The sequence below is a fragment of the Strigops habroptila genome, chromosome 8 (assembly GCF_004027225.2).
Source record: "Strigops habroptila isolate Jane chromosome 8, bStrHab1.2.pri, whole genome shotgun sequence".
NCBI classification, from domain to species: domain Eukaryota; kingdom Metazoa; phylum Chordata; class Aves; order Psittaciformes; family Psittacidae; genus Strigops; species Strigops habroptila.
The window spans coordinates 37,940,540-38,184,332 of NC_044284.2; the positions used below are offsets into that span (position 1 = coordinate 37,940,540).

At 44.1% G+C, this 243,793-nt stretch overlaps 1 protein-coding gene across 3 annotated transcripts; it reads right to left on the minus strand.

Annotated features, from left to right (window-relative positions):
* Window positions 1–2,350: 2,350 nt before the first annotated feature.
* FGF12 (fibroblast growth factor 12) lies at window positions 2,351–239,455 on the minus strand. Of its 3 annotated transcripts, XM_030494927.1 has the most exons (6): window positions 239,214–239,455; window positions 238,952–239,101; window positions 86,536–86,646; window positions 78,443–78,546; window positions 12,928–13,126; window positions 2,351–3,071 (listed from the first exon to the last, which is right to left on the minus strand). In XM_030494927.1, the coding sequence occupies exons 2-6, from the start codon at window positions 238,962–238,964 to the stop codon at window positions 2,953–2,955; spliced, it is 546 nt and encodes a 181-aa protein (XP_030350787.1). In that variant the 5' UTR covers window positions 238,965–239,101; window positions 239,214–239,455; the 3' UTR covers window positions 2,351–2,952. The 3 variants fall into 3 exon arrangements, with proteins under 3 accessions (XP_030350787.1, XP_030350785.1, XP_030350784.1); XM_030494925.1 differs by lacking the exons at window positions 238,952–239,101; window positions 239,214–239,455 and adding an exon at window positions 153,447–154,144; XM_030494924.1 differs by lacking the exons at window positions 238,952–239,101; window positions 239,214–239,455 and adding an exon at window positions 106,825–108,573.
* Window positions 239,456–243,793: the final 4,338 nt, after the last annotated feature.

Consider the following 243,793-nt stretch of genomic DNA (forward strand, 5'->3'; position numbering starts at 1 on the left):
GAAAGCCTGCACTTACTCACAACACATGGCAGAAGACATGCTCTGAGTCAGCACAGACCCTAGGTGTGAGTAGAATTAATGAGCTCTCTCTATGGGCCAGCTCAGTGAGTGTTACATGAAGGTGATTGATTAGCTCAAACACAATGGTCTGAAGGAGCAGATTATTTTGACATTTGGGCCTGAATGTGGCATTTCCAGGGGCACTTGCAATGATTTGGCTGGTTTTGGTCTCTCATGCTGTATCTGCTCTAGAATACATCATTGACCTTGGTAAGTTGCCCATGGCTGGGGCCAGAAGAAGCTTGTGCTACTAGGGTGCGCTGTGAATGTTATCTTCCACTGTAGGTGCTGGGCTTTCCCTCCAGGACAGCTGAGAAAGGCTGTGGCTCAATGCCTAAACCGTGGCTGGGGTGTTTGGTGGCTTGGTTAGTTCAGGGACCTGCCAGCTCAACACGTTGGTCTTAAGGCTCCATTTCTTTGAACATGCATCTCTCCAGTGAGTCAGCAGCCCCTCTTCACCCCCCCCCCTTAATTTGGGGTGCTTTTTGGTTTGTGAGGGAGCTAAAATGTAGACAATTGATGCTGTCAGATGAGGCTGGGGTATGTTCCCAATATGAACATGTATTAGTGATTTTGCCTCAGTGCTGTGGGACCAGGGACTCTGAGAAGGGCAGGAGTAAGTCATTCTGACATGACTAGCAGCCCCAGATAAAACTTGTTGGTGTTTGGTGTTGGCACCTCTGTGCCCTCTGTGACCCTACAGCATGGAGAGGTTGCCTGTAAGTAAGTGCAGCATTAGGCAGCAGAGTCATGGTAAGAAAGAGACTCATTATTTCAAGGTTTCAGCTTTTCAGAATACAAGAGGACATACTTGAAATTCATTCCTTCATGCTGATCCTGAGATTCTTCCATAACCTTGAAATTTGGCTCTCTCCTTAGCTTTCCCTGCTTGCTCTGTGCATGTACAGGGCCGCTCACCAAGCCCGGCCACACATCAGCGCTGGCATGTGCTGTATGGCTGGAGGCACTGGGGTCAGCAGCTGCTTTGCAGGGAGCATTAGGGCCAGCCCAGGCACTCCCTGTCTCCTGCAGCCACAGCAACAAAGTCACCTCAACAATTAACGCGGTATTCAGTATTTCATGTATGCCCATAATTTAGGAATGACATAAACACTCCCACCTGGCTGTCTCCCCTCATATAAAGAGCAACTATGACCTGTTACCCTTCTCCAGGCCTTTGATCTTATTCATCTCTCACAGGAGCTATAACCATGCAACAACTTCCCAGAAAAACTTCCCAGGCACCTCAGCCAGGGCAATACCTGGTTTTGTAACAGGAATGGTAGCCCCCCCTGTGATTTGCTTCTCCTACTTGCAGGCCCTGGAAGCCAAACGTGGTGAGAGACTGAAGGTAATGTGTGTGGGCATCTGCCCACATTGCCCTGTTTCAGGCATTGTCCATGGGAGCAGGTGTGTGTGGCTCACTGTTGACCCCCGAACCACAAGGAGAGAAAGTGCCAGACAGGGAGAGACATGCAAAGCCCCACTAATGCCCTAGCTGCTGCAGATGGGCTCAGCACCTGAGCACCCCTCAACCCATATCCCTCTTCCTTGCTTTTTCCCATCTGTGAATTTGTCACCTCTGAAGTGCTACTCCAGCATCTGCAGCCCCAGCACTTGCAAGATATGTACCCACACCCATACCCAGCTCACTCCAGCATCTTGGAGGTTCTCATACCATAACAGGCTTAGCAGTGGTAAGGCTTTGGACTAGAGGGGTTTGTAGTCTCAGCTTTGAACACGTGCAAAATGAGATGAGATGTGTGTGGAGCCTTAGCACTTAAGGAGTGCCCGGCTGCTAGAAGGAAACAGCAGCATCTCCTTGCCCTGGCTCAGCCAGACAGGCACAACCACCCATGTTCCTGTAGCTGCCCCCTCCTCTGTATACACCACCTACTTCCTCCCCACACTCCTCTTCCTGTTGCTGAAATCCCTGCCACCCTCTCACATAGCACATGCCTCATCATCTCCATCTGACAGCAAAGATTTCAGCAGCATTTCTTGCTCTGTTTAGTATTTAAAGCAGACATCCCTCCTTTCCTTTAACTCTCCCCTAATAAATATGATCATTTAATCCTGTGAGACCTGAAAACCCATTTCTGAAATTCATGTAATACAGTAAAACAAGCCTATAAATATAAATAATTATGATAAAAAGACATAAAATGACAGACGTGGGTCAAACATACACAGTGACACTAGCAACAAATAACTACATAGTGTTTGAACATAGATGGAAAAAGCTGAATACAGAGTAGCTAGTTGTTGCTTATAACTGTCAGACTCCTAATTTGGATAGGCCATATTTTATTGATAGCAGAGCAAACACAGTCATGATCCATCCCTACCTTTCCTGCTTTATGAAAAATCCCATCCATCCCCCAGAAAGTAAGGATGGAAAAAACAGTGGTGTGAACATGAGGTGAAAATATAAGATGGAAAGCACAGTCCCAGGCTGTGTTTCCCATGTGTTCCTTGCACATCATATGCTAAGTTCAATTTTCCAAAAGCTTTGTTTTATTTTTAAAGGTCACATCATCTTTATTATTATTATTATATTTATTAGTTATTATTATGCAGAGATGAGATTTTTTTCCCCCTTTGATCACAGAGCAAACAGTTTGATTTTGAAAATGTTAATGGAGTCCTGATTTAAAACATTTTTTCTTCTTTTTTTTGTTGTTGTTTTTGTTTTTTAAAACGTTGCAACAGGCAGGATCTGGGATTCGATTTCCTCATCCTACACAACGAAAGATTCTGGAGTTCGGACTCCTAGCCACTACCGGTAGGTCCTGCCTTGCTCAGTTGTTGTCGTCTCAGTGTGGTTTCGCCAGGTGGGGTGGGTAAGTGGGTGGGAGGGGAGGAGTTGGAAGAAAGGAGGGTATTTGTCAGCTATGTCGAGTCTTGGTTAACAACTTTGCCTCCATTCATGGTTGGTGTCCCTGAACTTTTTCTTGAGCGTCCTTGTTTTTCTCCAATTTCATGCAGCGATGGCTCTCTGTACATGCACACTGCAAACAGAAAAGACACCCATTAACAGCCGTGAAGGCACAGACATTACTGACCATAATGAACTATTTCTTTGTACATGAGGCTGAAATTCCAGCCCCCATGCAAAAACACACACAAAACAAAACAAAATTAAAAAAAAAAAAAAAAGGAAAACATACAAAAACCTCAGTGACCCAGCAGTAGAGCCTGTTACCAAGCAGGATGTCACCTGCCCTTGCTGCCAATCAGATCTTTTTTCTGTCTCTGGATTCTTCTAAAGGCACAGATAGAAACAGAGGATTTATTATAGATAAGTCTTTCTAGGCTTTTGTGCTTTACTGTTTTTTCACATTATATTCATATATATAAAATAAATCTTCTAGTTCACAGCACTGTGTATTGTCTTGAGATGCTGATTATCACCTAATAACAGGTCCAAGAATTACCCTGTCCCCAGCTGTTAACCTCCAACAGGAAGCCCTTGAGAGTCTTGAATCAAAACTACCCTTGCATCTGAGCCACTTAAGCCTTCTGGGTGTTAAGTTCTTGATCTGGAAGTGGTGCTCAAGCCCATTTGGCTCCATTGGCCAAGAGATGAGGTCTGCTCTCAGCACTTCTTGGTTTTCCCCCTGTAAATGAAGACAACCAGCCAAGGCCAATGCCATGAGCAGACACATCAGGATGAGTTCAGTGACAGCAAGCCAGGAGCCATCCCACCTCTGTGTGGTCACCTGACAGCACCTGAGAACAGGGTGGATGGAGGGCATCTTCTCTCCAGACCCTGGCTAAGCAATGTGTGTCCTTTAAAAATGTACTTGCTGGAGCCTAGACAGCCTGTAAAGGCAACGTCTGTCCAAGGCATGACACATGCCCATGTCCTGTGCAGCATAAAGCATTTATCCAGTTCACCATATGGACTAAGTCCTCATGGCTGTCCTCGTGCTGTGTGAGGCATGCCAGAGCAGGGGCACATGCTAAGCGGCTCACACCAAAGGGAACATCTCTGATGAGCTCATTGCAAATATGGTGGGGTGAGGATGTGATTGAAATAGTGAGACATCTCAAGGGCAGGCACACTGGAATTGAGAACTTAAGGTAGGTCCAGACTGCAAACATCATTCCCGGATCTTTGCAAATATTAGGATAGAAAGAAACAATTGTTTAGTGCTTCCTCTTGTAAAACTGTCACGTCACAAATAGCACAAAACTCAAACACAGAGGATAGAGCCCATCAGGTTTTGGTCCAGGCAATCAACAAGAACAAAATTGCAAAAATTATCTGAAGAAACAAAAAAAAAAAAAAAAAAAAAAAAAAAAAACCACCAAACAAAAAACCCCCATGTACTAAATGGTAGTGTAAGCACTTGTATTTATAACCTCCCCTGATTTGCAAATAAATCCTGGCAATTAGAGGCAGGTTGCAAATGACATTATTGCTCTGCATTTTACTTCTAGCTAGATAAACAGTTACAGTAGTGTGCAACAATACAGGACAAAGTGCAGTCAACTGTGTATTAATAGGAGGGATATTGCATTGAATATATGAGCACTGAAAAAATATTACTTTTCCCATAGAGCATTTTTCATGCGAAGCTTTCAAAGCAGTTTAAACTCACACACGCTAGCTGAGCCTCCCAGCGTGGCTGCAAGGCAGGTACTGTTCTGCAAACTGTTATTGCTAGTGGAGCCATTTTTTGATGAAAATGAGAAAAAACAGAAAATGAATGACATCCCATGGGTCTGGGCCAGGATGAGCAATTCCAGGGCTGCCCATCAGCTGGCCAGACTATCGATGCTGTCTGCATGCTGCAAGAAAAGTGTGTAGCATGGTAGCAACAGAAGGAAAAGGGCTCTCACATCCCCTTTCAGCTGCTGAGCTGCCCCTCATACCTTGGTGAGTGCCACTCAACAACCTGGCAATGGTGAATTTGTCTGTTGCGGCAAAGTGCCTAATACAATCTTAAAGAGCAGTATGAAAAAGTTAACAACTGAGAAAACGTGTGCCCTTGTGATTTCTTAGCCTGAGTTGCAGAGCCTTTTATGACACTGAGGATGCGCATCACTTCCGTGACTGGCCTTATTCTCTGACGTGACATTTGCCCAGCAAAGTTGGGTATTTGTGCCAGCATTGCCCCAGTACCCCTGTCCTGGGTTCAGCTGTAGCAGTCCTTCTTAGTAGCTGGTGCAGTGCTGTGTTTTTGACTTTAGCCTGATAACACCGATGTTTTTAGTTGTTGCTAAGTAATGTTTACTCCGATCAAGGACTTTTTCAGTCTCATGCTCTACCAGTGAGGAGGGGCACAGGAAGCTGGGAGGACACCTGACCCAAACTAGCCAAGGGGGTATTCCATACCACAACACGTCATGGCCGGTATATAAACTGGGGGGAGTTACCCGGAAGGCCCAGATCGCTGCTCGGGTCAGGCTGGGTATCGGTTGGGGGTGGTGAGCAATTGTATTGTGCATCACTTGTGTTTATTGTTTTCTTTTCCTTTTCCCCTTTTAGTTTTATATTCTCTCCCCTTGTTATTTCCCTTATCATCATTATTATTGGTGGTAGTGGCAGGGGTTTTGTATTATACCTTAGATACTGGACTGTTCTTATCTTGACCTGTGGGACTTTTACATTCTTTTGATTCTCCTCCCCATCCCTCTGGGAGCCAGGGGGAAGAAGGGGAGCAGTGAGCAAGCAGCTGCGTGATTCTGAGTTACCAACTGGGCTTAAACCATGACAAACCCTAACATTCCATACCCAAATTCCTGCCTCTAGTCTAGTGTTGTTTTCACAATCTCTTGTGTCCCAAGCTGGAGCTGGGGGGACCATCATGAGTATCCCTGCACACGCTAAGTTCGTCTCACCCACAGCCATCCCCAGTACCCCACTGGGCTGGGCCAGATGCTTAACCACAGGGGTTGAGCCTGTGCGAAGCCTGCAGCACCACAGCACAGTGCCTTTCCTCAGCTCCATCTCTGACCATGGCCTTTGGGCAAAAATGTTAAGCTGCTAACAAGGCCAATAGAATAACAAATATAAATCAGGCTACAGAAGTAAACAACATTTGCAGCTAAAAATTAAGGAAACTATGTACCTAGCAAGCAAATAAGCCAGGATTTGTAGGTTTATCTTTCAGTCTAGTACATGATACAAGTACTGACATGGGGCACTGCTGGAGGCTGCTCACATTGTGCTTTCCAGTCGGAGCTCTCAAAGCCTCTGTGCCAGACAGGCTGTGCCAACAGACCATGCCAGAAAATCTGTAGCAGCATAGGACAAGCATATTTGCAGTATTGATCTACACCTACAGTATCAGTGTACGCAGTATTTATATGGCATCATGCACAAGATGGTGCCTGGATATTTTCCTACACAAGAGGTATGTGCTGAGCTATGGCAATTGCTCAGTGATGGCTGCAACTCTGTGTGCACTGTGACATGCAGGTGTGTGCACACAGACACACAGGTGTGTGCACACAGCTGCACACATACAGGGTTTTAAGGACAGTTTGATATGTTGTGCAACACAGGCTATTGGACTGCAGTCTGTTACTCCTTGTGCTGAGGAAGCTTGAGTGTAACTCACGCATGGAGATGTTAGTCATGGACCGGGAGGTGGGGGGGTGTGTGTTTGCAAATGGGTGAGTGCCCAGGTCTTCTCAGTTTAAAAGAACATCTCGGTGGTTCAGGACTAGCAGCACTCACTGACAGATCTGTCTGGGGTCTCTGTGTGTGTGTGAAGACACACTGCCCCTGTCACTTGCATCAAGGTAAACTAGCAGAAGTGTGACTGTCAGCACGCCCAGACGCTTGGGAGGTCTGCTGGTGCACACAGCAAAGGCAGCTTTGGAAGGATGAGCAATTTGGCTAGAACAAGAGTCCCTCCCTGCTTTGCCTTGCTTCTCCCACCCACCCACACCCACACACCCAGCCAAATACAGCCCTTAATGTCTGAAAACCAAGCTAATGCTTTGGAGCTTCAATCAGATAATCAGCTCCTATGTCCCAGATTCTAATCAACACATCCATATTCATGCTTTAATTGGAAAGTGTTGTTAGCTTGATCTGTTGAAGAGCCACAGGCGTAAATGGAAGGGGGTGAGCGACAGTGGAGCTGTGCCCATATCTGATTCTTGAGGCTTTCAATTCCCTGCTTCCCTCTTAACCAGCAGTGCCTGCCATTCGCCCGCACAAGGAAACAATTCTGCACAAAGAAACAACTCGCAAATTAGGCAGGCAGTAGATGGGGGTACAAGTGAGTGGAAAGAGAGTGGCAGGGAGCATCCTTCCTGAAGGCAAAGGTATGGAGTGGGCTCCCTGTCACCCAGGAACAGCTCAATCTCTTGCCTATGCGCTGGCAAAGCATCCCAGCCTTATTTCTGCTTCCTAGGCACAGCACTGGCACACCACCCACACGGTGAAACCAAATTCACCCTGTGCTGCTTCCCTGGGTGTCAGGGACTGCCTGAGTTTGGGAAGAACACACCATTTTGTGTCCTGATCCTAGTATTTCTCTCTTGGCAACGCTGCAAGTTGAGGGGATTCAGGGGATGCAACAAACTCATTTATTTTCCTTAGAATACAAGGAAAAACTTATTAAAGGACCTTAGATACATCCCATCCACTCAGCTTCACTCCTGCCTTTCCCTACCCCAGATCCTAGTGAGTTAGGTGGAACCAAATTTTTACCAAGTTGCAGCTGAGCAGGCAGGCAGGTCGTTAGCCGGCAGGATCACAACATGCCCCGCCAGCAGCCTGGGCTGGGGTCTAGGCAGGGCTGGGCTGGGCGTACCTCCTTTGGCAGGCAGCCTGGGAGACAGGCGCTTTCCCTTGACAGATGCCACAGCTTTGGGTGTTGGTATCTGCAGTAGTGGCTGCATTAGCTAATGCTTCGGTGGAGAGAATTAATTGTTTGAGCAGCAGCTAGGAGCAGGAGGGAGCAAGTGATTATACACCCTCCTTTTCTGCCTCTAATTACTGTGTTCTAAACCTAGTCCCAGCTGATGCATTTCAGAGGCATTTGAGCTCTTCTCTATCTGGTGGCTAAATGTGCAGAATGCTGCCAGATGGAATCACAGTTTGTTCAGATAAGAAACGCAGCACAGACAAAGCACGGGATGACAAAAAGCCAAGCAAAAACATGGTTAAAATATATCACATTTGCCATCTAATAAGATTATTAGGAGTTTGATAGATGAATAAGTGAGCGTGGGATAGGAAACATACCAAAGCCTGCCCCCTTGACCTCTTTTGAATGTGTCTTAAAAAACAGACCCAAACGAGGAGCTGTGTGTCCTGGGTTCAGCTATAGCAGTCATTTTTTCTCCTTCTCAGTAGCTGGTGCAATGCTGTGTTTTTGACTTTCAGCCTGGGAACAACGCTGATAACACCAATGTTTTTAGTTGTTGCTAAGTAATGTTTACTCCGACCAAGTACTTTCTCAGTCTCGTGCTCTGCCAGGGAGGAGGGGAAGCCGGGAGGAAGCAGAGACAGGACACCTGACCCAAACTAGCCAAAGGGGTATTCAATACCACAACACGTCATGGCCAGTATATAAACTGGGGGGAGTTACCCGGAAGGCCCAGATCGCTGCTTGGGTCGGGCTGGGTATTGGTTGGCGGGTGGTGAGCAGTTGTATCCTCTCCCCTTGTTATCTCCCTTATCGTTACTATCATTGGTGGTAGCAGTAGTGGTTTTTGTATTGTACCTTAGTTACTGGACTGTTCTTATCTCAACCTGTGGGAGTTACATTCTTTCGATTCTCCTCCTCATCCCTTGGAGAGCTGGGGGAGGAAGAAGCGGGGGGAGTGAGCAAGCGGCTGCGTGGTTCTGAGTTACCGGCTGGGTTTAAACCACGACACTGTGTTAACAAAAACTGATAAAGAGTGTGGAGTTTTGTTGGGGTTTTTTTTAAAGAACACTTTTTAGGATGCTTTGTTAATTAAGGTGATACCTTTGAAGCATTTTCACTAGGCCTACCGCATCTTCCTACTCAACAGTGTCTCATACTTCTTTGCAACATCTGAGGACTCTGCTTTAACAAAACTGTCATGTTGCATCCCTGGAAAAACACACTGGGAAAAATCTGGCTGCTGTTCCTTGCACAAGGGTACTCATCAGTGGTAATAAATGGATCAGACTAGTCACTGGCAGGTGACCTTCATATCTGAGATATGTTCACATCATGAGGGCTGAAGCACCATGAGTTTGGAGCTAGAAGCAGCTCTGCTTTGGCTCAGATGGAGGAAATGTCTTCTGCTTTCTGTGGCCAGATTTGCCACCTCAAAAGCATCCAGGCCTGGGTCAGGTGGGAGATGAAATGTAGCTCTTTTGGGAGAGCTATCTGGAAATGATGTCTTTGAATGTAAGGAAACATAAATAACAGAGCACATCCACAATAAGTGTCTGATAAAATTATTACCTAAGTGACTGGAAAGTCTCCCATTGTTTGAGATGGATATAGATATTTAAAAGAACAAGAAGCACTGTGGACCATAGTGTTTGTCCAGCACTAATTACTACAGGCACTTAAAGAGACTGAAATAGGTTTAAAAGATTGCTTGGTCTCCAAGTGACAATTATATTCAAGTTAATTTCTTGTGCAGTCTGGTTCAACCTATATGTCTGCACTTTAAGAGCTCATTTAGTGCAAATGATCAGTGATCAGAAATAAAAATATCAAAAGAAATGTGTTGCGTATGTGTGTTTTTAACCAAAACTGGCACCACACAGTACATTAACTGCTGCCTGTCAGGCTGTTTGTCTTGGCTTTGCCTGTGCACAGATGGGAAAGGAACTTAACGTTTCCCCTGTTATTACTTATCAAGTTTTTTTGCTTTCGTATTGATTAAGCTGAATGCTATTTCCAAAAACAAACAAATCCTACCTAAACTAAACCAAAAATCCTTCCTACCAACCAAACCCCAAAACTTTTCCAGTTGGTAGCTAGCAACTTTTGCACAGAACACATCCAGCATCCTTACAATCTACAGGAGTCAAAACAGTCTGTGGGGTTAATACTGCATAAAGCTGTAGCTGCTTTGTAGCTGCTGAAAGCCACAGGTAGCACACATACATACATACATACCATTGTATATATGCACATGTAAATATGTGTAGTCCTTAGAAATTATATGGGAGGATATTTCATATTTTTCATTAGTTTACTGCCCATCTGTAACTTCAAGGAGAGGACTTCTGAATTCAGAAAATAGTATGAAGCAAAGGGAGTCAAATGAGCTTCAGGAGCAATCTCAGCTGTTTTGTGTTTTCTTTCCCTGCAAATGCTTTCTTAACTAAGCTGCTGCATGATTTTTCTGCACATGGCAAACAACTGGGAAGTATCATCTCAGAGATAATTGCCATTGAAGTGGTGGGTGAAGTGATTCCTAGCAATGTCACACCTCTCCTTCCCAGGGAACCAGATTCCTCCTTGCATAGATTACTGTGTCAGCCATCATGTGGCAGGGCTACTGCCGGGGGTGGTACAGAGCGAAAGGAAACCTGGGTGCATTACTGCAGGCAGAAGCTGCAAAGTATTGGCCTGAATAAGCAGCAAAGCCCACATGCTGGGGCATGCCACAGGATTTAGCAGAAGGAACATGCAAATATAGAAGGGAGTGCTTTGAATACTTCCTTAGAGTCATGACAAAGAGAAAGAAGCTGTTAAAACAGGGTAGGAATTTCCCCTTTTCTGTAACATCTCTGCTTGCAAGATCTGCTTGCAGAGACTTTGGTGGATGCAGCACAGAGAAGTTACGTGGAGCTGAGAGCGTTTTACTCCAACCCTCCCCACAAGCCTCTGCTAGCTACAATGAATCTTAGGCTTGGGAACAGAGTCCTCTGTCTGGAGTCACAGTCCCAGACAGCTGAACGCTTTGGGAAGCTGACACGTGCCTCGGCTTGGGCGACTGCCAGCTCTTTGATGCAGCAGTGCTCACAGAGGCTGACTGCAAAGCATGTGGAGGAGGGAAAGGAGTGGAGGAGCCCTTAATTTTGCTGCCAACTTCCAAAGCGCTCACTCGCTCAGGAGATTGTGACAGCTGTGATTGAAGCAAGCGTGGGAGGATGCAACTGCAGGAAAGGGAAGCTCTCCGGCTGGGCTGGGTTTTTCAAAATGAAAGCCAGAGTGGCATTTGCTGCAATGAGAACTCCACTGTGGGTCAGGCACCTCCAGTAAGTCAAGGCTTTCCACGAGGAGAGCCACAGGAATGGCCTAGTTTAATGCATGCAGAAGACAACTATCGAGCCATTCAACAGACACCACATTACATCAGAAAAGAAGCCTGGATTTAAAGAAACCCACTGATCAGTGCCAACGCCCAGCCAGGCAGCAAAGAAACACCAGAAAGAGCTGGAAACCCAGTTGTGAAAGCTAGCACTTGCAAAAGACTGTCCTCCCAGCCAAGGCAGGAGACGAGCCAGAGGAGAAGCTGGTGAATGACCCTATGCCTGAAATAAGCCCCATTCCTTAGCAAAGCTCAATGAGGGTTTAGGGCATCGAGCCCACTAATGCCTCAAATAAATAAACAAGAAAAGTCTCCCAGCTGCAGAAAAGCTGTTGAAAACAAGCACAGGACAAGCAGTCACAGGCCATTCTCTGCTCTTCCAACATCTCCATGTCCTCTGTAAAGGCCAAAGACACTCTGGGAATGCCGAGCTGAATTTCTCTCATTGTGTTTTGCTTCAGTAATCTAAGAGATGATTTCAGCCTGCCTTCCTGAACTGGCCTTTCACTCACACACTCACACTCATCTGCCCCTGCACCTTAGCTGGGAAGCTGTTAAAACAGCTACTGGTGGATGGACTTATCTGTGGCCTCCAACTCTTGTGAGTGGTACCTGACAGGAAAGCATCAGTTTACTCCTTCTCTCCACATGTCCAGCCCTGACTCCACAACCAACATGGGGGTAGTGAGAGGGGACGCAGAGCTGTGAAGCTGAGGCCAGCCCCAGCCTGCTGTGCCCCGGAGATGGCCATGGCAGGACTGAGATGGCATACCTATTTTGGGGATCAGAAAATAGCGCTTTTTCCAAGCAACAGAAAAAAAAGAGGTCTCATTGTTTCCAAAATCAAGTTAGTACTTGTTAAGTACTAGGCTCATCACACTATATCTGTCCATCTATCAGCCCATAAAAAGTAAAATGCCATGGCACAAGCCTGTGGCACATTTCAGTAGTCTACAGTCAAGCAGCAGGTGGGCAAAACTTCAACTCTATGACTTTTACTGAAGCCTTACGTGGTGATGAAGACATACATCATGGCAGCATCTCATCTAACTTTGGACATCTATGATAAGATTTCTTTACCCCCCCAGTAACTAACTAGGATGTCTTTGCACATGAGAAAAATAAGATTTAAGTCATCTTAGGGGAGACATACAAAGCACATCCACAGCTGTGCTGGTAGAACCCATTTTTCTTCTGTTACCATAAGCAGAGCATCAAAGTCTAAAATCAGATGAGATAAATCCTATCTCTAATGACTCTGCATGGGACTGGAAACCCACTGTCTGACATTGAGAAAATTCTCACAGAGAACCCACATTATGGTTACTGCTGGATCAGATTCCCTTTGAACTGCTAGCCACTCCAGGGCTGCTTTCCTTTCCCAGTAACTTCTCATGTTGCTGGGCTTTTAAATTCATCCTTTAGCACCCCAAAGCTGAGAAACCCCTTTGGGATGCTGTGCAAAGTTTATTATACGGGAAGTAAAGCATATGAAATGTACAAATGCAGCCCACGACCTTTCTGAGACGTTACAAATAATGTCCTTGCTTTCTGCTCTTGCAGCCAACACCCCCATCCAGGAAGCCCCAAACCTGCAGTGCAAAGTCCCCCTCCCCATGCCCTGCTGATGGAGGGAGTGGGCACATTCCATACCTTCAATGGGTTTGGGTACAAAATGTGATGAGGGTTTGGTTTTTTTCACTCGGTTTCCCTTCATAATTTGACCTTCTTTATTGAGTCCCAGGAACCATGCTCGTCCGGATTCTTGCTGCCGGTACAGCGTGGAAGAATAAATAACATAGTAGTTTTCAAAGACAGATTCCTTAAATTTGCACTCTGGTGTGAAAACATCCTGCAGTGAGAGAGAAAAAAAAAAGCGATAGAAGGAATTAATCACTGATCTCCTAAATTAGGCGTCACTGGATGATACACGATGGTCATGCATTGCAGTTAGTTTAACAACAGAAAACAACAGGCATCAGCAATACCAGCTCCCAGCAATAAGACACATCTAGAAAACTCCCCACTGAAAGGGAAGGCTCTCCTTCCCCAGCAGAGCTGTGTTTGCAAAAGAGTCTACAGTGAACAGACATGAAAAATGTGCAGGAATAGTCAGGAATTTTCCAGGATTTAGACTGAATACTAAGCTAAATTAAAAAAGAGAGCAGAGAAGCAGAGACAGCCCTGCTGCTCATTGGCTGTTCCCAATGCTTCCCCAGGCTTTGCTCTTACCTTCCCTGTGATGTGCAATTGTTGTCTAAAATATTGAGGCTTCTCCAAACTCTTATGGGCAAAAGGCAGTTTATTAGGAGCATTTAAGTGGATTTAGAGAAACAAGAGTGCACAAGCTAGTAAATTATTTATTTATTTTCAAAACCAATGGGAGGAAATGCTGGCACAAAGCCCAGAAATCATTCAATAAAGAGAAAGAAGTAATTTTAAAGATTTCTGACACAAATATTTCTTCAGATACTGAGAACTGGTTCCATGTTTGCCCAGGAACAGAGGACACATGGGTCAGTCCAAGACATCCCCCAAGACTGTGCTGGCTGTGAGAATGGCTGTGCCTTTGCCACTTGTGCTGGCTTTGTATAAAGTCTCAAGGAGAAAACTACACTTGTCTATGGACTGAAACTTGTCATGTCCCTGTAACTTTTCATTATTTTAACAACAGGGAAATACTAAACCTCTTGTAAAAGAGCTAGCTGGCCAGCGGACTCTGTGGCAGTGGGTTCTCAAACCTTCACTGAGTCAGATGTGGTTGTTGGTGGGTTGTTATTTTTGCCCAGACTTTGATTCTGAGCAGAAAATTCATCTTGGCAAAAGAAATTCTCCCACTAGGTTGCTTAAAGCTATGACATTATTGCAAAACAAAGCTCAAGCCACAATGAAGAAAAACTGTTTTAACAGAAAAATCCTTTCTTGTAAGACCCAGACAAAGGTATCTCAGAGCCCCATGAGAGAAGAGAGGTGCTGCTACAGGTGAGTGATGCTCTCTCCCAAGCCCTTCCCACTCAGAATTCTTTGGGAGCTTCTCTAACCTTGCCAATGGAAAACCCATGACCAACATCTGAGCAAAGCATTTGGAGTAATGCCACATACCTACCACAAACCTCATTTAAGAATGAGTATTTTGAACATTCAGCAACACTCAGGTATGTCTGGGGGTTATATAAAGTGTTGCTGGTCTGACAATAAATCCAGTGTGCAGCAGACCTACAGGGCCAGGCAGGCTTTAAGCCACAAACAATAATGAACAACAGAAAGTGCAGACCTGTGCTGCACATCTGAAATTTGCATCCATCATTAGTGTCACACAAACACTGTCAGCCCAATAGATCATTTTGCCTTATCTGAGGGAGTCTTCCTTGCTGGAGAAATAAATATTTTAAGAAGAGAGTGAAACAAGTTAAGAGAGATCTAGATGAGTTAGAACACTACAAAACAGTGTTTGACATATCGTCCCAAAAGATCAGTGTTAAAGTGCTCCTTAAATCTGTTCTTTATCTCCAGGCTTTGTCTTGCCTCCGAAGACAAAGCTCACTCAGAAGCCAGGCAGTTTGCTGCAGCTGCCTGAGACCAGCTGGCTCAGGGGCTCTCCTTAGCACCAGGCACAGTCAGGCAGCATGTCCCGTGATGGAGAGCATCTCTAAAACCAAACCGACCTACTCAATGCTCTTTCCCATGCCTTCATTACCCTATCAATATAAACTTACCAAGAAAATTCCCTTTAGGGGGACTGAAAAGTTGGTAAGCTGTGAAGGATAGCTACCAACCTGACCAAAACATGGAATTTACTGTGCATGAGATGGCCAGATTTTCAGCATTTGTTTTAATTTCAGTGTGGAAAAGGGACTACTTTGTATTTTCAATAAAGAAGAAATATAAAAGCCGATGCATTTTGAAAATATCATTTCAAAAAGAAAAAAAACCTAGATTTTATCTAAAAGATATTATAAATCAAAATTTCAGATAAATACCTATTTTAAAATTACTGAACTATAATATTTCACAACATGCACATTCTTAAAAGCAGATGCTGTACTCTTTATCCACTTGTACCAATAAAGCATCAAAATTATTGTATTATTTTAAAGGAAATATATTTAAAACATCAACCTAATGAAGACTTAAGAAAAATAAAGAAAAAATAGTGATTTCCTTTAAATGTTTAAGCTCCTCCACAAGCAAGCAAAACTGTTCCATTGTTTTTGTGAGTTGGCTGGTTGATTCCTCATCCTCCACAATTCAGTTGAAATAGCACTTCAGGACACTAAACCATGGCAACACTACCAAGAAATATCCCAGCTCTGTCCGTTTGGCAGTTTAGAAAACTCATAGATTTGACAGATAAGTTCTAGTTAAATGATGTCATTCTTATCAATTATTTTCATCCTTCTTATGTATATTGCCTCAGCAGCCACAGCTAGTGTCTCACTGTGCCATGTAGGGACCAACACACACCAGAAAGCAATTCGTCTTACCGCCAAACTGACATGTCACAAGGTCTTCACAGGTTTACGCACCAGAAATCTTTGGTGTGGTCACTACCATGTGCAGACATGACACAATGAGCAAGACGATGGAGAAGGAAAAAAATGTTGACCAGAAAGGATATAGGACAGACAAGCAGAACACAGACCACTCTCCCAAGCACTAGCTGGGAGTGTCTTCTAAAACATGCAAACCTTTAAGCTTTTCTTCATCAACATCTTCCTGATAGCCAATGTCAAGCCTTCAGCTACATCACATCACTTAGGGTTTTTGCATATGTTTTTTGCTGATGGCTTTGGGGCTACCAATAACAAAACTCTATTGAGATATTAATGGCAGAACCTCTCTACAAACTTTACAGTCAAAACTAATGATGGCAAATATGTCAAATTAGGTGGGAAGGTCTGTTTCAGTTGTCTTGGGCTCAGAAAAGCTGGAAAGAAAGAGGAAAGTGCAGGTCAACAGAACAGGCTTCACACTAACAAAGCAGTTCGTAGCAGCCACTGCTGGCTAGACTGAAATCTGAGATAACTGCAGGTGGTTTTGGAAAATCACTGGTCTGCTGGCCAGACCTCTGGGACATGCAAGCTTTTGTTTTGTTTTCTTTTGCTTTTTAAGATGAATTTGGTGTTGATGAAATGTGCTAGATGGGCAGACCTGGAGGCCAATACTTCCTCTTCATCCCACAAACACAGAATGAGTAAAACCAGCAAAGGGATCCTCAGACTGACCCCCCCACATGCTTCTGACGGGACATAAGGACATCTTCCTCCAGATGCAGTGGTATAGTAAGCCCTGGGGTCAGGAGCACCCACTTCACCCTCTCACTTGGTGCAGGGGCCTTTTGAAACAGGCTTTTAAAGAACCCCACTCAATTATTTTTCCAACTCTCTCCCTGATAGAAATAGCTTGACCAAGTACAAGTGAGAGGACAGATGACTTCACCTTTTAATCACTGCTCTTTTTTTAGTCTTTAAACAAAGAAATAAATCATGACTCTCTTTTTCAGCACAAACTCCATAGAGCCCCTGGTCCCCTCTCAGCACCATCATGAATTCAGCTCACTCAGAAAACCCACCAGTTATGCTCATTAGAGTATGCTTGTGATCTGGAGGGGTGGGGGTGGGGGGGAGAAACCAAACTGAACAAAAAAAGGTAATTTGTCTCATTTATCTTCATGTGAAATATGTGACTTTGACTAAATAATTTTTGCACACAAATTAAACAAATACATTCATTTGTTTACCATTTGGTGATCTAGAGCACAAGGTATTGTGTCAAGTATCTACAGGTATTAAACAAAATCAGTTTGAAAAAACAGTTTTTTTTTTTAATTCTTAAACTAAAAACCTGCATGAAATATTTGTGAAAGAAATGTTAGTAATTTACATGCAAAACAATTAACATCTGTCTTCAACTTGTTTCTGTATCTCAATCCAATCCCTTGAACAAAAGGCAATTCTAGTAAGAAGAGTAATTAATTTGCTTTGAAAAACAAACATAGGTTTGGTTTGTGCTAATTCTAGTTTTATTGGAAATTGCAGTCTAGAAAAAGTAAAATGGTAGCTCTCACACAGAAAATAAGGGAGACCACATTCAATGACACTTGGAATCAAAGGGAGCTAAATACATGCAGCTACCTTTTGGAGGTATTCAGTGTGTCAGACCCGCTCAGGGAGGGTGTAAGGTACCATGGATTGCCTCAAAATTTTAGAAAAAAAGAAGATGTTTCATTTATCCTTGATCCCAGTAGTGTTTTCTGCCATCTGTAGATGGAAATGTGGACAGGATTTCCAGGCACAAGCCAATCTTTGTGTCACTTGGGCCAGTCTGGTCCTTCAGGGAGGTACTGGTAATGTTTGGCCCCATCTGCCCCTCCTCCCCTGCGGCACAGCTTGAGAGGGATTTATGAGAAGATAGGCTGTTTTTTTCTAATCTACCTCAGCTTTTACCTGTCTTGGTCAGGTAAAACTAACCCAGCCTCTTGGCCTTGAACATAGTAAGTTTGATTGGACTCTCTTTTGCATTTCTGTTAAGCTGGAGAAGCTCCACAGACACCAGTGGAGAAGCACCACTGTCAAACCTTTGGATAGGAGGCTGCAGGGTAATCAGGGAATGCACTGCCACCCTTGGACATCACAGCTCCTTTAGAAAATGCTGATCCAACAGTGTCACATCCCTAGTGCAGTCGTAGCACTGCCAGGGCAGTGGAGAGCACTGGCACTGCTCTGAGCAAGAGAGAGCAGTGCCAGCCCCTGCCCATATAGGCCGGAAGCATCACTGCCACTGGCACCCTAAGCATCCTCAGCTGGGAGGTGCAAAGTAAGGGTCCCCCATAAGCAACAGTATGGTGCTCCTTGGTTCTGATCATGAGTGAGAAATCTGCTTCCTTGTTTGTTTAGTCCAAGCTCTGGCTGGCACAGAAGTCCCTGATGCCCCCAGACCATGGCAGAAATCATGACAGGTTTCCATGTGCAATGCTCAGGGACAGCCAGGAAACCAGCAGAAGACTGCCACTAGCTGTTGCATTCAAACCCAGCTGCTCACTCTGTGTCCCCCCGGACTGGACCACTTATTTGTATTGCTTGCCATTTCCCTACAAACATTCTCAAAATTGCCAGATAAATGAAGATATCTTTTTCTGTTTCCCCTCAATACTTCCTTTTATTATAACCCAAAGGAGAACAGCAAATATACACATCCACATGCAAATCTAATGACTTAATAAATTTAGTCACTGAAACTAGCAGCAATAAAAGGAAAAGCCCATTCCGAAAGTAGTTTGTGCCAAGGTTTAGGAAAGATGTGAATTATGAGTGTTGAAATATCTAACACACTCCCAGAGTAACAGTTTTCCTTTGTTTACAGCACTTACATGTTTCTCTTTTATGTTCTGCACTATTAGTGAGCCAGATCTTCAGATGGGATAAAACTGCACCAAAGTCTATGGCACTGCAGGGCTTCCCTCCGAGAGAATCTGGCTTAGGATACTTACTGATGTTAGTGTTAATACTTAAAGCTCATAAAGTCATTTAAAACATATTAAGTAGGAATCATAAATATCAGCATAGCTATCAGCAGTGGCATTTCATCATGGTTGTGGAGGCAGATCATGGAACAACTGGTTCATGTTCAGTATGTCTGTATAAGTGCTGCTCCATCCCAGTGGAAAGGATGGCAATGCAGAAGATCATCTGCTTTATGGTGCTCTTAACCCAGTAAAGCCCATTCTACGTTCCCCACTGACCTCAGCCAGAGCAGTGTTTAATCAATACCCTTCTGATGCCAACAGCACCGGAGTTTAGAACTGACATCAATGCACATAGACCTGTGTGGATAAACAAAGACATCGTATTCTTGAAGGCATTTGCACTCCCAGATGAAATGCAAATGCCCAACTCCCATTTAAACCTGTGAAAGTTCAGAGACTAAACATGTCTTTGAATATCTGAGAATTTGCGACCACAGACCTCGCACCATAGCACTTGATCCTGGCATACTCTTATTGCCAGGACAGGTCTTTAACCATGTACATTCTGTTCACAAGACAAGCTCTGTGCAGATCATAGCAGCACTCCCACAGGCAATGATGCTTTGCACACACCCTGATGAAGTTCAGTGTCCTCCTGCCTCTGCATAGCTTCTTCCATGACCTAGGGTTGCCTCTGTCTGGAAATGCTTTAAAATAATTGTAGCTAAGCTCTCTCTTGGCATGTGATCAAGAACCACAAATGTGCATCCAAACTTTACATCTCATCACATCTTTGTCCAGATGGCAGGTGATATTCTACTGTTCACACTCCATTTTTCCTCCCCCTTCTAGTTCCATAAGAGATTGGTGACAAGTCTTCTTGGTGGCCTTTTTAGAAGTAGGAGAGCGCAGATATGTTTTAAAATAACAAGCCTCTACATGGGAGTGTACAGCCCTGTTGCAGAGCAGAGATTCACTTGAGGAGACAATATGGTATCTGCAAGTATTCTGAATCTGCCTGGACCATCTGTGGGCTGGAGGGAGCACATTTTCAAATAAATCACTATCCATGCAGGTCTGGTCCCCATCTCTGGGAGCTGAGAAGCAGCATTAGCAAGCAATCTAACTTACTGCCTCTGAAAAATATAACTAGAGGGCTATCTGCCCTCACTTTTGTGGGAACTCTCAGTGCTTAAGGTACATATTTGTTCAGTTGGCTTCACTTTAAAACACCCAAGCAAGAAGTAGAGTGCAGGTCTGCTAAGTCTTGTGAGCTGACCCAATATTCCTAGACAGGCAAAAAAATCAAGCGCTGGACAAGCCTCTGTAATTAAGCTGTGGAACCTTTATATGTGGACACAAGCTGTCCTAAAGCATCTTTTCATGTTCAAGGACTGAATAAATTACTCCTATCACCACAGGGGAAGTTTGTGAATGCTGGCGACAGAAGTGTGATTGCAGTGTGGACATACCCAAGGTAACCCTGCAGCAGCAAGGACATTTGCCTGAGCACACAGCAGGTATTGACCAGAAGCTGTGGCAGGTTCTGCAAGACACACTGAGCTCCATCATACCCTGGCTAAGGGATTACCTAGATCAAAATCAGCTCATATGGATCCACACAAATCCAGGCTCACATCTGGCTACAAAGCAGGTGAACCTAATGAGTTTGGGGAATCCAAATTCAGGCCTGTCCGTACCACCATAGCTCAGAATTGTGTCCTTCTGCTTTCAGCTCTTGGCCTCTCTACTGTGCAGGCACATTTTTATCAAGTAGTTAATAAAGATAAAAATGTCTAAATTCACTGCTTTGGCCTTTGGCATGCTGCTCATGCAATCCTGATAGTGACACAGCTTTCAGCTTAATGACAGTTGACAAGAACATAACTTGGGATGACTCTTCAAGATGGGCTCTTCACTTCCACAGCTCCCTGGAGAACCTGGATAGGCTGGGTGAGAGAGCAGGCTCCAGGAGTAAGATTTGGGTACCAACGACTCACAGCTCTGTGTATAATGTTATCTGGGAAGCCTGCACATCAAGCAACTGACCCATGTGGCAAACAGAGCAAGTGGCATATTTTGTCCTTTGCTTCACTTTTTCGTAATGATAGACCCCAAACTGAAATTCATGGTTGTATGGAATAAATTGTCATCCCTTCTTTTTAAAATATAAGGTATATTTGGATTTTGATTGATTTGTTTTTTAATTTTGGATCTTATATTAAATATTAAAGCCTTTTATAACTTGGAGCTGTTATGAATTGCAGTAGTGATCACAGCATAGCTCATTCACATGGCGCTTGGCCCATCCAGTTCAGCATCACTCTCTCAGGAAAGCAACTGCTTCCTATGGGAGGCGCGTGGTGGTGGTTCTGACAGCATTGTCTCTGGTATTGCTTTCCTGGCAGCCTAGGGATCTGGTGAAAACCCAGGATAATTTCTAACCTGGGAATCCCAACTCGTCCATTGTCTTCTCTACATTCTGTTTTTCTGACAAAGTGTCTGAAATTGCTAACAATGTTACTAACTCTGCTTACTACAAAACAGTATCCAGAAATACATCTTTGCATTCAGAGAGAATAATCATGAGACAAGATGGGAGAAGATGAAGATATGTTAGTTGTATACAAGAAAAACAGTTTTCCTAAATTAGCATCATACTGCCTCATCTGCTAAAGCCTGAAATAACTATGAAGAAAAATAACAATGTAAGAACTCTAGAAACACAGCCAGATGGGATGCTTTGAACCTTTGATCTCTCTATGGGGCCAGGGAGAGTTTCTTGGCATCGATTTGAGCCTGAGCAGAGGGCACAAAAAATTAATTTGTGGCCTTTTGTTACTTTTGTGATTATTATGGTTGATAATAATAATGATGTATAAACTAAAATAATTATTATGTATTTATAAACATGACATTATTTTCTTCTTATAATCAAATGAAACCTCTTAGTGGAAAACCAGCAGTCAGTATTAGATTTATCATGCTATTATTTATATTAAAATTATCCTCAAAGGCTCAAACCAGAGCATGAATCTTTGGGCATATAATAAAAATGCCCTCACCATGACAAAAGTACAAGAAAGACCTCTTATTTTCTATATTTTTGTGCTGAGATCCTGAGTACTGAAAGACCAACCAGTTTGCCAGGTATTCTGTAAAACAAGAGGTGTCAGAACTAGCAGAGAAACTTATTTCCCCTGGGTTCCAGTTCAGTTTCTTAGGCAAACGCCCTCTCTTTCTGACATAAATGAAATAATGCAGTTATAACAATGTCAGAGAGAAGGGGACTTCAAGTGAGTCCCAGTCCTTGTAAGGCAGAGTCTCTGGTGGGTGGTATTTTAGCAAACAAACAGACAAAACCATGCCCTGCACAGAGTTCAGGTCCAAAGAAAGAAAATAGCCTCAGCCCAATTTTCTGTATACTTCATTTTTTGAAGTAACACATCACAGGGGCAGAAGATAAGAGGACTTTCCAAGGAGCTCACCAGGCCTATTACAATCATAGGATGCTGATGTACTGAGATAGCCTCTTTGCTTTGACTCTTAAATTCAAGCCGTGAGACTCAGTAGAAACACACCATCTCCAACACTCTATCTTTCCTAATGCTGGAAAGATCTCTTCTGCATTAAACCAATTTCGAAACTGTCATGACCAGGGCTGGAAATTCAATTTCTTTGCTGCTAAAACTTCCATCCTGAAAATGAGTGGTGCTAGATTATTAATATTTTGACAGCTTAGTGACAGGTTGGCTACAACTGGCCAATTAACAGAAAGCTCTGTGGTCTAAAGCATCAACTAGAGCTGGGTTGAACTGGTGTTGGACAGGCAGGATCTTACAACCAAGATTAAATGTTATGAAGTGTGACAATTTATATGGTTTTTCCCTCCCCCTTGTAGCAGCTGCTGCAGTGCCTACACAGAGAAAAGGAAAGATTCACGGCATGTTCTTGGGTGGAGGCCAGCTCTGCTGCCCACTGGGAGAGCCGAAGGGAACCCACCGAGATCTGTGCCTCAAAGCCTGGGTCCCAGGAATGTTTCTACTAAGAAAGCCAGCAAAAAAGGTCAATGATGTTTCTTCAACATCTGTCAGATTGACCCTGGGGTGTCTGCCCCATCTCTGCTGGGGGCTGCTTCACCGCAGCCAAGAAAAAGACATGCCCAACACTTCAAACTCCTCTGCCCATCATCCCAATCACCAATGAAGGTGGATATGTGCTATAAAGGACTATGAAGAGGGGTTGCAGACACATTTCTCTTGGTCCTGAGCATCTTTTTCAGTCAGTAGAGAGAGCTTGTTGGTGAACGCCTGTCACATAACTGAGGCATTGGATTCTAATTTCTGAAAGCAGGATCCTCTGCTAGTTCTGACTCCTCCAGGCTCCATGCCCTTGAGGGACTAGTGTCCCATCTGATATTCTTCATACTGCTCATTGTGGGGAAGATCCTGTCTTTGGTTGTATACAACAGAGGAATATTTAGCCTGAGGAATGAATGAGCCTCCAGATCCTCAGAACATTTTTGGGAGAGAAAGAGAAGAGAAAGAAAGTGTTTGGCTCTTTGTTCTTCTATTTTCTGGGAATTCAGAAAATCAGCCAATTCTGCTGTGATAGAAGTCCCATCCATGTATTGACCACAGTAACTCTGCGGAGCCTGAAAGAGCTGACAAATCTCACAGCTAAAACGCCTTCACAGAGAAGACTGGGCTTACTTATACCTTGAATGGATTTCCACGATATGTGTGTGCTGATGACCTGACTTGTTCTTTCTCTGTTAGTTTCCTTTTGATGTGAAATAACTCATGGACAATGCACAAACATTTTGAAGGAACCCAAGCTATGCCTAACAGCTTAGATCTGACTGTTCCAGCATATGCAGCCAAGTGACCCATTGTAGCTGATGCTTTGCTTCCCAGGAATCAGGCAGATGGAATTATATCATCAGGGATTTTGCAGTAGTGGCTGTGGTGAAATTTTTCACTCTGTTGCACACTTTGCTAGAGAACTCAGATTAGCTTTGGCATACCGATCCTGTTCAGAAGCCAGCTAATGACTGCAACTTCCAATCTAAGACAATGTAGTCACTCTAGAGAGAGTAATATAATACACGAACTCTGTTTGGCACAATGCACAGTAAAGCAGGAGACCATTTTATTGTGTTACTGGTGTACAGAAGACTGTGCAACTGCCTTTAAATTATATGACCCAAAATACATCAACAAAACCATCCAGAGTTAAAAATTGTTCTTTCCCATTTGTAGCAACTTACTGCAGCAGCAGCCTCAGTGAAATCAAGGATTTACAATCAGATCTGCTGACATTTGATTTTGTTTTACAGAGGCTGTGTCTATAATGCTAGACCAAATCTGTAGAGTAGTGGGAAGGGCTGGACGCTCACACTACACATTTCAGGATGGGTTTGGTCTGGTCTAGCTGCCACGTGGTCCCATGATCTGAGTATCTGGCACTTTTGCGGCACAGCCGGAGGGTACTCTTCAGTTTAACTTTATCCAAAAGGAATCTAATTTACACAGACAAAGACGACTCTCTGGTGCAAACCAAAGAGCTGTGAGGGTGACAGGAGGGATTGCTTCAAAAATGCAGTCCTGGTCTGAACTAAAACACTAATTCCAGGGATAGCTGGGGGTGGGTGCATGGATGGATGGATGGATGTGTGGCTGGCTAGCTACAATGGGGTAGAATAAAGTAGGCATGTGATGGATGGCAAATGTCAGAAACCTAGTGTACACTGGTGATCCTTAAAAGGAGCCGAGGGCCCTGTGTGCACTCTCATCTAAACACACACTGGATAAGAAGGATGTGAGCAGCATGGTGTAACCTGGGTGCTGCCTGTACACAAGGTCGTCTTCTGCTGTATGGAGTTTGCACTTCAGATTATTCCCTTATGATCTGAAATGCCTCACAGCCACACTGGATATAGGAATGAGAAGCCTTCCAAAAGCACTTACTACCAACATCTACAAAAAGAAACAGCTACATTAGCAATAATAACAAAAAAAGGTCAGTTTTTAAGCCTGCATATTGGAATCTCAGTACCTTGCTTGTAGAAAGCCTGTGTTTTACTACGTGTCACAGCTGGATCCCTCAGAGGTCTGAAAATACTTCTCTTAGCATAATAAATTTTAAAGAAATTTTGTTCATCTGTTCTAGCAAACACATTGAGAGGGGGAAGGAAACCTCAGGGCTCTCCTGACTGTAACACTGAAGACGGAATGTGTCATTACTACTTTCTAATGAAAAAAAACCAAACAAAAGCAATGAAAGAGAAACCATTTGTTCATGGGCATAACAGTCCTTTCTTACAATCCACAATATTTCGTAGTTTTCATATGTTTTCATTAATGTTAAGTCCTGAGTCATTAGTGCAGCAAGAACAGAACTGAATCCTCCAAAAATCGTTGAAGCTGCACTACACATTCTGTTCAAGGAATAAACACTGATTCATTAATGTTTCAATTAAACTGGATATTATCACTTTCGTAACAAGGGAAATGAAGGAGAAGATTTTAAGTCCTGTGGGAACATAGCATCTGGTGCTAGGAGAAAAAGACATGAAGATAACCTGTCCAAAAGTGTCTGATTTAACTCCACCAAAGGCAGGGACTTCATGCAGGCAGAATTTAGCAAAACTCTGTTATCTGATGACGTATTCATACTAATGGACCTGAACAATCACTTCTGCCCCTATAGTCTATGGTGCTGGAGTCAGCAGCAGACACACAGTGTCCCACGCTGTCCAAATCTGTCACACAGGGCAACAACAGTGTAGCCATGAATGACTGCCAGCATATTTCACAACACAAAAACATTTGGAAGATGAAAACCCATGAAGCAAAAATTCAATCAGGCAAGTGACAGAATGCTTATAAAATCATTGGACTTTATTTACTAGTTTTACACTTTAGTGCATCTTTACTGACCTAAACAAAGCATATTAGCAAACTGCTAATATACACAGAAATACATGCAACAAGCCTCTGCACTTAGAGGAACACACAGAAAGTAAGAGCACCATGGGGATCATTTTATTTAGAAGAGGGCAGTAAAAAAATATGAGGCATGAGAGGCAAAAAAAAAACCAAAAAAAAAAAAAAACTGCGAAACTTTGCTATGTCAGCTGGTCATAAAAAAATAAGCTTTCAACTGGCAAAAATGCTTTAAAAAGTCCACTTTCTAAATTTAATTTTATATTGAAAAGTCTTGGGTTTTGTTCTTTTGTTTTTTTCATTAACGTAAATTTGATAAAGAACGAGCTGTGATAATCCTGGCACTACACATTTTCAAAAGCCATTTTTCAGCTCTAGCCTCTTCAGAGGGTGCAGATAACATTTGCATGGATACAAAGCCCTTGCAGAAAGGATGTTCCTTAAGGGCAGAGCTGACGGTAGGGTTTAATGTGGTAGGAACTGAGATTTAAAATCAGCAGCATTCACATTAATAGCCATTAAATTATTTATTCGTATCAGGCTCTGGAAGTCTGAAAGACTAGGTTGTTCTGAAGAGCTCATCTCCCATAAACTTTGTTGCATGGCTTACTTTCAGCTATCATTCTGAGGGATATACATTCCTTTTTACAAGTCCTGACCTACACTAAAGCCTTCTGTTCCTTCTTTCTTTAGTTTTGTGAATGGGGAAAAAGAAGTCTGTGCACCCAGTAACATTCATATCCAGGAAGCAGCTGCCATTGTCTAGCACAGCCCATGCTCCAATGCAGCAGGACAGAGAGCATGCAGTGTGGAAGAGGCTACCTGAATTATTTGATCCAGTCCTTGCTACGGCACAACACCAGTTTTCAACAAAGCTTCATTTATAACCCTCTGATTTCGTTCCCCCACAACTCATACTACAAAGCTCTTTTGGAACCAGCTGCTCCAAGAGCTATATATCTTCTGCTTTCCAGTCAAAACCTACCCCAAAGCCCCCAGTGACACAGGCGTCACATTCAGGGGTCTCAAGGAACTCCTGTGGAAAGGCTCTGCAAGGAACACAAGTGGGCTTTTCAAACAAACGAACTGCCTGCACCCCACCAGCCAGCTGACCACTATGCTGCTGTTGGCCTTCTCATGACCACGGGAAAAGCAATAGGAAAAGCCTATGCCTGTGAGGCCAGAGGGGCAAGCAGCAGGGCCACAGAAAACTAACCTGAGCTGCAAAAAATGCCAACAAAGTGGTATTCTGCAGTAAAAAGTTCTCAGCCGTTTTTCCCCCTATTTGTGTCCTGAGCCCTAATGCTGACCTTGATCCATTTAATTACCTCCATAACCAAATTACACCGTAGCAGAATGTAATTATGCAATCAAGTAATGAGCTATGGTTTTGCTCTTGGTCTTGTATGCAAAGCCACCTTTGAAGAGGGTGATAAAAGAAGTGATTATTATAAAAGGACAGCACAGCCCCATGTACCAATTACTGGCCATGATGCAGGGGACAATGTCCGCTGACAACAGTGATCCATCAGCTGCTTTTCATAGGCAGCTGGCAACCTTTTCTATGCCGCAGCCTCTCAGCCAGCACTGTGGGTTTCATCCCGATGCCAGACATACGCTCACAACAGGCATGCTGTGCGACAGGGCAGCATTCCTGAGGATACCGGCTTCTCCAGCACGTCATCTCTGTTTCAAACACACTTATTAAAACTGACTTAAGAACAGCTATACTGAGCCAGTCCAGTAGTCTGGCAGTGGCCAGCAACAGCATCAAAGGAAAGGTGTAAAACCGGGGCAAAGCTATAGTGAAAGCTCCTTGCTCCCAGCAGCGCGGAGCTTGTGCCTGCTGGATCCAGTGACGGTATCCTGGTGCTTAGGGAAAGCATCCAGCTTCCCATGGGAGTGCACAAGTGTGGCAGGCCTTGTATGTTCAGAGCAGGATGTGGAGCTGGCATAGCTCCCCAGCGAGAGGCAAGAAGGGTCTGAGCCAGGAGAGGCTTTAAGGAAACATTTAGTGGAGAGAAGTTTCCTGATGGGGCACAGCTTGGAAAAGCAGCTCCAGAATTGTACTTCGCTGCCCATCTCAGGGGAGACTGTACTCCTGTCAGATCTTGGCCTGTAGAGAATTCAGCTGTGTTGAGATTTTGAGGTGGGTGGGAGGAAATGGCAAAAGTAAATAAATTGCCAAACGCAATTTTGACCATACTTGTGCTTGTGTGTGTCATGCTTGACTCACACTTCCACAGGCAGCTCAGTGGGACAGAAGCAGGATCAACCCCATAAATGCCAGAAGTAAGGGTGGAGGTTAGTCCCTTTAGGGAAGCAAATGGTGCCTAACAGCAGAGCAACTGAATATTTTCATTTTCCTCACTCACACAAGGGTCCTATGAGGGACAGAGAAAGTCTCATCATGGTGAGGAGGTAAAGGACACCGAGAAATTAGGTCAGTTGCATAAGATCTTTGGAAAAGCTGTGTCAGAGTCAGAATCTGGATTTGCTGAATCCCAGCCCAATGCTTTCAATGTAAAAGCTTTTTTCTTCCCCATTCAGGCCAGTACGGGAAGGCACTGCGATGCCAGACAGAGCAGGATCCACTGCAGCCACAAAACTCTGCCCTTTACATCCAGTCCGCAGGAAAGCTCCACTCGACATCACTTTCTAAGCCCAAGAGCCCTGGCACTGACGCACAGCATTGCCACAGCCCATCTCTTTTTTCTGACTCTAGCAGTAGTAGCATCAATGTTGGGGAAACACAAAGTCATTCAGCAGTGATGCTGAACACACGCACATCAAAAAGCCCCAAAAGGTCTATGGAAATGAATTCCCTATTGTTAGCAGCAGCTTCTCCCTTTGCAAAGATAAATAGATTTTTATGTATGCAGTGTATGTGCCAGCATGTACTCTACAGCTGACAATGTTCAGCCTCCAGTGTAACTTGTCAAAGCCTGATATGCCTTCCTTTAATCAATGTGGCAAGCTCTTGAACACCATGTGCTTCAAGCAGTGAGCTGTTGTCCCTGCAGGCAAAAGAATGAAGCACGCTGTCATTCTTGCTGCTGCACTTCGACACATGCATCTCCTGGTGATCGAAAGCCAAAGCAGAGCTGGATGCAGCTCACAGCTTCACCAGCACAATCCCTCTAAGCTGTGGCTCCTCAAAAGGCCTTGAGAGGAGGTGCCGTAGCATCCCTTGGCTCCATGTGAAGACACAAACCAGAGAAAGTGATGGCAGGCACTATGGGATGGCCACAGTGCTTCAGGGGCTTGTCCCAATACTAATTGTGCCGTTTCCGGCTGTTCATTTTGAACTGAATAGATGAGGATCATCCCAGCACAAATCATCCAAAAAGCAAATTCTCCCTCTGTTAGCTACTCCACATCCCTGTGCAGTACTAGGACAAAGGATGAATCTGTGCAGACAGGGACTAGAATATTGTGGGGTTAGATGAATTTGTGGCTGGATACTCAGGAGTGTTTATAAGGGGAATTGCTGAAACCAATTTATGAAAATCTGATGACCAGAGAGCAGCCAGGGATACCGGAGGTGTGGCATGCAATCCCACAGCTTCAGATGCCATTTGAAAGCTAAAGATGTGCACTTAGGGACAGAGCACCAGGGAGATGTGTTGGCATTCAGAGGTCGTGCAGAACAACTGCACTGATTGCAGTTTTGGAAGAAATGTGCTGGGGACAGCAGGGAAGCACAGTGATCTCATCTTCATCATACCTGACAAAAGCCCTCTCAGGGATGACCCTGCAGCGTGTTTCTTCTTAGGGTTGTTTGGACTGCGAAAAGGATGTACTCTCTCCCTTGCTTTTCAGGATACCAATTTGCTCTAAAATTCCCAACTTGTCTCTTCAGTCTCACAACATGGCTAATGCCACATCATATCAACTTCTTCCCCTTTCTTCAATTCATAATTTACATTATATTTCCCCACTTCTAATTCCTCCTTCTTTATTCCCTCACACTTTATTTCACTATAGCAAGCTTCTGTACCTGAGCGACAGCTTCAGACAAACGAGGTTGCTCAGATATTCAGCTGCTCTGAAGGCTCCTTCAGGCCCAGGTCACATATATTATTCCATACTCTATAAGCATTTAGACACAACTTCAATTGGCTGTAAGAAGCAGCTTCTCATTGCAACTTCCATCATTCAGAAATGTAAGACAGGAAAAAAGCTTTTTAAGTGTAATGAAGAAGGGGACATATGATTCTCCCATCAGAAGCTGGCATTATGGAGCTAGAAAATAACAGAACCAAGGCTGCTATCAACATTATGTCCCAACACAGAAAGACTCAGCCCTGCCTGGCAGGCAGCAAGAGATCTCCAAGTGCTGCACACATGAAAGTAGTTTCATGTAACTGATTTCAGTACATCTTATACCCTCACTCTGCTGCAACCCTGCATCATGGCACAGAGCAGCGACAGTAGAGGCCCCTTAGCTGGCAACCTAGTCATATGGGAAAACACTGGAGCTAGGAGCTATGAACTGGTCCACCCTGGGCTAAGAGGGTACTGAGACCCCACCAGGGGTGGCACAGGGGTTTCCCATCCCCGCCTTGCTCACACACTTGCAATCCACAGTATGTAAGTAGTCTTCATCACCTCCCCTGTGTGCTAATGGCAGGAATTTGGGAAAGAGCCTCTGCAGAAGCAGATATTCAGGCTCTGCACTTCCTAAACAACCCTGAAAGCCAGCAGGAATCCTCCTAGGGGATATTCCACAGCCTTGACCCACCTGCAGATGAGCAGAGTGGCCCCACAGCTGCGCCATCCCTACAGCCTCATTGGAAGTGGGAGTGCTTGCCACACTGTGCTAAGGCTTATCCATTCCCAACGCTGCCCTGCAGGACATAGAAACACACACAGCAGACATACGTATTCAGCATGTTCTTGTGCATTGGTACCGTACAGGTGCTGCTTAAAAAGGCTGAGTGAGTTCAACACAGGCTGCATTTTAGATACACCAGGCTGACATTTTAGATACAGCTGCTGTTTGTGCAGGATTCTTGTTGCTCTGGATGACACCTCTCTGCTTCTGCCTGGAGGAAATTTCAGTGTGAAAAAAGGAGTGTCCTGACCTCCTGCTGCACTTCTACAGCCAGGAACATCTGGGTCTAACCCCCAACATCTCCACACTATGTGCAACCCTTGCAACAGCTGGTAAGTGGTGCAGAGACATGGCTCCTGCCCAAACAGATGACAGCTATTGTTGCTGTCAACTCACTCTGTTGAAAATAATCCAAACGGCAGCAGTGAGAATCTTTGGCCAAACTAGTTGATTTCCATGAAAAAGCTGTTTCCAATGAAGGGAAGAGTTAGAGGCAGCATGCAGTGATTAATGGTCATAATGTACATAATGGTCCCAGTGCAAGGAGGCTGTCACTATTCTTGGGAGAAAAGAAAAGAGCAGAACAGAGCTCATATGCTGTGGCCTGGCTGTCCTCCTCTGCGGCATGTATTGATGGCAGACTCAGAGCTGGAGAGCACTGTGAGCAGCCCCCTGCTCATATGGAAAAGACAATCTCAGAATCATAGAATCATAGATTGGTTTGGGTTGGAAGGGACCTTAAAGATCATCTAGTTTCAACCCCCCTGCCACAAGGCAGGGACACCTTCCACTAGACCAGGTTGCTCCAAGCCCCATCCAACCTGGCCTTGAACACTGCCAGGGATGGGATAGCCGCAACTTCTCTGGGCAACCTGTGCCAGGGCCTCACCACCCTCACAGTAAGGAGCTTCTTCCTAATATCTAATCTAAATCTACTCTCTTCTAGTTTAAAGCCATACTCCCTTGTCCTATTGCTACATGCTCTTGTAAAAAGTTTCTCTCCAGCTTTCTTATTGTCCCCTTCACATATTGGAGGGCTGCTATGAGGTCTCTGTGGAACTTTCTCTTCTCCAGGCTGAACAAGCCCAGCTCTCCCAGCATGTCTCCATAGGAGAGGTGCTCCAGACCTCTGAGCATCTTTGTGGCTTCTTCTAGACTTGCTCCAACAGCCCCACATCCTTCTCATGTTGGGGTCTCAGAGCTAAACATGGTTGTGCAGGGGTGGGTCTGATGAGGGTGGAGTAAAGCAGGAGAATCACCTCCCTTGACCTGCTGGTCACGCTTCTTTTGATGCAGCCCAGGATATGGTTGGCTTTCTGGGCTGCAAGTGCACACTGCCAGCTCATGCTCAGTCTCTCATCAACCAACACCACCAAGTCCTTCTCCTCAGGGCTGCTCTCAGTTCATTCTCTGCCTAACCTGTAGCTGTGCCTGGGATTGCCCCAGCACAGGTGTAGGACCTTGCACTTGGCTTGGTTGAACTTCATGAGGTTTGCATTGGCCCACCTCTCAAGCATGTTAAGGTCTCTCTGGATGGCATCCCTTCCCTCCAGCTTATCAACCGAACCACACAGCTTGGTATTGCTGCCAAACTCGCTGAGGGCGTGCACGATCCCACTGTCCACCAAGCCTTCAGCTACATCACGTCACTTAGGTTTTTTGCATGTGCCTTTTGCTGACGGCTTTGGGGCTACCAATAACAAAACTCTTGTCATTGGCAAACTTGCTGAGGGTGCACTCAAACCCACTGTCCGTGTTGCCGACAAAGATGTTAAACAGCGCTGGTCCCCATACTGACCCCTGAGGAATGCCACTCATCACTGATCTCCACTTGGACATCGAGCTGTTCACCACAACTCTTTGAATGCAACCATCCAGCCAATTCCTTATCCACCGAGTGGTCAATCAGAATCAATTGAATCAGAAATTGAAACACAAAGCAACCTCAACCTCTTCTTTCCCCAAAAGATAATCCCACTGGTTTGGCAGTGTGGACTTATATCCACTACCCCACAGTACCTGCACACATGCAGTAGCAAAACCACATTTTTCTCGTAAGAGGAAATTGCTGTCATATACTCATACCCCCCCAGCTACTGGGTTCATCATGTCTCTAGCCTAAAAATACAAAAAGACATGCAAAACGTGCTTGGACCACTGCAAGCAGACAGAGGTGTCTCTTCTCTTCTGTTAATTCCTGTATTTAAGAGCATGTCACCAGAGAGAATTTCAGTAACTCTTGCTCATTAATTCTCACCTTCTTCAAACAACACTCTTCCCAGGGCAACCACACTGAGATCAGACCTTGGTCTCAGGAAAGGCAACATTGCCACTGCTGAGAGAAAGCAAACTCCTAACCCAGTTCAGAGCCATCAGATGCATTCAGGTCCTTGCTTCCCATCTGTCCTTAAAAGTGATACAAGCCATGTGCCAAACAAAACAAAAACCAGCCAACCAACCAAACGAAAAATAGAAAAGCAAAAAAAAAAAGAAAACAAAGAAAAAAAAGAAAAAAAAAAAGAAATCTTAAATAATAATCTGGGCTGGGCCTGGTCAGGATAAGAAAGGAAAGGTGACAGAGGAAGGAGTGTGCCTTGCAGAGCCAAAGCCTCCATGTCCCGTTACACCAGGATGGCTCTGTGACAAAGCAGGAGACCTGACAGCTCCAGGAGAAGGGCACATTTTTAGTAGAGGTGCTCTGCACAAACATCAAGTTTGGTACCAACAGGTTACATCGTTTGTGCTTTTTAGGTTTGATTTTGCCCAAATTCACATATTTGTTGAGAGCACGAAAGTGGTGTTGCAGCTTGGTCTGTCTGTGAGGATTCGCTGCAGCGTGTATGTCTCTTCATCACTTGGGGGCACAGAAACCTGGGACCAGACCCTTCGGGAAATTTACAATGTCATCATCCCTCCTGTAAGTAAGAGAGTACTTAGGGCAACGATTCCCTGAATCTGAATATTTTATTGATGTTGTGGAGAGGAAAAAACCACAGACATGTATTGTCTCCCCCTTGGAAGGAAGTATCAAGGACCTCGTCAGATTTTGAACGTTTACCTTGGTCTGATGGTACCAATGTAAAGTTGCAATCACTTTGGTGTTTTGTGAAGACACAAGAAGTTGTTTGTGGAAAGTTTCTACTTCTGCCAGAGAAGGGGTAGCTTGTGGCTGGCTATGACTGACAGCAGGATTTCCCTGCTATTCTGTCAACACAGGTGTAATACTTGTTGCAATTTTCTATGCCTTCAAAAAAGACAAATACACTACCCACAGATGGGTAAAACTTTTCTGATCTCCCCTGACCTTAAAGATCCCTTGACAAAACTTTCCTCTGTATTTTAAATGCTATTTCTCTATTATTGATGAACCATTCAGTCACGCCTAGTGAAAATCCTTTAGACATTCAGAATATCGGAGATTGGCTATTTGGACAGGTGACAAGTCCATTTCTGCTAAGCCAGTATTTTTTAAATCAAGAGTCACCAAGCAATGGCAGTAAGAGTGAAAGAAGACAAGAACTGGAGATACCACCCCAGCTCCCAGCTGATTTCCTGACAGCCCTGACAGCCAGAGTGTGCTCCTGTGCTTCATTAATTTAAATTGGGAGTTTCTGAAAACAAAAATGTCACACTCAGCTTCTAATCAGAGCATAAAGGTCCCGCAACTGATCAGCAGGCAGTGAACGCTCAACTGCACTGCAAGATACTCATTCTTCTGAGACCTTTGCCAATAACTATATTTTCATTGTGCAGCTCTTTAAACTGAGACAACCTCAACAGCAGGGCAAATAACTTCTTACAAGTGGGGCTCCCTACTAATTGCTCCATGGACCTCTGTGCTGTGACAGTCCCACTCCAGGCACAGCCTCTTCAGCTGGCTCTTCCTGCAGGACAGAGCTGTAATGGAGCCTGGCGCTGCCTGTCTGAGCACCCCACTGGTCCTTCCAGCTGCTTTCCAGGGTCCCTCTACCTGAGTTTCCGTCTAAATTTGGAAAGATGAACTTTTCTTTATCTTGCATTTACCTGGCCCCAGGCTATCCAGCTACTACAAAAATACAAAGCAGTGGCTAACAGAAATGGCTATTACTAAAAGGTTTCTTGCTACATTACTTTTTATGCAGATTCACATTTTACATCGAAACAGCCACCTTTTTCTAACGCATGCATGCACACTCAGTAAGCTGTGAAAGTACAACTTTATTACCATGGATTTACCTCAAAGGGCAAAACTGAGCCAACAATCAATTCAGGTTTGCTGACAAAAAGCAAAATGCTAATACTGGTGTCAGGGAATCAAAATGTCACTCCTTAGCACCTGCATGAATATTAATCACCTCGTTTTTTATATAACATTTTCCTTTCTCTTGCTTCACAGCTACTTTGCAAAGCAGCTCATACCTTTCTAAGTTTGGCCTGGAACCAATCTGTGCCATTTTCTGTGCCAGATGTGGTTGAGGGTCAGAGACCCTTGGCATTAATATTAATTGATTTTGAGTAGTTTCCTGAATTTTGCCATCAGTTCAGTAATGAGCCCCAGGTTTAACAGCTTCAGATCTGTATATGTAACATCACTGTGGATGGCTACAAGTGGAAATCTGGTCCTGGATTTTTAAACCTGAACACATCAGTCTTTCCTACTTTAATTACTGTCATAGACAGACTGTACCAGAGTACAGTACGTGCTTGGATGCCTATCTCCCAAGGCAGATATTTAGCAGTTTTGACATGCAGTTCATTTACTTGCTAAGGCTATGAAACAGCTTTGGCAACTAGCTCCCACTGAGTGTCAAAGGAGTTAGGCACCTAAGTAATTTAAGCACATCTGTAAATCCCACAAATCTTCCGTAAGCATCTTTCGACATCCAAATACTACTGGAAATCTGTGCTGTAATGTCGATGAAGTAGAAGACGCATAAAGACGTATACGCAATCTTTTAGTGCTATTAAAGACTTATAAGTGGCTACGATATGTTATATACACAGGGCTCATGAATAGTTACAAGATATGAGATGAAGCTTGAATTCTTATACAACAAAAACCATACAGTAAAAAAATCAGTGTGTGCAAAACTAGATCATAATTATTATCCTGGTCCAGAACCGTACAAAAATTTTCAGCCTTATCTGAGCAACCAAAGAGATTACAGGAGAGCCAACTTGCAGAAGTGCTAAGCATTTGCCTCTCTTTTTTCACCTGGTCCTGATGGCCCTGCAGTGAAGCCTGGCAGCCAGGGCTGGGAGCACATCATTTCTGCAGTGGAGGCATTAAACTTGGCTGTGCTCTCTCTCACTGTTTGAACTCTTTCAAGGGGAAATGTGCTTCTGTGATTAACTGGGATTATTAACGGTGCTCAATGACTTGTAATGCCATTGGTAATCAAACAGGTTTCAAAAAGCGGAAGAGGAGGAATTGAATAGAATTAAAATACACAGACTGTCTACAGCCCACCACCCCAGGTCAGCGACATGCCTGTGCCTGCAGCCTGCTATGCACACACAGAATTAATTCAGTGACTGCAGATGTACAGATGAGGATAGAATATGATTCCAAATGTACTTTGTTTAGGAGATACTCCAGCAGTCAAGCACCATTTTAATGTGAAAATACTTCTATCATATAAATCACTGACTCCAAGGCCAGGAAGTATCTCCAGAGACCTCAAATCTATCTGCTCTGAGGTAGGAGCAAATACACCAAAAACAACCCTTACAGATATTTGCCTAACATGGTCCTAAACATGCACAATAACTTCCCTAACTACTTGGTTCAGTGCTCCGCTAGCTAGTGAAGTTTTTCCTTCCTTGGTTGCTGAGAGTTAAACCTGTTGGTTTTTGCTATTCCCACAATGGTCACACAGAACAATTGGTCACATCCATTCTAAGAAAAATTTCTGTGCCTGTGAATGCTGCTCTAATGCCTCTCTGTCATCCTTTATGCCCCTGTGCCATGCCTTGCTTTTCGTCTAAGAAAAAAACCCCAAAATAAATGCACTTCATCCTCCCAGTATTTCATATTTTCCCTCTAAACCTTACTGTTTTCCTCCAGACCCCTTTTTTCTCCTTGGCTTCTTTTCTTCCAGTGCTCCTGTGGTTTTCTTAAGCACAAACTGTCTCCAGTCCTCCACCTGAAGAGCAGAATAACAATCCCTCCTCCCCAACGGCATTCATTCAGAGACAGAATGAAATGTGCCTTTCTTATAAGCTTCCCATGCAGTCTTGACTCATGTTCAATTTGTGGTCTGCTGTAAGTTCCTGTTTCTTTCCTGCAGCGTTGCTGCCTTCAATATATTTCTTTCTCTATCTGTGCACTTAAGTTTTCTTTCTAGAGCGTAACTCATGAGAAACTCATCTTCACTCAATTCTACTCTATTGATTTTGGACTACTTCTCCAATGTATCGAGGTGACACTTGAATTCTGACGATATCTTTCAAAGTAAATCCCAATTTGGCACAATCCACACATATTTTCTAGGAGTATAGTCTCCTATCACATGCACCATTGATGAAAACATTGCCTTGGACCAGATCCAAGACAAACTACTCAAGACTCCTCAGGGTCTGTTCCCCATTTAACTGCAACGCACTCCTATACAAAGGGTGATTTTTTTTAAGTGTATGTCCTCCCAGCTTACATTAATTTAACCCAGCCCCTTTTGCCCCTATAGGAGTTCCTTGTGGGGAGTTTTTAAAAGGCTTACTAATACAATAGTGCGTTGCATCACCATTCCTTCCCTTTTATCTGTTAGCTGTTCTGCCAAAGAAGGCAGTTGCAGTGTTTTAAAATGATCTGCTGTAGCATCCTGTGCTTTATACTAATGCAAGATCATGGTCCTGGAAGAAAAAAGAAGAGCTCATCTCCCTGCATCCTGACTGCAGTCACTGCGTAGATGCAATGGTACTGAGAGCACAGTAAGGCCTGGGGTTTTCAAACCTATAGGCTTTTTAGATACATAAATCTTTTCTGTTCAAAAGTATGGGTTCAGGCAGTTAATAACAGCACTGGAGTGTGAAAAAATCAAGGTAAGTCTATAAAAAGTGGATGGACTTTCATGCAGCTAATTCTTTATACAGAGCTTTCTTTGCTGTATTCTCCAGCTGCTTAACAGCTATTTCCCCTTGAAACAGCTCCTCTGTGTCCTTGCTTTCTCTTTTTGTTTTCTAAGCCATCTTCAGTTAGACCTTCCCAACCCAGCTCTCCTCAAAGGAGGGTTTGAAAGCTGCCTAGCTAAGTGATTTGCCCAAACTGCTCCATCTGACAGAGGTGGGCTATGAGAGCTGGGAGGATGGGCAAGCCCTAAGGGGAAGCTGCAAGCAGGTCTCTGGAACTGGTTCAGATTTTGTTAATGAGCCTGGCAGGTGAATGGAAGAAGCCAAGTGTCTCTTTGGCTTATCAGCAAGGACCCTTTGTAACCTCTAGTTAATTGACTTTTATTGATTTTCTGGATAAGAAAAATTTCTGTGAGATTCAGAGCAATTTTATGCTGGGGATATGCTGGACTGCTGATCAGTTTGGATTCTCCTCACCTCCAGCACCTAAGATTCAACTATTTGCATTTTTCTCTCTCCTGGGCTCAAGTTTCAGCCCTTTTTCCAGGGCTGAAGACACACATGTGGCAACGACAAGGACTGGAGATAGGAGAGAGATGTCATGTTCTCAAGATCTGTGTAAAAGAAATCTGAGTGAGGGTTCAAGCCCAGGCAACAGGCAGGATGTTACATGTACCCAGTCCACCCATATCGGCAGAGATGGGCTCATGTCCAAATTGCTGTGGCAACACCCTGCAAAGGCACCAGCCCCCGGCCCACAAGTCTGGGCTGTACAAGGTGATTCTGTGATTCTGTCACACCATCGTAATTTGCTGCATGTTTCTTCAGGTGCAAGTCCTCAAAATAATGAGAGGGTCATGGTGGAACCCAGTGGGGATGTTTTTAGAGCACAGGACTGAGCATTGCCTACCACTGGGTTGTAGCCTGGGGAGACATAAGAGCATACAAGACCTGCCAGGATAATTCTGGAGGACTGCATGAGGATTGGAAGAAACCACACCTATCCTGCTCTCTCCTCCTTATTGCCTCTTGGGCAGCAGGAGGCAATAAGCCTCCTCCTCCAACAGCCCTGGGGGAACCACTTGTTTTTCACTCCGAAAAAGAGCTTGGGAGCAAGCTGCCACCTATTCAGCAGAATAACTGGGGAAACTGGGCCAGGGAGCACCATAGAAACCTAAATTACCCGACAGCACACAAAATGTGGTAGGGTTGGCAAACTATCTCAATCCTATCTGCTGGAGAATATTCTTTTGTCTACTCTGAATGTGTAAGCTACAGGATGAGATGAGAATACAGGGCCGACCCAGTCTGGTAGTTGCTATGCTTTGGTTTTTTGCTATCACAGAAGAGCTGATTTTTGCTGTGTTTGCCATACTAATGATGCTAGAGGCACCACAAATGACTGAGTTTTGTGAACTCCAAAGCAAGGGTTGACATACAATAACAAAAAATAAAAAGACAAAGGAGGAAGCTGACAAGACAGGCTCTGTTCATTTACTTGACACGACTAGTTTGGTTTTTAATTATGCATGCCACTGCTTCACAGGGTGCTGGGACTGTTCCACTGCAGCTTATTCTGAAAAGTAATTTAATTCTTAGTAGCAGGAATCCTCACTGCTGCTCTGCTACAGCTGCTAAATCCTTGTTTGAGATTGAAATAGGAACTATCACTGGCATATAAATGGACAGGCTCTGTGCAAGCCAGGGAAACATATATGGATATACATGTGTGCTACATGGCCACTCACACAGTGACATTTATCTACTAGTCATGAGTGCTGTAAATCCAATGAAATGATTAAACCAACTTCAACCACTAAAAATTTTACCTGTAAGTGCATGAAAAAGTATATTTGCATAGGCAAATACACTACGGTGCCTCTGTTCAGCATGTCTTGTGGACTGAAACAGTAGATACATTATGCTATTAAACAAGAGCTGCAGTCTGGGATCCTTGCAATCAGGGATCCTGTTTCTCATCCTCTGGCAGCTTCAGCTGGGGCAACAGTGCCTGAAGCCAGACACTGACTGTCAGGGCAGAACAGAGGGAAAAGCATGCCCTTTGAGTTTTCAATGATTTTTACCATTATCTGCAACTAACATTTGGACTCTGCTGCGACTGAGAGGCTATTGATTACTGAAGCAAGGCCAGGTGAGGAAGGAAAAAATACTTGCAAAAATGTAGTGACATGACAATTTCAAATCACTGCCACCAGGCGCTGTCCTAATGAACAACAGTGTGACCAGTTATGAAGAGCTCATCTCAATATTGATCCTGACAGACCAGAAAATCTTTTTCATGTCTAAAATCACAAACTGTCAAAACCAGGAAGGATTTCTTCAGACTGCATTTCCCTATTTCTATTTGCCATCAGTGAGTCCCAGTTAATATTTGTATTGGACACAGACAACTCCAGCCACAAATTTTAATTTTTACATGCAAATTTTCTTACTACACCTAGAAGTTGCCACATTAGGTATGACCTGGGGGATGTCCAATAAAGCATCCCCTCTCCAAGCAGCATGAGCTGCTCCAGAGGGCTCCCACCACGGTGGTAACGACATTACTTGCCTCAAGAAATATTTGCTCTGTAGGCTCAAAATTTAAAGGTTGGCTTACATAAAAATTTATTGCATCAGTTCAGCTCCTGGGGAAGCCAAATCCACAGTCGCAGCATTTTTGAACCTCCGCGTCCTACCACAAAGCAGTACATTGCAGAAAAGGAGATTGAACTGATGCATAAAAAGGTAATAGATTTTTAAGTAATAGAAGGAAAGATGATGTGGCCTGTAAAGGGCCATCATAAAAAATGTCACACAGTCACCAAGGATGGAAAATGACATTGGCAGGTCTGCCCTGATGTGTTGCAGATGCAAGGATGAAAAAAAACCAAAAGAGAAAGAAAGAAATGTTACCACCCCATCAGACCTTGCCATTTATGTCTATGGGACTGTGACTTCCGTGGCTCCATGTGGACATCCCTACTGCAGGGAGGCCCCAATCCTGCAAAACATGAGGCTCTGCCTGAGGAGTTTCTCCCGGCCCTCCCAAGCAGGAGTGGGACAGCTGGATTAACCTCAAGCAGCACGTTTGATGTGCATGGAAACCCTGCCAAGGCAGCCTGTCACTTATTAAAAACATTTGTCAAGGCTGTTAAACAACCTTGACAACAAACCCACAGGCAGCAGCAGTAGCAGCAGAAGGGGCCCTGCAACAGTGCTTGGATTTGCTTTATTAAATGTAGCCTCATTTGATTCAAGCATCAAATGAACTGTCTGTGATCTCTCCTGTCTGAGGGCTGATAGGAAGGGTTTGAGAACTGCAGCCATCACAGGTGGCTGATTGTCACCCGTGGAAAATCTTCCCAAATCCTCCTCAGAGAACAACCACATGTGCTGGCAGGGCTCCTGGTTCCTTACCACCGCCTTAAACCTTCTCCTCTAGCCCCACCCCAAGTTGCACTGGGGCTTTGAGAGGAAGATCCTCCATCTCCTTTCAGTCTTTCCATCTGCTGGTGAAGACAGGCCAAGGGGCAGCTCCCCATATGTGCTCTCCCAGTTGGAGGCAGCAGGGCTAGGCTGACTTGGCAAGAAGGTAGGTTGCATGTGGCAAGCCCCTGCCGTGGATATTCCATGCCCGTGCACCCACCCTCTCATCCCTGCCAGCCCTGCCTGCCTGAGAAAGGGCATTGTGTGACTGACTGTGGGACCTCGAAAGTACATACACATCTCATTTTCTCAGGCTTTTGCTCCGTGAAGCCAATGAATGACGAATAAGCAAAGCATAGCATTGTCTAAAAAAAACTCTAAAGGTTAAAAGAAACTTCTTCCACTGAAAAGTGCTTTATCAAAATAAAAATATCTGTCTTGCACAGAGTTCCAGTGGAAGGTCTGAGGTTTGGGTCTGTGCCCTCCCTGGGTTTGGGTACTCCAGTGGAGAGTAGCCACCCCAATCTCATTGGCTATCCCCAAACTATTCCCAAGCTCTTTTGCTAGTGTGATACCAAGAGCTCCAGGGAACAGAATGGTTTTCCAGTCACTCCTTATGCTTCACTCACTGAAGTCTGGATAAGAGGCTCAATGACAAGCAGGAGGAGCCCACACAGGAAGGAGATTTCGGACAGCAGAGATGCTGTAGGCAAAGACCAAATCTGACTTACTACCTGTAAGACGAGGCAAGAAAAATAGAGATTGAAAGAGTCCTGACTACACGAATAATCACTGGACATCAGTTTTTCCCAAAGGATTGTCCCCATGTATTACACTGCTCCTCTTCAACACAGACTGTTATTTAAGGAGATATTTTTAGTTACTTTTCCTTACTCTTTTTTCCACTTAGCAGACAGCTGCTGGGAATACCCATTAAGAGGCTTTCCCACTATGAAATAGACCTGTTTTACTTATGCTTTCATGTTCCTGTCAGAACACTTAACATTCATAAACTTGTTGGCAACAAGTAATGAATGGTGTCCTGTCCACTGACAGTGCAGAGGACAGGGAGTCAGAACATGGGTGATATAGATGAAGCAATAATTTCCCTCTAGATATAGAAGGTAGGCTGAGAGTTAATTAATTCATGATTTGTAAGTTGTTTGCAGTGTCTGGGTACATTCAGCTATTTTACTATTAGGGATTAATACGTATTATAACAACAGAAGGCTGGCAATTATTTAATTAACTAAAATACTAGCATCGTTTTGGTCCATACATGTATATAGTTTAGCTGCATTGCTAGAAAATTTTGGACATTAGCATGGTTTACGGTTTGCTATATGAGCTCTGTTCTGTTCCCTCACACATGCTTGTCCTTGTTTCTCCTCTCAAATTTAGCCTGAATGGAACCATTTTCACCAATCACAGACAAGGAAATCAATGTGATATTATGTGTGTAAATGGTGACTGAGGAATTACAAATTTTATGAACAGAAGAGGTGGGCAAGTAGATTCTCTGATGGATATATTCTTCTAGATAAAGAATCTATGTGTTTAGAACATCCTGTTTGGGAAAGAACAAGAGATACTAAATAATACTTGGTCAAAATGTTCTGAGCTCTGGTTTGCATTTATATAAAAATATTGTTTCTTTGTGCAGACTTCAAACACGATGTCTCATTTTTATCCTCTCTAGTCATAAAATTAATACTGTTATTCTGGCCTTTGGCTTTTCCTATTATGTCCTTGATCTTTTTAGAAAAGCATTTTGTGGGACTCAGCATGCATATTCTGTGAATCTGTATCTAATAAAAGTCAGTTACATAGTTATTTGTAATTGTAGAAGAGCAGACAAGAGGAACATGGTGTAGACTCTTCCCTACCATTTGTTCCTAGGCACATCGACGCCTCATCAGAGGTGATACTGAAGCACCTTATAACTGTATTCCCAACTTTGAGATAAGCCACGCTCCCATTTCTAAATATCTTACTCATTTCTGCCTGGCTAAACCACTGTGGTGGTTAGTGGGTAATCCATAGCCTCCATCAGACACAACAGTTGCAGGCCAGGTCAGGAGATCACAAGGGAAAACAGCTGACTCTTCTTAGATTTGTGGTTATCATTCTTGAAGATTTTACATATGCCAGTTTTCATCCTGACATAGCACTCCAACACCTGTGTGCAGATACATGTAAATCCACCACAGAGTAGGAAGACCTCTAGAAGTGGGAAGACATCAAAACCTCCAATCAAGTTAACAGGCAGCTTGATACAGAAAAACATGCAGGACCCTTCTCAAGATGCAGATAAGGCTAAAAAATGAGATTATAGACTTCTGCAAGCTTTTCCATCCCCAGACACCCTGAAGATCAAAGATGAACTATCTTCTCCCTTGGGAGAAAAGGAAACAATGTTCATGTCAGTGACGAATCAGCCTTAGCACACATGAAAAGAGATATTGTTTTGTTTTGCTGAGCTTTATTATGTATGTATTGGGAGAAAATGCAGACTGAAAAACTACTCTTCTTGATGTACAACTAAATAAGTATCTTTGGGTTTAAGACACTTTTCTTTATACTTTTAAGATTGGGTAATTTAAAACTAATGCAGGATGTATCACAGTTGGAAAATCTTCTTGAAATTCATGATGAATCTAAGTCAATATTGTCCATCTCAAAGCAACAGAACTTCACTGGTGGCTGCAAGAGGGACCTGCAAAAACAGGTGCTTCAGAAATCTGAGGGTTCAGCATTTGGATCCATGTTCACATGCTACAGATGAGGGCTATTCAAGCTCTGTATAGCAACAGCTCTGCAGAACCACATCTCTCTCAGTTTAGACTAGATCAATATCACTATAGTGGAATGGCAACACTTTAAATCGCCTTTGCATTCTCAAGAATCTCAGGTTTCGTTCCTAATCCTGCCCTGCACCCTTCTCCCCCTGCACACGTTTCAAATCCAGGAGTGTGAGCTGAGTACAGATGGATGTACGCAAGCCAGCTGCTTGAGTTCTGTAAGGTGCTGAAGGGTGGCCCAGTGAAATGTGAATTCTCAGAAGCGCAGATGAAGCTCACATTGTAGGGAGGAGAGGGTGGGCTCTTTCCAACTGAAGCACTGTGCCAATGACAGCAATCCCATGGGAGGCCCACACACCACCACACTGTGGAGCAGAGATGGTGTGAAGGGCAAGTGAAGTCACTTCCAGCATAGACCAGAGACAGCAAGAGGACAGATATCGCAGGTTCTTATGAAGTCCATTTGGAGTATTTGGTAAGATTTTTTCCATGTCACCTAAAAGAACCCAAGCTTTTCATACCTCTTCATCCAAAAGTCCACAACAATGTGATCCTCTCCCTGTCCTCTGAACATCTCCTCAAACATGAAGACTCTAAATCCAGTGACTGTATCAAGCCTTAGGAAAAAAATCAAATCACTGATCATTCAAGGTGACATCTTTTATACGCTCGAGGCCACTGAGGCTTTTTTCCCCTCCATTTTGTCCATTCACTTTAATGCTTCGCATAAAATAACTCCCATTTTCACTGCAGCTGACCAAGTGGGAGTTCTAGGCTCTTTATGACTTCTTTTTAATCTTGTATTTTAAATAAGGAAAGTAGTTATAATGGAGATTTGGGATTCTCATCTAACAGGGAATGAGAAGGAATAGAGTAACCAGAGGGGCTGGTAAGATGGCAAAGCAGGGAGCACACACATGTCCCATCCCAGGGGTTACACTGGTACTAAGTATGTGGACTGCAGTGGCCCCTTCCAGGAGCAGTATGGAAGTATGGAGAGACCTCTATGGAAGTTATAGGTATTTACGGTTATTTAGGCAGTAACATTAGCATGTATGGTATCGTACAGATGGTACAAAGAGACACAGGACCTGAACTGCAGTTTATCCTGCACCAAGGCAGGGAGGGGAGCTAGCTGCCCTCTAGACTCAACAAGGTGGGCCATTGGGGTGGTGTAGGTCCCCACCAATGATTGCTGCATACAAAAGCCATGGCCAGCTTACCACACCAAGACGTGGCAAGTGTCCTGCAGCTGGAACAGAACTTCACTTTGCCACTTGGTTTTACCCTGGAGGGGGATGAAGCCCTATGCTGACGAGAGAAGAGTCCGTTGCAACTGTTTTTGCAACCAAAAATGATAATTTAAAATAATAATCACAAACCGATGGCTCACTTCTCTGCTTGGAACCTTCAGCCAGGTACTGCTCACAGGGTGATGAAAGATTAACTGCAACAGTGTTATTGAGATCAGTCTTCAGGTTGCATTTATCTACCTCTCTAGGCACCAGCAAAGGCCATGTCTAGGGAAAGCAACCTTGTTCCTCCAAAACAGTCAACATATTTTTCAGTGTTTCCTTCTCAGCCTTGACTTTAGGTTCTCAGTATATAAGCACTATCCCTTTCTCACACCACTTGACAACCGGATCTGCAGATGAAACTGGCCAGCTTTTTGCCATAAGTATAAAGAAAACTTTAAAAGTTCCCTTTATACTTGAATTTTGATGAGGAAAAAAAAAAAAAAGTCTTTAAATGAATGGGGACAAGCTTCTAGGGAAGGAAACAGGAAAGTAATCCCAAAGAGTATTCAAAACTCCATTGCTTAAATTTACATGTCCTTGCAATGAAAAACCAGAAAAAACACTCAGCTAATTCTCCTTTCTGACAGCCTAATATTGATTTTAGGCTAATTCTCTATATGTAAATGAAATCTTTAAAATCCTCCATTCTTTGCAATTAGTCTTTTATTGTATTTTTCTAATAAGCCAAGCCTTTGAGATGGGCAAGAATAAGAGGAGGTGAATAGGAAAGATGAAGGGGTTTTATGCATCTCCTCAGTGATTCACTGAAGTATCTCAAACTGAGATACGAGATCCAACTATAAATCCTTAGCCACATCTCAAAGAAATCTCATCTGAATTAGTTTCACAGCTCTTCTTCCATCCAGAAATTTTGCTTTTACCTTTCTTTCACTACTCTTTAGCCTTAAGAAATATAAAATGCTGCACAAGATTTAGCCACAATAATACTTTGGTTCCAAGAATGTGGTCGAGCCAAACTTTGCCACTGTTTTGCTCTTCAAAAGAAAAAAACTGGCAAGATACGTAACCACCAGAATATAACACAGCATGGGGTTGCAGGGCCTGGCATCTCAGGCTGAACAACCACATACACGACAGTGGCAGTGAACCACCAGCCTTGCCAGGAATGTCTGGAATGTTACTGGTTCAAAGCAGGACAAGATATTGATATATTAACAAGTCAAAAAAAAAAAAAAAAAAAGGAAGAAAAAAAAGGAAAAGATCAGGAAATGGGGAAATGAAAGTGGAATCTTTTGTTGTGTATTTTTTCTTCAGTTAATTTAATTGAAAAATTATAACATCTCATCAATTTGTCATTCTCCCTTTGAAAAAGTCTAGTTCTGTGAAAATCAGATTTGCCAACTGTAAAATGTATTAGATGAAAGAGTGGAAGTAGCTGCCTGCATCACCTACTCCGACCTGTGGATTATGCTGAGCATGGCTTGACATGGCATCAGTGCCTGTAACATTTAGACAGTTCCAGTTCTCAGGGGCTTGCTTAAATTGGTAGTTTAAAACATGGGTTTGCACTTTTGCTGCATCTTTCGCCCAACATGCCTCATAAATTATACACCTTTTAATGAAATGCATCCCTGCTGGATGAAACATGAGAGTAACACGCACTATCATCTATGGCCTGGTTCCTCATACCTCTCAGGTCATTTATATTTGAAGGTGAAATGCCGGCTAGTAAGAAATGCGTTGAACATTTATACAAACTGGGACAAGAGGGCCCCTCTGTTTTAATCATACTCAGGATAATATGACTATATTCTGTGAATATGCTATATTCTATTTGTGTCCCTTACTAAACCCAAAACTGGCTGAAAAACAAACGAGGCCTGTGTTAATATTGTATGACACAGTACATTAACAACTGACAGAGAACAATTTCAGTGTATCCTATACAGACTGACTCAGAGATTAAGTTCTCAAAAGCCAGCCTGGCAAACACAACATCCTTTTAGTGTGTATTGTAAAAGGACAATAAATTACAAACGTCAATATGGGTAGTAGAAATCAGAGCCTGTGGGGCAATCTTGTGCTGAATTAAAACAAATATCTCCTTGACTACAGCTGAGGGAAATGGCAGTGGCATCATGTTTCATTTTAATAGACTGCAGAGAGGTTTGCCTGGGGAGAAATCAAAATGACTTGATTATCCCATCATGTTAACTAACATCTTATCACATTTAGGCTCTGTCCCTAAACCAACTTAAAACCCTACTATAAGAGGCTTTCAAAAGGGAGAACTGGGTTAAAAAGCGTTCAGAATAACCCCTCTGTTTTTAGCCTTTACCCTGTGGTGTTACAAACAAATGTCCAGATAGTTCTAGTCTTTGTAACAGGAAGAGGGGGAAAGCATTAGAGTAAAGCGTGATAGTGCAGGATCTGATGCCAGCAGACTGATTTCAACCAGAATTCTTGTTGTTTGAGATCCTGTGAGGACCTGGGTACAGAGTTCAACCAAGGCTCTGTCCAAAACCATGCACCACCTTTGACTAAAACTCTCCACCACCTTTTCCCAGTGCCTTTGCTTTCTGTCTTCCAAATTCCCTTGCCCTCCAGGTGCAATTGCACTCCTAGAGGAGAAGATGGCAGAAGATGGCAACCTCTGGGCTGCTTATCTACCTGCTTGCCACAGAGAGGAACTACTCTGATTGGTTGTTCTCAGGGGCTTGTGACTGAGATTCATGGCCTGCAGCTGTTTACCCACAATTCACAAAGTAGTGCAGCTGCACAGGTTGGGCTGGTTTCCCAAGGTGCCTGAGGGACCTTTGCAGCAGAAGCCAAGGAGGTGCTCTGCTTCCCCTCTGCCCTCCCCACTGGTCACCTGAAGCAGCCATCCACTGAGGAGCAGCTCACCATGTCTTCCGTGGGACTCCCTACACCTTTGAGTTTTGATGTACTTGTATAGAAAACACAAGGAAGTGTTTTGTGATTATGAGAAACAGTAAAAAAGATGTTGTGAAAAGCAAAGAGCATTTGGAAACCAGCTTGAGAAGAGCACAGGCACTGTTACGTCTTGGTATTTCTCTCCAAGAGGGAGAAGTAATTGAGGGAAAGTTTGACGCTCTCAGACATGGATATTTTTCATTCCCTGCAAATTAAAACTCAAGAAATGTGGTGTTTTTATCAGAAATTAACATCTTCACTTGTCTATTTTTTCCCACAAAATTTTCACTGAGAGACTTCTCATTTTTCAGACAGTTCAGGTTCTTTTGCTGTCTCCAGCAGTCAAGGCCAAACACATGGCTAGTCCTGTCTTTGAGGGAGCAGGAGGGAGCCAGGACACAGGTGGTTCCTTCATGCTACATCCTGTCAGCTCATGTACAGAAAAGACAGGACCTGTGCCAACTTCTTTCACTGTCTTTCTATACATCTATTTTGGTTCTTAGGCAGCATCCATAACCATGACAACTGCCTGCTTGCCCAAACTATCAGACGTATGCAGAAGCTGTCTGGTTGTCCAGGAAGCAATGTTTTTAAAGAGGAAACTGGCTGAAGGACAGATGAAGAGCTGAACTACCTGAACCACTCTGCACAATTCAGCCCATTTAATGAGGAAAGCGAGTGGAAACAACTGTGCATTTCCCACTAATGTCATCCCACTGCAACACTGGTTCCCTGCAGCAAGAAGAAAGTCATAAGCTAATGTCACACCAAAGGATTTCCAATGCTTTCATGCAGGCTCGGCTCGGCTGATCACCATGACCAGGATGACTCATGGAATCTCCTCCTTGCAGAACATTTTGGGAAATAGGGGAGCTGGCCAGGTCCAAGGTCTCTGTCAGTAATCAGAAAGTACCCTATATCTGGTCTCACATCCTGATCTCTAGCAGTTAAAGCACCTTAAAGCTCATAGCATCTTTCTACATGTCACAGTAGAGTCCCTTTTCTTTGCCAGAGTCACTATCACTTTTCTATTTTCATGTTTTTAGACACATCCTATTGGAACACAGAAACCAAACTCATATTAAGTCAATGTTATCTGTAACAGGGCAAAGCAAGGGCAGCAAAACAAACTGTCAAGAAACTGGCAAGAGAAGGTAAGCACAACTACGAGGTGTGTACTGTTTGTCCCATGCTTTTTCTCTTCTGTCTATTCAGCAAAGATAGGCTAAACTGACACACAGGCTCCAGGATTAATCTGTTCATTACACTTGAGCAGAGGAGAGAGGTACATAAGGAGGAAGCCTGCTGGGGATGGATATCTTGTACTCCTGGTACTGACACTGGGAAAAGCTAGAAATTCTGCCTTGCAAGCCTCAAACCGAATTGATAAATGGCCTGGAGTTACTCCTGGACTTTCTCAGTTAGAGTTGTTGGCATAGCCCATGCTGCCAGGGAGGGCACTTTAGAAAATGCGATGGCGATCCATCAGTTTGGCACTGCCACAAATCTTGCTCAATTCTGAGCTGTGAGGTGGAAACGTGGGACAGGTGACAAGGCTAAAGTGTGACACAATGCTGGGGACTACCCACAGCATGTGTTTTGCTACGTGCACATCTTAGGAGTAACAAGCTGTTTTCCTTTTTGTTCTTACTCTCATATAACACTTACAAATATGAAAGTAGAACCACAGTGTTCAGTGCCAAGGCACTAGTGTTTTGCACTCATAAGTCCCATTTATCTAATGATATTCACCTGTGCGGTGCTGGTGCCTCAGAACTACATTGCGTTACTGAATTTTGCTGTTGTAGGTGAAACTATTATTAAGGTTGTCTGACAAATTCCATGATAAACCCCTGTTTTCAGATGCTTAAAACTTTGCCAAGTTTTAACCATTTGACTGATAATTTCAACTATTTCAAGATGAATTCACCTGGAAACTTTCAGCTATGACAGCTCATACATTTTCAGTGAAAAAAGTAAGAAAAAATATGTTAATTCTGCTAAAGTTTTCTCACAGAAACATCCTTCATCCTCATCCTTCAGAGTAAAAAATATTCACCCAAGATTTAGCTAAGCTGATGATCTGTGAAAATGAGCAGTTCACACATGAGTACAGGGGAGATGTGCTGTAGTTCAAGAGCTGTTATTTCCTACTGATTCTGTCCAAACTGAATGCATTCCAGTGAAGAAATTCCTGGCAATTTCAACTCTGGATGGTTACAGGCTGTGCCAGGACTGCTCTGAATTAGACAGCAGAGAGGTTTCTTTTCATCTATCTTCTCTGCTGGATCCTGACAAAATGGAGGAGTTGGCCAATTTGAATACAAATGAGAGAAAGTTGGAGCAGCAACCAAAGAGACAAAAGGAAATGTGGGAAAAGGAGGAAGGCAAGAGGTAAACTAGGACTGGCTGGGCAGGGATCAATGAAGGGAGCTACTGAGATTATCCAATTTCAGAGGGTAAGACAAAGGAAGAATTAGTACAGAGACTGCTAAGGAAAAAATGAAAAACAGGCCAGGGCTGGGTTGGAAAACCACTGTCTCTCAAGTTGTTAGACTGATGCTTCCTATGAACGGGAACACTTGCCCCAGGAGACACCAAAACAGCCCAGTCTCAATGCACTATACTGCCTGTTGGCCTGGATGACTACACCACAATTCCAGAGGCTTTTGTTCAAAACCCTGATCCACTGGATATTTATTTACACTAACTGGACGAGTGCAACCAAAGTACTGAGTTCAGCACTTCCAACTGCTATTTCACATGCTCTGCTTTGAGATTCAAACATCAATGCTCTCAGCAGACGAGGGTCTACCATACCCTGATAATGAGTTACCCAACAAGAAGCGAACACTGTCACATGTCTCTCCTCCAGCATTTTGGCTTTAATCTAGTCTTGTAAAATCTTTTTCCATGTCAGGTAAACCAAGAAACACTGCCTGAATTCCCATCAATTCACAGAGCAGCGATAAATATTGAAGAACAGAGGGATGATTTTTTTAAATTAATATTCATCTTTAAGAATGACAGCTAGCCCTTATATAAGCTTCTGCAGTGGAAGGCCACAATCCATGCATGGCTTGCCCTTCCCTGCAGTCAAACCAGGATAGCTCAGGACAGAGCACATTACTTCTGCTCACAATTCAGGACCATATCAAGAGAACATCACCAGAAACAGCTTCCTCTAGCACAGCAAACTTTGCCATCCAGCCTTTTACACACTCCGTTCTCTAATGCACATGGGTCTGAACTGCAAAATACTCCCAGCTGAGTTGATGTCATGGTTTTTGCATTTTCTGTCTTCTATGGCTGCTTTCCTACACAATTAACTCACCAGGTGGATATTAGCAAGAGGAAGAAAAACAAACCCGGCTTACTTAAGTACATTAAGTAGAGCAGGAAATTACTGGTATCCATAAGCTCAGCAACTTGCAGAATATTAATCAATGAGCCACAAGTGAGATGAAAACATCATAAACATCTGTATCTCTCAGCAAAGTGCACAGGAACAATGGGAGATGCAAAGAGATGAGCAGGTGATTAACTTCATTTGGCTTTGGGAAAAATTAACAGTTTTCTAAAATAGCATTCAAGTGGAATTGCCAGCACAGCTCCCAGCCGAGAATATATCCCCTCTTAAGTCTCTCATGCCATATGAATAAGAAGTGTGGCACACATATGAGGTCCCACAGGTTTTTTGCTGAGGAGCTCTAACAAATGGGTTGAGTTCAGGTGCGTGGCCTGCCAGGCCATGGGACTCCATTCTGCCTTCACCTAACAAGAAGAAAGCTCTCCCATATGGCAGACTGAGGAAAGATTCACAAGCACTTTCCCAGAGCTGTGGACACAGCTGATGGACCGAGACTGCCAGCCATTGCTTTGGCAACAGCTGTGCCAAGCGGGCACTTGCCGGACACCCAAATGTGTCCTGTATGCAGAGACAGCCTGGGCATGGCTGAGAAAAGTCGCTTGGTGGTACATATGTTTAACAGGAAAACAACTTCAGCCATTTACAGAGGATTACAGTGCAACGTCCTTTGGTAGCACCGTGAGCCACATTTGGCAATTTCCTTCCTTTTGTGTGTTCCAATTCACAGGCAGCACCTACAAAGGTGCATTTATAAGAACTTTTGCTATTTTCCAAGGGAATACTTACAGGGCTTTTGCCATTTGAAATTTGCTTCTCAATGTCATTTATAAATTACTTCAATTTAAAATAAAACAATCTCACCATAATTGGACTTCTAGCTATAAAAAATGGCTGTTTAAGACAGAAGAAAATTACTAGAAAAAAAGTACCCTCCTGGTTCATACTGTCCAGTTCCTGGCAATATCTCATCATCCCTTTCAGAAGCCCATCAAGTTTCACTTTTAAAGGAGTTATTGAGTTGGATTCACTGCCAGACAGTGACCATTTGTTCTTGTGCCAGCTTTGGCCTTCAGCATAAACATTGCTGGTATTTACCCCCTGGTGTTAATTTATACAGTAATTAAAATGCATTTTCATCTTCCATTTTGCTGGGGACTAAACAAATCTGTTGAATGCAGATCATATGAAAAGACCTTCTTTGAACTTGCTCTGCTCAATCTTTTTTAATACAAATAAGCAGAAATGCATGCATAAGTTAGACTGGGTCTCTTTGAGGACTTCTTTAGCATTTCAGTACACCCTTAGCTCTCTATGGGTAATCTGCTCCTATTACAATTTGCACAGTCATTTGGCATTTTCTGAGTTGCTTTTCACTAGTGGTTCACAGTTGCCTGATGCAAACAGTCATAGAATCATAGAATGGTTTGGGTTGGAAAGGACCTTAAGGCCATCTAGTTCCAACCCCCCTACCATGGGCAAGGACACCTTCCACTAGACCATGTCACCCAAGGCCCTGTCCAACCTGGCCTTTAATAATACAACCAATGTTTAAGCTGTTGTTTCCAAATTCTTCTTATTATGCCAATTTTCTGATATCCACTTAATATGACAACCTTTTGTGTAACTGATGCTTCTGTAACTCCAATGCCCAGAATTACCCTGTTATTCTTATGCGATATTCCAGCAGCCCATTGCAGTGACAGCATTTCACAGATCTGGCTTCACTATGTGCTTTCCTCACTCAAATTTCAGCAGCTTTGCAGCCGGGCAAGACTCACCCTTGCAGCACAAGCTGTTGTCATCTCCACTTTAGGCATCCTCACTCCCTTTGCAATCCTCTTTCTGTTAACCTTGCCTTTCTCAACTGGACTAATAATGCATGTGACATGATAGCAAATGCTCTACTGAAATCCAGATAAATCAGATTTACTGCATTGCCCCTATCTAGAAAGTCAGTTATTTTACAAAGACCAGTACCAGAGTAAGCCGCACAATCTAGCTTTATTAATCTTGGGTTACATTTTATCTCATTATCTTCATCATTTTAAATTATTCTTCCCTTTTTGGATAACACCAAAGTCAAAAGGATGAGCCTGTATATGCCCATAATGCATATTTTGCTGATTTTTAAATAGAATTCCTGTACTCCCCAGTATGAATTACATTTCAACACAGCCTTCATAAAAATGTATGTCAACAGACTTGCAATTTGGTTTGTCAAATCCTTCAGCAGTCTGGGGCACCATTTCCTCCTTATATGCAGTTGCTTCATTTTTCTTCCCAGATACTCACTTCCTCCACCCTCTCTGGCAACACCCTTCCTGCCTAGCAATGAAAAGTGCTATTCCTTCTGTTCACATATTTGGGGATCCCTTCAAATCACCTTCAGTTTCTGCTGGCTCCTCATCACCAATCAGGTCTACTTCTTCTTTCTTGCTGTGGTTTTAATGGCTAAATGGCATTTTACTGTATGTTGGTTGTAATTATTCTCTCACTCTCCTTTTTTCCACTCTTAAAAAAAAAAAAAAAAAAAAATCTAACCTTTATATTTGTAATGCTCATTTCTCCCGTATGCTTTCTAGCCAGAGAGTAGTAACTTTCTTTGGTGAATCACATTTTGTATTTTTGTGGACTTCCTGCATGCATCAAATATCCCTTTTTTTAGCTTTCTTTGTATGTGTTTTTTTAAAGATTTGTTGGACTAAGTGTCTTTAGAAGATTTTTCCTTTGCCTGGTACATTAATTCTACAGGTTTTTTCCTTCTCTCACAGAAAAAAAAAACCAAAAAACAATAATCCAAGCCACTTTTACATTTAAGTCCAGAGCTCTACACCCTAGTTTGCCTCTATAACTAGTTTCCTTCACATTTATGAAATAATAAATCTTAGTTACAGTTGAATGTTTAGCCTTTCATTTAACTTAGATTGAAACAACTCATAATCCCTCAGCTGAGGGTTGCTTTCTATGTCTGGCCACAGAGCCAGCACCCAGAGTGAGCACAGGGAAATGCTCGTGACCTTCATCCACAAAGAGAGCAAAAGGAAAACAGCCACGTTCCCCTCCCTGCCACACTGGAGCCCAATAGTCTAAAGTCGGTATGATGGCACATGCTGTTCCCCTAACGAGCAGGGAAAACATCGGCATCAGCTCAGAACCAGAAGTCTAAAAACTCCTTTAACTTGTAGTTTCTAAGACCAGATGCACCTATATTACACACGCACAATGAATCCAAAATCCAGCAGCCTAGAATATATGCAGCACAAACCAGAGAAGATGCTTCCAGGAAAACCCAACAGGTATAAAAGGTGGGTTAAAACAAAACTGCCATCACTACAGTGAAAAGCTGCCAAGAGATCTAAACAGCTAGGATGGAAATGCTGCCAGCATCCTTGCAGGAGGATTGCTGCATGCTCTCCTCAGTTCTATGACTGGGCTTCACAGCAGATCCCAACATCTTTTTCCAGAGAAGATGGTTAAGAAGCAAAGTGGCAGCTTCAGGGCATTTTACTTAAGCACCTTCTACTAATAGTTCATTTGTGAGATAGACAGTTAATTAACACACACTTATTGGAAAAGAAAAGCTTTCTTTAGCTCTCAAATTACTTGTTATCCTTTGCAAATGAGAGGGATTTTTCTTATGTTGGAACAAAACTGTCCCTTGCATGCAGCTACCAAAAGGGAGGGTACTAGTAACCCCTGCTCTTCCCATCCTTGGTTATGAACCAAGTCAAAGGACACATCCCTAGCAGCACAAGGTCAGTTATTTAAATCACATATCTGTATCTATATTCAATACACACTTGGAAACCTCCATTTTGCAGAGCTAGTGTCACTGAACTAGTGCACTTGCATTACCAGGCTGGAACTTTCTACGTAACTTGAAACGATTTTTGTTTCCTGAAAACAGCCCCATTCTTAGTACAGCACTTTACACACTCAATTTTCTCCCTTATCAAATGCTGATACCTTTTCCTCTCTTAACACACCCCCTGTAACCCAGCCCTCAGCCCCGTAACTGTTTCTGTTGCCCTTCTCTGAATTCCTTCCAATCTCTGAGTCATAAAGGAAGATTTATTGGACTAAAGAGCCACTTTTAATAATGCCTTCTGCTGTATAATTTCACTGCTGAAGTTAACTCAGGCACCTTCTGTCCTGTTGGATTGTGGTTTGGAACAATCCACGACAGCATGTCTAGGGGAATTTTGCTGAATAAACTCAGAGTCACAGAAATGTCAGATACATAATGGCAGGAAACATCCTTACAGGAAGAACTTGGATGACTGGGGGAAAATGCCATAGAGGGAAAACAGCAAGATGACACTGCTGACTTTAATAACTTCTGCTGTAATTGTGCCCACAGTGACCAATACACAAACGTGGAAGCAATTACAAGCCATCAGAGTGTAACTCCTGCTCTCTCCACACTACAAGAATCAGTGGGAGCAAATCTCAAATTGTAATAAAAACTCACAGATGGTTTCTGGAGACCTTTTAATTAACACTGCAGTTTCCAAACAGAACAAGATAATCTCCCTGGATTCTCACTGAGTAACAGCAACAAATAAGCTCCCTTTAAAGGCAGATCATTGGGAATGTTATCTCCTTGTTCTGAAAGTGCAAATTAAGTGTCAACGTTTTTATTATCAATAAAATTGGTACCAATGATTGCAGGATCATCTCAGAGCTTCTGGAGCACTCGGGAGGAGGGCTGGCGCACACCAAGGGAAGCAACACACATATGAACACATTATTCATTAAAACTTGGTAACACAAAGACAGCAAGTATTGTCCAAGAAATGGAAATGCTGCATGGATAGCGTTGGGCAACAGACAACTGTACCAACTCCTAGACCACACACTGCTGGCAGCAAACATTTCTAAGCACAGAGACACTGGCTTCTCTCCTGCCCCAGCCAGTGTGTTCAAACTGAATTTCTATATAGCAATAATGACTAATAGTAATTGTCACCAGTGACTAATGATACAGCCCGGATGCAGGCGCTAGCCAATAGGTGGAGATTTATTAGGATGGTCTTGAGTTGGACAGAAAGCAATCTTGCCACGGAGGTGACAGGTTTTCCATCACATAATGAATCTTCTCCACCATTCACTTTCCCTTACCCAAGTCTTCTCTACCATTCTTTCCAGAGGGTCCTTCCTGTCACTTTTTTATTACCACTTGGAATATACAACAGAAAAAGAAAACTGTTAACACAAATGCAAATATGCAGAATTTTTTGGGGATGGAGAATTTTTAATTTTTGATTTTTTTAATTGTAACAAGATTGCTCCTTCAAAACCACCAGGTCTTTCAGCAAGTTAATAGCTTCAGTCTATATCTGAGTGCTCTATTAAAACTGCTGTGCCTCCCTCTACTTTTTATCACCTAAAGGCTGATACTGCAATATAAGAGATATTCACATAGCATAATGCAGAAAGAGGCCCATATGCTTCTGAGACATCGAAGACTGATTATTGCCTCTCTCTTCGATTTCTGGCTTCCCCGGTAAGTTTTAGTGGTCTTTACAGATGGCTCTGAGCCTTTCTGTTGGGATAGTTACGCACTAGCTTGTTTCAGCAGGTTGCTCTGCTGTTGCACTTGTATTATTACATCTAATCTTGGCAACATGTTTGCATTTGCACTTTAAAGCTATCTGAAGACATTCCTCAGCTTTATTCTATTCTGTGGTCCTTGCTTAGCTTCTATAGCCAGGAAGCCACTTCATCTGAATCATACAAACCATCTCCAGAGCCATCTGCAAAGACCACTAAAGCATACCAGTGAAGCCAAATATCAGAGAGAGGTAATCCCTCCAAGGAGGGAAACTCCACAACCTTCCTGGGCAAACTGTTCCTGTGGTCAGCCACCCTCACAGTAAAATAATGTTTCCGGATGTCCAGACGGAACCTCCTGTGTTTCAGTTTATGCCCACTGCCTCCAGCCCTGAAGCCAGCTGAAAAATTCAGCCCTGCCAAAAAAGTTTACCCCATTGTTTTCCAGGCCTGCAGGCTGATGCCCTCAGCATACATGTGTTGAGAGAAAAGACTACATGAAGCATGATGAGCTAGAGAGGAAGGAGAGTCCAATAACTGAGGCAGGAGATTAATGAATATTCATCATGATTCTAAGTAAATCATAGAATCCCAGACTGGTTTGGGTTGGAAGGGACCTTTGAGATTACCCAGTTCCTATATCCCTGCCACAGGCAGGGATACCTTCCACTAGACCAGGTTGCTCCAAGCCCCGTCCAGCCTGGCCTTGAGCACTGCCAGGGATGGGGCAGCCACAGCTTCTCTGGGTAACCTGTGCCAGTGCCTCACCGCCCTCGCAGGAAAGAACTTCTTCCTAATATTTAATCTAAACCTACTCTTTCAGTTTAAAGCTGTCCTATCAGTACATGCCCCTGTAAAAAGTCTCTCTCCAGATTTCTTGTAGGCTCCTTTAGGTTACTGGGAGGTTGCTATGAGGTCTCCCTGGAGCCTTCTCTTCTCCAGGCTGAACAACCCCAACTCTCTCAGCCTTTCTCCATAGGAGAGGTGCTCCAGCCCTCGGAGCATCTTGGTGGCCCTCCTCAGGACTCGCTCCAACAGGCCCACATCCTTCTTATGCTGGGGGCCCCAGAGCTGAACACAGTACTTTCTCTAGGTGAGATTCTCAGATCTTTCGCAGACAACCTACCTGCAATGGCGGATTTGCATGAACTTCCTCTAACTCTGCTGTCCTGCTTTCAAACGAGCCTAGTCATCAGCCTTTTTGTCAGAGGCAGCTTTGCTGATACCTCCTCACTGTTTTAGAGTGTGTTCCTGGAGGTTATAGAAAGGTGAAGGTTCATTCAGGGCATCGTTTTCTCTCTCTTTGCTCCTACACCCCCTTAAACACAGGTTCACTTCTGCCAGAAGTCCACCCAGATGCATATTTTGTTGCTGGCAGGGATCAATACTGGATGTACTGGTAAAGGATGTGGGAACATGACCTATGGCCCTGAATCTCCTCCAATCTGTGGTATCTTTGTTTTTAACAGTCATCACATATTATGTGAAGACTAATTTTATTCTCTGTTTTAAACTTGCTAATGTTCTCCTGGAAAATGCTGGCAAGGATGCTCAGAGCATGAGGCTCACCCTCCTCTGAAACTCTTGGCAGGGCTGTGTTTCCAAGGACTCACCTCGAGGCTTGAACCTTTCTCGTCCTCTTTCTCTTTTTCTGCACACAGTCATATATGACACTTTCACTGACTCTAGGGCCTGCTTTACCCCACTGCATGCCTACATCTAATTAGTTTCCTTTTTGTTTTGCTCTGTCACATCACATGAAACTTTATAGGTACCTTCCAAACTGCTGTAAGAGTACAAGCAGTCACTCAGCTTACACCATCCTCCTTGATGGATGGACGAAAATCCTCCAGTCCTGGCCCAGTTGCACCATTAAAATATTTCTCCAGGTAAAAATGATTTGAACAAGTTTGACAGAGGCCTCAGCTTGCTTTCCGCAGAAAGCCAAACTGGCTGGTTCAATCACACTTTCTATCTTGTAACTGCTTTCTCAAAGACATCTGCAGGTATTCCAACACCAAAGGTGATGGGATGTCCTAAGCAGAGAAGGAACAGACTGATAATGTTACTGAGATGCCATCGTTCTTGGCAATGAAGATCTTCAAAAAAAAAAAAAAAAAAACCCAACCCAACCCAAACATGAAAATAATTGAATGGCAGAACTTCCTTACGAGTGTATATTTCAGTCAGTCAAGGTGAAAAGGGCATGGTTATTGGAATGCTGAAGGCTAAAAACATCCAGAAACACATTTCTGCTATTTATTCATCATAATCTAAAAACCAGATTAAATAAATTCTCCTTTGCAGTCTGGACAGTTATTTTCTGCTGACTCCACAGTCATACACTAAAGAGCTATTCAATGGCCCTTATTACCTACAAACCAGAAAAGGCTCAAAAAAAGAAAAAAGAAAAATAAGAAAATGGATGACAGTGAATGCTAAAAAAGGTATCTAATCAGGAAATAGCATCATTTCAAATGCTTTCAAGCCAAAAAATACTGTAACAGGGAAGAAAAACTAGATTCTTATTGGGTTTGTGGATAATCCCCCTATTTACTGAAAGAATGGTTTCTAAATCTCTGTTTTTCTCTGAATATATACATTTGAGGAGTCAGACTATTGTCTCCACCATGTATTAAGATAACACATTAGCTGATTTATCTAAATGAACAAGAGTCATTTGTAAGCCCACTTTTTCAAATATGTAAATCTGGCTTGTTCCCTCAATATTATCGTTATGACAGCCTCAGACTATTATAATTTACCTACCTAGCATGCACACTGTGTTCTTCACTATACAATTACCTATTCTGACTATGTAAATTTATCTTTGTCCTGGCAAATGTGGATTTAGCTTTGTATAGCTGACAATGTTGTTCTACTGAGGCATTCCTCCTTCCTTCCTTCCTCCATGATTTTTTCAAAGGAAAAAGTAGTCAATATTTGCATTATTATCACAAGATTAGGGGTAACTGGGATGTTAATTTAAAAAATTACACTGCAGATCTTAGTGGTGAAAGAAAGCAAGCAAGCAGCTGTAGGAAGGCTGCACAGAGCTCACCATGCACTAGTAAGCATTGCACCATTGGCTTCATCATTAGAGGACTCTATTTGGATGGTGAAGCTCTTAAGCACAGCCATTCGTTTGTGCTTGGGAAGATTAGACAGACAGATGGCTCCTACAGAGAGATGAGTTAGAAAGATGAAGGGAGGGATATTTTTGCCAGATGAATGCTGCCAAATTTTGCAAAGCACAAGAGATGCCCTGAGGTCTAGATCAAAAGCTAGTCCCCCAGGATCTTCTGAAGGAAAAGAGTTCCTCAGTTCAGCCAAGTACTTGACCAGAGGAGTAGTTGGAGACACAAAAATTTTCCTTTTGAATTAACGATGCGTTTGTGTCCTTGATGACTTAGTTACTGTATCAGGCCACTGAATTAGCTAGAGAAATATCCAGCAAGAACTGTGTGAACATGAAGGGCTCCTTGTGCTAGCAATGTATGGGAGGAATCGCAACAGTGGCCATCAAGGCCTTCTCTTAGAATCATAGAATGATTAGGTTTAGCAAGGATCTTAAGATCATTTAGTTCCAACCTGCTGCCATGGGCAGGGACTCCTCACACTAGACCGTGTCACCCCAGGTTCTGTCCAGCCTGGCCTTGAACACTGCCAGGGATGGAGCATTCACCACTTCTTTGGGCAACCTGTTCCAGTGCCTCACCACCCTCACAGTAAAGAACTTCTTCCTTATACCTAACCTGAACCTCCCCCATTCAAGTTTGAACCCATCACCTGTTGTCCTGTTGCTACAGTCCCTGACAAAGAGTCCCTCTCCAGCATCCTTGTAGGCGCCCTTCAGATATTGGAAGGCAAAAGCACATTTTCAATAAAATCCCAAAGATAAAAGTGAATGGAGAATCTATGCAATGCCAGTGACTTACAAATACACTCAGAAGGCCTCTGCTGGTTTTTTCTCACTTTTTGAAGGTTTCAATGACTTAAGATTCAAGAGTTGTGGGAGGAAAAGTATGTTGTTGAAAATTACATCAATGTATTGTTCTCAGAAACTGAGAAACTGTTAGCCATAAAGAATTTCACAATTTAAAGTGGCACTACTGAGAGCAGATTACACCCAAATATTTGAACACATGAGTGATGGTTGCAGGCACTAAGAAAGGGCACACTGTGAAGAAAAATAAAAGGACATAACAACCTAAACACATATGCTGCAGGCTCTCTCACAGCATCTTTGGAAACATGCATGTGGTTAATCAGCTCCTTCTCTGATTGTTGTTTGGCTAAAGCTTGTGCTGCAGAGTGTGGAGGTCTTCACAGCTTCCTCTTGTTGCCCTCAATGCATCCACCTCTCCTACTGCACATAGGAGTCCTCTGCTTCTGAGAATAATGGTTTGATTTTTTTCAGTGGAGACCCAAGGAGACCCAATACCCTGCCCTAGATTTCAGCGGAGTCTATAGCTGTGACTAAAGCATCTATGCTAGTCTGGTTTCAGAGACTTCCCAGTACTCAGAGACTTCCAGTACTCAGTTCCCTTAGAGGAAACTTTGAGAAGGTCTCTTGGCTACAGAAAATTTTTTTCGGCCTGTCTCCAAATGGATGTCAGGAAACAGAGTCCTAAATGATGAGCATAAGTCCAAGCTTTTGAAGTCTGTAAATAAAAGGGGAAAGAACTGTGGGGATGGTGATTACTTTGAAATCCCACTGAAACCACAGGGAGCTGCAAGTATTTACAGCACCGCTGGCAATGAAGTAACTAGGTGCCAGAACAGTGATTTAGCTGAAAAATAAGATAGTTAGTAGCTAGGTTCTGGGTTTATTCTCCCAGGTGATGCCAGGTCAATTTATTCCATTTTGAAGTCAAATAGTGATTTCCCTACTTCCCTACACCATTCCAGCTTGGCAGACTTGAAAACCAAGAGCATCTTTTTGCCTTTTCTTTTATGAATAATAGAGACATCCCAAATGAAAACTGCCTCCAAATGCTGCTAAGGTATATCCACATTTCATTGGTCAAGTAACATGGGGCAAATAGCTCAAACAGGACCAGGATAGCTGGAGTCAGAAAGAAGTGCTGCTAGATCTGGAGCAATGTCAACCTGGGAAGGCTTCAAGTGTGAGAGGCTCATGTGAGCTCATCTCTCTTCCATTGCATTTACAACCCGATAGCAAAAGGACATGTGAAGGAGAAAAACTTTTGAGGTAAAAAAAAAAAACCAAAGCAAAAAAACCCTATGCTGCCATGTAGTCACTCTCTTATCTATTGAAGCTCTTACATAGTGCCCTCAACATAATATCCAAGTGTCTGTCAATCACCAATGCACTTATCTTCACACTGTCTATGTGGGAGTAGGAAAGAAATCTTATCTCCACCATATAGATGAGTAGCTGAAGCAGAGAGATTAAGGGCTTGATCTAGATACCTGAACATAAGTTTCCAGTGCCATTTAGATGACCTGAGGCATGCAAGACATGCACAGGGCTGGCAGGGGGGACACATGACCTAAGGGGGATCCATGGTCTTCTGGATGCCAGGCAAGATATGATGGCACACAGCAGAGGGAGATGAATGTCTCTGTTTAGGCAATTGAACTGAATCCCATGGTCAAGGCATTTGTGGCAGAGCAGTGAGCTGAACTCTACAAACTGCCTTGCTAGCACCGTAGATACAAGGCTTGCCTTCCATCTGCAAAGAGGGACACAACCTTTTTTTCATGTTTTGAGCAGGCCTGTTTTATTACTGAAGCAAAGTTTCATGTGCCCAGGGCCTCCAAAATAACTAGTGCTCTCAGCAGCCTGTGTATTGTCTTTTTCCTGGCTGATTATGAACACACATCCACATAATCTTTCAGTCACTATCAAGATCTCTTCTATGGAATACAGAGTTATATTCTGTCAAAGTCAATAGGAACACTTAGAATGTAATACAAGGAGCCAGAATAAGTTTCAGAGTGGCCTTCCTCCACCCTTTCCACAAGTTCAGACCTGATGCTGAATGGTGAATCTACCTTCCTGTGGCACTATTTACAGAAAGACACAAATTTTAGCTCTTGGCAAAACCCTGATGACAATTTAAGAGCTTATAATGAGCTTACCAAAGAAGAATGAAAAGATGGTCAAGGTCATCGCCCTCATAGGAGTGCTATCAGTCTTTACATGTACAGTAAATAAGGTTCTCAAACAGCTGCCAAATCAGAAATAAGCTGTATGCAGAGAAGCTGTGCTGGCCTTGCTGCAGACTGTTATTTTGGTGCATTAGGCTGAGGACAGATTTGTAAAGCCACTCGAGCAGTTTGGACATTCGGTTCCCCTTTGAAACAGCTCAGCGAAAGAGGTGGTGGCAAAGGACCAGCCTGGCAGGTCTGGTTGCTGGAACAGCTGCCTACAGTGTAATCTACAGCCACGGAAGCATCTCTTCTCTCCTATTTGCCCTGTTGGTTTGGGCTATGTGCACATGCCTTGCAGGTCCACATCCCAGCTACTACCCAGGAAAAGAGGTTTTAACCAAACAAACCCCAGGAAGAACGCTGGTTTCAATCATCCCTTCTGGCATCTCTCTGAAGATAAAAGACACACATCAGACACTATTCTTTCCCCAGCCACAACAGGTAGCCTCCATTGTATTCTCAGCTACAACAGTGAACAGAATTTGATCAATGTCTTAATTTACGTAAGCCTCCCGAATACTTGAAAGAGTAGAATTATTTTTATGTTGTTATTTTTTAATATATGAAATCTGATTAGAATAATCCTGGCAAGGCAGAGAGTGATAAGCAAATAGAGTAGGTGAAAAAAGGTAATTTTAAAGAAGGAAATTGATTTCCTCCCATTCCTCCAAATGTGAATAATAAACTTGCACAAAGAACTTCTTTGCAAGAAACTCCTGGAGATGCAACAACCTGGGATTAAAACACTTTAAGAAATCATTTCTCAGAGGTCCTTACAAGAACAGGTAGGCTGCAATAGAGTAAAAGTTTTTAGACATTCACACTTGGAATCCAGCGGCAAACACTTCCATGAGGGTGCAGAGAAATTTGAAAATCACTTGAAATTAGCCACTGTAATGCAAGAAACTGAGTCTGCAGGAATCTCAGTGCTTCACCCGCTTCTGCAACAAAGGTGTTACAAACCAAAGAGAAGTGTGACCAACAGGCATATTTCATAGAATGATTAGGGTTGGAAAGGACCGTAAGATTCTACGCCTCTGTTTTCTTGAGTAAGAAAGTAGATAATTGCCTCCTTTTTCTGGAAACTACATAGAGCTCTTCGGCACAAAAGCAGATCTTGCTTTGACTTCACAGAAAAACATGATGACTTCTAATTTTCAAATCAGGCACCATTTCTAACAAATTATCATTTAGTCACCAAAATCCTAAAACATTAATAACAGAGAAAACTCATTGAAAATTCATATTTTGGTGCCTCAGAGGGGAATTGATTTCCTATATATGTATGAGCATGCACACATTCACTGGACATGACCCAAATGACTGAGCAGAACATGGTCTCAGGTATGCTGGGGTAAATACACTCATTTCAGTTTTCTGACTATATGAACATCAACAGCTTTGTTCTAGATATAATTCAGTGGCAAAGACATCAGCAACTGAAATAACCTTCAATACCACAGAAATTGTACCAGTCCTTCCACTGTTGCCTTGCTATATGATGCTTTACAGTGATGCTTCCACCACTAAAAGGAACACATACAGAACAATATTTTCTGTTGAGTCATGCCCAGTCCACTTCCAAGCAAGAGTTAGGCCCACAGCTCTCATTAAGTCCTTGGTCACGTCTGGATGGCACAAGACACACTGCATGGCACCATACCAGCACTGTAAAGCGTTACCGAAGCACTGTGAATGCTAGACAGACTGCCCAGCAATCCACCCAGATGGTTTCTGGTACCCAACCTAGCACTGAAAAAGAGGTATTTCTGCACAGCCTAAGGAGATGTTTTCTCAGTGGCCAGATAGCTTGCTAAGCTACCATCTCTGTTACTGGTTTCTCCTAGCTGTCTTTAGGCATGCCACCTATGGGAGCTGAATGCTAAGTTAAATGGACCCACAAGGATCACCCTTATGTTCATCTCAGGTAAGAGCAAGGTGATGTACTGGGTGCCAACACCTCTGAAAACAAGGCTTCAAACTGCCTGAAAATCCATGCCCAATTTTGTCACTGCAAATGGTTTTCTTGCAAGACCTGGCTATTCAGCTCCTAGGGGCATCAGGACCTTACAAGTGCTTCTTTCCAGAGCACTGCTGCAATCCTGAGCTTCTCGGGAGCCGATTCCAATTCTTCACCTGCCATCTTGTGAAGTTGACACCATAAACAGCCCCAGCTCCTTGGGTGGCTGAAAAAGAGATATCTGTGGAGCCCTGAGCAACTGCATTTGACATATGGTATTAAGATGTGCAAGGGAAGATGGCTGGCACAGTACGACTCTCCTGTGGTTCTTTTGCCTGCTCCCATTTATCCTCAATGAAGATTGCTAGGGACGTAAATGCTGAGGAGCCAGAAAAGAAGTGAAATGGGAAAACAGAGAGAGAGAAGCAAGCCATGCCTACACAGCACGCAGCTTTCAAAGCAAACTGACTTGCTTGGACACAAGATACTACACAAACAAGTTGTGCTGCTGCTGATGGACCAGTTCACTGAATAATCACAGTGATACAAAAAACAACTTGCGATTAAGGAACAGAATTAGGATCAGGAGGAACAGAAGGCCTAATCCAGCCTCCGCATATGACCTTGGGCATGTCGCATCACTCCTTTATGCTCAGTTTCCTTAACTATGTGACAAAGCTTCCCAGCATGAGTAGAAAATTATTTGAAAGCGTGGGAGAGCCCAAGAGCAACTCACAGGTAAGTGATAATAGGCTCTTCTTGGGGCCCACACCATTAGCATCTGCAGCCTCAGCTAAGTTTATTCCTCCCACTGCCGATGATCTAGACGACCTGGCAAAAGAACTACATTTTAACAGCTCTCTATCTACCAGACATGTGAGAGCCACAGGCCGGGTCCTGCATTATGCTGACAGTATTTATGTGGTGCTCCCATCAGAGATTAAAGTAACACAGCACCTCTCTGACCTAGCCTGCCATCAAAACCTGGTGTTCAGCATGAACTCTTGCTTCTCCTCCGAGTCCAACACTGGCAGTTATCACCAGACTACCCTGCTTCTGATTTTACCTCAAGTACTTCTAGAGTCCTTCCCTTTGCTCTGTTCCCTTCCTGCTCACCACAGTGTTTTGGTGCTACAGACAGTAAACATAAATCATAAAGCAGGTGAAGGGTTTAAACTGGAAACAGTCTGAAGTGCAATAGGACCACTAGTATCACGACAGAGTTAACCAAGCTGCAGTCTGCTCTTAGAGATGTTTTATAGATTTTCTCCCCCTAAACAAAAGCTCACAGATGTGACTCCTGCAGCGATCCTCCACTTTCTCCTGATGGAGACACTATGTCTGCCTTTGGGTTGAAAGCCTCCAGACTGCTTGCTAGGGCAGAGCACTGCATTGCATTTGAGGGCTGCAAAAAGGAGGAGGAAGGGAAGCCCCTAAGCAAGGTCTTCAAGTTTTTTCCATGTTAAGCCAGAAAAAGGGGATATCATTTCCCAGACAGGTCTACAAGCTGAGAAACATTGGATGGCAGTGTCATTTTAGGTGCCTTCCTACCATACCAGGTGTCTATGGGACATTGTCATGCTTTAGACCCAGCTGGTTACTCAGCACCATGCAGCTGTTCCCTCACGCCCTGCCTCCCTCTTCCCCTCCCCAGGGTGGGATGGGAATAAGAATTAAAAGAACATACATCCATAGACATCCCCTCTGGACAAGATCCTGCTAAGCCTCAGCACAGATGCAAACAGACAAGTAGGAGCTAAGAAAGACATGGAGCATCACTCAAGACAGCAGAGCCAGTGCTATTCGGCTACAGCTCCCAGAGCATGCCAGGAGAGGCAAGGAGGAAAAAGGAAGGCTTTTGCCAGCCAAATGGCCACAGTGGTATTAAGAGGCACAATAAGATGGAAGGTGCTTTAGACAAGCCAGAATAATAGCTGTAAGTCTTTTTTGTCTAAAAACTAGGAAGGCAACAACTGACATGATGGATCCCAACTGTAGCTGGTTGCACACCTACACAGCACTCATCTCCTGAGCTGGCTGGATCCCTGTCAAAGGTCCTTCCTCCACCCAGAGTCTGCTCTGCCCTATTGCAAAGCAAGGACCTCACTGCAGCCACCTACTTGACATGGAAACAGGCACAGTACAGAAGAGAGGGGGCTGCAGGAAATATATGGTATCCCCCAACTGCAGTTGGTGACTATTCCCCTTAGCGCTAAGTACAGTCCAAAACTCAAACCCCGTTAGCTGCCCCAGCTCCAACAGTGGTTATTCAGTGTCAGGAGGAAGGAGGAACCCTCTGCAGTGCACATGAATCAAGTTAGAGCAATATGGGACAATGTGGTGACTCCTCAACCCATCAGGAGTAGGGAAAAAAAATCACTTTAAAAGGCACACAATCCGTCACAAGTGCATGGGCTTTGAACACTGCATCAGGAATACCGAGAACTGCCCTTCTCAACCTCTGCTTGCTTTGGAGAGATTCCTGCCAGGGTAAGCAATAGACAGGCACAGCAACTGCACTTGTGGGTATGTCAGAATTAGACTGTATCTTGTTCTTCATATCATTTTGCACATGCCTAGAAAGTTGGACATTATCTTTCTTGGTGCCTCCTCACCTAATGGCCTTGTTCAAAATCCCTGAGGTTCTGTTTTTCTGTCTTCTATTTAATGCTTACAATGATCTATCTAGTGGTGGAAGACAAAAGGCTATGCAGGAGGTTCATGCTGATTTCTATCATCTCAGAGGCTTTAGAGAGAAGCAGACAATCTTTGTCCAGCTGCAGTAATTCCTCTGCTGTGCTCCAACCAGGCAGCAACTGGGAGTCGTAACGTGTGCGTGTGTGCATGCAACTCCCAACTGCTGTTATCAATAATGCATTTAATGCTCAGCCTTCAGAGGAGCTGACCAAAGAAGCTTCTCATAAAGAGAAGTCAATTCTTCAGTCTTCTCAGGAGGAAAGTGGTGAGGAGATAGGAAGATTCATCATCATCATGCCACATCTTATTTATGTCAAAAGGGTGTTCAAATTTCAGAAAGCTTTTAGAGTGGGGCTAGTGCCTAGGTGTGTATTTGGGGGAATTAGAGAGTACATTGTGAATATTAAAATACTTTCAACTTTCTGGGATTCATCTAACTTATAGAAAAGAGCTGCACAAAAGGCTACTGTTGCTTCCAAAGCATAACTCCTCTGCACCTCAGATGACATTGGTTATGTCAGAGGTGGCAGGACACCCTCATACTGCCTCCTCCTTTTCACCTGCAGCAGTGTCCAGCTCTGGGGACATAAGGACATGGACCTGTTGGAGCAAGTCTAGAGGAGGCCATGAATATGCTCAGAGGGCTGGAGCACCTCTGCTATGAAGACAGGATGAGAGAGTTAGATTGTTCAGCCTAGAGAAGGATCCAGGAAGACTTTACACTAGGCCTTCCAGTACATAAATGGGCTGACAAGAAAGCTGAAGAGAGACTGTTACAAGGGCACGTAGTGATAACACAAGGGGGAATGTCTTTAAACTGGAAGAGAGCAGACTGAAATCAGATATTAGGAAGTTCTTCACTATGAGGGTGGTAAAGCACTGGCACAGGTTGCCCAGAGAAGTTGTGTCTGCCCCATCCCTGGCAATGTTCAAGGCCAGGCTGGATGGGCTTTGGAGCAACCTGATCTAGTGGAAGGTATTCCTGCCTGTGGCAGTGGAACTAGATGATCTTTAAGGTCCCTTTCAACCCAAACAATTCTATGATTCTTGATGGCTGGGATGTTAAACCACCAAACTAACTTGTGACTTTTGTGTGTATGCAAGGGATTTATTGATTTCAGAGATGGACAATTAATTTAATGTTGTTTAAAAGTTTCAGAGCTTGCCAGGCTTTTTCCATGGAAGAGCACTCGCTTCCACACAACAAAGGATGCAATCTGGAGTTCATCAGCAGGGAAGAAGGTCCCCTTTTTAATCAAGCAAAATCTTTAGGGGATGCCACAGGCGTAAGTCTATGTAGTGTCCACCTACCAAGATATATCTTTTGGTCTGCCTATGTTGTCTGAAACGTACTGAGGTGACATTAATAAAAATGGTTATGGAAAAGGAAAAAGGATGACAGCAACAAGACGAGTAGGAGAAGCTGTTGGAAGGTGTAACTAAAGGAGAGCAAAACCGCACACTTTACTCTTGTGAAATTAGTCACAAGAGTAAAAGTTCGAGCGTGTAACCTAATTGCAGGCAGAAAGGCAACAATACACCATAAAGGGACTAATAAGTACCACTCCAACCATGATTACTTGGTTTTCTAGTCCTGTAAGTCTACAGATGACTGCTGGTACAGAAGAGATTATATTACAGAAGAAAATAATGGCTATGCGGGCTCCAAACCATCCCATCTGGGCTCAGCCTCCAGCAAAGTAAGGATTTCCTCCTCCACAACACAGAAGAGGCCATGACTTTACTACTGGAATTCTCCAAATCTCCTGTTTTCTCATAATCCTGTATCCGTTACTGTGCCCTCTGCTCCCACCCCCCTGCACCATCTTGTGAGGCAGGCAGGCATTAGCCATGGGCAGATTGGTCACATAACCATTTCTCCTGTGAAGGGGTCCTGGGACTACAGAACAATCAGAACTATTGGCATGGCCCCCAAGCACCAAGTGAGCTCTGCATGCAAACCAACCTGGTCTGCAGAGGGTCTATGGTGTTGGTTAAACTGACCCACTCTGCAGAAGTTTCAGATGTTTATTAAACCACCCTGCTCTGCTGAAGGCCCAGGTTAAAACAAAGATTTTATCGTAATGATGATGCCAAGGATCCCTAAAGAACCTGCCTGTCCCTCTGGTGTTGAGCGGCAGCATCTTGAAACTCCATGGGCCCCATCCTAGAGCCTCGTGCACTGTTCCAGAGAAAAAAACTAACAGGAAAACAAAAAAAAGTCTTGCAGCAGATATACATTCATTGAAAATTTAGAAGTTGAATAATATAATTAAATACCCCAATAATGAACAACCAGCAGATCTGAAACACTCAGCCATTTTCCCTCGGGGCTGACATTTTCAGCCTTCCAGGAGAGCCAGGCATATTTTTAAAACCAAGTCAGCCTCAGCAACAGCAGACACAGCAGGTGGGGAAGAACAGGCTCTGCCTCCAATGCATGCCGCTTGTCTGCTGCCCTCTAACCCACTGCCACAAGGCCAGAACTGGGCTCAGCCTCAGCCAGCACATACAGAAGACAGACCTTGCAGGACCTCTTTGGTGCACCTTGCATATACCATGAGGCCAGATGCAAGGACGAGGCATGGTTCAGGAGGCCCTGGAGTGGGTCCAAAGCCATGTCCTGCCTGCCCGCTCTGCTGCCAGGATGCCTCTGGGCATCGCTGCTGGCGAGGTGCTCCTCTGCTCCTCTCTGCTTGTGCACAGATTGCAGGCTCCTTGGCACAAGCACGCCGGCCATCCCACGCGCTCTGCAGAGCTGAGCACGCTGTCAGCATGCAACACATCACAGCAGTGACTGGCTGCCAGTAGTACAAACAGATCCCTTCCACCCCACTCAGATGAATTCACAGCAAGAGAAGTTGGGTAGGTTTGGAGTTCTCCTTGCAGTAAGGAGTGGCTCTTTGAGAAAAGATGCCAGAAGAGGCAACTGAAAGTGGGTGGAAATCCCCAGGGGCTGCATCCCTGCAGCAGGGAAGACCAGGGAGCACAGATTTAGCAAAGCATTAAGGAGCAATTTCAGCAATTTGCTGAACTAGGTCTTGTATAAGCACATTTCAGGCCAGGTTCATAACTCCCACCGAGCACATTTACGCCACCAATTTCACAAGTCTCCTGTGAGGCACCATGCTATGTAACTATAGACGCCAGAAGCCAGCGCTATATCTTGGGACTCATGGTAAAAAAAAAAAAAAAAAAAGGAAAAAATAAAATCTATGGGACCTGAACTGAGTTCCTGTGATTCAGAGACTTCAAGAAAATTATTTTTGCTTTGCAGGTGCTTAGTCAGGACACTACCCTTTCACAGCAAAGCAGGGATGGTTCAGGCTCCCATCCAGGCTTTTCCACCACAGTTCACTACATTCCCCACTGACTCAGCCAGTCTGGCTTGAAATTGCCTAGGTACTTTGAACCCCTTTCCCTTCTCCTGGAAAACCACATTCCAGTTCAACAAAGCTCCCCATTTTTAAAGTTTTCTATCACTTGTCTCTCAGTGAAAATTATATGCACAGTCAATAAGGTTTTTTCTTGGGTTCCTTAGCCTATGACTGTCCTATCTCCTGCTTTCACCTCCAAAGCCATTAGTCACTGTTTGGCAAAGGCACACCATTCACTAGTTTTATCTATTCTATATTTGAGTTTGGTGTTATCAGAAATGAGATCTGAATCACTTAATTAACATACACCTGACCTCAGCCAAACAGGTCTTCACTCAAAGCTTCTCTCATTTCATATCAGAGTCCTGGACCCAAGAAGAACAGTATTTGTCCTCCCTTCACTACAAAATAAGATGTTAATAATAGTCCCACTGTCATCCTTTGTGTCCTAGAGTTTTGTCTAGGTTTCACTTGCGGAAAACAGACAATGGAACTATTTATGGACAAAACAGACACTGAATAAATAGCATTAAAAACAAGCAAAGCAGGCTGTAGAGTTTGAGGAAAAGCAAAATATTAACCCAGGGAGAGGAACTCAGTTACTGACCACTCCTACATCACTCAACCAGCAGGATGCAAAGGAAAGGCAATGAAAGACATTTCTGCCGTGACTGCCTCTCCAGAACAACATCGTGACAGTAAGCATTTGGTTCTTGTTTGCTGGGGTGAGTGTTCCACTCATGCATCATTTCTGCTAAGGGCTTCCCTGCACACCAAAATCCAACTCAAATATTGAATTGCTATTGACCATTTTGCTTTAACCGTATCATTTTCCCTAAAGTGGTTAATTCATCACACGCAACACACAGAAGAATATTAGGCAAGCTCTATGCAATGCTACTGCTGCTTAATACGTGCTCCAAGGAATTTGCCTATCTGTTTATCTAAGGTTAGGCCTGTATATTTGGCCTCAAGGAAATCAACAGAAGGAATGCTGTGCAGAAGATGGCAGCTACAACTGATTCGTCTCTGTAATTTCTACTCCTGCCTTCTGTACAATTTAGAGCAACCCCTCTCCGACGGTGTTTTACTCTCCTTCCCCTTCCACACATTAAGGAAATCATGTGGGATCAAAATGCTCAACCGGAATCTAAACATTTCGTTATGATTTCATTAGGAACGGTAAAGCAATATAAAGCACTCTGAAGTTCTTTCAGAATGGGAATCTATAATGTTTCTTTGGGGAAGTGTCAAAATGAGATGAGTCAGCACCACTGAAGCATTTTCCCCCCATTTTCTTCCAAAATGGAATTTCAGCAGAAGACCATAATGCATCCCAACACTAACAGACCACCTCTCACAAACGGGAATGTCCCATCCCTGTGCCTCCAGTTGGCATTAGATAGTATATGGCACATTACTGAATACCCTGTGCAATCAAGAGTAAAAGAAGGCACTTCTTATTGAAGCATACTCATTCTTCCTAATTTGCACTGCTATCATTTAAGACAAGGAACAGCTAGCTAGGGAAACAGGATTAGATCCTGCTGTTACAGATTTGTCCTCTGAACTGTCTCTTGCTTAAATAGGTGAAAGCTAAGTCTGACCTAACTCATTCCAGACATCAATACAAGGTGCAGAGTAGCACCCTGCCTGTAGGAGCTCCACTGTGGTACTGTGCTAGGAAAGTTCAAGAAACACAGGTCCCTCAACAGGATGCCAGATGGGAAACCTGCCCCAAAAAAGCCACGGTATTGCACTATCCCAGCTCTCCTCATCTGACAAGCAGTCTAGGTAGTCCCGCCAAGTGAGGTCATACCCATTTCTAGCTCTTACAACATACTGAATAACCTTTGGGCCAGTGTGGGCCAGCACTGGTCCTACCCAACTTGCACCAGTCACACATAGGAAGGGGAAGCTCGCTCTGCTGTGATGGAAAAGCTGGACCTTTGAGCCAAGCTTCTGTGAGCCAAGCAGAGCAATGTGGATGGCAGCACATCTCCAAGGGAAAAGGGACCACTTTGCTATTGATAGCAATGTTTACAATTTTCCATGCTACCAGGGTGGCATACCATGGCACCAGTCAGGAGCTGTATTATGGGAACCTTCAATGCAAGGCAGGAATCTGCTTCCAGGGGCTGGCACTCCTCAGCTCAGCTGCTCCCCTGAGCATCCATTTGGTCCCTCCATATTTATGAATAAAGCCAGGGAACAGGAGGAGTTTTACATCTCCCAGTTAATGCCTTCACTCAGTGAGCCCCTTCATCTACTCTTCTGCACTGGCTGTTTACTCTGGAGGGAAATTAGAACAACATTACATTGCACTCCTGCTGTGCTTTGCCCTTGGAGACATTTCTCTCTCTCCACTGACCTGACTCCCTAATGATGCATGTAAAGTAAGGAATTCCCCCAGCAAGTATCCTTGCTTGCAAAGTTTGCAGAAGGGACATGTCCAGGATACCTGCCTGGCCTATGTGTACTTCTGGCCAGAACAACTAGCACCACTGGAGGTCGAATAGGAGCTAAAGAAATGGTATAGGCTGTAGCAGGTTTAACACCCCAAGCCTATTAGGGGAGAGAATGCAGCATTATTGATTCCAGCCCCTGACCTTGAAACTATGTAAATAAGAGTGCAGCAACCCTAGAGGAGTTGTAGCAAAATAGTTATAGCATTTCAAGCAGATTAAAAAAACACAGTTAATATACATACTTCCCCAGATGCTTGTTTATTATTATGCAAGACATGTTTATTATGCAAAATGATAGAGCAGAAAAAAGCGGAGAAAAAGAAAATGCAAAGACACACTGAGGTCTTAAAGTGACTTGGGTTTTTTCAATGCTGTTTAGATTTTTTAAAATTGTGCATAATCATTCCCTTATTAGCAGGAATCTTTGAAGTAATTCAAGCTCCAATTTGAGCATTTCGAACTCAGAGGTTTATACTGTAAAATCATACTGAGCTCTCGTAAGCGACCCATTTTTTTCCTCTGTATTCTGTATCTCTGCTAGGGTTCTCTCAGTCTTTCCAATAAATTATGTATCACAATTTGCCATTTCAAAAATAATTAGAACTCTGAGCTAAACAACAAGGAATATCTGAGAGCAGTACATTTTAGAAGAGAAGTGTTATGCACTTGGGGCAAAACCAATCCCAGCTGTAACACCTCTGAATTATACATATCATCATATTGAGAGCTGCAATTTCAGTGTACCTGGAGTGACTGGGTGGGCCTGCAGAGGCTCTAGAGGCCCCTAATAAGCATCTGCTCCAGGAGAACCAGGTTTGCCTCTCAGATGAAACACTTTGCATGCACTCTTCCCCATGCCCCTGTGAAGCCGGAGTAAAAGAAAGAAATCTGGGTGCCGAGGAGAGAAACTTCACAGAGAAAGGTTATACAGGAGTAGAAATTAATTTGGTGTTAGAGCTATTAACTCCAGACAGAGACTGAAAAGCATGTTCTGTGTCTTCTCCTGTTAAGATTAGACTGTAAACTCACTGGAGCAGGACATACCCCTATTCTGTGCTTCTCTTTCCTCCGCAACAACCAGCCTTTGGTCTCATCTTCCCAAGCCACTAAGCACTAAGACAGTACAAGTAATACCCACTGCCCTTCATTCATTCTGTATATTTTTACTTCGGCATAAAATGCTAACAGTGGATCCTCAGAAGAGTCATGTCACTCCCTAGAACAGCTGCTGATAAAATCCTTCATGCATCATCATGGAATTTACAGCTGCTCTACATCACAGAAATCAAATGGGAACACACCAATGACTCTGCAAGCTTGCTATGAAGACAGTGTTTTGCATCCTACTGTCTGCAAAGGCAGGTGTCTCAGAGCATGACCTGATTTTTTTTTCCTGCTAAGCACCTCCCCAGCAGACTTCAGAGGTAGCAGTAAGCTAGTCTGGAAAAAAAAACCCACAAGTATCTAGTGTAAGTAAACAATGCACGAAAGTCACAAACAGCTGCTTCACAAGCAAAGAGGGTTTGGCACCTAATGCATTTAGGCCTCTGAAGCTGGCTAGGGATCTGTGGCTGGCTTCAACCCAGCAACCCAACCCCACACTGTCCCTACCTATCCCTAACTGAAGAGATGAGGAAACTCACCGCTAAAGGTATCAATGCAGCCAAGCGTTTAGGAAGGTCTTGCATGCTTCTGCAAAGAGCCTTCTCCACAAGTTTGGCTTTAGAGGACCCCACTCGGCCCTGATTTTGTACTGATTGGAACCAGAAAGACATTTTCCAAGGCTGGTTGTTGTAAACCCATTCAAGAGCCCATTCACACAAACTCAGAAGGAGCTGGCACAAACCAGCTTCTGAGGCCAGGCTGATAATAGCCTCTCATTTGATCCAGGGTGGAGGATGTCAGCCAAGGTCTCAGCTGACTCAGACAGATTAAATATCACCAGAAAAACACCAAACAAAAAACAAAAACAAACCCATGGTGATGATGTGTTCAGTTACAGCAGCCACAATCTGGGCTTGAGAAAAATCAAAGTAAAACAAAACCAACAAACAAACAAACAAAACCCCCAAACAAACCACATTTTCCTGGACAATTGCATTTTAACTGGAAGCAGACCTGGGCTTGAGGGTGTTATAAGAAGTCCAAGCAGGGCTAGGCCTGGGACAAATAGCAGGGGAGGCAGCCAAGCAGCAGAAAAAATTCATTTATCAGTGGATCTGCAGGAGTGAACAATATCTATGGGGAATAATGACCTTTTTCCCCCCCCCCAGAAATGGATAGAGAAAAAGTAGATATATGCACAACACTAAAGGAAACCGGCCTGAAACAGAGCAAAGCTACAGTTTAGGGTCTGCTAAACAAAGGAACAGGGACAATGTGTCTTTTGGTGTGGGCAGCAGTCAGGTCCAGGTAGCGTGGCCAGGGGTCCTGCTCACCCCAAAGATCAATAGACTCAAGCCCTGCCAATGTAATTCACCAACACAGTCTTCAAGACTGACACAGCCGTGTCAAATGTGGAGTTTGACTGGGATCCTGGCCCCACAAGGAAACTGCAGCATCCAAAAGAGACTGCTTGAACAGTGTCTTGGTCTTCAGTTAAACCGCAACAAACAGGCTGAGCTCTTCTCAGCCATATCCATTTTTTTTTATAGGATCCTGGTCTCATCCCCTGTTTTTGATGGTATGGGTGGTTTGGCCCACACTCCCTGCTCCTAAGAGGCTTTATCTACAAATTTTCTTTTTTCTTGCCTTGGGGTCTGCTCCAAATCACAGTGAATTCATTAATATATTGCTGTAAGACAGAGACACTAGTCAATAAAAGAAGAAAATACTGTCCAGCAAGTTCTATCTCACTGGAGTAGAGATGGACCAGCAGCATCTGTTTACTGCAAGCAGAAACCTTGAATCATATTGAACAGTTTAACTTGTACTAGTTCAAACAGAGATGAATGCCATCAAGCCATAGCATGTAACAAGGTCTACTTCATTAACCACTGGCCATCAGTGCAGACTTAGCCTTCCCAGATTAACCTTCCTACTTAAGACAGGAACACTTGCTGGGAATAAGCAGGGCCTATTAAACCACCCTCATATGAATACCTGTATGATCTGGTGCCTAACAGGATGCTTTATATGACTAGCAGATGTGTTTCTTGGACACGTGGTCCTCCTGCTGCCCACCACCTCTTGGTACATCCCTCCCACCCTTCCTATTGTCTCGCTATTGTTAGCAAGCGATATTTTTCCTCTGCATCATCTCTAATATCTCAGCTGTCAAACATCATATTTCCATTTCTTCTTTTGCCTAAGCCTCACACCTTTCCCTTCCTTGCAGTATGTATTTAGAAAATGCTGACCCCTCATTGCTGCAAAAAAATCCCCCCAGGCTGGATGTGGCTGTGACACACTGCTTTCCTGAAGTCTTCATTTACGGGGCACCAGTGGTATGAGGAGCCTCAGTGCCAGGCCGGGACCCTTTATGCCCAGCACTGCACAAACAAAGGGCAGAATGTCAGTCTGGACACTCCTGACTATGTGCCTAAAGCGAAGCAGGCATAATAATGCAGTACACCACACCACACTTAGTATTACCTTTTGGGCTCTGATAGCTTTACAAAAAGAGGAAGTTTTCATTGTTAGTAAACCAGTGTAATTTATTTAGCAGCAGTCATTTATGTTTACTGGGCTATGAAAGAACAGGAAGCGTCTGGCAGCCACAGAGATCCAGATTGATCTCTCTGTCTCTTCTTGACAAGCAGCCAGTTTTGAGACCTATCTCGCCAGGCATACTTAAACACCCACTTGCTGGTTTCTACCCTGAGCCACTGGGGAGGCAGAGCTTTGTTGCCTCCTGAGGGAAAGGGGAAAATCCCAACCATATGAGCAGTTTAAAACTGACCAGGAACAAAGATGGATGGTAAGAGTTAGGAAAAATTGCACACAAGCAACTCACACTGTTGCCCTTTCAGTGGTCCCATCTCCATTCTCAGGTATGCTTTTGAAGCTAAGTAAATGCCTAGACGAGCAGAATCGCTGCACTGTAAATTTACACTAAGGCAGATGAGATTAGAATCTCAGCTATACACTTTAAAGATATCATAACTAAAGAAATGAGAAGTGTGTTATTAACTATCGCTTTTTACTATGTAGAACTAGAGCAAAGTTATTTGAAGCATAAAAAATTCTGGCAAAGGGCTGCCATATTTAATAAATCACTGAATCAATTATTCACTGTGAAAATCAATTACTTACTTCAAATAAGAATTTTACAAATAACCTCATGCCCTTTCATGCCATCTAAGAAAGTTACAGGGGAATTAGTCAGTAAAAAATGCCTCACTTATCTTTTATGTGCGTTAAAGAGACCGCACAAATACAGTGAAATTCTGCCAACAGAATAGTCCAGAATCATTTTAATGAAGTCAGAGTGTTGCTGTGGATTTACACTGCAGTAAAAAGCAGAGCATTGGGGCAACACCTATGATCAGTTATCCAGGTGCAATTCAGAAGTAATTCCATTCAGTCCATGCCATTTCGCAAATGTGAAACCAGAATATAACCAGCCAACCACACAACCTCCTCTACAACGTGAACTACATTAAGTAACTACTCAAAGGAACTCAAAATGTATCTTCACAAGTCAGGAAATATTGCCATGAATCTCCATGGAGACACTTTAATGTGAATATTGCATGGCCTTGCAGCAGCTCCCTGGTTCCTGCTTTTAAAGGTTTGCTGATACATGACCAATTCCAGAAAAAGCTGCAAGTCCCAATGCAGTCTCCTTCCTCCCACCTACAAAACCAAACCACTCCAGGAACCCACCAGTGCAAAGTACTTACTGAGCTGTAGAGATATCCCTCAGCATTCATGGCAACATACAGACCTGCCTTCACCCCTTGAATTGCCACCACGCGAAGACCCACAGGAATTAGATTGAAAAGGGCTGTGGAAAGAAAAGAAAATAAAAGCAAATTTTATGGAGACATCACCTTTGTGCGGCCAATGCTGCTTTTTGCCTCAGGGCCAGCCCACCCAACTCCTGACATTTACCAGAAGACACTGGACTAGAATCAAAAGTCCTGCTTCCAGGTACAAGAAAGGCCTGCAGCCTTGGGGCCAGTGTTGAAAGGAAATTTTTTAAAGTGCTGAGTTTGGCTGCCTCCCAGAAGCTTTAACACACCCATCAGTCTGTTTGATCACTGCCTTTGCAATGCCAGGGGCTCATACGTGCGCTCAAGCTAGCACATATCAACAGCCTTCCATGGGTCAGCTGAGCTGTGATAACTGCACATGTACACGTCTTTGCCCATGGCAAATGCAACAACGCAGCTTAGTGTAGTTCATCCTGAAACACATTTAAACCTACACACACTTTCTTGCATTTGCCATATGCTAAAAGAGTATGTGGACAGCAACCACGGCCAGAAGGATAAAAATTAACTTGACCGTGTGTCTGTGTGACCCCTGCTGTCAAGGGAATGAAGAAACTCAGGAAGAGACAGTGCTCCACTCCAGGACCTGAGCACTGTTCCTCATTTAGAAGCCACACTAGACATGATGGAAGAGGATAAGACCTTGCAAGACTCAATTTTACTGCAATCTTACTGATTAAAGCATTGCAATCACTATCTCCCAATTAATTACTTTATTGCTTGATTCCAAGTAGATCCTGTAGCTCACTGAAAGACCTTTCCCCGGAGCATGTATATTAATGTATTGTCAGGCTTTTGCCGTACTTCTGACAGAATGGGCTCAAAGAGAAGAGGACTGTCAGTGTTGATAGGCTGAGTACTGAGGCATTAGCATGGCTTTTTTCTACTGAGGTTTGTAGGACAAGAGTATCCAGATGCTGTAGAACTCTATGGGCTTCAGCTTACAAATAGCTAACTAGACTTTGGCCCAGATAGCTCAGGCTATGGAAAGATTGTCACAGGGTCAGACAGAAATGTGAGCACAAATACAATGGAAATACTTCACTCAAGGTCTCTTCCCACTCAACTGCCCTGAAACAGTAATATTTTTTCTGGTTCCCTAGTCATGAGGTCAGGCTGCCCCTTCCACATTCATAAAGCATTTCCATGGCTTTTTAACACACTCACTTATTTACAAAAGCCTGCTTGAAGCTTTGAGAGCGTTGGGGTGTTCGAATTAGCCCAGGGCAGATCTGTGAATGAGCAGAGTGCAGAGGAAAGACTGAGTGACAGAGCATGCAGTGAAGCATTCCTTTTTTCCAGCTGACCCTTAAGGACACTATCCTCCAGCTGATTCATTTTATAGATCATTTACAAAGTTTTATGCCTGACACATCACACTGCAGCAAGCACAGCACAAAGGGGTTTTCACATAACGGCTGTAGGAGAAATAGTCCTTCTCACTGTGCCATCTCACAGCCTCTCCTTCCCTGGGAAATGGGCTACTGCTGATGTAATACCAGCCCCGAAGCATTAAGCTTTTGCTGAAATGGCCTATTCAAAATGCTATAGCTCCTCAGGCCAGGCTAGTGTTAATCCTGCTATGAGAGGAGGGAGTCGAGCCCAGGTCAACAAAAGACTGGTTACATATGCATGTGCTAGGTAATGCATGTATTTAACTCAACCATAAGATGCTTCCCAAGAACCTCCCTCATGTACAGCCTGTGAATTTCTGCAGAGGGGAGGAGACGGAAGTTTTAGCCAATATGGAGAAAAGGGGGTGATGGGAGAAGAACTGAAAGCGTGGCTGCATTCTTTCCTTGCTACACAAGCCTGAACCAAACAGACTGCAAAGTCTGATCCCAAGTCCCAGGATTTTTTGCAGAATATCTAAGAGGAAAAGGTAGAGCCCAAAGGGTCTGTGAAATGTAATGGGAAACTGGTTACATTAGAACTGATTGGATTTGCTTAAAGATCAGAGGTGGATCCCTTTTCAGAAGTAAAACTGGAAGAAAGGACAAGAGACAGAAAGCTACTTTGCTCAAGATATCTAACAGGTGTCTTGACAAAGCTAGTTTCAGGGTTGTCTCCAAAAAGAGATTCACAAATCCCAATTTCACATCAATGCCCTTTCTTCTCACTCAATTCCCAAGGAAGACTGCTTAGCTCCCCTCAGTGAGCTGCCTAAAAGAGAGGCACCTTGAGTCTAGTAAAAACAAATTTACTCTCAGCCCCTTTTTATGCTTCTAAGCACCATATTCAGTAAAATATTAAAATGTGTGCTGAAGTCTTACCAAAGCCAATGCCTATATTTGTGATTTCATGGGAGGATGTCAACAGATGCATATGGCAAATGAAGTCTGGCCTAAGTACTGGTCCAAAGGAACTGGAGCCAAGGAGGACAGTGATGCTCTGGTATTGTCCTCAGAAGATACAAACACACCCCAGCTACTCAGCATTAAAGAGCTGTGTTATAGTGCATTTGTATCATTGAAAAGCTCACTAAGCAAAGTAAGCTTATATTTCTATCACTTTCTCACTACCATGAAGGTCTAAAACCCTCTGCAATTAACAAGTCTATTTATAAGCAATTCCCCTTCCTTAATTTTTCCTCCCACTGAAAAATGGAGCATATTACTGCTAATAATGAAACAAAATGGGCATCATCATTCATTCCCTACAGCCAATTTATCTTGCATAGAAAACTTGTGACAGGCTGTTCAAAGCATTCATTAGGCAGCAAGGTGATAATACCCAGAAATAGTGGGTGAAAAGTTCCACTTGGAAGCATCCACACATCTCCAAATCTCTCTCATTCCACCTATATTTGCTAAAAAGAGCACAAGAACAATCCTGCTGTGCTCTGTGTTACACTAGCAAGACCACTGGCAGCTCCCAAGCTCCCTGAGACCCTGCTGCAGACCATGGGAGCAACACCCACAATCACAGCTTTTAGGCACGGCAGAGCATCTCCTGCAACAGTGCAGAGCAGAGGAGGAAGCGATCAGGCAGACAAGCAGGACGACAGGCATCTGACATAGGTAGCTAGCAGTCAAAGTTTTACGTAGCACATCTCTTCCTTTATTAAAAAGAGAGGTTTGGGTTAATCAAGACTTTGCAAATTCTTCAAGCTGTTTCTGCACTTCAATCTAGAAATGTCTTTGAAGAAATTCAAGCCTTTCATTATCATGCTTCCAAATAAATATTTAATCTTTAGAATAGATTTAAAAGCTTATAAGCTTTATTGTAAGAATGTAAAAGGAGGGAGGAAAAACCCTCAACCAACCTCAACAGCAGTATGTCTCAGTTTTTGTCAGGAAAAAAATTCTAGTTAACATGAAACAGCAGAATTAGAAATGGGGAAGAGGACTAGCCGTGGTAAAGTAGGACTGGACACATGATGTGCTGATGTGAAAAAGAAAATTTAACAAATGCTTTTAAAACTCTGCTGCAAATGGTACATTTTCTATGCCATCTGCAACTTCATGGAATGAACATACTCTTCTACTTCATGGGCAGAAGAGAAAAAAGTTAGGACATTGAATTATTTCTGCATATTTTCCTTCATTACATCTTACCATTTTCAGCCATTGGTAGATTTACACCTGACCCTGCTTATTCATTCAATTACTTTTAGCACGCTACAGTCCTAAACCCTTTGGCCATGAGTATGCTGTTTACTGTTGCATTATGGCAATTTATCAGCTGCATAACATGGTTTTAAAATCTGAATGCATACTTAGCTATGTGTCTGGACTAACTTATTTACAGAAATGGATGAGTAAGGGAAGACGTGCCACATATAAGATGTGGGTCATATGCTCAGCTGATTTAAGCAGTAGTAAGTCAGAGAACCTAAACTAATTTATACCAGGTGATTTGTTCTGGAGCAAGACATTTATGCCGCGCATGAATAAAGAAGAACTAATGGAGGATGCAATAGGCATCAACAGCCTTCGTGCACCATGAGATGGGGAGGTTTAAGATCGTGAGGGAAATGAGGAATGCTGCTAAGATGATCAAGAGGCTGTGGTGCAACATGCAGTTACTTCTCGCATGCAACATGAGAGAAGAAACTGGAGGAACTATTTATTTGCTTAGCTCAAAGAAGGGAACACAATGAAACTTCTCAGGAACACAATGAAAAGACGAGAAGCATTAGACAAAAGCCTCAAAGAAATTATGACTGGTTAAAAAGAAAATTCTCTGCAATGAGAGCAGTGCAGCACTGGAGCCAGACAGGTTATGAAGCTATGGAACAGCTCATTCCTGGAGACATTTGAAACAACTAAATAAGGCTCTGTGCAGCTGAAGATAACCCAGCTCCAAGTAGGATGCTGGACTGAAGACCTCCATGGGTTTCCCCAGTCTTAATCTTTTTGTGTTTGTGTCTGGAAAGCCCCAACAATATCCTAAATATGCTGAGCTGTTTCCACCTGTTCAGTTTAGTTGACCTATCCTTTATGTACCATCTATTTGCTAAGGCTTTTCAGGCATTCAGCAGGATTATGCTAGCAAACAAAGAAGCCCAGTTGCTCTTATGAAGAAGGTGCATTACCCTGCTCAGCCCAGGAAAGAGCAATAGTGGTGCAAACACTTACAGCAACAATCAGCCCTGAAAGACCATTTGAGATCACTGATGTTGAAAGGAAAAGATACTACCCCAAATTCACGTTCATACATAACATTACTAAGAACACAAACAAAGGCCTCATACGCCATGGAATTGTGCTCCGATTAAAAGAAAATTATTCATATATCCCAATGCAAGTAGGCAGAGAATCTGTCTTCTTGCTTACATTAAGATGGCGTGCCTTTAAATGCATGGTATAAGGAACAGATGTCGCAAGCTCTTCTTTCGCGGGAAGTTGGCTGGATGCCCATTCAAATGCCATTAGAACTTGGCTTCTGGGTTTTTTGTTGGGGTTTTGTTTTTTTTTTTCCTGTAAGTGGGAGGAGGTGGAAAATAAATGCCATCAGCCTCTCAAGAACACACATAAAATAGGCACCAGATAATTAATTTAAAAATTGCTTAAATATTAGCAGTTCCTGGATTTTTATTAGAACTTTTAATTGCATGAGACATATCTGAGGGACATGTTGTGTCTCATTTTAAATGTTGATTTTGCCAAAGTAAACCAACCTAATATATTCCACAAAAATTAAGCTTCCTTTCATAATGCTAATTTGAATAATCAGCGTGTGGCTACAGAACAAAAAGTAGGGTATAGAACATGGTGCTCACCATATATTTAACTGTGCTAAGATGGCTTCTGCATGGAGAATAGATGGCCATCCAGGGTGGGAACTATCCTGATATGGCCATCCAGATTGCCCTTCTCTCCCAGTGCATGTGAGTTAACCAACCCTCTTCAGGGATAGGGAAATACTTATCTACTCTTTGATGAGTTTTGTCCTTGCACAGAAATACTGCACAGACTTCAGACTGGCTGATCAAGAATCTTCTGGAGGAGTATTGTAAAACAGAAAATATCAGTGAAGTAAATCTGTAAGCTGTTCACTTCAACAAGTGAGTTTTGACTTTTTTCTGGTTAAAAATTGAGATGTTCGGAGAAATAGAAAAGGGAAAAAAAAATAGTGAGTATGGCTTATTTTGGCATTTCCAAAGTGAAAAATGTGATTTTGTTTTGAAGCTGTAACTGGAAGCTTCATATAATAGAAAATGTTGACTCAAACTGAAGATTTGTAAAGGAGAACGTGTGGTAAGAAGTTAAACAAAACTGAATAATGCACATTCTTAATTTCATTTTCAGGAGCCAAATATTATCTGGTTGGATATTTTCATCTTTTAATATCCCCTGAGATCAGGGAATGGGGAATTCTTTGTCTTCAATCTTCTTTCAAAAACTTCACTAAAATTTACGACATGGCCCATGACTTTAAGCAAATGGCTTGGCACACTTCAGCCACATGCCTCCTGTCCTACCCAAGCTGCCAAGGCAGAGCTGCCACCTCACCAAATAAATTTGCACTCTAGATGTGCCCTTCAGCCCATCTATTTCCAGCCAAGATGACTGGATGGAAGTGGCTTACAAGTACTAAGCACCTTGACAAACTGATCTCTAACATTTCTAATGGGTAAGAACTGTTTGGGGCCCAACCTCAGTCATGGGCAGCCACTGGCAGTTTCCCTCATCTCCCCTGCCAGCCTGAAATACTGCAGAACTGCTCTTACATTTTATTCCTCTGCTGTTTACCTAAATTCATCCCTGCTTCAATTGAAGCCCATTACTTTGTTGTTCAGTCCTCACTGATAGATGAGGGTAATGAATCCCTGTCATCTCTAGCAGCTCTTCCCGTGCCGTTGCCAAATAGGCCTCCAATGGGATTCTCTGCATTTTGAGAACACCCTATGCTTTCTTTAAGAAAAAGCAGCTAATATGACCCGCACTGGGTCATTACTCACCCACTAAAGCCCACCAAAATCATACCATGTGTTGGTGTCTGCCTGAGAAAATCACAAGGCCAGACTTTCCTCATAGGAACAGACCTGCTCAGTCTCTCATGGAGTAAAAGTGTGAGTGTGGAGGTCCACAGATTCTCCTGCTACAGCACAAATTAGAAGCTGTGTCATTGCAACTTGCAATACTTCATTTGTTCAACACCAGCATATGAAAAAGGGGACTAAAACTTGACATTTCCATCTGCCACAGGCCAAGTTTCAGGTGAATGCAGCTTCTTAGGTCATTTCACAAGGGATTTGCCAGTCTCCCACAATTTCAGTTGCGATCTTCCAAAGCTCCTCTAGCGCATGGGTCCCAGCCCTGAGCTGGCTGCAGCAGAGCAGCCACACCACACACAATGCTCCTGCCACAGCACTCTGCCAGCTTCGTGGGCACGGGGCAAATACCATGGGTGTGGGGCTGCAGCCAATTTACACCTTTGTCCAAGTGCAGCTTCACAGGACAATGTCAATGTCCTCTATGTGGGCTGCATCACTTCAGACACCCCTCACATGCAGCCCAGATGATGCCTTCCTGAAGGAATTATGCCTTCAGCGCAACTAAGAGCTTCTTTGAGTTAGAACAAGATATGCCTTCAAATTTAGTAGGTTCCTCCTTCCACAAAGTACATGCAGTTTGCTTCCATCAGTCCTACCACACAGATGAACTTGTGTTCATCTCTGGTAGTGACTGGGAAGATACCTTCTATGTTGTCTATCTTCTAAGCTATCTATGATGTCCCCTTCAACACTGGCACAGGGAGCTTCAAACCAACATAGGATGGCACAAATCAAGAATTGAGTCCTATTCTGCTGATGCAGGATCAGAGCTTATTACTGTCCACTCAGAAGCATCAATCTGATGCCCATGAAATGAAGAGAAGCTGTAGAAAATATCCTGCACCTTTTTTAAACTTTGAGGAGTTTTGGTATTGACAAAACTACTTTTGCAAAAACAAGATTGGCTGCTGCTTTGCATTTCTTTAAAACAATATGGCTCCTGCACATGAGCATCATTTTTAAACCTGCATGGCTCTGCTGCCTTTGTTGGACAGCATGAACCCAATCCCTTTGAACAGCCTTTTGGAAGATGACCGCCTTTGGAAAGGTCATTTGATGCCCTCAACCTTTACGTTAGCCTCAAAGCACTAGACTTCAGTGAACAGCTGGTTTTCTCCAGCTTGGAAATTCCTGATGATTGCTGAATTTTTCAGGACAAAATAGTGAAAACAATTTTCTCCTCTTCTCCTTGGAGAGAGAATTCCCCGTATCCTTTACCCATGTGGCATGTGTATAAATATAATCTCCTTTCTCTTCTGGAAGCAATTCAAATCATGGGTTTTATTCTCCACCCCACCCAGATGGCAGTTACAGAATCAGGGCAGGAGGCAAGAAGATTGGAGAGGAAACATATGAAATTATACAGGCAAGATTTAAAGGGGAAGGATAGATAGAAAAAATGTGCAGAAAACAGCTGGCTACTTCCTAATTTCATCTTTTAAAGCTAGGTGATGCAGTTGATTGTAATAGGGTTGCAAAACAGGGTAATTTTTCTTACTGTAGTCACTGTTTTCGTCCTTGGTCCCATCAATTGTACCATCTGGGTGCATCTGCAGGAAGTATTCCTGCTGGCTGAATAACCTTGTCACAATTCCTTTCAGCTGGGGTTCTGCAAAAAAAAAAAAAAAAAAAAAAAAAAAAAAAAAAAACCAAACACAACGCAATTATTAGATAGACCAAGTAGCAAGAGTCCCAATTTGTTTGGCCCCCATTAAGCCCTGAGTAGATGTAGAAGTGCTTGGCAGATAAGACAGCTCTCTGTGATTCCTTTCAAGCATGGTTGTAAAATATTCGTATATACATAGACATACAGGCAAATAAAATTGAGATCAGATGAGCAGGTAAAATGCGATGCATAGTTGGTGTAACAGAAACACATTTATGGAACATCACTTCACTGAAAGTTACCTACCAAATGAAAAGTCTGCAGACAGTTTATGTATTCTGAATATGCCACTCATTCAGAAGAATGCTTGCTAGCGGTGTTGCAAAGAATGTGTCTTTTGTTTCTTATTCTGCCTGTGAAGCCAAGCCAAGCCTTGTTTTCTGTATGGTTGATTCACTATCGCGCAGTTCCAGTTTTATGCCAATGAAAATCTATTTAAATCACTGGTATTATAGTGGTATAAAATCAAAGTAACCAAGTGCTTAATCAGGCTGCATGAGTCCAACTGTGTGGGACTCAAGAGCAAAATCCTGAAAGGAACAGATGCAAGACACCTCCAAAAATGACCTCTGAAGCATTTATGGGCACCTTAAAACGCCTCTGTTTTAAAATCTGCATCTTCCTCCCCCCTAAAACATGTAGTGTATACGCTGGTAGATGGGAATCACTCTTTGCCTCTAGCAGGGTCCTTTCCCAGCCCCTGCACATCATGAGCCAGCAACAGACTGGCTAGAGGCTTACCGATTGCCTCTGCAACATTTTATACCTGCGCTGAAGAGGAAAAGGAAAACACTAAAAAAGCAGAAACAATTTGAACTTCATATGACAGAGGTCTGCAGCATAATAAACAAAAAAATACATTTTCGTATTACAAAACCAAATTTAATTTTAATCATGCAAGTCTTTGTCACAAGCATTGCTTTTGGAAAGCAAGCTAGCTGGCTACACACGAACAGACACACTAGCAGGATGGCAGAGATCTTCCTTGTGTGATGGGAGTTTGTAGTTCTATGTGACCACTCACCAAAAGTAAATAAATAAGACCCAGTTACTGCTGGCTCAATGAACAGGAAAAAATCCAGTGTAGCATACCAAAATCCTGTCAGCCTCCCGTCTTTCATGCCTCTAGTGAGGTTGTTTAATAAGCCATGGTCATTACATAACTGGTCACGTTGTGTGTTAAGTGTTTCCATTAGGAGCCCCCGTCTCTAACGATTTTGCACTGCACTGCATAACTTCAACTTGAGGCCAGCACTCTCAGCCAGCGCTTCTGCACAGACAACACCCTCCCCGCAGCAGGCAGGGACCTTGGATGCAGACAAGCTGCAGGTGCAAAGCATTTCAGCTTCAGCAACCCCTCCACCAGCTCGGGGAGAGTCAGGTGTTATTTCACAGCTATAAAACCCACTGAATAAATTGGGATCAGCTGGTTCCTACACTGCCTTAAAACAGTGATTTCATAGCAATGAGAATGTTGTAGACTGCAGGCAGGCTTTCTCCCAGCAAGACAATTCTGGGACAGTAAAATAAGTACAATTGTACTGGCCACCTACTAAAAGTTAATGTCATTCAAGCCAATATATGTCAAATTGAGACTTAGCTTGAGCTAAGTATTTTGCTTTCTTCTTAACAAAATGAATTCCTATTTTGTTGAATGCAGAAGCTTGATTTAACTTACTTTTCTAACAAGCATATTAAAGCTAGAGGAAATTAAAAGCTGTATTCTCAGGTACAGATGACTGCACCACCCTCCTCAGGCCTGTCTCCTTCCTCTCTTATATCTAATACCACAAAAGTGAAGTCACCAATAGGCACTCTCTGATACAAGAGACCTATGTTTTCAGTCCCTTCAATGAGTCTTAGCCTCCTTTTTACTTTCTGGTTAAATTTTAATGTTTAAGTACTTTGCACAAAATGGAAGAGCTCCCAGCAGGAGAGATTTAGAAGATGCTACTGCAGCCTGAGGCTTTCTGTGTGCTGGGGAAGGGCAGGAGACCTTGTCTTAAAGCCCCTCAAGGATAAGAGGAATGGACATATGAAACACCCTAACCTTGTCCCCTTTCTTGGGAAATTTCTGATTTAGCTACAGGATAGAAGGTCCTTCCCTCCTTCTTTGGGGTGCAAACTATACTTCGATCATGCAAATCATTTTGGAACAACATGAAAACCTCTCCCACTTTTACTAAATATCCTACCAAGTTTATCAGAATAGCACCTGAGATCCCCTGAGGTCCCCCTGCATCTTTGTTAGATGCAAATACCAATGCACCAGAAGTATAAGTGTTACCATAGGAAAACACAGGATAAAGCCCCAAGGTCCCTTTTTGTTACTGATCCAACATAGGCACATGGTCAGGTCCAATTCAAGCTTTAATGACTGCCCTCTTCATAATCCTAGGCTTTCCTGAGTCAATGCCTGCCTAGGTTGGAGTAGAAATCTTATCTTACATGTGCTTTTTTTTCTTGACCTGGCCTGGTTTTGGTGAAGTTTGAGGCTCATGCCCAAGCTCAAGCTCCAAGCAAGTGAAGTGCAGAGCTCTCAGTTTTGAGTATAGCTCTAAGCTGCACTCAAAACCACCATGTTCCTCCTAGCCCTAACACAGTCTGACAGCAGCAGCGTTCTTGTATCTACTCACACCTCTTCTGCAGGAGCATCCCTGCTACCCTGGCTCATTTAGAATGCCCTGCAGCACCACCAACCAAATGTCTTTTCCAGACACCAAAGGGTCAGAAATCACTTTGGAGACATACAGATTTCTCCTTCACCTGTTCCTGCATTTCCTTTCGTCTCTTTCAAGAGGAGAGAAGAGCTGGTGAGCAGCTGCTCCTTTGAGTATCTACCCAAACTAAATACAAAAGCAGCAGAGACATGCGCAGCCAGCATCAAGTTCTCTTTTCTAACACAGAGCACAGCCCAGGATGGTTAGGGAGATATCTAGGCAATGGGTGATTTGTCCCATCTAGTGCAGCTATGTCTACACCTGAAGTGAGCTCCCTTTGCATCCCAAAAATCAACAGCCAGGCCAGCTCCATAGGATCCTGAATCCACCTGCATCTCCCCACTGGCTGCAAAGGGACCAGCTTGAACATAAAAAGCTATGCTACAATAGCTGGCAGAGTAACTGCCTCCCACCAGGGAACCTCCTGTCTCATGTCTGGGCATACAGTGGGATATTGCAGTGTGTTATTCCTACAGCAAGCAGTGTGGCTGGGAGGCCTACAGACAAAGTTTTAGATGCAGGCAGCTTTTAAGAAGGAACAAGGTTTTACTCATCTTTCTCCCCAGACTTCACTACAGAGTTATTATCTGAAGAGGGAAGCATATAATTACAGGACAGGAATTTTCCTGCTACCCCAGAGGCAAAACTCTGCACATGACTTTTAAGAGACTCCCTACTTTTGTCATATTATATATTTTAACAACACTTATTTCCACTTACAGAGCAATTTTATCACAGTCTTCCAGCATTGCTATCCCTTATGCTGTAGCAATCATATTAAAAACTCAGTTCGTAGAAAAATCTCAAAACAGTAGGTCTCCTTGTCAAACAAGGACAGTGGAACACTCCAGTAAGTCAGGCCAGAAGGCATAAAGGCAACGAAATAGACTGAGAACTTCTCACAGTTTTGCAATTACAAGTGAAAGAGAACAACCCTCCCCAGCAGGCAATATTCCCAGTGCTTATTGAAGCACTGGGCAGGGGATTAAAACCCCACAACCTTGATATGATACTTTCATTTGACTGAAGTTCCCTTAATACTGCTCCAGGCTATAATCAATAAGAGATAGAAGAACAAGCATTTTCTTTCTCTAACCTCCTTCTTGTGTAGCAAGGGGAACTCAGATCCCTTGCTTTTAAAGGAGCAATACTCAAGATAAACCTATTCCTCCCACCCAGGCTGCTCCATACACTCTTCTATTTTGCTGTAGAAGCAGCTTTCCCAGCAGAAATAGAACTGAACTAATGTGGACAAGACCTCAGCACCAACTTAATGTCTCCCTAAACACAAAATCAAGTAATTCAGAATAGATTTAAGAAAGAAGTTATAACTGCCTTGATCCCAAAGTACAGGCTAAACACAAGAGATTTCCACACAGAATGTATTCCCAGTGCAGACTCCATGCTACCAGGATTTCCATGCAATATGCAAAGGGATATTTTTACCCTCATTTTATATGCAATACTGGTTACTTTAGGATGCTTACTTTGAAGATCCTGTTCTGGTTGCCCTTACACAGCTGCTCAGGGCTGGGGGAGTGCTAGAGAAAAGCTCAATGGATCCTCTTCTCATGCAGGTTCAGTGAGCACAAATCCTTCACATGCGGGGCTTCCAGAAGGTGCAGAATAAGATCATGATGCCGAGGAAGCATTCCCACTGGACACAGCCACAGGTCAGAACAGAGCAATGATAGTAACAGGGAGCAAGAGCTAAACCATGGCTGTGTTCCTGGTCTACAGCATCCACCACTCTAGCTTTCCCTAGGGTGAAGACATGGCTTTTAGTGGATAACCCTTCTTACAGCAGTCATCTAGTGACCAACTCACTACACATTCCCTGAAAGACATCCTGTTTATTCCCTTTTCCACAGGCCAAACTCACTTGCTCTGCCTGCTCTGCTTTTAACTTTCTGTACCCTTTGACACATCTGAGGCTAACTAAATCATGATCTGATTGCTAACCTCCTTGTCTCTATTTAAATGGTAATGTGATGCTGCTGTTATTCATTTCAGCTATCCTGCTGCTAAGCCTTAAAGTCATCTTAGTTCTCATTAGCTGCTGTGCTTCCTTCCTTATTGTACAACTATATGACAATTTTCACTCTCCTGGGGCTTGCCAAGGACATGATAGTTGCTGGGTTCTCACACATGCTTTGTTTGATCTCCAGAAGGCCAGGGGATCATGTCCAAATCAGCTCCTCTGCAGAGCCACTTCCCTCGCCCTCAAACTGTAGATATTGCTGAAGATATCTACTGTGTGCTATGGGAAAAAGAACAAGATCTCTGGCAGGAACACTGGCCAAAACACCTCTTATCAGAAATATCACTGGCTCTTTAGTGACCTTTTCTTTTAGTTCTGCTCACTTCATTAACTGGAAAACAGAGAACATGCAAGCAGAGTAACTCCCCTTAGGGCAGAGAGGACCTATGAGATTATACACCAATGCTGCATTATCAAAGCCCCACTGAGGGCACTAACTCTTGCTTATTCCCATCAGCAAAGCAGGAGCACAAACATGATTAGGTCATGTGCAGCAGCATAAACCCATGGGTGAGGAACCCTATGCTCTATCAAGCACCATAGTGTAGCTCAGTTCAGTCCAAACCCTGAACTCTGGGGGACCAAGGAATAGGGCACAGGACTGGTTTCCAATGGAGACTCCATCATGGAAGGGCAGTATGTCATAGCCTCATTTTTTGCAATTCATAGAACACCTCTTTTGACAATACAATGACCTGAGGCTGCAGCGACCCAGGCCCCACTTTGGTTTGGGCTGGGAAATGCAAAGGGACTCATAAAGACCCTACTCACAGAAATCACCTTAACCTGAACCCTCTGAGTCAATGGTAGGGATCCCGGAAGGGCTGCTTTTCAATGATCTCTAGAAAAGATGAAGGGTTTAGTGACCTTTCTGGGATTTAAGCCACTAGTTCCAAGGATTCTTGTAACTTATAGAGACGCTCTGGTTGGCAGGCAGGCCTCCTCTTGAGGTTGCTGGTGTAGAACTGTTTTTAAATCCACTCCAGAAGTTACTGTGCTGGGTCACAGCAGTACTCTGTGCTGGTCATGGCATAAACTCTGAAGCGCTTGGGACTACTGTTCTCTGAACAATGAGCTGTCAAACACAGAGGACTCTGCTAGCTCAGATGGCAAGCAGCCATTTTACATTCAGCAACCCACAACAAGGTAGAAGGAGGGAACCTACTGTGTGATTTTGACAGGAGACTTGCCCATTTATTTGCTCTCTTTTTCTGCAGCAGGACACATTCTGACCCAAAGCCTCTGCCTGGTCTTAGCACAGCAAGGCTGTCAGAGACGCCAGCAGCAGGCTGCCGAAACAGTCCCTCTGGTACCTGCTAAGGGCATAGGATTGGCAAAGGGAGAAAGCATTTCCAGCCATGATCTGAACCATGGCTGGGCATACTGCTAAGTCTCTTCTGTGCCTGTGCAACAGTTTTGCTGAGGATGTGACAGGAAACGCAGGAACTGTAATATATCTCAGGAGCATATTTCATCTTAATGTTCGTTAAACATTTATTTATTGCAATTAAACATTTTAGCCTGGAATTCACCCATTCCATTATTCTTATTTTCCCCCATTCAGGATGCAGCTGTCATAATGGGAGGTTGATTTATGACTCAGCCAACCAGCACTCAAATCCGTAACACACCAAATCCAGCATTCAAGTCAGAGCATAAACTGCTCCTAATTTACTTAGATTAACTCCACATTTAAAGTGCACCGCAGAAACTGCAGTTCCCCTCTCCTGAAAAGGATGGGTTCCAGAATACTCGATAAGCCAAATACTGCAAATACATGCAGACAGAGAAGGGCACCTAAATCCCTCCTTCAGAAGTACAGTATTAATGAAGACTTGTATTAACTTGGCACAAAAAAGCATCAGTGAGCTCCACGCAGATTACTAGGGTGACAGGCACGAACAGAGAACTCGAGGAGAAAGAGAAGATGAATTGCTGAGGGAGAAAAATGTTGAGGTTTTTTTGCAGACAGGAGCTACTAAGTTCTCCAGGGTGTTTGGAGTTAAGATGAAGTAAGTGGCTGTCTTCAATGAAATGCATCACTGTCGGCGTAAGTTGAATAGCTCAACTCACTACAATGATTCACTGAATCCACCTGAGCTGGGAAGCTCAGGAATAACAGCACTTACAGCTGTGCCAGAAACTGCCGTCCTTGAAGTCTAAGGGTGCATTCCTCTGGCAGAATGCCTTGCCAAACTCTTCCATGCTGTGACCACAGCAAAGTGTGAGTCTTTAGCAGACACCTCACACAGGTGCCTATGACTGCACCTATAGTGAGTCATGCATGAAGAAGGTGGAAGCCTCCTGAGCCACACGCAGGGATCCTGGAGGACACTTTAACTGTGTCACTCTGGTTCGGAGGCAGGAAATCCTGCTGCAAAGTGTTGAGCGTTTGCAGCTCCCATGGGAGTCACTGAGTGCAGAAAAGTACACAGGCAGAGGCAAGGATGACATTTCCCAACTGAGCAAAACATTTTCCACGGCTTCTGTGGCTTAACTCAGCAAAAGTGTTCAGAGAAGAAGGACACACTCTGCTCAAGGAAGCCTGCAAGCAGGTGGCCCAGAAGGACTAGGCAAGGCAGCCTATAGCATTCTGAATAACGGGCAGGGAGAGGACAAAGGAACTGCAGAGCCGAGAGAGGTGAGCAGTGTAGGTGGGCATTTGCATTTGGATGCCTCCTCAGGCTGCCTGCGCAAAAGTCACATCACAGTGGGCAACGGCAGCTGCTCAAGCATTAGCAGGGGCTCTGTAGCAAAGCTGGGCATCCAGCCCCACCACTCAAAGCTGCCACAGCCCCCTTCTGTTTAGATACAGCCATTCAGCTTAATACATGGGCACATCACCCGGTCGGTGAGTAGGATGCAGAGATGTAAACAGACTGACTGACACTAAGATTTATTCCCGATGTTTGTGACTCTGGTGGCACCAAACAGTTGATCTCAGCTCTCTTACTAACGGTGCAGAATGAAGTCAATGCCCAGCTCCAGTTCAATGTAATTACAGGGTTAGCGTTACCCTCCAACTACAGGGAATTTCTTTTGAGGAGAAAATTACTCTAGGACAATAGGGCTGCACGGCACATTCGTGCATTTACTTATCTCAAGTGTGCATCTTCATCCAGGGCTAATAACTACAGAGAGACAACTGGTGCTTCCAGGATGCATTACATGAAATAACAGGCTGTGCTGACAGGGATAGCCTCTGTGTTTGAAGGACAAGCTTCCAAAATGACATTTCACTAACTCAGACGGATGATGGGCTCAAGCCAATGACAGTACCTATCAAAGCAATTGCCTCCTGTCACCGTCAGTGAGTCACTAGAGCAGAATGGCACCTTGTAAGAAAAAAGAGCATCCAGAGGAGTGATTTCCTTTCCTGTGCTGATGCCTGCAAGGAGGAATAGTAATTAGTCCTTCAGCACTGCGCACAACTGCTTTCCTGCACCCCCTACCAAGGAGCAGACATGTGTAAAACTCTGCACTACGCCTGCTTTGCTTTTACAAAGATGAGTCCCTCCAGGGAAGTCTGATTTCTCACTTGCTGAGTAGGTGGAAAAGGTGCGGTTGCACAGCACTGGCATTTATGCAGCCCTGTCATACCCAGGGAATCAGTTTTACACAGATGTTAATACAAGTCCGAGGTAAGGGGCAGAGAAAGGAGTCACAAAAAGCATTGAAAGTGGTGGGTGCAACATGGGACCACTGCTACATGTGTCTCCCAGACCACCCTTTTCCTAGGAGCTGATGGATGTTAGGACTTAGAGAAGTCACCCTTCAGCTCACTCACTCTCCAAGCTCCAGATCCCATGTGACAGCCATCTAAGGTCCAGGACTAAAGGGTAAAAAGGTCCAAAGTCTTGAATGAGTTTTCCTAGAAGGCAAATGCCAAATAACATACATGACACACGAGCTACCCACTCTGCACACAAGCTAAGAACAAGACAGCCATTTCCAGCACTGCGGGGACAAAAAAGGTCCCCAAAGACCACTGCAGGCAAAAACAATGGGATCGCCTAAATGCCACCAGTTATTTTGGCAGAGAACTGCTGACTGCCTCTGGGTAGAATTGTCTAGCTGCATATTTTGCTAAAAAATTCAGAGTAAGAGCAGCTGAAGCTATACATGAACTCCATCTCATTAACAGGGAAAAAAAGGACATCTGAAAAGAGGACAAGTTTGATATTTTTCTTTGGAGACAATGCTTTGTTTGGAAATGATGTTAAAAGACTTGGAGATGAAAGACAAACTTTCATTTTAAGTAAGATGAAATATCGCATTGGATCTGAGTCCCCTCCTTCCCAGAAACTTCTTTCATTTGACCAGAGAACTAAAAAAATCAATTCTTCATACAGCTACACTCATGGGTTTGTCTTTGCCTCCCCCAGGACATGGTTTGTGTTGCTCTGTTGATTCAGTGTGTTTTACCAGCAGTCAAAATTTCAAAACATATCCCTTTAAAGAGCAATCTTCTGCACTGGTATTGATTTGAGCTCAAATGAGGAGAAAACCAAAGCCTGACAGGAACGGAAAGCATGAAGGAAAGATGTAGGGCTTTTCCAGAATTTATGCAGGGTGAGCTTTTTCAGGTAAGGGAATTAAAAAATATGAGAGGTTTAACGGAAAAGAAGCTGTAGGTTTAATGGAAAAGCAGCTAAACTGTCACTTTCCAGCAGTCAATGCCTTGGCTGATGAAGGTTAACACATGTTCATAAGTATGGGTAGCAGATATATTATTTATTTTGAGGAACACCCTGCAATTATTCCTGACATATTGTGTAATTAGCCAAAATTACAGCATATTCACCCAGAGTGAAACAGAAGATAGCATAAATATTATGTGTAAGCCCACAATCGCAAAGTGCATTTCATTTGGGTGCAGACATGACTCCATGAACAATCTGAGTGAGTGGCCCTTCATTGGGGCTTCTCCTTGGCCCCCATGGGCTGTGCAAACCGGAACATCAGGAGTAAAACCCAGACTTCCGCCATGCCAGCAGTGAGAACTCAAGTGCTGCATGAAGATTTAGCAAACACCCTCACCCTGCAGAGCTTTTGGGTTGAGGGATGACTGAGCTCAAATCTCCTACCAGCAAAGAAGGGGCCACATCTTTGCCTATCCCCAAGGTGGAAAGGCAGGCTTGGAGGATGATGCCTGGGAATGCTGTTTGCTGAGCTTTGCTGCCTGGAGCTGGCAGGAATGAGAAATAGAAAAATAGCTCTGCCCTCTCCCCATGCTTGCAGCACCTCTCACCCTACTAACAGGGATGGAGCGGGAGAGGGTTTTTTACAGGGCCACACGTCCTAAGGATTTTTTTAAATGGGTCAGAAATCCTGGGCTATCTTGTGGAAGCACTTTGATGGTGTTAGAAAGGCTGTGTTTTGTTCTGTTGATTCCAATGTGCAACATAAAAGTTCTTCACTGTCAATTAACCAGATTTTTTCCTGGTTTCCTACAAAGATTCAGTTTGGATACCAGGAAATTCTTTCTACCTAGAATTTGCTCCATGAGAGGATGTAAAAAAACAGGTTAAAAAACATCTGTCTGGGGAATGTACATCTGGTGTGAGTGCAGGGCTGTGGTTGGACTAGTCAACCTCAGGGGTCTTCTCAGCCTTTCTCCTAGGTGGCGACAACTCGGTGACGTTATTATGCTTCTGCACCCCAAGTTTTTCAAGAGGTCCATGACAGAGTCCCCAGATCCCCTCACCTTGAAGTGCCCCACACAAAACACCAGATCACTAACAGTCGTTACACGAACAGAGCAGACGCCATCCCTGCTGATCACACCTGCCACAGCACTGTGATTTGTGCTATTCTCAGATGCTAAATCTCTCCACTTTCCCCATCAATCCAACAGGCCTGAAATACTGCAGAAATGCTGAGGAGTCCCTCACGCAAATGAAACACGCCACAGAAACAACTACATCAATCCTCCACCCTTCTCTGCATGGCCAGAAAAGTAAATTCATTAAAATAGAAAATGGACAGAACTTGCTATCAACAAGCACTGAACAGAAATTAATCATGTAAGATGCTATCGGTCTTGGGGAGGGTACCTGGTCCTACCAACACCAGCTCACAGAAAAGCCCTAGGTAATCACTGAATTGCAACTCAGAATAAAATTTGGGTCCCATCATCACTCTGAAAGTGTTCAATAACACCAGGCAACAATGTCCCTTTTTGTTATGGTATTCCTCATGCACTCCCGCAGCATTTTCCAAATGGATGAGATATGTGAGACTTCTTTATTTAACAGGTAATGAGCCTGTGATGTGGAAAAATCAAAGCTTGAATCAGTCAGGTTGTAATTTTTTTTTTTGCTTACTGTACTACTGCAGCTTATACACTCCTGCAGCAGTTTGCAAGCATTTTTTGACCCAAAATTATGTTACTGAATTTTGACAAATCTTACACAACACCCCAATGCATAAAGAAAATGTGCTGCTTGTGCCACTCCGGTTTAAAGCAACATTACACTTCAAAGAGCAAGTTCATGCTAAAAATGGCCAAAACCCACCATGTGACTCAAAGTTCTTTCTTCTTTCCTTTTGCTTTGTGAAAATACACTTTCTTTTACCTGCAGAATGATTTTAGTTTTCCATCTGAGCCAGAAGTTTCCTTCAACCTAATGAAAACACTTGTGGTGTGAGAAAGCCATCATCTGCCTCATTCCATCTAAAGCTCTGTTTTAAGTAAGGATGGTGTTTCATGGTTCTTATCTCATTACAAACACCTCATTCCAGATGTCAGGTGGCCTCGAGGTATCCAGCAAGACAGGCAGGTTGACGAGCCACACCACTGCCATCTTGGGAGAGAGCTGCAAGCAGTGAGCTCCTTCCCTGGGGATGCGCGTGCTCAGGATGACACAGTGCAGATGGAGCAAAAATGGAATATCTGCCTCTCTAACAGGGCTCCAAACACAGCTCCATCTCCTCCAGCTGCCTGAGAGCAACTCCCTGCCTGAGGGCTCAGGGCAAAGATGCTCTCAAACATGGTTTCTAATCAATCAGGAGCCACTATCGGGCTCTTGCTCTAAAAACTAAGATTTATTTAATGGAAAGTAGAGCTGTGCTTTTGAAGAAACAGAGAGAAAAATAATAGAAAGAATGTTTAAGGAAGCGGAGAAAATAGGAGTGGCACAGAAGGAAATGAAATAAAACCCAAAACAAATATTTATATATTTTTAAGTAACGATGCTGTGTGTCAGCCAGCAGGCAGACCCCGTACCGAAGAGCATAAAACCAAACTATAAAAAGCCAGCAGAGAACTGGTGGTTATACCACACGCTCTGCCAACCCTTTTAGCCACCATCACAGAAAATCCCCACAAGAATGGCATGTCGGTCACGAGAGGATACCCACATGAACTGCTGTAGATCGATAACTGAGGCGGAGGTTCCAGGCAGCCAGCAATTCAGACCTGGGTCTGATTAAAGGACCTGTGCCAGGGAAAGGACAGGCTCAGGAGCAGATGGATGGTCCAAGCCCCTCACCTGCTAATGCATGATCCCCTGCAACCCAGCTGCTCACAAGTCCCTGGGGAGCAACCTTCAGCAACCGCAGTCTGCTTTCCAACCATGAGCCAGTTCCTGGAAGCCAAAACCACTGTGTCTTTTTGCTAATTTCTACTGCTTTTCAATTTTCTGGAAGATGTGGACTGGCTCTTTGAAGCCCGGCTTCACTTGCAGCAGTCCCATAACGCCTGACCTTTTGCAAACAGTTTTGCTTCAGAGAATAAAGGAAATGTATATATTTAGTAGTTTGGGCAATATGAGTGGCAACTGCTAAGCAAAAAAACTATCTGTGCAGCCAGCAAGGGGAGAGGACTGCAAACTGTGCTGTACTAGATAAATATCAATTAAGTAAGCAGGTTCTATTAACCCCAAGACGTGGCTCTTTTCTTCTTTCATTTCAATCCAAACTGCTTAAATATTTCAAGAAAAGAATATTTTGGGGGGGGGGGAGGAGGTTGTCTTTATCATGACCACAATCACTTTTCAGCTGGGAAAGAGGAACAAGTAATGGAATTATATTGCCTCTCTGTGGATATTTTGGCAGTTCACAGCATAGAAAAGTCCACTGCATGTAACACATTCCCTTAACAGAGCACAGGTGAGACAGGAATGCCACAGGGAGAAGGCTCTGCACAGCATGCTCCATGGATGCTGTTGTGGGATGAGGGAGAATCCCTGTGCTCTCCATCACTGTAGCAGCTGTATCTAGCCCTGGACCTTCATCCTTAAATCTAGCCCCCACCACTGGAGGCAACCAGCCACTTCACATCTCCCCTTTTCTGGCATCTTTCAGTGGAGTCGAGCACTCCGAACATGAACTGTCACACTGAAAAGGCCCCAGAAAGAAGGATGGGAAGCACAGGCAGGCAGCAAAATAACCACTCCCCTCCTTTCACCATGGCCGCCCACCTTCTGGCCACAGAAGGGCCACAGGTCCCCAGCTGAGCGTTTCTCTTTGGGAACATGGTGGTGCCAAGCACCATCCAAACTAGAGTTCATCCTTGTGCTCCGTGACACTGAAGGAGAAGGGGGCACCAATGCAAGTCAGACTCTGAAGGAGGTGTCCGTTGAACAAAATCCGTCCTTCCTCCCACATACAGCTTCAGGTACAACAGATGCACATGGCCGAGAAAGGAGAGGAACTGCTATTGCTACCTCCACCCTTGCCCTGACCCAAGCCAGGGTCAATACTGAGCTCATAATTCCTCCAAACTTAGAGCTCTGACAGAAGCAGCACAGCCCAATACAGCATCTCCTTAGTGTGAACCCAGGCACATTGGCGCAGTCATCTCCCCATGATACTGGGGGAAAGGGACAAACCCAGAGCCACAAAGCAAATGCAGGAACAGAGCTGCAAAGCCCCATTCAGTGATGATGCTGTTTCCAGCATTAACCCTCATCTTGCAGCCCAGTCCATTCCATTGGGAAAGGGCAGAGAGCAGAAATGCCCAGAGCTGCTGCATGGAACCAGCCATCAGCTCATCCTTGAGAATGAGAAGGACTCAGGCCACCACCCTGCCTTCAAGCCATGGCTTTGTCCCTCTGTCACCTTCAGCCAGGACATCCTAGAATGAGCACAGAACAGAAGAGGTGTCTGACAGGTGTCAGCACATATCCAGCTGAATTTTCTCAGCAACTATGTAAGCTCCATCAGGGTTTCAGAGAGCCCCAAATCAGTGCTTGGAACAAGCACACAGTTATTTGCCTATGCTGCAGCGTGGGGGCTGGAACAGCCAGAGTGGTCTGCTTGAACAGTCGTGTTCCACAGCTCTCTAGAAAGCTGCCTTCTGGTTTATCATTTAAAAATATGTTGTAGCTGCTATTTTCAGAGACAGTACTGTCAGGACGCTGTAGGCCTACAGTCCTGCTACCATGCAGCAAAATTCAGTGTCCACATTGACTCCCTTCAAAGCATAAACCCCGCTTTAAAAATCATTTATTCCGGGAGCCTTTGTTATTGGCATTTGCTTGGTGGGGGGCACAAAGTGTGTCTGTGGCTCTACTACAGCTTTTAATAGAGATGCAAAGTAAAACCAGCCGTTGGAAAGGCCAAGATATTTCAGCTTTCTGCTACATGTCAGAATAGGGCAAAGGTAAAACTGCAGATGTAGTAGTTGCTTAAAGCTTAGACATGCTAATGTATTAATATGAATAATATTGGGTTAGCTAGGAAGTAGAAATGAACCATGTACTGAACAAGAGAACAACATATAACGGTACAGTTCCCTGACAGACTGCAGTGTGTGCAGCCCAGGTACAGAGTAGATGAGTTTTGGTACAGGTCTCTTCACAAGAGGCTTCCAAGATTAAGGCACAACAATAATCCGGCCATGGCAATGGTGCTATGAGAGTATATGGAACATACGGAAACATATGTTTATTTAAAGGTTAGTTCTTTGGAGCTGCTTTCCTTGACCTGTTCTCTTCTGTATTCTTGGTTACCTTCTGCCAAGCCATAGAGCTTGCAAATACGAAAGGGATGTCAATCTCTTACATGCCTTGCTTGTAAAAATCCTTGCTTTGATTTTAATAATAAATCACAGCTTGGCTTCAACTGTGCGGGAGTAGGAAACTCCCAGAAATAATGTGCACATGACTGTTCAGAGGGATGGATCAAATAGAACAAATGCCAGAAGGATGGAACAAACGCCTACCTGGCCACCGTGCTATCTGGCACTTTCTGGTGTGCCCATTTGGAGAGCAGAAAGAAGGAAAGAAGTTAAGCCCAAGTGAGCTTGCACTTGCTCCTCAACACAGTGAGACTCATGATCATGTTTGTCTCTCACAGAAGCGAGATTCTTACAATCTCTTCAGCTCCTGTGGCAGCGCTGCTCTCCACACTGCCCGAGTCAAGCTGTTGACATTTTTTTGTAATAGATAGCTTATCTGTTAAAATATGCAGTATCTGGTTCTGGTCTGGAAAACTATTCTAAATTCTTGCTGAATTAAGCAAAGCAAGGAAGGAAGGAAGAAAATCTTGTCTTCATTTTGGTATTTTTGGAACTGAAGCTTTTGGGGTTTTTATTTCAATGCAACATTTCATTTAGAAGTATACCTGAAAGTTAAAGAAAAATACATATTTAAATATCTTCCAAATGAAATTGTTCCTTTTTTCCCCTCCAAAAAACAGGTATATCAGTCAACGATAAACTGGTTTATATGGATCTTGTATGTTATAGGGAGGAAAAATAATCACTCATGAGCCTCTTTTCACCCTGACTTTTCCGTTTGGCTAGTGATAGAGGAATCAATCATTTATATTGCTCTAATGGTGAACCTCCTCTGCTGGCTAATAATTTGCACTGCTCCCACGAGCACAGCTACCCCTGAGGCCATGGGGAGAGAAGATATCCATCCCTTTAGGAGCTTGGATGACTTCCACAGATTTTCTTGGCATCAACCATATCTAGTCTAGAACTCTACAAAGTGGCTTACTAACTGACATGCTCACCTGCAAGCTGTGTTGTGAAACAGGCTGATAGCTGTGTTCTCAGTATTTTAGAGAAAGCTGGGAGCCTGCAGTTCTTCCCCAGATTTTAGAGACAAGAGAGCTCAGGGTTGCTATCTGACCCCCCCCAGTAACCAAGCATAGACACACACCGTGACAGTCACCACATCTGCAAGTCACGAACGTGTGTGATACCACCCCCAGGGATCAATTTGATAAAATGAAACCCATCTGCCAAGCTGTCATGAGCAGGAGGGAGCCTTTTCCCCCCTCCTGGTTATTGTGGTGTTCATTAGCACCAGCAGGCGCAGAAGGAGCTTACAAACACCAATGGCAGAGCTCACTGATGCCAGACTGCCCCGAACAAGAAGGACATGTGCCCTCAAGGCTGTGCCTCTTCCCTCTGACATTATCTGACATTATCTGACTCTTCTTTGGCCGGCTACTTGGCATACATGCCCTCATCTCAGCTAGCACTTCTAAGAGCTCTTCCTGGCCAGGTGATACCAGGATTTCCAGCCATTTCCATTCTCTCCAGCCATTCCTTAGAGATGGGACACAGCATCATATTCTGTAGAAGAGTAGGCAGAAGAATGTGACAGACCCCCCCATCCCCCCTTGGCTGGATGCACACCCAGATATGCATACATATACTATGGAAAAGTGCTAGGATCCAGCCAGAATCCTACTACAGACAGCAGCTACACACAGAAACAGTGTAGCTGTCATGAAGACACTGTAGCAATGAGGGGAGAAGGAGGAAGAGGGGCGAATTCCACAGGTTAGGGAGGTATTACAGCTGTTCTGAGATGAACAACTCCGTAAAAGCAGGCAAGGACTATGACAAATTTAACAGGGAGCTGAAAAGGTGTTTTTTACCATGAGCTTCAATCATCATTTTCACCCTGCATAAAATCAGAAATGACTTCAGGATTTAACTTGGGGAATTTAACAGCTTGCAGAGATGACAGACTTCTCAAATGTTTTAAACCAATCTCCAAACGAACAAAGTCCTTCTGTGTCCTTCAACTAAAGTTGTTCTTGTATTTTACTTATACTGCTGCAAAAATATCTACATACATATATTTTAAATTCCTAATCTCCATTTATTATTCAAAATGAGAAATACTGCAAAAACATTAAAACTTAATGTTTTAAGTTACTGCTTTTTTTTTCTATGTGTGAGCCATTTCCTTCACTTTAGAAGAAGCCTTTAGATCTCCTTCAGGAAAAGCATCCTTTCCATGGAGGAACACAAAATATGTATCAAACGGGGGGCTGGGGGGAGAAGGGGAGGGGAGAGGAGGGAAGGGCCCAGGAGGGAAAAGGCAGATTTTTTAACTTTTTTTTCCCCTTTTTCCTGGGCTAAAAAATGTGTTTGAGATTGAGCTCCACATTCTGAGCTGAAAACTCATCTACAAAAGCAATCAATTCCTGAAGGGTCAGAGACAATGCTACACAGTGCCTGGCACTGCCTAATCCAAAGCTGCCAAAATTCAAATACGATTTCCCCAAGTAACAACACCGTTCAGTGGGCTTCATTCAGATAAGATTTCCATCAACCCCCACAGATGCTGTGCCTGATGGTCCAGCCTGTTCCCCTTCCTGCAAGTACCCGAAACTCCTCAGCTTTGCTGTTCAGTTGCTGTGGCATGATGGAAGGCCACCTCCACCCCGAAACACAGCATCTTGGAGCAAGCATCAGGAATTAGGTCTCTGTGCCAGGGAACTGCTTCGTGCCTTGGTCTCGCCTTCTGTAAAACAGAAAGAATCCTCTCTATTTGGTAGAGCTTGTTGAGTACTACAGCTGAAAAACACTTTGTAAATGTAAAATATTTTTGCAGTTTCTCCCCATTGCCATAAAACAAGGTCATGTTTAAAAAGGTAAAGATAGTTCCCCTAGCACCATACCATTTCCAAATGGGACGGTACCCCTTTTGAACATGGCTGTTTCTCAAGTTCCTTTCACTCACTTACAAACTACTGAGCCAGCATACCATCAAGTACACAATCACTAGAGTTGTGGGTCACTGCACAATGTATGCACATTTGTTTAATCCAGTTTCATTTCATTTGCGTGTCATTTTCTATGCCTCTATATTTCTACAGGTCTCCATACTGCAGAAGAGCCTCTGCAATGAGTAACTTATCTAGGTACAATACACTCCCTGAAAAAACAATCCAAGTAGCAGCAAAGTCAGTGGCATGCTGCCTTCTGAGCAGCACACCTGAGTCCAGGAATAAGATGTACCAGTGAAATAAATCTCTATTTAAAAGATGCATAATGGGAATGAAAGCAGCCATAGTCCATAGCCTAGGAAAGGACACTTGATCTTTTTTTCAAAGCATCTTAATTCATCTACATCTTTATTTTTATAAAATGAATACAGTACTGGTTACAAATGATTGACTGACAGTTCTAAAGACTGAACAGCTCTATTTTTACAGCACTGAGTAGCATTGATCCCTCTTCTAAGTCAATAAAAAGTCTTCCTTAAGTCACTCTGGTCTGTAAGTTATTGAACACGTTCCTGAGCATCAAAGTCCATGCAAGTTGAGGGAATTCTTAGAATTCATCAATTCTTCACAGGCATTTAGTGAGTCCAAAGGAAGCAGAATTGGATCTGTGCAGCTGGGAGCGCTGTGATAAGACCAACAAAAAGCCTCACCAACCACACCCTGCTGCAAAGGTCACTCAAACTTTAGTGAGATCAAGCATCTTGGAATCCAGCTAACAGTTCAGATTTCCCAGCCCTTTTTAGCCCTTGAGGGACCTCATTTATTAGCAGATGGAGATGAGAAGGAAATAGGAATGGGGAAGAATTTCACCAATGAGACTCCCAGGTCCCACTCATGATCCTACAAAGAGTGATTCCTGACACAAAATGACCACACTTCTGGGGCAAGAGCCCTCTTTCAGAATGGGCTCACAGTTTAACTAATATTTAGGGTGGTCCAGCAAGCTACCACTAATCATAACTTGAGAAAATGAAAAAAAGGGCCATTTCTTTCCCTTTGAATATTTCAAGCCATGCTATATTTCAGATATTTTGCATCCTCTTTTGGTAACTGCTTTAAAACAGACCATTGAAGAGTGGTTTTCCCTGCCTAACCCATGCATTGTGAATCCTGAAGCTAAATACAGTCCCTGCCCCACAGCCTATGGATCAAGAGTGCTGACAGCAATACAAAATAATTTTTCTTTCCCCTTTGTTGACAACAGTAAATGGCATTCTACATGTGAGAGGCTTTCCTCCTACTTCTTTTTGTTCCTCACTTGAGTACAGGTCCTGTACCTCAAACTACAGACCAGAAGAGCTAGCTCTGACACCTTGCTGTAGAGGCATGACGGGTAGACTTCAGGTGTGGAGAAGGGGCTTCAAGAAGAGACTCATGAAAAACAAAATACTAACATATATGGAAAACATGGGAGGATTACACAGGTTGATGGTACATCCCAAAGAGGTGAGTAAACGAGTATCACTCTGTTTTATCCATGATACTAAAGCACACCTGAGAAAAGTCCATGATCACAGCAGCTTCTTAATGCAATCTCTGTTTTCTTACCTTAGTGGTGATTTATAGCAGTAAAATATAAAGGAAGAAGTCAATAATAATTCCACTGAGAAATCGCAGAGGGCCTATTCTTGCCAGGTACCGAGTTCTCACACCTACCAAGGACGGATGAGAACACAAAGCTCCACTCAGAACTGAAACTGTGGGTGCTGGGACTTCATTGTGGAAATGTGAGCAACACGTACAGTAGAGCTGAAGTTTTCCACAAGGAACCAAGACTGAGCACATACATGCACAAAAAGATAAAGGAAAGAAGGGGGGTGGGGGAGACTACCAAAAAAGCATTTCTGGGTCCTTGCAAGCTCAATATTAGGTGTAACAGCCGTGCAAACTGCTGTCTAAGTAGCCTTCTAAGCTAATGAAATTCCCTATGCAACTCTGCTTGTGAAGTAGCACTTGATGGATCTAGTTATCAAATGACCACAATTCTAATTGATCCTCAGTTTATCGATTTCCTTGTCACTATGCAGAAAATAAGAGGAGACTGTTCAAAAAACATGGCTACAGGGAGGTGGAAAAATACAATTCTGAGTTAAGCTAGCACAAACGAAGCCACTGGGTCTCTCCCGCCGGAGGACCCGCTTTGCTCACGCTTCACAGCGGTGGCGGGATGCTGGCGGCGGGCGGGTGCCTACCCATCCCACCAACCCGCGGAAGGAGAACCACCAGGACCCAGGCGAAACTTGTGTGCGAAGCAAGCCCGTCCCCAGACGGTACCCGGCGGTGCCGGGAGAGCCCAGCGCCGGGGCAGCCATCCCGGCGGGTCTGGGGCTGCCCCACCCCGCGGAGCGGGTCTCCACGGCACCGACCAGCCGTACTCACCCGGTCTTCTCCTCACCGGCCTTTTCCTGCCACTGCAGAAGCGTACTTTGCTGAAGACCCCTAGGACGTGCCTCTCACAGAGGGAGCGTCCGTCCTTGCTGGGGCTGGAGCGGCGCTTGGAGGCGGACACCCGGTCGCTGTTGGACTCCCTCGCCTGCCGCTTCTGCCGGATCAACGAGCTGGCGATAGCCGCTGCCATCGCCGCTCATGGGCCCCCCTGCGCCGCGCCGCTCCGGGGGCCGCCACCCGGGCGCTGGGGCCGAGCCGCCGCCGCGCCCCGCGGGGACGGGGGACGGAGACGCCCCGCTTAACGCGCTGCGGCCCCGAGTCCCGGCGCCGGGGAGGGCTCAGCCGGCCAGGCGGAGCAGGGCGCCCGGGCTAACAACCATGGTTGGGCGTTGGACCCCGCCGCCCATGGGTCTGTCCCCGGGGAGCGCAAATCCCGGCGCGGGCGGCCGTCGGCGAGACCCCTGGCCGAGCTGGCAGCGCCCCGCGGCTTGTAAATCCGGGAGGCGGCTGTCCCACTTGTAATGGTCCGCCGGCGACAGCTGTGTCCAAAGGATAGAGTGTGGGGAAGGGGATTCGCGGAGGATCCGCGGGTCCCTGCGGCGCGGTGCCGTGCCGTGCCGCTCCGCTCCGCCCGGGCGCAGGCGGCGTCGCTTCCTCCTGCCGGCCTCCCTCCGGCGAGGGGCCGTGGGGTGAGTCAGAGTCCCCCCGGCCCGTGGCCGGCCCCGGCCCCAGCGCGGTGGCTCCGAAGCGCGGCGCGGCAGTGCGCGCACATGGACGCGGCTCTGCTCCGCACCCGCGGCCGGGCTCAGGGCGAGCCGCGCTGCATTTCTGTTTGCACTCCTCCTCTTCCTCTATTCCCCCCCTCCCCACTCCGCTCGCATAGAGGGCGGGAGGGGAAGGAAAAAGCAGAAAAGCAGCCACGGGAAAAAGCACCAGGCCAGCAAACAAACAGAAAAAGAAGGTATGCAATTAAATTACTTAAAAAAAATATAAAAATTAAAAAAAAAAAAAAAGAAAGAGTCCCCCGGCCGCGGGTGCGGGCTCACATCGCCGCAGCTCGGCTCCCCGGGCTCACAGCGCCATGGTTGGCGAAGCTCTCCCAGCCCTGCTCGCCGCCTCTGCCCCGGCAGCGGCTCTCCCCTACAGCAGCAACCCACATCGTCCGGCCCGGCGGGAGGCCGCGGAGCTCTCGGCACCGGGGCGGCTCCGGGCTCAGCTGCCGCGGCGGGGACAGCGGCGGGAGGAGCGATGAAAGGTGGGGAGGAGGAGGAGAGCGGAGAGAGTGGGGGGGGTGCCGCTGCTGCTGCTCCGTGCGGAGCTCAGGGTGCTCCGCGGTGCCACCCGACGGCGGCGGCGCCGGGAGGAGCCGAGCCGCGCCCGCTACCCGTCTGCATCCTCCGGCCCGGCCCGGGAAGGGGGGAGCGAGGCGAGGCGGGGGGAGGAGAGGGGAGGGAGGGGCTGGGGAAGCCCCCCTGGACTCTCACGCCACGCGGGGCTGCTGCCAAGGCGGCGGGGAGCCCCGCAACCGCCGGGACGGGCTGGGCTGGTCGGGTCGGTGCCGGCCGGGAGCTGGGCTCCGGGCTCGGGGGGAATTGCAGCTGCTCCAGCTCGCCCTTCTCTACGCAATCGTACGTGATCGAGGTTTGGATGAGAAAAATCGCGCAGGCAGAGCGAGGCAACTGCAGCTTCGCGGCGGCCCTGCCCCTCCGCCCGGGCAGGGCAGCCCCCGAGCCGGGGAGCCGGGCTTCCCCCGCGCCGCAGCCCCGCCCGGCCCTCGGGGGAGCCACCTGCCATTGTGCAGCCACCCGGCCACCCCCTCGGCCCTTGCTGTAGGTGCCCGGGCACCCAGGCTCAGCAGCCGACCATCTCCATGGCTTTCCCTGCTTCTCCGTGCAAGCACAGAGAGGGCGACAGCCCCGGCACCCCAAGGGCTGAGCTGCCGGGGGAGCCAGTGCCTCGCCTGGGGAGCCTGCAAGGCGACTGCAGTGGTGGGCGCTGCCGCGATGGGTCTGGTCAGAGCGGTCCCACGGCAGCCCACCAGTTTATCAGCAGGTGGTCTGCTCCGGCCGGCCCGCGGGAGCCGGGCGGGCTCCCTCCTTTCTCCAGCCACAAAGCTGCACCGAACAAAATTTTAAGGTGCAGAAATACATCTCTGGTTATCCAGATGAGTAACTGCTGTTGCTGCCCTAAGAACGGTGCTCTCCAGGTTTCAGGTTCAAGTAAGAGCTAACAAGTGTATGTGCAGGAAGTGATGAGCATCTTGCATCTCGGAGGAGCATACAGAGGTTGGGGTGGAAGGAAACGGGATCTCAGCTGGGGAGAGAAGACCTGCCTCAACTACACTTTAGCGAGTACCAATGGCAGGAAGAGACCAACCCAGTCCTGAAGGTGTAGGGTTGAAGCATGTACCCAGCTGAAAAGGACAGTTTAAACCAGTTGGTGACAACCCCTGGGAATTACCAACTTCAGCAAAATAATCTTTTTAACTGCTTCATTGCAAGAACTTAATCTCTAAACTATTTTAATGTATTAGGGGAAAAATGCAACTGAAACAGCCACCTGCTATGACTATAAAGATTACCTAAGTTCCAGCGTTACTTCCTGATTTTCACTCTTACTCCCTGTGCATGCCAAAATGAGGTGGAATCAGGTTCCCCAGGAGAGAACAGGGGAGGAAGATATTCAGAACCTTTTGGCAAATATAGATGTTTGGCTATTGATCTTTTTTTAACCTCTGCCAACTTTTTTGAGCAGATTTCACTGTCCCAATCAATAAAGATTTTTCTTCCCTTTCCTGTAACTAAAATGCTTCATATTTTAATTTTCTCTGCTGGATTATTTCACTTGACATCAAAGAGTGTTGCAGTACAAGGTACAGCCATGGCCTAAAGACAGCTGTTTGCAATCAGAGAATCAAGGTCTGAAATGCCAGAGAATTATCCAAAGCTTCACCTTCAAAGGGTATGAGAAAATCTGGTATCTTCCAAAGAACGAGGTTTTCCATATATATATTAAGATACTTTTTTGCCTGTAGTCTTCAAATCACTGGTGAAAGAATGATGGTTTATTCCACCCCATACTAGATAACTTTCAGTTATTCAGCATGTGATCAATTTGTTTTCTTGTGTAGCTGTAAACTAAGAGAAGCAGCTCTGCATTTAAAAATGATCCTAATCAGTGATAAAGTTGGTCACAGTAGTTTTTTTTCCTGGTGATTTGTGAATCTGAAAAGAGAGCTGCTGCAACTCTAAGAAGAAATCCTTCTCCCAGGTCTCTGTGCTTCTGCAGTGATGGAATTAAAGCAGAGCTTGTGAAACTGAATATAATGTTGCATTTCCTAACATGAAGGTCTGTCTGTCGTTTTAGTTGGCCAAGGAGTCCACGGGTTTGGTTCTGAATGCAGGTACAGTGCCATAAACTCCTGGTGACACTACTGGCATGCACATCTGCTCTGCACCACTCTGGATCATGCCCCAACTTCACCCATGAGAGCCCATGCTTTCATAAACACCAAGTAACCCCAGAGTGGTCTCGAGGTGGGGAACTGAAGGCCAACCTCACAATGTACCTGCACTGTCATTCTTGCAGGTGAAACATAACTTTTGGTGGGCTACTAAGTGAAACAGAAAAGTCTCCATGTGCTTTGGTCTCTGCCAATGGGAGTTCAACCCTGCAACTTCCAATTGGGTAAATGGGGCTCAAAACATCTCCCATTTCATCTCTATCAGCTACTCCTCTTTGGGGGTAGCGTAGCCTATGCTGTTCCGTACCAACTAGCCCTAGCTGAATCCAGGGGCTGCATTCCTCATTGCCAGCAATGGAAGCTGAATTATTCAACCAAACTGGGCCAATTTTTCCTTAAGGCACTTTTTTTTTTTTTTTTTTTTTAACATATGTATCTAAATTTAATGTAACACAATATGATACAATAATCTCTATTGTATACAATTATTAAGGTAACTTTTCTCCTGTTTCTTTTTCCCTGGGCTCCCTCCTCACCTCCAGTCTGTCCCAGTGTGGAAAGTTACATGGTGCGCACTATGAAGAGGGGAGGAGAGAACAGCACTGATTCATAAAACAAACAAGCAAGACAGCATTTTGATCATGCTAGAGAGACATGCCAATGCCCTCCTGCAGTTTGTGGAGAAAGGCCCCATCCTTCACACAGGAGAAGGCAGAGGGTCAGTCTCCCCATGGCTGTTGGAGAATCAGACTTGCGATGCTTATTAAATATCCCCCCCACACCCTAAGCATACAGGAGCCTATGTACTAGGCACTTGCTATGGAAGGAGGCCAATATAAAGATTTCAAGACATTGTCATTTCTGAGATTTTGTTCGCTTGACAAATAAACTCTTCTGTCCCCAGTGCTGAGGCTTAAAATGAAGGGCTGGCTAAATTTCAGAGCTCTGGTGGCTTGAACAGAGAAGAGATCTAGAACTGCATTCCCTTACCTTCCTAAACAGAATGATCTATCTAGGTCAAAACGGAGGTTATTGGCATCTTTCCTTAGTGAAGTGTAATAATTCCCGCAGGGTTGCTAACAGAATATCCTGTTTACTTTTCATAGAGCCTTCAAAAGCCATGGGCTATATTCTGTAGATTCAGTCATTAGGCGTATTTCTGCTTTACTAATTCTGTATGCACAGAGCGAACTACAGATAGAAGTATACGCAGGTTTTTTGCTGTTTTATCTGCATAGCTACTGAAAACATATGCATGAAAGTTAAGGAAGAGATTTAAATTTAATACCACTTTAATATATATGTGTGTATTGCTGTAGTTGACTGGGGAAAAGAAAGACGCCCATCCCTGGCCGATAATTATGAATGGCCTAATTCACCATTTTACAGCAGCATAGCAACGAATCTCTTCCAATAGGAAGGCACGGTTGAGTTTGAAAGTCTGCATGCAGACACCTCTTAAGAATTGTACCCAATTTCCACGCTGTGTAAATTACATCTAAAATGTGCATTGCCAGGGCTGCTTCTTAAGCAGAATTAAGTCCATATCCATGTTTTATTAACTTTATCCTTTCCAGGGAAGCCCCTTGTTGCATGTCTAGCATAATTAAACCTCACGCAGCTTTGGCATTCCTCAGTCTCTCTGTGTGAGACTGGGGTAGACGTTTAAAAAAAACCATGCCTGAGTAACCTGATAGAGAAAAGACAAGACCTTGCAGTATTTTACCCATTTTGTGTGCAGGGTAATTCTGTTTACAATGCATGGGTTTCTATCTATGTTTGGATGACTAATAAGAATTCACATCTCCACTTAAAAATATGCTATTCAGGGAGAGATCTGGCCCTAAAACAGCAGCAGAGTACGAAAACTGGCTGGCTTTCTGGGCTTTTCTCAGACAGCTGAGCTCTGAGCTGTCTAGGCCTTTTAATAAACACAGAAGAGCCTGTATCATATGATTGCTATATTAAAATAATCTATTTAATGGGCCCCTCACCCCCTTTTTTTGACTTTAAAGATTCAATTAAAACAAAATCTACAACTCATCACGAGGAGTATTCATTAGCCTACCTGGTGCCTTTAGAAACAGCTCTAGCCTAGGGAGAAGTTGGGCTTGTCTGTCTTCAAGCTAGTGGCAGGTAAGCAGTTATGCAGATTTCAGAATGAAACCACTGCTGCAAAGACTGGTCACAAGCAGCACCAACACAATGAAACCAAGTGGAGCCCAGAAAAAAAATAAATATTTCTACTTGGATTTTATATGTTCATATACATTTTTTTCCTTTTGAAGAGAGGATTTCTACTTAACAGAAGATTTTCTCTCTCTTCAGTGACTTGTCACCTCTACCAGATGGAGGCAGGGAAACACAAGAAAGCTTTGCTTGAGGAAAACCATGGCTGTCTAGGAATGAAAATGCCATGATGCATTTCTCTTCAAGAAGCCTTCTGCATGGCTGAAAAGACTTTGTCTCCTGGGTTCTGGAAGTACCTGCTGGGAACAGCAGGAAGGTACACTGTCTAGGGTCAATTCTGCTGCCTACGCCTTGCTCCAAAAGTCATCTCCCCAAAAGCAAGCCTGAAAATGAGTAGTAGCAGGGAGCATCTGAAACTGTTCCCACACATGAAGAGACACCTCCCTGCAGACAGGCCAGCACCTATCTCACATGTCAGCGCAAGACCTGGGGCTTGTTCAAGATGGGCTCATCTCAAAGCTGCTGTTATCACCCCAACAGTCCCGTTCACCAGCCATTCTACCATCGCCTTCCCCAGTGGGATCAGGGTATGAAAAACTGCTGTCCTTGCATTATGTGCTTCAATTGTGGCTTCATCAGTGGCAGGAGTCCAAGGGAATGGGCCTGCGAACACCTGCCCAGTGACAGCTCCACACAGCACTTCAATCATTAAGGTGATGCAAGGAGGAGGCCCCATTGAAGGGTCTCTACCATGGAGCAAAGAAAGGATTGATATTTGCAGATAACCTTGTGCAAGGCAGAGCCAAGACCCCTCTTTTCCTGAGCAAGGGACACACAGCTAACCAGCTGCTCCAGGCTTAGAAGCACCCATCTAAACATACTGAGAAAACTCAAGTTATCTTCTTGCCTGTACTATAGCCACTGAGTTTAAAAGACAGGACAGACAACTGTCTCCCTTCCTTTCACCCTCCGCCTCTTCTTCCTCACTGGTTTTCTCCCAACCTCCAGCAACTCCCTCCACTCACCCCCTTTAGGAACTTTTTCACATGTGGCCACCCATCTAATAGCCCTAAGCCACAGGAACTGCAAGGAACGGGGAGGGGAGGGAGAGCATGGACTTGAGATTTCATCCCAGGTCTTACATCTGCATTCACAGCATGCAAGAACAAGGAAAAGACAAGGTGCATCCTTGTGCTTTTAATGTAAATCAGGAGCTTGAGGCTGAAATAGGTGAAGTAGCCATACCAGAACAACTCCAGTTGTGAGCCTGAGACTGAATACACACACATCATGCCCTTCTCCTTCTGAAGCAGAGACGTAGTCCTCAAACCTCAGGGTAGCAGCACTTTCATGAACAAGACAACTCCTACAAGCTTCCCCTCCCTGGGGGAGGTCAGCCATCCCCATCGGTCTTTTTGAATCCTATTTGATGACAGCCTGTGGCCCATTTGGCCTACAGTTTCAATATTGCAAAAGGTACCCAGTTTCCATGGACACTGAACCTGGTTGTGTCCAGCTTTACATCTCACCTGACTGAGGGGTCTAAGGGGCTACCTATGCTTTTTCCATCTCCCTGGGAGGAAGGAAAACTGTTCAAGCTGTAAAATCTCCTCACATTGTAACCATGCAGCCAGACACTGATTCCAAGCAAAACCATTTTCAAGCATGTCAGGAAAAGCCTTTCAATTTAAAGTTTCCATCAAGCTGACTTTGCTGAAAGTCAAACAGATCCTTCCTGATTAGATCTTGGCTAAGGCAAAACAGCCCGATTATGTGATTGAGAATGATAAAAAGAAGGGAGGGAGAACAAAACCCCTATCACGTTCCTCCAGCAGGGCTGTGGGACTGTCTACTCCACAGCAGGTCAAGGCTTGGAGACTGGAGACATCAGCCTCTTTAATGCACCTGTGTTGCACTGGCATAGGCCAAGATGGGAGGAAGGGAGAGGAACTGCAAGGAGAAATTACAAACTCCCTCCAGACCCATAAATCTCTCTATCTGCACATAATGGATTCTGCCAGACCTAAAGAGGTCTTGGAAAGTTCCCTGACCCCAAACTTCACTTGTCTCTTCATCCAACCTCCAAATCCATAAGAAGCCCAGCATTTGCAGCCTGAGCTAGGTCATATCTCAAATCCTGCTCGGTCAGAAGAGCAATGCTTCAGAGGGCAGCCCATTACTCTGTCACCCAGCAAAGGCTTCTTGCGGTTCGGAGAGCTCACAGGAAATGCAGTGACTCTGACAAAACCTTGTACTGCCACTGCCATCAAACTCTGCAGAACAGGAGAGCTGGGACATTAATCCTGTCCTCAGGATGCCTCTGAAATTACATACATCCAAATTACATCTTATTTAACCAAACCTGTTTATTTCTCCCACCTACTGCAAGGACATACTCAACACTAAATGTAAACATGAGATTACAGCTGTTGTACAGCTAGGAAAAAGTTTGAAGACTCCCTCATCCCCTGCTGACCTAAAGCGGTGGGTAAAAAAGATCTGAGTGAATAATACATCACTTCTCCCACATACCCCTGGCCTCCAAACACACGTCTTGCTATTTAAATTGTAATTTATTTCCCTTCCCAGCAATATATCAACTTTTCTATCTCCTCAGTAAAATAAAGTCTCATATCCTCTCTCCCCAGATTCTCACAGCTAGGGCAACCCAGACACCAGTAAAGACATCAGTAGCCTGAAAGGAAATCTAAGTTTGCCAAGGATACAAAGACTGATGCAGTAGTAATTAATGATCACAGCAAGTCTGGTGAAGAGAATAAACTGAACTGACATGAAAATGGAGTTCATAGAAGCAAGTTTCATTTTAATGCAGCTATACCAAACCTCCCGGGATAAACTATTTAGTCTGTATTACTTCAAGACTCAGCACTCTTTTTTTCCCCAGAAAGCAGTGATTCTGGGAATTGGGAAGCATGAGAGAGATACAGCTGAACAGGACCTTTCTCCACAGAACTGCAGCTAATAGACTGCAAGCCCAAGCCCATGGGCGCACACATGGAACAATAGGGAGCAGAAGCAGAAATGCTCTGTCAAGTTTGTACCTAATGCAGCAAACACCAGTATAACAAGAGTCACAAAGTCTGGTTGCCAGGCTTCAAAATTGTAAGGGATCAGAATATAGCTCCAGGAGGGTCTGAGGTCTACAGGGAATATGGATCTAGTGAGACACTTGAACAGTCTTTTTTGTTGCGGTAATAAACACATCTACAGGGGATTCACATGGGGCCACCCTGTGAATATGCCCTTGGTACTCAGCTGTATTTAGCCCATTAATTCTGTGATCACTGGTAGTTTGCTGTTGCTGAAAATCTGGCCACAGAAGAAAAATGGTTGAGATCCTCTGTATCCAAGAGAATGACAGAGAAGACTTGGCCCTGGCTGTGAAATCTCTCACCGCTCAGTAAGAACATTTTCGAAAGGAGGGGCTCTTTCAATCCGACAAAGTCAGAATGAGAGCTGGAGGCTATGAGTCAAGGCAAGGCTCATGTTTATTGTTAATAGCAAAGGTAATTCATCAAGAGAATGGTATGGCAAGAGTTGTGATGGATTCTCTATCATTTCACGCTAAGAGCCAACCTCTTTCAAAAATAGATGAGCTGGTATAATCGTGTCCAGGGTACAAATGACCCTGGAGAGGTCACCCCTGTACTATGCCAGCAGTACCTTCATCATCACTGTCAAGGTTCGTCTGATCCCTGCTTAGGGACCTGCAGCAATGGAAATCCCACAGCTCCCTTGGGAATGTGGCTCTGCACCACCCTCAGTTGAGAAAGGGTCTTCCTAACATCTAATCCAAATCCCACTTCTCTAGAGGTTTCTTGCCCTGTTGATATGTCTGCCACAGAGGACTTACCAGGGTTGCTCTGTGCAGCCCTGACTTGAGTGAAACAGGTGACAAGACTGTGTAATCACAAATAGTCCCTTCCACCTAATTTCAGAGACTCACCCAGCGTCTGTCAGTGTTAGAACACTGCTAATATGAACAGAAATCCACAGATTCCACAGATAATATGAACAGAAAATCCACTGTTCAGAAAATCTTGGGTTCAAAGTTCTGTTTCTTCCCCACAAGGAGTGAAAATGAGACCTTTTGGAGGTCACAATGTAATGCCAGAAGAGCAAGAAAGCACACTGCTGTGGTAGAACTGGTGGTCTTGCCACTTTCAGGATCAAGGCTCAAGTATTTGCACAAGGCAGAGCAGCAGCATGAACCTGGATCTTTAAATCCCTGTGCACAGGCTCTTCTGAAATGACTATTTCCTTTCTCCCTCCCACAGTTTTGATGTGGCATTTTTCAAGGGAAAAAAGCACCACTAGTGACTGTTTGGCTGCTCCTTCTGCAGGCATCCATCACAGCCTCCCAACCCATATCACTCATACATGTGTCTGACACAAATTACAGTTTTGGCCTTTTCTGCCCTCAGATTGCTGAACTTCTGAAAAGCAGAAGCTGCAATAGCTGCTCTAACCACTTTGTAGGGCTCTTCTGGGGCTTTCTAACAATAGGTTTTGGACATGGGCAATCCTGTTTCCTTTCCTGTTTTCATAGCTCCTGTCTTGGACAAGGAATCCCTTTACAGTGTGTTTTCTTTCCTCCTCACTGGCCATGCTTGCCTGTCCTCCCCCTTCATATGCATGTTTCTTTTCCCACTTCAGGGAAAGAGTTAGTTTTAGTTTGGTTTTATTCCTTCATATAACACAAAACCCCATTATTCAGTTAAAGGGTTGTTGGAGCCCGCTACAAACAAGTCATTGATTGAACCTGGTGTCCAGAGAATACTCCAGTAAAACAGTAGAAATAAGCAGAGAGAGCAATGCCTTGTATCAAGCATGGAGAAATAGGCAACAGACCCTGCTTAGTTTTCAAAGTCATGTCCTAAAGCCTTCCATTTTGAATGCATGTGAGTCCTTCATGGGGAGAGGTCAGGATCCCCTGAGTTTCCCTTTGTAAGCCCACAAAGAAGGCTGCAAAGTTGGGAATGTTCCTTCCTACTGCCCCAGGGGCAGTGTTGGCTGACCCTCCTGTGGCACCTAGCATGATGGCCATGGCTCATCCTTGCCACCCACCCCATGACATTTACAGGAACCCACGGGCACTCCTAGGGCATCTGTCTGCTGTGTGACACTCCTGCTCCAGCACAGGGGCAAGGGGCAGCCTCCGGTAACAAGATGAGCTGGCAAGGCAGCCAGCAGCACTCCAACAAAAGGTGCTGTAGCGTTGCCAAGTGCTATTGGATGTAGGAAAATTCACAAGAGCAGTAAGAGCTTTCATCTTTCATTATGAGTGAATGGTCCTGCTTTAGCTTGCTGGAAGTATAATAGGCTCACCAAAATTCATGCAAGGTAGTGTAAACCTGGGGGCAAGTTATGCGCATTTTCTTTTGGCAGAAGCTTATACATAAGACTAGCTATGCTTAGCAATTAGAAAAATGTACGAGTGTGGGGATGAGGAGCCTGAATTAAAAGCCACTTAAGTGGGTACTTGAGCAATTATTGGGAGGCTTCTGAAGAGACATTTTTGTCAGTAATTAAAGAGAACATGGCTTTGTGCTATGTACAGGTGGCAATACAGCAATGGAGATCATCAGCACTCCACACAGAGATGACCAGCTATCTATTAGCCACAGAGGCATGTTGGGATTTTCTGCCCAAAGAGCATCCTTCAGAGTTGAAAGAGGGCCAGGGTAACAGAGGGACTGAAAACCTGACACTCTCACAGTCTAAATCCTCTACACCAGGGAAAAGGATGCACAAAATGTATTTTATGAAACCCACCCAGCTCCTGAGGTCCCTGTTCCTCAGCAGAGGTGGGTCCTGCTGGTGTCTCTATCTTCAGCAGCACCAGAGGCCCTGAATTCCTGGAAAACCTCCCCACCCAAGGGAAATGAAGTAAAATGTGCTGGGCTGTTCCAGCCTAGAGGATGCCTCCTGTCAGTCGTGTGAGCAGGTTATTTGTGACCTGGCTTCAAGGATACTCTCTCTCTCTTCCCTGACTGGTTTTCATAAGCCTCATGCAAGCTTTATTTCCCATCTGTTTCATTTTGGGGATCTTTGTTTGTTAAAAAATGTCAATAATACATGCTCCCTTCTCAGTATTAAGAGGCAAATATATTATTTTTTCGGTTCATTATAGCAGATACTTCTAGAAATTAATGCCTTTAATACCCACTCCAGCCCACTTCAAATGCTGTAAAATGTGAGGCGCAAGAAGGTGCCCTCACATTAAAAGACTGATTTGACAGTGGAGTCACTAAGAAACAGAGCTACTTTTAAGTCTGCAGCATCTTCCTCACGACAAACTCAGGCACTTAGGAAATTAAGTGTGAACCTGTAGGTACCAGGGAAGTATCTGCCTCCTCATTAAAGATGCAGGTAAAGAAGCTTGAAGCCAGTAGCAGTAAAAGGAGCATATGCAACACAAACATATTTCATAGACACTTCATTACCTTCAACAACTTTCAGGTCCTTGCTTATTCATCAGCAAGTCTTAACTGCCAAAAAACGTGGGCTGGGATTATCAAAATGGACATAAATGAACCAGATTTCACTGATGCTCCAGGATTCACCATGCAAGCTCCATCCTCAGCCTCTTGGACTACCTATGCGCTGTGCAGAACATGTGGTGTTCAAATATGCACCAGCTCTTGCCCCAGTTAAACATGCCAGGCTGACTCCTGCAAAGTTCTCCTTCAAAAGGCATACTTGACATGAGACAGACAGCAGACATTTGTTCTAGAAAAGCCTACGTACTACTCCCATCCTTAGTATTTGCACTTAGATGGCTCCAGCAATGAATGCAATCCTCTCACTTTTCTTACTTGACCCCTGCCACAATGAGGGGTCTGAAAAGTCTTCTTTCTGTTGCTATTTATTTAACCATTTCACAGGGACTCTGACAGCTTGAATTTGGCCCAGCTTCTCAATTTTGTGGAGGGATAAAACAAAACAAAAACACATTCCCCCCCCCCAAAAAAAAAACCAAAACAAAAAATCCCAAACCAACCAAAGAACATCCCCCCCAAAAAAAACAAACAACAAAAAAAGAGCATAAACCTTCAATCAAACAGAAAATATACTCACAATATTGTACAGCTTGAATTAAAGCTTTTATTTTTAAAACAAAGGATGCTCCCTTGTGTTGCCTGAAATCCTGGCACTGGAGCAATTAAGAAAGTGAAACTGGCTACAAACTAAAGCAGAATGGACATGTTTCATAGATCTTCATTGCCCAGGCAGAAAGAAATGTAAACAGGCATAAATTAGAGCAGCCAGAGGACAGATAAGCTGAAGGACAATGCTGGCACAAGAGCAAATGGGTAGAAACTGGCCAAGAATAAATTCAGTCTAGAAATCAGACATGGTTTCTAGCGATCAGAAGAGTAAGACATTTCCAGTAGGACCAGTGGGCACATTTCTGCTCTCATCCTGCTCCCTCCTTTCCACGGAGAATTTTTGTATGCATTTGTGAAAAGACTGTGACACAGCCTGCAGTAACATGAGCCAAGAGACTCTTTCTCTCATCTGTGGCACCAATACTTCTAGCATTTAAAAAGACCCCTTTTTAATGCTCTAAGAATGGGAGACATTTGGTACACACTCAGTAGGTTTTTTTAATGAGCACTGTCCCTTTATCTTTTTCTAATTGTTCCATCTTAAAATATATATATCCTAATAGCCACACTCATTTAATTGATGATTAAAAGTAAGCAACAGCAATTATTGAGTGTTTTTATTTAGTGGTGTAATTAAATAAAGCAAAAGAAAAAAAGATTCCATAAAACACAAATGGTCTTATGCAAGTGTTGTTAGGGATGCAATGACAGGAGGGCATTCAGTCAAGTGTTTATATTGTCACTATCATTCAGATATCAGCTCCAAAGCTTATCCAATTTAAAAGCCACTCCTGCAGATCTTTGCTTTGATTGATGCAGTCTGCAGAGACACCACTTTCCACAAACTCATTCCAAAATCGGGAAGCTGTCAGCTCTCACATGTAGGGTCCTCTGGCCAGCTGGTACCCACATCTGTCTGCATGTTTCTTTTCTGCTTGCCCGATACTTTGGGGATACCCAGAATCATCTGGCAGGTGTGTGTGTGTATTCTGTTCGCAGAGTGAGTTAGGTAGAGACATACCTTCAGCTTTTCACCTCAGAAGATCACGCCGACCAGGATTGCTGATTTCTCAACTTAGCCACTACTCAGCCTAAGTAAAACTTACGTTTATGCCTGTAATTTCTGCACTGAACTGCTACATTGCCAGTAAATGTTGTTTAGAAATGGATTGCTGCTGCATAATGTATGGCAGAATAAAAAATAGATCTAAACATTAGATACATATCACTAATCAGATAATTACCAACCAAGATATTCTTATGAATGTTCAACCTCATACGATGTAACAGGATTCCATCAGAATAGAGCTCGCATTACAATGACAGTTCTGGCTTCTAGCACTTTGGCTTTTATTGTAATAAATTCTAATTTTCTGATTTTTATCTGATCCTCCCCCCCTGCTCCTAGTGGCATAAGAATTATGATTATGCCAGCTCTAAAACTAGACTGCCTGTTAAAGCAGTCTTTCTGTCCAATTCATAAGCACAGCACTGAAGCACTTGAGACACAAATGTTGCAGATCATCCTCAGTGCCAAGAGCAAAGCACCAAGTTGACAGGCTTCACTTTGACTCCCATGTCCACCACCACCCACAGAGTGACCACAGATGTGTATCCTGCTCCCCAGACTTCAAATTCTTCCCATCCATAAAATGGGGGCAATGATACTGCTTTTGTGAGCCTTTCCCATAGGAAAGCTTGCGAAGACTTTTTTGGGGGGTCAGATAGATTTCAGGGTGGAATTTTTCAAGCAATGCAGGCAAGAGGTTCCGATGGAGGAGCCTCTACTTTCTCCATGCCCACACAGATGGAGCTGTTAGGAAGGGCCCCCCCTTTCTGAAAGGACTGACACACTCTTCAGCAGATACCTTTCACAGCATCCCCTTGGTGTCCAGCTCAACTCGTCTCCACCACAAGCTGAGACTCCATCCTATCTTACCTCCCTCTGTAAGGCCATAAGGAGGGAGCTTGGCACCACCACTGCAGAGGAGCCTTGGCCCCACTCTCCCCCCTTCACTAGCTCCTCCATCGTATTTATAGCTTGCAGGATTTCTGTGGCACTGCTATAAATTACAAGGTTCCCACCTTGATTCACCAGGACTTTCTGTTTTAGCCTCACAGTCCCTTTACACCCAGTACTGTGAGACACATGACCTTTGCATCCCAGAAGCAGGGAAGGAGATGGAGGTGCCAAGCAAGGCTGGGGCACACTTGACCCTATGCCCCAACAGCCACTGGGTGAGCAGCAGGGACCTGCTATTCGTACCCAAATCACCGTGGGCCTCAAGGTTGCACCAGAAAAGTGATTCTGACTAGTAAGAGATGCTGTTCGTGGCTGTTGGGGAAGCTCTGTCCTTCCAGCATGCTGAACAGAGCCTGCAGCTTTCCTCTAGCTCCTGGGAAGTACCAGGACTTCACAGAGATGTTTCCCACTCCGAAAGATCCTTCTCCATCTTGCATAAACAACTCAGGAATCTAGCTACAGCAGCATGGTATAACTGCACTCCACAGAGTGGTAGGATTAAAGCTCTCAGAATATTCAATTTCAGAAGCTTTTCAGTGTTTGGTTTTTTGGGTTTTTTTGTGCATGAGAGATCAGTGAAAAATAAGAAAACTATGTAGTGTGGCACTGAGTTGTCTTTTCTTCCTACAATGAATTAAAAAGCCTGGAAAACAATACTGGGTTCACAGAACTATTTTATTTTGTTTGAAATTAATCTTGTTTCTTTTCCACATTATTTAACCCTTAAAAGTTGAATTTTGAGGAAAACCCACAACTTTTTAAACTTTCCAATATCTTTGGGGTTGGATTGCAAAATATCTTGGAATCTGTCTCTCATGGAAAAATTTGAAGTGCAATTAGATAATGATTTGGAACAAAGTAAAACTCCCCAGGTTATGATTTTATGGATTTGTTTTGGGTTTTGGTTTTGTTTTTCATGTGGTGGGGTTTTTTTGGTTTTTTTTTTTTTTTGTTTGTTTGTTTGGTTGGTTGGTTTTTTTTTTCCTAAAATTGGGGAAAGATCTCATTTTGCCTTTAACTCCAGCATTTGTTTTTGGGGTAATTCTGCACACCACTGCATCTAGGCCAAAACTTTCTCAGTTTTGTTTCCAGTGGTCTGTGGGTTAAAGCAAGCCTATTTTTTTCTTTTTCCATATCAAATAGTTTGGATCAGGTATTTATAATTGAGATTGGAAAGGGCTCAATTAGTCCCTTTTATGATGAAGGTGGACAATCCCAGGGCATGAGGATCCCCAGACTGACATGCAGCAGAGGGAGACAGCAGCCAGAGACGGGAACAGGAAAGGGAGATAGCCTGCCATGCGAGATGAGCTGATCACATCAGTGTTGCTGTTGACACTAAGCAAAAATACAAGAATCACCAATGAAATGAGGACAGAACAAGTTTGAGTTTCTTTTCACCAAGCTACAGCACTGTCCCCTGGGGCTGACCATGTACAACCTACCTCCACTGCACCGAGAGACATAAAATGCCTGCTACCGTGTCACTGGCAGCAGACCAGTCCAGTACCCTACACGGTAGTGTGCATTCTACGCTGTACAAGATGTTGAGATTCTACAATCAAACCCCTACGGATTTAAGAAAATCAAGATAAAAATCACTACCTATTTATGTCAGTCCAGATAGGTACCTGCATCCCCGAATTTACACAGAGAGGACACTACTAATGATTTTTACCTTAAGCTACGCCTTTTCTGAAGCATCCCTCTCCCATCCTTTCTTTAATTCCATCATTTTTAACGCCTGCAAGCGCTTGCAGAAAATGCACCAGTTATCAAACAGCATACACGAACAGGATGTAAAAAAGCTACGAAGCACACAGGCCGGGGGGGCGGGCGGCTGCGGAGCTGCAGTGCCCCCCAGTGGCTGAGCCACCGGTGGCCGCCACGGCTGCTCCGCGACCGCGCGGGCACCGCCGGCCGGAGAGGAGCATCCGGGGTGGTGGGGCTACCTGCGCCGCCACCCTCCCCGAGTCAAGGGAAAAGGGAAAAGAAAAAAAAAAAAAAGAAGAAGAAAAAAACATAGGGAATGAAAGAAAAAGGAAGAAAAAAAAAAAGAGTGAAAAGAAGAAAAAAGAGAAGAAAAAGGAAAAAGAAAAGAGGGAAAAGAGGGGAAAAGGGGAAAAAGGGAAAAAATGAAAAGGAGAAAAGGGGAAGAAAAGGAAGAGGGGGGAAAGGGGAAAGAGAAAATGGAGGGAATAAAAGGAGGGGAAGGAAAAGGGGAGAAAAGGAGGAAAGGGGGAGGGAGAAGAAAGAAGGTGGAAAAAAAGAGTAAAAAGTGGGGGGAAAAAAAAAAGAAAAAAGAAAAGAAAAAAGGGGAAAAAACCTAGAGGCACAGAAAGGGTTTTTACAACTATCTGAAAGACCTTTATTGATTTAAACTGGGACTTCTGCACACCAACATCCCCACAAGCCACACTGGAAGCTCGGCAGCATTCACCTTTCCAGCAGTGTCCTAACACAGATGCTGGACTCAAACACCTCTCTGCTATCCCCCTGCTCTGCAGCAAGGAGTTGGGTCTCATGCAGGCAGCAAAGCTGCCCCAGGAAATTTTACCAGGGCCAAGACTTGCTGCAGGGTCAGCTGGAAGGAAATGGGGCTGCCGGCAGCCAGGAGCTGCTCCTCTAAACATCTGCGTCCAGGAGGAAGGAGAGAAATGAGAGACCCATGAGTCCCACAGGGCTAGCCAAGGCAGAGCTCAGACAGCTCGCACCCCACTTCCCACCAGGCAGAATGTGCAGGCCCGGTCGCTGTGTGCAGCAAGTCAGCACCTTTGCCACAACCCACGTAAAGCCCTGCAAGCTGGGTGCTTTCTGTTGAGCAGGAACCTGAAATAAACAGTTTCGGCTCACACTTGGGAAATGTCCTGGGAATCAGTGACAGGAGAGCGAGACGCTCAGCTCCTCCAAAGGAGCGGCTGCGGGACTGCCAGGAAGGCGCGCCGTTTCCCGGGCAGGACACCCTCCGGGAAGCCGGCTCCTGCCGCCACGGCTGCTGCTCTGCCTGCGGCAGCACTGCCACCTGCTGCTCACCGAGACACGCTCCCGCGGCGCGGAGCGGCCCCGCCTGCAACACATTTGCAACCCACACGAGTCCTTGCCAAGAGGCACCCACCCAGCCTAGGCCGTTTTCTAATTCGAGAGCTTCTCCAGCAGTACCATGGCTCGTCTGCCTGCCCGGGGCCACCACTTGCTCCCGTAGAGGGTTACAGTTTAGGGTGGTTCTTAGCAGGGCTTTTCCCTTCATTTACCAAGCGGCTCCTGAGGCTCTGCACTCTTGGCAGCTCTCTGACAGAAGCAAAGGTGCCCTGTGCTGCCGGTGACAGGTCGATGAGATGATCTGTCACACCAACTCCACGTTAAAAACAAAACAAAACAAAACAAAATGGCGTCTGCACGTTTGACCAGAATATTTGGTGAATTCGTGCCATTTTACAGTGCTATTTTAAAAAACTTGACAGAGGTCAAAGGAAGGAAAATGTTTTTCTTTGCAAGTCAAATGCTTGACTATAATTTTATTCAGGGTGCTTTATTCTAAATATTTTTAACATGTTAGAAACCGATTGTGTTTCTTTCTGTCAGCATTTTGGACTAAGTGTTTAAATCACATTCTTTTCCTCCAAACTTTTTGGCTCTGCACAAGCCCCCACATCCATTGTTCTCCCAGCACTAAGTTAAACCACTTCTCTTCACAGCATGCAGCCCTTGCACTCCATACCTAGCAAATCTGAGCGCAAATTCTAAGCCTAATTGCTTGCTGCTAAACACAAAGGTCTATAACCAACACTGAAAATGCCTACTCACCTCTGCAGATCTTGCTCTGCTTTACAGACTCCAGAAAACCCAGTACGTACCAAGGTCACCTTCATTCCCCTCTGAAAATGCAACCAGCAACAGGGCGGAACAAATCATCCATTTAACAGTGCAGAGCAACACCTTGCAATGTCCCTGTCAAACCAGCCAGTGGACAGCACAGCAGAGACAGGGATTTTCCAGCAAGCAGCCATAGGCAGACAAGTCAGAACCTGACCAGGGCCTTGGAGTGGGCATCATTAAACACCTTGGCCTTGTTATATAGCTGATCAGAGAGGCCATATGGGTTTCGGTACTCTTTTCTACCCTGTAAGGGATACACAACAGTTTCTTACACATCTTCCTGCCTGACTGGTCCTGGTAGCTGCAAGCCAGGACTCACTCAGAAGCAGGAGGTAGCTGCCCAAATCTGGGCCTGCGGTTGTTTCATACACAAAATGTGCAACAAGGGAGGCAGCTTTTGCCCCTTTACCACCTCTTTTAGCATAGTCATCCTATACAAATGACAAGAGCTGGGAAGCTTAGATTCTGCACTTTAGCTGTCTGAATATAGAGCCAGCAAAAGCTGGTAAGTGCCTTTGGGTATACCACCAAGCAATAAGAGACACCACTCACACAGATGTACTACCACATCAGCTCTCGATATTACAACCTGCAGCGTAATGTAGGTGCACATATTACAAAGAAAAACATCAGTTAACTAGCTTGGCCTTAGCTGTATTGCTTGTTCATTTGTCTGCAACCAAGTTGTGAAAGTCCCTGCCTGCTCTGTTATTCATAGCTATTTGTTTATGTTGCCTTGAGCAGTTCTTGCTCTGCCAGTCATGCAAGCCCAACATTTGTAATTTGTCCTATAAGCCAGGAAATTAACGCAGAAGAAAGGCTGCATACAGCTTTTTACTGCAGCATTAATGTCAAGCACTATATTCCATTTTAACAGAATAAAATGGGTTTGCAATGTACGGGCTAGTTGCTTGCCTGGAAAAAGGAAATTTCCATGGTCCCATATCCTGACTCCGCAGCAAGCACTGAGAATAGATCACAGGGGCAATTTTTTTTCCTCACAGGAAACAAATCTATTTGAGATTTGTTCTTCAAGAGATCTTCAAAATTGGCAGAAACTGAAGAGGAAAAGGCCACAAACACAGCTATTCCTGTCTGAATACCCATTTCTCCTACACAGAGAAATGTGTCAGGTATTGCTTTAGTTCACCACAGAACAAGAGCTGCAGAGCCATGGTTTAAATGAATTTACACTGTAAAAAGCAGTGGCTTTACTGCTAGCTGCTGTACTCTGACTGGCAACTGTACTACAAAGTTAGAATGTAGCAGTCACCCACATCCCTGACCTATTTAAATAAATCTTTGAGGTTACCTTGCCCAACAAAATCGTATTGATAGAGCCCATTATTTCTAATGCACCACTGCTTTCTCTTCTGGGTACTATTTTCCTTCCCAATAGTGCTTGTTTATATAATTAGGCATTTCCTACCTTGGGAAACAGCCTTTGCAGTTTGATCACAGCATTGATCACAGCAAATAATAAGTACTCGCAGGATGCTGCAAAGTCTCAGTGGGCCAACACTGAGCTCTCCTCTTAGCATTTTTTCCAGTAGATTTTGTTTTGAACAAGGTGCAAGATCAACCAGAAGTCTCCTGTGTACCTGCAGAACAGCCCTAGGCACAGCACAAGTACAAGATTAACTCCATTTGGAATAAAATGGCCTGAAAAGAACACATCTACCTTGTTAGCTTTATGCTAAAGGAAGTAATTATGGTTTCTATGAGATAATTTCATTTTATAAGATTCTTCCAGTTTTCATGGTACTAAGTAATTAGAACGACTTGCCAGCCAATGTCTGTTACACCAAAGTGAACAGCAGTAAGTACAGCCATTTTTTCTTGAGCAGGACCCTGGCTCAGGCACGCGATGCCCCACCAAACGTAAAAGAGGTGCAAACGCCACTTCTACTTATGCTGAAATCTTCGGACTCACCCAGGACTTACAGAGGGGCTGCCAGGGGCAAGCTGAGCCCGACTCACAGATCTCATGCTATTGGGTCTGGCACAGGCAGACACAGTGCCATGAGCTACTGCACGCTTGCCAGGGTGCCAGCGACAACCCCAGCATGCAGCCTGCAGCTCAGCATAGCCTCTTGGGTTGGTGTCACCCTCAGCAGCTGGGTTGTGGACAGTACGCAAACCTCCTTGCCTAAAACTTATTCAGGTACAAAGCACAGTGGTGTCTTTTTTAGATCATTTAAGACAAGCTAGCTGTGGACTTCCCTCTCCTCCTCTCACCTTACAGTACAGTACCTGAGCTGGTAGTTTCTGTCTCACAGCAGGGAAAAATGCGTCCTGCAGTGCAATAAGCCCATGGTTCCTCTGTGTGTCTGCACAACTGGAAAAACCTGGGTCCAGGAGAGCTTTGCTTTTTGCAACACAGCACAGCAACCCAAGTAGGCTCCTGGAGTCCCTGGAAGGTTCATACTTTGCCATCAGTGCCTCTGTGAGCTCATGGCAAGCTGGCATGGTGCTTCAGCCCCACCAGTCCCTGCCTGCCTGCCCCTTGGGATGGAGGGTACTGGCCTGGCCAGAGCTCCCTGGCTCTCAGGAGCTCTTGACCCTGTGTGCCGGCATAGAGCAGGCCAGTGTCTCTCTGCCATGCTTGTTTTCCTGTGGTCCCATAGGTGCCATCTTGCAGGCAGTGAAAATTCAAAGTGACTCTTGATGAATAATTAATTGTCTTCATCCTGGATCATCTTTAATGAACGAAAAGGCTGGAAACCTGCTGGGCACAAGAACATGGTTCTGTGATTTTGGCACAGATGTGCATTTCTGCAAGTGTTCCCTGAACTCCCTAGTGAGAGATCCTGGGGCTGCGGATTGAAGTCCCTGTTCATTGTCTCCTCTTGGGACCCAGAAACCTGAAAATGCTGCAGCAGAAGCGTTCATTTTCCCTAAAAATGTCACATGCATCACAAACTGGGCACAGAAAATGTGTTTCCCTATGGAAAAGGCATTTGAGTGATGGGTGCAGAGGGAACAATGAAGAGAAAGAAAACAGGCCGGGCTTGGCAGAGATGTTAAGCAACTTCTGTTTAAGCACGGCTATTTGGAGCTCCCCAAGCCACGTGCCCATTTTCAGGCTGTCCCCCTGCAGGGAGAGGGGACTGTCAGCTGCCCACCAGCTGCCATCGTTGCACCGGTTCTGCAAAAGAGAGTTAATCTGTCCCTGCCGCCGTGCCACCAGCGCGCTGCAGAGTGCATGGCCCATTTATCCCTGCTGGGGCTGCCGCAGCACTGCCAGCTCTGCCGGGGATTTGGCTGCTGATTGAGAGACTAAGGCTTAGGGAAGGGCTGATGAGGACTTCCTAACCTGCACAGCTTTCTAATAGGGGTGAGTATTCAGAACAGAATTACGAATTTCTGGCATCATATCTTCAACAAGGAAAATATGCGCTTAGCTCACCTTTCCCTTCCACTGTTGGGCTTTTTAGGTGATGACAGCAGCACCCTCCCCAAACCCAGCATCTTTAGGGACAGAGGGCAAACTCCCTTCAGCTCCCACCCACCTGCAGCTCCCTGAAGCCATGTGGCTGAGCAGCCACAGGGAGGCATCAAGGGGATGCTCTGGCTCCTCATTAAACCGAGAGAAGGAAGGAAAGGCTTTGGGCACAATTAGTTAATGAAGCTGGCAGCTCCGCATGCTAACAGCACCTGATGTGTGGATTTGAAGTGCAGCTGCACAAACACAACTACCAGCGCTTTCAGACCCCTTAAAAAGCATAAGCACCGAGCAAAGCAAACACCTGTCTGAAAGGAACGTAGATAGCCATGCTGCAGAGCAGACAGCTGGTTTGCCTCATAATTAAGCATATGTTCATGGAAAGCACCTGTACACTGAGAAGCCTCAGCCCTTCCCTGCTTCCTTTCCTTCCAGCAGCTGCCTCCCACCTGCATAATGATGGGGGTGACATTGGCTTTTATGCCCAGGAGTCCTGCATGGTGCCAGCAGTCACAGCACAGACAGCAATCAGAAAGGGGTTGTTTACTTTTTTCTTTTCAGATTTTAGAAAACACCAGAGACTTGCAGGTAATGAAAACCTGGAAGCTACAGAGGAAAAAGTGCAGCAAGTGTTCTGGAGAGCAGACAGAAAAGGATTCCATGTTCTGCCCAGCATGTATCTTTTGGACTTAGATTTTGTGTCATGCACAGCTGCAGGTTAGGCTGGGAAGCACAAGCACAAGCAGTAACTTATGGCAAGGAACATTTTAAAGCCATGCTGCTCCCACCCCAATCAGACCCAGTTTGCAGACGGGAGGCACGGAGGCTGCTCCTGTGCAGGCTGTGAGCCATCTGCAGGGTTCAATCAGCCTGCCTCGCTGCAGGATTTTCTGCTTCATTACAGAAATGTACCAGGACACATTATATTCAAGTTCAGTCTAGCTCTGACAGGACATTCTTCAAAACCCACTTGATGGGCTTCTCTTCCCTGACCCTTACAGGAATTCTCAGTAGATATTCCCCATTTGCATCTCTGTTCCCCGTATTGTAATTACTTTGGTTCCCTACACCGATTATGTAGATATTTCCATAGTGTCAGAAAAAGCAGAAAGAGCACAGAATTCTGCACAATTCAGATAAGCATGCAAAGCACTTTAACAGGTATCACAGATTACAGAAAAATTCTCTTTTCAGTTCCTTATTTTGCTTCAGTCTATGAATGTTACAGTGTAGACAAAAATAAAACCAACAAATAAATAAAAGACAGAAATATGGGCTGTTATTTTTGGATGCCTCCAGGAATAGCTATCAGTCTGTATAACTACTTTTCAAGCTTGCTGAGGGTTATCATCAAAATAAAAGGCACATGCATGCATTTAAATTAGGTTATAGTGTGAAAAACTATCTAGCTGATCTGGATATGTATCTCTTGCTAGTTTCAAGAGTAAGTACAAATTGAAATTCAGTACAGAAGAAACAGTAGCCAGAAAGTTAAGAATATTTTTTAGAAAACAATTTGGCCATGCTCTACTGTCAAAGAAATGAAAATACCTGACATTCCCTTCAAGTGGTAGAAGCTGGGCACGTCAGGGGCTTGGCTGAAAATAGCTGGTGCTCAAAATTTTTCTATTCTGGGGATGATCAATTTAACTGGAAGAATACTAACTATGGTCCAAGACAAGAGTAATCATAGAATCATATAGAACCATAGAATGATTAGGGTTTGAAAGGACCTTAAGATCATCTAGTTCCAACCCCCCTACCATGGGCAGGGGTGCCTCACACTAGACCAATGTCACTGGTGCTTCTTATGATATGGGTGAAGTGTTTCTGAACTGAAGGTGTATTTGAGCTATTGATAGGTACATCTAACTATAATGTATTTATTCTGGATAATAAAAATAGCAGAAAAAATAAAATGCTTAAGCTGCAGCATAACTTACACCAGCACAATGGCTGCTCTGTGTGCGTGCTTATGTGATATAGACATCGACACTGCTATTGCTGCTGAACCTAGCTAGATTAAAGCAAATTGTGTAAATCTCTGCTCTGCAAGTCCCCAGATTCAGTGTAAACATCCTAAAGGAAAGAAAAAAAAGAAAAAATGGGGTGCGGGGAAAGAGAGAACTACTACTAAAAGAAAGATGGGAAGTGGAATGAGTGCAGCAGTTGCTAATGGACACTGCAGGAGACAATATCATCGTGAGATGTTACTTACAAAGGCCATTCACCCAAGGAGGGGACAGAGGCAACACTGAGTCCTAGGCTGGAGGTCCCAGCGCTGCACCAAGAGGGAATGGTTAGGTTTCAGAGACAAAGCCTCCAAGGAGGCTGTCACTGCTGACCTAAGATCACCAAAGCAGCATAACAAAAAGCCTTCACCAGAGAGAAGTATGACCACCAGCAGCTGCCTCCATCCCTCTGATGGGAACAGCAAGGACTCTCTTGCAACCAAGAGGCACGATACTCCCAGGCAGCCCTCAGGCCCCTGCTGGCAAACATGCCGTGCTCTCCTAACAGGACCGCAGCAATGCCCAGGGTCAGGAAAGGCCCTACCCCCCCATAGCGCCATCCCAAGTCTTTATCCCTTCTCCCATCATCAGCCTCTTGTCAGCAGTTTAAGGGACTCCAGATGGTTGCCAAGAACTGTAGGTATAACAAACATCCAGCCACTGGGTCACTGACAACCCTCTACACTGTTGAAAGGACACAGCTGTCCTGCTGCAATGCAGTTTTCCTGCAAGGCTTCCTGCAAATTTCCTTCTAAGCCCTGCAAAAGGCAGAAACCTCCTTTGAACTGCTGTGTAGGACAGGCCCGCATGACCACCTGAGATGTCTACAGACAGGGACTTCCCACCTGCTGCTGGATCACACAGGTGAGCTGTGAGCCCCATCCAACTTCCCAGAAAAAAGGAGGAAATTGTGTTTGATCGCCAGTGCCAAAGCAATGGAATTATTGCAGATCCATGTCACGCAAGACACAGCTACAGATTACCTGCACACCATTAACCTGGACTAGACTGCACAACAGACACCCTGGGCTCCTGCCCTTCCAAAACATACCCCTTCCCTACTGGAGCTAGGGAAGCATTTCTGCTAATGCTACTGGCCTATGACACAGCTGGTGAGAGCTCACCACAGGCACTACAGGCAGTGGGAACACAGGCACAAATACATACACATACACACAAACAGCTCACCTGCTATTTCATGACAAAGTGGGATTTGTAAAGCACCACTCATTCTACATCCTTGAACACTTTGGGAAAGACTTTTTAATCAGTAAAAACGCACCCACATTTTGTCAGAGGAGAATTAGATGCAGGAAATATCCCATGGAAAGATCCTTCTTTCTACAAGAAATGTCAACTTCTCTCCAACATACTAAAAAAAAAGAACAAAGCAAAATTTTTATTTTTTTTTCACTTGGCACTCATGCAAAAAAACCCCAAACCCAAATCCAATTATTGTCTTCTACTGGCTCTCCCCTTTGTTGCCTGCTCTAGGGCAGCAATTTCTGGATAACTTTTTGAATCTTTGGGAACAAAGCCAGAAAGCATCCCCCATGCCCTGCAGACTGCTGGGCTCAAATTACTTAGTGAATTATCTCTTTATGATTAAAAGATTTTGGCTCATGTTCAGAGATGTTGCAGTCCTTCCCATGAGGGGCCCTGTTTACCCAAATGCATCAGCATTTGATGCAAGTGTAAATGCTTGGAGAAAGAAGGACTAGCCTCCAAATCACGGGTGATGAGGTAACAGAGTGTTTGTGGGTCAGGATCAAAGGGAAAACAGCAACGGGGGACATTACGGTGGGGATCTGTTACAGGCTGCCTGATCAAGAGGACTCTGTGGATGAAGCGCTCTACAGACAGAGAGGAGCAGCCTCACGCTCGCAGGCCCTGGTCCTCATGGGGGACTTCAACTATCCTGACATCTGTTGGAGGGACGGTACGGCCAGGCACAAGCAATCCAGGAGGTTCCTCGATTGTGTGGAAGACAACTTCCTCTTTCAAGCAATAGAGGAGCCGACGAGGAGAGGTGCCATGCTGGACCTTGTGCTCACCAACAGGGAGGGACTGGTTGGAAATGTGACGCTCCAGGGCAGCCTTGGCTCTAGTGATCACGAGATGGTTGAGTTTGAGCTCCTCAGGATGGTGAGAAGAGCGTGCAGCAAGCTCACTGCCCTGGACTTCAAGAAAGCAGACTTTGGCCTCTTCAGGAACCTCCTTAGTAAGGTTTCATGGGATACAGTCCTAGAGAGCAGGGGGGCCCAAGACTGCTGGTCGGTATTCAAGGATCACCTGCTATGTGCTCAAGAGTGTTGCATCCCGACTAGAAGAAAGTGCAGCAGGAGGGCCAGGAGACCTCCATGGATGGACAAGGAGCTGCTGAGGAAACTTAGCGGGAAAAAAGAAGCTTATAGAAGGTGGAAGGGAGGACAGGCCACCTGGGAAGAATATAGGAGCATTGCCCGAGAAGCTAGGGACCAGGTTAGGAAAGCTAAGGCCCAGCTAGAATTAAGTTTGGCAAGGGATGTAAAAGATAACAGGAAAGGCTTCTATAGATACGTAGCAAACAAAAGACAGACTAGGGACAATGTAGGCCCTCTCCAGAAGCTATCAAGAGAACTGGCTACCATGGATTTGGGGAAGGCTGAGGTTCTTAATGACTCCTTTGCCTCAGTCTTCACCAGCAAATGCTCTGACCACACAACCCAAGTCTTGGAAAGCAAATGCAGGGACTGTGAGAACGAAGACCTTAGGCCCACTGTAGGAGAGGATCAGGTTCGAGACCATCTTAAGAACCTGAACATGCACAAGTCCATGGGACCTGATGAAATCCATCCACGGGTCCTGAAGGAGCTGGCGAATGAAGTTCCTAAGGCACTGTCCATCATATTTGAAAAATCCTGGCAGTCAGGTGAAGTTCCCGATGACTGGAAGAAGGGTAATATAACCCCCATTTTCAAGAAGGGGAAGGTGGAAGACCCGGGGAACTACAGACCAGTCAGTCTCACCTCTGTGCCTGGCAAAATCTTGGAACAGTTTCTCCTGGAAAACAAACTAAGGCACATGAAAAACAACGAGGTGGTTGGTGACAGCCAACATGGCTTCACTAAGGGGAAATCCTGCCTGACCAATTTGGTGGCCTTCTATGATGGAGCCACGGAACTGATGGACAGTGGCAGAGCAGTTGATGTCATCTACCTGGACTTGTGCAAAGCGTTCGACACTGTCCCGCACGACATCCTTGTCTCTAAATTGGAGAGACATCAATTTGATAGATAAAAAACTGGCTCGATGGCCGCACGCAAAGAGTTGTGGTAAATGGCTCGATGTCCAGTTGGAAACCTGTAACGAGTGGTGTCCCTCAGGGATTGGTGTTGGGACCGGTCCTGTTCAACATCTTTGTCGGCGACATGGACAGTGGGATTGAGTGCGCCCTCAGCAAGTTTGCTGATGACACCAAGCTGTGTGGTTCGGTTGATACGCTGGAGGGAAGGGATGCCATCCAGAGGGACCTTGACACGCTTGTGAGGTGGGCCAATGCCAACCTTATGAAGTTTAACCAAGCCAAGTACAAGGTCCTACACCTGGGTCGGGGCAATCCCAGGCACTGCTACAGGCTGGGCAGAGAAGAGGTTCAGAGCATCCCTGCAGAAAAGGACTTGGGGGTGTTGGTTGATGAGAAGCTTAACATGAGCCGGCAGTGTGCGCTTGCAGCCCAGAAAGCCAACCATATTCTGGGCTGCATCAAAAGAAGTGTGACCAGCACGTCAAAGGAGGTGATCCTGCCCCTCTACTCTGCTCTTGTGAGACCTCACTTGGAGTACTGCGTACAGTTCTGGTGTCCTCAACATAAAAAGGACATGGAGCTGTTGGAGCGAGTCCAGAGGAGGGCCACGAGGATGATAAGAGGGCTGGAGCACCTCCCGTATGAAGACAGGCTGAGAGAGTTGGGGCTGTTCAGCCTGGAGAAGAGAAGGCTGCGTGGTGACCTCATAGCAGCCTTCCAGTATCTGAAGGGGGTCTACAAGGATGCTGGGGAGGGACTCTTCCTTAGGGACTGTAGTGGTAGGACAAGGGGTAATGGGTTCAAACTTAAACAGGGGAAGTTTAGACTAGATATAAGGAAGAAGTTCTTTACAGTGAGGGTGGTGAAGCACTGGAATGGGTTGCCCAGGGAGGTTGTGGATGCTCCATCCCTGGCGGTGTTCAAGGCCAGGTTGGACAGAGCCTTGAGCCACGTGGTTTAGGGCAAGGTGTCCCTGCCCATGGCAGGGGGGTTGGAACTAGATGATCTTAAGGTCCTTTCCAACCCTTACGATTCTATGATTCTATGATTCTATGATTCTATTTTGGGTTCAGTTCAGTATATTCCTGTGCAAAACTACCAGGAGGTGCTGGGTTTGGGCACAGGTTTGACATAAGGCAGAGGAGAAGCAGGTACGGGCTTGGTCTTTGCCTCATGGATGTATTTGTTTCCTGAATTATATGAAAACATAAAAACCCCTCATGTCCAGAAGAGGTATAAGAAATAATTGATTCCAGAAAAGTCGTAAAATCATAGAACCATAGATTATCTTGAGTTGGAAGGGATCCATAAGGATCATCAAGTCAAGTCCTCAGGGACCTTTACATAGAAGGAAAAGCAAAAACATGTATTTGTATATCTGTTGCACCTTTTCTGAACACAGCACCTGTTCTATATCAATACTTATCCTACAACTCTGGCTGCTCTAGAGGCATACAGTGAAATACCACTTAATGAATTAATTCTAAAATAAAATCAAACAACATTCTGTACCTACCCAGCTTATCAGGAGGGCTTTCAAGACGTCCCTCACAAAGCCTGGCAGAGATAGGGCATGGCTGCCTCAGTTGCTGTCACTGGTATCCTTTCAGTCTTGTCACAGCCCAGGGACTTACTTTGCATGGCACAGGGCATGTGGGAAGGAGGAACAGGGGACTTATGCTCCAGAGAGCCCATCTTGCTGGCTGACACTCCTCCAGCCCTAATGGGATGGAATGGGATTCATAGCACTGCCTGCCCTGACCTTAAAAATAAGACAACTGAGTCTGGTTAGAAAGATTTATGCCTTTCAGCAGGTACCTTGCTTCTAGCCTGTGTACAAGAAATCTCCCGACACAGCACAGAAACATCTTTATTTTATGAACAGGGTGTCATCTCCCTGTTCACAAGAGCCATCCTAAACCTGATCAGGTGTCTTTGCTCCACTATTTGTCTCAAACACTGGGCTGAGCCTGCAGCCCCAGTGGCTAGAGAGCTCCTCATTGCCGGGTTGGCCTGGTTCAATCCTCTCATTCATTCCTGTGTGTTTAATCTGACTGCCAGTGCATCAGTAGGTCATACGGCTGCACTCAGGCAGTCCTATAAGAGCCCCACAGATTTGGCTTAAAGAAGTCCTCCAGAAGCCTGGATGAAACTGTCTGCAGGGGCAAGCCGTGAATTGGCTTCTCCAAGACTTGTCCTTCCTGCTCTTCTGCTTTATGTGTCATCTTTCTTCGAAGCATGACATTGCAGTATTAGAAGTCCCACTTCCCAGAAGATCACCCAGAGTGTAGATGATCTTCAGCCCTCCCATGTCTCAGGCTGTGCTCCCTCCTGCCAAGGCACAAGCGCTGTCTAGAAGGTACAGCAAGGAGCTTTGAGTATCAAATATGTTTTCCTTGGACACACAGAGTTGCTTTGCTCTCCCACATAACAGGCAGAATATAGATCCCCTTAGCAGGGGTCTGCCTGGCAAAACCCATTGCAGGCAGTCCGATATCAAGGACAGGATATTTATCGTGACTACTAGGAATGGACAAATAATGAAGATAAAATCTCCACAGCCTGCTGCTAGGTGCAGGTCAGGGTCTTGATAAGATCACTCCAATGCAAGGGTATGTGGAAGGACAGGTAAGTGACCTTGGTTTGCTTCATCATGTGGCCAAATTAAGTTACTTATGAAAGGCTCCATGTGGCCTTTTGCATTTGTAACTATTTTGCCTTTCAAGTGGGCAGACACAGCTTCTTTTAAGATTCAGACAGCATGCTTGCGAGTGCTCTGAATGCGCAAGAACTTGAATTTCTAATGCAAAATGAAAATGCCTGAGTCACCATTTTATCAGGCGCTGAATAAGAACAAGTTTATTTTTTCATGTCTATAATTATACATTTGGAAGGGACTGACGCAGCTATCAGAACAAGGGGGGAATATGCTCGAGTGAGCTGTACTGATGGAGAAGGCCTCTGGTTGGACAGAGCAGTAGGAAGAGCAGTGCTGGGGGCAAGCAGAAACTGATGCTTCCTGGCAAAACATGCTCTGCTTGTTTCTTTCCAAAGTTCTTCCCCACAGCACAGTAAATGTTTGTGCTTTGGAAAGGATCAGAAGGACTGGGCAGGAAGGAAGAAAAAAAGGTTTTGTTTGGCTTGGGGGACTTCTTGGCAATGGTACTACATTTCTATAATTAAATCAGTCCCGACCCAGGCCAGGAATGAACAAAACCAAACAAGAAACAGCTTCCCCACTCAGCATTTCCTAGCTAGCAGTCAGGCCAGGATTGGCACATTTAGTATCTCATCCCTAGAAGTTGTTTCTTCTCAACAAGGAGAGAGCACACAGAAGAAAAGAAGGAAATACACTGCTGGTATAATTCTTGACATATGGCTATATCTGCATGTTTGCTTTTGGCAGTTCAATGCTTGCCATATAGGACGGCTGCTCCATCATGCAGCTGTCGATATTGGGAAAATTGAGTTTATTCTTAATGAAAGACCACATTCAATAAGCAATCAGCCAGTGTGCTCTCCATCCCATGACTAATGATCCAGGGGATATTTGTCTTCTGCAGCGCTGCTGCGGCTCTCCTATCTCTGCAACTATAGGTCTGAGTCACATCCCAAAACAGGAGGGTCACCTAATCTTTAGATATGACTTAGTTTTATCTCAGGATAGAGAAAATTTCAGGAGCAATGAATGCAATGTAAATGTCACCAGGAGAGGGGTGTAGTACCCCATTGCTTCAAACCTGTATAAGCATGGGTAGCTGCTAACAGGGGCAATTCCAGCCATTCCTCTCTACACTTGTCCTGATGCTTCCCTCCTGACAGCAGCAGTCCTTGTGTGGCCACATGATGACTCAGGCTGATTTGACTGAAAATTAACCTTAATAGTAATAATAAAAATAACAACAACAACAATAATCATAATAATAATAGTTAGTTTCTTGCTCTGGCTTACCCCCCAGCACTAGCATCAGCATACAAAGGAAACAAGATTACGTACCCACAGATGGTGGGAGCACAGGCTTGTCCCCCTCTCTTATATGGCAGTGAAGCCACTGAGGAACTGCAGCCTCAGTGCCACGCTCCTAGAAGAACAACCTCTAAGTCAGTTCAAAGATTGAACATGCCTTGCAGATCCCTAACCTGAACCAGGTTTTCTCAACCTCCCTTGAGAGAATACTCTAGAGACTAATCTATCTTACCTTTTCAATTCATCATGTATTTAAGACAAATCCCATCTTGTCACCAATAAATGTTCCCTGCATGCACAGGTCTCCTCAGGAGGAAGTAAGAGACTTGACAGATGAGAACCATAATTCTTTATGTGTGCCTAGAAACTGCTTAAATATTACTATGGCCATTTAAGGATCTACAGAGGCACCAGTGAAATCTGACTCTTTAAATTGCAAGATCAACCACTTAGATGAAGAAACCTCTCTTACATTGTGTCAAGTGGACTTGAGAAGGAAGCAGAAGGGAATAATCATCCTCAGCCTTTTAACAAATGTCTGAAAGTGCAGCAGTGAGAGATTAAACGAGATCAATAAACATATTACCAAATTACACTTCCATGGGTAATATTTAGACATCATAGAAGCTGATACCTGAAGAGAAAACAGATCAGAAAAAGAGAGAAATATCCAGAAGTCTGTTCTCAGAGGGCCATTTCCAGTGGCAATCATGTTAATTGCACACACAAATTAGGCAAACAGTCATGAATGCATTTTTCAAAATCAAGCCCCATTTGTGTTACTCTCGCAAGAGTTTCCAATCAACAGTTTTCCGTTGCAAATACAGAACAGTTTAGTCATCAAAAAGCAGAAGAACAAAGAATATACTGAACACGAAAGGAAAACAATCTCTTCCCCATCTTTCCCACGCTTCTGTAGCCAATTCCTTCTGAACATTTGAAAGAACATATTCTAACGACACAAGCCATAAGAAGACTTCGGTTTAATGAGCTCCTCTCATCTTAAAAATACAGAGATAAAAATGTAAATGCACAATAGAGTGTTTCAAGTAACTTTGAAGGGGCTATTATCGAAGTATATACATGACTACCTACCATCTGACATCCTAACTGCTACCAATATTCTTTACGGAAATAAAGAATTGTTTCAAAGCGTAATTTATTCTTTCATCATTAAAATAATTTATGTGTTATAATTCACCTAGCTTGAGAGATGAAAATACAGTCTGCTTTCCTTCTCTGAATAAGCACAGTTTTAGCAAATCATTTAAGCACGAGCTTAAAATTAACTAGCTGATTGAGGTCACAGCCCACTTTGCCTATGCATTAACACTGCTGCAGGTGATGTAGAGAGGATAAGCAAGCTCTAAACAACAGAGAAATTCCTGTTTTCTCTGAAATCTACCTCCTGAGAGAAGTCATTAACATTCATTATGCAGAAGCCATAACTGTGAGCACTTTAAAATGAGTGCTGTTGCTGATTCAGTGTTAGAAACCTTCACTGAGCAAAGCTCTCTTTGGAGGGATGGACGGATGGGGCATTTGTTATCCACATGTCCATCACTTTGCTATCCCAGCTGCTGGCTGGCCACTCATAACCGTGCAGGCCTTGGCTTACAGGTCACACTTAACCCTTAGAAAGCAATTGCCTTCATCTGTTTCTCTTAGCAGGCAGCCAACATATTCTCCCTGGCAAGCTGCACTCCTACTGAACCTTAAATACTTTTATGTGAGAAATTTATAACACACAGGCTTTTAATGGGAGCTTGCCAAATGTCTAGGAGTCTCAAGTGTCTCTTAAAGCATAAATAAGGAAATTCAACTGGACTCTAAAATTATCATGACGCATCTACTGCTAAATACCTGAAATCCTAACCCATTCCCCCAGTTCCAGTGTCCAGACAGAGTAATATTAAACTGCTTTGAAACTTACAGTTCTTCGGTGGTCCATACAGGTTCTGGGTTAATCCCACAGCTACCTTGCAAAGAAGGCAGTATTGTCTCCATTGTCAGACAGGGCAACAAGGCAGAAGGAGGTGTGGTGGCACCCAGGGTGGATTTACGTGCTGACACCCACAGCCTAAATGTCAGACTGAGCAACTCTCCCTGGCTTCCCCTATACTCAATGGAGATCTTGTCAATACAATCAATGGGGTTTAAGCTGCAGCTCATCTCACCATGTCAGAGATGCATACTACAAAGGAGCTCAGTTGTACCCCACATAATTCAGTTCCTTTCTTCTGGCTGCGGAGCAAGCTCAGATCAGCTGCAGAGATCTGCACAGGAGGGGCAGCATCTCATTCCTCATCCCACCATCTCACATCAACACAGAACTGCCTCCCTTGCTCCTGCTCTGATCCATGGACAGCAAGTTACCACAGCTCATCAAGCAGAATAGAGTTCAAAGCATTCAAAAGGTGAAACTGTGTCTCAAGGTGATCCCCCATGCTTCATCACACACAGAGCTTTTGGCCTGGCAATCCTCATCTCCTGATGTGGCTAAACAGCTGACTGAGGCTGTGTCTACATACAGCTTGAGACGCCAATTTAATCGCAAGCTTATAGGAACTGACAGCTACAGCAACTCATCATTTGGCCCTAACAGCCTATTCACCAGCCTGCTCTCCCTTCTGCACCCCACATGACAACTATCATCTCTCCAACTGAACTGACCCCACTGTCTGTGAGCCCCTGGGGATGGGAGCAGGGTCCCATCCAGTCCATCATAAATGAAAGCAAAGCAAATAAATGACTTGCCTTGTTCTTATCCGTGCTTGAGGGAAGAGAAGAAATGAAGGAATAAGATACCTGCCTATGGCCCCAGGAAATGGATGGAAGAGCACTGCTTTGTGAGGATGGGGGGTGCCACTGCACATGGCACGCCATGAAGTCAAGTCTGGCTCAGATCCTCCTGCTCTTCAAAAAAAACCTTCTCATTCTGCAGGACATGCTGAACTTAGGCAGTCATGGGAACTTGGATTTATCTAGGATTCAGCTCCCCTTCATGATAACTGCTTTGCGTGAGATGTCTACTTGAGCTTTTTGATGGAACTCTAATTCAGAGATGGGCTGCTTGACAGCAGAACCACTTTCCCCTTCAGCTCTAGTTCAGCCTCTGTTGGAGAGCTGGGTGTACAGCAGACAGCCAGAGAGGGGAGAAGAAACAGGGAAGAACATGAACGGTAAACCCGAACCGCCAGTAAACCCAGATAAATTTTTCTTCCATGAGGAAGAATCAGAAAGTAATTGGAGGAGGTGGGGAGGAGGAGAAGGATGAGGGATAGAAAGAAACATAAGAGGAGGTTTCAACTAGTTTTTCCCATTTACCCCTGCAATGTTCAAGCTACAGTTTGTGTGTGGTGGTGTGCTCCTCTCATTGCAGCAAGTACTTACTAGAACTAGGAGTGGTTTAGAGAAAGGCAACAAAGAAAATCAAAGACTTTTCAGACTGTAAGAGAGACAGCTTAGCAGGGGTATGCTTGAGGTCCATGAAATCACAAGTACTATGAGAGGAGGATAGGATCTGTTATTCACTACCTCGTTCGGTACCAGGTCTCAGGAAAGCATCGAGCCAAGGTAGCAGGAACCAAGTTCAAAACAAAGGAAAAGAAAAGCTTCTTCATGCAACAGGTCTGGGGAAATCCTTTCTGCAGCACATTACAATGCTAAAAATGTATGTGAACTCAAGGAAAGTCCGGTCAAGTATATAGAAGAGAAATCCACTGAGAACTTCTAAGTACACTGAACCATGTCTGACTCAGAAAATTTTCTAAGCTGAAAATAGCTATTAGCTAGGTGAGCATTTGGGGGACGCATCATACTGCTGTTTTCTTACCTTTTTCTGTTTAATGTGGATGGAGAAAGACTACTGGGCTAGATGGACACTTCATTCTAGCCCAGTTTAATTGTTTTCATGTTTTTCTGTTAATTGATGATGCCTTCATATGTGGATTTTTTTGGTGACTTTTTTCCAGAGAGATTTCTTTTTATTTTTTGCCAAATGATGCTCTCCAATCTATATTAAACCCAGTGAAGATCTGGTTCTATAACACAACAGTGCTGTGGTTAAAGTGAAGCTGAACTAGGGAGTAAGACACACTGGGTCCTGGTCTCAAGGCTTTAAGAGGGATTATGAAAGTGCTAAAACAGAAGACTGTCCCCTTGGCAGTTAGTGGGGCAGCATGTGCTCATTGAGTAGCAAGCACATCTTTTCTTTCTAACATTAATCCCGGTAGTGTTTTACCAGCCAAATGAACATTCTCATAAATAAGAGACACAATGCCTTTCTCTGCTCTCAGCATTGTGCTGTCTTCCCCTTCTACAGCCTGGGAGCAGCAGAGAAAAAGCTAGCACGTTTGAGAACAGCACTGAGTTTGGAGCTCACCCAAATGAGCAGGGGAACAGGAGAGGAAGAGAAGTGATGCCTCCAAGCTCAGCAAGGGGGGTGCACACAGCACTTCCTCCCTGCTCTGGGCAGGAGTCAGGCCCACACCTGCCTTTCCAGCAGACTTCAGAGCTTCACATTTTTCTCTCTGCACACTCCCAGGACCTTGTCAGAACAGGATTTTCTTTTTAAAGCCTTTTATCATCAGTGGACGTGTACATAGACGATGAGGTCTCCCCACAGAACAAGGGCCATCTCATGCCGGTATAGCCCCTAGCACAGTCCCCAGGAGGCATCCTTGGCTATTCTGCAAAGTGCCTGTCTGGATCTTCTTTCCTTTTTTGCCACTACTAACAAAGAAAAGCCTCAGTTTTGAGTATTCTTCTATTTAGTAGACTATCATACAGAAACCGGATGATGACCTCTGGGAGGTTGCAGCATCCCTTGCTGAGGGGAGAGATTGCCTTGCCAGCCAGCATGTTAAACATAGAAATATTGGCCCAAAGAGCATGGGCTGTGGATGGGCAAGAGAGAGTCTCTCATGGGAGTGCTTTCAGCGAGACCTACCACTTGCCAGGAACACCAAACAAGTGCAAAATTCATTCGCTAAAGTGTTTCCTCAGAAGAGCACATGCTCCCACTTAACTGTGCTTCTTATTAGTGCTTCACGTACAATCTGAAAAAATCTGATTGTTCTAATTCACATTTTCTAACCTCAAAAAAAACCCCAAACCAACCCTAAAAAGCAAAGTTGCATCACCTTCTTGGCCAAGGTACTGTGAATGAGCTGCAGGGCAGTAACAGCTCTCCAGCAAGATGTGGAAAGATGTGTGTCAGCCATTTACCAGGTGAGGTGGGATAGGAAAGGTGCATTTCACTTTGCGGAGCAGCCTGCAAGCAGCTGGGAGACATGAATTATATCACCCTGCCTTTTCAGGTTAACAGTGAGAACAGTAATGTATTCATCACAGGAACTCCAGCAAACACAGAGGAAAACCTAGTTTCTTTGTCTTATCTATAAAAGGTAAATCTCAGTTATCAGAGAGGCACACCCAAGCCCAACTGCAGGATGTTACACCATATGTGAATATTTATATACATATTTGTCTGATTAACCAACCAAATATTTACAAAGATTATACCCTGCTTGCACAGAACATAAATACCTGGGGAAATCAAAAGCAATACCTAAGAGTCCCTCCAGCCTCACCAGTACAAAACCTAGAATGTCTCTAAGCTATTTCTGAACCCAAGAAACAGGTAAGTAGGGAGCCTGAGCACACGTAGCTGGGAGCAAGGAGAGCACTGTGCACCAGGACATAGGAGGATGTCCCCAGACTGTCAGATCCGGGCTTGAACTCCACTGCTGAGGTTCCACATAGGGTCAGATGCATTTGAAGGTGCTCTGTGACTTGATTTTGTTTATGAAAGCCCATGGTGTGCATGCTTCTTCAAGAGACCAGAGCCTGTTTTGTCAGGGCTATCCACACACAAAATGAAAAGCTGATGTCTCCACCAGCAAAACACAACCACAGAAGAGGTTAAGCAATGCTATCAGTAAGCCACAGGAACTCAGAAAAGCAGTGGCAGCACTTTGGCTGCCCAATCCCAGCAGCAATATAATCATTATTATTTTGTTTGTTTTGGTTTTCATTTCACATTGTGACAAAAGAGGAAATCCACGAATTTTCAGCATGGAGGACTTGGCAATATTTTGCAGTGGTCATTTGTAGGACACTCCAACAGAACAGAGATGCTTGAGTATTGTCACTATGGGAGTGCCATGGACACTTCTGATTTCCTTCTGCTTTTCCAATTTGAAAGCTCTGTTTAAGCATGTCCGGTTCCACAAGGAAGACTGCTATGGCCTGTCCATTCCTCATAGCGTACTTTGGATCCTCCCAGCAGACTTCCCCATTCTGAAAAGTCACTGGACTAAGGCAGAGCAGGGAATGCTGTGTTAGATACTTGTATCCCCCAAAGAAAGCACAGCATGTCTAGATAATTCTTTTAAGCCAGTTTCATTAGAAGTCGCCACTTCTCTATTCCTCTTCCTCGGTGCTCCCAGCTCCTTCTTCCACTCCCGTGCTCATGTAAATCTCCCACACTGTCCTTTTTATTTTTTTCACCCACTATGTGTCCAAGTTTTGCATTTTAAACACTTCTCTATGCTCCTGTATGCCCACACGCATGCTCCTGCACTTTTCTCCTGAAGGACCTGTCATTTCCCTGGAGGTTCACTTGCATGGTCAGTGGCACACCAAAGCAGTCTATTTGAGAAAACACCCTGGAAGAAGAGCTAAAAGCTGGGACCAAATTGACTACATTTGTCACAATCCCAGCTCAGGGCAGGGGATTTTCTTGTTCTCTCAACCCTTTGTCCTATCTCCAGGAGGACCAGCAACCTCAGCAAGGAGGTAACAAGCCTATGACCCCAGGGACAAGGTCAGTGCATTTCTCAGATTAAAGACTCTTGACCTACAGCAAACCACAGCTTGTCCCTTGCACAGTTGTGGCTTCATAAAAAGACTCGCTGAGAAACTAGCAGGACACATACAAGAACAGAGAGCAGAAACTCCCCATCTCAGCTCTGTCAGAGCATTGACTTCAGTCCAGCCACTTCATATCACTCTACTTACTGTTGCCCACCCATCCCTCAGTGGCACAAAGCAAGCAGATTAAGACTAAGCAGCATGATTGCTGGGCTATGCACAAATAAGTTTTTAAGTGAACAAATGGCTGTGGATGCACATTAAAGCAGGAAGATGACACTAACAAGGAAACAATTAATTATTTCATGGTTGTCAGAAAGGATTTTTTCCTATTCTTTCCTCTTATCTGGAACAAACAAAGCTATGAGGGAATAAATGTAATTCCAGAGATAATACGCACTTTGGATCCTGGAAGCTTTTGGTGCCGACTTCTAGAAAACAAAACAATGATAATGACTCACGCTGGGCCTGTGGGTGGCTCATCGCAAAATTAGCAGCAGCTTCCATGCTCCCAGCTGAGATTGGCTTTGCTGAGTTGTTTTCACAGATCCCCAAGACTGCAATTTAGCACATGCAAATAGTCCCAGCAGCCAATCGCAGCCACCATACTAGAAAGGTATAAACATGCCATTTAGAAAAATGCTTTGCCATACAAAACATGATTACCTCCTTCCACACCATTTCAGGTTATGGGAAGAAACGCTATTTTTATTATTAAACATTACACATCTCTTCCTTCAAGGGGAAAAGTCTGTTTAAAGGCCTTTTAAGCAAACACCTGTTCACACAGTTGAAAGCTTTGTGTACTACTATTGCATTTAGAGAAGTGAATGTCCCCCTCAACACTGGTGAGGCTGCACCTTGAATACTGTGTTCAATTTTGGGTCCCTCATTCCAAGAAAGACACTGAGGTGCTGAAGCATGTCCAGAGAAGGGCAATGAAGGTGGTGAAGGGTCTGGAGCACAAGTCTTCCAAAGAGTGGCTGAGGGAACTGCAGTTGTTTAACCTGGAGAGATGGAGGCTCAGAGGAGACCTTCTTGCTCTCTACAACTACCTGAAAGGAGGTTGTGGCAAGGTGGGGGTCAGTCCCTTCTCCCCTGTAACAAGTGATAGAGCAAGAGGAAACAGCCTCAAGCTGCACCAGAGGAGGTTTAGATAGCATATTATGGAAAATATCTTCACCAAAATGGTTGTCAAGCACTGGAACAGGCTGCCCAAGGAAGTGGTGGAGTCACCATCCCTGAAGGTATTTGAAAGAGGTGTGGATGTGACACTTAGGGACATGGTTTAGTGGTGGACTTGGCAGTGCTGGGTTAACAGTTGGACTCGATGATCTTAAAGGTCTTTTCCAACCTAAATGATTCTGTGAGTCTATAAGCATTCTCATCTGGCTTTCAGAGCCTGTTGAACTTTTGATATCTGTACCAGCTAGCACAAAACAACTAGCATCAGCTTGGTAAAATAAGGAACAGGCTACTTCTGGAAGGCAGCAGAAAGTGCTGTGGGAAGAGAAGTGGACTGGTTTGAAGAGAAAGCTCAGCAAACCAGAAGTAGATCATTCTCACAAACAAAGCAGTACGATTGGAGTTTCTTTAGTGAACACGGCTTTTCAGCTGGGAACTGGTAGCTGTGGATACCTCCAGAGGGGTCTGCTAGAAACAGAAAGCAAGCCATAAATAATCATGGAAAACAGGAAGAATTTTAGGGATGATACATGTTTTAAAAGGATGAAAAGCACTCATCTAAAACAATGATTCTGGTAAGTGCTCAAGCACATGATCACCTTAAAATGGGACTAGGTGCATGCGTAGAATTAAATATGCACTTGGACAGTTCACTGAACTGTGAGCTACCTCCGGAAATACTCCTTGGTCTTTGAGTAGACATGACCTAGTGATCTTCACACAGCTCTCCAGCTGAAAACATTTGCTCTGAAAGTCATCAGCTTTAAATATCTCTTACAAACCTGGATTCTTTTATTACTCTTCCATTGGAAAAACAATAACTCAGAAGACAATATCTTATTGTCCTGGTTTTGGCTGGGATAAATTTTTTTCTAAGTAGCTGGTACAGTGCTGTACTTTTGCATTTAGTCTGGGAACAATGCTGGTAACACACCGATGTTTCAGTTGTTGCTCAGTAGCACTTAACTCTGATCAAAGACTTTTCAGTCTCTCATGTTGTGCCAGTGAGGAGGGGCAAAAGAAGTGGGAGGGAGCACAGACAGGACACCTGTCCCAAACTAGCCAAAGGGGTATTCCGTACCACAGCACATCATGCCCAGTGTATAAACTCGTGGAATTTGGCCGGGAGCCACTGATCGCTGTTCAGGGACAGGCTGGGCATTGGTCAGCAGATAGTGAGCAACTTTACTGTGCGTAACTTGGCTTTCCTGAATTTTATTTTATTTCCGTTATTAAACTGTTCTTATCTCAACCTGCATGTTTTACCTTTTTCTGATTCTTCTCCCCATCCCACTGAGGGTGGGGGAAGTTAGCGAGCAGCTACGTGGTACTTACCTGCTGGCTGGAGTTAAACTGCAACGTTTATGTATACAGTTATTCATGACAACTGACAGAAAAGCTAGAAAAAACTTTCATTAAATTTTTGGTTAATATTTCCCGCTCAGACTTAAGAGTTTATAATGTGGCATAATTGCACATGGTGCTTAAACTGAGACAAACTCTTCCTCCTTCCTTAGTTTTATTTGGGAAATGAAGGAAGTTACACTTTATTCCTTCGCAAAACCATGAAAACCTCCAGGTAAGAAGTGCCATAAACCATACAGCCTCTGCTTCAGGGTAGTGTTTATCATCCTGATTACAGCTATTTAAGAAAATTCAGATGAAGCTTATTTTGCCTGAATTTGCTCATCCACTGAAAGTAAAGCACTTCACAAATATGACTTGGTATAAGTGATGCTCTGGTAGGACACAGGCAATTTTCAAGACTCAGAAGACTGAGAGAAGATCTGTCAATTCCAGATGCTCAGCTCTGTAAGCCCAGACATTTGGCTGACAACATTGCTAAACCATCTCACACCCAGGGAGTCCCTGGACCTGTATTTGCTTTTGAAGATTTATGAAATATTGTATTGCAAACTAAACAATAAAATCCTGCATAATAGAAAAGACTTTCCTTTGTGTAACTACACAGAACTGGCTATAAGCACTTTAAAAAGTTATAGGCATATAACTGAGTTCATTATAATCTGTATCTCTGAAATTCTGTATGACAGAAACCAAGTAATTTCACCAAATAAAAATTCTATCAAATCCATCACTCCTAGCTCAGCATGAATAAATTTTTTTACAAAGATGCACAAGAACTATGGGCTTACAGTAGAGATGCTTAGCATATATCTACATGGGAGGGTTACTTTAGAATAAAGGAAAGTGTGGATTTAAAATGCTATAGCTATTCTTGAATAATACCCTAGAGAAGTGCCCCTATTACAATAAAAAAGATTTTTCAGAGTTTTGCTTAATTCATTTCCCAGTTGAATTAAACTAAATCAGACAAAGGTATTCTTTCCACTAGCATATGAGTGTCAACAATAGGCACTATCCTGGAACAGCACAGGTACAGAATTTCCACTGGTCAGCAAGTGTTACTTTCCCAAAGACACACAACAGAAAGAGGGACCCTGAGCAAAATGTATGCAGGAACACTGACACACTCTGAACAAGTGACTGAGAATGGCAGCCAAAGGGCCTGGTGCAGGAAGGAAAAAGTGCAACACCACTGCTTCTCAGCCTTCTGACCCACTCCCATCTCCAGCTCAGTGGCATTAAGCCACCTTTCCCGTCTTCCACCAGCAGTGCGCATACCACAGACCACAAGACCAACAGCCACAGACCAGAAGGGGTCAGGAATTGCAGGTTTTACTATCTGTCACTTATGTACACAGAGCTACTGCTTCCATTGATTCAAAGCTGACTGTACAGCATTTACTACACACTGTAGCACTCTGTCTGCACGAATAAACAGCAGTAGGAAAATCTTCTAGAGCTAGTGTAAGTAAAGTGTACATGAGCGCATAAGATCACTGCACAAGCAAAACAAGGAATGCCTGTTCTGCTCATAAGCCAAATGGCCAATGCTGAATATGCAATTGTACCTTTTATGTGTGTGATTCCATTTGCATCTGCAAATGAGATGTCTTGCATGTGCAGACACTGCAGACATCTTATGACAGTGCCCCAAATAGCCTCAGGACAAATGCAAAAGATGTGTATTGGCAATAACAGACAAGCTATTAGAAGAACCACAATCTGACCCTGCCTACTTAGGCAGAGTGCTTGTCCCTGTTGCACCAAATATCAAATTCAGTGTTGTGATTGCTAGAGAAATATGAAGGCCTCCTGTGCCAGATGTAATTTTAATTTGCCATAAAGCCAGTATCAATCAGCGTATTTCCAGGAGCGCCTCCAAATTTCAACAGTGTGTGTTCTGGGGAAGCCAAGTTCAGGCTTTAGTTTCAATATGAATTTAATTTCTACTGAAGGAATCGATTTGCAGACTAAGGGCTTAAACTGAGAAGTACTCGTATCTGAGTGTTTGGGAATAGATCAGTCTCTGGATACAACCAGGCCTCTACTACTGAAAACAAAGCTGAAAAAGCCTTGCTGCTGAATGTTGTTGCTAGTTGATATGATGTGAGAAATATCTGTGGTTTTAGCACTGATGCATCCCACAGGAAAGTCTGTAGAGTAGCCAAGGGCACAACAGGCATGAGGCAGAACCACTCATACAACTAAGAAGTCCTTATGGAGGAAGACCAAAACACTCACTAGCAGAAATCTTCACGCTGCTATTAATGTAGTCAATGAGTACTGGGTCTTTTGCACCAAAGTGTCTGCAAACCACTTAGAGGTCACCCAAAATGTTTTTCGTTTTTTTTTTCCACAACTCCTTTCACAGTTATATTAACAATATGATCATTATCTGATGTTTACCTTGAACGTAACAGTGTAGTAGCTGTCTATTTCACAATGTGGACTAGGAAGCCAAAATAAAAAATAAGTAATTAATTAAATAAATAAAATAATAATTAAAAAAAATCTGAAATCTGGTCTGGCAAACCACACTTTCCAAGCAAACAAGAAGAAAGTGTTAACAGAGAAAACAAATTAACTGAAGAATACTTAACAAAAATCATTGTGATTGCACAATCAAGAAGGGAAATATCTCTGCACATGCAAAACAATCAGCCAGCTTACAGATTCTGAAGTTAAGATAACAAGTGAAGTACCTGGAAGATGATACAGAAGAGTGCTGTTCTAAAATGGTTGCAAGGAAATACACAAAGGACTAGGAATAAATTTCTTGCTCTGTATTGCTATGAATTATTTGCTCTTCTGTGGTGTCTTGAAGACCCATTAAGCCCTATTTTGCAAGGTGCTGCTCAGACAACCAAAGCAGCCTGTCCCTGCACAGACCAAGATAAGTGCCTGCAAAACTCAAAAGTGGAGCAGAAGACGACAGCAGGGTAGAGTTAGCTAAGAGTAAAAAGGCGGGAGCTCTTACCATAACAATAACAAAAATCTTTCCAGTGGTTTTTTTAGCATCCAAACAACACTGCACAGTACTCTAAAACTATCCTCAATACTTCACTATTTTAATTTGAAGTATCACACATTCGTTTCTGTCAGAAACAGGAGCGGTCTAAATCTCTGAGTCAACTCAACACACAAGTATGAATCTGACTTTAAACATGTGCTTACATCCTTATGACTTGTTTGCATTAAAGAAAACGTAGATAGGGGGAGGACAAAGAGCTTCATCAACCTGTCATTCAACTTAAGTGCACGAAGTGCCAAATAGTTTAGCATAAATCACTTCTATCAGGATAACTCTTCAGATTGGAGAATCAAGGGCATGTAAGCAGCTCACAGCACTCTGCCTCACCGCTGTTATAGTCCATTTTTCCATGGTCCTGCCTCTTCTGTAATTTATAAAGCCTTTTGTTGGTTTACGTATCTGACTGATATAGCCCCATAGTGCCATGCTGGGCACAGCAGTACACTTTTGGAGCTGTTGCAGGAGAATGCACCTATCTCCTGAAGCATACTTACCTTTTGAAGTAGCAGCAAGGAGATCTCTCTTCCAGCAGGCCAAGCCCACAGTGACCTCTTTATAGGTGGAAGCTTTCATTTTTATTGCACATTTTTCAAGAACATAAAGCCCAGCCTTAATGGAAATGGAACTAATGCAGCCAAGAAGGAACACACTTTAACAGCCTGATTCAAAGCAATAGATCACATCTGGACTGCTCAAGCTTGTGATGGCATGGGACTAGTACCTGGAGAACAAGGTTAGTTGGAGATAACAATAGGAAATCATTCCCATGGTCTGCTTCCTTATAGCACAGCATTGTGAAATACAAAGCTCACACAACGTTCAATATCACTCCATCAGAGTGGGAGAGATAAGGAAACATTCAGTCACCACATATACACCTGGCATGCTTCAATACAGGATCCACCAGTATAGTTAAGCCAGCTCAGCAGGGGAACTATCAGGACACTGTACCAGCTTGAGTTCCCTGAAATTACAGCCTAGCATGTCCTAGGCTTAGGCACCACCCCGTTTGTACCAGTAGGTTATTGTACACTTTATTGCCCCAAGTTTCCAAATGACACAAAACAAATGCTCACAAAAATCACTATGAAGAAAACTTCTCTGGTATAGTTTTTCACTGAAAAGAGTGTGTTTAGAAGTGGAAGCTTTCATTTTTATGACACATTTTTCAAGAACATAAAGGCTAAAATTAATTGAAAAGGAATAAATGCAGCCAAGAAAAGAGAACGTATTTTAGCAGTTTAGAAACAATGCGTGTAATGCTTCCAAGCACAGCCACAATGCATTCTATTTATTATATTGTTCTTCAAAGCAGGGCAGAAAATGCTTTCAAAGGAGCCAAGCCTACTCTCACAAAGATTTCCAGCATGCCCGCTATTGCCATGAGGCTGTCACAGACAACAACTTGTACATGAGTCTCATGGGAGGGAAGGGGATACAGAGATATAAACAGGTAGCTATAACCAGTAAGAAAATTTCCTTAGCAAGGCCAAAAGGGAATCCAGGCTATCTCAGCAACAGTGTTTCTCCAAGCACAGCCTTTCTCTTCAACGTACAGCAAGTATTTTTGCAGGAGGCATGAAAATTTTTCTCTTCTAGGACCAAATTTTCACATAAGGAAACAGCACGAGTGCTAGCAAGCGCTCTAAAAGACATCCTTGTAAGCACCTAGTGCCCAAAGATTACAATTGTCAGGGTTCAATAAGCAGAGCTACTCAAAAACCAAGTAGGAACTGAAACCCAGTTAAGCTCAAAACAGTAGGGTTAGTGCTGTAACTTCTACAGAGCTTAATAACATAGGGCTTCTTTCCACAGGCATTTACCCAGTATTGTAGAATGGGAAAGTCATACTCAGGAAACACACCTAGTGCAAAATAAATTGCAAACACCACTTAAAAAGCTTCAACAAGATCACCCTGAAACACAAGCAGTGCCACACCAACCCAAGGCACTTATGCACTTATTCTCCTCTTCATATAGTGCTAAGGTACAGCTCTAGATCAAGCATATCCTTCAGCCTTTTATCCCACTGCACTCCCCATCCTGGTGCAATGCTCCCTTCCAACAGGCTGAAGGTGAGGTGGTGGGAGTCTCCCAGCCCCGCATCAGGAGCAGCTGGGGATTCCCTTTGCTCCTTCTAGGGGCATCCCCACTCAGAACCACATTTAATACCCTCCACCAGAAAAACATTGCAACATCACTGCTACAAACACCAGATACAGCAAGCAGTTACAGAGGGCCCAACCCTAGAGCTGTGCAGGGCCATAGGCATTCGAGGGAAGATTATCCCTAACCTGACCAGGTGGCCATGGCTGGGGATCCCATGTGGCAAAGAGGGACCTGTGAATGTGTGGGCTGCAGGTGGGATGGAGGATGCTAATGAGGGTCATATGTGAAGTAGGGACACCTGTATGTGGGTTCTGTTTGGGAGGGGGCTGCAGGTGGGGTGTGGAACCAGCTTGAGCATAGGGGATACAGGCAGATGAAAGTCTCGGGTGGGTGGGGGTCCGGGTCAGGGATGGTGCCGGGGTGGGGAAGCCGGGGTTTGAGGGATCCTGGGTTGATGGGAACCCGGGATAGGGGGATCCTCGTGCTGTCAGAACCGCGGACAGCGCCCGGTCCACCCCGGCCACCTGTGCGCGGCGCCGGCGAGGCGGAGGAGGAGACGGCGAGGAAGGCGAGGAAACGGGGCCAGTCCGGGCCGAACGGCGCCCGACCGGCAGGCGAGGGCGGCGGGGACAAGGACGCGCGCTCCCACCTGGGCTGTGGCTGGATCTCAGGCGCCTTCCACAGAGACACTGCAGCATATGCGAGCCTTTCTCCAGGAGAAGCCCGAGAATCCTCATGGATTTCACTTTATGGCGCCCTCCCGCTCCACGGAAAAGGGACCGGCCCCGGAGCGGCCGGCTCTCAGCGGCGGGGCGCCGGCCCCCTTCGCCGCCAAACTTCCCGGCCCATCGCCGCGGCTCCGCCGCGCCCGGGGCAAGGTGGGGGGCCCCGCCGCTGCTTCTCGGGACTTCTCCGCTGGGGGAGGGCTGGCTCTGCCGGGAAGCGGGGCGGGCTAGATGGAAGGACGTCAAGCCCTAGAAACACTAGCGGTCGGCTCCCAGCCCTGCCCCCTGCCGGCACAGCCCCCGCCGGGGCGGGGTGCTGCCACCGGGACCCCCCCGCTGCCAGCAGGCTCGGCCGCGCCGCTGACGGGGAGGCGGGCGGAGGCTTTGCCGTTTCCCCCCGGCAGCTCCCTCCGCCGCGCTGAAGTTGTCCGAGTCCCAGCAGGGAGTGGGAGAGGCGGCCCCGCGTCCCGCCCACCCCCCGCAGGCGCCGGGGCTGCTCTCCGGAGGAAGACAGGCTCGGTGCGCCGCGGATATTCTCAGCGAGAAGGCACCATGTGCAGGGGGCACTGACTACGGCCTTTCCAGGTCTCCCTCCCTGCCTGGCAGAAACCACGGGACCTGCAGCGTGGCTGGGAAGGAGACACACCTCTTGTCTTAAATCGCCAGTAGGAGCGTGTGTCTAGAAGCAGGGGTGTTCCTATAAGCACACGCTTTAAACCAGCAAGGCTCCTTATTTACGCTTAGAGATCCTAAAGCAAGAGCTTCTTGGAGAAGTCGCTTTGCTGAAACTGCTTTTTTTTTTTTTTAACGCATGTTTAAACTATCGCGGTTACAATGTTGCAGACTTTGTGCTGCGGACACAACATTGTTGCACCTGCAACACTATTACACATGCAATATTGTTACACATGTGACATTGTTGCACCTGCAACATTGTAACTGTTGTAGCACCGCAACTTCCTCAGAGGAAGTAGTAGTATATACAAACACCTCTCAAAGAACTCTTTCACGTGAGCAGACTCCAACAGTCCACTACAACGCAGCTGCCTCTGGCACAAACCTGAACCTTGCACCAGAGTGAATTTCTGCCTGGATTACCGTGTGCTCAAGCAGGGTTACCTGTTCATGCACCACATTTCAAAGCCTCCTCTGCTTTTGTTTCTCCTGACACCTGGCAGAAGTGGTCAGGCCCATGAGATGGACACTTTTCTAGAGAGGGCACTCTAGGATGCAAAAGGCTTTTGGCCAACACTCTGCAGGTATGTGAGAGTGAGGATGTGAACTTTGTTGTTAATACTTGTTAGAATGTCTCTAAAATCCAAACAAAAAGAAGAGGCGCAGTCAGCATGACACAGGGTGCAATGCTGGTTTGCTCACTGAGAATCCTGTTAAGGATGGAACAGTAAAAGCTATAAAATACATGGAGATCAGAGCACCAAAAGGCATATAAACCAGGCATAGCAAAAGAAGTGCTGTTCTAGTATGAGTATTGAGGATTTGTGGTGAAAATAGTATTTGTGAGAGTACCTAGAGCCTTACAAGCCCTCAGTAAACACCCTACAGTTCCAGATTTCCTCTAGAATAGGGGGTAGGGCGGGAGTAGTGAGAGAGAAAAAACAGTTAAAATGCTAAACGTTTCATGAAATGGATGCTCTTGTTTTCCAGTCAGCCATACTTCATACACTGAAAATAGCACTTAGCTAGAAACAAAGCCAGTAGCATACAGTTCAGGACTGTTAAAGGATGCAAGGTATTAATAACTAATCCCTGGAATCCATGCTAAACTCAGTTTCTGTTGTCTGCTGTGACTTGTGCTGAAAATCATCACTCTTTGTGTCTTAATTCATAACCTATTTTGCACAGGACCTTACATATGCACCAAGTCACAGAAAAAAGCCACATGACTGTCCTTCTTTCTCCACTTACCCAGGATCATTATTCCAGCTACACTCCTTAGCAAACCTGCTCTACAGCCATAACAGCAGACTAGTGTGCCATGTCAGGGCAGATACTGAACTGACACTACAGCTGTTACCTTCCCCCTTCACCCATAATTGTCCTTCAGGTCTCCACTATACTGGATCACAGAGGAAGCCTGTACCCCTCTGGAACAAGGCCAGTAGTAGTTTGCACAGTGGTTCTTGGGTGCTTCTATGATAGTACAGAAAATAATAGTCCTCTTTCTGCAAATGCATCAGCAGCATGTTTGGGATGAGAACAATTCTGGATCTGCCAGATCAAGGACAGTACAGTGAGATCTGAAGCCAAGGTGCGTTCCTTGCTTAGCAGTCACATGGAGCTGAAAATGAAGGGGCTCTGATCTAAAGATGCTAGTACTGAAGTACAGCACCAGGTACTAGGAAAGAGGTGCACTTAGATGTTATACATATTAAGCTAGCGCAGGAACAGGCAGGCATTATCACTTGGACATGTGAGGTCAAGTGCATTGGACACTATACAGATGTTTGCAAGAAGAAAAAAAAAAAGAGAATGCAACAGGTAGCAGAATTTTGAGACCTCTATTCATTAAACACAGCTGTTCTTGCAAAATCTACTCAGAATAACCCACTAATAAAATAACCCCCTTTTGGTGGTTTCCATCACCTTGCAGCAAGGCTGATGATCCAGGCTTAACCAGCCAGGACTTCTGCCTTTGTGGTGCAGGCTCCAAGGGGTCGGTTCTTGATTCACATCAGAAGGAAAGTGAGCAGAATCAAATCAGTGAAAAGAATGAATGAGTGTTAGTTGACATTTCCAAAGAAGGGCCATGAGGACTGAAACAAGCACGTTAGTTTCAAACTGAATAGGTTTAAGTAAGTTTAAACAGCAAAATGGAAGCATAAAAATGGCAAAGGATGATTCTTTAGGAATTGTGGTGTGTATGACTCAAGTGTTTACAAGCCACAAAATACTCGGTAATATCATGTACCCAATTAGATAATTCTTAACCCAGTAAACAAAGCTTATAGAACTTGAAAAGATAAGTGGAGCTGACATAAATCAGGATATTGCTAGATGGGTTAACTCATTTTAATCCAAAAAACAAGGTAAACAAAAATAAAATTTATTTCTCTGCAAAGGGACAGAGTGTACCTGAACAGTATTTCAATGGGACATAAGTGGTGCATAAATATCGCTATGACTCCATTGATAGGCTCTCACTGCTAAATAATAACACAAATAACATCTCAAAAGTTACTGTGAAAATGCTACAGATATTTAAAATTTTGCCCATCGGTAGAACATGGTTATTAATCATAGTGTTGTTGAATAAAAGCAGAGATTGCATTTGTGGAACACAAAGCAAGCTGTGAAAAACTCATTGAGGTCAGAAGACAGTTACAGGGAATACAGTGTCATGTGTGTTTCTCCCTTATTAAATTAAAATGCCATTGGCCTTCTGAAGCACAGAACAGAAACGAGAATATGTTTGGGATTATGGAATTTAAATTAATACCTTCTACTAAAAAGAGGAATGCACTGTGCTCTGATCAGAGAAAATAAGGTGATTTAGCAGACAAGGCTCTTTGCTAGGTATTAAAATATCATAATGTGCATGAGTTCATCAGTTACAAAAGCCAAAAAAGAAAGAAAAATCTACAAAAGCTTAAAGAGAAGACTAGTCAGGAAAGGTAATTTCTTTGTGTTCATACAAAAGCAGGTAATAATCTTTGAAGTTGCTGGGCCCATGCTGTTTCTGTTTTCACCCATATTGAGTGAACCTGTAGTTCTTCAAACATTGTGACTGGTACACAGATAGACAGCCTGTGCAAGTAGGTTTTGTTTGGGTTTATTTTTTGCAAGTCTTTGCCCTGTATTTTCTGGCCAAACAGGGGCGGATATGGTGAGAAATGGCCCATTAACCTCAACAGCTTTGCCCAAGCTAGTGATGGTGCAGATCTCAGACCTTGTCCCTCTCTGTAAATTTACAAAAACTCCTAGCACCAACCTAATTTGGTGCTCATTTCTTGACTCTCACTCCATGGATCCATCTGCAGTCAGTGATGGTATATTCTTCAGTGATGGCAGATAATAATTTCTCAGCACCTTTCTTTGCAGGAGCCATTTGAGCAAAATCTACCCTGGAAAGGGCCAAAAAATACAGCCCTTTTCAAAGCAAACAAGTATTTACCCCACTGTCATCAGTGTGCTCTCCAAGTATTTCTGCTTGCCCTTTGCCCCTTCTTTAAAAAGCAGAGCATTGCTGACAAGGAGAGATGGCAGAGTCTGCTTCAGAGACATACTAACCACTCATACAGCTTCTCGTGCATTCATCTCCACCAAGGCACAGAGCACTCATACCAACACCAGTAGGAGCAGCAGCACAAAGTTCAAGGGTTTGCTGAAGGTCACACAATAAATTTATAGCCAAGTAGGGAATCATCTGTCATCCCTCATTCTGGTGATTTAATGAGAGGATTAGCCTCTTCCTGATCAGTATGAAATTGCACTCATTATGAGGCAAAGATTCTGCTGGAAGCTACTATGGAAAAAGTATACCACACATAATCTAAAACAGCAAATAGAATATGGGGCAGGGGGAGGGGAAGGGGAAGAGATATAGCTTGATTTTATGCATCAGATGAGAAAGACTAATTTCACAACTGCTTTTCTGTGGTCAAAAAGCAGTGCTATTATATGGACAAGAGGGAACAGAAAGCATTTACTCCAGCTCCTCCTGGAGAGACTGACTCTCAAAAAACTCAGCCTCCTCTCAGCTCACCAAACCAGACTCAGGAGGAAAAGAGAAGATGTCACATAACCTTGATCATTTAATAGGTTTATCCTCAAACACATGGTAATAAGTATTTAGTAGTTGCATTTCCAGACATTAAGAAGAAATCTAATATTACTTGTAAAAAAAGTTTTGTGTATCAAATGACTCCACTCTGAATTAGTGAGAAGCAGTTATTCTGGATATTTTTCAGCACAGTAATACTTCCTCAGAAGCTGGGACTTCAAGGACTTCTCCAAACATATTTTGGTAGTAGTATCAGCAGCTTGGAACAGATGGACTGGAAAAAGGGGCAGCCATGCATTCCTCATTCCGCCTACTTCCAGTGCCCAGCAGGTTTGCAACTTCTTCATCCACAGGATGTCTTGCAATGCATTTAGGAATCCTTGATGGATTTCTCCACAACAAATTTTTATAATTGGTTTTTGAACCCAGTAATACCATTGGTCTTCTCACTATCTTTGGCAAGAATTTCTTCTACAGGTTAATCATGTGCTGGGAAAAAGATTTTATTAGCTTAAAACTGCTTCTCAGTCTTTCCATTTAATGCTCACCTTAGCAGTTATATAGTGAAATGGTAATTTTATGTTCTCCATGACAGTCATGGTTTTATATGCCTCTCTCGTATTTCCCTCCTCAATTGTGAAAATGCCTAATCTGTTCCATCGCTCCCTGGGCAGCAGCTATTCTGCATGCTCCACTGACCTTGTCTCCATTTCCTCTGCCTTTCTAGTTCTAGTGCATCTTTTTTTTTTTTTTTTTTTTTTTTGAGACAGGATAACTAGAGCTGCACACAGTGCTCAAGATGCGAGTGCACCAGGGATTTCTAGCATGGCAGGATGATAGCTCCTATTTGCTCAGTGTATCTTTCCCGGTACTTTCTGCTTGCATCTGCTGAGCTAGCACTTTCAGAGAGAGCCACAATGTCTCTGAGGTCTCTGGCCATTTTTCCAGAGAGAGAATGGCCCCAGTAACATCCCTTATTGTGAGTGACCATAAACATGGCGGGTTTTCTTTTATTTTATCCAATGGGGGCATTACCCTGCACTCATCAGTTTATACTGCTGTTAGTTCACCAGATGCTCTGTATGAGTAAATCCTTCTGCAACTCTTTCCAGCCTCATGAAGTTCAACCAAGCCAAGTGCAAGGTCCTACACCTGGGTTGGGGTAATCCCAGGCATGGCTACAGGTTGGGCAAAGAAGAGATTCAGAGCAGCCCTGTGGAGAAGGACTTGGGGGTGTTGGTTGATGAGAAACTGAACATGAGCCGGCAATGTGCGCTCACAGCCCAGAAAGCCAACTGTACTCTGGGCTGCACCAAAAGAAGCGTGAGCAGCAGGTCGAAGGAAACGATCCTGCCCCTCTACTCTGCTCTTGTGAGACCTCACTTGGAGTATTGTGTACCGTTCTGGTGTCCTCAACATAAGAAGGACATGGAGCTGTTGGAGCAAGTCCAGAGGAGGGCCACAAGAATGATCAGGGAGCTGGAGCCACTCCTGTATGAAGATAGGCTGAGAAAGTTGGGGCTGTTCAGCCTGAAGAAGAGAAGGCTGTGTGGAGACCTCATAGCAGCCTTCCAGTATCTGAAGGGGGCCTACAAGGGTGCTGCAGAGGACTACATTAGGGACTGTAGCGATAGGACAAGTAAGAATGGATTCAAACTTTGTCCTGGGTTCAGCTATAGCAGTCATTTTTCTCCTGCTTAGTAGCTGGTGCAGTGCTGTGTTTTTTAACTTTCAGCCTGGGAACAACGCTGATAACACCGATGTTTTTAGTTGTTGCTAAGTAATGTTTATTCCAACCAAGGACTTTCTCAGTCTCATGCTTTGCCAGGGAGGAGGGGAAGCCGGGAGGAAGCAGAGACAGGACACCTGACCCAAACTAGCCAAAGGGGTATTCCATACCACAGCACGTCATGCCCAGTATATAAACCGGGGGGAGTTACCCGGAAGGCCCAGATCACTGCTCGGGTCGGGCTGGGTATCGGTCGGCGGGTGGTGAGTAATTGTATCCTCTCTCCTTGTTATTTCACTAATCGTTATTATCATTGGTGGTAGCAGTAGTGGTTTTGTGTTATACCTTAGTTGCGGGACTGCTCTTATCTCAACCTGTGGGAGTTACATTCTTCCCATTCTCCTCCCCATCCCTCCGGGAGTGGAGGGAGGAAGAAGGGGGGGGGGGGGCGGGGGAGTGAGCGAGTGGCTGTGTGGTTCTGAGTTACCGGCTGGGCTCAAACCACGACAAACTTAAACAGGGGAAATTTAGGTTAGATATAAGGAAGAAGTTCTTTACTGTGAGGGTGGTGAGGCAGTGAAATGGGTTGCCCAAGGAAGTCGTGAATGCTCCATCACTAGCAGTGTTCAAAGCCAGGTTGGACAGAGCCTTGGGTGGCATGGTTTAGTGGGTGATGTCCCTGCCCATGGCAGGGGGGTTGGAACTAGATGATCTTAAGGTCTTTTCCAACCCTAACTATTCTATGATTCTATGAGTCTACCCACTTCTGTTTTTCTTAACTCCAAATGATTTTGTCTCCTCTTCGTCCCCTTGCTCTTCAAGATAGTTTAGGAGCATGGTGGAGTGCGCAGTCCTGTCCCTCTCCACTGGCAATTTCCCTACCAATGAGACCTGACCATCTTTCTTTAAAGGAAACACCCAGTGAAGGAACCAGTTTAGAAATCCAAGGTTTTTTCTGCATCCCCTTTGCCCAGATGCTCAGGGAATGCCAAGCGATTTGGCAGGGGCTCATCCCCCCTGCAAGAGCTGTGCAGCCCCTTCCCCAGATGACCAAACCTGACTGCCAGGTCCCCGCAGGGTGGGGGGCTGTGATTTTTTGCAGATGGCTGAATTTCAGGGCAAACCCTCAGATGTTGCCACATTTGTCTTTTGCACCTGAAGATGGCAGAAGCCACCTTCTAGAGACACCTCTTTGGTGGGTACAATTCCCCTGGCAGCTCTGCTTGCTGTTTCACATCTAACCAGTCTTTCCAGCCCCTCACAAGGGAAAGCATGCAGGAAAGCAGAAGATCTCCCCTGCCTGCCAATTCCTCCAGGCTCAGGGGTTATGAGAGAGGAAAGCAGATTAAAAGAGCTGTAATGCAGCCAGTGCAGGCAAGATCTGACCCACAGGGCCCCAGTAATTGAGGTTCTTAATCCACAGCAGTCGATGATGGCTTTGCCTGGGGCATGACCCAAGTTTAGAGGGCAACAGCTCACAGTTGTGCCAGGCTTTTGAGGTGGGCAGACAAGCAAGCTCCTGGCCATCAACACTGCTGGGCTCTGCCCACTGCACATTACCTTGGCTCCTTTGCTTTCAGCAGGCAGCCACCGAGGCAAAGCTAGTAGTGGAACAGGTGCATCTCCCAAATTCAACTGTGGCGTGCTCTTGGCTTTCCCCCTGAATCACTGCATGAAATATGAAAAACTGTCAAGCCACTTTTGTAACCGAAGAGTGCAAATAATCAATCCATCTAACAGGGAAAAGTTGGGAGGCTTAATAGAGGAGATTTTCTGAGGGCGAGTACAATAGACCATCTCTGCACGCAGCCAACTCCCCTTCCCCTCCAGCAATCCCACTCCTAGTGTTCAGGAGTGCATTTGAGGTCAGGAGCAGCATCCATGGAAGTATGAACCTCCCCATCTGCCTGCTTCCAGTGATGTACAGAGCCCTTTACTGTCATCCAGATCTGAAGTGTATTTATTCTGGCATGCTAATACAACATGTGTGGCACAGTCTCATTGAGAAAAGCAAGTACTTGCCTGCCTAACTCCCTGCCTTCGGACTGATGGTACAAAAAACATTTTCTGCTCCAATTCACAGCTTCTCCAATCACAGTCAAGCCACTAGCAGGGCACTGTGGTTCAGACCCTCACTCATTAACCGTCCACTGTGGCGGAAGAGCATGCCAAGACATGTTTGAAACAAAGATTACACTAGCAAGACCACTATTCAGGAACATGTAACTCCCAGCTCCTCCAGTGTAGCATTGTTAAGGCAGCTGGGTCTTTACCATACCTACACACAGGTTTGTCCCTGCTGGTTCTGAAGGAAAAAAACCCCAACCAACCAACCAACAAAACCCCACAAAAGCTAGGCATTAAGTAATAATATTACAGAGTAGTTATACTGTGGCTATATACGTAAATTCATGTTTCAAGAAAATTGAAGACTGGATTTACAAGAACTTTAGAAGAGCCAACCTTGAAATCCTGGCTTCTTAGGACAGGACTTCCTACCAGGTATGTTTTTTCCAGATGAATTTAGCTAAGAGGACTTTTTGTCTGGGAAACTTCCTTTTCTGTTTCATGCAGTGTAGTCATCACCAGAATGCAAGAGAGCAAAGAAAGAAAAATATATTTTGGCTGACACTGGTGTGAACAGGGAAGAACTTAGCTCCCATCCCATTAGGCCACAACTTCCACATTGCTGCTGCAGCCCCTACCCCATGCACAGTGATACGCATGTACCACAGTCCATCTTCACAGGACAGAAATTTTTGCCGTTCATAGTTCCAGAACACATGGTGAAGGCAGCTGATATTACCAGGCTCAGACACTGTCAGCTCTACAAGGCGGATTCACTTCCTCCAGCCTCTGCTAGGAGAGTAAACACAAACCTAAGTAACACATTCAGGGTTCGTTCTTGCATTTAACTCATGGTTTAGGGTCTTTTAAGGTTACCATTGTTCTCTTTTCTCTGCAGCCATTAGAACTAGAAAATATCTAAATAGTTTAAGTTGTCATTCTTACATAATGGCTTTGGGATTTAAGTCAGTCCCCAAATTTACTAAGAGTTAACAACAACAGTCTGCAGTAACCAGTTACAAGTGACAGGTAACATGGCTGGCTCCCAGAGACAGAAATCATTGCTGACTTGTGACATACTCAGTAATGGCCTTACTCCTGCTGACAACAGAGCAGTGCCAGCCAAGATGCTGCTTAGACCGATTATCAGCCCCTGGAAAATTATTCTCCCCTATGAGAATCCTTCTTTCCTCAGCAGCTGAAGGTACTTTCACTTATGCTGGAAGAAATATTCCAGTGAATCCTATTCCAAAACATGCATAATCTGGCAAAACTGGACGGGAAAGAGGAGTGTTCAACTGAAAAATTAAACACTATTCTATGGAGATTGCTGTGGAGCACAGCAAGAAAGAGGAAATCACAAAAGATGAACGACCAATGGGTTTGTTTCAAGAGGGAATTGAAATATGGGAAGCAAGTACTTCTGTGTGTGAGCAGATAAATCAGTCAGCAGGGAAACATGCACAAGACATTACCAAAGGCCTTTAAGGTCAATCACTACAGTGGCTGTCTACTTCCTGCAAACAAAGTTCAAAACCTGGACCATACACAAGGCACACGCAATGCACCTGGCACAACACAAAATGCAGTTCCGCACAAGATAAAGTAGTAACTGCAGCAGCAGAACAAACCAAGGAAGGGTTAGAGGAGAGTGAGGTGGTTGCAGAGGCTTTATCAATAATGTTAGAGAGCTGGGGCTAGCTTCAGACCTGCTATAAAGTGGTACTACTCCTTGAGGTCTGAATTTAGTCCATACATTTCAGACACCGATTTTTTTAATGGGTTTTTTTACATGCACTTTAAGGGATTCAAAGCTGCAATGATAAAGCTGAGCTGCTGCCCTGTCACCATGTGCTAAGCTATTTATGAGTCACTAAAACACACCTTAAGGTAATTCTCACCTTAGCTTGTGAATGGCATGTGGCCAACGTACCTTCAGCTAGTCAAGAATAGTCACCACAGCATGTTATTTGCTAAGGCTATCGGCAGAGCCACTGCATCAACTCTGCTGCAGGACATGTTTGACCTCCCACCAGTCATGCAATATTCTCCTGCCTGTTTACATGAGGACAGCCACAGACATTGTACAAACAAATGCCACACAACGGCAGCACTAAGTTTTGGGCAATCTGTCCAGTACTTCACAACCTTCAGATGAGAAAACCCCTGCAGAATCAAAAAACGGGTGCAGACTTGAGTCATCCCAAGTTCTCAGTGCTGCCTAGCCCCATGCATCATTTCTGTTCCAGCACAATGGTCCTACCAGGTATACTAGGCTCATGAGTGAGTGGAACCACAACCATCACTTTCCGTTCCCAAAGAGCTGCATCCTACAATTCAGCAGTAAAACAGCAGTTATGATGGGGCAAAATGTCCAATTAAAGCAAAATTGTTCCCAGCAAGCTCTCGCATGTCATATACCCATCCATAGACCACTGTCAAAACTATTTCCTTCCAGCTGGCATTTGCTTAAACCCCTAACACAGAGGCAACCTCAACTATGCAGAACTAGGATTCACATAAACCCTACTTAGGTGTTATTTCCCACTGAGAACCATGAAAGGAGCAATGAGGCCTCCCTTTGCTGTAACTAATTATTTTGAAGGCCAGTCCCATGTTCAAATCCCAGCACTCAGAGGCTTGACTCACCCTTTCTTAACCACTTTGGTTCCTTCACTGTTATCCTGATCCCATAGAGGATTCTCCACCTCCCACTCCCCTTCTCACCCAGCTGCTGTGCACAGATTTAGCAGGATGACTCAGATCTAGGGAATGCCAGCTCAATGTTCTCCTGCCATAGAGCAATCATCACCTATCTCCAGAAGGCCCTCATGGGTCTGGATTGGGGCAGCCATGCTAGGGAGAGGAAAGCAATGGCTGTTTTGTGAAGAAAACCAGACCCATAGCAAAGGACCTCCTGCCCAAGCCACAGCTCTTGGGAGCAGCCTGTTCATGTTGGCAGAGCCACAAGCTCCCTAGGACAGTGCCAGGTGCATTGTGAGGCAGCACACAACATTTCAGGGTGTGAGGAATGGAAAGGCAGGTTCCCAGGGGGTGTCTTTCCTTTTCTCCTGCTGAATTACAGCAAGTGTCATGGCCACATTATCTACTTATCATCCCCTTGTGCTCAGCATCAAGGCATAATGAAACCATAAGGAATCCAGCATCACCCAGCAGTGTAAAAAAGCACTCTGGTCCAGCTCTGCAGAGCTAGACTGCATAGTGTGCCATGTTGCAGCAAGGAAAAGAGTCTGATACCAAGAACTTGGCTCCCCATTTTTATTTGCTACGCTCTCTGAACTGCAGCGATGTCAAGCAAAAGTGAGACATGGCAGAGAAAAGCCCTGCTCCTCACCCTGCTCCCTCAGTCACCTCCTGGTTACAGCAAAAGCCGTCAGGCAAGACCACAGTAATTCATTGCTTTCAGGGTTTTTTCACACTGACTAGTGTTGATTGAGATAGCATGTGGTGGCCCAGCCAGCCTGCTGCATAGCAGCTGTGTTTGCATTGCACTTCACTGAGACCCTGGTATTTATATTTAATATTCCAACTTTTCCAACTTCCTTTATTCCACAATGCACGTTTCATATTCCTTCACAATCCCTTTGTAATTAATTCCATGTCCCTCTTAAGAACTCACCCACTAGAAAAATCATAATGAAAAAAGTAGGACTAAATAAGCAGGTGACGGTTGAGCCCAGGGTCAGGGTACTTAACACTGACACAAAATTCTGCACGTAGACCAATAGAAGGCTCTTCCCCTAACACATCACAAAAAGTTACAGAAGGTAGAGTGACTGCCATCCACTTCCACAACAGCAATAGCCTTGAATGCACTTACATGCCAGTACCACTGTCAGGATCTTCCCACCCTACAAATGCTCTTGAAATATGGGAGAAGAAACTGGTGGCTGGGATCAAGCAGGAGCAACAGGGATGCACGTATGCATGTGGTGCAGTACAGCAGTTTTATAGTGTGGTAGGTCCAGGTGGTCAGCATGCCCTCTCCAGGCTTGCTTGGAAAGGGAGAAAAGTTTTATTGTGAAGGTTTTGGCTGATTCTTATTCTTTACACAAACATTATGACCACAGTTTAAGCATCACAAGGTTTAGAGAATTTTTCCCCTTTGGTGGTGTAGGGTTGAGCAGCAGACTTTCTGCATAGTTGCAAGTTATAAATGATACTATCTGTTTATAAGACCACTAGCAATACTCTTGCATAGTTTAATAATTGCACTGACATGGGTCCTTGAATGCTGGTAGCAGTAGGTGTCACTGTAATGTGTGTCAAGCAAGATAATTCAAGTAAAAATAAAAACCTAAAGGAAAAAAAACTCAACAAGCTGAAGCATCTTGTGACAACTCACCCCAGAAGCCCTGTCAGGACTGCACTAACCAGGAGTTGGGAGTGAAGCAAAACCGTCCACTGTCTAATGCTTGAGAGCTCTTCAACCTACTCCATCTTCAGCTGCTTTCCATTGCTGCCTGCTTTTAACCTAGTTTTCAACCTCCAGAACTCTTATTTCTGGCTGCAGTTTTCATTAGCAGAAACATGCTTCCCATTCAGTTCCTTCCAGAGATGTAAGCTACATCCCCAAAGTGCATTTTTGGGAAAGTTGTCTGATGCACTTGCAGACTGAGAGTACAGTGCCCTGGAAAACAGAGAGGAGCATAACTTCAGGAGTGCATATTTCCCTTCAGTACTGAGAAGCTAAACCCCAGTGGTGAAGCTTTTAGGTGGGATTGTTCTTCCTAACCATTGTCAGTTTTGTTGCCAAAACTGACGGGAAAGACTGATTTTTAAGGAGATAGAACACTCTTTTCCCTTTCTCTCTTTTCCTCTCCTTTTGGAGCAGTAGGTGATACAATTCTTCTTTCTCTGCTTTTTCACACCTCCATTTTTGATGCCCTCTTATATAGGCAGCTGGGGAAGAGGTTACCTTGCACAAAAAGCGTCTCTTTGCATGGCAATGCAGCAGCTTCCAGGAACTCCCAGTGAACACAGATATACCCTCATCCCCAGCAGGCAGTGATGATCATATAGATCCTGCAGGAATCAGGGAATCAGCTAGGTTGGAAAAAACCTTTAAGATCATCATGTCCAACTGTTACCCCAGGACTGTCAAGTCCACCATTAAACCATGTCACTAAGGGCCTTGTCTGCACGTTTTTTGAACACTTCCAGGGATGGTGCTTCCACTAATTCCCTGGGCAGCCTATTCCAATACCTGATCACCTTCTCTGTGAAGAATTTTTTCCTGATATCCAATCTAAACCTCCCCTGGCACAGCTTGAGGCCATTTCCTTTTGTCCTATCACTTTTTACTTGAGAGAAGAGACCAGCCACCTCCTTTCTTCATCCTCCTTTCAGGTAGTTGTAGAGAGTGATAAGGTCCCCCCTGAGCCTTCTCTTCTCCAGACTGAAGAACCCAAAATCATGCTTTCCTGAAATCCTCCTAATTTCTTGCAGGAAAATCTTCTGCTACTATGCAGACAGACTGTATAAAGGAGAGTGCAGCCTAGGATCCCTGCTGCAGACATGCTTACACACATACCTGGCATCTCCCTTAGTCTGAAGCTATCAGTCTGCATCTTGCCTTCCTCCAGAACTAGCTGTGGTCTGACAGGATCAAGGTGGAGGTTGGAAGTAAAAAGTGATTTTTAAAGTGTAAAATGCCTCAGTCAAATCCCCAGTTTCACACTATCTGTCATCCACTTGGTCACTGAACCCAGCAAGGGGGTATACGGGTTTCAAAGGTTGGTGCATGTGCTCACTTTCCAAAAGGGTCTACACTCACTTTTGTTGGCACATGAGAAGTTTCCCTGAGAGGGATGGATGTAAACTCTCTCCAGTCCCAAAGCCTTGAAACCATGACTGCAAAACACTACTCTTAGCTATTTAGATCTGCTGGGAGACTGAATTTATCAGCTCAGACACCAAGACAACTACACAGCCTGCAGTCTTGAACCAGACTGAGTCCAGCCAGCCCAAAACATAGCCCAAACAAGTTTGCATCTGGCTGCAAAAGATTGTGTAACACACACCCATGACTACCGGCATCAGCTCAAAACAATCCTTTGGGTTCGAAAAACATCAGTGCCAGAAGATAGATTGGGGATGCTGAACATCAACAGCAGAGCTGTTCCCATAACAGCTGTGTACATTAACAAATCCTTACAGTGTGCCTTGGCAGAGACAGTGAGGTTGGCATTTCTGTCTCTTCTTCACAAGAAGGGATATTGCAGCAGGACTGAAATAGGCAGGTCCTGGAGCCCACAAGGCCACACTCGCAGGTCTTGTCCTCATAAGGGGCTTCAACCACCCTGATATCTGTTCAAGGGACAGTACAGCCCGGCACAAGCAATACAGGCAGACAACTTTTTCTTGCAAGTAATAGAGGAACCGAAAAGGAGAGGTGCCATGCTTGAGCTTGTACTCACCAACAAGGAGGGACTGGTGGGAAATGACATGCTACAGGGCAGCCTTGGCTGTAGCGATTACGAGATGGTCGAGTTCGAGATCCTCAGGGTGGTGAGAAGAGCATGCAGCAAGCTCACTGCCCTGGACTTCAAGAGAGCAGACTTTGGCCTCTTCAGGAAGCTGTTTAGTAAGGTTCTACAGGATAAAGACCTGGAGGGCAGGGGGGCGCAAGTCTGCTGGTTGATATTCAAGGATGACCTGCTACAAGCTCAGGAGCATTACGTCCGGACTAGAAGGAAATGGGGCAGGGTGGATGGATAGGGAGCTGCTGAGAAAACTCAGAAAGAAAAAAGAAGCTTATAGGAAGTGGAAGTGAAGACAGGTGGTCTGGGAAGAATACAGGGACATTGTCTGGGAAGCTAGGGATCAGGTCAGGAAAGCTAAGGCCTAGTTAGAATTGAGTCTGGCCAGGGATGTCAAAGATAACAGGAAAGGCTTCTATAGTTATGTAGCAAACAAAAGACACACTAGGGATAATGCAGACCCTCTCCAAAAGCTATCGGGAGAACTGGCTACCCTGGATTTGGAGAAGGTTGAGGTTCTCAATGACTTCTTTGCCTCAGTCTTCACCAGCAAGCGCTCTGACCACGGTGCCCAAGTCTTGGAAGGCAGATGCAGGAACTGTGAGAATGAAGACCTTAGACCCACTGTAGGAGAGGATCAGGTTCAAGATCATCTTAGGAACCTGAACGTGCACAAGTCCATGGGACCTGATGAAATCCATCCACAGGTCATGAAGGAACTGGAGAATGAAGTTGCTAAGCCACTGTCCATCATATTTGAAAAATCATGGCAGTCAGGTGAAGTTCCCAACAACTGGAAAAAGGGAAATCTAACCCCCATTTTCAAGAAGGGGAAAATGGGAGGCCCAGGGAACTACAGACCAGTCTATCTCACCTTTGTGCCTGGCAAAATCTTGGAGCAGATTCTCCTGGAAAGCATGATAAGGCACATGAAAAACAATGAGGTGGTTGGTGACAGCCAACATGGCTTCACTAAGGGGAAATCCTGTCTGACCAATTTGGTGGCCTTCTGTGATGGGGCTACAGAACTGATGGACAGGGGCAGAGCAGTTGACATCATCTACCTGGACCTGTGCACAGTGTTTGACACTGTCCTGCACAACATCCTTGTCTCTAAACTGGAGAGACATCAATTTGACAGATGGACCACTTGGTGGATAAAGAACTGGCTGGCTGGCTGCACACAAAGAGTTGTGGTCAATGGCTCAATGTCCAATTGGAGACTGGTAATGAGTGCTGTCCCTCAAGGGTTGGTGTTGGGACTGATCTTGTTCAACATCTTTGTCGGCGACATGGACAGTGGGATTGAGTGCGCCCTCAGCAAGTTTGCCGACGACACCAAGGTGTGTGGTTTGGTTGATACGCCGGAGGGAAGGGATGCCATCCAGAGGGACCTGGACACTCTTGTGAGGTGGACTGATGCCAACCTTATGAAGTTCAACCAAGTCAAGTGCAAGGTCCTACACCTGGGTCAGGGCAATCCCAGGCACTGCTACAGGTTGGGCAAAGAAGAGATTCAGAGCAGCCCTGTGGAGAAGGACTTGGGGGTGTTGGTTGATGCGAAACTGAACATGAGCCGGCAGAGTGTGCGCTCACAGCCCAGAAAGCCAATCGTATCCTGGGCTGCATCAAGAGAATCGTGAGCAGCAGGTCGAAGGAAACGATCCTGCCCCTCTACTCTGCTCTTGCAAGACCTCACTTGGAGTACTGTGTACAGTTCAGGTGTCCTCAACATAAGAAGGACATGGAGCTGTTGGAGCAAGTCCAGAGGATGGCCATGAGGATGATAAGGGGGCTGGAGCACCTCCTGTATGAAGACAGGCTGAGAGAGTTGGGGCTGTTCAGCCTGGAGAAGAGAAGGCTGCGTGGAGACCTCATAGCAGCCTTCCAGTATCTGAAGGGGGCCTATAAGGATGATGGGGAGGGACTCTTCATTAGGGACTGTAGTGATAGGACAAGGGAGAATGGGTTCAAACTTCAACAGGGGAAGTTCAGGTTAGACAATAAGGAAGAAGTTCTTTACTGTGAGGGTGGTGAGGCACTGGAATGGGTTGCCCAGGGAGGTTGTGAATGCTCCATCCCTGGCAGTGTTCAAAGCCAGGTTGGACGGAGTCTTGAGTGACATGGTTTAGTGTGTGGTGTCCCTGCCCATGGCAGGGGGGTTGGAACTAGATGATCTTAAGATCCTTTCCAACCCTAACTATTCTATGATTCTATATTCTGCAGTTGAGGTAATCCAAATCTACTGCATTCATTTCCCCTGCCTGAACCACAAAAACCTGTTTTTATCTTTAAGGTGGCCTTCTAGCTGTGCTTACTGCCCACCAGGATTGCAGTCTTACTCTCTCTCAGGGCTTTTGTAAGCTAATCCAGCACAAAAGGCACTGGCTGCTCTCCACTCCAAACCCATGCCAAGCTGTGAGATGGATGGAGCTTGTTTTAAAACATATCATGTATTGGAAAAGTATAAGAAGCTAACAATCATACTGCTGAATGTAGCAGCCTACATTCTAAAGGACCTCAGCACAGCTGATTTCAAAACCAACCAACCAACCAACCAACCAAACAAAAAAACCTAAAACCAAACCAACCCCCCCCCAAAAAAAATACCACCACAACAAAACCCCACACCCTAAACAACAAATGCTTTTATATTTCAAATCATCTTTCATGAAACTCAATTTCTGCAGGACTTGCAATTAGATTTTCAAATGGAAAATCCACATAAATCTTCCCTTGCTAATGATACATTTTAAGTATGTGAACCCTTAAAATATCCGGTGCAGGAATGCAGTAGGAAAAAGCCCACACACCCTCCAGCAGTGCCCTTGTACAGCTTTTTTTGTGCCTTCTGTGCAATGAGTTTGTGATTTCACATCAAACACCACAATTTCTCAGTCAACAACATAACTTTCAATTTTTTACAACCAAGGTGCCTCTCAGAGTTCCACATGGTTGACAACACGATCAAGACCAGAAATCGGTACATAGGACACAGTTCTGGTAGCACATGGCTTCACACAAGAAAACCCAAGGCTGGAAGCTGAAACTAAACAGAGTGTGGAAGTATTTAACACTGAAGGTGGTAACGCACTGGAACAATTTTAAAAGGTGAATCTTCCATCACTGGAAAATTTTAAACCAAGAGGGGATGTTTTCTATATTCACTGCTGTACTTCAAGCAGGAGTCAATTGAGGGCAGTCCTGTGACTTGCTCTCCACAGGGGGTCAGACTGAGAAGATCACAAGAGCCTCTCTGACCCCATAACCCAGGAATTAATGCTTTTAGTTTCTTGTAAGGAGTTTCTTGTAAGATCTGTCAAAGCACTGCCCTTTAAATCCCTGCCTACAGCTCCTCTGCTATGAAGCCACAATGTTAAAGAGCAGGGAAGATGGAAAGGGGAAAAACAAGAAGTTACTGAATAATGGAGAACAAGGTACAGTGAAAGTATGACGGAGGTTTGAGCATTGCCCCTGCACCAGGTTGAATAGGACCTATTCTGGGCTCCTGGAGATCATGGGAGTTTTGCTATTATTGACTTCACTAGTACTCACTTTATGTCCTCTACAGATAAGTAGAGGACACAGGTTTGCATTCTGCAGGACTGTGAAGCCTGTGTCATTCCCAAACACTGAACAGTCCCATCACACAGCCAACCTAGGCACAAAGTTAGTATTCTTGATTTTAACCTCCCAACCAAGCTGCCTTTGTGATTATAACTCTAGAACAAAAGAGACTTCATATGAACAAAAGGAAAAAGAAAAAAAGAAAAAAAAAAAAGAGAGAAAAAAGAAAAAAAGGAAAAAGAAATAAAAGGAAAAACCAAACAAGAAAAATAAAACAAAACAGACCTCCAAACAAACAACAATGCTGCGTTTCCCATTATCATGGTACTGCTGCTTTGGAATCAGGGAAAACAAAAACCTCCATCGGCAGATCTGAGTTTCTCAAAAAGTTGACAGGGGATTGTACACAGGATGAAAAATAGACTGCACAAATCCTCAGAAAGCCACCAGAGGGTAGCAAAACATTTTAAAGAGCAGCTAACAGAAGTCCGGGCAAAATAGCAGATCTGTACCTGCATCTATCTCCCTCCTTGCTTTCTGATTACTGTTTCAGTTATTCAGGAAAGTCACATTTTTATTCATTCCTATCCATTCCCTTTTCAAAATGCTGCCCTGATTTCTTTGTAGATGAGAAGGAAAACTTATATTTCACATTATTTCTGTCCTGCTCCTTGGGAAGAATTTTGTTTCTCCCCCAATTTTCTTCAGTGTCTTCATTAACCGCCAGCCCAACTCTCCCCTGCAGCAGTCGGCAGCATGCAATGCCGTACTGGGATGGCACAACAGAACAATGGTATGGTAGCACATCATGGGCAGGTGCAAGGTGGGGAAGAAGGTCAGCAGGGCAACTAGTTGTTTCCAGTGGTTAGGGGAAACTGGCCACATCACTAACTCCCTACATTAGGAGTCAGGATTGCCCCAGCAGTCTTCCTCATGCAACATTCTGGATTGTTGATGGCCAGTCCTGAGGTTTTGAGTTTCTCAAAGCTGTGCAAAGTACAGAAGAAGGAGACAGACATGATATTTCTGTAATGCTTTCCTCATCTCTTCAAAAGCTTCCATTCTCTTCTTTGCAGGTTCCAAACCCAGTTACATGGAAAGCCCTCAGCTCCACAAGCACCTTAAGAAGCAAATGAATCAATCTCATCCTGATCCCTCTCACATGGTTTCTGCTGAGTGTTAGGGGAGGAAGACTTGCAAGAACTTTCATCATCATCATCATCATCATTATTATTATTATTATTAAGATTTCTGTACGTTAAATTCTCAAGCCAGAGTGCAAGGAGTCCCATTGCCTTGTTTGGAGAAGCTTGAATGAAGCAAGGAGACCAGCCAACAGCTCAGGATAGAGAGGGAAAAAAAAAGGGGGGGGGGAAGAGGGGGAAAGAGTCTGGCTTTTAAATAGCTTTTTCATGCACAGTCTGCAGGAAACAAAAATAGCTCCTGAATATTTCAGTAAATCATTCCCAATAATTAAAATTGTGATGTGTTTACTGTCAATCCCAAATGCAGCGAAAGCCATCAGATATATTTTTCACTATAAATTATTCAGCCAGCTGCACTTGCAGAGTTGAAAATTTCCATTCACTTAGACTAAGTTCAAAGAAACCCTCAAGCCCCTAAATCAGAAATTCTTTCATATCGGCCTATTGCTAAAATAAGACAAACTAACTTTCCCCCCTCTATCCTTTCTGTCTAATACAGGTATGTCTCATCCAGCAGGTTAACACTGCAGTGCAGCTGACACTCTCCTCTGATTGTCAAGTTATATTTGTTCAGTGCAGCTGCTTTCAGTGATTATTACAGATGGATAGAAGTCATTGAATACATTTTCCTCAACATGTATCCCAGATTGGAGTATCCTACTGGTTCTACCCAGGTGCTGTGCCACACCTGAGGAACAGCCCTTTGGCATATTGTCAGGAAGCAGTGGGAGGCAGAGAAAATGTTCTTGCCGGCTTCCAGTTCCAGGGAAAAGCTTCTGCCCCTGTAGAGAACTTGATTATCAGTCCTGCCCCATCAATAGTAGTGAGATACACCGGCTCATAGGCTCCCTGAAGCAGACACCAAGGCTAAAGACATCAGAAGCATCTCCTGCTTGTAGCACTACGAAAAATCTCTAACATCATCTACATCCAGTCCAGCAGCTCACTCCTCCATTACATCTTTCACATGAATTACAAATGTGAAGCAGCACACATTCAGGCAAGAGCACACGCTGGGCAAGATTCAATTACAGACCTTCTTAACAAAAGCATCCAATATGTAAGGGTGTTTTCATTTTCTCATTGCTGAGGTCAGGACACCTCAAAGGACAACATAGTTTGGAAGCACTGAGGATCCCTAACAGGATACTCAGAGTACGGGCACTCCCAGATTCCCCACTGCCTGTCCAATATGTCTGGATGTTTAACATAAATTACTCTGTTATTACAAATTACTCAACCAAGTTCTCCTGACCTTCAGCCTGAGACATTCTGGGTGAAAACAGTGAGCTAAACCAGACCCTTCCTCAATCTGTTTGGTATGCGTGATTCCAATTATAGAAATCACTCGTTTTCTTCATTTTTCTTCCAGTAATCTTCATGCTTTTCATAACACACACAAGAAAGTTGTTCACAGTCCAAAACATAACAAATACTTGACAAAATAAGCTGCAGAATCTGTTTAGGAAAGGAGGGCTGCATTAGTTTGCTATACATTTGCATAACAGACTCACTGCACTGACCTCACCGCCAGCATTCTTGTCACTGGCACTGCCCCTTCAGTGGGAAGCTACAACCTGTTTAATTTTTTGCTACCCCAAAGCAAGTACACCTACACAAGGTAACTCTCTCCCTTCTCTAGCAAAAAAAAAAAGATTTTTTTCTGAAAGATGGGCAAAGGGTATGATGGGCAGCTCTCAACTTCGTCTCCTGGCTACTGTCCTGTCAGGGCACCATCTGTAGTGCTCCTGCCACTATGTCTTGAGCTCAATCCATGTCTTAAGTTTCTGCTTTCCAAACCATGGAGAGTCTCTTAGAGGTTTTGTATGAACACAGGCAGCAGTTCTATGCAAATTCTAGGAAGAACATCCTAACTTATAAGACCTGAGAGACTGGGCAGTTCACTATATGCAAACTGCTGATACTACTTCACATCTCCAGTAAATGTGATTTGGACACAGACAGCTGTTACCAGCTGACCAAAGCACAAGGCTCCATGTGCCATTCTTAGCCCCTCATCTATCCTCTTCACAGCAGTTCAGGTGTTTATTGATGTAGTTCAATTTCCCTGAACTCTGAGAGCCCTAGGTTGGTAATGCGCCTACATCAAGGAAGCTGCACATCACCAATTTTTATGCCTGCTCACAGAGTGGGTTAGGAGGATATAGCTTCATGATCAAGAGGATTATTATAGGGAATGATGCCACAGGAAAACCTGAAGGATTACTAATATCCCCTTTGGAAAAGACTGCGGCAATATGGGGAAACATCACATCCAAGTCACGGTTCCCTGTCGAGCACTTCTTCCCCTCCCCTGTGACGTGCCACACTGTCATTCCTAAGTGTCACCTTGACACAGAGAACAACTTCTCAGAAGGAGTCATAAGCTCAGAGCAACAAAAGCCACCTCCTTCAGAAATACACCCACAGAGGTCTGCAAGGCCAGGACAATCATGTCATGTCAGGACATAATTAAAACTTCTGAGTAGTTACAGCTCCTCATTGACAGTCTTTTATGTAACCATTGAAAGCAATTAAGGTAACGACTTTCCCACACTGACGTGTCTGCACAAACATAGAATTACAACAGTGATGGAAAGGAGCCTGACATACATTTAGCTCAGGGAACAAAAGAGCTTGCCAGGAGGTCCGGAGCCCTTTTCCAGCCTTGCTGCTACTGACTTCTGCAGGACATTGTGTCAAGCCCTGAAGGCATGGACACAGGCCAGAAGGTGCTTATACACTATCACTGTCATATCACTGCCTTTCTTGCCCGGCAGATACCCTCTCTTGGCAAAACACTCCCTTTCTATAGAGGATCAAGGGTCTGTTGTTGCACAACTGACTGGCAATTTTATAGCTCAAGCTTGGACATACTGGCTTTCTAGGGGCACAAAGAAATGACACTATGCCTTGCCTGGGATATTCATGATTTCCTAATGAACACACTTGGCTGTGGCTTCTCAATTAAGAAACATCCACTCTAGGAGCCCATTTTTTCCCGAAACATCTTTTAGTTCTTGCAGAGTCAAAGTGGAAAATCAGTAGTAGGCAAATACAGGTAAGGCGGTACAGGGCAAGATGCTCAAATCAACAGAATGAGAGGAATTAAACTCAAGTGTATACAGACAGAAGACACACAGAAATGCTGCGGGAAGACAAAGGCATTCATTTTCAGATCTGAGTAGGTAAGAACTATACGAAATCTGGACCAAAGGCTAATAAAAGCAAAAGCTGCTAACAGTAGTTAAATCACACATGTTCACATAAAGCCTGACTGGATAGCTCAGGCTGCAAGATTTTAGACAAAGAAGCTTTAGAAGAAACCCTAATATAGGAAAAATGACAGTGATAAAACACACAGCACTGCCTATACAACATTGTACCTTCCCCATTCAGCCCTTAGACCTCATCCTGGAAACAGCAACACACAAGAGCTAAATCCTTCAACAAAGCAGCTGAGCCCACATGGGCTAGTAGGTGTGGACAAGTCCTGAGGGCTGGAGCCTTACACTATAAACTCTTTAAGATGATGAGTTTTCTCATGTAAAACTTCTGAGATCCCATCATAATGGAAGTTATTCTACTAGAAAAGTACCAAAACAACATACAGCAAGAAGACAGCCCATTCAATTCTTTTGTATTTACACCTTTGCATCACTGTACTAATAAGGATTCTTTGAGTAAAACTCTTACCAACAGCTTAATATCTCACCCCAGCTCTAGATTCAATTTTGACTCACGTTGTTGCAGACCGAATTCAACAGTCTGAAACAGTGGTTGAGACTCAGTTATGGTTCAAGGAAAATCAAAATAAAGCTCTGTGGTTTCAATGAGTTTTCAGTTCCCTGGATATCCAGCCTCCTCCAGAGAGCTATCCAAGAAAGACAAGGTTTGTTTCTAACCTACTGACCAGACTTGTGGTGCAGTGATTAGCTGGGAGTTGAGGCTGGGCAAGTGCCCTCCTCTCCTGAGGGGTTTTTTCTATTGCTAATGTTCACAGACATACACGCCCCTGCTTTGGAGACCGTGTAATGTAACCTTGTGAGTGCACCCAGAGAACTGTTGAGTGCCATACACAGCTTACAGACCTTATGGAGGAAAGGCTGCTACATAAGCACAAAGTGCTGCATATAAATGGATTAATGGGGTGTTACCCATTTGGTCCTGCTGTTCTGCTGCAGATGAACAACCACCACCACGTTACTGCTTCTCCACTCAGTTTGGTCCCTCTGGCTCATCATATCTATGTAGATGTTGCCGGTGGGCTTCCACAGTCACAAAAAATGTGCTCCTGTCTATGCAGAGCTTAGAAATTTCAGCTTCATTCATCAGTTCTTCAGCTCCATTTCCTCTCGTGGCCAAGAGCCTTGTCAGTCATCACAAGTTACTTTAAATCCCAGTGCAGACCATATCAGGAAGCAAATTCACATGTACCCTTGCACAGTGGCACACACACAGAAGGGGAACCAATCACCTATATCACCTAATATATGTATCCTGTGCCACGTACAGAGTCATAGGGTATCCTGTCTGGCCTGCAAGCTGTACTAGTTCTGCATTGGTGCTACGTCTGCCTGCACTAATCTTGGGCTTCCTGGGGAGACTGAAATGGCGCTAGGCACAAGTGCTTTGCAACTGAACCTCACCCATAAAGTCTGCCTGGGCAGGCCTGTTTTCACCAAGTCAGACAACACACAACTTAAGCGGTTTTGCCAGCATTGTCAGCAAATGCTTCTGCTCCTGCTAAAAGCCTTGTGTCAGCCTGAACAGCAAAATTGTTATATCACTTCTTAGCCCAGTCCCAAACATCTTTAAGAGTATCACCTCATAAATCTATCACCCATTCTCTGCCTCATCCATTCCAACACCTTCCCTCATGAGCCAGGGACATGCCAGATGAGATGATTCAGAATAACGACTGCCAGGTACCGCTCAAGACCCAGCACTTGCCCTAACACACTACAGTTCTCATTCAACTGTTCTGTATGCACAAAAATAGCAACACTGGTAGGGACCTTGTAACACCCAAAATACAGTTTCTCAGAGAGAGATCTTCTTTCTGTAATCATGAATAGTCCAGAATTTCTGACATGGTCTGGCTGAGATCTGCACAGAGAACACAGCCTGTGTCTCAGGGCTGGGGTGCCAGGATGCCTGTCTGGGGGCTACACAAGCTGAGGTATAATGACGTGTGCTTAGTGTGCATTCTTCTGTATCTGTGGGCCAGTGCAGGTCGAGTATTTTTAACCCTGCACACATCTTGTTTCATCATGACATTCTCTAGCAAAAATGCCATTGGGCCTGATTTCCACCCCCTCCCTCTCCCTCAAGTTTTGAAATACAGTAGTTTGGCTGACTGGGGAAAAAAGTTCACATCTCCCACTAAGAAACACCGTGTGGGAAAAGAGCATTTGCAGAGCATGTGGCATAACAGGAAAGGATTGTCAGATTACCTGGAGAACTGATACTTGCCTCCACTAAAACTCTATTTTTGTTCAAAGCCCTGCTTGCAAATTCTCAGAGAGCTGATAATACAGATTTTCTCCTTCTATTTCAGATTAACTACTGCAAAAGAAATGGAGTACCCTCAAAATGTGTTATCTATAAAGCTTCTGATTCACACATTTGCCATTTGGGGATATTAGGTATGTTTGCATATTTAATGAAGATATATAACATCATAAGAAAAAAAATACCATCCACACTTTTATCTAAGAATTTAGTGTGCAATTCCTCCAGCTTCCACAATAACCTCATGCTGTGAGAGTGCTTTCAACACCAGTCTTCAATGCATTCACATCATGCAATGGAGAACCCACCGGCTGAGACAGGTCATACTTACAGAGTTCTTCAAATGCATTAAAACCTCTTTGTCTTGAATTGATCCCATCTCAGATGTGCTGAGAGTTCAGTCTCTTCTTTTTCTAGCTGATTTTAATATAACTTTTCAACTGATAAAAACTGTGACGTGAAGCTTTGTAAATTAAATTTTCAAAGACAACGTGGGCCAGAAAAATACCTAAATCCAGAATTTGATGCTAAAACATGCTGGCTACAACCATACAGCCTAACACAGTCTCAAGCACAGGCAGAAGTCTCTGTATCACTTAAAACGTAAGTTACAGTTTAACCTCTGAGAGCAATACTGAGTCAGTCTGGCACAACACATGGTGGGCATAATACTGACCCACAGCATCCATGGAGAAACATTGTATTCACAGGGAAGTCAGTCCCAGACCCACACCTACATGAATAAACTGTGCCAAAAGCCCCCACACACCTCCCACTGCCCCTTCTCCCCAGGTCCCAGTTTTACTTTATGAGGTTTTTCACAACATTATGTTTTCTTATTCAAGGGTAAACTTAAAAGAAAAAAGGTTACTCTTCTGTAAGCATCATCTTGATGAACAGACCCAACAAAGGCTCAATGAAAAGCCAAAAGCTTTTATTGATACTCATCAACCTACCAACAAATGCGCAGAGAATAGCCACAGAAATAAGGATCTTGCCACCCTTGAAACCTTCCTCAGTGCCTTCCTGAGATGCAGCGTACTCCCTTACACCCATACACCATCAGTGGTCTTCAAAATTATTTGGCATGTGAGACAATGCGGACATCATCTTCAGAAATACATGTCCAAAGTGAACAGGAAAGCTCCATAGCCATGGAGATTTTCTTTCTACTTCTCAGTGAAGACAGAATGATTTGACTTGTCTTAGTATAGTACCAGGGTCAGTCCATAGTATTACACCTAGAAATGTTTTTATGCTGTATGTTATTAATGCTGTATGCTTTGCATATAGAAAGCAAGCATAGAAATAACACTATGAAAAAAGTTAAAATTTTTATGGCCCCCAACTTGAACTTTTTTCCTCCAGCAGATGTAAGCATGCAAAGTGGGATCCCAATTTAACCAAAAGCCAACCTTGGCATCAAACTATTGCTGATACAACCATATGGTTAGAAAGATTTTTCTCTCCTTCTGCTAGCTACCACCTCACATTTTGTAAAAGACATGTCCTACAACCACTATCAACATCAATCATAAAAGGCATCTGCCTTCACTGATAGAGAACTGGAAGTGGTATGATGAGGTGCAAGGATGACACAGTGCTTACTGCAGTTCCCACTGCTTGTTGATGACAGGGCACCAGCACATCTTAAGGACCTACTTATGCAACTCTGCTGCTGACAGTGAGGTGTGGGATACAGAGGGTGTGTCCGAGTTGCAAGAGAAGTGGGGTTAAGAGAAGGGATGGCGTATTTAGGAGCAGCAGGGGGGAGGTGAAAGTGGGTTCAGATTCAGGGAAAATATGGGACTGGGGATGCAGAGACACCCAAGACGCCTTCCTGGTTTGCTTCAGCAGCTTCCCCACCAATCCTGCCTGCCCCACACAGCCAAAGAGGGGCTCCTTAAGGCCAAACCTGCCCAGATGTCTACAGCACAAAATTAACCATCAGTGCAGACCCACCCACAGTGCTTAGTGCCTCATGTTCACAGAAATGTCACTGGGATGCTTCCAGGTATAAAAACATCTCCAAAGCCAAACAGCCATGTCTGCACAGTGCTGTGCCATGCCCTAGTACTGCTGTTCTGCACAGAGCCACCCCAGTGACTGCACCTGAGGCAGACTCTGCAAGCTGATTAAAGTGATCACAGATAATCCAGACTACTGAAATTTAATTGCAGGAGTAAGCGAAGCCATTGCAAATGTGACATCGAATGAGGTCCACAGACAACTGCCATGGCCCAAAAATGTCAAGTGCCCTGTTCCACACACCCACTAGCATGGATCATCACTTTATATAAGCTCACCATAAATGATTCAAAACCATCTGAGAGAAACCTCTAGCAGGTTACTACTCCTCATCACAAACTCTCTTAACTTTAAGTCTTTCATTAGCGTAAACCCCCTACTGGCACAATACGATGCCCTATACCTTCTGCACATAAGCATCAAGAGCTGTAAATAATTTGCAAGGGACAGGAGTATGCTGCTGTCTGCACGCAAAGGAACTGTTCACACTACAGCACACATGCATGTGTTGCTACCTCTGGGGAAGGAAGAGGGTGAGGTGGGGACAGCTGTCACACTGGGAAGTTGTTGCTACATGGTGGCTCTTTAGCGACTTAGATAACAAATTTAATATGTCCAATTTAGTCTAGAAAGCAGTGGGTGCTAACAGGAATCCCTACTGCAGCTGCAGAAGAGAAGACAAGCATGAGCAAATAATAGATAAAGGAAAGGACTCATCCCAAGAGGCAACCCAGATGCAGGCTGCATGTCTCCTGCTGTCACAGTCTGGTGTATCAGTGGTGGGATGTGAAGCCCCAGGACTGTCAGTCCACACCTCTTTGCAGCCAAGACTAGCCTAGGCCAGAGCAAGTGAGAGTGGTCTTTCTTTGAATTTTGGGCTCCACAAAGCATGAGGTTCATGGAAAGTGAAGAGAAACCATGGTACCTGCAACTCCTTACTGCATTGCAGAATCTCATTCTCATATCTGATTTCAAAAACCTAAAATCAAAACTACAGTCTGGGGAGCATCTGCCTTGATTTTCAAACACAGGGCAGAGAGCTACCACCAAGCTGGATAAAAAGCAATGGGCTTCTAAGTGGCTGCCGCAGGCTAAATTAATTGAGCCACAGATTACACAGACGAGTACACAAGGCTAGTAGGTCTCATACCAGAGGATTGTACCATTTGAAAGGCAATCTCAGAGTCTGGAGGGTGCATGAATTCAGTTCTGCAATAATGATCCTGTGCAGAGCTCAGTGGATCAAAGCCATTAGAGACCTGAACACTGGAGTACAAAGCAAGCTGTTCAGTCTCTGACACCAGCAACATAAAGTTACATCACTCACAAACTAAACTTATGAACCTTGCAGAATGACAGATCTACCACTGCAGTAACAACTCCTCCTCATTTTTTGTATTTGCAGACAGGCCTTTTCATCAATGGGAATCTTAACTGAAATATTGATTTAGTCTTGGCCAAATATTTCTGCACACAAAGCGACTAAGTACAAATTATAACTACTTACATATCCTATATGTGGTAACATCATCACATGCTTAGTTACATGTGCCACTTTTAAATGAACACCATGTTTTTGTCTTGTAAATACATTTACAGAACTGGTAGAAGGTTTCCATCTGAAGTTTTTGTGCAGGGACTTTTCTCTATCCAGCTTCAGCAATTCAACTTAGTAAAAAAAAATGTTTTAAAATTACTTTCTACTTTGATAGGGAGCAGGAGTTACAGAAGCACATCATCCTCTGGACACTTACCTTCCAAATGGGTTTCAACCGGGCAAGGAAAATGGTAACTAAAGGCTCTAAGACTACTTTTCCATGGGTACTGCCCAGCTCCTAGCACTTATGCTGTGTCACTCCTAGGCGTAGTAGAACTACAGCATCAACAACAGGTAGAAGATTTAAGTGACCATAAGTTTTGAGACATACCCCAGGAGGCTCAGAAATTGTTTTGCTGTTTCACAATGCTAAGTAGATTGAGAACAAAGGAATGAGGAGTTGACAGACCAACACAAACTTTGGTGCAAAGTGGAACAGGCTCATAACTGCCATTGCTAATTGCCATTCCCCAGATAGGAGCTTGGGCAGCCCTTAGAAACACTATGAGCAGCTTGAATTGCTTTACTGGTATTTACTTTTCCTTAACTCTTAGTGATTTATACCAATAAGAGATTAGAAGAAACAAGGAGAGGCAGCAATAGCAGGAGGGAAGAGAAGGGTAATTAATGATGTCAAGACTGAGGAGATCAGTAGCATCCTAGTGATGAGGGAAAAGACAAGAGGAAAGATAGCTACTGACAGGCATTTAGTATTTCAAGCACAGAAAGGTTCTTGTGGCTAGGGATGCCGAAGTGAGACTTGTTCATTATTATGACTATGACAAAGCAGAAAAAAACAGAAAACACATTGATTAAAGCAGCAGGCATCTCCCTTGGATTTTGAGACTCAGCAAGGGGCTGCAGCTTTCCAAGGAGGCAAGCATTTAGATTTCAGCTATTCCAAGACATGGACCATATGTTGGGGCCATCTGGAGGCTGCTTTATTTGATGGATGTTGGATGCCTCCAAATGCACCAGGGAAGGGAGCTGAAATATTGGTAACTGATGCTGAGGGCACTTAACTAAAAATGACCCCACGTCTTTAAAAGTCACACTTTCTCTAGAAGTGAAACTCAGAAATAGTCTTCCCAGTGGAGATGATAGCTTCTGCGGCTTTCAAAAAAGCAGCAGCTTCTGATGAAACATGCAGTCATCATTGAACTGACACAGCTGGTATATTCAGTGGGGTGGCCTTAGCCATGCTTTCAGCCAGCAGTCAACAGCTGACCCATGGCACCAACTGGAGCATCCCATTCAGCACCAGACCTGAATTGTCAGCACATCAAAAGATGCACTGTGTCAATGGATAAAGCCTATGTCATGGATAAAGCCTATGCCTTCAGAGACCTCCTTGCTCTTTCAGCACCTTTTGAGAAGGCTTTACAGGAAAAGAAGCTCTACTGAACCACCCACTGCAGTACAATACAAAGAAGCAGAGGAGAGGACACCTATGCAGCAACTTCTGGCTGACAACTCTGCAGCACAGCTCATGAGATATTTTCCTTTCATCCCTGGAAGACAGGATGCCAGGGCCCTAACACTGACAGGTCAGATAACAAAGAACAAGTCATGCCCCTGTCCAAGCCATAGCAAACCCTTATTTTGCAGTTTAAAAAAAAAAAGGGGAGGAGGGTAGGAGGGGGAATTAAAAAGAAAACCAACCAAAAAAAACCCCAATATAACCACAAACCAAAACCCCAAATACTTTTGAAGGTGGTAGTGTTTCTCCATATCTGAATATGCTTCATATTCCTATATGAATAACAGACACCAGAAATACCTAGGTTGCAAAAGGCCATCAGGTAGGAATTCGCCTGTCCAAACATAACTAGGCCTTTTGCTGAGACCTGTGCAGAAAATCATGTTTTGTCTCACACCAATAGAAAGCACAGAGAGATCTGACTGTGCAAGCAAAACAAAACAAGCAAAAGAGCCCAATAAACACACCTCTAAGAGCAACTTCCAGGAAGCAGCTTGATAGACCCTCCTGCACTTTGTGCCTGCTTGGAAAAACAACAGTAAACACTTTTTCTTCCCAGCATTCAATAACAGAGCTTGGGAAATCATCTGAATACAAATGCTCATTACACTGGGCATACAGTGATCTCCACGACTCACGTCCAAGGATAGAGTGTAAAACATGGCCATTTTACAGCTCTTCCCAATAGCCTTTCCCCCAGTTTGCTGCACCATTTTAATAGTCCCTGGGATAACGAGGCATGGTACACTGAATTGCTGTACTATAATCCTCAGGGCTTGGCAATGTGATGCCATCCTGTTGTGTGCTCTGCTTCTCAGGGAAAAGAGGGACCCTTTCAGAGGAAGCCAGCTGTGAGGCTGTCAGCGCCCTCACTGCAGTGGCCTGAGCCTTGGAGACTGTGTGCAGGCTTTTCACATTGTTCAGGCTGAAGGGCAAGATTTCTGATGTCCAATTTCCCTGGTGTGGTTCTGGAGATTGGGAGTTGTCTGACAAATCCTGATTTCTCTTGGCTATTGCTGAACAGTCCTTTGAGAGGGCAAACTGAATCAGGTGACAGAGCTGTGACAACACCGGCTAAGAGTTGACCTCTGCTTTGCAGTGTCAGAGGGATATATCTCTGGAAAGTACCTGGGGACAGGAGAACTCTGTTGGGGGATTTTGCCACTTAATCTTTGCCCACAAAGGACCTCAGCTAGCTGTGCAGTGGAAGTCAATCTGGTGTCTTGGAGTTGGAGGGGTTTGGCTAAGCACAAGTTGCATCCCGCTGGATGTCTTCATTAATAGATAGCAAAATGATGATGCCCCCTTACAGATCTGGAGCTCAAAGTAAAGGCAAAGCAAAGAGTCCTTCCAGCCCTCATCCCCACTCCGGCTGCAGTTTGTGCTTTACACAGTCAGCTCAGGCAAGGACTGGGATTTGGTAAAGTCAAGTGACAAGAAAGTACAGAGGAAGGGTTATAAATATGCATCAGTGTCTCAGGCTGGAGATCAAGGGCAATTTTATGAGAAAATTGTTTTGGAATCAAAAAAGTGGTGGTGAAGGTATATGCGAATGTGTAAAGCTTCTAAATGGCAAGGAAAAAATCCAGTCCTTCTCTCCTAGATAGGAGCAATGGAGAGCATTGCAACTGTGACCTGACACAGGAACTTTGGAGACTTAAATCTCCCTTTGTCTTCTCCAAGCTATAAGCTTTTTGCAATGGAGGCCGTCTTTAGTATGCAATTGTTCACCTGGTAAAATCTCAAAGGAACACATTGCAGTTACTGACAAACTAGAGTGACAATGCAGGTTTGGATGCAGCTGCATGCCTCTATCAGGCAACCACAGTCCCATGCTGTGTGTGGAAATCAAGTATTCATCAATAAGTGATAGCTCCAGGGATCCCCACTGCTAGTATTGAGGAAATATTAACACTAACACACTGAAACTCCACCAACCTAAATACTTCAAAATAGGGACTTCTTAATCAGGGTCTAAAGCACTTCGAAATAAAATGCACAGGAAGGGTGTTTGTGGGATAATTTACTTGAACAGACTTTTGGTTAGTCAGCAGATCAAATGGTGATTTATCTCCCCTTGGCCTGGGAAACAAAGAATCAGCGCAAAAGGTATAAACTGATAGTAGTGCTTAGACTTCATCTACTAACAAAACAGAAGAATGCTGTTCCCCTTCCCAGAAATATTCTGCGTGGTGACTGTTACCAGGAAACACATCAGATACACTTTGCAACATTAACTTAGTTTTTTGGGAGAGCCACCCAGGCTACTGCAATGCACAGGAGGGAATGCAGGGAAATGAGTGATGCTGCACTCATTTCCATGGTGCTGGGACTGCTAACTTTTCTAGCTCAGCATTATGAACCACGGTGAGTCAGTGTCAGCTTCATCTCTCAAGTAGTTGTCCTATTTCTATATACTTGAAAAAACAACTAGCTTGGAGGAATGCGTGAGCTGGTATTCCTAATGAGGAAAATCAGGCAATAGGCAGTCCTGCTCAGCCAGGAGCTGTCCACACATTGTATCAGCTCACTACAACCACATATTAGCATCAAAGTGTAGCACTCACCTGACTCAGTGAATTATTGGCAGATTTGGGTCTTGGATTTCTTACAAGTCCCTCCTTTAAGCCTCCCACTGCTCCAGCAGCACCTGGGCTGGGTGAGACCATGTGTGCACTCAGCTGCAGTGCAAGGAGGGTCGAGGCAGCTATTCTCTAGGCTGAATTGTCATTCCTTACTATCCATGTGCACAGTCAACTCTCAAGCATATGCGACTGTTGTCTGGGCCCCTATGTTAAAACAAATAATCTCTGTCTCACATCTGCAAAAACTTTTCACCCAGACACTCTACAAATGGTACACCTGGTCTTCCCGTTGCAAGGGGAGCCATTAACTTCAGTAGGTGCAGGAACAAAGCCCATTAAATCTTACTGCATACTAGTACAATTATCTCCATTAGTGGGGAGGTAAAGTGAGACACAGAAGGACACATTTTCATCCAAGGTCATACAGTAGATCTACTGCAGAGCAGAAACAGAAATCAGCGCTTCTCATTTCCAGCCCAGGCTTTGACCATAATTACAAATGAGAGATGAAATTTGGCTCCCATTCTAGAGGTTGGGGAAGTTCAGGACCCTGAATCTATTCTTGCTTTTGCTTTCTGCTTCAACATGTGACTTTTGAATTTGTGACTCAAATTTTGATCCTGTTCATTTGGAGCAACTGGCCATGCTTAGTTTCCCTATACATGCAAAACGTATCCATTAATAATAGGTTAGGCAGTTTGTATGCAAATACAAGCATTTTGTGCACAGGGATGGGTGGTATGTGTGTCTCATTTTGATTACTGTCATCTTCTGATGACAACTAGTTTTTCTCTGCCGCATCCCATTAGAGAGCAGTAACAGCAGTGTCCCTCATCTAGTAGACGCCTCAGTGAGAGATGAGTTCAGGTAAACCAAGGAAACCTCAAGAACACAAATCCCTTTTATCCACTCACTACGTTGTGGGGAACATGCACACTGCAAGGAGCAACCTTCCCATCCGTGCCCAGCTGATCTGCCTCAAACCATCTCCATCCCTCTGAGAGGCAGCATAGTTCAAAAGACCGTCCTTAGCCAGGAACAATTCTGCTGTTAACAAAACCTGCTTAGGTAAAAATGCCACTGTTCAAACTAAACTGTTTCAATGGAATTGCTGTTTAAAATTGAGCTTACAGTTTAAACAAACAAACAAAACTCTCCCCAAACAAACAAAAAACCCCAAAACCAACAAAAACAAACAACAGGGAAACAAGCTTCTTCCTGCAACACTGCCTGTTCAGACTCCTGGTCACCCCAGCTTGGAGCAGTGCTTGGCTGTGTCACCTGTGCAGTCTCTCCTCAGAGTTTTACACAAGAAAGCTCGAAAATTTTCAGTTTACAGACAACATGCACCAAATCCTGGTGTCTTTGTTTGTTTGCTTGACGTTTTTTTGCAAGACCTCATGTTTTCTGGCCAGCTCAGCTGCTCTGAGTCACAGTGAGCACCACATGCTCGGCAGTGCCAGGGGAAACAGCTTTAACTGCACATACCTTTCTGCGAGATTTGTTCCAAATGCTCATTAGGTCACATACACCTCCTTGGGAGATAATGGTCAATATTAACTCCTGTTTCACAGGAAACTAGTGTCATCCTCACTGCAAGGGTAAAGTAAAACTTGAAGACATGGATCTTCTTGCCCCCTAGTTCTGGAGACATTCATTTTCCCAGCTGACTGCTGTATTTTCACTGCTGCTGAGCAAATTCCAGTTGAAATGAATAGGCTTTGGAGTGTTCAACACTCTTAAAAAGTTAGCACAGAAGAAATCTTGGCCCTGGCAAATTCAGTTGTAATTTTGTCTTTGAACATTCCTAGAGCTGTGACTTCATTTATAGCACTCAGAATTGCAATGTCCCCATTAAACCTGCCCAAAGCCGTACAGTGAATGAATAAATAAGGCCACTAGTGTTATTTGTTTGGGTGTTCTACATAATACAGACTAATACATAGTCCTGAAATCGATTCCTATGAAAGCTGTAGCAGAAAAGCATTCAATCTTGATTTTAACATTTCTAGTGATGGAGAGTTCATCATAATCATCAGTATCAGATACCATTCTCATGGCTAATTAGCCTCACAGTTAAGCTTCAATTTGTTTCTGGTCAGAATGTGCTCACCTTACATTTCCAACCATTGGATCCTGCTGTACATTAAAGAGCTGTTCTCCGTCTAGATACCAGACAGATCAAATCACTCTGATTAATGGAATTCCTGGAGACTCTCATTATATGTCATGTTTTCTGGTCATTCTCATGCTGTTCTCTGACTTCACTCCAATATGATTTTTCCTTCCCAATATCTTCTTTTTGATTACAGGTATCAGAAATTGCCTCAGCTCTTTTACAAGAAATCACACCAGTGCTAATTTCCAAGAAAATGTAACCACCTTACTACTTCTCCAAATTTCTGTGTCTGCTCTCCCACAGACAGCATTTACCTGTATTCAGTCACCAGAAGCAGCTTCCCAGGATCGATGTTTGCTTCTCGGGGAGCAGTTGCACCCCTATTGAGCCTGTAAGTAGAGGCACATGTATGGGAACAGGGAGTGCTCAGGATAAATTCCAAGAGCTCTGGTTCAGCTGACTAGTCAGTGGTCCTGCACCTTTTCAGACTTGCTGTTTCTCAGAAATAGGCCACCCTCTCAATTCTCTGTACTCAAGCAGAGAGTACTCTATACTGCTTTTACAAGTAACACTTCACATACCATTCGCTTGTACTAATTCACTGAGCAACTCGATGTCTCTCCGTAAATTGTCTTTCCTCATCTTCCTTACCCTTCTTCCAGGTTACACATGATTGAGCAGTGAACAGCCATGACCTGGCCTCAGACAGACCCCATTGAAAAGCCCCAAGAGCTGAACTCAGTGTCCTAAATTGCACTTTGCCACTCTAGCAGCCACATCATAGCCCCATTTGTAATTTGTGAACTGGACTCTATTTCATAGATTAAGTTATTACTTTTTGAGACTGCTATAATAATGATACTTAATATTCTAGAGCAATTTACATTTTCAAAGTGCTGCAAAAATGTTAATTAATAGCATGCTTATACCAGTCATCTTAAAACTGCTGGTCTGCTGCAACATTCACGTTCACACTCATTCCAAAATAGTATCAGAAATCATTTAACTCCCATGTTCCTGGTAAACTTTTATTATACCAATTATTTGAGCCTAAATTAAGATTCATTAACAGACTGGAACTAAGGATATTAATACGAGCCTTAATAAATTAATGTAATTTCTACTTTCTATTAGAAGACCAGAGAAAAACTTGTATTACAAAAATCTCAGTCTTCACTGAATGTGTTGCACAGTGCTATGTTTTCCATGTCATTCATAACTACAGAGAAGCCTGACTTGTAAGGGTAATGCAGCACTTTCAAAATTCACAATCTTTTCTCTCTGCACAATTCAGCTACCACAACCTTTGAAAACCACTGTAATGGTGCCTTATATTGGAGGAGACAGGCACAAATTCACAAAGGATCATCTATTTATAAGAAAGAAACATCCACAGGTTCTGGATGACACATTTTATGAGGAATATAACATTCTTGCTTCAGGGAATAAACCAAATATCAGAGGTTGGGAAGACACTTCTCCAACAGAAGCATTGATCTGCTGCTAGTTCATGAGAAGTGCCCATGAAACATTGGCCCTTGGAACCAGTCAGAGAGATAATGGACAAAACCAACCATAAATCTTAGCTAGGGTGATAGCTTCCATTAGTTGGCACTTGCCAGGCTCATAGCTAGATATGAACTTCATAAACCCTTCAAGGTATTTAGATCCAAATGTTTCTACATTGCTCAGCCTCTTAAGAGGTTGGCAGAGCTAAACAGGCACTTTAAGAAGTGCTGGCACAAGAATTGAAAGTGAAATCACCAAAAAATGCCACTGCCATAGATCTGGAGAAAGGTTGCCAGTGACTCTTGAAGCCTAATTTCATCCATCACTGAGAGCAATATACAACAGAAAGTAGCTTATACAGTGCCCTGCTGAGCATCATCTGTTTAGTGTGTATACTGCATTTTTTTTAAAATGTGTGAAAAATGAAAAACTATTCAGGTCCAAATGCTGAATTTGCAGACTCCAGCATTATGCCAGACAAGATGTTGTTCTTTCAGCTTGTCAACCTGAAAGACTTTTATATTTAGAGGAAGTGACTTGCTTGCGTTACAGTGTTCGAGTGAGATGAAGTCCATCTGGAACAGGTACACAGCAGGGTCAGCAAGATCAGCCGACAAAAGGGGCTGTGCATGACGAAGACCTTAAAGCAGCTTGGCCCATTTAAACCTAGCAAAGAAAAATGCAAGAGGGAATATGATCATCCCTGAGGTATTTATAGGACAGCATTGGAGCCCAGTGCAGATAAATATGGACAAGAATACACATAACCTAGAAATTGGAAAGTTTTGATCGACACAGGGAGGCTCTGAAACAGTTTCCCAGCACAACTACAACTTTTAAGAGGGCACTTGAAGTTCGTAAGTGTGGTGTAGAATGTGGTTTTCAGCAATGGGAGGAAGCCAGGCCAGCTAGCCAGGGAGGTCTTTGCCCTTCCTTGGCTAGTATAATAGCAGATTGTTAAAGGAGAGAGTGATTTTAATCAGCCCCCCCTCTCCAAACATGGTTCAGTTTCCCACCTATGGCCCAGCCACTGTCTAAACATTTTCTATATGCTTGGAAACACAAATACTTTGAGAAAAAACTCACATTGATGTGTCTCTCGAGATAATAACAGCTGCTCTCTATTAGGTATTTTACAGATTTACTCTTCCTAAATGCTCACTCAGCTCAATGAAGGTTTGAAAGGAAAAAGAACAAACTAGAAAGTCAGGAATTTGATTAACGAGGGCTATAGTCAAAACCAGCCGACTTCAAGTAAGAGCCAGCACTGGGGCTTGCGTGCGTGCAAGCAGGAACAAACTTTACTTAGGTAAAAGCTGAGCTGTCCTCAACCCTGTGCAGGGGGTTGGAACCACCCCCCTCAACCCTCCCCCCCCCCAAAAAAAAAAAAAACCAACCCTGAAAAAAACCCCACTGCAGCATCAGTTAGCAGTATTTGTAGGCTCTGGGCAAAATACATGCAGTCAGCAGCAAAGCAGCCGTTGCTAAAAAGGTCATCTACAGCAAGAACTGCGTCAGCCCTTTGCAGCATGAAAGAAGCAAACACCCAGCTATGACACCAGCCTTACCCGTGGAGCGCTTCACCTCTAACCCAAGTCAGATGCTAAAGCACCACCGCAGTCTACCAAGAACTCTCAGAAAGAGAGGATACCAGCTACATGGTACATGACAGATGGTCTGGGCGCACAGGCATTTTCTACTTAAGTGCCTGAGACATGAGGGATCTTCCACTTGGAGACATGCTTTCACACTATGTTTATTCTCTGTGCTTCCTCAGGAAACAATTCCAAATACCTGGATCTCAAAATCCCAAATATTCATTGCAATTGGTCTCGCTGCACAACAGGCTTGGAATTTGCCGTAAGAGAAGCCAACCTGGTTTTGTCCCAGTCTAACTGAGGACAGAGTGAACTGAGAAAAAATTTTATTTGACCACTGACATAGTGCTGAGAAACTGAAGTATTTGCCTATTAAGTCCAGAGAGAAATTTCTTGGAGAAAACCATCAGGCAACATTATCTGACTACTTTCCTTACAACTAGCAACTTGCCAGTGCTCTTTTCCATCACAGATTCTGCCCCATTTCCTAAACAAGTTACAGTATAGACAGAAAACTGACTTTTCTGTCACATTTACACTGACCAAAAGAAAGTATGCTTGATCCCAGGCAGCCTAACTTATTCATAAGATAGTCTCGTACCAGGTATTGCAACTATGATTTATTTATAAAGCATACTTGATCTGACGTGTTTTGAAAATATGTTCCACTTAGCTCTGAAACATATGATTATTGGAAATCAATATATATAATAATTGTCCTGTACATAGCTATAGAAGTCCTGTTACCACACTCGTTGAGGAATCTGCGGTTCTATATGAACATGTGCACTGTGACCTAAGGAGGGAAAGAGAAGTAACCATGGACATGACAAGCCTGTTCGGTAAGTACCACCAGCACCTAGTTTCTACGACTTGAGGAACATGATGGTTTTTTTCAGTAGGAGACCCAAGATGAGCTCACAACATAGATGGCTCGGAGCGATGGGCTAGGCCATGCACTGGAGCACTGGAGGTGCACTGCTGGATAAGACCAGTGCTCAACTGGGCCAATGGTCTAAAAATTATCTGGCTCTGCCAAGCCTCTGCAGGCACATTAAGCATGGCTGTCTGTTTCCTCCCCTTCCTCATCCTCAGGCTCACCAGGGGTGCTGGTGCTTCCTGCTCCCTACACTTCCTGACAGAAGAGGATTGCCTCATGAGCAGTTCCCAAAAGCTGTGGTGCACAAGCTGTGGTGATTATGGGGTTTTATGAAACAGAGCTTAAGAAACTAAAATGCTTTCATGGGCTTTTAAAGGGGATGACACAGAGGCTATGCAACAATTAAACAGGAAGATAGATGCCTTCTAGCACCCTGCTAGAGAGAGCCACCAGAGTTTCAGGAAAGTTTTTCATCCATTTTTCCTTTTACCTCTTGCAATACAAATGCCTCATTGGCTGCATCAGGAATGGGCTCTTTCTTCTCCTCCTCCCAGCAACTTCTTCCAAATTGCCCTAGGCTCCAGCAGCCACCCCAAAGGCACCAGGTTCCATGGTGAAAGCTGCACTCACTAGCACTGAAAAATATAAAATTGCTCAGCACTGCCTGAACTTCACCTGAGCGCAGTCAGTAGAGAAGCAATTGCAAGTATATTCAGAAACCCCTGGTAAATATTTGCAAAAGCCATGGGGAAAAGTGCCACAGACTTCAACATCATCTGGATCCAAGCAGGTGGTCCTATGGTCAGAGGGGGAAACCCTGAATCTAAGAATACGGGTGCTCTCTGGTTTATCGGCATGCCTTCTGCTGTGCCAACACAGTCTAGAAGTGTCAGATGTTACATCCAGGAGGCTCAAAACTAACATCAGATTATAATGAGTAGGTCACCACAAACCTGCACCAAACTTGTATCAGCAGCACCTGCGGAAAGTGGCTTTTCCCAAGATCAAACATACATTCAGAGGTGATGTGGAGAAGGAGTAGGGTCTCTGAAGGTTGATGTTTTCTTCCAGCAAACCTATGGCACAGCTGAAAGCCCTGGGAAAAGAATCCCTCCCTTGTTTTCATAAAGTCAGGGACACTATGGCAATGAGGCTTGCCAAGACCATAGAGAGAACACATCTGAACTTGGGGAAAAGCAGTTCATATCAAGATCCTTTTTTTACCATGTCATTAGAAGGCTGGCTCTGCAACACACATTGCATCTAGCAATCAGTATGAGGTGGGATGACAGGTAAGAGAGCAGCAGCTGATATCAGAGAGGTTTAAGCACTCTGAGATCTTTCAGACTAGAACCAATCACACCTACAGCAAAGAATATTCAACCAGTCTCAACTGCTGTCACAAGTCCTCCTAGATGGGCTCGTAGTGCTGGCCTGACAGAGAAGAAATCTAGGAGGCACAAGGTCCTTTCATCCTCAACTGCCCACACAGCATGGCAGGAACAAATCATCCATGTGGTTTGTTCAAACGCTGACCTTTCTCTGCAGTCACCCAAAATCAGAAGCCACTACTGAAAAAAACTGGCCAGAAACTGTGTATCCCAATGGAGTTACAGTTTCACCCACCAAGGACAGGACCTAAGAGCCCAAACAACACTACAGCCACTCAGAATCATCAAGGCTCAGGGCAGGAAATAATTATTATATTCAGCATAACATAGTGCCTTGGCTTGACCTTTCATGGGGTCAGCCAGAGACTTTTATCTTGTATTTGTCCCTATCCTTCTCAAAAACAAATTCTTTAAAATGATTAATTGTCCTCAACGGTAATTAATTATCTCCAAGTAGTGAACTGAAATGACAGACTGATATTTCTACTTGACTCCTCAGGGGAAATTGGGTTGTCTTTCTATGCTCTCTAAACCTGACATAGAGTTAAAAATAGGAAGTTTAATACGCAGTCTGTAGGACTTTTTCTGCCTATAAGGCAATCCCAAGGGATGTCTCAGCTCAACTGCAAGCTTACAAAGTCCTGCTGTCCTAGAGAAGGCAGTGATATTTATTTCCTTCTTATGCAGCCCAGGCTCAGTGAAACACTAGCAAGAACCAAAGAACTTTGTCAATACAACTGAAAATAACTTACAGCAAAAGCTTTTAAACATGTAAGTCATCAGTGAAGCCTGCTTAAAGCCACATGCTAGAAACAGCATAAGGAAAACCAGAGATTTCAGTTTACAGTGACTGTTTGGGAGCAGATGTCATACCTACAGATGTGAGCCAACTGGGTGGGCAAGTACGAACACATTCACATTTCTGCTATTAATTAGCCTTGGTAGGTTGGAAGCTGTAACTTGGGGAACAAATCGGTTTTGTCTTAAAGCTGATTTTCCAGCTCAGGGTTCTAGTCCTGAGATAGGTGCATATTTGTTATCTTTCTCACACAGATCAAAAATCAAGACTATTGAACAAATATTTTGGTTCATTCATATCAGTTCTTCATTCAAAGTAGAAGTTGTTATAAGCTCGTTTTATCAGGAGTTTGGTTTTTTTTAATGAATTCTGAAATCCCCTATTTTCCTCTGATTCCTTAATAAAGCAATATCTTGGAGTAAAAGTGGGAAAATTCACAAAGGATTAATCTAATTTCTCTCCCTGCTGAAGAGACACTGTGTTTCCCTAGTGCAATTCTAATGAGAAAACAACTACAGAAAGTGAACCAAGCCTTCATTCAGCATTAAATCCCACTGTGCTGTAGAAGCCAGGCTGGCTGGTTGTCAGGTGTTCTTTAAAGTACTGAGAGTTTGTTTAGGGAACATCTATTTTGAGAAAGAGGAAAAAAGTCTTTTTTTCTAGATCATCTTAAGTAACAGCACCTCTGCCTCTGGTATTTGCACAGCTACGCTAGAGAAACTCAACCACTGCTATAGGCAGGCTCCCCAGCAACACCAGCACCTCCAATTCCTCCTGGGAGCCTAGTTCAGGTCTGGCAGGGTTTGTCACAACTGTTATGACTCTCATCCTGAGTTACCAGGTTCAGGAATATCTGACCTGCCTGCCAGACGTCCCACGGCACTGCACTAGTTTAACAAATCCTCCCAGAACATGGAGCAACAAGAAACAGTGCAAAGGCACCCAAGTGAGGTTTGGAAACAGAAATCCCTTTACCAGCCAGGTTTGTTTAGTTTGTTTGTTTTTCTATTATTCATAGTGTCTTAAATTCCCATTACTCTCAACTATAGCATAGCACTTCTTTAGGGTAATGATACAAACTGTTTCCGTAGTTGTAAGTTTATACCTGTAGCCATTTCGAGTAAAAATTCACCCAACTCTCTCAAGGAAAAGGGTTCCCTGGCACAGGCATACAGCTATTTCTCCCACCCAGCTTTCCTCAGCCCACTTCTAGCTGTGTCAATGGGGTTGCTGCACTGATCTCTGTGGCATCTGTAACAGCCTTGCTTTGTCAGAGTGAAGGTATATTTCCACACTTTTTGCTCCTGTCATGGGGCTTGGATATGCCTGATTGAGAAACATGCCTGGCTCTCAGCACCGTCACACATGCCGCTGCACAGTCTGATTAAAAGCTTTAATACAACAGTGAACACCGGCTCTGAGCAGGCTCAGTTTAAGCCACAGCTTTCAATGTTTATTTCCCTGGGTGGCTGCCCCAGCCCAGCCACAGCACCCTGTGTGAGAGCATCCAACAACATGCTGTCCCATATGCCATTTCCCATGGGTGTGCTGGAGCTGCTCCAACAATACGGCAGAGCTGCCTGCCCATGTCCAGCCCAATGTATGCCTCAGACATACTGCAAATGCAAACACGCAATTGTGCAATGGTAAAACTGACTGCGACGGAGCCACTGCATAGCACAGACCCTCACGGCACATCCAGTGCAGTCCCCTCCCTTTCTGCTCAGCTTCAGCCCCACAGCTCTGGCACCCAGATGTACTGGCTGGGAAGCCTGCAAGGCCAGTGTGGCTGCAGCATCTTCCAGAAAACGGTGATCCCTCCTGCACGCCTGAATCAGCACTACTCTCTACCTTGTGCTGTCCCATCCTCTGTGTTAACCTCTTTCCGGAAATGTGAGGTTACAGAGTTCACTTGTGCTTTCAGGTTGGCTTTCCTTTTCTGTCCCCTAAAATGAAAGCAGCTTTGGGGGACATTTCTGGTGAAATTTACAGGCTGCTTACTACATGATAAATTAATTGTCTGTGCGTCCCTCAACTTTGTTTCGTTTCAGAACAGCACTGTGCTTGCTAGCAAATTTTGTTGACTTTCTTTAATCTGATTAATGAGTTCATGTGCAACAGAACTTTTGTGCCCACAGGTGAGAAATAAGTCTTTTACTCATCAAAAAAGCGTACAACCCCCTAAGCTTTTACTACATGTGCTTTTTCAGGGACACCATACTGCTATTACCATAATCCTTGCAAGTGACAAATAAGTTTACTGTTTCAGTTTCATGTTAAGGGAGAAAACATGAGAGCAAAAGTGATGAAAAAGAGCAATCTTGCAAAAGAAGCTGTCATTTGTTATGTTTAAATATCTCTGCTTGTGATACAAAGCAGGCTACTGCAAAAGCTTACTGCCTTGGTGCAACTGGCACTCTGCTCTTCCATTCAAATGATATAAGCTACAGAGCACACATGCAAATAAATATGCAGAGGGACAGCCTTTGTAGGTGGTATCCTGTAGCAGAGGCAGAGAGGGGATCTGTATTACAGCTATGGACACTCAGCATCCTGACCACATTCAGCTTGGAAACCTCAAAGTAGTAATCAAATTCCAGCCCAGGTTTCATACCCAGTGATCCCCCAGAGGCCCCTCATTTGGTGGTGGAGGTACCTTGCATTCACAGCCTTTTGCAAGGGGATCTGCTACAAATCTCTTTACAAAGCTCAAATCAGTGGCTACTTTTGAAAACCTGGCTGCAAGACACTGATTGCAGGTCACTGCCCACATGACTGCTGGAACTCAGCACAATTAAATCCTTGGACCAGTCAGGAGCTGCTGCTGCTGCTGTCCCTCATAAGGGACAGCATCATTTACTATGTATCACTTGCAGCTAATGTCAAATGTGGCACTTTAGGGGCACTTATTTTAAGTGCCATTGTTTTCTGTGCATTAACATATCTCCAGTCAAACCCTTATTCATCACGACCAGGTACGATGAGCCTTGTTACAGCCCAAATTAAAGAGTCACAAGACATTCACCCTTTCCAAGAGCAGCTTTTTTTAACATTTAAGTTCAAAAACATGAAGTCTTTTTGCAGAAATCAGATTTGCAAGACCCAAGAGCCTTGCCTCTGCTCAGCTGGCAAAGTTCACTGGAGGCCCTGGGAACCATCACCCCAAGTGACAAGGGCCAAAGTTCTGCACACAATTACTTCTGCATGCACATGAAAAGCCCCATGAACCTCCACAGCTAATGTCACCCTAAAAGAAGGAAATCTAGTTAGTGGCACATTAAGAAGTTAAATTTAATTATTAAAATGTTTCCAGCAGAGCAATTATGCATCACCCTTAGAGAAAGTTGCCAGGAGATAGACCATTAGCAGGAGCAGATCTGGTGATATGAAGTTTGCATATGGACGGGCTGAATCGTTGCCATCCTGTGCCTACTCAAACCTCCCCCAGGCAGAAAATACAATTGCAAACATCACTTGCGGACCTAATTACTGATCTACAACAGCAGGCTGATAAAAGACCCTATATGGGGGGGGGGGGGAGGCAGGGAATAAAGAAGAGGCTTTGGCGCTTACTGTATTAAAATTATCCTCTCTGGGGGATGTGGGATAAATAAACCAACTCCACACAGAAATGCTGAGAAAGAAAAATTCCACAGTGGAGGCTGAAGAACAATTTTGGGTTAATTAACATCCATGAGTCAAAATCTGCCTGACAGCGTGAGCAGGGAGAGATGAAGCAGCCTCCCGGAGGTAAGTCAGAGCACTGTGCAGCTGCTCTGCTACCTGTGGGCTTGTGCACTTTGCTAAAGAGCAGCTAGAAGCAGCATACACATTGAATTTCTAAGTAGTTCTTCATTCAATATTCCTCTTTCAGGGACAAAAGGGAGATAGTGGACATACCTAGTTGAACAGTTAGGCACTGCTTTGTCTATCCATTTCACAGTGAAATGTTTTCAGAATTATCACCATACTTCAGCAGGAAGGAACACTTCCCACTACTGGTGACATGATGTGCTGCACCTTGTCTTCCATCTTTCTTGGGTGTCCAGGCAAAACTAAAGTCTCCATCATCAGGTGCTAAAAGCACAAGTTCCTATTATCAGACTAGAAGCCAACTCTTTTTCATGTGGACGAGGACATACAGAGAAATAACTGGCATTAGGTAGTTGTAGCAAAACCACTCTGAGTGAAGAATAGTAAAAGCTGGCTTTGCAGTTGTTTAATGTTCACACTAATGAACAAGTTAGAGTTTATTTCTATCATTCTTTTCATTCATAGTGGCAGGCAGCTGAGGAAGCACTTGAGTTTTTCATGCATCAGCTTATAGGCATGTATACAGTTTTTACGGCCAAGCATTATGTCTCTTACTGTTACTTGTGATCCAGACCAGCTTCATGTTTTTTGCTCCCTCAAGGTGAAGAGTCTAGCTTTAAAGAGTTTTTGTCAAGCAGGTTGTGAACAAAATTGAAATAACCACAGCAAATTAATTGGCAGAGAGAGAAGCTACCTGGGGTGCTACAAAATGATGAAAATACTACAAAACATCCTAGAGGACAAGAAAGATGTACATGTACATACATGACCAGGTATTCCTTAGCCTTGTAATCCTATAAAGGTGATTGTGAAAGCTGCAGTCCTGCAGGTTTCAGGCTGACCTTAATGCAAGCTAAAAGATGAGATGTACATGGAGAAACCTGCCAGTCAGAAGGAGAACCACCACCACCACCCTGCTCTGGGTCATGATTCTCCTTGTGCAGCAGTCCTTGGCGGTCACCTGGCACTCACTTTGCTGAAGTGCAAACATTGGTGTCCGACCTGGCAATGTTTCCCTGCAGTGGCAACAGCAGCAGGAAGGTAGGACCAGGGGGCTCAGGTCTCTGTTTCTTTCAAGATGACCCCTGAAATGCTGAGCTCATAATATTAGCATCAGCAAGCAGGGAAGCCAGCCAAGAGCAAAATGTGTTTTATCTTTCCGTCAGTAATTGAAGTGGGCCAGCATTCAACAGCACATTGTGCCAATATTTCTTCGAACACCAAATGGGTACGCACCTTTCAAACTCAGGATGCAGAGTGAACAGGCTGAACACCGCAGCTTCTAAATTTTTACTTCAAGAACTGCTCAAGATAGTAACCAGTTATTTGCTCTACATTACACAAGCAAAGTTTTCCTACTGTGGACCAATTTTCACCATTGAGATAATCAGAACAGGCTACTTAAGTCAAAATCAAACAGATGAAGCCTGAACCTGCCCAAGTCTCTCTGCCATGGTTTAACCCAGACAAACAGTGAACACATCAGGACAGTTCCAGCTACATGCAGTGTTTGCAATCTGGAGAGACAAAAGCACAAGTTCAGTGCTTCAGAAAGATAAAGTGCTCTTCAGATCAGAATATCCAAAAAGAAACAAACAAGCTTCATATAAACAGATGAAATTAGCATTTTTGGGCTCTTTTCCGACCTGTTGGATGGCACAAGATGCAGAAAGGAAACCTGTAGACATGTGGGTGCACCGGTGAGACCATCACCATCTTTCACAAATAGGTTGATCAGGATGGCGATACTGCTGAGCAGTTCAGTGCATAGACCCCAACCCCACCCATGTTCCTTGCCCATTATCTAGTCCCTGAGCAGCTGTGCAAGTGAGGACATGACATCCTCAGGGTCTGCAACTTACCTCCCAGAGTTGTAAAACCTTCAAACAGATTGGCAGCCTGTAAATACAGCTCTCCAATAACTGGTGTTCTACTGGCAACACACTTCTCACAAAAGCCCTCACATGTTTGCTGGCCCGGAGCAAAGCAGATCCTGAGTGGTGCTCCAGAAAATATTCCCAACACAGCCATTAAGGACACACATGTCCTCTGCCTGGCAGCTTTCATTAGCCTGAGCAGAGAGGCAGCATTTTAGCATGCAAGTCAAGCAGGAGAGTCCTCCATAGGTTACATGCTCCAAGTCTATCTAGGCAGCCCTCAAGCATTGCAGGCTTCAGCCACAATGAGCTTTAAACACACATGAGAAATGTCAGTGCTCATAGGCTACAGTCCACATATCGTGCACTAAATGGCCAGTACCATTTGTCTCAACAGAACTATCACTTCATATTGTAAAAGAGCCAGGTAATACATGTCTAAGTGTTTGTATACTTCAATAAAGGTCCACGTTGATGAACCCAAGATCCCAAGCAAAATTATTAAACAGCATAATTGCCCCAAGAATTCCCAAAGAAAAACAAATCTACTTTCATTTCTGCAAAAACAACTGAAACTGCTCATTTTGGAGGGTTATTCTGTTTAGAAGGACTATTTTTAGCTTTTTTTGCCTTCTCAGCTATAGTACATTTCTCTTTAATTAGTTTAGCTCAACCAGCAAAGAGCAGGACTTGAGCAACAAGGGTCTGCACATAAAAGCTTTTGAAATTGCTGGCTGGCTAATACAGTCTAAATAGACACTGCAATCTGCCTGCCAGACTTATTAGAGGGTAGTATTGTGTTCTGTATATTACATTACTATTATTGTATTTTCCAGGAGAATGAACTATCCACTGGTAATGATTTCATATGGGTAAATGAGGCTTCTAGGTTCGCTTCATTAGCACCTCTTCTGCAGCTACCAGCATTTAAATTAGAGATTCTTCTGGACCACACAAAGGAGCAAGTGTTTACTCAAGAGTCTGAACAGCCTACCAACACAAGCACTTTTGTGTCCCACAGTTCCTGCCTCTGGGGCTTGCAAAAGCTACAGAAATGGAGACCTGACAACTGAGCAGCTCCTAACAGAGATAGGATTCAGTCCTTGTGTATAGTGTTGTCTCCTGATTGCATACCGTAAGGGATCTCTGACCAGGACAGCAGTGTTTTTCACATATTCATCTCTTCAATAAGAAACACCCTTTGAAGTAGATCAAAGCAAATACCAAGTATTCATTGGGTGCAGGTAGCTGTCCTAACTGCCCTGTGAGCAATTCTGGGATTTCCCACCCAACTCTCATGCCCAAGCTCACTTCTGCCCTAAGACCTAGTCAACGGGCAGACAGAGCAGGACTGGGCCCAGGGCCCGTTTCAGATGAACAAGGTGGACAACGCAGGACTGTGAGGAATGCCTCCAGGCCCTGGGGAGCACAGTGCTGTGACACTGAGGGCTGACATTACCTTTCTACCCTCCTGAACCATCAGCCTTCCACAACTGATGCACAGTGCCAGAACCTATGCCCCCCTCTATCGTCAAAGGTTGGTCATTTACAGCCCCAAAACCCTGCTTGATGAACAGCACAAGGCAAGATCCAAGCAGGACAGTGTGATCCCTCAGTACAGGGATAAGCTGCACTGAAATGAGGCAGGCTAACTCAGAACAAACAGAGGGGGAAATAAAAATGGCTGTATCTACTCTAATGGCTTGGCTGGTGGTAGCTGAGGAGAGGGAGCACCCTTCTGTTCAGGCTTTGTCCCCATCTCTAAAGACTTCCCCCATGTTGAGCCATTCACACTTGTATGAGAAGGTTTCACTACTGCTTCGATGGAGCACTAAGTAGGCTCTCAAACTCCACTAGCCTTGAACAGAAAGCTGGGCTGCAAATTGCACAGGCATATCACTTGAACTTTATTACTAAAAATTGCTGCAAGTAGCCAGAGGACTCCTCTATTTAAAAGTTTAAGCTTTAGAAACTACTTCAGGGCAGGGGAGGAAGACTCTGTAAAACAGAACTTTACATCTAATAGAGCAATAATTAAATATCTAATTTCCCAACCACACTTTTGATCTGGTGAGCAGTGTTCTGGGTTAAAAGCACACCAAAACCTAGAGATGTAAAATGAAAGAGCCTGGCATAGGGAACTGCTTTTCAATTTCTGTCAGCAACAGTAAGCACGTGATTCTTCTGTATCATGCTTCTAGCTCAAGGATCCACTTTCTCCAACAGAATTAGATCTTCTCCAAAATCACTTGGCTTCATCTCCAAACTGAATCTCCAGTTTTCAGAAAACTACAGCACTGATTAGATTTGAGATGATTAAGAGCATTTCCAAGTCCAAAAATCAGGTAGTTATGCTGTAACAGGCTGTTCCACTAAAAAATCCTAAAGACAAAGCTAGTTTCATGTCTAGTTCCCAAGAACAGTACATACTCTAGAAACATACTGCACACTGCAAGGTCTATCTATGACATCACCTTCAAGAAGTCACGCCTATAGTCGTGTGCAATCAGCTGTTATGGATCTGACAGGCTTGACCTTTGTAGCTCTTACATGGCCTCAATAACTGCAATATCTCTGGACTTCAATCTCTAAACATTCTGTGCAGTACTTCAAGCATAGCTCAGCCACAGCATGCCAGCACCTGCAACTGTGACTCTTACTTAGATAAACTGGACCATCTTATTATACTCAATGTTCCTGAATCAAGCAGATATAGAAGAGTATTTGCCAGATGTAGCCCAGGGGGGGATGAGTTGAGAGCTCAATGACAACAAAGCACATGCCTCTGAAGATGAAGCAGGCTTGGTGCCACCAGTATTGTCACAGCATGCTGTATCGCACTGCCACAGCAAAGGTGTGCGCACGCACAGCACTGAAAGCCTGACTGATGTATCAGAGCAAGACAAGCTAGCTTCAAAGCACCGAGTGAGGGATGGATAGCAGGTTAGCAAGGACTGAGTAAAATTCAGCACAGAGTGCAAAACCAGCCTGAAAAACTCGTGTAGCTCTAACCCACTGCTTGGGCTGGGCTGCTGCTGCCGTCGGAGGCAGCTCTTATAAAATAAAACTGGGGTCTGACATTACAATGATACAGTGTAAATATACCCTGCAGACCTCAGCTACACCGAGTAATGGAGAACCTTCCTTTGGCAGCAAATAGCCTGAAAGAATAATTAGTTTTCCCTGAGTTATAACTGTGCACACAATATTCACTTTCCTAATAACAAGTGCTGCTGCAGACTCGTGCTCCAGCTAAGGGAAAGGCAAAGCAGAAGAGGGATTTGTTTGCAGTTGGTAAGTATTCTCTGCCCTGACTTTGCTCAAGTAGCTACAATTATTAATCTCTGGATTTCCACATCAAAAGCAGAGATAACTAAATAGAGTCAAGGTCAGATGGAAAAAATAATCTAATTATTCACATCACATTAATTTTGTCCAGCTGAGATAGCTTTCTTTTTCAACTGGTATTAAGAGCATATGTATCTTAAATAGGTCGTACAGGCCACATATGCCATCAGCAGAGTGCAGCATAGCAAAAAATAATTAAAGTAATTGTTTTTAAGGACAAATTATATTCACCTCAGTTTTGCTACAATCACAATTTGCACAGCTGAAATCAGGCATGAAACTCCACACTGAAATTGTTTCCCTAATACTAATAATTCTTTGTATTCTACTCTGTGAGGAGAAAAGCTCCAGTTTGTAAGGGAGGTGAGCCCTGGTTGTCATTACCTGTGTGTGTATCAAACTAGCACACTGGAAGAAAGCCTTATTGATGCTAGAGTCTGCCCACAGGCAAAAAGCTGAAAACCAGGCGCATACTCCAGGAACTACATTCATTAAAGCAATGCAGGCAGGAATATATTCTTAGCCTGGAGACAAAAATAAATTCATGTAATTACTCCAAACAACAAGAAAAAGTCTATTATAAAATGGAAGAGAGATTTGCCTCTGTCAGTTACAGCAAAGCAGTTCAATTTCTCCTACAGTCTAGTTCAACTGAAAAAAAGAAAGAAAGGGGAACCTAGATGAAAAAATTTCCCCTTTTCCTCCCAAATCCCAAAACTAGAAATGTTTCAGAACATTAAAATACTTCTATGAAGCACAGTGTCTGAGACCATCTCACACTGAAATCACATCTCTTTCGTTCTGCAGCCAGGCTGGGTCTCACAACTCTAATAGCTAAGCTGTAAAACCTTTTCTATCCACCAAATAAGCAAGTTTGTGCTGTTACAGAAATCACAATATAAGGATAAATATGCCCTGTGATTAACTCCGTAGCAGGAGAATCCCACCAGGGATGAATTAGACAACATTTTTTCCAAAATCCTTTTCCCATTCGTGTCTGCTCACAGTATGTGTAGCTTTTATTGTCTTTTATAATTAATTTTCACTGAACTGGACAGCAGAAAACAATACACCCACGAGGAACTCATGCTTGGTCCACAGTTAACTGCAGCATCACGTATCTGAGACATGCCTCAGCATATCCAGTGTGTTGCTGCACTGATTCGTTGTCCTGTCATTGAACATAACTAGGTATTTATTAACAATAAGAGCAAATGTTTTTTATCTTTTACACCAAGAACTGTCTTTCTGAACAAAAGAGAGGAGGCACCAGGAAGGTATTGGGATATTGGTATACTTAAAATGAAAATACAGAGCTGGCATCATGGTATTTGATTTAATGATTACCACATGAGGAAAATGAAGTTTGACAGAAAGTGTGAACTGTTACAAACAACTCCAGTTTGCTTAGATTTCTCCGTTCTCAACATAAAGTTGGGCTGCACAAACCAGTATCCCATCTCCTACAGGGTATCAGCAGAGTGCCAGGGAAAGGTATCTAAGTATACACCATAAATATTAGCTACCTGCCCCTAACATTCTCATATTCAAGGATCATTTTTCATTTTTCAGGGCTTCCTGAACTGATGATTTCTATTTAACAAGATTCAGGGAATTCGATGTTCATTAACCCATCCACATCTCCCTTGATAAGTGCAGGTGCCCTGGAACAGATGAAGGCACCGCCACATCCCCTCCTACTGGTGAGCCTACATCCTGCTGTGGGGTGGTACCTTCAGGAGTACACCTGAATTTCCTTGCTGAGCCATTTTCCAGACAATCTCAGACCAGGATACAAGCTCCAACACCACCCTGTAGTAGCAATGATTTAGAAGCACAACAGAGACGAGGGACACAGGAGTAAAGTCAGCACAGGTCTGCAGCAAAAGCCCTGGTGATGCTCTCTATCCAGGGGATTAAAAAACTGTTTCACCCCCAAAGTCAGCTGCTCTGCTGACAGGACACACGTCTTTGGACCTGATAGCTGCTCCAGCAAGAGTCATCTGAACCTCACAGTTGGGTAGCTTTGTGACACCAAGAACACAGCAGCTTTGAAACTGAACAACAGGAACAAATATTCCTGCTTGCTGCTGAAAGCAGGCAGCTACCTGTGCCACGCAACACTTAGCCTCTACCCTGCTCACAAGGGCCACTCTCAGCTCCAGCAGGAAACATCCTAAAAATCTGGTCTCAAACATAGCATTAACTATGGCAAAAAGAGCATAGCTCTTGAAGGCAATCTTGAGTCAAGATCATTTACCGTAAGTTATTTCTGAGATGATTCAAATAATATCTGCCCTGCAATGAATTCACACCTCACTGCTAACAGGGTGTCAGAGACACACTTGCTAATGGGCACAGGGTACTTTCTCCAAAGCAGACAGTAGCCATCTCTCAGAAATCATCATATGCCAGAGGCAGCATCTTCAGTAACAAATGAGACCTCCAAGAAATCTTCAAAGTCTTATGTTTGCTACATTAAGTTTAAAGCTTGTAGCTATGTTTTTGGTAGAAAAGATTCCAATGGCATACTACCATGCACATCACTACTCAGGGAAAGCAGAGACCCTCTGCTGCACTGCTCTAATTAATAGACTCAGTACCTCCAAACCCATGGCTAGAACAGAACAGTTACAGCTACCCTCCCCACTACTGCTTTGTAGCTTTAGGGCACATTCAGATGAAGCAGAATTACAGCCCAAACAAAACAGGAAAAAGCAGGAGAGAAAAATGCTGTTTGTGACTCCCGTCTGCACTAGACTACAATTTAAACCATCAGTTCCTAACCACTCATAATCTGAGACTGTTTTCCAGAGGACATCTTCCCTTTTGCAGGTACCGCATGTGCTTGGCAACACCTGCAGTTACTCTCAAGGGTTCCAACTTGCAAGTGCACATTACTAGCAATATTGTCAAGGGCCATATTTAATTCCATATACATATTTAGTGATTAACAGCTGCATTACAGCAGAACGCAGCTTGAAAGAGTGCATACCGACAATACAGGACTAATCACCCCACAGAGACCTGCCAGTTCTCATATGTAACTGCTCAAATTTCCGAGTCTAGGACATTCAGACTTAGAGCTAACCTTCTGCAACATCACGCAAGTTTAAAGCAGATAGGTCTAATTACTGAGCTCATCTCATCTCAATTCTGCCCAATTCAGGTGGGAGGTTCAAAACAATACGGAAAAACACATGTGACTTGGAATATTTGTTTTGTCCAGCAACAGCACAGTAACAGTCTTTGCACAGTTATCTGGTGTAACAACCAACATCTTCGTTCTCACAGCATTGCGGCATCGGGAGAATTAAAGATGTCACATTTGCCAACTGCCCATATTGAAATCACATGGCTGCTGTATCAACTTTCAATTATGAGGGTGGAGGAGATAATCCTTAAAAGAACTATTTCAAATGCAGAGTAAAAATGAGATTTCAGAAAGGCTATATTAGAAGCTGTGTGATGTATCTGTTGTTTTGATATCAAGGTTATTCATAACACTTAGAGACCAATTTCTCAAGCCTCTTAAAAATAATTTTCTCTATTTGTTTCTACAAATCACCTGATTCTAGTTTTAAAATCCTATTGAGTGCCACACAAACCATCAAAGAATTCCTTCTCTTCTCAAAGAATAAGACTGAGACAAATAAAGCACAACAAGGCAGCAAGATAATCAAGGAAACCTGTTTACACTGAGCTGAGGAAACCCTAAGCTCAAGCCCAATATGAGGTAACTTCAATTAGTTCAGCTTTCTGTGAAAGAAAGTCGAGTGTCCCGGAGTTGCTTTGCATTTGCTCTTCTGCCCCCAAAGGCTGCACACACAGTAGATGCTATGGATTAGCTGATTTCTGCACCATGCACCACACTAACTTGAGTGAGCTCAATAATAAGAAGAGTACACTATTCTGACCTTGTGAAAGTGTTAAGAATTCTGGGTTTAGCTATTAACTATGAATGGTACCTTCCTAATGCATGTATTTGAGAGGGAATTTCATCCCCCACAAGACCTCTACATGGACAGCTTTTGAAACCTGGATGCAAAGCATTCTTCAGGGAGGCAAAAAAGCCACAGGATGGCCTGCTGTCCTCCCAGATCCAAGACAAGATGCAAATTTCAGGGCCTCTGAAGTTGGCTGGCAAATATCCAGAAGGACTAACAGCAGCACTTTGTCACATACAGCTGCATCTGAGCAATTCACTGGAAGAGAATTCCTCACTGTTCTTCAAAAGTATCTTTCTCAGCTTGCAAGTGCTCCACCAGAGATCCCTATGGGGTACAGAGGATGTTGACTCTGTGCAATAATGCTCCACCAACACTTAGAAGTGGGACATATGTCATAGAAAAAGAAAGATCTGGCAAGGCAAGCGAGAAAGCAACAGCACAACTTTCATACCTGGTGGGGGTGGGTTGGTGGTGAGGGGGGTGGAAGGCAGCAAATAAACATTAGGATTCAGGATTTGTTTCCTCTCTGTATGTATCCTATTAGATTAATTCGTTTTGTCTCTCTGCACTGCAGAAGTAGGTCTAGAACACAGAGGAGCATGGACTGCTCATTCTGGAAACTCCAGTATTTGTCAGTGCTGCATCCCGGCAGACAGTAACACAACAGGAATGTGGAGATATCAGTGGTTTTAACATATTTGGGAATGGTAAATAGAGAAAAAAATGGAACAACTTGCAGTATTTTCTGTCCTTGAGTCAATGACAGCTCAGAAAACAATATAGTTGAGATTTTACTCTTATTCTTTAACCATCATCAAGAATGGATAAGAATAAAAACTTGAGCAGTTAAAGTGGATTTCAGCATGGGAAAACTGGATGTCCCACATGGCTGTTACCAAAATGCCCTCCAAATATTAACACCACCATTCACTTGACAACGTACTAACTCAAAAGTGCTGTGTCCAACACTAAGCCACTTAGAAGCACAGGATTAAATACACATCACCCTAGAGAAAGGGAAAGGTGATGGCAAGCAGCGAAAAGCTGGGAACTGTAAGTTTAATAAAGAAAAGCGCAAGGGGTGAATCTAGGTGGTAAAATTAAGAACCATTTAGATGGGGCTTAAGGCAATTAAAGATTACTCCAACGTTATTTCAATCAGTTCCACATGGTAGGGTTCAAAAAAATTACAAGATATTTTTAACACTTTTCATTGCATGGGGACAGTAATTAGGTGGTATAGGCATGTGTTAAATCATCAGTTCTGCGCTCCTTATTCTACTACCAACTAAGCAAAACCTTAAAGTGCAGCTAATTAAGCAGAACCTAAATTCTGCAGGTTTGGATGACTTGCACCAGTTTTAAGAGAACACTCTATTATTGATATCAATTTTAAACATATCTTGGGCACACAGAAGTCACAGTGGTTGGAAGACTTGCTGATGTGCCACATATTTTAAGTAGTAAACAGAAAACCCTAACAATGACCTCCAGTAAACTAAGAAAATTATAAAAATAATCTGTATAAACTGGAAATTCTCCAGAATAGGCAGTATCTAATGTTATTGGCTTCAAAATAAGTATAAAATAACAATTAAACTTTTACTTAACATGATCTTACTCTTTAAAATTACACTGTTGATTTTCCATACAAAAGTTTAGCTTCGTACTACATGATGATCTGATTAATACCAGGAAATAATATGACATGTATTAATGGATGAAAATAATCTCATGCAGTGGTGACTAAGTAGTCACAGGTATACATGTATGTTTCTACTGAGGACTTAGTGAGGCTGGTCCTTGGTCCTGTGGTGTGAACATGTATGTTAATGAGTGGAAGAGAGCTTAAGATAACTACTTCTCAAGCCTGAAAATGACAAACAGTGTCAGACTGCTAAATAACTGAGAAGACACCAACAGATCTGCATGGTTAAATAAGCTGCAAAGAATACAGTGTTGACTTCAGTACTGTCACATGCACAGAGCAACACAAATGATGGGAACAGCGCCCTGTGAAGCCTTCGGGGCTGATTTTGTCAGGAGCTTCCTGGTCAACATGGAAAACCAGCAGCTGAGCACACTGTGCTGGTACGGTCTTGTGGTCAAGAGCTCAGAGAGGCTTTGGATGGGAGATGCTCAAATTAAAAATAAAATTAAAAAAATTAAAAAGAAAAAAATCAGTGTGTGGCATTTGACATCAATATGTGAAATTATAATTTTTAACGCTTGCAATTCAAGTAGGATATTGAAAACCTAGATCCAGTACAAAGAACCACCAAGAGGATGATTAAAGGACCAAAAGCTCAGCTTAGAGAAAGGCTCCAGAAGCACCATCTGTTCTTCTTAACGAAGGGAGAAGGTTAATAGGACGATCTGATCATAGTTTGCAAGTACCTACGTAAGAGACAGAAACTCGATCAAAGACCTCTGTCCTTTAGCAAATTCATTCTAAGAAGAGGCAATACAAAACTAGACAAACTTGGGCCCAAAACAATACATGTTTATGATGGTTAACTCTGTAAGTAAATGCTGATGTTGACACTATTACCAGTACTCATACCTGTCAGTAAGCCTGAGGGCAGGACAATAAAATGTGTCATGGATTCTCCATCACACATTAAAAACACTACAGGACTATTTCTTTTTTCCTACTCCATTGCAACCTTCTAGCTAAAAAAAAGGAATTAATTCAGAACAGCCAGGGAAATCTTTTCAGACCACAGACTCTGCATGAGCAGCTCTGTGTGTCCCATGAGGCCCCTACAGCAGGATCATCGCTCCAAAATGGGACCTGCAGCATGCCGTGGGGACAGGCTCTGTCACTCTGGCAGCTCTCAGGAATGAAAGTTTAAGACTGAAGCATCTCTATCGTGCCATGGGCTGGCCAGCATTCCCTCACCAAGCTGGTACTTATCACAATACCTCATCCCTCAGCATCTCCCACAAAACATGGCTGCTGGGGGTAGAACATGCACATTCACATGGAGCCCAAACCCCATGGAGCTTCAGTGCACCTCACATCCTGCAGGACCCTGGACCATGCAGCAAGGCAACAGCTATAACCAGGCATAAAGTGAAGAATCCAATCGTTATTTAAAGAAATCCCATTTTAAGATTAAATATTCATTGCTTATTATGTATTATTTGTTTTAGAAGGATTGGGGGAGATAGTTTTCCTTCAAATGCTTTGTGGGTCTGGAAGCTGAGGGAGCAGAGCATCAGCTGCAGCACCCATATTAGTTCCCAATGTGGACCCGATGTGGCCTTCAGGATAAATGCATCCCAATCACAGGCCAGGCAGCTTATTTAACAGTCACCTTGTTAATAACCCAGTAGGGTTAAGGAATAAGTTATTTAACCTCTTCAGCATGTTTTCTTAACAAGATCTTTGACTCCTGTGTGCCATAGGTTTGTGGCAGGACATTTCCTCCGGGCCAGGAATAAGATCATAGGAGCAAGGGGAGTTTTCTGCGGTGTGGTATACTTTGAGGGAGCCCAAAGGATGCATGAGATGCCTTGGGACTCCCCACCTCAAACCCCAATTGTCTCATCACATTCTATGAAAGAATTTTGGGTCCAAAATTTTAGTACAGACCTATTCCTCCTTCTGTCCCTTACAGTATTGCATACCAATGCTTCCTGCCCCACACCCTGCACATAGGAGCTGTTTTTAAGGGAAACACAACTATGGAGCAGAAGCTGATAATCTCAAATCAGGTGCACAAGAAGCTGCTGCTAGATTTCTAGAGATGAGGACCTGGGTGAGAAAGCGAGAGAGAGTTTGGCTAGAAGCAGAAGCAGCCTGTAGAGCAGTCAGCAGCAGCATGGCTATGTGTAGGTATTTATTAATCCAGTTTATAATAGCCAGACCCCAGGAACAGCAGGGGGGAGTTGAACCTGACTCTGCATGTGGGTGCCTCATGCAGCAGCCTTCACAGGAAAGGCTCTGCTGAAAAATTCCCAACACCATGCCTCTGCTGCGCCTGCTGCTCTGCTGCCATTCCTGCACAGAGGCACTGATGTTTTGGAGGAGGAGGGAGGCCCTCCCTTTCTGGCAACGCAGGCACCTCATGTAAATTCATTGAATAAATGCAGTCATTTCTCTCAGCTGATCCATCCCCACGTGCGCATGCTGAAGCTGTGCCAGACCCTCAATGCAGCCAACTCTCCCACAGTTCATCACTCCTGAAGGTGAAACTGTTCGTCACCCTTATCAGCATTTCCCCCTTCCTCTCTCCTGCCTGCCCCAAACTGCCTTCCCTGAATTTCCTGGCCCTCCTTCCTCACAGGAGCTTTGCTCTGCATAAGTCAAAATGCAACCCAGGCAGAGCCTTGAAAGAGACCTTGGAGAGTAAAGGACATTATAAATAAAGTTATTTTAAGCTGAGGAAAACTGTATTTCCCTTAGAGGTTGACTTCAGTCTCTTAAGCCCTTGTATTTTTAGGCTTAGATCTGTCTCCTTGATAAGGATCCATAGTAGCTGAGACCCAAAGATGTTTCTGAAGCACCAAAAGACATAAATAACTAGAAACAAAACTGGAGCATCCTCACTGAATGCTCGCATGAGCTACAGCTTCTGCAATCAGTCCATGTGAGCCTGTTAGTCATCTGAAACAGCAGAACCCTCAGCTCTTCATCAAAGAGGAAGTCTGTGCTGGATCAGATTGAGCTAATACTTTTCCCTCTATTTTGGAGTAACCACCAACTCCTAGCCCTGACCTGGCCTAAAGAAAGTACTCTAAATACATGAGGGTCTGAATGAGCAGGGCTGTATTCTGGGTCCATTCTACTCTCCACTGACTGAAATCCATGCAGGTCTGCAACACCTTATCACATGCCACAGGACTGGACAGAATATGAAACAGATCTCCTTCTTGCAAGGGATGTTTGTCACCTCTAGGTGCTGGTCTGAGCAGAAGCCTCCATACTAACTATGGAAATCTAGGGCTTTTAGGCTCTGTTTCCCTTTGTGCAACATAACTGCTAGAAGCTCAGAACACATGAACAAAACACACTTCAAAATACACAGACCCCTAAGCTTTTATCCAGTTGTGGATGCTCTATGGGCTTAGGTTTGCATTCTCTTCACTTCTATTAACTTCAGCTGCTATAGAGGTCTCCTCAAACAGGAAACTGTGGTTTTGCTTCTCCAGTATTAAGCATCTTCGAAAGTAAAGCAAGGGAGGTACCAACAGCATGTAGTGAGAGTTGTGTCAGAGGAAGAGATCGAAATAATCTATTATTTTAAAGACCACACAAGCAACTGTCCAGCTGAGGAACCTTTTAGAGATATTTTTCTGGCTTTTTTCAATCTGGGGAGGGAGCAATACAGAGATTTTTATCAGGTCCTTTTCCAGACTCATATAACTCTAGCTTGCATGCACTGCTAATGAGATGAAACATTACTTACTTTCTAGAAGTGACTGGTGATTGAGGATACCTTAAATTGAGACTCTTCACATGCCTTTTAATTGCATTTCAAAGTGTGCAATCATTTATTGGAACTGCTCACTTTCAAAGCATCTTCAACTTCATTTCTAAAAAGAGGCACTACAGTCTCCAACCACTAGAAAATTTCTGTCTATACCTTGCCACCTTTTCATTGTACATTTTCACACCCAGGTCACACAGACCAGCAATAAGCAACCCTGTGGAGACATAAATGGTAGCTTTGGAAACAGGGTAGTTCAGACATGCCGCTTTAAAAAACATCTTTACATTTGCAACCAAACCCAAAATTCAAGCCTCAGAACCACCAAAAGTTTGGCATTACAGCTCAGATCCATTTGGTTCACTGCTTGATTTCCTCTGCTCATAGAAGCAGCTTTTTGCATCTGCTCAGCACAGGCCCTATGGCACATGCAACCTTAGCCATGCTGCTGGAGCCAGGAGCCACATACCCCTGCCAGTGGCAAGCAGCCCATCGGTGGCATTTAACTCCTGGGAGATGTACAGCTTCAGACCCAGCTGAGCTCCAAACTCTAGGGAAACTGAGAGCCAAGAGCAAAAGTAGAGCAACTCTTACGGTTTTTTAACTTGTCTTGTGTGTTGTACCAGGGAAGGTGTCTTTCACTGGATCTTTTGAAATCAAGACTGGTTTATCATTTGAAAAGCCAGGCCATGAAACAAGCTAAAGGTCTTCTGGCAGCTCAAGGATGCTTCTTTAACATAGCATGTTGACATAGTAAGTACCTGCAGGTACACATCCTCCTCTAAGCAGGAAAGCCTATGATACACCAAAAACCAGCCCACATTCACTTAGCTTGAAAGTCCAAAAGAAGCCATTGCAGTGTTTTGGTTTAACCGGAACTACAAGGCATAGTGCATCATCTCTGGATCATACATATTAAAGAAAATCTGTGTTTTGATCCCATTAGCCTGAGATCAGCACAAATAAAGCTATATACCTGCTCAACTCTTTGGAGTCCTGACTCTCTAATGTGGACATCCTTCTAATATCGCCCTTCTGCACAGGGCTGCATCTGCATGCTTTGGGCTCAGATGCAACACACCTGCTTTAGCATCTGTAACTACACCGTAATTTCTTAGCACGATTTAAGAGGCAGTAGTTCAAGATAGCAAATAATATTTGACCAATGAGTTCAGGTTGATGTAGCATAATTTGTTCCTGTAGCTCTAAAGATACTGAAGGGAGGCAGCACGTTTGTAAGGAGGAGCTGAGCCATGTGCAGAGCTTTACAAACTGCTACTGCTTAGAGCTGGCTTGAATGAGCCATGGTCACCTCTACTTGGCCTCAGGCTACTGAAGCCTTGTACTCAGTACTCAGGTACTGAGCCTTGTACCATTTCTGGAAACTAAAGTATCCAGTTTTGCCTAGGTCCTCATTGTTTTCTATGCTTCCTTCTATGCATTAATAAGATCAACCTACTGCCTTCAGATTTCCCCTCAGCTTTAAAGAATTGTTACTAGACATTCCAGAAACATGTAAACCATAAACAGACTCTCTAAAGACATGTTCCCTGGAGTGGGAGGGATACTTTCTCTGGACGGTCATATTCAACAACTTTATATATCTGCTACTAGGTCATTTCCAGCTCAGAAATGAGCTGGAAACCCTGAAAGAATGATTGGAATCTGGACTGGACTGGAAGTACTATCATACACAGATACAAAAAGGGATAGTACCTGTCAAGCGTTTGCAGTCTTAACAGGTGAATAAAAAAATCTGACTGCACAAAGGCATATTAAAGGGACAAGACTTGACTAAGGTCACAGAGAAAACAAGTGGAGAGGCAAGATTATTACCAGGGTGTCCTGAAACCACCCAGCAGTTTGCTCTCCTTCCCTACCCAGTTGCCAGTTTGCTGAACTTGACCCTTATCTGTGATTTCTTTGCAGACCTGTCTTACTGATGTAAAAATATTAACAGTAAATGAAGCCTGCACCACAGCTGCAGTCATCATCAGATATTCACCTCAGCAGCTATGGGATGATTTGTCACTTCTACATTCACATTCATTTGGCATTCTCAGCTCCACAAAAGTAGCCCAAACAGTAGTCACTCATTCACCATTTGAACCATAAATAGACTTGGTTTGGCAAGAAACAAGTCACCAGGAAAATGCAATTCAGTATATAGAACCAGCACCTATTGCTAGCTCCAGCAAACCAAAGTCCTCTTGGCAACTTCAAATCAATGTATTTACAAAAATCACCTGCCCAGTTACTGATGCTGACTTGTTCATTGTGAGTGCACTTCTACTCAATATCTCATCGCCATTGTTAAGACCCAACTCAAAGTCATTGTACAAACCTTAGATACAGACAGAAGAACAGATATTTTCTTGCACAACTCAGAGAAGATCCTATTTAGTATCTGCTTCCAGGTGGGGTTATTTCTCACACCACACATCCCCCCAGTGTTTATGCTTGATCAACTGATTATTGTTAGAGCTGCAATCTCAACTCTGAAGTGTTGATACAGAGACCAGCTTTGAACTTACTTGTATTACTTTATGAATGCCAGAATCAACATAGAGTAAAAAAAAGGCGTTATTTGCAATATTGCTCAATTAAGCTAATTTGCTAACAGAGATAGTTCAGGTAACATTTGCCATCACTACATCCCATAGTTTGCATAGGCAGTGTGGTAAATGGCTGCTGTTGTAGCAAAGTTAATAAGCATGTACTTTTTTTGTTACATGTGTGTATATACTCATACACACACACACAAAAATTGCACAGAGTAGGTATATTCTATTCATTAGTCACTGGACAAATAGAGCTGCTGTTTGATACTACCAGAGAAATCCCTATTATAAGATGACAAAATAACTACAAGCCTGAAGCAATCCAAGGTACCTTCCATCAGTGGTTTTGAGCACTGAAACAGCTTAGTGTACTTCTGGTGTACTTGACATCTGACATTGCCAACAGCTGGAGCTGCTGGCTCTCAAGAACTACTACAGGGAAGAAGTGCTCCAGCTGGGTCTTGCATTTAAAAATACAAGGCGTTTGGGGTCATAAATGAAGCTTAATTAGGAGCAACCTTGATTAAATTTACTGGAGGAAAAGGTTCCTCAGGTCCAGGTTGGAAATAGAGACTAAGACTCTGAACAGATGGGGATGCATGTATCCTGATCAAAGACCATTTTCCTCTGTGTAAACAAGGAGTGCGAAAGCACCTACAATACCAAAAAAAGCTCTGAGGAAAAGAACATTGATTCTTAACTGCCAGTAAAATAACCTACAGCAGTTGCCATGTTTGTGGATGTTCACAGGCAGGATCAATTCCCAAGATCTTTACTTGGATTTTGCAGAAAAGAGGCATTTGTTTCTCTGCTCACCAAACATTTGAGGAGCCAGAAAACCAAAAACTGTTTCTGTGAAGCATATTGTTATTATGAGGCTACATTTTACACAGCTGTGCTGGCTAGAGTCCCTACTGAGAGGGCAAGTTTGGAGTACTGGCTCCTTGATTTGGTCCCATCTTCCAACACTGCATAAACTGGCATGAAAGACCTCCTGCCAGGCCGCTGTGGAGGAAGCAGAGATTTGTGCTTTTCATGTCCACAAAGAAGTCTGGACCCATCACACAGACCAGTGGCTCTGTGATCAGATGTAGACCATCAACAGCTATATTAAGCAGAAGTACAAAACATTTCTCAAACAGCTTTTATTGTTCAGGCACTAATCTCAACCCTGGATTTTATCTGCTGCTATTTTTTTTTTTCTTCATACTCATGACACCTCCAGGTGATAGCTTTCAGATTAGTGTTATAGATTTGTTTTAGAAACACCTGATTAACTTTTGAGCAACCCAACATCTCTGTATACTGTAAACTGGGAAGATGCCAGTGTTTTCAGGTGCCTGCAAAGGCATTTGGGGACCATTATAAGTACCTTCTAGAGCAGGTACCACTCAAAAGTTCAGAAAAATTCATAAACACTAACTAAACCTTAAAGCATCTACAGCGAAATATCGCCTCCACTTCACTTCCAGTTTACAGAATGCCCTGGCACAGGTCACTGCACCAAGCACTTCACTAGTGCGGGAAAGCACTTCTCCATACATTTCCAAAAGCTTGCACCAGGCCTGCTTCTGCACTTAAAATGGACTCTGCACATCAAGAAAGGAGCACAGCTTTGCTAGCTCCTACAATCCTTTCCAAAAGGCTGGCAGTCTGCATGGCTTCTCCTGGAAGCCTGGAGTCGGGGGCTGTAACTGCTTAGCTTTTACTTGACACATCTAGCTTTCAAAGTCAAAGAGGAAAGTTTACATGCAGTCTGAGGAGATGCATGCATGTCTATGCAGAAACATAGCAGAAAGAACCCTCCTGAATTAGTTTTTAAGCCTCTTTTTAAAACACATCTCCTCTCTTCTCCCCCCACACGCACTCTATGTTAACCACCCTGGCAACACTGCTAGTACCAGATTAGAGACATGATGCATTCATCAGCGATCATTCTTCCAATAGCTGAGGGGCTGTATGGAGACATGCAGTTACCAGAGAGGTACTTACCACATGGCAAAGCTTCTTTTATGCTCACCAGCTTATACCCGGATCTCTTTCTTTGCTACAAGCTGTATAAACGGTTGCTAACTTCAAATGGAAAATGTTTGGTGGGGTTTTTTTAAAACATTAAAATCACAGCAGAAAGATCCACACACCCAGCACGCCAAGTCAACACACACAGAGCAAGACAACCAAAATGCAGCATTTTCTTATTCGGCTTTGTAACACCTTTCTGCCTCAGCAGAGCCTTCCTTCACTCCCTACTTTCCCCTCCTACCTGGCATACTTTTTATAAGCCCCTCAAGCAATATCCCAGCATTGCTGCTTCATTCTGAAGGTCCAGGAGCCTGCTCAAGGTGCTCAAGGGTTTTAGCATCCCCAGAGGTGCACACAACCAACCTGTAGCTTGCAGCCTTCCTTTTCCAAGAGAGACAGATGTTGAGTACAGCCAAAGCTATTAGGGAAGACAAACCAGGTTTCCATGGTTATGGGAGCCTGAGCTTCCCATCTCAGGAGAAATGCAATGCACGAACCACTCTTACGAAGAAGCAGTAGCAAGGCCAGACTTACAAGCAGCTGTGCACTACAGCTCCTCAGTGTTTTACATGCAGGCAACAGAAAAAGGGGAAAAAAGGCTTTTCTTGGCAGCTTGGATATCAGTGGGCTTAGACAGCAGCAGTGCTTTATATATGTTCCATTGCACTTGTGCTGTGACAGTATTTGCAGTATGGGTGGGCAGAGCTGTGTTTCTGGCCTTTGCTCACCTGGGTGAGCCTCACTACCCTCTAAAGAGAGTCATTGCTGCAGGATGAGGCATTTAATACCAGAGAGAGCAAACTGCCAATTGATCTGAGCTACTTGTCTCATAGGCAAGGTGAAGAAGGTGCAGGCTGCTCTCCAGGGCACGAATAAAGAGATTGCACACAAAAAACCTGGGAAGGTGGAATTTGTAGGTGTGAATTTGCAAATCTGTCCCTCTAAGTTAGGAGGTTTGTGCTCAGTGTGCTGCAAAAATACACACGGTTTTCTCACTCCCCTCTTCCAAGCAAAGCATAATGCACTTTCCTTCATGCTGTCCTGAAAGTAAAATGGTTTACGATCAAAAGCCCATGCTGCTTCAAACTGAAACACTGATGAGGCCAAGGATGCTGATACAATGTAGAAGTGACAACTGCAGAGCTGCAGCAGATTTCTGAGGCAGTGCCTCTCCAGAGCATGGAACATCACAGCCTCAATCCTATTTGAGGTGCTGGAATAGCACCACAATCGTGTTAATTCCCAGGCAAGAATATTCTTTCAGAGCAGAATAAAACAGATTTCAGGCTTATTTTAGGAGTTCAAACAAGGGGATCAGTTGATCACCTTTCCTCACCCCTTTCCTATATTTCTCTCTACAGCTACGCAGTGGTCACCTGTCCTGACACCAGCTGTTTAAATCATAGGTGCACAGGCTTAGCAACACCTATCCCTGGTAATCAAACTCCTCTGAACACCTTGGAAATGTGTGAATCCTGTGCTGGCAAAGTTTGTCTGAGCAGCAGCCACCCGAGACTGAAGTCCATCCCCTCACCAGGGTAGTTACCATGTACTCCATCAGCAACGGGCACTGCCCATGCACCCCTCCCAGCTTGTTTCACTCCCCAAAGCTACTCTCACTGGGTAGTAGCACAGGGGTACCAGCAGCTAATGAATGCTGCACAGAGACACTTGTCCAGTATGGAATCAGATCAAGATAAGCCTATTACTTTTCCACAGACCGTGTCTGGCCCTGATCTACAACTAGTGGATCAATTAAAGTATTTTTTCCCTTTTGCAAAAAGCAAAGTTATCACCATCAATAATGTTGTACCCTAATCCCTGGGACTTTCCAGAAGAGCACAGAACAAGGTTTGGGGGGAAGAAATTCAGAAGCATCCAAGAATGATCAGGACAAATTTCTCCTATTTCTGGGCACCTTTGGCTGGTTTTGACTACTTGGGGATGACTTCACTTTCCAAAGAGTCACCTGTGGGACACTAATTTGTTTGGCAAATGAGAATCTATGAGGTGCAAAAGCTTAAATGCACATGCAATACCAAGATAGGGTTCAGATCCACATTAAAACTTTTCCAAAGTGCCTAGCTGGAAAATAGGCTTTCAAAGATCCATATTCTGTAGGACAAACAATGATACTGTAATTTCTTTGACCGCACCCTACTGCTTATTGCAGCAGACCTAAGGAGTCTCATCATATTCAGATGAAAGTTTAACTGGAGCTCAGCATCTGCCCATCAGGGTGTCTTAGGCAAGTTTCTTGTTGAGGCACACATTTAAGACTACTTAAAATATATTTGCCTTAGCAAGGGTTATTCCTAAACAATTAGCACAACTCTCTTCAAGGCTGTACATTATTCATTTAGCTCCTCTAAGACATCCAAGAAGGATTCAAAATATATGCATACAACGCCTACAGGCGATACAAACTCAGGGTAGGCATTTGGCCTGCTCTTTCTCTAGTTATCTCAAGAATGGTTAGAAAGTAATTGCTAAAACTCTGCTGGCCAAATGCATCTAAGCGTGACTTGTGAGCTGCTCAAGTTGCACAGTATTAAATACAAGTTTGGAGTTTTTTTCCAATTTGTCCAGCCTACCATTAACTGCAATAACTTATGTGCCACTAAATCTCATCTGCTTGACCTTCTCATCCTCAAATCCCTGCAACAAATAATAATAATAATAAAAAAAAGATAAAAATAAAAGCACAGTAATTCTTGCCCCTTGCAACCAAACCTTGAGCCTTCTCTGCGTTCAAACCCCAGTCATTTTAACAACTGACTGGAAACTGTTCAGGGCACTCAAATGTATCTATCTGCTGTGATTTCTTTCTTTCTTAGGCAAAGATAGAGAAGGAAAGTCACTTGCAGAGGCCTTTGAGCACTACTGCTCTGTGAGGGGCTCCAGTTTCTCACTAAAAGGAAGTGTGCCTTCTCCTACTGGTTACAAGCCTCGACTCAGGTTTTGGTCAGTACTTTTCAGGTCCCTCTGAAACATCCAAAGGGCTCTGGCTCCCTCCAAACAAGCCAAGCTGTTCCCACACCTTGATAAAGCCCAGGATGGGAAGAAACTGTCTTGGACTGGACAAAATGGGATACCAGATGTCTGTGTCCCCATCCCACTGGGCATCCCAGCTATTGCCTGGCATGCTAGCAAGTAGGATGGCCTACAAAGGAGTGAAGGTTGGGGTTATCAATCAGGCTTGTTTCCTCAAATGACTATGCAAAGACTGCAGGGAGAGAACCATCTATCAGATCTAGAGAAAATCTATCAGCTACTTCTCTACATAATCCTTCCTTGTAATATGCTAATAAGCAGCAGTTCAAAATAAATCAATAAAGCCAAGTAACCAACAGTGGAAGGGATTTCTTGATGACACAACATAATAACTTGTTGGTTGAGCTTCAGAAAAGGCCTGGCAAATATATAAATAACTATACATAGCGTCTCCTATTCAAAAATAAGCACAAGGATGAAGTGCAAAGGCAAGCTAACCTGTAATGCTGGTCCCACTGGTTGGGAGTGCTGGTACGGTCTTTTCTATTGTTCACATGGGACATGAGATCAATCAGTCCCCACATGGTTAAATAGCTTTGCAGAAGTAGTGCTGACACAGGGCAAAAGAGCAATGGAAGCAGGACTCCACTGTACCACAGCACATATCAGAGCTGACACTTCTGTTAGCTCTTCCTCTACTGCTCTGCACAGCACCCACAGTTTGTCTCACCAGAACTTCAGATCTGTGAGAAGACAAGCCCTCTACAGCATGGCCCTGGATCCAGCTCTCACCCAGCCGAGAGCTGGGCAACTCCAAACTCCAGCCAGCATTCCAGTCTCCATTTACACACACCAACTAGGTACTCCCATGAGCAATAAGATGCTACCACAGAGCAATACACCTCCAGAACAGCTATGTACAGCCCACTGCTTCACAAGATTCTGGGCTGGGCAAAGGCAGCCCAGTGAGATTGCACCAGCTTTGGGACCATGTCATATCTATGACTAGCTCTGCAGCAGCAAGACCATCCTGAAGCTCTGCATGAACTCAGCTCAGCTTGTAGTCCAGGATAGACCTGCTTGTTTTCATCTGTTCCCTGTGGGGCAAGGACCACTACCCACGCTAAGTGAAGCGTGCTTTGCTTTTAAGATATCACTACGAGCATCCAGGGCTTAAACTAATACTGCATGGCCCTGCTAACCTACCAAGCAACAGTTTCTGCAGGGAATATACTATGATAACATTCTCACATCCACCCTGATCTTTTGACTAGTTTCCAGGCCAGATTGAACACTCAACCAGTGTTTTTGGACTTCTACAAGAAAAAGCCTGTCACCCTGGTGCAATGCCTGAAGATAACCAGCCAGCAGGACAGATTTACACAAACTTAACAAATCATTTCTTCTGGTATACACTGCTTTTGAAGAAAGTACACACAATAAAACAGGCTTTATCTTGAGCCTTTTTCTTCAAGTGTTGAGAAGTGTCTTCCCATTTGTTTGTTGCTTTTCAATACTATCTGAGAGAGATTAGACAGCAACTGATATTGTTAACATGTTAACATTACGCATAGATCTTTGAGAAATATCCATCTTCCATACAGAGCAATCAACCATGAGACACTGAACGACTGAGAGTGAACAGTTTGAATTTAGAGTAAAAGCAAAAACCAGAATTGCCCAGGTGTATCTGTTATTTTCTGAATGGAAGAAGTCTAGGCTTTCCAACAAATTACTGAACTGCTACACTTCATAAAAACTGGGGGACCAGGAAAGCTGTATTATCGTCTCAGAGTATATTCTTATATGCGTAGGCTACAGAAATAATCACTATATTTTGATACAGCCTTTTCCATAACAGGCAGCAGTATCACCTACATATAGATACTTCTGTATGCTTCCATTTCTATTAATTTCTTGGGACTCAAGGTCCTAACTAGTGAAAAACACACCCTAAAGGACACCTCTAAATCACTGAGCAGCTCACACCCATCTCTGGCAAAAATACACATTTAAGCCTGCATTATGTAACTGTTCCCCTGGACTCCCTGATTTTCCAGCAGGTAACTTGTGAAGTTGCAATTCAAAGGCTGGCTTTGAAGACTGGGTTATGCCTCTGAGAACATAACCTCCATGCTCACCACCCCAAAGGCATCACTCCATCCTCAGAACACTCTTCTGTGTCAGTGTTACTCCTTCAGGGAGTCCGATTATTGGAGGCAGTCAGAACCTTTGCAGAAAGGGAACTGAGCTCTGGTTTACAAGGGCCACAGACTCCTGTGAGGACAGTCAGGGTGCTGGCATATGGAAGAAGAAAGTGAACGCCCTAGAGACCTAGTTTTCTCCTAACTCTGCATAAACTCTTCATTTAAGACTAAGAACTGCATCCTCTAATCTCTCCCCATATACACAGAGATATTTACCCACCTGTGTCAATAGCAGAAAATATTCAATTTCCTTAAAGCCCCTAAACCCCAGGAACTGCAAGTGCTAGAAGTAAGCACAAATACTGTGCTGACTTACTGCTATTCTCAGCTGAGCTTCCTACTGTTTCTTGATGCCAAAGGAGGGCAACAATATCACCCTCACTCAGCAAGAAATCATCTGCTTATGAACCAGGTCCACAGATGCTTACTCAACAAGCGCCAGGCTTCCTTCATTACCACCACTGAGAATTCCCCCACCCCATTATGCAAGAAAATCCCCCGCATTTTTCAACACTGAGACAGTCTCACCAGGGTAACTGCAGTGAAATATCATACAGGGCCAAGCAGGAATGTTCTGTCGTGTTCGATTAACCCAAAATAGCTAAAAAATGTTTTTTAACAAATTCAGCTGCCTTTCCCTAGTAACACACTGCTTCAAACTTAAGGTTCATACCCCCATTCCTTAATTGAAGGAAAGTCCCTGGAGAACTAATCTTCCACATTGCAACATAGAGTCTCCCAATTCATACCCCTTCATTAAGGGTATGAATTTTCTGACGTTCCAGCTCAGAGTATTGTGTATTTTATTGCTAACTGTGCTAGAATGAGAGTTATCCTAGCACTTTAGAGGGTGACCTTGAGCAAGTTCCTTCTACTCTGTACCTCATCGCCCTCTGTAACACCAATAAAGCTTTTGGCTTCCTTTTTGTAGCAGCGATACCCATGAACACAAAGAGCTGTGCAACGACTTAGCACTGTACGTTACAAAGGCTGGTGTTTCACCAGGCAGACTAACTTGGCAGGAGGAAAGAGTGGAATCCAGCTGCCAGACTCAGCTCTAGAAGCCATGTGTCATTAGGGGAAATACTGAAGTCAATGAGAATGACGATCTGGGGCTCTTCTGCAAAACTTCAAATGTCATCATGTCACCTGAACATCCTTGAGATGTTGAGCTGGTTTTGAACAGAAATATCAAAACAAAGCAATTCAATATTGCTGAACTTACTTTTCCCAAGCCTCACAAATTTCCCACTTCATTTTTGCTTAGTCTGGGCAAAAGCTAATATTGAAACACTTGAACTTCCCAGGCGATGGCTCTTTTAAGTTATTCAAGTCTATATCAGGCCTGAAAGGCTTCACCTTTGCCAATATTTCTAATTGGCTGCTAAGACAGTTGCTGAATATACAAGGTGAACTGTATTACCCCAAACGCACTCTAACACTATAAGGAGCTGACACTGCTTATTCCTGGCTAGGCTTTGCAAAAGAACAAAATGGAACATTTCCAGAAAAGGGTTTTTATTTCCTGCGGCTATACCCTGTATTGGTGAAATGGCTACATTATTCAGACAATATCAGGTACAGAGCATTACAGGCATCTTCACTTAAGCACCAGCAGCATAAATATAAATGCACAAGAGACCAAGATGTTGACTTGAGATGTGCCAATTCTATTGACTGGCACAGGTAGGTGTGCCAGGACAACATGACAGCAGAAGTCAAAGGAAATATGACAGGCAAACACAGGGAAAGCATCACTGACACAAATGCTTACTGACTTGGGTCCCTTGCTCCTCAATGGTAGATGCACACTTTTATGCAGGTATCTCTAACCAGTGGTGTGTCCTTGGCAGGGTGTGGTGAGATGGACTCATTGGTCCCTCTGGAACATTTACAAACATGACCAGCACCCACAAAACCAAGGCAACTGGTGCCTGAGAAACCTCAAACATAAAAGAAGCACAACTCTCCTAGACCCTGTCATTCAAAATTCCCAATTCCCTTCCCTCATAAAAAGGTGATTAAAACTAGCCGATTGTCAAAGGCACACACATCTACACACAGCCTTGGGTATTTTCCTCCAGTGAAGAACCATAAGAAAAAGAAAGGAAACAATTATACAAAGAATAATATTGTTTGATGCCATTTCTCCATGCTGCCTTTTCTATTGCTGCTAATATTTGTCTTTAAAGATCTTTTTCTGCATTAAAAATGAGATTTACTGTGCATGGAAACTTTACAGATTATTACTCCAAATCCACTATGCTATTTTAAACTTAATAAAATAAGGCTACTGTAATAAATTTATAAACCATCTGTAGATTTTAAATTAAGAGTCAGATTATATGTGAGATTCCTAACATTTTCATAGCCCTATGAAGATTATCTATTATTTAAAAGTATTTAATAAGTTTTAAGTTATGTTTTAACTAAGTCGCTTATACTGAAGGATTAAGATCCTATCAGAAAGTACATATCAATCAGGCCTTATCAGTAGGAAAAACATTAGGATTATCTGTTGGAGAGAAGTTTAGTGTATCCTGCAAAACAGTGCAAACAAATGAACAAGTCCTTCAGTTATAGCTAATAGAAACAGTACACATGCACTATGAAATGTGAAGAGGGCAGTGACGCACACTGGCATTCAACCACATGCACTTGTAACTTCATTTACCATTCAAGGTAAATTCCATCTGCTGGGTTGCACAGCAAACCAACTATAAAGCAGATATGGGTTCCCAATCTTCTGCCATCCTAATGAATATGAGCTTGTAAAGCAGATATTGGAGTTGGCAGCACAAGAGGAGAAAAAGATGTTATGAAATGCCAGATGATCAACAACTGTAACAAAAGCAACAATTACATAGACTGCTACTTCAGTCTCTTCATCTTCATTTCTGTAAGGATGTCCCTGGGGGATACAGCACACACATAGAATGAGTTCTCAGACCTCCAGCTTTTCCAGTGCCTTCTGCATATTCATCTTTACCAGGCACAAGATTAGGGCCTTTCTCTAAGACAGAGGAGGGACATTACCATATCATACCTACATCAGACTACTGCCTAAACAACAGCTAACAGGGAAAAAAAAACCAAAACCAAAACACAGAACAAGACATGTTACAATAGCAATCACCTGGAAGTGGGGGAAAAAAACCAAACAGAACAGAGGTTTCCTAATATTCTTGTATAACCTGACAAGCAGATCTGATGTGCTGTCATCCTTCTGCAATCTTTGACCACCATTTAGGTTGCTGCAGCACTAAATGCATGCCTCCAGGCCTGACACTATGCTCTTACCTTCTGTTACTAAACACTGCTGCTTTATTTGTTGCTGAAGTGCTGAAAAACTATTAGGATACATCATCCAAATAATAAGTGGTAAACTTTAATTTTGCTAGCCATGATGACAGCTGGCATGGGTTGGATCTCTCCAGTTAAACTCATCTGAGAGATTTCAGAGAGCACCTTTGAGCTCTGAACTTCAGAAAAAAAGGAAGACTAATGGCACCCCACAAGGCTAGAGGTAGACAGATGCTTTAGTAGTAAAATGACTCAAACCCATTTGGATTAGTAGAAGAAAACAAAACGTTGATGCCCTGGTTTCAGGGCTGCGTTACCTTATCCATCTCCATACCATTCAGCAGCACAAAGAGGGCATAAAGGGATTTCAAGACATGGAAAGCCAAAGGTAGGATTTAACGCAGGAGTCCTGCTGCTCTGTACCATCCAGTTCCTTATCACCAACAAGACCTACATCCCAAGCCCCATGCTCTCTGGCCAACACCACATCAAGATCTGAATCCAGCCATTCCCAATTTACAAATGCTACCCAAGCAATCTCTAAAAATGTCTCAGATCAGTTCCTAATACAACTCCTATGTGAGGTAACAAAGACATGCCTCAACCCCAGAGTGTACACACAAATACGTATATCCAGGCACCAGTCAACCTCCCATTTAACAAAGTGCAGAGCCATACTGACATACAGTCCCCAGTAACTCCATTAATCAGAGATTTTTGTAGCCATTCTCCCACTGTGGAATGCAGGCATTAAAGGGCTGAATCCAGGTGATTTATAAGCTGGTGTCTTAGACTTGGCACATCTATGTGAAACTCTGGCTTCCATCCCCACACATCTTGCCAGGAAGGGCTGAGCTGAGCACCAAGGGGTTTATTTTCTGGAGGAGTGGGAGCTGATATATTGCCTCATGTAGCTGTAACTAGCCCCTCCAGGGACAAAACTGACAGTCCGATACGTCTTTCAGTGAAAAAAGAAGGATCCAATTCCAGACCCATCCAGATTTGTCTTACATCAAGGGAGTTCACTGCCCATGCTCTGCTATTTCGGGATTGCTTTTTCATCATCTGAGGTCATAATTAGAGACAGTCTGATTTTTCATTTTCCCTTTAAGGAGGTACATGAGCTTTTCAGTTCATTAGACTTAGGGCATTCAAAAGCCATTGGCTCATAGCCACCTTGATCACTATTTCTGGTACCCCGCAGCACCACTATAAATATACATAGTTCATAGCTATTGCTGCCAGCTGGGGCTATTCTGGGACATGGGGTGAAAACTATGTAGTTCACAAAACAAGACAATACGATCTGGCTAGAGTGATGTTTTTTTGGTAAAGCTGCAAGATAATCCATCCAGGTGAGACCAGATCAGCCATCTTCATGGAACTAAGCAACTCCATATGGCCTGGCAAAGCATTTAAGCCAGTAACCACTGGCAAAAGTATGGGCAGAACATTTGCAACTGACATCTTATGCACAGAAATACTTGATTTAGTCCACTGTAACACTTGCAACTTCATGACCAGTTCTGTTGAACTGTCCTGGGGAATACCATGGAAAAATATTAATTTTAAAGTTTTAAATGAAGCATTACTGTTTGTTCTGCTTAAAATGTTTATTGTTCTATAATTTTTCCCCCACAAAGAATTTCAAAACAATTTCAAACTAAAACATGTTACTTATCACTGAAATAAGGTATTTTTAAAAATAAGAATACACAGGCTTTCCTGACTATGTGGCTCTCCTTTCCTGGCAAACAGCACTGTTTCTCTTTTACAAAGGAAACTAAAAAGGAAAGCTAGAAACAACCATATTTTGCCCATCAACTTAACCTCTGTGCTTCAACAGATAGAACAGCTATAAGGCTGATTAGGGGAAAAAGCCACAAGAACAAAAAACAATGGTAAAGCTTTATGGCTCATATGTATCTCCACCTGGAAAGACCTTAAAAGCATCCCATGAAATCCACAGTCCCTCAGAGATCAGTAAGAGTTGACTGTTGTGACACCTCCTTACAAAAACAGCACACAATAAAATTGTTTTGCTGAAAAACATGTCTCTAGTCTCAGTTGTGTTGTTCATAATACTACAGGTGTTGACAGACTCTCATGGATCCAAGGCAGGACTCATCAGCAAGTGCAAAGTCCAGGAAGCCTGAATGCTAAGAAAAATACTGTGTTCAATACAATTCAGCACAGAAATTTCAGGAAATGGGATTTTCTGCCAAACAAGAAACCTGATTTTAGGCAGCTCCCGTGCAAGCAGGAGGGAAAGGAGGAGAATGCTTCCTTCAATGTTCCTGACAGGCAGACGAAAGCCCAGAAGGGTCATATATTATCCTTTGCTAGACTACTGACTTCCCCTAAGGCTGAACAGAAGCCCTGACTCTAAAAGGAGGGACTGCCCAGAGGTAGGGAAACTGCAGAAGACAGAGCCTTCACACATCTGAGGAGCCAGGGAGATGAGCAAAGCACTAAACACACCTCCTGGATGCCACAGCCAGGCTTCAAGCCAAAGTCCAACTTCAAGAATTGATATGAAAGTACAGGGGACGGACAGAAGTAGGACATGTCCACCTACATGGCCCTTCCTAATATTTTCCAAGCCAATAGCACACCACAGACACCTTCAAGATAAGATGGAAAACTGCATTCAGGACATGTTCTGTCTGGTTTGGGTGACAAATTGCTGTGCCGCTTCCAGGTAATAAGGATGACTTCAGGAAGACAGGAGCAGTAAAGCAGCTGTACACCAGCCTTGCCTTTGAGATTACTGAGTATAAACTCATGCTCCACATGATCATAAAATCATTTCAGTGGTGGTGATGCCAGCTTTAACGGTGCTGAGATTCAGTGAGACTATTCTGGAACCACTGTTCCTAAAAACCTCAAATTTAAAAAAAAAAAAAAAAAAAAAAGATAAAAAAAGGAAAATGAACTGCCTGTGTATTCATATGTATAGCAGTATGTCTATGACAGGCCATCAATCCAAAAATTCCTACCATTTGACTGACTTGCACAGCACAGAGCATTCTTACACTAGAACATCCCCATACACGCAAAGGTCAGCAGCCGCCTCAATACCTTGTTCTCAATTTCACAGACAGCAGCATATGAAGCTAAATTCCGCACTCGGTTCTGTTGTCGTCAACATTAGGGTGATGCCACAAAAGGGACCATTTAAATAAAACCAGTATCTTCTTACTATAAATAATTTAGATTTTAAGCACATTCTGTTCTTTGTATACTGCCTGTGGCTGCCTGCATGCATTGCTCCAGTAGGTAAGGATTATCCTCACTATTTCTGGGTACCTTCTAATCAAAGGAGGTGGAAAATTCAACTCCAGCTTCTTTAAAAACAAAACAAAACAAACAAAAAACCCAAACCACACACCACCAACAACAAAAAAAATCACACCACAAAAAAACTCCAACCAAACCCCACAATCCAAAACCACACACAACACGCAGAAGACTTTCTATTCCTGGATGTGGATGTTGTTTTTTTTTGAAGGGGGAATACACTATAAATACAGTTTAGATGGTAAGATGCATTTCAGGCTTTTCTAAGAGATGAATCTTACAAATAAAACTGGCGGGTAATTTTAAATATCTGGTACTATGTTGAGTAGTAACAGCACAGACATGTCTCAGCACAGAGCCACTTGTTCTAAGTGTAAGTAATGGTAACTTTTGAGATGAGGTGGATATGCTGACTTTGGAAGATAGTATATAGCAATTTTAATAGCAGTTGCTAACACAAAAACCTCAAAGCAATATAATTTGTACCAATAAACTGCCTGCAAAGTGGTAGGAAAAAAGTAAAAGGTAAATAAGCCATAACTGTGCGTTATTGTAACATCCTCTCAAACCAACATTAAATGACTTCTTCAAACCTTTACTACTTCTTTAGTTAGTAATTTAGGTCTAAAGGCATTTAAATAAGTATTACACCATGTAATCAGTGTGACTCCTATTGTGTTTTCAGTTAGGTTAGCCATTAGAGACCTGGCCTTTGCCTACCGACCAAATGATGCGTTTACCTACAGAAGTTCAAATCCAGAGTAGCTCCACAGGCTTTATTCAAAATCTTGACTGGAAGAGGAGACTTAGGACAGTAATTTTTAAAACTTCTCTGCTGATTTTTCCCTCACTTCTCCTATGTTCTCATATAGTAACAAAATGGCTACAATTTGCAGTATGTAATTTCTCTGCTAGGAAACACGGAGAGGAATAAAATGTTTGAAAATTAACAGCTGACTTCATCAATGCAATTATTTGATAATGTATGGCACTGGTTAACAGGCAATCTCAGAATACCAGGAGCACTGGTCAATACAAAAAAGGGATATGAATTTAAGGGTAGAAAAATACCTCAAAAGCTCAGATTCAGCCTTAAAGGAGATAAAATAAGATGGAAATATTACAGAAAGCAGGTCTTGCTGAGGAATTTTATTCTACCATCAACCCAGTTACTCTGCAATGGTTTGTTAATATCAAATTAGGAAATCCAAGTCTTCCTTTATGTACAATTACTTTTTTTTCATATACTAGAAGGTGCTGGATTGTACATTTCTTCCTCATTTTGTTGGTAATACTGCTGTTTATCTCTTGCTTACAGTATGTTGGAGCCACTAGCATCTATAAGACTGAATCTGGGCTTATTCTAAAGTAGCAATGAAACGGATACTTTCGCAGCAGAGCAGGCAAAGTGTGTGCAAAGATTCTCAAATAATTATATCTTTTCCTAGAAAAAGTTTCAGAAAACTAAGATGACTCTTGGAATAATATCACCTATGATGAAACACTAATTCTGAACATCTGGAACATTTCAGTTGTATATGTTTGTTTCTTACCATTCTAATGCCATTGCTGCAAGTTATTCTTAACTGAAGGTCAGACAAGTTTTACACTCACTAAAGTTCTCCCCCAAAGTACACACTCAGAACTGCACATCAATAAAGGATGAAGCTCTGAGGGCTATCCTTCAAGGCAGAAGTTTATTCTGCTGCTGAATTTCATACAAGTTTGATCTTTCAAACTGCACAGCTACTTGTAAATCCCTCCCACTCCCTGATAAACCACAGGCAAATTCCATCCAAAACATCTGGATGCAGTTCTTCAATACCCCAAGTAATGATAAATACTCAGATATGGGAGGGGGTAAAGACCAGTATGTAAATGGGAGGAGGCAGGATACAGATTTCAAAACCAGATTTAGAGTTTGAGATCCTTAGTAGGACCATGTCAGAGACTGATGTCAGCTGGAAGACACCTCAATGTCTCTATTCCTACCCAACACTTGAGCATGCCCATCCTACCAATAACCCTTGGCTGGCTGAATCTGGAAAGAAAAAATAAAATCAGTGATAGCACTTTCTGTTGGAATAAGAATAGCATAAAAGACTTAGTGACCAGGTAGGCTTCAATCTTCCTGAAGAGATTTTCTTGCTTGATAGCCTCTTTTAGAAAGTGTTTTTGCATTAATAATACATTCTCAGTTACTGTGAAGCAATGCAACTTTCCCTGATTATACCAATAAAACATTCAGCACTTCTGGCTTTTCTTCATAATTCCTCCAAGTAGCTACGTTCAGTAAATTAACCTTACCTATGGAAGGCTGATGGCAGACAAAGCCAGTCTTAACCAGTTTGTCTAAACCACAAATGTGGTAAAACACAAGAAGCAGCAGCAGCAGAGCTCACACACACACAAAAGTTTTCAAATTTAGAAATGCTATTCCATACTTTCCTGATTTCTTGCTTTGCAAATGCTATTAAAAATAGCAAGTACAACGCCTTACTTCTGAAAGTACACATCCTAACGCATACACAGCCCTCCCTCAGCCACGTGGCTCAAGGCACGCCGCAGTATTGCTCCTGCACTCTATTGAGCGGCCATCATCTCAAGCCACAAGATCTCTGCTGAAACATGACTACATCATAAATAGTTTAATTCAATCTGAAGAAAAAAGCCACAGCTTTTAATGTGTATCCTGCATAAGTATCAAATCATAAGGTTCATCCAAACCTGAGGCCTGGGAGAGAAAACTCAGTGAATTAGCATGATGATTTATAGCCCTATTGAGTACAAAAATCACTACAGAAAAGAGATATAGGAGCTATATATAAAGGAAACATCCTTTTATCACTGACAGGAAAATAGTAAACTGTTTCTTTAGTCATTTTAGTATAACAGCATTATTAAAATCTTTATACTTTGAGTGAAAGCATTAATTATTATGCCTATCAGGAATATTTTTCATTGTCAAATTGCCTTTTACCATGCTAATAAACACCAAGCTTTGCATGTAAAAATTAGTCATGTTATCTCATTTATAGGTCAAAAGACAGAGACTAAAATAGTTTCTGCAATTCTCCCTAAATAACTAGTTTTTGCATATCAAGTTTTACGGCACATTAGAAATGAATGCAATCCAGACAGGATTTGAATAGCTGAGTAGATAAGAGAGGGAAAGATAAGAGCAGATAAAAAAAATCTTGTGGTAAGCTAAGTCTTTTGAAAAAACCTGCTTAAAAATCAAGTTCCTCTTTTTAAGGACCTTGGCCCCTAAATGAACTAAGTATGAAACAGCTGTATGCAGATCATTACTCATAGTATTCACAAATTATGCTTACAGCCACTATATATATAAATGGTACATCAGAGCAACTTAATGCTTTAAAAAAATAATTTTAAATTACTCCAGCATTTTATTCAGGGTAAATGCAACTTCTACAGCTCCCACATAACTTGTGGAAATAGGGTGAAAGAATTTGTCTGCTTCTTGGTTATTTTAATAATAGCCAGATGACTAAGTCCTCCTCCCATTTTTGTAACATTTAAGCCTATTACTAGGGTCCTCTTCCCCCTTTTGGTAACATTGTGGGTTTGTAGGTATGAAGGAACACAAGCATGGTCAGTTACATTTCCTTCCTCATTATGAGGCCCATTAGAGCACAGATAATTTCAGGGGTACTCTGTCTACTTTCCCCAGCTTGGGTCACCCTCTCACCCAGAAGTTGCAGATGTCTACCCGCGGTATTTCAGCGGCCACCAACTGATGGTTAATGAAGGTATTGGACCACCACCTGCTCTTCTAGGCGGCAGTACATAATCAAGGTTTGCTCTTTTGCTAGTCCCACACAGCAACCTGAACTGTCACCACCTTTGAACCCTCCCAGGACAGTCATATTTGTGTTTGTTTAATGTGATTTGTAATATAAGAGGAACAGATATTTCACTTGCTTTCTGAAATGCATTAAAGAAAAGCATGCCTGTGGTGCTAGCTTAGCACCTTACACTCCTTCTTCTTGCACCTTTCAGCAGAGATTGTGTCTGAGGCACAGGAACAAAGCAATTTTCACAGCACCCCACTCCAGCCTCAAGCATAAGGTGTTAAGGTCAAGCAATTGAAGTGTTCTCCTGCTATACGGAAAACTGGTACCCATACGGAAATTCACAGCCAAGGGCACAGGAAGATACTAAAATGATGAGGCCATTTATTTACATCCCAAACACACTTCCCTGTGTCAAACTTCAAGCAGTCAGTTTGAGAACTGTTGGCCTCGGTAAGATGTGCTGGATCTCACTGTGAAAGGCAGAGAGCACACAGCTACCTCCTCAATAGAAACTGAGCTGCTCAGAGAAGCATCTGAAGATCTTGACAGAGATGCAGATTTTTCCCAAAAATGGACCAGTTTAACAACAAAAGTAACTGTGTCAGTACTTGGTTTCCATTACAAAGAAGAAACCAAGATGACTTGTATAACCCAGTCTTTACCAAAGCAATTTGTAGTACTTCAGCACACACATTTAACAGGATGTGCTGCAGACCCACCTCTAACAAGTACACGTGTCAGGAAGATGCACAATGAGGTAGCTTTTGACATAAGCATCCCAAACAGCTTCAGAACATGAACTACAGCTGCAATCACTAAGATGTTTTTTTTGATCATTGAAGAAAGTCACAAAGGTGGGAACAGTGCACAGCAACCTCCAGAACTGCATGTTCTCACTTGCTACCCTCTCTTACCTTGTCCACAAAGCCCATCTGCAATTGTAACATTCATCGGCTCTTGTTGGGTTTTGATCACAAGTTGTTCAAGGTGAAGATTCTCTCCTTTACAGGTATAGCACACAGACAGCTGAGCAGGGAAAGCTGGCCCACAAGGCTGGGTCTGCCTGAGGCAGCTTCAGAGCAGCCCTGGTGGAGAGCGATGGACCAAACCACCCTGCCCATTCACATATCCACAAGACAGCAAGATGCAAAGAGCTCAGACGTGTTTGCCAGTCTCAAGAGGAGCAACTCTGTGCCCTAGGTAAACTGTATCCTACTGCTGTTTTACAGGCCTGAACATTGCATGTCTATGAACAGCAGTATTGTGGGTTTTTTCTGCCAAAGCAAAAAGCCTGTTCCCAGCCTTTGTGACTGGAAAGAGAACATGACTCAGATTGCACTACTGTGGTAGCATCTGTCTGGGACAGTCGCTCTGCAGAGATGTCCTCTGCAGACATCTCCCCAAAGCCCTAATGCTTTGGAACTCTCCAGCAGAAGAGCGCTGGAAGGCCAGATCCCCTGGCTTCTACCACAAAGCCTTCTGAGTGCATGGAGGCTGTTCCTGAGGGAAGACCCACCACATGGAGGATGTCTCTGTAACCTGACACTACTGTCCAACAGAGCAGAACCATGGCTCAGAGGACTGACAAGAGCACCTCCAGAACACAGTGGGGTAACCAACAATGTGCTTCAGCTTTGCTGTCCCAGTAGACCAGCTGACAAGTCCTGCTGTATTTCCCAGCTAGCAGCATGCATCCCATGCTGACCACAGCTTACCCCATACCCAGGCAGTGAAACCTCACCAGAGTCACTAGTGTCCAGCACTGGCCTGAACAGAGACCACCAGGAACTGTCAGGGTCCTTGCAGAAGGGCCCAGCGGGCAGCATACCCCTTGCCCTCATGCAACATTGACACATAACATCCCCAGTCTCTTCTCTCAGACAAGAGAAAAGTAGTAATGTGTCTTTTCTCCCTTACTGCCAGAAAGGGATTTCCCTCTGTCTTCAGGACTACAGAAGAGAGTATAGCACCTTCAGAGGAAGGGAGCCCTTGTGTAGCAGGGCTAGCCTGCAGTCTTTCTCTCCATCCAGAAGTCCAGGAATAGTTCCATACCGTGCAGCTTGACTCTTGCATGGCTGATTTCTTCCTCAGCGTCGGAGACTGAACATCACCGTGTGACGTTCCTTCTCCTGCTGAGCGTCTTTCTAACTGTGACTGAAGAATCTGGCAAATGACCAAGTATTCTTTAACCTCCACATTAACTATTGTTAGCTTTGGCAAAGCCCAGCTCCTGGGATGCCTGGCATGGTACTGCTTACTGCTGCAGCCTACAGGAACTGCTGTAGTGGCGAGATTCAGAGAACAGGGATCAGGTAGCAGATGCAAAACAGAGTCCTCACCCAAAATGCTCTCCCTTCTTCCATAGCCTAATGGGCTTTGGGAGCAGTTACAACTTCTAAGCTCCTCACTGTTGGAAAATGTTTAGAGACAGTGAATCTGCAGAACAGAATAAATACAAGAAGCTGTAAGTTAGACGAGGCCAAATGCTACTTTTAGACCATCAAGATGTGTTGGTAGCATTGCAGATCCACAGTGCACTACAGTTATCTCCTCTCAGCTCCTAGAAGATAGAGATGTTCATCTCTAGCCAGGTTTGACTTCTGGAAGGTGGCTGCACCACCACTTCCTCTACAGCACACTCCAGGACCCTCTTGCTTGCACTCTTGCTGCAACAGTCCTAACAGCCAAATCCTGCACCCCACTGCACAAAAACTAGGATACGGCCTTCTCCCTTCATTCTCATGAGTAAAAGTCCAACCAATACAATCAGTTATGGTCCAACCAGTACAATCAGTTATGGCTGCTCTGAGCAGCACCAGAGATGGGTCTTTAGACCTTTTTTTGGAGGACCGCAAGCTTTGCAAAGGCACATTCAGACAGCCAAGTTATCCTAGGATGGCAAATCCTAGGCAGAAACATCCACAGCAGTCACCAGAGACAGCTGAATTCAGGGACCAGAAGGTAGGTTTTCTTAAACAGACTTTATGTTGCTTAATATAGCACACACTCTTCCCCAGTATCTGCATAATGCTGAGTTTGAAACGTTCTAAGATTTGCACTGAGGAAGACTAGAGGGGTGGGAGAAGGGTTGCAGGAGGAAGTGTTTAAAAAGCAAGGGATGACTTCAGAGAAACACTATATATAAGGAGCAACCTCGTAACACTGGACTTGCAACTGCATTACCTTACTAGGGACTCATTTACCTTTTATTTTCATTACTAACCAGGCCTCTGCATTGCAAGTTCACCTAGGATTAGTCACAAAAGCTGAATATGTGAAAGATTTAGGCTGGCTCCTACCTTCCTTCTGGGGAGACATCCTGCATTGTGCCTCACTATACATGTAGACAAAATCTGTTAGATCTGTGCACCATTGGTCTTCTCATGCCACCGCAACACTAAAGGAGTTTAAAGAATTACTTTAGTTTCAACCCAACTGGATCCCTGCTGTGAGCAGATGACTTCTGCCTTCTCATTTTCCCATTTTGATGACAAAGTTGCTTGTGTATTTCCTTTAAGGTCATCTCTACTTTGGACCTGTCCCATTCTGGTGCCTTGATTTCTGCTGGGTTTGCTCTAAACAGACCTTTTTTCTGCATAGATAGAGGAAACCCAGAGAGTATTTCTTCCTCATCTTTACTCCACAAAGGAAAACCTCCAGCAAGAGCAAACTGCTTTTTTTCTAAAAGAAAACAGAGTAGTGAATCTTGGGGTTATCTCACCCTCTGATAACCCTAACACCAAAGCCAAGAGCCTGGGAACATGGGCTGCTGTGGAGCCCATCTTGAAACTAATAAACCCAAGTACCAGTAGCCTAACAGGACACCTTGTTCAGCTGCTTATTGCTTACTCAGTCAGTGACTGCATCATAACAGTTGCTGCTTGCACAAGGCAGGAGTAGGATGACCCCTTCTCAGGTGCTGCTTTTGCCACCAACTAGCCGGGCACTTTTTATGTTATTGCGGATGTTACCTTTCTGCTGCCTGCACAACTCCTCCAGCTACATGAGCTCCATCAGAAGTTCCACGGAGAGCCTTTTTCCTGGTTGTCTAGTGCATGACAAGGCACATCATATGTTATATTAAAGTCATAATCTGTTTCACATCAAGACACGTACCAGTAAGACATTCAAAAAGGTAAAGGTGTCCCATCTCAGTTTAACTGTGAAAACAGGGTGAATAGCCAAAAAAAAAAAAAAAAAAATCAAGGCTAACATGACTGCTGCAAGCTTTCAGCCTAACTCAAGTCTTTGCAGAAACACTTTTTTAAAAGAGGTACTTACCTGTCCTCAAGCCCTGGCAATTCTATTGATCACTGCCCACAAGAAACTGTACTTTATAGGACATACTGCCTCCGTATGATTGAAATAGCTTCCTTCCTTAATCAGCATATAATCAGATATTCCCACACAGGAGAACTATAGCCCTGATTGACAAGATAGTTACAAAAATAAACCTGAGGTTTAAATATAGCTTGCTCTGCTCCCTGGAAGGTATGTAGTATTGTGTTATACAAGTCTACCATCATTTTCCTTGAATTAATATAGTCCATATTCTCCCACTGCCTTCATCTCTATCAATTAAACAGCTACCAGATTTGTGTTCTACAGGAGAGCTTACACCTAGGGTTAGGTGGGAATAGCAACTAGCCTTTCCTGTGCATGAACTGACTTACTGTCAATATTTCATTGGCTATTAACATGTACAGATTTTGAGTTCATGTACCAGTTGAATGTGTGATGTCTGATGCAATTGTAGAGGTAGATAGGTAAATAAATGTTCAGGACTACATAACTAAGTATGGAAACAAAATATATATGCCAAACGCGAAGGGATATATTTGGGTGAGGTATATGTCTCTTTGTATGGAAACATACAAGCTAGGCAGGCAATATTGTATGATTTCCTCTTTCTAGGGTGGATAGTTCAATAGCACAATATTCATTGCATTTCTCCCAATCTATCAGGATGTTCTGATGTGTTAAATATGCAATGTAATGAGGGCAGAGCTCTACAGCCCTCTTGTTCTTGTTTCAGAAAAGAAATTATGTATTTTTTTAAAAACCATTCCAGTCATGAAATGCTTTTCATCTCTTACAAACCTCCCCATTGCTGACTAAAAACCATTGGACAGAGCTCATATTCATTATGCAAATCCTTAGCATTAAGAAAACAAATCACCAACTAACATCTGTCTCACCCTAAAGGAAAACAAATAATTAAAAAAAAAAAAAAAGAAAAAAAAAGAAACAAACCTAAGCCCAAACCCAAACCCACCCTTCTTTCCCCACACTCCACCACGCAGCTGACTGAATGCCCGCGCTGGAGCGGGTAGGAAAGCGCCTCCCCGAGCCCGCTTCCCCGCCGGTGCTGCAATGTACCCACTACAGCGGCGCGGCTCGGCTGCTCCCGGCCCCGTGCCGCGCACCCAGCCCGGCCACTGCGGTGCTGCCGCCGCCGCGCCCCCCCCCCACCGCGCGCCCCGACCCACCTTTCCCTTCCATCGCGGAGCTTTGCGAGCGCCGGGAAGTTGCCGGAAGACGCGCTCCCTCCTCAGCCGAAATCCCCGAGATCCCGGCAGGCAGAGCCGGCCGCCGCTGCCTGCTCCGCACTGGGGGACGGCGCCGTCACAGCCTCGGAGCTGCAAGCAAGCAACCACCGGGGGTTACGGCGTAAGCCGCCGAGCCCCCCGAGCCCCCCAGCCCCCCCGCGGGGGGCAGCGGTGCGGGGCGCGGAGCGGGGGGAGCCGTTACCTGGCGCCGGCGGGAGCTGTCCCTGGCGGAGCGGTGCTGCGGGGGCGAGTGGCTCCGCGGCCCGCCGCGCTGCCTGGCACCGCCCGCATGCGCGCCCCGCCCGCGCCCCGCCCCCGCGGCCCGCACCGCGGCACCGCCGGGCCCCGCGGCTGCGGGCTCCGCGGGCGCGGAAGAGGAGCCGGCACGCGGCTGGCCCGGCCCCGGCCCCAGCCCCAGCCCCAGCCCCGGCCCCGCCGCACAGCAACACGGGCACCAGCACCTGCTGGTTTGCTGCGGGAGTGCTGCCGGCCGAGCCGGGCACGCAAGTCCTCCCGCGGGTACACGAAGATGGCATCTGTGCGGCACAACACCGAACACCGAGCGGCTGCTGCATACGCACCGGCTGGCTTCTGCAGGTGATGGGTGCATCGCACACGGTCTGACGGGAACCCCCAGACCCAACCCAATGCTCAAACTGCTCAGGTCAGAGGGATTGCTCCACTCCCCAGCCTTCCTGTATCACATAAACCAGACTGAGCCCACACCACCTGCAGACATGGAGATAATCTCTCAGGAGATGCCCAGTCTCAGGTTCAGGCCTTCTCCAGAGGTGTTGTTTTAAGAATAATTATGCTGATTCATAAAACATCCACCTCATAGCTAGTTTGTGCTTTTCTGCTTTTGCATCCAGAAGCTGGATTTTGTTCTCTCTAACTGCTTAATAAAAAAAGCAGTCCCCTGCTAATGAGAAGTTAATAAAACATTCATACTGTGATCAAGTCACTTCTTCAGGGAACACAGATTGAGGTCCTTAAATTTGTCCCTTTAAAGAAGTTTGTCCACACTGTGATTACTCCTGAAGCTCTTAAATTTTGAAAGGTTTTTCAACTTCGGTATGATGGGGCTGGTAAAACCCCATTCTGTGCTTATTTTTATGACTTGTGTTACTCAAAAAGCAGCTCAAGGCATCCACTGTGCTGTGAGCTGCACATGTAGAGGGTAGATGGCTCCAGCACCAGGTAAGTTTCTAAATACAGGAACAGTAATTCTCACCCACTGTTTCTTTATACATCCTGGTGTTTGTATTCCTCTTCTCACCTACAACCCAGTGCTGGCAAACCAAACAGTGGTTATACACGCTTTTTTTTTTTTCCTCATGCTCCCTAGTCTGAGCTACTGTAATCCATCCTGCCTCCGAGCTTCCCCATTCCAAAGCAGAACCCTGAATTTGGTTATGGAAATGAACATTGTGCACATGATCCCACCTTAGTACGTGGTCCAGGCAGTTCTGAACACCACCTGCTCCAATCTCAGCTACCACCCCACAAGGTGGCAGAGCACTGAAGTTAGAGATGACATATTAATCCAAGACTATGTCCCTACAAATCAAATAGAAACAGCCCAGCTAGATGAAGACCCACCATGTAAAATTAATATATTAAATGGCTGCTACCCATTTACTAAGTCCCATGTTATGATTAATAACAACATTAGGGGGGTTTTATTTCAGGACTGAATATTCAGGTTTGTAGGTGAGCTTTGAGTCAAAATGCACTGTAGAGAAGTGGCAAAACAGACTTAATGATTTGACTAGAAGGTCAAAGTAAATTTCTGTTCTTTCTTCAGTTTCTTTCATCCACTGGTGGGATCTCATTTCCCCGTTGCTATGTCTTCACCTACCATCAATGCCAAACTGACCAGACTACACAGAGTCCACTTCCGTGCTTTTTCTGAAAACCACTGAAACCGTAACTCTTTCAAGGTCTATTAGTCCTTGTTAATGTTCTAAAATGCAATCAGAATATAGAGTGCTCAATAACTCCTTATCCTGTTCTTTTAAAACTTTTGGACTCAAGTTATCAACTCCCACAGATTAAAACAGGCAAACTCTCAGAGGACATAAAGGTTCCTGGCATCCAAGTTCAAGAACAACTTTCAGCAAGATGAAGCGAAGGCAAAGAAACACCCTCAGGTATACCTAATAAGGTACAACTGGGCTAGTTAAGAACAATCTGAGGCACCATTTGCAATACCGGGCATTGAACCAAGGAACCAATATATTCCTTTCAAAGCTGTGCATTCCCTGAAAAGCTAACGGCCATCAATAATTCAGCTTCACAGGAAAATCTAGGGAACAGGTCCTAGCTGCAGACACCACGCTGAGCCCCACTACCACGGGAATACATGAAGACTAAGCTTCCCAAACGTAGGAAATATATTTTTCTAATATCCTGAAAGGTATGGCCATAACATGCTTCCCATTAGCAAAGGCAGGTTGCTTTCTTTTAGGGTTTCCTTTCTTTGTGGAGGCCCTCTCAATGGAGAGGGACATGAATGAGGAGTTCAGAGGGCTTGCCCTTCGGGAACAAGACAAAAGAAATATTTCTGTTAACTTTTGTTTCACTTCTGAGCTCTGAAGCATTTCTCCCTTAGAGGTAATAGCAGGCAGGAGCACAGTTCAAGCAAAACACCCAAACCCACCAATCCACACACTCGTTTTTCAATCACAGCTTATCAGATCTCTTTCTGTGTTACATCCAAGACACCACTGTTTCCCTTCAAGATCCTGAAACTATCACAAGGCCTTAAGATACACATTCTTAAAATAAAAAGTCTTGAAGGCTTGAAGAAAGAAGCCTCTCCTTAGGCAGAACACAGATGAAGCACCTTCAAGGCTTCTCTCCTCAATAAAAAGAAATAAATTTAAGGGAACCAACCCATTGACTATTTCCCTTCCCTTGCCATTTACAGGTCATCTTTCAAAATACCTATCAATAGAAAGGAATACTATATTGTCTGTGCTCTACTCTAGGTTTCAACTGTGCATCTGCATTAGTGTCAAGCAAGCTGGACCAACTTGAGTTAGATCACTGTTTCTCCTCTAGCCCCTCAGGAAAGTCATATCTGTGTCTACTGTGGCTTTGCAAGTGAAAAGTGTCAAATGAGGACACACACATTAATGGCATCTCAGTAATGCATCAAGTTGTTCTCCAAGCCACAGTGAGACAAAGCATTGTGACACTCAGGAGCTGCAGATGTGCTGAAGCTGGACTCCTTCCCATCCACACCTTTTTGGCCAAAGTAGGAATGCTTCTGAAACACCACTCTCCTGTTCCAAGTCCACAGGGTTGCCATAGGTCCTTCCCTACTTTGTCAGCAGTTTTCCTTGCACATTCAAGCTTTGGGAGTAAGCTGGAATAACGGTACAAATAAGAAGGTAGCTCAGTCCGAGCACAACCACCCTGTGCAGACCCTCCTTTTCATAATGCTTCAGTGTGTCCTTGGCTCCTGTCATGGCGAGGAGATAACTAGGCAAGGGAAAACCAGGGTTATTCACCCTTAATGTTAGTACTGAGCGGTTTCTGCAGGGCTGCCAACAACTGGGCTTCTTCAGGGCCGTCTGCATTATTGTGTGACCAGCAGGCCTTTTGCCCAGCATCCACTACTGAAGGCCTGCCCACCCCACCAGACCAACTCACTTTCAGAACAGCAGTGCCTACAGCTACTCAGCTCCCCAGGAGTAACAGGACAGGGGGTATAGAGGTAAGCCTTCTAATCGACAGAGGAGAGCTCAGCATGTACAAATGAGAGGCAGCAGCAAGGGCTCAGCTTGGCTGCTCTCACATGGTGCTCCAGAGCTGAAAATATAACCCAGGCTTCCAGATGCCGAGGAACCTGCTGCTTCCCCCATAGATGGTGGATGTTGGGCAGAGCCCACTGCCCGCTGCAATTGGGGCTGCTTGCCTTCTCTCTGCACCCCACCTCTGGAACCAGCTGGCTTAGGAGAAACCCTAAGCACAGACCTGATAAAGTGAAGTGGCCATTTTGGCATTGCTGCAGACAGTAAACCCACATGATGATCATACATGGTCTCCCAGCTGCTGCTGCTCCTACCCATCTGCTACCCTGGCACAGTGCCTCCTTCTCCAGAGGAAACCTCCATTCACAAGGGCAGAGGCACCAGCCAGCCTGCAAGGTCATGCACACGCATGCTGCCATGTCTGCATGGGGCACTTCTGCAAGAGGCTGGATGTGCCAGGAGGGAGCAGATCACTAGTGGTGGGATTTCATCTGCTAACTGCCAGTTTCTGGTGATGACCATCCAAAATGGCAACAAACCCAGCCACAGAGGCATGATCTCAAGGGCTAGGGGACCTAGTTTCTTTACCAAGCTCTGCACAAAATTGGCCACAAGCCATCTTCAGTTCTTCACTTTGATTTCAAGGGAGTGTAAATCTAGGTGCTAACATCTCAGCCTGCTTCCAGACTGCCCAGAAACCAACTTCAGCACTCAGATCAGACTTCCCAGCCAGAGACAAAGCTGCTCTCACTGCAGGTAACAGGAAGGCACTTATCCTATCCAGAGCTTAAAGACGATGAAGCTTAATCAAAAAGCAGCTGCACTGAGTTCTAGCCAAGGGGGAGGAATAACTACTGACCTTGATGTTCAATGTGGGTCTAACCTTGAAAACAGTGCACTCCTTGAAACCGACTACAATGGGGAGGCAGGACTCAGCCAAGTACATCTGGAAGTCCTTTTTTGGACTCCGAAGCATCTATTCCCAAAAGCCAATGGGCATCATTAACTGCCATCATTAGCC

What these genes read in the sequence shown, in the direction of transcription:
- FGF12 (XM_030494924.1), bottom strand. Translation starts at nt 107,023, where the DNA reads ATGGCAGCGGCTATCGCCAGCTCGTTGATCCGGCAGAAGCGGCAGGCG. An exon ending in GCCGGTGAGGAGAAGACCGG is followed by an intron (nt 86,647 to 106,824) that starts GTGAGTACGGCT and finishes TTTTTTTTGCAG; the next exon opens with AACCCCAGCTGAAAGGAATT. An exon ending in GGACGAAAACAGTGACTACA is followed by an intron (nt 78,547 to 86,535) that starts GTAAGAAAAATT and finishes TTCTTTCCACAG; the next exon opens with CCCTTTTCAATCTAATTCCT.